The sequence below is a fragment of the Myotis myotis genome, unplaced genomic scaffold, assembly GCF_014108235.1.
Source record: "Myotis myotis isolate mMyoMyo1 unplaced genomic scaffold, mMyoMyo1.p scaffold_m19_p_2, whole genome shotgun sequence".
Classification (NCBI taxonomy): domain Eukaryota; kingdom Metazoa; phylum Chordata; class Mammalia; order Chiroptera; family Vespertilionidae; genus Myotis; species Myotis myotis.
The window spans coordinates 148649688-148938045 of record NW_023416324.1 but is presented as its reverse complement, the minus strand read 5'-3'; the positions used below and the strand labels follow the sequence as shown (position 1 = coordinate 148938045).

General features: G+C 39.5%; 2 protein-coding genes across 3 annotated transcripts; both read right to left on the bottom strand.

The window, feature by feature from the left end:
- Nucleotides 1-105690: 105690 nt before the first annotated feature.
- Nucleotides 105691-106117, bottom strand: LOC118675159 (40S ribosomal protein S25-like). The gene is given in 2 exon segments (XM_036347375.1): nt 105691-105966; nt 105969-106117. Coding segments are annotated over 2 exon segments (387 nt in total). The 5' UTR covers nt 106080-106117.
- A 4706-nt stretch (nt 106118-110823) lies between these two features.
- On the bottom strand, nt 110824-242666 carry NECTIN3 (nectin cell adhesion molecule 3). 2 transcript variants are annotated; one of them, XM_036349645.1, is made up of 9 exons: nt 242485-242666; nt 196316-196657; nt 190646-190942; nt 188325-188442; nt 185679-185830; nt 163140-163278; nt 160177-160261; nt 120494-120556; nt 110824-119326 (listed from the first exon to the last, which is right to left on the bottom strand). In XM_036349645.1, exons 1-9 carry the CDS (start codon nt 242642-242644, stop codon nt 119147-119149), a joined length of 1536 nt encoding a protein of 511 aa, XP_036205538.1. In that variant the 5' UTR covers nt 242645-242666; the 3' UTR covers nt 110824-119146. The 2 variants fall into 2 exon arrangements, with proteins under 2 accessions (XP_036205538.1, XP_036205537.1); XM_036349644.1 differs by lacking the exons at nt 110824-119326; nt 120494-120556; nt 160177-160261; nt 163140-163278 and adding an exon at nt 176585-178804.
- Between the last annotated feature and the right edge of the window lie 45692 nt (nt 242667-288358).

The window sequence follows — 288358 nt, the reverse complement described above, 5'->3', positions numbered from 1 at the left end:
ATGCCCACTTCAAATGTAACCATGGAGGAAAACAGAGAAGGAAGAGACTCCCCGTGCTGGATCAAGGGTCCTGGAGAATGAGAGTCACAGCACAGCCTCTGGGTTGAACCAAGTCACTTCCTCCACTGCCAGGGAAGGCCTTTCAGAATGCTTGGCCAGGAGGATTTGGGAAGTATGGTGGACAAGTAACTGCTTTGTGTCTCCCATTTGTTTAAGTTGTATATTTTTTGACCATTATCTATTGAGGGTGGGTGGAGGGGGGGTGTGTTTGGAGAGTGGGAACTGATGATTTAGTTTTCACTCCATAAAAATGAAGATCATCAGAGGCTCCAGATTCAAGCCTGATGAGGACTTTGTATTGAGCAGAGATCCTAGACTTTGAGCTGGATGTAGGAACCCGTTAGGACTTAGAGTTGTCTTCTTGGGTAGGGCAACAATGGATTCTATATATGGAAGAAAAAGTGAAACTAATACTTAGTGATCAGAAGAATAGTCTCTAGCACAGACTATCTAGTCACAAAACCTATTTTCCTCCTGTGCATGCTACCAAACCCGTTTCCCAGACTCTCTTGCATGTGTCCAACTTCTGGTGGTGAGGAATATGGGCAAAAGTCATGTGTCCACTTCTAGGCTGGCCCATAGGTAGTTCAAGTTCACCCTTCTCCCTCATGTCCTAGCTGCAGGCAGAGGATGCAATAGAAGACACCAGGATTGGAAATAATATGTGTTTTGCCTATAAATGCAGGAGCTCCAGTCCCAATCCATCTACCAACACTTGATGTGAGTATGACACACAGCTTTGTAAAGCCACTGAAATCTGTGAGCTGTTTCTTCCAGCAATAAGCCTTCACCCACTGAAAGAGATGGGCATGGTGTCAAGCACTCACACTTAGGGCATCTTTAATTGAAGGAGAACCCTGACAGTTCATTAGCTCTCAGAGGAACAAACTTTTGAAATAAACATCTATTCTTGCTTTTCTTTCTGGGTATCAAGCACTGAATCACAGAACAGGCAATAAAGGTCCTAATTTTAAATCCAAGATCTGTCACAGGCTCACTGCTTGCTCATGGGTAAGTTTTGAATCACTCTAAACTAATTGAGTGACTCTAAACTTACAGAGTCATTGAGGCAGAAATGAGAAAAAAATTCCACCTAAGCACAGTTTCTGGTACATGGTAGATGTTCAGCTTTCTTTCTTCCTTCTGTAATAATAAACACCAGTTATGAAGCTCTTACTACGTACAAAGTACTCTAAGTGTTTTGTATGTCTGTGTCTAGAACTACATACCAAAGCAAGTGTACTGTTTGTCTGGTCCTGCCTGGTGAGTGCATTAAGGGAAAGTTAAACAGAAGCAGGTCACAGTCTCTATTTTCTCCTCTGTGGTATTTGCTGAAGTGGCCTTCCCATCCTACTCAACAGACACAAACTCAGGGACAGTAATGGTTTCCGTGCCTTCTTTTGGGTGACCTGGGACCAGTGGTTCAGGAATCTAATTGTAAACCATTTACCCAACAGAGCATTGAAACTGAAGCTTCTCATCATTGTTCATCCCTCAGCAAACCCTAATCTAGAGGGAACCTTCTGGAGTGTGGGGTACCCACAGCAGGAGAAGATTCATTCATGAGCTGACAGTTTGAATGATTATTCAGAGACACCACTTCTGCCTGGTCAATGGCCCGGAGCCCACACATCTAATGGATAGATCTCCACGTGTAAGCCCATTTAGTGGAAATGCGTCCTCTCCTCGCTTGCTGCCTCTGTGCTTTCAGTTGCGGTAATCTTACTGTGGTACCATTGTCAACATGAAGAGAAGGCTTTTTAAGTCTTGACCTCTTGGTATTTTATTTTCTATCTTGGTTTTCTTACCCTTTCCTAATCCAAATCATCTTTCAGCTAAACATTTTTCTTACCATAAAAATTAGTAGCAGGAGCAGAGGAGAATGTAACAGATCCAATTAAATTGATAGTTCGACCTTCAGAATATATTATGGAACACCCCCCTACACACACACACACACACACACACACACACATACACACACAAACACACACACACTCCCCTCATATTTTACATCTATTATGACCCCACACCCATCCCTGAAAGACTTCATTTACAAGTGATCCAATGCGCATTTTCAAATAATTTAAAGTGTTCTTCTGACTTTGCCTAAAATAATTCTTGTTTAAGTGTCTCAAAAGAAATTGTAATGTATGGTGGTTGTTGGATCTATTTGTGCATTTTGTAGATGACTGTTTAATTTGCAGTGTGCACCAGTGCCTCCAAGAAGTGAATCCAAGAACAATAGTGTATTCTGTCAACCCCTGGAAAGTTACAAATTAGTTTTCCAGGGTAAATGTGTCACATGTTCTTTAAAAAAAAGTGGGAGCAACACCTTAACTGGGCAGAGGAGAGGTCTGTGTATACAGAATCGGCATCACTGACCCTCCAATCATTGTTAGTGCAAAAAGATACTTTGCAAAATATTGTGTGACTTTCAGAAGAGTCAATCAAAATGTAGGCCATGCTTTAGCCCCTACAAAGATGACAATGAGCTATTAGAGTGGTCGCCAGTGGCATAACCTTTAAAAGGAAACCCCTGACCTAAGTGTGGAGAAGAGACTGTCCCATGACATGACTGCTGTCTGTTCGATTGGACCCAGCCCAGAACGAAGGTTGCTTTCTGCAAACCCTCCCTTAGCAGCTGTCTGATCATAATTAATGTTCATGCTAACACAAATCAGCACCCCTCTGTTGCCTCCTACTATTTGCTGGTTCCTGGAACAGGCTGTTGTCCTGGGCTGGTCAAGCATGTAAAGTAATTTCCCATACCTGGCAGCATTCACATGCTAATACACACGACTATTGCCTCACTTTACCCTGTATAATTCTTTGGCACCTGCCAAAAGGGGCAGAGATCCATTTCATCTTCTAGCCACCCAAGACATGCCTCCCTCATATGTAAGTTTCCCTAAATAAACTCTGTTTATTACCAAATTGGACTGGCCAGCCTCTTTCTACAGTCTTTTACTGCCTCTGCTTTCTGAGCTAAATTTGGAGTCTCGGGGCTTTTACTGAGTTTGGGGTTACGAACACTAAGAGTTGGCAAAATTGTATGAATTTGAAAGCTGACACTAAATAAGCAAAACTTAATTGAGAAAAGTAACTTTTTCTCCAAGTATGTACCAAAAATGTCCTCATACATAAGGTGGGAGAATGTCCTTTTCCATACTTATAGATGGAAACTCAAGTAGTTGCATGGCTTTTCAGTCGCTCGTAGGTAATAATTCAACATTTACTCTAATTCCCCAAACCTAATCCTGATGCTGTACTAAAAATGTTTAAGCCTACACATATTCCAAATGTGACTGAAAGTTAAGTGTTCTTCCCAACTGCAAGCAGGGACCTGGAGAATGGAAGCATGGTCCTTCTTCTCTCTTTTCCTGTTCTATACTTTCATCTCCCCTACTTCTCTTACTGTGGTTTCTGATTCCTCCATGGTCAAGTCTGAGGGAGGAAGGGGAGACAAAAGAATGCGCTGTTTGAACTGGTACTGTCAGAAGATACTTTCGTGGTTTCTGAGCCTCACCTGTTCTTCAGTAGGAATTTTCTTGACTCCCCCGGGACCACTCCATCACCAGTGTTGATGATTTCTAACCTGTAGTTCCCATACAGTAGGTAATTCATTATTCCTGATCACATTACTTACTCTTTTTAAAAATATATATGTATTTTTTTGTTGATTTCAGAGAGGAAAAGAGAGGGAGAGAGAGATAGAAACATCAACGATGAGAGAGAATCATTGATCGGCTTCCTCCTGCATGCCCCTTACTGGAGATCAAGCCCACAACCAGGGTATGTGCCCTTGACTAGAATCGAACCCGGGACCCTTGAGTCTACAGGTCAATGATCTATCTACTTAGCCAAACTAGCTAGGGCTACTTACTCTCTATGCAGTCCCTAAGAATCCAGAAATTTGTTGATCTTCTTTCTATTTGTCCCTTCAGCTCCTTAATAAACAGGGCCTATAAGGCTCTTTCAATTGTTTCAGGTAGGAGTCAGACACAAGTCCATTCCCCTTCAATTGCAAGGATACACATCAAATTCTCCCAGTCATCCTCTTCAAACCCTTGTTTTCATGGCTAGAGAGGAAAGAGAATCAACCCTCCACCTCTCCTATGCCATAAGGGCAGGACCCACAGTACAAATCTTTTCAAAGAAATCCCCCCAAAAATCCTACACTACTGATCTTCAACAACCTGTTATTTTACATTTTCACTGTGGACAAGGGGTTTAAAACTTGTAAAACTGTGTTTCTGAAGTTACTTTTGAAAGTCTAATTGGTCCAGAATCTTATTTTGTAATGTCATACCCCCTGTATCTTGATGCTTTAATATTCCAATTTAATATTCCAATTTAATATTCCAATTTAATATTCCAATTTAATATTCACATGTATTTACTATTGAAAGTCTGGCTCCCACAAGGATCACATGATGAAGAAAACAAAAGTCCCTGATAATGTCACTCCCTACAGAAGTATAACAACTGTCAGCATTTTGGGGAAATACATGTTTAGTCTTTTTCCTTTACTTAGTAACACATTTAAAAGTATATACTTTTAGAAAATGGGATTCCACTGCATATGCTGTTTGTAAACTGTACTTTTCTTTTATATTTTGAACCACTTACTAAGACAATAAATGTTTCTACATATTTTTAGGTGGTTGTTCTATATAACATATTTGGACATACCACTGTTGGTTCAACAAAGTATTTACTGTTAAGTTTGTGTTTAAATGAGTCCATTATATAAAAACCACTCTCACAAACACCTTTGTGTTCAGAGTGAAATATAAATAATGAAATAAATAATAAACTTAGAAATATAAATCATAGTAAAAATAAAAGGTAAAATATAAGCCCTATCACTTAGCAGTAGTATTTCAAGCTGTAATCAGTAATCACTAAGTTCACATTAGTGTGACTTCAGGAGCTAAGAGCATATTTTGATTAAATGTCATATAGAGAGAAGCCAAAGCCCACCAAATGGAATCTAGAGACGAAAAACAAATTTTACCCATTTTTCACAATTGTTTTTCCCTAGAGTCAGCTCTTATTCTCACCCTGTGCTTAAGAAATATTACAAACACTACTGACCCTATTTCAGAAATATTTCCTGGACGCAGCCCCCCTTCTCATTACTTTAATTCATGTTGCCACCATTTTTAACCTAACTTGCTATAATCCCCTCCGTGTCCCTCTTCACCTATCATCCACATTGACATCAGAATGAACTCCCTTAAAACACAAATTTCCCCCCCCAAGATTTTAGTTCGATGCTGGCTTTCAGATGGCTAAAGGATGAGTCCAAAGGCATTTCATAGCAGTTCGAAGAGCTCTCAGTGAACTCCAGCCTCTGTTTCCAGACTTCCTTTGGACTTTCCCATGGTCCCTGCCCCGGACTTTATGCTTTAGCCACACTCAGTTTCTACTGAGTTTTTCTAACAGTTCCTGTACATATACTCCTTCCTTTATCTGGAGTGTCCTAGCCTTGTTCATTTCCTTTTCAAATAGATACTCTCTCCTCTCTTTTTTCCTGAAAGGTCTCGGTGGTATCCATTGCTCCCTCTTCTGGTAGTTCACAGCACAGGTTTCTCTGTTTCATGATTGCCTTCATCTCTTGGCATTATTGTTTACCAGTCTGCTGGTCTCAGTGGACTGAGAGCTGCTGGAGGGCAGGGACTCAGTTTTCCTGGCACCTCACACCATTCGATGTGTATAATCAATAAATCAAACGATCATTTAGATATCTCTTTAACACTAAATACTTCTCAACTCACAACATAACAAATTATTTTTCCTTTCTCCCCATCTTTTATATGGCAGCTAAAAAAGTAAAGCCAACAACCAAAGGACTTGTATGCATGCATATAAGCATAACCAATGGACACAAGAGACTGGGGGGTAGGGGACGCCGGGGGAAGGTCAAAGGGGCGGTGGGGGCGGGGGGGAGGAGACATATGTAATACTCTTTAAAATACTTTAAGCAATAAAAAAAATAGAAGAGATTAAAAAAAAAAAAGTAAAGCCAAGGGGAGGGGAAGTCACAGCCTCAAGATGGAGCAAAGGAGCCTCTCACTGGGAGGTTGGAAGTGCGATTCTGCTCTCCAGTTTACCAAACAGTGCAGGTCCCCCTGAGCCCCAGCGGGGGACATTCCAGAAAACTCACCGACTTCCAGATTAAAATTGAAGCAAGAAAACTGAAAAGTATATTCCCCCACCCCATGCTGGTTGTGTACAATGGTAACACATGATATGTCTAAAATACAAGCCCAGATAATGCATTTCTAGGCTGCAAGGAACTCAAGTAAACATCATTTTTAAAGTATGCAGCAAATTATAGATTTAAATTAGAATAAAAAGACAGAAAACAGCATGTGAAACACTTCATTACCTTTTACATTACTGTGAAGCCTAGGGTAGACGCAAGTATTGAATAACAAGATTGAAAGGTGGCTTGTGAAAAGGTCTTTAGCACTTCTCGCCTGACATTTTTAAAGGGGCTTATTAATGCAAAAACCCTGAGGCTTTCCCTGCGCACACACAGAAAGTGAATTTCAGAGGCATAGACAGGCGAGGAAGTCTCCCCTGATTGAGATGTTCAATAGAAGAGGGTGAAAGAGGCTGCAGCTTCTATCCCTTCAATGTCCCTTTATCCACTCCCATTCATCACCACCTTCTCAAAAGTCAGGCTGGAAAATGTGTTTTCAGACCTTCACCAAACTCTGCAGGCTGCCAATGCTTCTGTCGGGCACCGTTACAAGCTGCTGAGCAATGCTCTCCTCCTCACCGCTAATGGAGTTACACGATGATAACTGTCCCTGCTCCGAGGGCTGACGTAGGCGGTCAGTCTGGCCCTCTGGTGTTCTGACAGTGCATAGGAACCCCAATACAGAGGCCAATGGGTCCCACTTCTTTTCTAACCCAGTGGAAAACAACAGTGTCTTCTCCCTGAGAGAATTCTGCCTAGTACCCCAAAGTAAGATGCAAGGGACTGCATTCCAGCATTATTCCTACTGGCCCCGTTCCCTGTCTTATCATGGCCCATCTCAACATCCTGTGACACCAAGAGATGCACTCATGGTCTCTACAGTGCATATTCGAAGCCATGAACCAGTCTGTTCCTCACATACTTGGATTCAGGCAATCAGAGATTGAACCAGGGTTGTCAAAAACTTCTTTATTCTTAGAATGTGCTGCTTAAACACTTTCTGAGACTACCACACTCTTTTTTATTCTGGACAACTACTAAAATTTCTTTCCCCTACTCTCACATCCCTACTCATTCTAATCTCAGCCTCTCTGAGCATTTGAACCCTCATCATGCTGGGATGTAATAGGCCCACAGAGACAACAATCACAGTCCTTCCTATCACTGCCCACACCGACCCAGACTAAGCCTCCCCTCATTGAGTTTGTGGAAAAAAAGAAAACTAGGTAGAGATAATCTCTACATTATAAGCTCTCTATTCATAGAAGAACAATTCAAATATTAGTAAAATTCCTGTTGATACTTCAGGAGGCCAAGTAAAGACTTTGACCATTTGTTTGGAAGAACTTATATCTCCTTTATACAACACTGGTACTCATTTTTCAAGCCTATGCTTTTGAAAGCACTCTGAGTTTATAGAGCAAAATTCACCTTGGTTAAAATCATCCTGATCTTCCCCTTTACTCCTAACCACATTGGCAGAGCCCAGGAGTTCTGGAGTTTAATGGTAATCGGAAGATTAACTCATAAAAATCCTCCACACCCATTCCTACCATTTTACAAAAGGAGAAACTAAGAAGAGAAAGATGAGATTTGTCTATGTTAGAAGTAGAGGCTATGTTTTCATCTAGGGTTTTTAAGGTTTTGTGACTTACATTTAAGTCTTTAATCCATTTTGAGTTTATTCTTGTGTATGTGTAAATTGGTGGTCTTATTTTTTTCTTGCATATATCTATCCAATTTTTCCAACACCACTTATTTAAAATACTCTCTTTGTATTTAAAATACCCCATTGTATGTTTTTGCCTCCTTTGTCAAATATTATTTGACTATAAAGGCATAGGTTTATTTCTGTGCTCTCTATTATGTTCCATTGATCTATATGCCTGTTCTTGTTCCAATATGATGCTGTTTTGATTACCATGGCCTTGTAGTATAATCCAATACCAGCTACTGTGATACCTCCAACTATATTTTTTTCTCATAGAAGAAAACATAAGCAGTAAAATTTCAGATATTTCTCATAGAAAAAGGAACCCACTGAAAGGGAGAACGTATTCGCCAGTGATACATATGATAAGGAGTCAATTTCCAAAATATATAAAGACCTTATACAACTCAACACAAAGAGACAAAAAAAAAAAAAAAAAAAATTTAAAAATGGGCAAAGGACCTTAATAGGCACTTTTCCAAAAAGGACATACAGATGGCCAATGAAAAAATGCTCAACATCAGTAATCATCAGAGAGATACAAATTAAAACCACAATGAGATAGCATCTCAAGCCTGTCAGAATGGCTTCCATGAATAAATAAACAAACAAGTGTTGGCAGAGATGTGAAGAAAAGGGAACCTTCATGCACTGTTGGAGGGAATGCAGACTGGGGCAGCCACTGTGGAAAACAGTATGGGGGATCCTCAAAGAATTAAAAATGGAACTGCCTTTTGACCCACTGATCCCACTTCTGAGAAACCCATGAAACCCAAAACACTAATTCGAAAGGATATACACACCCTTATGTTCATTGCAGCATTATATACAGTAACAAAGCTCTGGAAGCAGATCAAGTGCCCATCAGTAGATTGGATACATTTACACAATGGAATACTACTCAGCCATAATAAAGGACATCTCACCTATTGTGACAGCATGGATGGACCTGGAGATTATTATGCTAAGTGAAATAAGCCAGTCAGAGAAGGACAAATACCATATGATCTCGTTTACATGTGGAATCTAATGAACAAAATATACTGATGAATAAAACAGAAAACAGAGGCATGGATACATGGAATAGACTGACAGCTATTAGAGGGAAGGGGGTAGCGAAGCTGGGTGAATAGGTGAAGGGTTTAAACAAAACCACACAGAGGTATACATAACACAGACACAAATAACAGTGTGGTGATAGACAGCGGTAAAGGAGGTTGGGGGTATGTTGAAATGGGCAAAGTGGGGGATGAGTACAGAAAGAAATTTTGCTTGGGACAATGAGCACAAGACACAAGGTACAGATGTTTTATTGAGCTGTACACTTGAAACCTGTATGGTTTTGTGAACCAATGTCAACTAATAAATTAAATTTTTAAAAACGACAACAGACAGAAGATTTATTAAATCTTTTTAAAACTCAGGCCGAAACCGGTTTGGCTCAGTGGATAGAGCGTCGGCCTGTGGACTGAAAGGTCCCAGGTTCGATTCCGGCCAAGGGCATGTACCTGGGTTGCGGGCACATCCCCAGTAGGAGATGTGCAGGAGGCAGCTGATCGATGTTTCTCTCTCATCGATGTTTCTAACTATCTCTCTCCCTTCCTCTCTGTAAAAAATCAATAAAATATATTTAAAAAAAAAAAACTCAAGAGAAAATAAAAAGACGTGGAGGTACTGTTTTTATTAGCTAATAAGGCCCCCGACTACTAAGACACTGCTCTTTTACCATTCCATGCAAACAGGCACTCAACCTACTAAAGTTCATACTAGGTGCTTGCACATTAAGGCAACATTGAATGCCCAACACAGAACTTTGTTTTTAGGTAAGAAAAGCCTGAGACAGTGTTTTTTTTATTGTTTTGCTTTTTCTTTTCCTGATCAAGAACTGAATATCTTCTGCCTAAGACCTTAGAGGATTCTCTAACATCAGAGCAGAAATATTGTTAATAGTGATGGTAAAACAGCAGTATTTAAATTTGGAATCTTGAAACTCAAGGGCACATTGGAACAGCTAGCGAGACTTAATTCCTAGGCATGACCATTTCTTGAGGATCTTCAGAGATGAGGGGATGATTATAATATAAATTCCTAATTTTTAACAAATACAATGAAACTGGATCATGCAAATTAGTTTTCTGTTTTCATCTCAATCAGTCACTCTATAGGAAAATAGAACTTATCCTAACATGCTGCCATTTCCCAAAATACTTTCAACCTTCTCCTTGGATATCACCATGAAAGCCTGTGCAGAATGCTTTTGAATGTCTTTGGTGTCAGTAGATGCTTTTTCTTCAAGGTAAATTTGGTTATTAGAAATAGCCAAAGTCATAATTAGTTAATTAGAAGGAAGAAGGTAAGTCAAATTATATAGTTGTTTTAACAACATTATATATTGATAACGACACCAACTTTCTGAGTTGCTTTAAAGGTGTTTCCAAAAATGCCATTCCAAATATAATCTAAGGAATGGCAATGTCATTGTAATCTTCTATATATATATATATAAAAACCTAAGCAACCAGCCGACTAGCCAGTAGCTATAACGCTCATTGACCACCAGGGGACAGGCACTCAATAAAGGAGCTGCTGAGCAACAGCAACTTTGCAGAGCGCCCTCTCTCACTCTGGGACCCCCCCGGGGATGTCAGAGAGCCAGTTTGGGCCTGATCCCCGCAGGCCAGACGGAGGGACCCTACCTGTTGAAGGAACCCCGCTCACTCCGCAGATGCACTTCGAGCCCTGGCACCACCCCAGGTGTGGCCAGCCTGGGAGGGACCGTGGGAGGTTGGCTCCACAGTGTGTCTGGTCCGTCTCGCCCAGTCCGACCCCACCCCACCCCACCAGGCACTTTCTAATTAATTTCCTTTCAATGTGCACAAATCATGCACCAGGCCTATAGTAAGAATATAATCTTCCCAGGTGATTAAAGCAGAGTCAATATTCATTCATTTAAATAAGTTTTGGTTTTGTGGTTCAAAGACCAGCCACAGCATGACACATTCGCACAATGAAATACATGCTGTCATTTAAATAGATGTTTGAAAAGAATTTTAGTAGCTGAGGAAATTCTTTTGTTAGAATTTTAAATGAGAAAAGCAGGATATATTCTACAACAAGAATTGTTACAACCACATAAAAATATAGCGAGATAAAAATTGGAAGAATAGATACCAAAAAAGTTGTGGACAAAAGGGGCCACATACTAACCTGACAAGCTCAGGGAGGGCCTGCATGACGGTCTTGCAAACTCAGAGATCTGAAATTAAACTAACTAAAAGCAGTTATGGTGGGTAGTTACTTCCTAAGCTGGTGTCTTCTCTGACAAGGTCAACCTTTGCCTTAACTGAGCCTATGTGTCTTTTTGCACCTATAATACATGCCCTTGAAATGTCTGGGTAACTTGTAACTTCCCTTTTTCTGGACCCCAGGGGGCATTACCTAATATGCTGGGTGCCAGGACAGATACCACAAATTCCTTCATTATTATCATGTTAATTGTTCCTGCACCCACCTGAAAGGGCGAGGGCTATGCCCTCCATCTTGCCCCGTACCCTCCATGTTGGGGCAGCCGCCATGTGCTCAGGAGAGTACCTTCTTCCTGGAAGCCCAGGCCCCTGCTGGTCACGCCCGGGATTTCTTTAAACTAACCAATGACAATCAAGGGACGTGCATGCCATAGAGATGACCACATCCTGTGTAAGAAGACCCGACTGGTGCCTGGCCAATCGGCAGGGCCCACAGTCAGCTCCCCTCCCCTCACTCCACCCCCTATTAAAACCCTGTTTCTCTCACGGTAGGGGCACTCTGCTTCCGGTCGCTGCGTCGGCCAGGAGGCAGGGTCGAGTTAGCTAGCTCAATAAAGGACCCTCTGCTTTTGCATCGGACTGGCTAGTTCCCTGGTGTGGTTTCCTTGGGGATCTTGAAATCTGGGCATAACATTTTGGGGGCTCGTCCAGGATCCCCAACACCATTGAGGGACCCCCAGTCCGGAGGGCCTGACAGCGGTAGGTGTTGTTTGTGTCGTTGTGTGTTTTGTATCTGTCCTGTGTGAGCTCACTTCTGAAATCTGTAATTGTAATTGCCCGCATGATCTAACGTGGATGCACAGGGGGATCAAGGGAGGAAGGAGTAGGGGGACGCCTCGATCCTCCATCTGGAGGGGTATAGCTTTGCTTCCGCGGAGTCGGAAGGTCTGTAGAAACCCCCTCAATCTGAGACAGACAGGAGGAGTCGGGGACGCCTCGATTCTCCATCTGAAGAGGGGAAATTTTGCTTCCGCGGAGTCGGAAGGTCTGTAGGAAGCCCTCAATCTCAGAAAAGGCAGGTCGCTCCCGCTGGTTGGCGCACAGCCATCATCTAGCTTTCGGTTTTTGCTTCCATGGAGTTGGAAAGCTGTACTCTGTACTTTTTTGGGCCCTTTAGTTGTTTGTGTTTCCGTTTTATTTTGTGAACTTGCTGGATGGACATTATGATGGACTCAGACTGCTCCTTTGGGTATTGTGATGGATCATTTCAAGAAGCTTGGGGGAGGCTGTAGAGCTCCCTCAGGAGTTGGGAAGTTGTTAGAAATTGAATGGATTGTTTAAACTCTGAATGAATGTCTGGTGAAAGTGTATGAATGTGGAGGGAGGGGGCCTGCCTTCTCCCCTCCTTTGTGTGGCTATCTGAATATGCCTAGTATGAAGTCTAGATGATAGACGTTAATCTATTAATTGAAAATGCCTTATATTTTATTTGAAATGTATCCTTAAATGTAAAAGTATTAATTTGAAAAATGCTAAGTATTTAATTTTCTACCTAAGATTTAAAGCTCTGAAAGTTTAAGGTCTTTTTTCTTGCCATTAAAAAGTTTAAAGCTACACCTTTTTTAGTGGAGGGAAGGGTAGACACACCCTTCCCCTAGCAGGAAGGTAATCCAATTCCTGCCAGTAGTCATCTTTTGGAATGTTAGTTTGCATTTCAATGGCTATACCTTTTGCTAGCCGACCTTCTCAGAAAAGGTCAAGTGGCCAAAAGGTGGCTCCTTTGAAATCAGCTTTCCACCAGTATTCCCTAGACAGAATAAACATGGTTTAAAGTTCTGCAATATAATGTTGGCCATCTATCTTTTAGGGATTTTGGTTTGCTCGTCCCTTGTTTATTGTGAGAATGAGGAAATCATCTTTTCTGTCAGAGAACAGTTTAGACAGCCACAATGCTGAGCTGCCTGACTTGGCAGCCGCCATGTTGGCTGCATGGCATGCCGTGCCGCTGGTGGCCGCCATCTTGGAACAACAAAGGCCCCTCCCTCTGACTTAGTTAATCACAAAAGGAATGTCTGCTCACTGAGGCAGGATGGGATTTCAGGGGTGGAGTTTTAAGGCGGAGTTTTACTAAGGAAATGCAGATGGGGCAGAAAGTGTGCCTGCCTCTCAGATTTATTTAATACTATTTTTAAGAAGATATCTTTAATGCTTAATAAATTAGCAATCACGGTCTTAATAAAAAAGAGTGCCATGGTCACCTCAATGTGGTTTCTTGTTCAAATTAATATAAGAAATGAAATCCCACTGCTGAATCCGCCTCTGGTGTGGAGAGATTCAAAGGTGGCAGGAGAGGGCAGAGCTATAAGCTCTCCCACAATGAGATTACTTAATGTTTTGTTTAAAAATTACCGGAGAACATGTTTGGAACATCAAACTTTGGCTAAGATAACCTTGGGTGCTAGCCATTGCTTTAGAAAGCGAAATAGGGAAAAACTTAAAATGTCTTTTTCTATTAAGCATGACTTTGGGATAAATACCCCATCTGAGTCATTGCTGAAACTTCCCCCAAAAGCAGGATGTGGGGAAGGGAAGAAGGAGCATGAGGCGATTCAGTGTGGACACCCCCTCCCCAAGTATTATAAAATTAAAGTCCTTTTTGTAATTGAAAAGCTTTTACAAATTCATAAATGCATCCGGGATTTCTGTGCACATGTGAAGGGAAAAGGCCAGTTTAAAAACGAGTGCACGTAGTTTTGAGCTGAACTTGACCTTTTGCTGTGTACAGAATAAAAACCCAAGACTGTTTTGGCCTTAAAAATGGTGGAGATGAACCTGACAAAGAAATACAGGCTGGTTTCCCAAGGCAATTTAAAGTAGCTCTTTTGAAATTTCCCGCCCTGAGGCAAGTACCACCAGGAAGTTGATAGTCAAGTTTACATGTGAATAGCTATGGATTGCTTCTTGACTTCCCCAGCAGGAAAATTGTGACCATTTTGAAATTTAGCAGCTATGCCAGGATAGCAGTAATCCAATTTCTAAAGTAAAGTACAATTATTTCAGGTAGAAACTGGTTTCATACTGATCTTAGAGGGCTCCAGTTCAGTGTTCTGGAGACCCAGGACATGCCTAAGTATAACCTATGTTACCCAAGGCTGTGGTTTAAATTGTATGCTGTCTCTGCTTCTGTAAATTGATCTGTCCTTATTGCTTAAATATGCATCTTTGTTGTTTAAAATTGTTTAATGAAATTTCTGTGTCTCTTGAAAAATTTTTGAATGTATTGCTAATCACCTAAAAATTAAGGCTAAGAGTTCTAACTACCTGGAAAGCATAGCCTTGGTGTGATGGGGGAAAAAAAAATGTTAAATGGATGATAGACCAGTAAAGCTGGGACTGGTCACTGATGGTGGATTGTGAGAAGGGCTGGACATGTTCTAATTTCTCCTTCCTTGGTACCCCTGAAACATCAGAGGGTCCAATGTGTTTAATCTGTCGATTTTGTTGTTTTACCAAAATCCTCTTGAAGGACATTGAATGGTTCTTTCCTTCCTCTTTAACTTTTAGGGGATTATATGAATGGATTACTGATGTAGATTATCAAGAATCTCTAAGAGACTTGTCCTATATCTGGAGGAATGGCTTCTAGATGGTATTCACCATCTCTGGGACTTCCAGAAGGAAGTCGAAACTCGGACTGGCTAAGGGTTCGAATCTGGCCTATCTTTTAGAAAGGTAGAAAAGAAGCATTCCTAGGCAGTTTTCTACCGCCTCTGTTCAGGGACTTGTTCTGTATCTCGACATAACTGAAACTGATTTGTTGGTATTTTGTGGTATAAATGTGGCATGCACCTCAAAGTTCTTAATGGGGAATGTATCTAGTTATCATGTCTATTTAGTCTTGATTTCCTTGTTCAATATGAGTACCGTTTCTATCTGGATGAGACATAGGTCAAAAGTCCTGTCCTGGGATGTGAGAAAGGGAGGCCTCCACATCTGTTCCTGTCTGCCCAAGATCCCAAGACTGTAAAGGTACTTGTTCACTAAAAGGTGTAAGTGTAAATGTTTATTTGATGTTTGTATGTCTACTTGGGTATAATTATTTGTGCATGTCTGTGCTAGGTTGGGATTTTGGAATTCTGGGGTAGATTTAAAAGGTATTTGTGGCTTTTCTAGTCTGATTGGGACATTTAAGGGTGGTGCTCACAGTTCCTCAGGGCAGAGATTTCATGGACCCTTCCCCCTGCCTTTGCTGAATTAAATAATACAGGCCAGTGTCATTTGGCTTGCTGGTTAAAGGAAGACAATGGGCCTTAGAATCTGTAAAGGTGGGCAGGAAGGAAGCTGGTCAAATGTACTGAAAGGGTTTGGTACCTGCTGCTGCTAGCAAAGGAGGGGCTGATGCCCACTTATAGCGCACTCCCTTGAAAGAGGCCTGGTTGCTGCTCTGCCACAAAAGGAACTGGTAGAAAGGCAAGAAAGCAGAGCGCTGTAACTAATAAACAGGGTTACCTAGAAGCCATCAGGACTTTGAAGTTCTCCAAGAGAGGAGGAATCTGACTCGGAGACTGGCGAGGACTGGGTGGCTTTTCTTTAACAATCTCTTTCCTTGAGAGGGCTCCAGAGGGCGCACGAGGACATTTGGCCGTGCCTCCACGCTATCTAGGAGACCAGCCCAACCCCAACTCCTCATCAGCACAGACCAGGAGATTTGATCTATATCAGAAGGCACCGCCGGGAGACCCTAGAGCCACATTGGAAGGGTCCCTACACTGTGGTGCTGACAACCCTCACCGCTCTCAAGGTAGACAGCATCGCAACCTGGGTCCATCACACTCACGTCCAGTCAGCGGACCCATCCATGATCCAGAAAGACTTCATCACCAACTGGAGCATCGAGACACAACCCGCTCAAGCTCAAGCTACAGCATGCTCGACCTGCCTGATGCCGGTAACATGGCCCACGATCACTCCTGTCACGAGGAGCCCCCACAATACTGTGTAATACACTTAGATAATGCCTGCATCTTCATGGACATGGCTCCAAAGAGACAAGGACAATTTATAGGATCACATGTTTAGTAGAAGATTTGGCTGCCTGAAGCGGCCATTATGCCAATATTATGTTTCATTGTATTGATATGTTATATTAACCTTTGATTCTTTTGCAGGTTTGAATGTATGTTGGCTGTCCTGGAAGGGAGCTGTGTGGGGTGACCCCCAAAAGTAAAGGGTGTCTAGCTGCCAAGAGGGCAGGTGCCCAACTGGGCAGGGAACGGTGCCCATCAGGTTTTGGTCTCTGCTGAGAGACAGCTAACAGTTGGCAGCCTGTAATACTGTCTTGCAGGCCTGAGTCACCATGCCCATGTCAGGGATAGTAAAGCTGGAAAAAGCCTGTTTAGAATAGAAAGTCTGAGGCATGGTTTTGCATAGAAAGAAGGTTTTATGCCAACAGTTACTGTTTTGTTTTAAATCCATGAAAAGAAATTAGCAAGAAAAGTCAGAAAATCTTAGAGCAGATCAGTATGTCTTTCTCCTTATGTAATTCCTCCGAAATCTGGCAATGCTAAATAAGTCATGGCAAACATCAGGCTTTGCATAGATACAATAAGACTGGTTTCTAATAGTGGTTTTATTAACGGAAAACTTTGACTGGAGTATCATGTTTTAAAGATCCCTGTCTGAGCTCTAAAGACTTGAAGCCAGTAAAAATGCCACGAAGAAATCCTGGTATCCTGCTTGGGAGCCCTGAAGATGGCTGGCGCTGGAGCGTCAGGCCCATGCCCTACCATCACTGGCGGTTGGTAAGAGTAGAAGAGGAGCAGTAAAGATGCCTCTGCATCCCTGCAGAACCCCCACACATTCTGGGCCGCAACGAGAAGGAGGGCTACTGAGATGGGCCTTAAAGCCTAGAGCGTGGGCTCAGGTGGAGTTGCTACAGGTGAGGGATTCACCTAACTCAGCAGATACTGCAGGCAGGCTTGATGGCAGCTGGATGGCTTGGCTTCCTGGCCCTATGGGGCACATTAAGATTCAACCATGAAATTCCAGCAAAGGTAGTCAGTTACCATTCTTGTTGTGTTTATGTAAACATCAGGACAGTAGATAAATTAATCTTGATTTGGCTTTTTTTTTGATAGCCATGGAGGAATTTTAAGAAGAAAAATCCTATTTTAATAGAAGTTGTTAAAGCTAAAATGGTTTCTTTCCCTTCCACCGGACCATTTGTTAAGTGTATAGGAATAGTTCAGTTGATAGTTCTGTGTGCCCACTACGGGCCTCTAGCAACGGTGAAATAAAAATGCAGTCCGTCTCATGATTGAGCCGGAAGTTCCAAGACAAGGGGGGAATGAAAGGGCGAGGGCTATGCCCTCCATCTTGCCCTGTACCCTCCATGTTGGGGCAGCCGCTATGTGCTCAGGAGAGTACTTTCTTCCTGGAAGCCCAGGCCCCTGCTGGCCACGCCCAGGATTTCTTTAAACTAACCAATGACAATCAAGGGACGTGCATGCCATAGAGATGACCACATCCTGTGTAAGAAGACCCGACTGGCGCCTGGCCAATCGGCAGGGCCCACAATCAGCTCCCCTCCCCTCACTCCACCCCCTATTAAAACCCTGTTTCTCTCATGGTGGGGGCACTCTACTTCCGGTCGCTGTGTCGGCTAGGAGGCAGGGTCGAGTTAGCTAGCTCAATAAAGGACCCTCTGCTTTTACATCGGACTGGCTAGTTCCCTGGTGTGGTTTCCTTGGGGATCTTGAAATCTGGGCATAACAACCTAAGTATGTGTCTATCATTTTACTTTTTATCCAAACCCAGGGGTTTCCCTCCTTTGCTTTCTCCTGCCTCTCTAGTCTATCACCAATGGATTTCATCTAACCCACCTATGTCCCTTCCTTTGATTGCAATGTATAAATACAGATGTAACCCACCATTCCCAGGAGCATTATCTCAATTCATTGAGGTTCTGCTTCCTGGCATATGTCGACAGTTTGGCTCAAATAAACTCACAAAAATTCTTTACAGGTTTGAATGTTTTTATGTTAACAAAGTTAAAAGTGATAGTCTTTGTGATACAGAATTTTTGCACTAGAACCCAGATTCTTTGCCCACTGGAGTTGAAGAATGAATCCACAGACAGAAAATGGTATAGCAAAGGTGGAAATTTATTAAAGAACAAGTACAGACTCCCACATAGGGAGGGGGAAGAGTCCCACCAACTTCCTGTTTCCATGATTTATGAAGGCTGCAGTTTCTGTGTCCTGATATCCTCTTTGATTGGTCAATATTCCCTTTCAAATTCATTACTATAGTATCTCCTGAGGCCCTCCTCCCTCACTGTCCTCCTATTCCTTCTGGGATTTCACCCTTTTTTATTTTGTTAATATAGACCTTTTTTGGCTAATTCCAGTTCCCTGGTCTTATGGAAATATACCTGTTGCTGCTTCCTTGTCTTATGGAAATGTAACTGCATGTGGCTTCCTTGTGTTATGAGATGTACCTTCTTCCAATCTGTAGCCCTATATTTTTTCCATGGACCCCAATTCTAAAAATACCCTAAGCCTGCCTATGTTCCCCTAAAATTCCTGTTTCATTTGGGTGGTGTAACAGCAGGTGATTATATTTCTATATTTTAGTATTTTAAAAAATTTTCTAATGGGAAAAACTTTATTTTTTTTAAATCTCAATTATATGTAAGCATTTTCTCTTAACCAATAAAAGAATTGCTTATATTGGCCCCCCCAACTATGATAACTTCCCTGCATGATGCCTCCCCTATAACATGAAGTGGTTGGGTACTGCTACAGAATTTTTGGACTGGAAACCAGATTCTTTGTCCACTGGAGTTGAAGAGTGAATCCACAGACAGAGTAGTATAGCAAAGGTGGAGATTTGTTGAGAACAAGTACAGACTCCCACATGGGGAGAGGGAAAGAGTTGCACAGAATGGACTCCCATGTGGGGAAGGGGGAAAGGGTCCCACCGACTTCCTGTTTCCATGGTTTATAAAGGCTGTAGTTCCTGTGTCCTGATATCCTTCTGATTGGCCATTATAGCAACTCTTGAACTCAAAGGTCAAACACCACCCTCATTGTTCCTTTCTTTTTGGGCTTTCTTCCTTCTTTATTTTGTAAATATAGACTTTTTTGGCTACTTCCAGCTCCCTTGTCTTATGTAAATGAAATTGTTGCTGCTCCCTGCACCTGGCTTCCTTGTGTTATGGAGATGTATCTGTTGCTGCTCCCTGGTCTTATGGAAATGTAACTGCACTTGGCTTCCTTGTGTTATGGAGATATACCTTCTCCCAATCTGTAGCCTTATGTTTTGTTTGTTTTTCCTATGCACCCCAATTCTAAAAATTCCCTAAACCTGCCTATATACCCCTAAAATTCTTGTTTCAGTATCATCACTCTGAGGGTTTTAAAAAGACCAATATGAAGCAACTGCAAATGCTAAAATTAAATGCCTAGAAAAGTTACAGAATAAAATAGTATAACTTTAAAGGATTATTTTTTTACTTGAAAATCTTATACTATAATTAGACTAAATTTTGTAACACACATTTATTTTAGACCAATGTGACCATGTGTTAAGAAGCTTAAACATAACCACACAGCAACAGAGCTAGGCCTGAAGACATGGCAGTCTTCAACTGAATAACCTGCAGGCACCCTACTGGATTCATTCCTGCAGGAGGCATTTACCAGGTGCCAGAAAGCACTCACCACCCTATATCCAGAAGCAATATGAGCAACTATATCTTAACATATTTATGGTACAGTATTTTCCATGTTCACAAAATATGCTGGTTTAAATGACCTCATTTGATTTTTCACATTAATTTTGTATTTATGTTACAGCTCTAATTAGTGTTCATCACATTGAATTAGAAATAGTTTTAGAGCTAATTGTTAATGCCTTGAGGGCAGGACCATGCCCTAATTGTTTTTACAATCAAAGTTTGCCAAATTAAAATCCCATTATATAAATTAGGAAATTGAGGTTTTAGGATGTCATGTGATTTGTTCATGGTCATAAAGTCAACAAATGGCCCTGGACATCTAATTTCTTTTCTATTCTATGCTTTTTTTATGATAAACCCTGTACTTTGGTAACTACAGTATCTTTTAGCTGTGGTTAACAAAAAATTAGTTCAATACTCAAGTACCTAAATTCCCATTAGAGAGAAAATTTATAATTAAATTTTTTAAAAACCTGTAATTATCATATAAACAACTAAGGATGATTAAATATATTTACAGCTAGGCAATTATAGGCAAAAAGTGCTACCAATATGTAAATGATAATGAACCAGGCCAGTTGAGTTTCTCCTCACTGGGAAAGATAAGCCTTGAGCTGTGACCTAATAGAAGTTCTCAAAATCCTAAAAGAAATCAATAGAGGTTGAAAGAGATAAATCATCCTTATGAGTGAAGTGCTAACAAAACTGTCTAGAGACCACCATCTGAGAATAGAAATGAGAACACAAAGGATTTGGGGCAGCATATTTTCTCAGAAAGAGTATTAAACACAGGCTCCCTGAATCCAGTCAGGTATCAGCTCAAGTGTTATACACTTCTTCCCAGTATACCTGAAATGAAGCCCTCTACGTAGTAATGTGCTGGTAAATGTTTACAACCAGATATCTGCGGGAATATGTACATGTATACATGCACATATGTTTATCATAAATTTCATCAATATAAAAGATGTATTTCAGACAATTTAGAAATGAAAATAACAAATGCATTATTCTTTAATATAAATTCTATATAGTCAATTGATTTCCTCAGAGTGCTTTTACTGGTTTTCACTGTATATTTGTATCCATAACCAACCTATGGTTGCAATTGAATGAATGTACTTTAGACTCACCGATGTCACTGACGGTATAATTAGGAAGAGATGTGCAGCCATGCACATCTGGTACAGATGTAATAGAAGTAAATAGCTACAAGAGCACATATAATAGCAAAATGTACCGAAGTGAGGTGAGGAGTATTGAGTATTTTTTTTTTACTTTTGTTTCTAATATGACATTTAATTTTAAGTTCATATAGTTTAATTTTTAATAATAGCTCTGGTTAACAACGGGCCTGAAAAATTGCTGTGATTTTAAAATCAGTCACAGGAACCAGCACGAGGTACCTCAAGCACACCCCACCCTCTTCACTCTGTCCTCTTGCCTTGCTTTATTTCTCTAAATGGCGTTCATCATCACCCAGCTTTATCTAATCGTTTGTTGCTTGTTTCTCCCAATTCAATGAGAAGAGGGGTTTTGTCTGTCTTGATCATTACTGCCATGGCATCTGCCATGTGGCAGACAGGGGTGTGAAGAGAGCAGTCAGTCCAAGGAGATAAGGATAGCTGAGGTTAAGCAATGCATGCTCCTGTCGTGTTTGGTAAGCAGACTCTGAGTGTAGGAGTTCATTAGGAAGTGTTCTTATCAACACATGTGGAGGAAGGGGTAGGAGGAAAGGCCAGCAGAGGGAGAAGAGGAGCTATGGTATAATCCCAACCAAGACTTCAGTTTATCCCACTGAGTAGGGGCAGTGGGTGAGCCTTTATACTCTCACATCATTTATTAGATACTAGAGGAATGGTGCACGAATTAGTGCATGGGGGGGGGAGGGTCCAGCCGACCCGCCCCCATCTGGGTGGGGGGAGGCGATTGGGGTGGGGCCAACTGTGGGGAGGGGTCACCGGTAGTTGACCAGCCGGCCCTGCCCCTGGTTGAACTCCAGGTCGAACTCCAGGTCGAGGGAACAATTTGCATATTAGCCTTTTATTATATAGGATGGGCTGCCCCCAAAGGGGACAAAACCTTGGATGAGGCAATTCTCTTATGGATAGGAGCTTGATGGTTGATGGATGAGAAGCTGTCTGCCAGCAGCAGTCCCAGTGGCTGAGGACATGTCTTATGCAGAGTTAGATTCAGGGCAAGGCTCCAATGCCAGCAGGAACTTGGAGTGTAGTAAGAAAATGAAGAGGGAGCCATCATCAGAGGAATCATAGGGAGGGAGTGTGTCTGGTGGTGATTGAGAGAATGACTGCAGCTTGGAAGACATTCAAGTTCCAGGATTTTCTCCAAGATCACTGTTGTTCTTTGTTTGTTTGTTTGTTTGTTGGTGTTAGGAAATAGTGGTAAAATCAGAGTACAAATACACTGCCCACCTTTCTAACTTACCTGGCACATTTCATAACTCTCTTACAGGCCCCAAAACTGGTAGGTGCCACCCAGGATTCTTACAAAGCATATGTATTAAGAATATTTGCTGAATAACTATTATGTATCAGGCCCTGTACTACATTCTAGAAATGCAAGGATAAATGAGATAGACATAGTCCTTGCCTTAACAGAGCTTACATCTAGGACAGTGGTTCTGCACTCTGACTGCCCATTAATATCACCTGCAGAGCTACTGTAACATGCCAGTATTTGGAGCTTGTCACCAGAGATTTTGACACGTGGCATCAAAAGCAGCCCTGGCATCATTTTATGTATAATGAGGGTTGAGAACCACTGTTTTGAGCCATTGGACAAAAAGAAAGTAAAGAGGTACACACCCAATGCTTCCAAATTCAAGATGAAAAATGTACAACCTGGACACAAGGAAACAAAATTAAACAAATAAAAATCTAAACCAAGGCCTGATCCAAAAATAAGATTTCACCTAGTCCTCTGTGCCCCAGTCTGACTAGATCAAGTCACTGACACCACATTGCTGGAATGGAATCTTTCTGCTGATCGGTCAGGATTACAAACTGTGCCTCTGGGTTGTGTTTGGCGGCACAACCAGAAGTGTCTTGCTCTTATCAATAAACAGCAGGGCAACCCAAGCACGATCCAAACCTCTCCTGCTGAATAATGGCAGCACCTTGGGCTTTGGGCTCCTGATCTTGTGGACACTAAGTCAACCTTCCTCACTGAATTCCTGACTCCAATGCCCAGACACGGTATTTAATTAGTGTTTCAATTATCATTTAAATGTTTGCACATCAAGTTCAATAAATTCTGAGACAAGTGCTTGCATCATCAATGAAGGTTAACAATTCCAGCGGAGGGCCTTAAAAAGTTGTTAAGTGGCATAAATACTTCTCAGTTGCTGAAAGGGGCCTTGTGAACAAGTGGCTGGCTCCTTTGATCGTAATGAACTAAGATGTTTTTCATGCATCACAGCAGCAGCTTGGGTTCTAAACTGCAGTTGCCAGGAGCACAGAGGTCATCTCCTGTAAACAGTTTTCAGATTAGCTACATTATAATCCCCCTTTGGCTCACTAGAACAACTTTATTGCCTGGAATGGTTTTTTAAATCATGTAAATAATAAAATTTGAATGGAAATGGTCTGGAGTGGAGGAGCCAGCTTTACATCACTATCAGAAGATGAAAGAGAAGTGGAGGATAGCTGTAATCAGGTTGCCTGGTAATATTACCTTACCATATCTATTTTTGTGCTTAAAAGACAATAACATTACCAAAATAAATGTAGGGAATAGAGGAAAGGGAGGAGAAAGGAAATTTAAACGGCATACCTGCCCACAGCACTTCATCAGGACTAACACGACTTTAAATGCTATAAATGATTAACTGAGCACATGTCGAGACCTCTACCATGTTTAGGGAGGTAGAGCTGGATTTTCATTTAATTCTGAGTTTCTCTGCCTACAGGCCTTAATGATTTCTTGCTTAGTTTTCAATTCAGGTTCAGTATGAAGAAGAGAATGTTTAGTAATCCACCTCGGAGTGGGATATATAAGCATAACCAAAGGACACAAGACACTGGGGAGGTGGGGTGAGGGCATGTGCCAGGGGGTAGGGGAGGCCAGGGGAAGGTCAATGAGGAAAAAAAAGGAGACATATGTACTACTATTTGTAATACTTTAAACCATAAAATAAAATTTAAAAAAAAGATTTCAGAAAGCTGAAGATCCCAGAACTATGGAAGATTACCTGGAAAGCCCTCAAAATGAAATTCCTGTATTTTTAGACAGCTTTAGTCCCTGCCTTCTGAGTATCTGATTATTAGGGTGGGCAAAGGAACCACATAATGTGCTTCAATCTCTCTTGAGTCGTTTCTCCAAAATTAAGATTCACCCTTATGTTTCCAAGACATATCAACATTCAATACTTTAGAAATATTTCTAGGATTCTTAACTAGTCAGTTGTTGTTGTTGGCCTTTCCCCTGCCCCCCAAAGGAATTTGCCTGGTCTCTATTAGAGATTTCTCCATGGCCAGAGACCCAATATTCTTAATATTTTATGTTGTCTCAGTTCTTTACACTTCATCCTTTGGAAGACAGAGTTGGACAAGGTCATGAAGCTGGAAGCAATCTTATGAATCATTAAGACCAATTTTCTTATTTTATGCTCAAAGGGATTAGTTGAACCTTCCAAGACCCAATACTCAAGCAATGATTGAGAACTCCAGCTCTAGAGCCTTGCACACTGGTTTAGATAGCAACACCAAAACTCACTGCCTGGGGGACCTTCAGCAAGCTACTTAATCTCCCTGAATCTCAATTTTCACAATTGTTAATACAGTAATAAGAACAGTACTCTCCCTGCCTGGCCGGTGTGGTTGAGCGTTGCCCTATGAAACAGGAGATCACGGTTTGATTTCTGGTCAGAGCACATGTCTGGGTTGCAGGCTCTATCTCCAGTATGGGGTGTGTAGGAGGCAGCCAATCAATGATTCGCTCTCATCATTGATGTTTTATCTCTCCCTCTCCCTTCTTCTCTGAAATCAATAAAAATACACTTAAAAAAAAAAAAAAAGAACAGTATTCGCCTCTTGGAAGTGTGGTAAGGATAAAATGAGATAATGCATAAAAAGCACTTAGCCCAGTATCTGACAGGGAGCACTTGATAAATGGTGATGGTTAAAAAGATTCTGACTTCCAATCCAACAGTCATTCCTTTTTGTCACATTGGACAGCCTTTTCAGTTGTTAGGGCTCTGCCATCAAAATTCTATACCTTCTTGCTCTACAAAGAAATGCTTCCTTTCCTCTGTATTATACTAAGTGAAATAAGCCAGTCAGAGAAAGATAAATATCACATGATCTCACTCATTTGTGGAATATAAGGAACAACATAAACTGATGAACAAAAATAGAACCAGAGTCATAGAAGCATTGAACAGACTGCCCAACCTATGAGGGGAGGCAGGGGGTGAGGGGGAAAGAGATCAACTAAAGGACTTGTATGCATGCATATGAGCATAACCAATGCAGACAGATGGAGGTGGGGGTGGAGGGTGGGGAGGACGGAAGTGGTGAGGGCATGTGCTGGGGGGTGGGGGTGGCCGGGGAGTGGTCAATGGGGTAAAAAGGAGACTTAGGTAATACTTTAACCAATAAATAATTTAAATTAAAAATAAAGAAATGATTGTTCCTTCAAAGTAGCTCTTCCAAAATGTCTCAGTAGAATAAAAATAAAGTGTGGGGGTCACTTCCTTGGGGGAGGCAAAACTTCCCTTGTTATTTCCAGCTGCACTGCAGTAATGCCGCGTTGCTGTGTCTTTCCCCCTCTAATTTCTTGCCTATTTTCTTCTTAACTACACAGTTAGCCAGTCTGGACCTCTGCCTCTAAGAACATCTATTTCGTAAACTAATTATGTTCTCTGAAAAGGCAACTGACACCTGGGGCACAGAAAGGTACTGCCACATAAAGTGGGAAGGCCACCTGCTTCCTTCTGAAAAAATGACATTGCTGTTCCAGGTTATTCTTGGGATCATTCATTGAGAAACTGCAACAACATCTTCATAATAAAAAAGGCAAAACAAAACACTAAGCCCACCACTAACCTCGATTATGTTGTCAGAGCGAATGGCTTCTGGATTGTGTCAAGCATGAAAAGCAGTTAAGGCGGAACACTTTCAATTTTCGACCTGGTTCATACAGAATGAGTTTTTCTCATCTGATCTGTGTCGCTGTGAGTAGCTGCCACCTCTGACTCACCGATCAGTGGGCTGGGTGGGAAGGCAGTGTACAGACCGTCAGTGGGCTCAGCTGTCAGGACGGCTTTCAAGGAAGCGTGGCGATTATGTTACTATGGAAAATGTCAAAGGCAACCTGCCCACACCATTGTCAATGCTCCCATGTAAAGATAGAAATGTTCTGAGAAAATCTTACTTCCAAACTGTCATTTCAGAAGAAAAAAACCTCACATAAAACTCAAACTGAACCTTTGAGAGTCTTGTATCTTGGAGTCTACCTGCTTCCCCACTAAGTGAGCTTTAAATTTCTATCCTTTAGAGATTGAATCAGAACTAAAAGAAACTACAACTCGTTAGAATCGGTGTCCTCTCCCACCTTGAGCTTCTCACTTCTGCTCTGTTTTCTAGTTGGTTATCTCATTCTGCTGATCTTCCTCTTGCATGTTTCTCAGACCAACCTGTTCCTTTCACTTTCACCTTCACCATCATAAGCAAAATTTTTCAACATTCACATCTCAGTTATTGCAATAGTCTCTGAGTTGGACTTCTTTGCAACCAATTCCTTTATGACCCAAACCACTTTGCATTGTGCTACAGAATTAATCCATCTTTCCTATGTCATAATGTTCGTCATACCACTTGTCTGTTTGCAAATGCAAAATGGTTCTTATTTCATGCAGGTATTCATATCCCTTCATCCCTAAAGATATATAGCTCCATTTCTACTGCACATCATCTTAAGCATGTCATGAATTTGCCATCTTCCTTCCTACCTCCAGGCTATTTGTTGTTTTCTGATGCAAAATGACCATTCTTCATTTCCCATCTAAATATTATACTTTCTTCACTTCTGAGGCTCCTTCAGTGGAAAATAACTTTACCCCTTCAGTATTCATCACTTCATCTTTGTTTTCAGCCACTTCTCAGGATTGTTTTCTAAAAGTTTCTTAACTTCTTTAGCACCCTATCTCATGGTGACTCTATACCTGCTTCCCTCTAAAGTGCACAAGCTCTCCCAAAGTTCCTTCCTTTTTCTCCCACAACTTTGTTGTGTCCTAATCACAACCAACCCCGTGGAGTTGCATGAAACATACACCAAAGGGGGATACTAGAAAAGCACAGACTATAGATCCCAAAGAAACTTCTGTTTTCAGCAATATTTTTAGATATACAGAACACCTAAAAATTCTGGGCAATATGTAAAACCCCCCTTTTTTTAAAATCATGGCTAAACTGGGTAGATAGAGTTGCTCTAAGCGGTCAGAATAAAAAAAGAATTCTCAATTCTAGAAATTGGATATCAGAATTTGTCATCCAGAAAAAAAATCAGCATTTGTCCATTTGTCCTTTTTCAATTTTAATGGCTTAGAACTTGGCTTCAGTAGACCTTAAGAAGACCACCGGAAGTGTGGGCATTGTGGAAGTTCCGATCAGGGACCCCTGTATCAACACACACTCCTAGAAGCCTCTGTGGGTAAACTAGGAAACAAACTGCCTCACGGAGAGAGGTGGGAGCACAACATCTGTCCTGGCTGTAGCTCTGGGAAAAAGGGAAAAAGGAAGGCGATTCCTCTGAAATCTTGACCACAATTCTGCCCTCACAGAAATTTAGGGCTAGACTTCACATTGATTGTAAGACTCAAAAAAACCACATACTAAAAATTTAGTTTAAAACTGGTGATGGTAAACTATGGTTCATGGCTAATTCCTGTCTGCCATCTGCTTTTGTACAGTCCATAAGCTAAGATGGTTTTTACATATTTAAATGGTGAAAACAACATAAAAAGAAAATATTTTGTGACACATCAGAAGTATAGGAAATGTAAATGTCAGTGTTCAAAAATGTTGCACTGGGGCACAGCCATGCTTGTTTGTTTACATGTTATCTATAGATCCTTTCCCACAACAACAGCAGACTCTAACAATTGTGACAGAGACTGTACTAGTATAGCCCACAAAGCCTCAAATATTTACTCTCTGCCCCTTTACAAAAAAAGTTTGCTGACCCCTGGTTTAAAGTGATCTCTAGTTGGCAAAAGTCTCTGGTGAGAAAACTTTAAATACAAACCTCAAGGAATTCCACAAATAAAGTTCTGGAAAAATATAAGCTCATAATTTTTTTTAAAAAAGCAGGGGGAGCACTAACACTCAAGGAATAAAATAGAGTGGGTGACAATAAAAATGACTAAGTAGAGAATCTGACCTACAGAGAACGTAGATACCCAAATAACCAGACACTGAATATAAAATATGTCTCATCATATTTACCTAAGTCCATCTGGGAGTCTCTATCCAGTCCTATTTTGTATGTATGTGTGTGTTCACACATCTATTTCTTACTTGCTATCTGCTTCCTTTATAGAGGGTGATTACTGATAGTTTTTTTTTTCTACATACATTATAAATGCCACCCCTTTTATAGAGCATGCTATGTAGGGCTCAATTTTAAATGTTGTTTAAAAATAGATCCTGGGGGCATGTTAGTGCCTAGAAACAACCCCAACACCAGCATTTCATCTACTCAGAATTTAACTGTTGGTTATAGAGTTGGGAAATTCTAGTCCACTGGAGTACTTACCACTAAGAAGTACTAGAAGTGGCAGGGATTTCTAACCAGGACAAGTTCACAAGTTGTTTTCAACAAGGAATCATGGAAGTGGAAAATCTTAGATTTACTTGACCTTCAAATAGGTCAGTCACTTGCAGATCGAACCATGTTAACTGACGCTGTGGGTCATGCTCTTTCCCCAGATCACTGAAGACTCAACTCAAATGTCACCTCCTAAGGAAGGCCTTTCTGAGCACTTTTTAAACAACCTCTACTTGTACACATTTTCTTTCACATAACCTTGTTTTATTACCGTCAAGGCACTTTACATTACCTGAATATTATTTGTTCATATATACATTGTCTATGGCTCCCTCTCAGAATATAAGTTGCATAATAAAGTAATGCTATCTTGTCACATATACACATTACTCTTGTCTACAGAGTACTGGTATTCGTAGGATCTAGAAGACTGCCTGACCCACAGGTACTCTTAGCATTTGACAAATTAATGATATCGTGCCTGAAAAGATGAAAGTAGACAGATCCATCTTTTTTGAGACTAGTTAGAAATTACAGTGTTGTTTTATTTGGTTTTGTCTCTCTGTAAAAGCCAGTGACCTCTAGTTTTACTTTCATCTCTGCCTAAGATTTCAGGAAGGTTCTGGCACACCTGAATCAAGAATTTATTTATTTTGGGCACTGAAAAACCAGAGAGAAGAGCCTATAAGTTTCCAGATTCAACTGCTCTTGAATAGTAAACCCTATCCTTTCAATGTGCATTCTATCCAGTCAGGTGATCAGAAAAACAATGACCATGCCACTACCAGGATCATGGAATACCACTGGCTAAACTTACAAATGATAATGAACAAACCAGCCTGCCTCTCTCATGGCGAGTGTGGTGAGCTCCCTTTCTCAATGGTGCTAGCATTCACCAGTGTGTGCCCTGGAGCTTCTATCCTTATGGTAATTAAACTGGGATCTTGGTGCTTATTTCTATCATAACAGAGATGCATATTCAATTATTATTTGACTAGAGGCCCAGTGCACGAATTTGTGCACCAGTGGAGTCCCTCGGCCTGGCCTTTAGGATCAGGCCACAACTGGCTCTGCAACATCCCCCAAGGGGTCCCGGATTGCGAGAGGGTGCAGGCCAGGCCAAGGGACCCCAGTGGTGCATGATTGGGGCTGGGGAGGGATGCAGGAGGTTGGCCAGCTGGGGAGGGACCACAAGAAGGCTCCAGGGCATGTCCAGCCCATCTCGCTCAGTCCTGATATGCTGGACCCCAGCAGAAAGCTAACCTACAGGTCGGAGCATCTGCCCCTTGGTGGTCAGTGCACGCCATAGTGACTGGTCGACTGGTTGACTGTCTGCCCCCTAGTGGTCATTGCATGTCAGAGCGAGCGATTGAGTGGCCTTAGCATATCATTAGCATATTACGCTTTGGTTGGTTGAATGGATGACCAGACAACCGGATACTTAGCATATTAGACTTTTATTATATAGGATTATCACATAGGTGACTTTTTCCAGTTACTATTGCTGTGTAACTATCTATCCCAAAATGTATGGCTTAAATCACGACCACTTTATTTTATGCATGAACTAGTAAGTACAATCGCAGCCAGCACAGCAGGATTAGCTCCTCTCTGCTCCGTCATGTCTGGCACCTGCTCTGAGAAGATTCACATACTAAGGATGACTTGATGGCTGGTGCTGGAATCATCTAGAGCAGTGGTTCTCAACCTTACTAATGCCATGACCCTTTAATACAGTTCCTCATGTTGTGGTGATCCCCAACCATAACATTATTTTTGTTGCTACTTCATAACTATAATTTTGCTACTGTTATGAATCATAATGTAAATATCTGATATGCATGATGTATTTTCATTGTTACAAATTGAACATAATTAAAGCATAGTGGTTAATCACAAAAACAATATGTAATTATATATGTGTTTTCTGATGGTCTTAGGAGACCACTGTGACTTGACGTCCTCACAGGATAGGTTCTCAGGGCAGTCAGACTTCTTACTAGTACATGGAGGCTCAGGGCTCCAAATTAATGCCACAGTGAATGAGGCAGACTAGGATCCCAGGTCAGTGGTCATGGAGCATCATCACCACCATACTCTAATAGTCAATGCTGTCCCTCCACACTCAGGGGAGGAGACGTAGATCTCAGCTCTCAGTGTCAAAAAATATGTAGACCAATTAAAAAAAACCTGCTATACTCTCCTTCCCTCTAAAATTCACTCCTCTCTCAACATAGTCTAGTGTATCTAACACTAAGGTTAAAAATGTTTTTCTATTAGTTACAAGCCATGTGAGTTTAGTTAATGTATCTTTTCTTTTTAATTAAATCTTTATTGTTGAGATTATTACATTTGTTCCTCTTTTCCCCCCCAAAACTCCCCTCATTTCAGGTCCCGCCCCACCCTCCACCCTCACTCCCCACCCACTGTCCTCATTCATAGATGCATGATTTTTGTCCAGTCTCTTCCCGCATCTCCCACACCCCTTTCCCCTCCAAGAATAGTCAGTCCATTCCCTTTCTATGTCCCTGATTCTATTATAATCACCAGTTCATTCTGTTCATCAGATTATTTATTCACTTGATTCTTAGATTCACTTGTTGATAGATGCATATTTGTTGTTCATAATTTGTATCTTTACCTTTTTCTTCCTCTTCGTCTTCTTAAAGGATACCTTTCAGCATTTCATATAATACTGGTTTGGTGGTGCTGAACTCCTTTAGCTTTTCCTTATCTGTGAAGCTCTTTATCTGACCTTCAATTCTGAATGATAGCTTTGCTGGATAAAGTAATCTTGGTTGTAGGTTCTTGCTATTCATCACTTTGAATATTTCTTTCCACTCCCTTCTGGCCTGCAAAGTTTCTGTTGAGAAATCCGCTGACAGTCGTATGGGTATTCCCTTGTAGGTAACTGAGTTTCTTTCTCTTGCTGCTTTTAAGATTCTCTCTTTGTCTTTTGCTTTTGCATTTTAATTACGATGTGTCTTGGTGTGGTCCTCTTTGGATTCCTTTTGTTTGGGGTTCTCTGTGCTTCTTGGACCTGTAAGTCTATTTCTTTCACCAGGTGGGGGAAGTTTTCTGTCATTATTTCTTCAAATAGGTTTTCAATATCTTGCTCTCTCTCATCTTCTGGCACCCCTATAATTCTAATGTTGGTACGCTTGAAGCTGTCCCAGAGGCTCCTTACACTATCTTCGTATTTTCGGATTCTTTTTTCATTTTGCTTTTCCGGTTGGGTGTTTTTTGCTTCTTTGCATTTCAAATCTTTGACTTGATTCTTGCGCTCCTCTGGTCTGCTGTTGGGAGTCTGTATAATATTCTTTATTTCAGTCAGTGTATGCTTAATTTCTAGTTGGTTCTTTATCACAACATCGAGGTTCTCATTAGATTTCTTGAGGATTTCACTACATTTATGGGCAGTTTCTAGAAAATTATTGAAAGACCTTAAAAGTGTGGTTTTGAGCTCTATATCTTCCATTTCTGTCATTTCTGTCCTGTTTCTTTGTCTCCGAATTTTTTTATGTTTTCTTGGTGCACCCCCTAGTGGTCTTTGTGCACAGTCTTGTTGTAGTTAAGCCTTGATTGTTGTAGGTAACACTGGGGGGGATTTGACCTCCAGGCCAAGTGGCTGTGAGAATCAGCTGTGTCTGCAGTGAGAGAACTTCTGTCCTCTAGGGAGGTGCTAATATAGCCTTTGCCTGAGGCTATCCGGCAAATGCCTCTTTGCAGGGCTTGGGCGGGGCGGGTCCCAGGGGATCTACAGGGCGGTTGGAGGAGCAGTTATGGCTGCTCTCAGTCCCGTCCCCAGGTGCTCTGCCTCTCAGAGTCCCAGCAACTGCTGCAAACCTCGGAGAGAAAGCTGCCTTTGAGTTCCGACCGAAGCCAGACAGTCCCGCTTCTCCCATTTGAGTCTGGGTCCCTGGAGACTTGCCCGGATCTGGAGCTCAGAGTCTGGGACTCCCTCCCGATTGAAAAAGACAACTGCGCCCTCCGCCGCCAGCCGGCTCTGCATGCACTCCGCACCTTAGTATTTGACTTCAGCACTGTGCCTCCTCTGAGTCTCAGTATGCTATTTATTCTCTTTCCTCCTAGTTGTAGAACTTCCACTCAGCCAGCCTTCCTGTGTTTCTGGATGATGTCCATTCCGTCTTTTAGTTGTATTTTTGAAGTGGTTGTTCGAGGCAGCAAACTCCAGTGTTAACCTATGCCGCCATCTTGGTTTCTCTCGTTAATGTATCTTTTGTTACTTCATCTGCATAATAAAGAAGTTGTACTTGATGTTCTTTAGATTCCTTCCCTCCAGCTTTTGCATTCCATGCTTTTACTATTGTATTTCAGCCAAAAATTCATGTCCACCTGGAATTTCAGAATGTGCTTTGATTTGGAAATATTTTTTTAATAGAGGTAGTAGGTAAGGATCTGAAGATTAAATCATCCTACATTTAGGATGAACCCTAAATGCAACAACACATGTCCTTATAAGAAGAGGAGAGAGCACAAGGGGACACAGAGAATGAGGCCATGGGAAGACAGAGACAGAGATTGGAGTTATGCTTCCACAAGCTAAGAAGTCCCTGGCACCACTAGCAACTGAAAGAGACAAGGAAGGACCCTCCCTGATGGCCCTCAGAGGGCACGAGGCCTGCTGACACTTCAGTCTCAGACTTGTAGCCTCCAGACTGTCTGACAATAAATGTAAGTTAGCAACCAAGCTTGTGGTAATTTATTATGACAGTTAGGAAACGAATACATCTACCTTCTTCCATCTCTTTCTTCTTTAATCAAGTCTCAGTTACCAAAGGTAGAAAGCCCCGACTCGCGCCCCTCCTGTCCTGTCCCACAGCCACGAGTGGCTTCATGAGCACAGCAACAGGAAATTACAATAGAGAAGAGAGGCCTGGGGGAGCCTGCATGTCACCTGAAGTCTCAGTGCACATGAGTCACCTTTTAAGTGTTTTGCTGCTGTTGTTTATCTTGGGCATGAGAACAAGTGAGGCTGAGGAAGATGAGGAAGTCCTGGTGTGTGGGAGACACATACATGCTCTAATGCAGGCTGGAAAGGTGGCACAAAGGGAGGACAGGACAATGCATAAGACATGTTCCCTGTACACGCCTACTCCTTGAGAAGAAAAATCCAGCATGCACATTGCAAGGGTGAAATGCTGTTACCTATATTCTCAAGACATGGAATAAAGAAAGGGTAGACTATGTAGAATGATGAAGCCAAATCAATGGTAAGTGCTTTCCCTTAAAAAAATTGTCTTAGAAGCTCAGATGACATCAACAAGTAAATCCTAAAACTCCAAATGATTCAATAGTACCCATTTTGACTTCTGAAGACTGTAAACTGCCAAGCTATCTGCTTCTTTGCAGCTTGAAGGATGTGCTCATTCCTTTCTCCTAACTCTAATGCAGCTCTCCCCCAGCTCCCAGGACTGCGGAGTTTAGAGATGTGGCTCTCTCTCACAGGAGAGCTTCCCTCCCTAGCCCACATCTCATTTAAATTCCTAACTTCCCGAAGCTTAAAAAATAGATGCCTCAAGACAAGCTGAATTGAGAAAGTCAACATGAATAGTAATAAGCGGTTTAATTACAGACCATGCATTCTCCTTATCTGAGTGACAAACACACTCACTTGATTTGAGTTCCTGCCCTCATTTTACTTTGAAAGGGATAAGGAGGCCCTAATATATTTTGAAAGAAAGCATCTTCCCCACCATAGTCTATACATATAACATGTTAAGCTGGCCTACAAGGAGAAATTGTATGTCAAAGCAAGATGAGAAAATGCGTTTTTGGATGTTATCAAAGCTGATGCGAAGATGCAAAAGGTACAGCTTAATCAGATATTTAGAATAATATAGACTTGTACCATTAAGAGGGATTCTATTTTTTTTTTATTTGTGCAAATCATTTTGGAGGAGATTGTGAGGAAAAGGAACATATGTAATAAGAACATTAATTTTCACTTTACAAGGCAAAAAATCAGGAGGGGGAACAACAAATGAGCTGAGCTGTTTATCAAGGGGCTTCAACTGAAGAAGAGCAAACCGGCTGCTAGCACAGCAGGCAGGTCACTGAATAAATACTGACGCGCTGCTCACAGCCCTTCTGGAAATTAAGCCTTTTTGTTCTTGTGTTGTGGCCTGGTTGACTTTGCACCAGGTCAAAGCAATGATCTGTATAATTGCAAACCCTCCCCTGTTACCAGAACCTGTCACTTCAGAAAGTGATGTCTGGGCTCCAAGCCAGATTTTGGTTTCACCTTAGCTTTCAAGATACTCCAGATTGATAAAAAGAAAATATATGATGGTGCATAAAGGAGGGAGAGAGAGCAGGCAGTGGGAGGCAGAGAGAAAGGGAGAGATGAAAGAAGAAACCGAAGGACAGAGAAAAGGAGATGAAGAAAAAGAGAATGAAAATGGGAGAAAAGGTTGGGCAAGAAAGGTGGTCTTTGAGATGGTGAAATTGTTTTAAAGAACAGCATATTTGTGTTTGTTTGGGGGAAAACAGTATGAGGAGGCATAGCAGGTTTCCTTCTAACCGAGAGTCTACTTTCCTAGATTTTTCCACCAATATTATGTGCCAGCTTCCCCAACTTGGGAAGTGACTCCATTTCCTTACAGATAGATCTCCATGAGGAAGCATTAAAGTCTGGCTGTGGTGCTGATCCTGATGAATGTCAAGGGGTAGGCATGTCAATAGCCTATTTGACCTGGGTTCCTTAGAAACTTGTGAATGAAAGAAGGCTCCTGCATGGAGCAGGCTTAGGCACTTGGCAGGGCTTGACAGATATTTGTGGAATAAGCTGAGTTTACAAAAAAATAAAATATATTCTCTAAGCAATAAGAATACATGGTTTTATTTAATCATAAAGTAAGGTATAACCTTGAAATGAACTCTAATTCAACAGTCTGAGGGGTTTTACTCCTCAGAAAATTATCTTAAAGCTGAATTCCCTAACCCATTTTTCTTCTGTATCAGTTACTGTTGTAATTAGCTAGTTATTAATATTAATAGGAAGAAGCAAAAGGGATGTCAGACATTATAAGCATGGCCATCTGGGCAGCTTCACCAGGAAGCTGCAATGTTACAACCCCCAGGCAACCACAGGTCCATTCCCTGCAGATCACTGGGGGAAGGGACTGGACAAAAGGAAAGATGGGCACATGTGCAGTGAGTCAGGGTGACATAAGAAAGGTACTTGTCTTTCAGTCAAACCTGAGAACAGAAGACATTGTTGGGGGTGGAGCCAATGCAAGCCTGTGAAAATTTGGGAATACATAATCCCCAGACAAAGGAATTGTCTGGCTCCTCTATTCTTCCTCTGGCTTTGCTTCCCCATGGCCATGCAGACCCCACACACAATGCACTACAGCTGGGAACACAAGCTAAGCTAGCCGGATGCTGGGCTGGACTGTGCAAATATGAAACAGAAACTGAGCAACAGCTTTAATCTGAGTTCTGCTGAAGATACAGCTGGACTTCTTCCATGGCTGGATGGAGGGAGAGGGGAACTTGGGAACTCAGGGAGTTAATTTCATGCAAATAAATAGCACTCATTCTCCTGTGCGAGTCTGAGGAAACTCCTTTTCTTGTGACGTCACAAGAATCCTCCTTCCAACAGCAATAGGTGTGACATGGAGAGCTTCCCACCGATAATATATCATCTACATAGAGAACCTCTCTTAGGTCATCATGGATCTTTTGAGAGTCCATATTTTTAGTAGCTTTCAAAATACACAAATTAAGGAAAGAAACTGTGATTCAGACAAAATATAAAATACAAAAAGAAAAGTAGCAAGAGGGAAAATGGCATGTAAAGAATATTGTCCTCTTGGCAGGCTTTCCTATGCCTTTTCTTTTGGATAATTATCACCTTTATTCCTAAATTTACACTCAAATAACAATTGTCATCTTTAATCATGCATCATTCATTATTGAAGTTGCAAAGTGCACAGAAAACACTCCAGTGGGGGCAGGTACAATTCAATTTTGGTGTATGCAGAAGATAGAAAAAAATTATGTGGTGGGAGGTGATCACAACTCCACTAAGTAATCCTTTGGATCTTATTTCTTCTGAGAAGTATTAACAAAAATCTCTAATAGAAAAAAATAGTCAACATACCTACAAATTCAGATCTTCTTGTAGGCTGCTGTCATTTTTTCCTTGGAAAAAGACATTGATTTTTCTTCCTCTTAATTTATTTTTGTCCCAGGTTGTTATTTGGTTCATAGTGAATGGCAGGAACAATCAGGTGATCAATACTGGTTAGTTTGTAGTAATAAGGAATTTTCTCACATTCCTGGGACTATGGAATAAGCAATAAGACAATTGCCCTTCTCACTGACAGGCAAACAACTCAGGCAAAGTGCACCAGACTCCACGAAATTCTGCCTCTTTTTCAAGGGAGAAAGCAACACTGCATCCTCACAAACCCTTGCATGGCCAAGATCTCCCCTCTGTTACCTCCTTTGAATCTCCTCAGTGACTGGTACATGTTTGCACCCTTTAAGAGCTACAACTTCCTCAGTAAAGCTCCTTTTGGTTCTCAAAGTGCTTCATGCATATTAACTTGTTCTAACCATTTTACTCTCTCCAGGTGAAGAAAGTCTTAGCGATAATACTTGGTTATCTCAAACTGCATGCCTCCTATGAAGAAAGTCTGGGCCGGGACTCGTGGTGGGTTGTGTTGTTTGTTTGTTTGTTTTTCACATTAAGAAAAATTAGACCCACCATGCTGCTCAGAAAACAGCACTTGGGGTTGGACAACTGGACAAAAATAATGAAAATGTCCTCGTCTATAAAAGATGGTAGGACATTTAGCTGAGGGTAAGTCTCCTGATTCAAAAGAAAAAGAGCTTTGTGTTCTTGTTTTTAAATTGATGGAAGGAGTGACAGGAGGAGTTGTGACAGATCTAGTCCCACAAAAGAAGTTAATCAGTGCACATTTTGGTGACTGAAATTTCCTTAAACCTTTGGATAGTATACTAGTGTTTTCTAAGTTATTACCACCGTAATTAAAGACATGCTTGTGTGATTATGCTTGACAAATGAAAAAGAAAGCAATTATAACATTAGGTAAACAGCTTTCTGCAAGAAAGGACCTACCTCTCTCTGATTGGCACTTCTTTATACTGACCTAGACAAACTCCCTCACCATTATTTTATTTTACTTTATTTTACAGTGAGAAAGGGAGAGGAATAGAAAGTTAGAAACATTGATGGAGAGAAACATCGATCAGCTGCCTCCTGCACACCCCGTACTGGGGATGTGCCCACAACCAAGGTACATGCCCTTGGCTGGAATTGAACCTGGGACCCTTCATTCCGCAGGTCGACACTCTATCCACTGAGCCAAACCAGTCAGGGCTCCCTCACCATTATTTAACATTCTCCCTATCCATCTGAAAATTGTGTTTCATCTTATTCTGTTTCTGCTATTGCAAACTGAAATATGCCTTTTCATCAGTACCTCAGTCAGCACACCTTTTACAATATTTATTGAAATATACCTGGGTACAATAGAGATCAAGATATAAAAAAATAATCACTAATACTGTAAGTATGAAGGAAAATATACCTGTTTTATATAAAGTCACTACTACTATTGAAAGTTGTGTGGGGATTTTTTTCATTATTTTTATTCATCTGGGGATGGCTGTGCTCAAGGGTCAATCAATAAGAGTGAATTGGTGACTCTGTCCGAGGTACCAACAAAAACACTTCCTTACCTGTCATTCCGCAGGAAGCAGAGTCAATGCTTAGATTAAAGTGCAGAACCTGACAAGATTAAACATATAGGAACTCTAGTTGTAAGTACATAAATAAAATAGGTGATAGAGAATAAAATCTCAAACGGCAAGAAAGAAGGTATTTACTTCAGTTGGCAACTTCAGCAATCCTGGCAATGCACCACAGATTGCATTTTAAAGTTTCCATTCTGTCAATAGAAGGTGTTTTTTTTCTGGATGATAAATACACATTTATCTGTTATCAATAATAACCCTGGAGATTATGAGAGTGTTTCTTCCAAGTTACATTTCCTTTGAAGCCTATTCCTGGTAATTTATTGCAGCACATTTAGCAAAGCAAGGTTAAGATGGAGTTAGGTCAGACTCGCAAAAACACCAATATTTCAAACATAAAGAATTCTTTGGAATTTCTTATAGTATTAACTGACTTAATAGCAAATGTGATTCAGGAGCTGTCTCCTTTATTTACCCACTTTCACTCATTTAAATTTTATCTCTTCTAAAAATAATTTTATATGATTTAAATGCATATACTTAAAATAAAGGTTAAAAAACAATTTAGGGGAGAAAGAAGAATTTTACTCATACCTATGATTAGATCATGACTGAAGTTAAAACACCTTTTAATCTCCCAGCTTTCTCGCAGTCAAGGCTAGCATTAAATGCAATGTTATGTAATTATGTTAAAAGGAATCCTACAGTTTTACCTGGGGAGACATTTTTAAGGCACTAAATTCCTGGACAATGGTTTTTCATTCTACATCATATAAGAAAACAAAAGCAATAGAGTACACACAATGAAAAAAATAAGTTTTGTAGGTGATCATGAAATAGCCTTCAAATAGTCCATCTTTATATCAAAACTTAATAAAAAAAATCCAACAACATAAAGTAAAATTTGATGTGAATGTAGCTTTGTGAAAATTTAAGATAGCAGTCCTTGTATATAGCATCCTAGTGATCTTATTTTATACAAGGATAGAGTTTAAAGAAACTAGAAAAATGAATAGAGACCTCTTAGATGATCTCTTTTAACCATGATTTGTCTGTTATACTTTCAGTGGATGTTTTATAGGGGCCACTGCAGAACCTAGATCTTTCAAATGTGTCTAAAATGCTGATTTTCTGTGCTGTTAACTGATGGCAATCCTGAGGTTTTGCTATGGACATGAGTTGGATTCTTGCTGTAAAATAAACGTGAGATTCCCTAATGTTTATTATAGGATACTAACCTTGATACCTCAGACTACTCAGAACTACCCTGTTCAAAAGGATGATTTAGCCACCCACCACACTGAATGCCATCAATAAAAAATTAACTATTTAGTTTTAACATCATTTTGGTGTTAAGGATCAAATCTTTATCAGAAAAAAAATACCATATAAGTTCACATATATGTGAAATCTAATGAACAAAATAAACTAGCAAACAAAATAGATACAGATGTATAGATACAGAGAACAGGCTGGCAGATGTCATAGGGGAGAAGGGGTGGTGGACTGGGTGAAAAGGGTGAAGGGATTAAGTAAAAAAATAATATTAGACACAAACAACAGTATGGTGATTACCAGAAGGAACAGTTGGGGGGAGGTAGAAGAGGATGAAAGAGGGGTAAATGCTGATGGAAGAAGACTTGATGTGGTGAATACATAATACAATAGTCAAATGATGTAGTATAGAATTGTACCCCTGAAACCTATATAATTTTATTAAGCAATGACACCACAATAAATGCCATTAAAAATAAACAAACAAACAAATATATTTTTAAAATAATTTATTTTTTTAAAAAGACTGGTTAGCTCAAAGTTAGTGTCAGAGTATGCATTCTTAAAATTGGAAGATAATCCCCCAATGTTGGAATGTAACTCTTCAGTGACAGGTAACCTGCTACTAAATGAGACAGCTTGTCTAGTTTCTAAAACACACTAAATGTGAGAATAATTGCTTATGTAATGTTTTTCTATAAAATTTACTTCTGCCAACATTCTAGCTATAGTCTTTCCTTATGCCCTTTGTCGCATTCAGAATATATATAATAAATAAACAAATATCCATTTCAGCCCTAGCCAGTCTGTTTTGGCCCAGTGGATAGAGTGTCAGCATGCAGACTGAAGGGTCCCATTCTAGTCAAGGACACGTACCTTGGTTCCAGGTTTTGGTCAGTGCACATGCAGGAGGCAACTACTCTATGTGTCTCTCTCACATTGATGTTTCTCTATAATATATGTATCTTCCCCTTCCTCCCACTCTCTCTAAAAATCAATGGAAAAATATCCTCTGTGAAGATTCACAAAAAAATAAAATAAAAAATACACATTTCAAACCATTGAAAGTTTAATTATGTCACAACTTCACCAGCATAAAAAAGGAAACCATGAAAAAGAACCTGTCAGAAATGAAGAATACACTAACTGAAATGAAGAATAATTTACAGGGAATCAACAGTAGAGTAGATGAAGTCAAAAGTAAATCAGAGATTTGGAAGACAAGGAAGCCTAAAACATCCAATCAGAATAGCAAAGAGAAAAAAGAATCCCCCCCTCCCCCAAATGATGACAGTATAAGGAACCTCTGGGGCCATTTCAAGTGTACCAACATTTGCACCATGGGTTACCAGAAGGACAAAAGAGAGAGCAAGAAATTTAAACCATATCTGAAAAAATAATGACAGAAAACTTCCTTAGTCTGGTGAAGGACATAGACATACAAGTTCAGGAAGCACAAAGAGTCACAAATAAGATGAACCTAAAGAGGTCCATACCTAGAACATCATAATTAAAAATGCCAAAGGTTAAATAAAAAGAGAGAAGCTTAAAAGCAGAAAAAGAAAAGCCGCTAGTTGCCTATGGAGAGTGGCCATAAAACTGTCAGCTGATTTTTCAACCGAACCTTTGCAGGCCAGAAGGGATTGGAAAGTAACATTCAAAGTGATGAAAAGCAAATACCTACAACCAAGATTACCTAGCAAAGCTATTATTTAGAATCAAAGAACAGATAAAGAGCTTCACAGACAAGAAAAGGCTAAAGTGAGTTCATCATTACCTAACCAGTATTACATGAAATATTAAAGGGTCTTCTTTAAGTAGAAGTGAAAAATAATAAAAAGCATAAACAATAAGATGGCAATAAATACATACCTATCAACAATTTAATCTAAAAACAAAAACAAAATAAATGAACAATCAGAATAAAAGCAGACTCAGAGGGGCACAGAACATTTTGACAGCTGCCATTGGGAGGGGACTTAGGAGGATGGGTCAAAAAGGTGAAGATATTTACAAGTTCAGATTAGTTGTTACAGAATAGTCATAGGAATGTAAAGTACCACATAGAAAGTATAGTCAATAATATTCTAATAACTATGGATGATGTCAGATGGGTATGAGATGTACCAGGATGATCACTTTGTAAGTTATATAACGTCTGCAAACATCCCAAGTGTCAAGAGTATCTATGCTACAGAATGAGATTTAAGGGAACTTGAGAACACTAATAGTCATATGCAGAACTTGCTATTGAAATCCTCCCATCTAAGTTTCATGTCACATGGGCTAATTTCAATGACAGATTATTTTATATACTTTTATGCATAATAAAAAGGCAGGTAGTTGACTAAAACAGATTAACTATGACTTCAGTCAGCTTATGCAGCTCACAGTGCAAGTATATGCAAATACTAAAGAATTAAGTGCACTTAGTACTAAAGATCAGTAACTTGACTTTGTTTCATTCTCATATGCTGGTTCAGCATGCAACTTCCAGTTCCATTCTCCTGATATGCAGGAGTTCAGAGTGATTTTAGAAAGCCCCACTTAACATGCACAGGGCAAAACATGCATTTCATAGAAACCTACTTATAGACTCTTCCACACACACACATCTCATCCCTGGATGTGTTGGAATTCTAGGATCTGAGGGAGGGACAGTGAGGGCAAAAGAAGGACAGACATGGTTGTGAAGAGAAGATATAGAAGACATTTGAGAACCACCAGTTTGGAGCATGATTCATAGTATGTGCCTTAGAGCACACAATTTTATACCATGCAATGTGTAATTGTTTTCAAGTTCCTTTTCTATTCTATTATAGACTTTCAATGAGTTATTCCTGACACATATTCTATTGTTCTGTACACCAAGTTATTTAAAAAAAAAAAAAAACACCATGGAAGAAAACACTCTCATCACTTCATAGTCCTAGGAGCTATTGGTGATTTCACCTGATTTGTAATGTTTTTTCTTTGGTTCAAAAATGTCCCCATCACTGTAATCCAAGGTAATCACACATAGAAAGTAAAAATTTACCCCACAAAATTTCCATTTTCTCCATAACCAAGAGAGGTTTTCTATTGGGAATTAGAGCGGGAAGCAAAAAGGGAGAGGGGAAAGTCAACGACTTCATAGTTAAAGTGATTTCTAGCAGTCACAGAAAAAAAAATGGCAGAAATTACATTCAGTAAAACCAAAGCAATTAGGCAGAGAAAAATGAATCAGAAATAAATGTCAGCTCAAAATCTGAAAATTAAAATACTGCTCTGAATAGAACAGATACAATTCTCAATTGAGTAATGAGCTGAAATCCAGAAAGCTTTCAAAAACAAATAAAGGGTAATCATAGTGAAGAATAAAGATAAATGTACTTTCTCATTTACATGAGCAGGCAGTAGTTCCATAGCCACTTCCTTATTAAAATGGACTGTTAACCAGACGGAAAGGAACAAAATGAAATGGGTCATAAAGTTGCTCATTTTAATATTACATTCTATCCATGAAAATGTATTTTTAAATTAAAATATGCCCTGGCCAGTGTGATTCAGTTGGTTGGAGTATCATCCTGTTCACCAGAAGGTCACAGGTCAATTCTGATCAGGGCACATATCTATGTTGTAGATTCCATCCCCAGTCAGGGCACATACAGGAGGCATCTGATCAATGTATCTCTCACATGAATGTTTCTCTCTTCTCTTCTCTTCTCTTCTCTTCTCTTCTCTTCTCTTCTCTTCTCTTCTCTTCTCTTCTCTTCTCTTCTCTTCTCTTCTCTTCTCTTCTCTCTCTCTCTCTCTCTCTCTCTCTCTCTCTCTCTCAAATAAATTTAAAATTGATTAAAATACAACACACAAGATGAAATCTCAATATCTGAGTGATCATAGAAAAGAGAAAGATTTTGAGTTAGCCAACAGTTGATTGTTTGGGGCAAGGTGAGTTTTTCTCTTAAGTGACCCATCTTTATAATTTAAGAACTTGTTAGGGATCTCTGCACATCCCATCCTCATAGACAATCACTGACTCTGTGTAAGTGTTCCTACCTTTTTCAGGTAATGTAGCACTGCCCTTATTGCTGCAGAGTGACTGATTCAGACATGAAGTTACTTATCTAGGCACACAGGATGTAAGCTCTGTCCTCAATGAGTTTTCATATATATATGTTACCTATTGCTGTTTAACAAACTATTTCAAAATTTAGGGACTTAAAACAAAAATGACTTACTGGCTCATGATTCTGCAATTTTGGCTGGACTCAGACAGTTCTGCTGATCTTGCCTGGGATCACTCATAGTGGCTTGCATAAGGGTGGATGGTCTAAGATGGCCTTTTTAAAAAGACTAGATGTGAGGTACCTCACTTTTCTTTCATATGACCCTTCTATATTTCTTAAATGGAAGCAGCAGCCTTATAAAGAGCAAATTCAAAAACATATTAAGCATCTGCTTGCATCATTTTTATTGATGTTCCACTGGTCAAAGTCACATGGCAAGTCACAACGCTAAATCAAGATCAATGTGAAAGAAATCCCACAAAGTCATGAAATTGCAGAAGTCATGGGTCAGTCAGGGCTACTAATGTAACAATATACTAAAACTCCTACTTGAGATTGAGCATAGAATAAAGTACATACTTCTTAGCTTGGCATTCAAAGCTCTACATATTCTGATCCCAAATTACCTTTCCTTTGCCTGTCTCACAAAAGTTTACAATAGCAAAAACAACCACATGCTTCAACTTGAAGACAAATCTTCATTCATTATCCAGAACTCTGTCTATTTATATTGCTAAAATATACTCTTATGGCCTCCATTTTTTTTTCAATATAGCTTCATCCATCCACCAAGAGGTCTGGCAACCTTCCATGGTTCAGATAATAGGTTTACACCTTCCATGAACATTTCCATGATTGTTGAATAAATGGGTGTTTCTCCCTTGTCTGAACTTAGTTTCAAGGTAGTCTTCTCTCCATTTTTCCTGAAGAGTCTGGTTTTAGATGGTTTATTTGAGATTGTTCTTTTTTCTTGAGGTAAACTTTTGTATTGCTAGAAATTTCCCTCTTGGAACTACTCTGGCAGCACCCCTTAGATTTTGCATTTTATTTATTTATTTTTTATTTGTCTGAAGGTATCTTTTGATTTTTTCCTTGATCTCCTTGTTAACCCATTGGTTGATTATTAGGATGTTACTTAGCTTCCATGTGTTTGTGTGTTTTTCAGTTTTTTTCTTGTGATTGATTTCTAGTTTCATAACATTATGTCAGAGAAGATGCTTGATATGATTTCAGTCTTCTTAAATTTATTGAGATTTGTTTTGTTGCTTAACAAGTGGTCTACTCTGTAAAAGTTTCCATGTGCACTTTCAAAGAATGTATACACTGCTTCTTTAGGGTAAAATGTTCTCAAATATCACTTAAATCCATATGGTCTAATGTATTATTTAAGGCCATTGTTTCTTAGTTGATTTTCTGTTGGAGTGATCTATCCATTGGTGTCAACGGAGTGTTAAGGTTCCCTAGTAGGACTATATTACTATTGATCTCTCCTTGTGGGTTGTCAATATTTACTTTATATATTTAGGTACCCCCTTGCTGTGTGCACAAAAGTTTACAAGGGTTATATCCTCTCATTGGATTAATCCCTTTACCAGGAAATATCCTTCTTTGTCTCTTGTTAAATACTTTGTTTTAAAATCTATTTTTGCCTGATATAAATATTGCTCCTCTGCTTTGCTTTTAGTTTGCATGAAATATCTTTTTGTTTCCTTTCAATCTTTGTGTGTCTTTTGATCAGAATTTCCCTTGTATGCAGCATATGGGTCTTGTTTTATTATCCATTCAGCCACCCTAGGTCTTTTGATTGGACCATTTAATTGGGTCATTTAAAGTAGTTATTTATAGATATGTAGTTATTGTCATTTTATAATTTGTATTTTTCTTCTTTTTCTTCAAGTCCCTTTTAGCATTTCTTGTAATACCAGTTTGTTGGTAATAAACTCTAGCTTTTTCTTATTTGGGAAACTCTTTATCTCTTCTTCAATTTTAAATGATAGCCTTGCTGGGTAGAGTAATCTTGATTGTAGATCCTTGCCTTTCACCATTTTAAATATTTCATGCCAATCACTTCTGGTCTGAAAATTTTCTGCTGAGCCCTAACTGGTTTGGCTCAGTGGATAGAGTGTCAGCCTACGGACTCAAGGGTCCCAGGTTTGATTCCGGTCAAGGGCATGTACCTTGGTTGAGGGCACATCCCCAGTAGTGAGTGTGCAGGAGGCAGCTGATGGATGTTTCTCTCTCATCAATGTTTCTAACTCTCTATCCCTCTCCCTTCCTCTCTGTAAAAAATCAATAAAATATATTAAAAATTTTTCTGCTGAGAAATCAGCTGTCTTATGGAGGCTCCTTTGCACATACAGTGGGGCCTTGACTTACGAGTGTCCTGACTAACGAGTTTTTCGAGATACGAGCCATCTCTTGGGCCGATTTTTTGCTTTGAGTTGTGAGCTAAAATTCGGGTTACGAGCCAGCTTCAGATACCCCACCGCTAGTTGATGCAGCGAATGTCACAGGGAACGCCACATCAGCCCAGCATCACGTGTCTCACTTGTCCGCATTAAGATTTGACATACGAGTAACATGAGTTACGAGCTCCGTCACGGAATAAATTAAACTCGTAAGTCAAGGCCCCACTGTAACTACCTTTTTCTTGCTGCTTTTTAAGATTATCTATTTTCATTAATCTTTGGCATTTTAATTATAATGTGTCTTGATGTGGGCCTCTTTGGGCTCATCATGTTTGGGCTGTTGTGTGCTTCCTTGACTTGTATGTCTATTTTCTTCATCGGGTTCTTAAAATTTTCAGTCATTATTTCTTCAAATAGGCTTTCAACTATTTTCTTTCTTTCTTCTCTTTCTGGTACCCCTATAATGTGAATGTTGTTATACTTGATGTGGTCCCAGAAGTCCCTTCCTTTTTAAAAATTATATTTTTCTGTTTTGCTTGGGAGTTTTCTGCTACAATGTCTTCCAAATTGCTGATTTCTCTGTTGTTTTCTTCCATCTAATGTATTCTTTATTTCAGTTATTGTATTCTCCATTTCTGACTGGGTGTTTTTTTTTTTATGGTTTTTATCTCTTTGTGTAAGTTATCACTGGTTCATCTTTTCTTCCCTTCAGTTTATTGAGCAACCTTAAAACCAGTGTTTCGAACTTTCTATGTGGTATATCACTTGCCTCCATTTCATTTAGTTCTTTTTCTGGAAGTTTTTCCTGTTCTTTCATTTGGGACATGTTTCTTTGGCTCTCTATTTTTGGCTTCCAACCGGTATATGTTTCTATGTATTAGGTAAATCTCTTTTGTCTCCCAGTCTTGGCAGAATGGCTTTATGTTAGGTTTCCTGTGGAACTGAGTAGTGCAGTCTCCCTAGCCTAGCACTCCAGGCATCTCGTTTGTGTGGATTTTGTGTGCTCTCCTATTGTCATTGAGCCTTTGTTGTTGTAGGTACATTAGTGGGTGGGATTGACCCTCAGACTGATTGGCTGTGAAGACTAGCCATGACTACAACTAAAGCTGTTTTTAGGGGCTTACCCCAGAGAGCAGGATTTGCTTTAGCGGGGCTCTGGTGCCTGCCAGGTCTACTTTTTTGGTGTGTCATTTGTGAAATTACTAGTAATTGTGTCATACTCCTGTGTGGTTTGCAGCTGGCCACCAGGTGTGTTGGTTCTGAAGCGTCTTGAGAGGGATTCCAGTGAAAGCCAGAGTCAGCTGCTGCCTCTGCCCAGCCTGGGGAGGAAGGTGCTACAAAATGATCAGTAGTGGTAGTTGCTTGTGTGGGTTTAGAGGCCTCTGGGAGATGCTATGCTGTGAATAGAAGCTCTCTGCCACAGTGCCAAGCTTGGGGGCACTTAGCAAGTAGCATAGAGCATTCTAAGGTTTGTGGGCTTTTGATAAATTTTAGCAAAGTCCACAGCACTGGCTGAGGCTAGCAGTTTGTGTAAAATATTCACTAAAAAGGGTTCGAGCTGGACACATGAATTGGATGGGGCAGGATTTTAGGGAATCACCAGGTATGAGGCAAGCAATGTTAACCATGTTAATGGAGACTTGGGTTTTGTGCCCACATGTGCTTGCCAGCTGTGTTGGGGAGAGGCTCAACAAACAATCAATGGTGCCTGCCAGCACTTCAGTCCTGGAAAGAGCTGCCCCTCCAGCCCTCATCCTGAAGATAATTCAGTTCCTCCCTATATGTCTGTAATGTTTTTCAAGCTGCAGTCCCTTTGCTGGAGCTTAGAGTGAGTGTTTGTACATGAGTGAGTTTGCTCTGGGTCCTTTAAAAGGAAGCCGTGGTTTCTAGCAGTCTTCCATCTTATCTGGATAGAGTCCCCTGCTGATTTTCACAGTCAGATATTGTGGGAACCTCATCCTGGCACTCGTGGTCTGGGCTGTGCAGTCTAGTGTGGGGTTGGGACCCCTGCTCCTCAGGGGATACCTCCCAAGCCAGGATATTCCTCCCAATTTGTAACCACGTGGGTACAGGATCTGTCCATTTGTCATCTCCACTCCTTCTACCAGCCTCGACTTGGCTTCTTTATATCCTTAGTTATAGGACTTCTGTTCAGCTAATCTTCAGCTGGTTCTCAAGGATGGTTCTTTTATAGCTTAGTTGTAATTTTAATGTGGTGTGAGAAGAGGAGAGATTAGCATTTACCTACTTTGCCATGTTGACAGAAAATGAGTTAATTTTTGTATATGGTATAAAGATCCAACTTTATTCTTTTTCATGTACATACCTGGTTTTTCCATCACCATTTGTTGAAGAGATTATTCTTTCCCCATTGTGTAGTCTTAAATCCCTGTCAAAGATAATTTTCCCATATGCACAAGGGTTTGTTTCTGGGCTCTCTATTCTGGCCCATTGGTCTATATGTGTTTCTTTATGTCAATACCATACTGTTTTATATTCTAGCTTTTTAGTATGTTTTAAAATCAGAAAATATAAAACTTCCAAATTTGTTCTTTTTCAAAATTGTTTTGGCTGTCTGGAATCCCTTGATATTCTGTATGAATTGAAGAATAATTTTTTTTTTCATTCCTGCAACAATTACCATTGAGATTTGGATAGTGATTGAATTGCATCTATAGACTGCTTTGGGCAATATGGACATTGTTGATGCTATTGTAAATAGGATTGTGTGTGGGGTTTTTTTTTTTTCATTTTCTTTTTGGATTGTTCATTGTTAGCACATAGAAATGCATCTCGCTTTGATGTATTGATTTTGTAACCTGCAACTTTGCTTAATTTATTAATTTTAACAGTTTCTTATGGAATCTTTAGGGTTTTCTTCATATCATTCCATGTCATTCTGCTTCTTTCTTTCCAATGTAGATGGCTTTTACTTATTTTTTTCTTGTCTAATTGCTCTGATTAATACTTCTTGTACAAACTTGAATAGAAGTGGCATGAGTGGGCATCCTTGTCTTTTTCCTGATCTTAGAAAAAGCTTTCAGTTTTTCTCTATTGAATCTAATATCTGCAATCTTGCCATATTTGGCATTTATTATATTGAAGTAGTTTCCTTCTATTACTAGTTTTTGAGCAATTTTGTCATGAAAGGGTACATCAAATGCTTTTTCTGCATTGATTGAATGCTCATGTGGTTTCTGTCCTTCATTTGTTAATGTGGTATATTATATTGACACGTGTTTGTATGTTGAAGCATTTTTGCATTCCAGAAATAAATCTCACTTGGTCATGGTATATAATCCCTTATATGCTATTGAATTTAGTTTGCTATTATTTTGTTGAGGAGTTTTGCATTAATATTCATCAAAAATATTGGTCAATAACTTATTTTTCTTATAGTATCTTTGTCTGGCTTTGGTATCAGGGTCAGGGTAATGCTGGCTTCATCATATGAGATTGGAAGTGTCCCCTCCCTTCCAAATATTAATATTTAATTATTCTTTAAATTTTTGGTAGAATTCTCCAGTGAAACCATCTGATGCTGGGCTTTTCTTTGTTGTGAGGTTTTTGCCTATTTATTCAGACCTTTACTGGTTATAGGTTTGTTCAGATATTTATTTGTTCATGATTCCATCTTAGTAGGTTGTATATTTCTTGGAATTTATCCATTTCTTCTAAATTATCTAATTTGTTGGCATTTAATTGTTCTTAATAGTTTCTTATAATCTTCTTCTCCCCCTGTAGAATACAACCTCTGTTGCAATGTCTCCTCTTTCATTTCTGATTTAAATTGATTCTTCTCACTTTTTATCTTAATCTAACAAAGGGTTTATCAGTTTTATCAATCTTTTTTTAAAAAACAACAACTCAGTTTTATTAACTCTTTTATTGTGTTTTTTTTCTACTCTCCAGTTTATTTGTTTCTACTCTAATATTTGTCATTTCCTTCCTTCTGTTAATTTTGAGCTTGGTTGATCTTTTTCTAGTTCCTTGAGGTGTAAGTTAGGTTACTGACTTGAGGTTTTTGTTTTCTTTAATGGACTTATTTACCACTATAAACTTACCTTTTTGTACTGCTGTCATGACATCCTATAAGTTTTGGCATATTTTCATTTTTATTTGTCTCAGGATGTTTTCTAATTTTCTTTTTTTTAAAATATATTTTTATTGATTTCAGAAAGGAAGGGAGAGGGAGAGAGAGATATAAACATCAATGATGAGAGAGAATCATTGATTGGCTGCCTCCTGCATGCTCCCTCTCCACACCCCCCCCCCCCCCCACCCACCCCCGTCCACACACACACACTGGGGATCAGGCTCACAACTCAGACATATACCCTGACTGGGAAGTGAACCTTGACCTCCTGTTCATAGGTCAACACTCAACCAATGACCCACACTGGCCGGGTTCTAATTTTCCTTGTGATTTCTTTTTGACCCATTGGTTGGTTAAGAGTGTGTTATTTAATTTCTACACAATTTTTAATTTTTCAGTTTTTCTTCTGCTACTGATTTCTAGTTTCATTCTATTGTGGTCAGAAAAAGAAATTTTGTATGACTATTATGAGTTTAAAAAGCCAGTCTCCATAAGTTAGATAGATACTGATTTAATTTATGTAGCCTTCTTGAAATGACATTACACAAATGGAGAACAGAACAGTAATTGCCAGAAGTTAGGGATAGTGTGGGAGGGAAGTGAATGTGGCTATAAATGAGTAGCAGAAAGGAACCTTGTAATGGACTTTTTATTTTCATTATATCAATGTTGATATCCTGGTAATGATATTATACTATAGTTTTCAATATATTGGGGAAATGAGTAAAAGGTACACAGGATCTTCTCTGTATTATTTTGTATAATTGTATGTGAACCTATGATTATTTAAAAATTAAAATCTAATTTCCAAAACCTTTAGAGAGGCAACTATAGCAGTTGAGAGTACAGAGTTTGCTGTCAGACAAAACAAGTTTCCAGTTCCAATTCCATCATTAACAGTTGTCTGACTTTGGCCAATGTCTTAACTTCCCTGTGTCTTAGTATGAATATGTCATATGCATAAAGGCTTAGCATGAATATGTTATATGCATAAATTATAATGAAACATAAATACATTTATAATTAAACTAAGCCAATTTTATGAACTAGAAACAAAATTACTGCCCAGGTTAATGCATCTTTTTTCTTTTTAATGAAACAGAGAACCAATTAAACAGCCTGAATAAAAGCCTGAATGCGCATTAAACAGAAACACAGAAGTGATAAAGGTAATTCCTTGCTAGTTTCCCAATTGCTAGCAATACTAAGAAAATCAATTAAAGTTTTCCTAAGATGATCTTTTCTCTTACTTAGAAAGAAATTTTGAGATATTCCCATTTATACAAATTGAATCCCCCAGGTTTTTGTGTTGCCTTTCTTTAAAGAGGGTTCTTTTCAAAGTCAGGAGCACTGGAAGGTAGTCAAGGCATGTGGGCCATCTCTTTTTCAGCATAGTGGTGGATGGGATAACAGTGCAAATTTGTTTAGCAATTGTTTTTGTATTCTTCCCTACCAAGGAGCTAACCATGAATTAAATGGAGTGATCAGCATTTGCATAGTCATTCTACTCTGATCACCAAGTGCTAAAAAGGGAGAGAAAGAAGCACTCCACGTGTGGATAAAATTTAAGCATCTGTAGAGTCATGGATATCATGACATTCTTTCTACTTTAAACCATCATGGATTCAAGAATTCATAGAACACAAGAATCCTATCTAATAAAAGAGAAACATGGTAATTGGCGTATGACCGCTACCCTTCCCATTGGCTAATCAGGGCAATATGCAAATTAACTGCCAGCCAAGATGGCGGCCGGCAGCCAGGCAGCTTGAAACTAACATGAGGCTTGCTTGCTTCAGTGACGGAGGACTCCAATGTTCCCCGCCTGCCGCTGCAGGCCTCTGAGCTGCAACTCTAAGCAACTATGTAACAAATATAGAAGCTAAACAAAACCCCAGAAACCTGCTTTAGTCCACCAGGCTTCAGCCAGCAGTATCGCAACATTGTAAGAAAAGGCCAGAAACCTACTTTCAGCAGCAGAGGCCTAAGAGCTGGAGCCAAGCCTCAAAGCTAAAGCTGGCCCAGAATAACAAAAAGAAAAAAAGGAGTGGTTGGGAGCTTCAGTCATCCCCAGCCTGAAAACAGCCCTCAGCCCCTCACCCAGTCTGGCCAGGCACCCCAGTGGGGACCCCGACCCTGAAGGGTGTGTGATCAGCTGCAAACAGCCATCATCTCCTCACCCAGGCTGGCCAGGCACCCCAGTGGGGACCCCCACCCTGAAGGATGTGTGACCAGCTGCAAACAGCCATCATCCCCTCACCCAGGCTGGCCAGGCACCCCAGTGGGGACCCCCACCCTGATCCAGGACACCCTTCAGGGCAAACCAGCCAGCACCCACCTGTGCACCAGGCCTCTACCCTATATAGTAAAAGGGTAATATGCCTCCCAGCACCGGGATCAGCAGAGCCACGAGGCCTCCCGACACTGGGATCAGCGTGACAGGGGGCAGCGCCCAAACCCCCTGATCGCCCTGCGGCTCTGTGTGTGACAGGGGGCGGGGACACAACCTCCCTATCCACCCTGCTCTGTTTGTGACAGGGGAAGGTGCCCCAACCCCCTGATCAGCCCTGCTCTGTGCCTGATAGGGGGGAGCTCCCCAACCCCCTGATCTCCCTGCGGCTCTGTGTGTGACAGGGTGCGGCACCCCAACCCCCTGATCGGCCCTGCTCTGTGTGTGACAGGGTGCGGCGCCTCAACCCCACCCCCCCAAACGGCCCTGCTCTGTGACGGGGTAGAGCCATAACCTCCCCATCGGCCCTGCCCTGAGTGTGAGAGTGGCGGTGCCCCAACCCCCTGATGGGCCCTGCTCTGTGGGTGATAGAGGGTGGTGCCTCAACCCCCTGATGGGCCCTGCTCTGTGAGTGACAGGGGGCAGTGCCCCAACCCCCTGATTGGCCCTGCTCTGTGCGTGACAGGGGGTGGAGCCGCAACCTCCCCATCGACCCTGCCTTGAGTGTGACAGGGGACAGTGCCCCAACCCCCCAATCGGCCCTACCCTGAGCGTGACTGAGGGTGGCATCACAACCTCCCAATCCGCCCTGCTCTGTGCATAACAGGGGGCGGCGCCCCAACTCCCCAATCGGCCCTGCTCTGAGCCCGACCAGGGGCTGCACCTAGGGATTGGGCCTGCCCTCTGCCACCCGGGAGCAGGCCAAAGCCAGCAGGTCGTTATCTCCCGAGGGGTCCCAGACTGCGAGAGGGCACAGGCCGGGCTGAGGGACCCCTCTCCCCCCCCCGAGTGCACAAATTTTTTGCACCGGGCCTCTAGTTAAAACATAAAACAAATAACAAAATAATCCTGCATAGCAAGGAGAATATGATTTTCTTCATGAGATTTTACTATTTATGAAGATGAATTTATTACCCTGGCGCAATGGAAAGAACACAGTCATTGGAATCAGGCAAACTTTTGTCAAATCCCAAGCTCCATCAATTATTTTCTGTGTGACAAGTTATTAACCCTTTGAGCAGTGGTTTTTCATCTGTAAAACTGGGGTTAAAGTAGCCATGTGTAGTAGTTCTGCCACCAAGTGAAAGTGGTAGCATAGATAGTTAGTATTGATAAAGGAAAGGAGCAAGTGGACTCAGATATTAAGCGTAATAAATTGAAAGCTGAATCAGATACTGGGCCTGCTTCATTAGGAAGTTAAGGCATTCCATTGAGCTTGATTTACTAAGAAGCCATTGCATTTATAGGCTCATTCACACACTCCAGGAGACTGTAGTGTTCTCTGTACTCAGGACTTAATCCTTGTGGTAGGCAGGAAGAGTCTCCCCTAGGTGCAACTAGGGTGGTGTCAGGATTATGGGGAGCAGAAGAGGGGAAATTCCTCTGGGTACATGAGCAATAGAAAACAGATGACAGAACAGAACTTTTGGATATAGCAGTCAAGATGGCACATGGGGAAATGCTTCTACTTTGTGGCATATGCAGTAGAAGCCAAAATGATGACATGAAGGAGCAGATTCTAGCCTGGGAAAATCTGAGAAAAGGATTGGATTGGATTGGATTAGGACATGGAACCCCAGAACATCTAGGAAAGAGATTGGTTAGGGGGAGGCCTAACTCAAGCCCAGGAGAAATCAGGAAGTGGATTGGATTGTTGAAATGACAGCTTGTTCATTACCAAGAACCAAGAAAATATTTGGAGGATTATCAAGAGACTCATGGCAATTGCTGTAGAGCCTACCACTCTTTGCCTCCCCAAGAGTGAACTATTTCTCTTCATCCCAATACAATCTTACCACTACATTTAAGCTTCTCCACACATGTGCCCTTTGAAATTCTTTTCTCAACACACCGCAAAAGAACCCACTTTTATCAGCTACAAAAGCATGTGAATTACGTGCCTACCTCAGCACTAACTCAAAGTAGGAGCTAAGGATACTGTCAGATCCTTTCTTTCCTTGCTCTTTTACCTTTTGTTTCTCTTGTTATTGTGGTTTATTATAGGCCAAGTTACTCCAAGCTTTTAATTATGAAATTGTTCATTAAGGACAGAAGCCTGACTTTGCACGGCAATGCAGAAGGTACTACATATGATGTCCGTCATGTCTCGATATTCCATTTCCAAGTGATTATTGAGAAGTAAATACTTTTGAATCAATTACAACCCACACATACCAAAACTCACATAATATTCACTCTGTGTAATATTAAGACAGAGATAGGTAAAGAAAATGGAGGTTGGAAAAGAGCTCAACTTTACCGACAGGAGGCCCGTCTTAGACAATGGGTTCATTCTCGTGACCTTTCGAAGTGAATGGTCTCTTCTGTAACCTGAAGTGAAGGTTTCTGACTGATGCAGAGAAGATCAAAGGTCTGCTTCTAACCCAGTCTCAGCCACCACAAATTCAAAAAATTGCTAGTGGAAAAGTGGTTGTCTCCTTGAAAGAAATAAAGAAAGTAGTAGCTGTGGGTCAAGAAGGAGGAATCTGGGTTTAAGCCAAGGTCTGAGGCTCCTTTGACTTATTCATTTTGCCTTTACTTTACTTATGATTAACTTTTTCTTAATAGGAGCAACATACCATCGTGGGCATGTTCTGACATGTGAACAAATGTTAATAATAATGATCATGAAACAGTTAAGTCAGAAAACTCAAATCCTTTTATAAGCTTTTGGTTGTTCGTTTTGGTATGTATGATAGATTGTTACAATAATGACCTCCAATGAATGACGTCTCCCTGTGTCCATTTTCTTTGCAATATGGCTTGCTACTCTTCCTATCAAGAAGTAGAATCCATTTCCCCATCATTTGAATGTGGGTTGGCCTTGTGACTTCTCAGATCAATAGAATGTGATGAAGTGAGTGTGTGACTTACTCCCAAGGTGAAGCCTGATGATGTCTTACAACGTCTGTTTTGACCCTCTTAGAACACTTTCCTCATCATGTAAAGTAGCTTGATTTATTGTAATAGAAGATGAGAGACCTTGTGGAGAGACCCAGCCAAGATTCAACACCAACAACAGGAAATGGGAATCTAGGAATGATCAGCCCCTACTGATCAACCAGCTACCCGAAAAGGTGAATGAGCCCACCCAACACTAGAGGAGTAGGAGGATTCCCTAGCTGAGTCCAGCTTTATGATTTTGCGATTAATAATGAAACTGACAGTTAACAGTAAACATGTTTAGGTATTATATCATAGAATCTAGAGATGTAGATATAAACTTTAACTAAATGTTTCAATTGTTTGGTTGTCAGGTAGCAGTCAAAGATAATAGAAAGTATGTTAGTCCTGTCCTCGAGGCCTGCCTGTAAAATAAGTTCCAGGAAAAATGTTTAAAAGTATACTTTGCTTAGATAATAGAAAAATGTAGCTAGTTAAGCATAACACAAAGATAGCTTAAATAATGATGGTCACAAGATGTTTAGTTTCTGCCTTTGCTTTAAAGATAACATCATGGACACACAATCAGAAGTTTTTCAGAATCTTGGTTCCTCAATGAGGTTAGATCACCCAACCACAGTGAAGGCTCCAGACAAGATGACATCAGACTCAGGAAAACCACTGAAGCTTGCACAAGGACTCACTAATCAGCTTCACTGGTAACCCCTAACATATAACCCTCAATCTCGGCCTTTAAAAACCCTTGATTGAAAGCCATCAGGGAATTCTGGTTTTAAGCCATAGCTTCCCGTTCTGGCTTGGCACCCAGCCAAGAAAGCGCTTTAGCTTTTCCACTGCTGTACATTGGGCTCAGTAATGATAAGAAGAACTATGTACTTGGCTGTCCCGTTTCTGGCACAGAGCTCCCAGAACCTTTGGAATTTTCTGACGTAAGCTATAAAGGAGTCTTTTGTTATGTTAATGAGGTGCCTTTGGGAAGCCCCTAGGTAACCTAAGGATGGGTGCTGGTTGCCAGGGAAACTGACCATGTAATTGCAGAATTGGAACTTTCAATCCCAGCCCCCTGACCTCTGAGAGGGAAGAGGGGCAGGAGATTTAGTTCAATAACCAATAATTTAATCAACTGTGTCTGTGTAATGTGGCCTCCAAAAAATCCAAAAGGACAGAGTTTGGAGACCTTCCCAGTCGTTAGCCTGTGGAAATTTGGGGACAGTGTTACCCTAGAAAGCATGGAAGCTCCATACCCCTTCCCCATACCTTGCACTATGCATCTTTTCCATGGGCTGTTCCTGTGTTACAGCCTTCTATAATAAACAGGTTATCTAATAAGGAAAGTGTTTCCCCAAGCTCTGTGAACCATTCTAACAAATTAATCAAACTGAAGGAGGGAGTGGAACCACCAGTCTATAGAGAATCTGTCAGATGTGCGGGCGCTGTTGGCATCTGAAGTAGAGGGAAGAGGGCAGTCTTGTATTACTGAGCCCTTCACCTGTGGAACCTGATGCCATCTTCAATAGCTGGAGTCAGAATTGAGTTGTATTGTAGGACACCCCCCGGTGTCACAGAATTGCTTGATAGTGGTGTTGGGGTGGGACCCACACATTGTAATTGAGTACAGAATCGTAAGCCCAAATTGCCAATGCACACAATTGTGAGCAAATACCCAGTTACAGTTTTAAAGCACTACCTCGGTTTCTTACCCAGCAACAGATAACTGACAGACTAGGTAAAAAGACCTTCATTAAGCTTTTGTTACAAATAAAAGTGAAGCACAGAAAACCTGTCACTCCCACATCCCATTTTTGTTATATCCAGTTGCCTTTCCTCTATTCCTTTATTCCTTGCATTTCTGTAACTTTGAAGTTCCTGACCACCCTCTTTTTGAAATGCCTTCCTTGATTTTCTTCACTGCTCTTTCCTGGGCATCCCCTACCTCATAGTCTCCTCCTTCTCAATCATTTGTGCTAGTTCCTTTTCCCCTATATTTTTAGCATACCAGTTCCTGACCCTCTGCTTTTCTCTCTTTGCCTCATTCCTTTAGTGAAACCTCTCACTCTTATGGCTTTATCCTGAGAATTATTGTATTCTAAAGACACATAGGTGTTTATCTATAGCCTTGATCTATGTATATAATTGATTTCCAATAAGTACCTGTGAGCTACTTTTTATATGAAAAATAAAATATGTGCATTGACTGTGATTCCCAGAATTATATCTGACAAAACTAAAAACATCTGGACATTTCTTAAGGGATCCTGATTTCAAGAGATTTCCCACATCATAGCAAGTTTGCATATTTAATTCATGTCAAAATATTTCTCTTCCTCAATGACAAAGCAAAAAATAAAAAATAAAAAAAATGAGAGTCCAACTCTTATTGTAAATCCAAGGACAAAAGTTAAATGAAAGATCACATATTAAATGCTCACATGTAACTGCTGCTTAAATACCTTTTGCAATCCGCACTTAAGCTTTCAAAGGTGCTTCTGCCTCTTCCAAATAGGAATCTGCATGTAGCTTGGGCTTCAAAGAATAAAACAAATAAAACAATAATTTCACTTTTTTAAGTCCTCAGAGTGAAAACAACTGAGACGTAGCCTTTTTCTGGCTGCTGTGCGTTCCAGTCCCTGCAGGCCAATTAAGTTCTTTCAAAGCCTCAGCAAGGGCTTGAAGGTTAATTAAAATGTGTGCTTTAGGAAAAACTGAGGTTAGTATAGAGTGCACATACTCCACCAGCTGTCTTGGAAGCAATATTTAATTAACCAGCAGTGAGGCCCAGCACCTACTTTTTCCCCATTTCTGCACAGATATCAGGGATGCAGAGGATGGACCCAAGTCTCCGAAAGGGATGTTTGCAAAGACAGTGAAGAGAATGTCTCTCTGTTCCCCACTCTTACTCAATTTTCTCCTCTTAGGGTCCTGCTTTTTGGTGTCTTTATCATCATGCTGTCCTAAGATTTCCTCCCACAAATAGCAGATCCTTACTCATTGATCCTCACAGAGAAATTTTTCTTATATCTCTTGCCCCTCCTCCACACACAACTTCACAACTTGTCCATCTATTTTCTGCCTTTCACAGTGGCAGCTACTTAGTTAATCAGCTAAGTATTAGTAATGGGCTGTTAATATGCTAGCCTCTCTGGAAGCACCTGCCTTTTAACTGAAGGCCCATAGGACATGAAAGCCCATTGGGAGAAAGTGGTAGCAAACCTCAATGATAACCCCAATGACCTCTACCCCCAGTATTCACATCGTTATATAACCCCTTCCCACATTTTATCAGGGTTGGTTTGGGTGTTCAATAGTTTACAGTGTGGGTAAGAGTAGGTTTACAGTTGTGAGTATGCAAAACACAGACTTTATTATTGTATTATTATTTATTAATCATTGTATTACTTTCCATACAAACACCTGTAAACTTACTTTTGCACCACCTTGTATAATAAAAGTTCTAGTGTGTCACTTTCAAGATTAGGATATTTAAAAATAAAGTAAAATTAAAAAAAACTTCCATCTTAGGTTTTCTTTCTCCTCTCTCTGACTACTTGCTCTGGGGGAAATCATACAGTATTTCCCTTCGTAGGAAGGAACTGAAGAGCCATGTGAGTGAGCTTGCAAGTGGTTCCTTTGGCCTCGGGTAAGCCTCTGAAGACTGCAGACTTGATTGATCGCTTGGCTGTGACTTCATGGGAGACCTTGATCTAAAACTAAACAGATTCCAACATATAGAAACTGTGAGATGAAAATTTTGTTGTTTTATACCACTGCCGGGGTCCTGCCCCAGCAGGTCCAGGGGTCCCCAAAGGTGTGGACGGAGTCGGCGAAGAAGGAATGACACGGAGACAGCGTTCAGGTGATCAGCAGCCTAGCCAGGATCTCTAGCCAGGATCTCCAGCCAAGTTCTGGTCTGGATCTCCAGCGAAGTTCTGCTTCGGATCTCCAGCCAGGTTCTGTGTCCATGTTCTCTTGCTAGGTTCTCCAGCCAGGTTCTCCAGGTTCTCCAGCCAGGTTCTGTAGCCATGTTCCATCGCTAGGTTTTCCAGCCAGGTTCTGTCCAGGTTCTCCAGCCAGGTTCAGTCACCAGGTTCTAGTCAGGTTCTCTTGCCATGTTCTATCCAGGTTCTGTAGCCAGGTTCTGTCTCTAGGTTCTTCAGCCAGGTTCTCTCGCTAGATTCTGTCTCTAGGTTCTGTTGCCAGTTTCTGCCCAGGATCTTTTGCCATGTTCTCTCCAGTGAAGTTCTTCTGTCTCTAGGTTCTGTGTAGGTTCTGTCTTCTAAGTTCTGTCTTCTAAGTTCTGTGTCTTGCTGTCTTGTTACATCTGTATTTATACCAGTTGATTCAATCCTATCAATCTCTATTACAAAGGTTAGGGCATTTCTTATCTCCATTCCAGGGAGTAAAGATTATGTAGCTTAAGCATGATTGTTCATAGTTAAAGTGATTAATTACCCACCTGGCACTTAGTTGAGGGGTTTTATTCCCTCCCTAACTTTAGGGGAAAATCCCTACCTGGGGAAACAACCTTTCTCAGAGAGGAGACCTTGGTTAAAACACATAGTGCCAAGGTGAGCAAACATATTAAGAACAGTATGCCATATATGCCAGGTCCTTTGAAACAGCAAGGATGGACCGGCTCCCGGCATACCACCAGATTTGGGGGTAATTTGTTATGCAGCAATAAGATAGCAAATACAAAAGCCTGGGTCCTTACCACAGGATGGAGCCAGTTAGCAGCACATAAAGTTGACTTGCTGAAGCAGAGTGAGCTTAGCACCCATTTCTGGGAGCTTCTAAGGAGAGGAGAGCTGACATTTCAGGAAAAGTGTCCCATGGAGGGTGGGACCAATAGGAAAATGTTTCTGGGCAGAGTCAGATGGGATTGGAGCAAAAGAGCTGACTGACTGCTCAGGAGTCCAGGGTTTCCCCTTGTCAGGCGAGGCTGTGAAGCCTTCTCTGTCCCACCCTTTTGCTACTGCTCACACTCAGCCACCTGAGGCTGTAGCTGGCTCGGGCTGCTCTCAGCCTGTCCGACTGTCCATTTCACATAATGTCTGTGAAGGTGTGTATCTCCTTTCTCTCTCTTAAGTTTTTCTTTGAGATGAGGATACACATCTTTGTTTCTTACCCATCAAATGAGCTTTCATGTGGTTATCCGCAAATAGTCAGGAGGAAGAACCCTTAGCATGTGAGAGAGGAACAAGATGCCAGGCCTATTTGGTGGACTAACTAGCAAAATCATAAGTTTTACTCCAATGTGCCTTTCTCAGTCCTATTCACGCATTCATTCATTTAACACATAGTTGTGAAAAGGTTTTAGACATTGGCGTACATGCCTGATACGAAAGCTTACATCACAGGTTTTTATTCAGGTCTGACTCCTCCTTCTGTAGTTCTGAGGTGTCCCCAGGCCTAATCCAAATTTAGACCCAACGCGGTGATTTCATTTTGTATATATTCACTCTTTTTTATTATGACACATTTGATATTTACTACAGAAACCACATATACAAGTTATAGAATACAGTAATAACCTGAATGCCTGTGACCCCACCACAGACTAATGTCCTAAAGCATCACCAGAACTGTCCCATCTACCTTTGCTTTCACTTCTCCCCTTCTCCTGCTTCTGCTGACACAGACCCACCAAAGGTGAATTTCATATTCTTGTTTTGTTTTTCAAACAGCTTTATTGACAGATTGTTGATATACAAAACACTGTATATATTTAATATATTAACATTTGATGAGTTTAGACATATGCATTGACCTAGGAAACCACCACTATAATCACTGGACATTTCCAATACCTCCCACAGTTTTATTGTGGCACTTTGTTGGGGGGAGGGAGGGCGGTGTGTGTGTGTGAAGATCATTTAACATAAGGTCTACCCTCTTAACAAATATTTAAGTGCATAATAACAGTACTGTACACAATATGCTCTATGTTGAGAGCAGATTTCAAGAACTAATTCATCTTGTATGACTGACTTTATACCCATTGAGCAGCTACTCTCCCAACCCCCCTCTTCGTTGCCCTCTGAATATATATATATATATATATATATATATATATATATATTCACAACAATCCTATAAAATTCAGGAAACCTAGTGCCCTACATGGCAGGCTCCCATTGCTGGATGGCAGGGATCTGTCCTCTGAGACAGGACAAAGCAGAGACAGCTGGAGCCCCTCTCTGTGCTGCGCTCCTGTCCTGCGGGGCTTCTAGACCCTCCACTCCTCACTGCCCTCCTCTACCTGCTCACAGTTCTTCAAAGCTCTTTCCAGAGTGTCATGCGCAATCACCCAAGCCTTCCAGGTATGGCTGAGTAAACTAGGGACTAGGTTATCCACTCACAAAGAGTGACTCTGTACCTTTACCGACACAGAATCCCATTGTGTTAGGCTGTTTTATCTTTTCTTGTATGTAATATTGTAAGTTCAAACTTATTTGGTGCTAAATATAGGCCTTTATCTCTTAGGTGTGACCTTATTAACGTCATTCCAGTGTTCCATTGGTTCTACTCACAGACTTTGAATAGTCTCTATTTTTTTCCACTTTTGTGTCAGCTACAAAGCTACAAACCAGACAAGAGGCTTTCATCCAAGCCATGTGAAACAGAGCATTTTCTTTAACAGCTGCTAGCAGGAGAGAGGAGCACTGCTCCGTCTCAGCGTGTGGTACAGAATGGGGGTGTTGGGCATCCTTGGGACCCACTTATCCTTGGATGGTTTGGCTTACCCAGGTTCTTATTGTTGTTAATAAAAATGTTTGATTTGCGTTTTATACAGAACTACCTGAAGTCTGCATCATGACTTGATCCATTACCGAGGGGTTAATAGACAATGTGTCCAACTCAGCAGCATGGTTCTGGGAATTAGGGATCCACAGAAACCCAGGCAGGAGTCGTGAGGGGAAAGGGGCACAGCAGGGCAGTATTTCAATTCTTTCTTAAAGAAAAGGCAGTAGCGCATTCTGAGTCACTGAAAACCTGTGCAGATACGGCTTCTAAAACAAACACTATGCTGTGAGCTCACAGGAAAAGGGCAGGATGAAGACCTTCACAAACAAAGGGTCACATTCCTGTGGCAGGGGATGAGGAGGGAGGGTTACCATCATCTCTGCAAACCAAGAAAAGCAGTTTATCAACAGAAAAATTAATTAATTATTTAATCATTAGGGAGAGGCCTGGAGAAATACCCATGCTGAAATTCACAGTGAGCAAGAAATGACCAGTATCAGATTCTCTTTGAGAAAATGTTTTCTTGGAATAAACTGAATAGATTCTGAACAGGGTAGGAAAAAGTGATGCAAACAGGATAACTGGAAACATTCAATAGAAATTGCAATTACTTCACAATTGACTGGGCTCTACGAATACAAGCAGGATTTCTTTCCCAGTAATCTTAGAGGAAAAATAAAAGGCTTTTCTATCTTAAGATAAAGACTTGCAGGTCACATGATTTACACTTTCCATATATGCAAATAACTAAGAGATGCAAAAGACATAGATTCCTTAACTTAGGGATTTTTTTTTAATTAAGGAGAGCAAATTAAAACATGTAAATTGAACATGATAATATTAAACAGCAACAAGAAGCCATGGGAGACAGAAAAAGGGAAAATGGGAAGGAAACCAAAATATTAGTGGGAGCTTATTCTATGCTAAGTGCTTCCCATACATGATCTCTTTCATGTCTTCCCAAGATTCTTTAATGTAAAAAAAAACAAAACAGAGTTTAGTAAGTGAGAACACTGATATTCAATGAGTTTAACTAATTTTCTCAAGGCACACAGGTAATAAAATGCCAAATATGATTCAAACCAGGTCTGCCTGCTTCTAAATCCTACACTTCCTCAATGCAACCATCACCTCCATGGTTTACAGACTATTTGGGGAGAATATATATATATATATATATATATATATATATATATATATAAAAAATTATGCCAGAGAGAATTAAATTGATAAGTTGATTATTGATAATTTTGTAGCATAGATTAGAAATAGTTCTGGGTATCCAAAAACAAAGAAAACCAATGAAATCTGGAGACGTAAGAGAAGGTGGCTTTGCAGAAGACCTGACCCTATGTTGAGCCTTGAATGATGGGTAAAGAACTTGACTGGTGAGGGAGGGGTGGGTAAGGAAAACAGAAGCCATATAAGGAAGATAAGGAGAATTATTCCTTAGGAAAATGTGTTAAGACCCAGTGTGGTGTATGATGTGGAATGTGAAGAAAAGAGAAGAAAAAAATGACAACTTCAAAGTATAATGGCAGTACCACTAATAAGAGTCAAAGGAAAAGGAAAAGATGCTTTTAAGTGAAAGATGATAAATTTTGGGGGGGACTGTTGAATCAAGGTGATAATGAACTATAGAAACTAAAATCTCAGTAGAGGAAATGACTAAAACTGATAAGAAAATAGGGCTTGGAATACTAGTAGAAATTTAAGAAGTACTCCAACATAGGTAATATTTGAATTTAAGGATGTTATTTATGAAGAGAAGAGCAAGGATAGGAGACAGAGTATTATTGAAAATCTATCTATATATATAAAAGCCTAAGCGACCGTTTGACCGGTCAACTGGAAGTTATGATGCACACTGACGAACAGGAGGCAGAAACTCAATGCACTGGCATGGAAACATGGAACAGACTGATGAATCTCAGAGGTAAGGGGGCAGGGGGAAAGGTGGGAAGAGATTAACCAAAGATCTTATATGCATACTAGAGGCCCAACTGGTGGGGTCCATCGGCCTGGCCTGGTGGAATCGGGCTGAAACTGGCAGTCCAACATCCCCCAAGGGGTCCTGGATTGTGCAAGGGCACAGGCCAAGCCAAGGGACCCCACCAGTGCACAAATCTGTGCACCAGGCCTCTAGTAGTTATATAAATAGAAGATCCAGTTCAAGGTCACCTGAAACCTTATGGGTCTCAGAATGGTACAGTCACAAAAGCTAAAGTAGGAGAGGGTCTCAGGTGTGGCAGACTGAATTAATGACTTCAATGCTCTACCACTGCCTACATCCACACCTTGGCCATGATGAGTGTACTTCTCTGCTCCCAAGACTTTGGATTTACACATGTGACTTGTTTTGGTCAACAGCATGTGGGAAGAAGTGACAGTGTGCCAGCTCCAAGCCTAAGCCTTAGGAAGCTTTACATGTTTCCTCTAAGCTTGTTGTGTCTCTGGCATTATCATGATAAGAACATGCCCCAGCTTTCTCTCTAATTATAGGAAGGGGGTGAGGGAATGTGCAGAGTGTCTCCCTGGCTGTCTTTAGTATATAGCAGAGCCATCCTAGCAGCCACAGCCTGAAGAAAGTGCCACCAGCCAAATCCATCCTACATCAGAGGAACCCTAAGGACCTGCAAAATGTGTGAACTATATCTGATACTGTTTCACATCACAGAGTTAGCGGTTGGTTTCTTATGGCAGTTACAGCAAAGCATTAGGTTAGTTGACTTTGGAAGCAAGTAGTCACTTGATCTGTAAGAATGAATGATGATGTTTCAAGAAAACTGCAAAAGCAAAAATTAGATTTCAAGGTATTAAGAATAGCAGAAGGGGCCAGGATATGCAGTTGTAAGTATAGATTACTTAATTGAGAAGTCTTCAGGTTAAAATAAAAGAAGTAATAGTTAGCAGGAAAATCAACAGACGCGTACCGGGCATATTTGGATGCGTAGAAAGAAGTCTGTGGGGAGGGAGAGGAGGGCATAGGGAAGCTGATGATGGTGGAGCCCGAGAGCCTAAGGACAGGAGGAAGTGTCCACAGAAATCAGACAGGAGTGGGGCACAGCACAAAGCATAACATAAGAGACTTTGCTCTCTCTAAGGGGGCATAATGAAGAAACTGAGATAAGCTCCTGAGTCACAGGCCCCACTTCATGGAGGAGGAATTTTTCTTTTTCTTTGTTCAGTGAAATTCCAAGACTGTGTCAAAAGCAATTATGGGAGTGTTGGCGAATATCATACACTTGTGTTTGAAATTTCTGTTTCCCTTACATTGAATAGAATTCTGAAGAGTCAAATATCTAATCAAGAGTGTGGTGAGGGAAAGGAGTCGACATTCTACATAAAATTCAAGCCCGTGGCTTTGAGTGTTTCAGGATTCAGGGTATCTCCAAATGACCATCATGGTGTCAAATGAGGAAGTGAAAGCACCTGGGTCACTCAGGGAGGAGAGCTGCATGCTGTGTTGGTGTGAAAAGTTTGAAGCAGGGGAGCTGGGAGCTGTTACTAGACCACTCTAGGCTAACAAGAGTGGGGCGATCCTTTTGTTTTGTTAGCCAGGAGTTCATGAGATTTCTTTTGTTGGCCTGACTTCACAGTCTTCAGCCAACTATGTGACTGTATCTGTCTGGAGGCCTTGTAGAAGGACATAATAGCACTATGGAAAATGTCTGTGAGCAATTTATAGCTGAGGCCGGTTCTATTTTTGAATACTTGTTTGCAGTGATGTGCCCCAAACTAGCTGAGACCAGTGTGTCAGAGCAGAGCCGTCTGAGCCAAATGGAATAGCAGCATCTTATAAAGGTCTCTTCCTGGCAGGGCTGCTGCTGGCTCACCAGGTGAGATCGTGAGATCCACGGCATCCGTGCCATCACAGGGAGCCATTCTGCTCCGTTTCTGCTCTAATGGGGAGTCAGGACAGTGTTTACTTTGCTCACTCTGAGCCCATTGGAGTGTTAGGAAGGCTTCCCCGTGGTGCAGCGCTCCCTGCCCCCTACCCCCCACCCTGACCTCGGGCTGTGTCTAGATTGCCAGTTGAAAGTTGAGACCTAGAGGCTTGGTGCCCCCGGCATATTGGCTGCAGTCACACCTGTGAGCAACTGAAGCCAAGGTTGTTTCCAGAGCACCTGCCAGGTGGGAGCAGCATGCATTTTAGGGAATGGGATAGTACAAGAAGGTAGAGGGAAGCATCACTTGTGTTTCCCAGGGAAGAAAGAACAAATATTGTGTGGTTTGAGGAAATTGCACAGTATTTGACTACACAAATATTGTGTAACTAGAGGCCCAGTGCACAAAAATTTGTGCACTCGGGGGGGGGGGGCGTTCCTCAGCCTGGCCTGTGCCCTCTCTCAGTCTGGGACCCCTCAGGGTGACTACTTGCTGGCTTAGGCCTGCTCCCCGGGGGATTGGGCCTAAGATGGCAATCAGACATCCCTCTGGCAGCCTGGGAGCCCTCGGGGGATGTCCATTTGCCAGCGGGGAGCAGACCTAAGCTGCAGTCAGACATCCTTAGCACTGCTGAGGAGGCAGGAGAGGCTCCCACCACCATTGCTGTACTGGCAGCCATCAGCCTGGCTTGTGGCTGAGCAGAGCTCCCCCCTGTGAGAGTGCACTGACCACCAGAGGGCAGCTCCTGCATTGAGCGTCTGCCCCCTGGTGGCCAGTGTGTGTCATAGTGACCAGTCATTCCCAGTCCTTCTGCTGTTAGGGTCAGTTTGCATATTACCCTTTTACTATATAGGACAGAGGCCTGGTGCACAGGTGGGGGCTGGCTGGTTTGCCCTGAAGGGTGTCCCAGATCAGGGTGGTGGTCCCGCTTGGGTGCCTAGCCAGCCTGGATGATGGGCTGATGGCTGTTTGCAGCTGGTCACACCCCCTTCAGGGTGGGGGTCCCCACTGGAGTGCCTGGGTAAGGGGCTGAGGGCCGTTTTCAGGCTGGCAGGCGACTGAAGCTCCCAGCCTCTTTTTTTGTTTTTATTATTTTGGGATTTATTTACCTTCTATAGCTGTCACTGGAGCTGAGAGCCAGCTCCAGCTCTGAGGCTCAGCTCCAACTCTGAGGCCGTGGCTGGCTGAAAGCAGGTATCTGGGTTTGTTTAGCTTCTATAATTGAAATATTGTTGCTTCCGGAGCTCAGAGCTGGGCTGTGGCAGGCAGGGAACCTTGGCTTCCTCCATCACTGGAGCAAGCAAGCCTCATGTTCGCTTCAGCTGCATGGCTGCCAGCCGCCATCTTTGTTGGCAGTTAATTTGCATATCCTGCTGATTAGCCAATGGGAAGCATAGCAGAGGTATGGTCAATTACCATGTTTGTCTATTATTAGATAGGATTCAGTAGTTGAGCACACTGGACAGTCATTTCCAGAGGTGCACTTGGAAGTACTGCTTGGGGCAGGCACAAGGCATGTGGAATGAATCTAGTGATGTGTGCTAGGATACCTTTAGGGACCCTGAGTTTAGATTTTAAAATGTGCCATTGCAGAATATCAGGTGGCTTACGATGGGCAGGCACAAACTAAACCCTCCATAAATTAGTTCCCTAACCAATGAATAAACCTTCTGTGCTGGATTTTGTTTGTTGAAAATCAGTATCTTTCCACCTTTTGAAGCTCTCCTCTGTACTGCAGGGATGAGAAGCTCAAAGCCACAGTTCCAAAGATGCCCTTGCCAGGAGGCCCACTTAGATTGGGTCAGTGAGAAGCATTCATTTAAGATTTTTGCAGACAGAAGAAGAGCCTTCCCCCCAACCTCCAAGTGGCAGCTGCAGATCAGGATGTGGGTATCTGAAGATGACAGACATGGCAGGGCTGTTACCTGCGGCTTTCACACATCCTCCTGAGAGTCACCCGCTTCTCGGGCACAAGTCAGCTGAGGTCATGGTGTTAGCTTCCTGTGTGATAGCCTGGTGATAGCCTGCTCTTCCCAGTCTCTGGCTGCCCTCACTCCCCCAGTCTCCAACTTCTGGCTCCAATTATGCAAGACTCCAGTTCCCTGACTGATATACAATCTATGCTTCTGACTAAAGAATGTTTGCAAATATGGTATTGCCTGGTCCTTGACCCAAACTAATCCCCAGCAAGCCACATCCTCATCTGGGTTGTAAAAGCATAGCTTTTGCTCAAGAGTCCGTGAGCAGTATGCCTTCATCCATGAAGAGGCTGTTTATTCAGAGCATCTGGGTGTCAGCATGGTTTTAGTAGAACAAGGAGCTTACACTCTAGTGAGAGGAGACAGATCATAAACAAGTAAAAATCTATAGTGTATCAGAGGGTGATGAATGCTATAGTAGAAAGGAAGAGAGACCATTGATTTTTATACTGAGTAAGATGAGAAGCTGCTGGCTAGTTTTGAGTGCATACTATTTTTGTACTAAGGAAAAACAAATAGACTTTATTTTTAAAACAACAGAACCTTAACAGGCATCCCACTAAAGAAGATACACACATCACAAATGAGTATAAGAAAAGATGCTCCACTCGTATGCCATCGGGACAATTCAAGTTGAAACAACAGTGAGATACCCCTATGCCCACTCGAATGGCCAGAATCAAGAACACTGACCCCAGATGCTGGAGAGGATGTGGAGCCACAGGAACTCTCATTCACTGCTGGTGGAAATGCAAAAGGCACAGTCACTTTGGAAGACAGTTTGGTGGTTTCTTACAAAACTAAACATACTCTTGCAATACAATCCAGCAATCACAAACTGATGCTCCCACAAAAATCTGCACACAGGTGTTTATACCAGTTTTATTCCTATTTGCCAAAATTTGGAAGTAACCAAGATGTCCCACTATAGGTTAAAGGGTAAACCATGATATACCCTGACAATGGAATATTATCCAGCACTAAAAATAAATGAACTATCAAGCCACAGAAAACATGAAGAAACCTTAAATGCCGATTACTAAGTGAAAGAAGCCAGTCCAAAATGGATACATACTGCATGATTCCAATGATAGGACTTTCTGGAAAAGGCAGAACTTTAAAAAGTTCAGTGGGTTGCCATGGGTTAGGGCAGCGGTTCTCAACCTGTGGGTCACCAATCTGTGGGTCACGACCCCTTTGGGGGTCAAACGACCCTTTCACAGGGATCAGCTAAGACCATCGCAAAACACATATATAATTACATATTGTTTTTGTGATTAATCACTATGCTTTAATTATGTTCAATTTGTAACAATGAAAATACATCCTGCATATCAGATATTTACATTATGATTCATAACAGTTGCAAAATTACAGTTATGAAGTAGCAACGAAAATAATTTTATGGTTGGGGATCACCACAACATGAGGAACTGTATTAAAGGGTCATGGCATTAGGAAGGTTGAGAACCACTGGGTTAGGGGGAAAGAGGGATAAGTAGGTGAAGCAGATAAGATTTTTAGGACAGTTAAGTACCCTGTGTGATATTATAAGGGTGAATACATGTCATTAGACATTTCTCCAAACATGTAGAAAGTACAACACGAAGAGTGAACTGTAATATAAGCTATGGGTGATAATGATGTGTCAATGTAGACTCGTCAGTTGTAACAAACGTACCACTCTGGTGGGGGATGTTGATAATTGGGAAGGCTATCCATGTGTGGAGGCAGGGAATAAATAGAAATTTTAGAACCTTCTGCTTAATATTGCTGTTTGCAAACTTAAAACTACTCTAATAAATAAAGTCTATTAAAAAAAAATAAAGCATCAGAAAACACAGACACACCATTCTATGCTCAAAAGCCACACTGCACTACACTTTCCACTGACCAGCTACTCTTCAAATGTAATCTGGCTCCTTGGTTTTTGTTTGAAAACACCAGTTTTTGCCATCCTAACAACCTGGCTTATAAAATGATTATGAATCCTACCTACATCAAGCTCTTAGAATTTTCAACAAATTGCAAAATAAAGGCTTAGTTACCTGGATGGCTACAAGATCATATTGGACATAAGGAGAGGCAAGAAGAAAAAAATAATAATAACAACTCAATGAAAAGGGAGAAAATGCCTGTAATTTGGCTGAGAGAGTTCCCTGGGAAGAACGCCCACTTGAGAGTAGAGAATGTTACATAGGAAGGGGCCCCAGCACAATGAAAACTGTTCAAGCTCCCAGCTGCACTCAGATTCCACTGTGCTGAGGAAGACATCAAAATAAAGAGGCATCTCTTCCAAGGAGCTCACTTCAGTCCTTGTGAGCTACACAAAGACACTGTGCTAAGTAAGAGGCGCCCATGCTCAAGGCCGCCAGCACAAAGCAGACCCCTGAAACAAGCAGCTGAAAGCCAACTGCAGAGACATAAGAAGAGGAGAGGAGGGGCATATGAAGGGGGAGAAAGGAAGGTAGGAGAAGAGGGGGGAAAAAGAAAAAGAAAAGGAGAATTTAGCCCAGGTACCTCTCAGGGATGTTGTGAGAGAAAACATCCCTCAAAAAAAAAAAAAAGAAAAGAACAAAAGAAAGAAAGAAAACCCACTGGGAAACAAAGGAGAGAAAAATATTTGAGTTGCATTAACTGACCTTATTCAGAGAACTAACACAAAGAGGAATTCTAGTCTGCCTGTAGAAACATTTTTAGCTGAAAGGATGAGAGGAGTTTTTAGAGATTCTATTTCTAGTTTGGTTCAATCAAAGCCTTTTCACAATAAGCTTGCCACCCTAAGCTTCATTTGGGAAAATAACATAGCGATAAAAAATCTCCCAGCTCTGTGTAGACATAAACATAATTTAAAGCATCAATGGTACAGTCAGGATTCAGAGGTGCTGTTAACACACACCTTTTAAAAAGTCATTCCTGGCTCTAATAGGTTACCTTGTCAAAACCTTCCTGCCCCCTCTGCCCTCACACAAAGCACACCACACCCCTTCTCTCCTCCCACTGGCTTTGGGTGTCATCTATATGCTCAGTCACAGCCTGTCCCCTCATCTACTTCAATGCTTGACACAGGTTGAATGGGGTTGTTTAATGTCAGGGGTGGTTTTCTGACTCTATAAGTTGAAAAGCATTGCTAGGCCCATGCCCCAAAGTATGGCTTCTGCTCATCTTTTACAGATTCTTGCTATTCAAAGGGGGTATATGGATGTCTACATCAGCATCACCTGGGGGCTTGTTACAAATAAAGAACCTTGGTTCCCACCCTCAGAACTATTGAATCAGAATATGTGCTTTAAGAAGACCTGCAAGAGTTCTTTGTGCAATTGAAACTTGAGAAGCACTGTTACTCAGGGCCCCACATTTAAGCCATGCAGAGTCCATCAATGGACAAAAGCGTTGCTCTCTTAAGTGTACTAACTAGAAAGAGTACTGGGCCTTCTTTGATGTCTTCTCTCTGGTATCAACTTACTATGGGCTGTAGAGTAGGCAAGTGTAAGAAATGGAAAGGCAAGCTGCACACGTGAGTTTACATTTCCTAGGAGCCCCATTAAAAAGTAAAAGAAAAAACAGGTGACAATTTTAACAATGCATTATATTTAACTCAACCTATATAAAATATAATTACTTCAACATATCTATAGTAATAAAAGCACAATATGCTAATTAGACCGGACGAACTTCCGGATGAAGCCAGGGCTGCGAGGGAAGCCCGGGTCCCGGGTGCCAGAGGGAAGCCTGTGCCAGCAGCCAGGGGAAGGAATGCCTACTCTTGCACAAATTTCGTGCATCGGGCCTCTAGTAGTTAATATAAGAACTTAATAAAAAGATAGTCTATAGTTTTTTTGTACTGTGTCCTTGATATTCAGCATATATTTTACACTACAGCACATCTCAGTTTCAGCTAGCCATAATTTCAGTGGGCAACAGCCATCTGTGGCCAGTGGCTTTCGTATAGCCCTGTGTATCTCACAAGATTGCTGTGTATGGTGGATAACTTATGTGAACACACCTTATAAGCTCTAAATGCTTCATGTGGGTGGAACTCATAAGTAAAGAGATCTAATTATGTATGATACACCATGTATTATACCAACTCTCATGGGTCCTATTTTCCCTGCGTACTTTCCTCTATGACAGTGAGCAGTGAACAGGACATAAAGCCACATGCAGTTGTATCAGCTGTTACAGTTGTGGTCTCATGGACAGAGCACAGTCTGTGGAGTCGAGATACACAGGGTGGGGGTTTTTACCACATCCTCGCTCTATGACTTTGGGAAAGTTCCATTTCACTTTTCAGCCTCAGTTTCCTTTACTGTAAAAAATAATACCTCTAAAATGACAATGAGATACCATCTTACATCTGTCAGAATGGCAATCATCAACAAATTGACAAATGACAAGTGCTGGTGAGGATGTGGAGAAAAAGGAACCCTCATGCACTACTGGTGGGAATGCAGACTTGTGCAGACACTGTGGAAAACAATATGGAGTTTCCTCAAAAAATTAAAAATAGAACTCCCATTTGACCCAGTAATCCCACTTCTAGGAATATATCCCAAGAAATCAGAAACATCAATCAGAAAGGACATATGCACCCCTATGTTCATAGCAGCACAATTTACAATAGCTAAGATTTAGAAACAGCCTAAGTGCCCATTAGCAGGTGAGCGGATTAAAAAACGGTGGTCCATCTACACAATGGAATACTACGCTGCTGTAAAAATGAAAGAACTCTTACCATTTGCAACAGCATGGATGGACATGGAGAGCATTATGCTAAGCGAAATAAACCAGCTGGAGAAAAATAAATATCACATGATCTCACTCATTTGTGGAATATAATAAACAATATAAACTGATGAACAAAAATAGATCCAGAGACAGACCATCAAACCTCAGAGGGAAGGCAGGGGAGGTAAGAAATCAACCAAAAGACTTGTATGCATGCATATAACCATAACCAATGGACACAGACACTAGGGGTGTGAGGGCATGTGCGGGGGTGGGGGTGGTTGGGGAGAGGTCAATGGGGGAAAAAATGAGACATATATAATATTATATGTAATACTTTAAACAATAAAGAATTTAAAAAAATAAAAATAAAATAAATAATATCTCTTTTATCCATCCCACAAAGTTGTTGTGAAGATAAATAAATATAACATGCACAAGTAAACTATTAAATTTATGAAATGCTGAATGTTGTCATTCTGGTATTTACTAAACCTAACACACCCTCACATAATTGTTGATTAGGTACTAGGTACCTAATTGCAGAACAGTGGGGCCTTGACTTACGAGTGTCCCGATTAATGAGTTTTTTGAGATACCAGCTGTCTCTCGGCCGATTTTTTGCATTGAGTTGATAGAGTAATTTGAGTTAACGAGCTCCTTAACAAGCTCCTTAAGGAGCTTGGTCTCGGAATGAATTAAACTCATAAGTCAAGGCCCCACTGTATTTCAAATTTTTAAATAAATTTCCTATTCATTGCCTCCTCTAGCATGGAACTCTTGGTAAGGGTTGGGATGCTGAGCTACACTGTCAAGTGTGATGCCTCCAAATGCCCCTCTGCTGGGTAATGTGTCCCTGTGTGGACTGTTTCTGCAGGAGGTAGAGAGGATGGCCAAGGCAAATTCGGGTTAGAGTGATGTTATGATGTTAACAACATGCATTTGGCATCAGAAAGAGCCAGGTGAGACTATCAGACCTGCTACTCTCTCTCTGAGTTGCTTTCCTTTATGAACCGTAGTTTTCTCATCTGTGAAATAGGCTACTGCCTAGAACTGTTGTGACGCTTACAAGAAAAAATACAGTAAAACATTTAACACTGTAAGTAGCCTGTAGCCCAGCCTATTCAATGTTAACTGCTCTAATCATTATCTCAGTGCTCCAGATGCCTGACATCCATCCCAGGGAAAAAAAGAGCTGTGTTGACATTCCAAAGTGGCCTCGCCATTCATCTTGTTTCGGGGGTTGGTGTGCAGGCTGTCGGCAGGTTTGTTTAGCAGGGACTGAGCCCTCAGTTGGCACTCAGCTTTATAACTTCAAGCCATTTAGTCACATCCCGCTGGACAGACTCATTCTTCCTGAAGAGCTAGCGAAATAGCTCACACGATTGATGGTTCCTTCCAGTCCGGCTGGCTCGCCTGGGGCCTTCCTCACAGCATTGGCTTCTCGAGGAGAACCTTTCTGCTTGATCAACTGGACAGGCTGAGTCCTGCCTCATGAGTCTCACATCAGACAAGCGCTCTCTGAATTAGTGATAGCACTGGTCATCATTCTCCTTGGATATTTGTAAGACGTCCTTTCACCCCAAAGGCTCTCAACTTACTTTCTATAGCTCGCCTCTCGTGAGAAGCCTTGTCTAGGAATGATAGAATCCCTGGGTGCCAGTGGGAGCACTGCAGGGAATGACACGGGGCCAGAGAAGTGACACCTAGCAGCATTTATAGTTGTAACTAACTGTGCCTTGATGGTGGAAGGCTGGGGGACCAACTGCCTCAGCCCGAGATGCAGGGGGTTGCCGTGAATGCAAAACTTAAGCCAGATTACTGAGAAATCTAGACAATAGGTCTCAATAGGATAGAGTAGTGCTTCTCAAACTTTAACGTGGGTACTAGTCACCTGGGGATCTTGATTGAATGAGGATTCTGACTCAGGAGATCTGGGGTAGCACCTAAGATTCTTCATGTCTATCAAGCTAAGCTCCCAGTAATACATACTGATGCTGTCACGCCATGGCCACACTTTAGTAAACCTTTGTGAGGCCTTGAATAGCCCTGGTTTCCATCCTGGCTATACCTGTTCCTAGATGCTAATTCTTTGAAGTTGACTTTCCTTATATCCTCTTCTGCTGCTGTCCCTGAGGATGTCCATTCAGGCCATTGTTTTCATTCACTGTTCAGGCCATTCAGATTTCTGTGTTCCTGATCTCCTAAGCTTCTAACTCCCTATGCAGTGCCTACCCCTTACTGTCTCTTTCTCCTTTTTTAAAAAATGTATCTTTATTGTTGAAAGTATTACAAATGTCCATTTTTATTTTTTAGAGAGGAAGGAAGAGGGATAGAGTTAGAAACATCAATGAGAGAGTAACATCGATCAGCTGCCTCCTGCATACCTCCTACTGGGGATGTGCCCACAACCAAGGTACATGCCCTTGACTGGAATCGAACCTGGAACCCTTCAGTCTGCAGTCCAGCGCTCTATCCACTGAGCCAAACCGTTTAGGGCTGTCCTCTTTTTTTTATTTTTGTTTGTTGTCCTCCCCACACTTGCCTCTCCCAAGCCTTCACCACACTATTGTCTGTGTCCAGGGGCTATGCATATAAATTGCCCCAACCTCCACCCACGACCTTCCCTCTGAAATTCACCAGTCTGTTCATGGTTCTATGTCTCTGGATCTATTTTGTTCATAAGTTTATTTTGTTCATTAGATTCCACATATGAGTGAGATCATGTGATACTTATCTTCCTCGGACTGGCTTATTTCACTTAGCATAATACTCTCCAGGTCCATCCATGCTGTTGCAAATGGTAAAAGTTCATTTTTTTACCACTGCAAAGTATTCCATTGTGTAAATGTACCACAGCTTTTTTATCCACTCACCTGTTGATGGGCACTTGGGTTGCTTCCAAATCTTAGGTATTGTAAATTGCACTGCTATGAACATAGGGGTGCATTTATTCTTTCTGATTGGTGTTTCAAGTTTCTTAGGATATATTTCTAGAAGTGGGATTACTGAGTCAAATGGGAGTTCCATTTATAATTTTTTGAGGAAACTCCATACTGCTTCTTCACAGCAAAAGAAACCATCAGCAAAGTGAAAAGAGAGCCCACGGTGTGGGAGAACATATTTGCCAATGATACATCCAATAAGGGGTTAATTTCCAAAATATATAAAGAACTCATACAACATAACAAAAGAAAGACAAACAATCCAATTAAAAAATGGGCAAAGGACCTAAATAGACAATTCTCCAAAGTGGACATACTTTCTAGTAGGGTAGCATATGATCATGCTCAACAAATACAGTTTTCTCTTCCCACTTCTCACACCTCCATTAGTGATGATTCAAAGTTATCACCGTTCAAATTTCCCTTCTCCTCAACCTTAACCACTTCACCCATGTGCCTGAGGACATTTAGCCACAAACACTCCCCCCAGGCATACAGTGCATTCTAGTTGTTGGTTTTCCCAGAGATAGGCAGAAATCTAAGATGGCCCCCAAGATTCCTGCCCCCTGGTGATATGCACCTTCTCCCAATCAAACAGTAATCTAGGTGCTGTTCCAAAGGGACTTTACAGATGTAAATAATTTCCCTAATCAGTTGACTCTAAGATAGGGGGTTATCCTTGGTGGGCCTGTCCTAATCAGATGAGTCCTAAAAGAGACTGGGCCCTTCTTGGCATAAAAGATTGTAACTCTGAGGAGGCTCTGATGTGAGGAGGATTATCCATAGCTGGCTTTGATGATAGCAGGTGCCATGAGGTAAAGGGCTACAGGAGACTCTAAAGCAGTGGTTCTCAACCTTGGCTGCACATTAGAATCACCTGGGAATCTTTTTAAAATCCTGATTTCTGGGCTTCATCCTCTGGAAATTCTGTTTCTTTGTTACTAATGTGTGGCCCCACCCCATAACAAAGAAACAGAATTTCCGGATAATGAGGCCCAGATATCAGGATTTTAAAAAGATTCCCAGGTGATTCTAATGTGCAGCCAAGGTTGAGAACCACTGCTCTAGAAAGTAACAGTAGGCCTTGGCTGACAATCATCAAAGAAACAAAGACCTCAGCCCTCCAGGCATAAGGAACAAATTTGGCCAAGCATCTGAATGAGCTTGGAACCAAATTCTCCCCCAGAGCTTCCAGATAAGAACCTAGACCATTCAACACCTTGATTTTGGCTTTTGAGACCCTAAGCAGGGAATTTAGAGAATCTATGCCCAGACTTATGAACCATAAAAATTATAGATGATTAAATGGACATTGTTTTAAGCCATCAAATTCCTGGCAATTTGTTATGCAGCAATGTAAAACTAATTACACTAATGTACCTACTCAGATTACCAAAATAGTAGAAAAAATGACTGAGTCCATTTGGCTATACTTTCTCTTGTATAATTTTCCCCAGGAATCCAAACACACTGGGATAAAGTATGAGTGAAATTATATGCACTCAGCATATAGAAGAAATGCTATTTAATTTGAGAACCATGATTGAGGACACCCCCTGATTCCTTTCTAATCTCACCTCTTACCATTATTCCCCTCACATCCCCTATTCTCGCCCTACTGGCCACTCTGATTTTCCTCAAATGTATCAATTGTGTATCTGCCTCAGGGCCTTTGCACATGCTGCTCCCTCTGTTTACATCACTCTTCCACCAGATAGCTGCATGACCCTTCCTCATGGGCCTTCTCATCACTTATATTTATGATGTACATGATTTTTTGTTTATATGCTCAGGCCTTCACTAACCCTACTGTTAATATACAGTATCCTCCAACCCTCCTCCATCAATACCCATCAACAATTATACACACTCCCTTTCCCCCTACTTTATTGTCTCTCCTTTCTTTTTGCCTCTCCCAAGCAGTTATTTATTTAATTTACTTATTTATTTTTCTTTTTTTAAATTAAATATTTATTGTTCAGATTATTACAGTTGATCTTCTTTTCTCCCCCCATAGCTCCCCTCCACTTGGTTCCCACCCCACCCTCTGCCCTTACCCCCCCCACACCCAACTGTCCTCTTTTTGTCCAATCACTTCCCGCACCCCCCACGCCCCTTCCCCCCCTCCCCGAGAATAGTCAGTCCACTCCATTTTCTATGCCCCTGATTCTATTATAATCACCAGTTCATTCTGTTCATCAGATTATTTATTCACTTGATTTTTAGATTCACTTGTTGATAGATGTGTATTTCTTGTTCATAATTTGTATCTTCACTTTTTCTTCTTCTTCCTCTTCTTAAAGGATACCTTTCAACATTTCATATAATACTGGTTTGGTGGTGATGAACTCCTTTAGCTTTTTCTTATCTGTGAAGCTCTTTATCTGACCTTCAATTCTGAATGATAGCTTTGCTGGGTAAAGTAATCTTGGTTGTAGGTTCTTGCTATTCATCACTTTGAATATTTCTTTCCACTCCCTTCTGGCCTGCATAGTTTCTGTTGAGAAATCAGCTGACAGTCATATGGGTACTCCCTTGTAGGTAACTGACTGTTTTTCTCTTGCTGCTTTTAAGATTCTCTCTTTGTCTTTTGCTCTTGGCATTTTAATTATGATGTGTCTTGGTGTGGTCCTCTTTGGATTCCTTTTGTTTGGGGTTCTCTGCGTTTCCTGGATTTGTAAGTCTATTTCTTTCACCAGGTAGGGGAAGTTTTCTGTCATTATTTTTTCAAATAGGTTTTCAATTTCATGCTCTCTCTCATCTTCTGGCATCCCCATAATTCGGATGTTGGTATGCTTGAAGTTGTCCCAGAGGCTCCTTACACTATCTTCATATTTTTGGATTCTTTTTTCTTTTTGTTTTTCCGGTTGGGTGTTTTTGCTTCTTTATATTTTAAATCTTTGACTTGATTCTTGTGATCCTCTAGTCTGCTGTTGGGAGTCTGTATAATATTCTTTATTTCAGTCAGTGTATGCTTAATTTCTAGTTGGTCCTTTTTTATAACCTCAAGGGTCTCACTAGATTTATTGAGGGTCTCACTACATTTATTGGCAGTTTCTAGAAAATTCTTGAAAAACCTTAGAAGTGTGGTTTTGAACTCTATATCCAGTAGTTTGCTTTCCTCCATTTCTGTCATTTGTGACCTGTTTCTTTGTCTCCGCATTTTGGCTGCTTCCCTGTGTTGATAGAGTGGCTTTCTGAGCTAGGTGTCCTATAGGGCCCAGTGGCTCAGCCTCCCCAGTTACCTGAGGTGGACACTCTTGGTGCACCCCTTTGTGGGCTTTGTGCACAGTCTTGTTGTAGTTAAGCCTGGAATTGACTTCCAGGCCAATTGGCTGTGAGAATCAGCTGTGTCTGCAGTGGGAGAAATGTGCTGGAGACACCCTTCTGGGGAAAGACTGGCTTCAGTTGGGCTTTGGTGCTCACTGAGTCTGCCCCCCTGAGTGTGTCCTTTATGGATCTGAGGAGTTGTAATCTGGATGGTCCCACTCTGACCACTGGGTACACTGGCTCTTGGATCTCTAAGGAGGTACTAATTTAGCCTCTGCCTGAGGCTACACAGCAGGAGCTATGGAGAGATCTCCAGATTCCTCTTCTTTGTTTGGGGTTTGGAGGTGCCCAGATGAGGCCCAGCTGTGAAGCAATGCAAGCTGCTGTGGGGCCTTGGGCCTTCTTTTGGAAGTTCTGGGTCTCTCTGACACAGCTGCAGTTTGTTAGGTAATTTTCAGGTTGCAAAGGGCCAAGCCTTTCATATACAAAAGCCTCTGCACACAGCTTGGTTGGGGCAGGGTCTCAGGGGATCAACAGGGTGGAGCAAGCAGCTATGGCTGCTCCTCAGTCCTACCCTAAGAGTTCCCTCATCTCAGTGTCCCGGTAATCGCTGCAAGCACCTCTGAGAGAAAGCTGCCCTGGAGTTCCGCCCACTGCCAGATAGTCCAGTTTCTCTCCATATGAGTCTGGGTCCCCAGAGACTCGCCTGGAACTGGAGTTCAGAGTAGTCGGGAGCTTGAGACTCCCTCCTGATTGACAAAGACAACCGTGTTCTCAGTTGCCAGCCCTTTCCACGTGCGCCTCCGTACCTCTGCACTTTACTTCCACACCTCCTCTGAGTCTCAGTGTGCTTTCCTCTTTCCTTCTAGTTGTAGAATTTCCACTGAGCCAGCCTTCCTGTGGTTCTGGATGATGTCCGTTTTGTCTTTTAGTTGTATTTTTGAAGTGGTTGTGCAAGGCAGCAATTTTCGGTGTTTACCTATGCCGCCATCTTGGTTTCTCCTTTATTTATTTTTCTTTGCCTCCCTCCACTGGAGCATGAATTCCAGGAGGGCAAGGAGTTTGTCTATTTGTTTGCTGCTGTGGAGTGCCTCATAGAGTGCCTGACATATGGTAGGCCCTCAATAAATACTAATAAAAAGATGACTATTGTAAACTGTGTGACATATTCAAACCTTCAATATAAGAAAATACCCATAATTAGCTAGATTGATGCACTTATCAAATACAAAAAAAAAAATGCGTCCTGATTCAAAGCCCTTTGTAAATTTCCTCACTACTTATAACTTCAGCTTATGGAATTAAAAATGCCCAGGTGTCTATGAACTGTCACATATGTTTGTGGGCACCTTAATAAAGAATACATATAATATGCAGAATAAATGTGGGTTTTGTGGGGACAAATGAAATCTGTGAACCATGAACGGCATAGCACTCCTTATCTTAGCACAAAGTAGTAGAAACTCCTTTTGCAAGGAAGGGTGGTTCTGTGACCATATGGTTCTTCAGATGTACACCTGACCAACTCAGTGCCACAGGGATGAATTCACTGAGTCTCTGCATCAAGAGAAAGAGAGGAGAAAGTGTGTTTGCATCTAAAAAGTGTCCTGACTGTTTCATGATGGCCTTAATTTAGTGTTAATGGTTTAATTTCCAGGTTGCACGTTCTCTCTCCTGAAATAGCTCTTATTGTAATTGATGCCGTGTTAATCACTGTGTCGGCCAAGGAAGTGTCCACAGGGCAGGAACCACATGCTGGTTCACCTGTGCTTAAAGTGGAGAATGTCACGCATCTGAAGAAACAATGCCACCTGAAAATAGCGCTGAGTCTCAGCAGAGGGCTTTGGGGAAAATAAAGCATGAAGCCCAACGTGGAAGAGACTTAAATTTGCCACTAAGAATTCAGATGAAGATTAAGACAACTTCTTTTTCTTTATATTAAGTAGTTTCCAAAGTTATGATAGGTATGTATTTTTTAATAATTATTGACAATGTGGTATTATGTAAAAAATAATACACACTATATGGAGCATATTGCCAATTTTAGTAGGGACTTGTCTTAGTCCATTTGTGCTGCTATAACAAAATGCCACAAACAACAGAAATTTAATTCTCACAGTTTTGGAGACTCAAAAGTCCAAGATCAAGTCACCAGAAGATTCAGTGTCTGGTGAGACCCCATTTCCTGGTTCACAGACTGTCTTTTCTCTGTGTTCTCACATGGCAGAAGGAGCAAGAAGGTTCTCTGGGGCCTCTTTTGTAAGGGCACTACTCCCATTCATGAAGACTCTACCTTCATGACCTAATTGTTTCCCAAAGTCCCCACCTCTTTTTTTTTTTTTTTTAAATATATTTTATTGATTTTTTTACAGAGAGGAAGGGAGAGGGATAGCAAGTTAAAAACATCGATGAGAGAGAAATATCAATTCAGCTGCCTCTTGCACACCCCCTACTGGGGATGTGCCCACAACCCAGGTACATGCCCTTGACCAGAATCGAACCTGGGACCCTTGAGTCTACCCGCTGAGCCAAACTGGCTAGGGCCAAAGTCCCCACCTCTTAAATCCATCACATTGCAGGGTAAGCTTCAACATATAAATTTTAGAGGGACACAAACATTCAGTTTATGGCAAGATTCCAAGGAAATATACTAAAATGTTAGCAGTAGATATCTCTGAACAGTGGAATTATTGTGAAATTTTATACCTCCCCCCCTTTTTTTTCTAGATTTTTGACAGTGAGTATATGTAATCTTTTTAATAAAAAAAAGCTGGTTTATTTTCTAAAAATTGCTATCATCCTGTTTTTTATAATAACTAAGCATTTTATTTGTTTATTTGCCTGGGGTTTATTTTGAACAGGTTTCATCTGTTAGTCTTGGCATTACATTAAGAGGGGAAAGTTTTTGTCTTGGAGAGGGAAACGGAGTGTTTCTCTTAAAGTGTATAACATTTTTTAATTTTATTTATTTTGTGTATATTTTTATTTATTTCAGAGAGGAAGGAAGAGGGAGAGAGAGATAGGAACATCAATGATGAGAATCACGGATCAGCTGCCTCCTGCACACCCCCCACTGGGGACTGAGCCTGAAACTTGGGCATATGCCCCAACTGGGAATCAAACAGTGACCTCCTGGTTCATAGGTCAATGCTCAACCACTGAGCAACACCAGCCAGGCAAGTGTATCATTTTTTTTTTAAAGGAATCTTTCCATCCTGCCCTCTCGTCAGATTTCCCCGTTGTTGAAACAGGGTAGGCATGGAGAGCAGCACCCCTGGCCTTACATTCCTTTGAATCCAGGGCTGGAGTGACCTTGGAGATCAACCAGGGCCACCGTCCTCCTCCGTGGAGGAAACAGACTTCCTGAGAGAGGACGGGATTTGCTGTGTTGGTGACATCCTCACAAAACCCAGGTCTAGAATCCCAGAGAGAACCTGTGTGTCTAAGCTGCTTATTCTTTGGACTCAGAAATAGAATCCTGCTGAATGCCAAGCACAGTGCCTTGTATATAGTAGACCCTCAATAAATGAAGGTTGGAAGATTAGAAAAATTAACTGAAAAAATTTTTTAATATATTTTATTGATTTTTTACAGAGAGGAAGGGAGAGGGATTGAGAGTTAGAAACATCGATGAGAGAGAAACATCAATCAGCTGCCTCCTGCATGCCTCCTACTGGGGATGTGCCCGCAGCCAAGGTACATGCCCTTGACCAGAATCGAACCTGGGACCCTTGAGTCCACAGGCCGACGCTCTATCCACTGAGCCAAACCAGTCAGGGCAAAAATGTTTTGAACATCAATGATCAGTATGTTACATGAGGGGAAAAGAAGCTCTGGAAGTAAACTTCAGCACCCCCCCCCCCCGCCCCCCACCTACACACTTTTTTTTTAAGTTGATGAGAGAAAAAAAAGCAGAGACAAAACTATCTTAAAAGTAGAACACCTACCACTGTCTACGACACGTGTTGACATCAGAGGCCAAGGCCTGTCCCCAGCGAGGAAGTCAAAATGACTCTGATGATGGAAATGCACAGGAAGGCCTGCACAGGGCTCTCTTTGGATTCAAGGAGTCCAAAGAATTGGGAAAAAAATGTAAAAATGTCTCTGTCTTTTTCTTGGTGGGTCAAGAGAAAACCTAATTCAGTGGCCCCAAGGGAGTCCAGTGAGCAAATGACTGCAGAGCCTCCCTGCTCAATGGGACATCCCTCAGCTCAGCAAAAACCAAAGCAGCCAACACATGATGAACTTCAGGTAGTAAAGGGAGCTTTAAATGTGCCCTGGAGGCAGTCAAGGGAACAGAGAGGATATTTAGCTTCAAAAAGTAGGGACAGTTTTAGAAGCAAAGAGAACATTTTCAGGATTTAGTAAGGCTTACTAATAACAGCACACAGGCTTCTTCAGTGACAGCTTGTACCAAAAAATGCAGGGCTTGCTTTGCTTCTGTCATCGCTCCATCATCGGAGCCAACTAGGTCCTCCTCAGGAGCCTGGCTAGCTCTGAGCAGCAGTCATCCCATACAGCTCCGCAAACCATGGCGCTCACAGCACACAGCGCTGCGGAGTCCATGGACACTCCTCCATCAACCGCGTTAGGAAGGTCTGCAATGCTGGTTTCCATATTTTCCCACCAGGGATGCCTTATCTGAAGATTCCAAATTGTCTTTTTAATCTGTCTTCACCCCAGTGAACAGCAACGCAAATATGATAACCATGGCATACCAAGCAGCCTTTCTTTGAACATTTTTCTCACAATTCTGAGATGAGGGATTGGAATTTTCTTTATGGGATGAGAAAATAAAGATCACTGAAGACTATTATGGGCTGGATGCAATGGACACAGATGTGCACCTGGTAGAGCTTCTATTTACTTAGAAGCGTCCCTTACTGGAAGAGAGTCCCTTCTTCTCAAGATAACCTCTGTTTCTTTTCATTTCCTGAAACCATTAACTAGATTTATTTTAATAAAAAGATGGCTTTCCAGACAGAGTTGTTCATACTGAAAGGAAATCTATCATGGGCTTTCATCTTTAGAAAAAGACCTTACACACAGAAATGTCTTAATATGCGTTCATTAGAGAAATAATCAGTGGAAGGCAGAATAATGCCCCCCGAACCTCCACTAAAGATGGCCATGCCCTAATCTCTGGAACCAATAAAAATGTAACCTTACATGGCAAAAGGGACTTTGCAGACGTGATTAAGCAAAGGGTCTTGCAATCGGGAGATTACTCTGCATTTTCCTGGTGGGCTCACTGTAACCACAAGGGCTCTTAGAAGTGACAGATGGAGGCAGGATGTTCAGAGTAAGAGAAAGTGGGAAGATGCTACACAGCTGGCGTTGAAGATGGAGGCAGAGCCAAGAGCTAAGGAATAAAGGCAGACTTTAAATATTGGACAAGGCAAAGAAACAGATTCTTCCCTAAAGCCTCCAAGGGAATGAGGCTCTGGAAACACTTTAATGTTAGCTGAGTAAGACCCATTTCAAACTCGGACCTCCAGAACGGTAATATACTAAATCTGTGTTGCTTTAAGCCGCTAAATTTGTTATGGAAGCAATAAGAACCTACCATATAACCCAAATCAAAAGGAATATTGGGAATCCCCAGTCAAATGATCCTTCACTCTTTTCTTTAAAGAGATGATTAATAGACAGGAAGACTTCTAGTGTGGACTCTTCCACTAACCCTGTCCAACAAAATCCTGCCACAGTGGCCTGCAAGCATGAGCACGCAGAACCATGGACACCCTCACTCTGGCTAATATGCATTTCACAAACCCATATGCAATCAGAACAATCAATTCTAAATTATAGAGCTTTTTGTCCCACAAATCAGCTATCCGGCCTCCTTTTCACTCCCGATTATAACAAATTCAAATACGACAGTAGCACATGAAACAAAGGCATTGCCTAATGTGTAATTTGGGAGGGAATTTAATGATACATCTGTCTGTTTGACAAAACACAGTCTTGAAGTATATATTTAAAATAAAATCAGCAGATTGGCAGCGATTAAAAATGGGAGGCTATAAAAAGTTTAGGGGAAAAAAAGCATTAAAGTCTAATAGCTCTTGGTTTATTTGCCAGTACTATAGTAAATATATCCAACACCAAATTTTTCTCCTAAAATATCAGCATTAGCTACCAAAAATAAAAAAAAAGCACCATTAAGCACATACCAAAAAAATTATCTTTTATAAAGGTTAGGCAATGAGTCCATCAGGAATCCAGTAAGACTGGGTATGCATAATATTACAAAATCTGCTACTGGACATTGCTGAGCATTATCTTTCAAACCAGTAAGGTGGAAACAATATGTTATTGCTTTGTATAAAGATTGCCTTAAAATCTTTTTTATACTATACTAATGTTATTTTGCCTGAACAATTTGTTAATGAATTTTGGAAGTTTGTGAGTTTGGGATATTTTATTTTATTTTATTTATTTATTTTTAGTATATTTTATTGATTTTTTACAGAGAGGAAGGGAGAGAGATAGAGAGTTAGAAACATCGATGAGAGAGAAACATTGATCAGCTGTCTCCTGCACATCTCCTACTGGGGATATGCCCACAACCAAGGTACATGTCCCTTGACCGGAATCGAACCTGGGACCTTTTAGTCCACAGGCCGACACTATCCACTGAGCCAAACCGGTTTTGGCAGAGTTTGGGATATTTTAAATAATCGTTTGGAAGTATACTAATGGCTATAGATATATTGATATCTATTTTCAAAAGCTTTAATATAGTTTACACCTTAAAGTAATAACGTAATGACCAGGGATAGCTACTACAAGAATAAACTTTTAAGCAAGGTTAGTCATGAAATTGCAGGAATTACCATTGACTGAATGACACCTGTAAGATTTCCAATGGTCAAAGCTACTACAGTTGAAACAGCCTCGAACCCAGAACCCTACCCTAAATCACATCTCAATGCAGCCCTTAGTTCCTTCCTGAGATTAATCTTCCTTAATATCCAGCTCCAACCATTCTTAATGCCCTCTTAGGTCTCCTGCTTCCTTTCTTCAACTCAACTTACTGAAATTGTTGGAGATTTGGAAGAATCCAACCTTACCTTATATATCTCTTATCTGGTATCAACCTGGTGATATAAATTATCGTGCACAAATTCCTTATGCTATGCAAAAGCCTTACACTCAGTGAGTCTCCCAAGAACAACAAGATTTCAAAACAATTCTGTAGATTTATAGAACTACTTAATACATAAATGGCTAGAAATGACTTATGTCATGGCATGGGACTGTGCAAATGTGGACTTTTAATACCTCTATTATTATAACAACTTCTTTAGCATATAGTTGTCCAAAGCTTCTCCAAAAAGAAAATAAAAGCAGAAGAGAATATAATCAAGGGAATCATGTTTATTTATTTAATATTTATTGTATATCTACTATACACTGTCTTGTGCTAAGTGTTGAAAATACAATGGGGGATAAAATGGACACAGTTATGACCTTTTTTCTCATGGTCTAAGGTAGCTGTTAAACTCCAGCCATCACAAACGCATTTTAGGCATGTCTCTTCCCTTTAAGGGAGGAACTGTCCACACTATCACTTAAATCTCCTTAACAAAAACTTAGTCACATAGTCATACTGAGCTACAAGGGAGCTGAGGAAAATAGATTCTTAGCTGTGTGGTCTGTTCTCAGCTCTAAGTTAGTATTCTTATTTCTAAGGAAGAAGGAGAAATGGATCTTGGAAGTTAACTAGTATACTCTGACACAATATCTTTATTTCTTTTATATTCAATGGCATATAGCCTGACTTCAAGCATAGAAAATTCTCCATTTAGTTTGAATAATAATTAAGTGTGACAGTATGAGAAACAGCTTTGTAATGTATAAAGTGCCACATAAATGTAAAATATTATCGTTGAAGATAAAAATCTACTAGCTGTTAATTCAGGAAATTGGTTCTTTTGACACCCAGAGTCTGAAAGGTGTTATAGGACAGGACCAAGATTGATTCCATAATATATTGACTTCTCTGTTAAATTAACAGTATTTCAATTTCAGATTTATCTGTTACTAATTTTTGTAGAGTTATTTCTAGTAACAAATTGTTTTTCTTTTTGACGTATTTAAGTATTGTTCTTATGTAAAATATCTCTCTTCAGAGTTTCTTTTTATAATTCACTATATACTCTTTTTATTTATCAAAATGATTCAGAAATAAATTCACTCACTCAACATGTCTACTGAAGGCCTACTGTGTGCCAAGCGCTATTCTAGGTCCCCGGTGATAGAGCATACAATATAAAAATAAAACCCCAAATGTGCATTCAGAGGGCTTATATTCTATTGGGAGAAGAGAGAAAACAAAGAGCAAAGAATGTCTTTCGCTTTCTAGTTTTGCAATTTCTGTGAGTGATGCAAAAACAAAGAAATAAGCTAACAAAAACCACTTAATGCCCCCTTACTTCTATAATGATGAAACAAGAGCCAGAGATGAGAGAGAGAGAGAAAGAGAGAGAGAGTGTGTTGCATGACTGAATGAACCACAGTTGAGTAGGAGGAGACTTTAGGTAAGGACAGGAAAAACAATTTAAAAAGTAAAATGTAGATAAATGTTAATGGAGGAAATAAAGCTCACCCCCAATCAATGGAGACAGTGCACAGTATTTTGCTGGTGTGGTTCATTTGGAATGATGTGGGTTGGAAAGTTTCAGAAGCTTCCCAGGTGAAATCAGAAACTGCTCTGTACATGAAGGACCAGGAGACAAGCCACTCCACACTGAGAAGTGGTGGTTTTAAAAAGCAAGGCGCGTAACTACAGGGAGGCTAGCCTTGGCCCTGCAGGACAAGTAGATCTCCGTCCCGCCCTCTGGAATCTTAAATGTTTATTTAGAGGCCTTACCTGGGTTCAGTCATGTTTTCAGTCCGGCTGGTCTCCACACCTTGCCCTCCAAGCCGCTCTCCTGTAAAATGGCTCCAGCCGCGGGACCTGCGCACAGAACGCGCATTTCAAGGACACTGGGTGGGAGTGAGGAGCCTCCAATTGCCTGAGGGATGGAGCTCGCGGGTCAACCGGAGGTCACGTTTTCTCCACGACCTCCCCCAGCGGATGAGAACGGCTGGAAACAGTAGTTTCTTTTGCCCTGTGGTATCTTAACAAACTAAAAAGTTCCTGCGCCAAGTGAGCAGAGGAAGGCCCACCCAGTGCAGAAGGAGAGGCACCTCCTGAGGTATTACTGAGTGGGGATTCCCAGACAGTGCAATTCATTCATTCATTCATTGTGCTGCTGGGGAAAAGGTAAGCCAAATAGACATGGTCCCTGCCCTCATGTGGTGTATGGTCCAGTAAGGGTTGTAGGCATTAAATGGAAACAGAAATTTTAAAAAATATCCATAAATCACACGCTGAAGGAAAAGTAACGACTGATGAGAAATTGACAGGTGGTCCTGTGTTAAACTGGGGGGAAGGGCCTGGGGCGGGGGGCATGGGGAGGAGTGGTCAGTGGAAACTAAGAAAGAGACATCTGTGCCCAGACAAAAGGATGAATGTTAGCTGGGAAAATAGTGGGCTAATTCCAGGAAAGCATTCAATGTTAGAGATTACTGGTGAGAAACAGATTTTGAAGACGGAAGTCACTCAAAAACTCAGTGTCCATGTACAGACGACTCATTTGAATTTTAAAACATATTGTGGAACATTTTCCATTAGTTAAATTTAGTACGTGTATTCCTAACACCGGTGTGCTGGAGCTAGCGCATACAGGCTCACTAGAGCCTATTCTAAGCATCACTCCCCAGATATGCGTTCAGTGACATCAAAGAATAGCTTGAAATTGGCCATGGTGGGAGTCTTTACATCACAGAAAGGGGCAAAGGCTACACATCAGGGTTATTTTTTTTCCTTTCAGAGAGCTGGTTGTTAAACATTTACCAGCATATCATTGCTCTCTTGTCAACTAATGCCAGAACGGCTAGGCAAGAAACACCTGGAAGAAAGCGATAAAAAGCAGTAATTTAATTAAGCCATTCTAATTAAAAATTTGATACTATATTTAGATGTTTCTCTACTGGTTTAGCATCTTCATAAAGAAAGTATCGCCGAAACCGGTTTGGCTCAGTGGATAGAGCGTCGGCCTGCGGACTGAGGGGTCCCAGGTTCGATTCCGGTCAAGGGCATGTACCTGGGTTGCGGGCACATCCCCAGTAGGAGATGTGCAGGAGGCAGCTGATCGATGTTTCTCTCTCATCGATGTTTCTAACTCTCTATCTCTCTCCCTTCCTCTCTGTAAAAAATCAATAAAATATATTAAAAAAAAAAAAAGTATCAAGGTTATTTTGGTAACAACATGGAATAATTACACATTTAGTTTGCTGTATCCGTTGTAAGTTGCTTAATAAAATTGTTCTAGAATTGACCTGTCTGAGAGCATCTAAACACATTACTTCCAAACAAAAAGTAATTTTTTGGAAAGTACAAAATATTTCACTCATTCATATTACTTTTTATTTATTCAACTCTAACTATTAGAAATCTGTTTTCTGATTACTAATTATCATGCCAACCTCAGCAAGGGAAATACCAAAGGAAAATAAGAATCCTAGGATTAAGAGAGTTTTCAATGTCATTGAAATGAGGAGATTTTTTAAAAATAATTTTTATTGATGGCAGAGAGGGAGAAATAGAAACATCAATGATGAGAGAGAATCATTGATCGGCTGCCTCCTGCATGCCCCCTACTGGGGATTGAGGCCACAGCCAGGCATGTGCCCTTGACCAGAATTAAACCCGGGATCCTTCAGTCCCCAGGCCAATGCTCTATCCACCGAGCCAAACCAGCTAGGGCAAATGAGGAGATTTTTAAAATAAGAAGTAAATATTAAAATACTACAAATGTTAATTAATGGTTCAAATATTATGAGATGTCAGATAAAGGTAAGCAGTGATAAACATGAGAGGGAGGGTGATGTCACTGAGAGCTTGAATTGATCTGTGTTATCAAAGGTGTGTGGAATCTTATTTTATTATTTTAAAACCAATCTAATGTATTGCTGGTGGGAATGTAAAATGGTGTAGCCAATCTTGACAAAGGAATGGGATAATTTTATAAAACTAAATATGCACTTATCATAAAACCCAGGAATTGTACTCATTTATCCCAGAGAATGAAAACTTAAGTTCACCCTAAAACCTGTACATAGATGTTCATAGCAACTTTATTATAGTAGCTCAAAACTGAAAAAAAAAAACACCCCAGAGATTGTTAATCATTTACTTTTCATTGGATTGAATGCATAAACAAATGGTGGTACATCTATACCATGAAATACAACTTATATAAATCTCAGGGAAATTATGCTGAGTTAAAAACAAAGCTCTAAAGGTTACATACTGTATGATTCCATTTATATAGCATTCTTGAAATGATGGAAGTGTGGAGATGGAGAATAGATTAGTGGTTATAAAAGGTTCAGGAGCAGGGAGGAGGAAGGTAGCTGGAGCCATAAAAGGATAGTAAGAGAGATCCTTATTAAGATGAAATTGTTTTGTATCTTCATTCTAGTAGTGATAATACAAATTTATACATGTGAAAAAATTGTATAGAAGTAAATGCATACACACACACACACTCACATGCACAAAAATGAGTGCATATAAAACTGATGAAATCTGAATGAGGCTCATGCATTGTATCAATGTCAATTTCCTCTTTGTGATAGTGTATTTTAGTTTTTTCAAGACTACCATTAGGTGAAGGGTATGTAGGGAACGCTCTGTATTGTTACTTTCAACTGCATGTGAATCTATAATTCTCTCCAAATAAAATGTCTATTCAAAATGTTAGCATAATAGTAGATAGGAAAGTGAAAATAACCTCCATAATGCCATCACACTATTATAATAATGGCCATTTCTTTTATTCGTGTATGTAGTAGTTGGATAAACACAAAATAGAATAGGATTTATTAGAATATCTCTACCAAGATAAAAAAATTTCAGTCTTATTTACTCTGTAAATATGAAATATGAGAAGAAAAGAATACAGAATTGGATTGCCAACTCAGTTTCTTCTCTTTTTATCTACTAGATTTATCTACTAGAGGCCCAGTACACAAAAATTTGTGCACTCGGGGAGAGGGGTCCCCTCAGCCTGGCCTGTGCCCTATCGCAGTCTGGGACTCCTCATGGGATGACCACCTGCTGGCTTAGGCCTGCTCCCCAGGGGATTGGGCCTAAGCTGGCAGTCAGACATCCCTCTGGCAGCCCAGGAGCCCTTGGGGGATGTCCACTTGCCAGCAGGGAGCAGGCCTAAGCTGCAGTCAGACATCCTTAGCGCTGCTGAGGAGGCAGGAGAGGCTCCCACCACTACCACTGTACTGGCAGCTGGCAGCCTGGCTTGTGGCTGAGCAGAGCTCCCGCTGTGGGAATGCACTGACCACCAGGGGGAAGCTCCTGCATTGAGCGCCTGCCCCCTGATGGTCAGTGTGTGTCACAGTGGCCAGTCATTCCCAGTTGTTCTGCTATTAGGGTCAATTTGCATATTACCCTTTTATTATATAGGATAGAGGCCTGGTGCATGGGTGGGGTCCAGCTGGTTTGCCCTGAGGGTGTCCTGGATCAGGGTGGGGGTCCCGCTGGGGTACCTGGCCAGCCTGGGTGAGGGGCTGATGGCTGTTTACAGGCTGGCCACAGCCCCTTCAGGGTGGGGGTCCCCACTGAGGTGCCTGGCCAGCCTGGGTGAGGGGCTGATGGCTTTTTGCAGGCTGGCCATGGCCCCCAGCCACCCAAGCTCCCAGTGGAGGCTGGCTGGAAGCAGGTATCTGGGATTTATTTATCTTCTATAATTAAAACTATCTTGCCTCGAGCGGAGGCCACAGCCGGCCAGGGCAGGTGGGAAGCTTGGCTTCCTCCATCGCAGGGGCAACCAAGCCTCCTGCTTGCTCCAGCTCTTTGGATGCCGGCCGCCATCTTGGTTAGGTTAATTTGCATATAGTTGCTCTGATTGGCTGGTGGGCATGGCTTGGGGTGTAGCAGAGGTGTGGTCAATTTGCATGTTTCTCTTTTAGTAGATTAGATTCCACCTTTGATAAGTATATCATCCTACCTACATCATCCTTGGCTCTCCTATGAACCACCATCTTAGGAGTCATAGCTACATCAGACTGCCATTTAGGGCAGAGTGCTCTGCAAGCCAATTGCTCCTTTCCCCATCCCTCTTAATCTCTTAAAATACAGCGACAATCAGTGACTTTGCAGCAGAATGGATCCCAGAGTCCTGGCCTGCTGCTGTGTTGGATGTGAAATTGCAGGCTGAGTGGCAGTGAAGAATATTTTTCATTGGATAAGGAACAAACCCAAGCAATAATCTAATTGTAAGTCAGAATTGTAGGGTTTGGATATTTATGTATGACACCCTACCAACACATCCAAAACATATACATATTTTAAGTTCTTCTTGTAAACCAATAGAAAATTATGTAAAATTTAATGATGAAACCATCATAAATGTGATATTTGAATGCTCTCTCCTGAATAGCCCCAGATAACATCCAAATGCCACAACTTAATTTTAGACCCAGAGTGAAAGGTTTATGACCATGTTATTCAAACAAACACATGTTGCCATGATATACCACTCTGACCACACCATCTGTTAAATGCGATTTCATTTAGTACACAGATCTGACGGATAAACCAGCTGCTTTTTGGCATAACGGGCCTGCAGAGGAGCCTGTAATTCAGCTCTTGCTTATTACTGGTCAAGCAAGAAGCCCGAATGAGAGTAGAGGGGCAAATGCCTGATTTGGAACAGCAGGCAGGGTCTATATTTCTCAAATCTCTCTTTCTAGAAGATCCTTCAAGTTACATTAGATACACAATTATACGTATGTCTCTGATGCCTGTATGACCCAACCAGGTATTATCTTGGAGATGTTGATTACCGCTATGTTGTTCTGTTGTTATGCTGCTCAATAAATATATCATGTGATACATTTAGTGTATATATGTGTATGTATATGTATGTGTATGTGTGTATATATATATATGTATATATACATATATATATATAAAATGCCCATCCAAAGATATTTTTTTCATTGATTTTACTTTATTTACTTTTTAGAGAGAGTGGATGGGAAGGAGGAGGCGAAAGAGAGACAGAGGGAGAGAGAGAGAGAGAGAGAGAGAGAGAGAGAGAGAGAGAGAGAAAGAGAGAGAGAGAGAGAGTAAGAGAGAGAGAGAGAAAGAGAAAGAGAGAGAGAAACATCAATTTGAAGAGACATATTGATTGGTTGCCTCCTGTACATGCCCCAACCGAGGCCAATGATCTAGCCTGCAATCTAGGTACTTGCCCTTGACCAGGATTCGAACCTTGACTCTTCAGTCTAAGGCTGATGCTTTAACCACTGAGAAACCTGCTAGGGCTAAATATATATCTTAAAACTAAAAATTTGGAGAGCCAAACAAACTGAGATATTAGATAATTTTCCTGTACTTCTTAGTGTAGGGTAGTGGAAGGAATACAAATTGGAAATTAAATGGGAACATGTTCAAACGTCCACTCTCTTTCTTGTCCACATGTAACTTGGGCAAGTTACTTCCTTCACCTCGCTGAACTTCTCCTCCCTGAATCTATTTCCACATTTGTAAGACACGTTCTCTGAGAATTGACCCCCCAAACGGGCACTGAGTAGGTGCTGGATAAATGCTCACTCAAGTCTTTTACTGAGATTTTCTTGGGTAACAGGGTGGAATCATTGAACAGGAACTGTCATCAACTCAAGGCATCGTGTGTAGTGGTTCCGAGTGCAGATCCTGAGTCCAGACTGCCAACCTGTGAGTGCCAGCTCCAGAACTTCCTACTTATAGCTCCTTGGCAAGTTATTGCACCTCTCTATTCAGGAGTGTCCTCATCTGTAAAATATGAGTAATAGCGGTATACCTACCTCATGTGGATTAAATGAGTTCATATAAAGCACTCAGAGCAATACCTGGCACGTGGCAAGTGCTAGATAAGGATTAGCTGTCAGCATCATTAATACCATGTGTTGTTTTAAAAATTATCTTTCATGACCTGTAGTTATTAATTTCAAAGACCTTGTTTTCCTGTCAGTCATTTAATTAAACTATTTTCTTTTTCCATCATTTTACATTAAAAATACCTGCTCAAATCTGGCTCTCTTCCTCCTGCCTTATCAAGTCTTCCTGGGTGAAAATATGCTTCAAATGAGGGACTCAGTGACCTTTCTGAGTCTGTCAGAAGGGGGAGCCAGATCTAAGGCTCTTTTGAAAGGTCTGAAAAAAGGTGTGTTTTTTTTTTTTTCTAGTAAATCTACCCTCAGGCTTGACATTCTCTAGGGTTCCTTCCTTCATTAGGATTCTGTGAGGAAATCCTTTCCCACTCTCAGAGATGATTAGGGAGAAAGAAACAAGTTTATCTAAATCTCTACGGGAAAGAAATGAATAATAAAAATGGAACATAGATACTCTTACTCCCTCTTCTTCTTCAATAATGAGTCCATTAATATGTTTCAAGGCCATTCTATTACAATAGCTTTAAAAAGCTCCTTTTTGCTTTCCATGTTAATGAAACAGCATACTTAATTATATTAAATAAAAACTTCTACAACCCAGAGTGGCAGTGGTCTCCTTTGCAGAGAGGATGTGGCACTCTTATTCTCCACCAGCAGGACAAGTGTTTTGAGGGAATTTACATGGGGATTTGCACCCTTCCTGAATGCCTTCATGCTCTGCTTCTCTTTGAACATGGTTTTCTCCAGGGCCAAGGCATAGAGCAGAGCTGCCAGTCCACTCCAGCAAAGTCCTGAGTTGATGGCAACACTTCTGTGCTTTACTGACTCAAAGACAACAGAAGCCAGAGGAGATGAGGGAATAGAGTGTGTGTGTTGGGGGCCGGGGGAGGGGGGCGGAGAGGGGGGGGCGGCAGGGGGAGGGGGATGGTGAAGGGGTGGAGGGGGGTGTGTGCTCATCTCATTCAGTTTGGCTATCTTCTAAAGTAAGGGAACCAAAACAGAGAACCCTCTTATAAAAGAACATCCTGAAACTGTCTGCATCTCATCCTGCTTCAGATCCTGAGTCACATCGCAGTATCCGTGAGGCATGTGAACCCTCCTAGAACTCATGAAAGACAGTTCACAGTTCAAAAAAAGAGTTCGTAGTCACGAGGCTGACCTTATCCTAGAGAAGGGGGTGCTTACCCACCTCGTGTAGCTCTAGAGGCTGGGCGAAGCCCCCTGAAGTTCCTCCTTTCTTGCCTACTCCCCCATTAGAATTTGTAGTTTGAGATCAACTGTAGTTGGTCTTTGAAAAAATTAAACTACCACTGTAAAGGCAGAGAGGGCACATCTGCTTTTATATTGCTTATCAGATATATAGACTATTTTAAAAACTTAGCATAGAAAATACTAAAACCCTTTATGAGTAAGACTGGAGATGGCTGAAAACTTGCTAGCCTATTAGTTCCTAGGTGGCCAAGTCATTCTGCACCAAGTCCTCACTGGGAGCAGGAGCCTTGGAGGGAAGAAAGCACGGCTGCCCACTCAGGGCGGAGTCACCCCACCGGGGCTGGGAGGGAGTCTCCGGGGAAGACCTCGCTGACTTTCCATGGCTTCCCTGGGACAAGCAGCCAGTACAGTGACCATAGAACCAGATGTGCCGGTACAGCTCAATTTCATGCATTTTTTCCTTAATAGAAGCATTTTACTAAATATAACTGAATATGATCTAATTTTCATATTGAAAAGACTTTTCCAAGACAAATTGGGGGAAAGTTGTCCTGTCCCACATGTTCTGGTTTGAGGTTAGGAAAATATAGCCTTTATGGTAAGGAATGCGTAAGTCAGAGCCGGGCAGCTTGGTGCCGAGGGGAGAGAAACGCTGCTGAGAGCTACCAAGCCAAGATGAGTGCAGGAGCTGTAGGGATTGTTTCACTCGACTAGAACCTGAGAAAGAAAGGTAAGGAGTTTCCAAAGTTGACCTGTAAGGCCTTCCACCTGGAGCAGATCCCCTGAAACCGGGAGGAAGGTAGTATCCAGAAGCGGCATTTTCCACTCCAGCTGCACTGTGGTTCAAGAAGCCCAAACCACATGTGGGCCCGGCCCAGAAAGGCATCTGAGGTTTGCTTCCCTCCGTCCTTGCATGCCTGGCTCCTCCATCCAGCTATCTAGTCTCTTCCTCCACAAACAAAAGACTTGAGAGCACTTACTCTAGGAAGTTACTCCAAGAAAGTTTGTTTCAAGGAAAACAAAATTTTTACTAGTAATTAGAAGATGCCCGTTGTTCTAGGAGTCCAACACTACTTTCAGTCTTACTGTATATATTCTGAGTTTACTCATGGTTTCTTTAGTGGAAGTGCCCACAGTTTATGCCCACACTTTTGTGTTGATTTTTTTTTTTTTTTTTTTGCGGGGGGGTGGGGAGGGGAGGTTCCAGCACAGTGGGCATCATCTGTAAACAGTTCTCTGCAACTCCGCAGGCATCAGCAGGACTCAGTGGTCACCGTCAGCTGCTCAGCTCAAGCTCCAGCAGTTTCACTGCATGGGTTTCCTCAATTAACACATTCTATACCATTAGGATTGCCGTGTTCAGTTGTTCCGCGCACATGAGGAAGCGTGAGTTACACACATAAGTTAGGATGTAATTTCCCAAGCAATGTAACAGGAAAGCCTGCTGACAGATGCACCTTACTCTTCTACCTGCATGAGCCATGCTAAACAGCTCCAGTCGCCAAAGTGTTTACACGGAACTCAAGTCTAATGACCTGTGTGTTTTTAATAATATCGTTAAGACTATAAAAGTAATATATGTTTATTATAGAAAATCCGAGGAAACATAGAACATAAATACAAAATAAAAAATCATTTCTAACCCCATAAAGGAGCATTAATATTTTAATGCATTTATCCCAACAGTATTTATATGATACACACATATTCAAACATGTATACACACTGCAGTACTTGTGACATAATTGAGATCACAGAATACAGTATTTTAAATCTTACTATTTTCACTTAATAATATATTATTAATATTTTCCTATAATTTAGCATATTCCCTGAAACCATTACATTGGAAACATTACATTTATACTGTTTGATATTATAAATGCACCATTATATATTAACTTTTCTCCATTAATGAGTTTTCCTATTTTTTCAAATATTTGCTCTTTTAAATAATTGAATAAACATCTTAATACATGAATCTTTGATTATTTTACTATAACTATAGGGTAGATTGCTGAATGGGAAATGATTCAGTCAGAGAGTATGGGTTTATTTTTAGAAAGATGCATTAGTTTATATTCCTGGAAACAGTGTATGAGAGTGTTATTTTATTATCCTGTTTTCAAACTGAATATTATAATTTAAAAATTCTTTATTACTATAAAGAGTAAAAATGGCATTTCATTGTTGTTTCAAGCCTCCTAGTTTTTAAGAGGTTTCTTCTTTTCTAGGAGAAATGAAGGGTAACTACATGGATGGCATATTTATTCACAAGATCGATAGTAGGGCTATCCACAGTGCTTTCCATCATAAATGGAAGCATTTGGTGGTGACTGATATTCTCAGTGTGTGCTTTGCAGCATCAACATGTCAGAGCACTGGCTGCAGAAAGGAGAGGAAGAAGGGGGCAGGTCTGAACAGGTGGGGTGCTCAAGCCCAGAGTGGGACCCTGGGAAGGGCAGACGCCCTCGGAGCGGCTGAGGCAGGAGACTTTGCACACGGGGAGAGGAGGTGCTCGGGGATAGAAAAGCGTGTTTGAGGATGTGACAGTGTTGAGACTGACACTGTCGAACAGCCATCTTACCGAGATGTTCCTATTGAGAGAAAGGATGCTGAAGTGGGCAGAAACCATTAGCCACGCTGACAGCAGAAATGAATAGTCAGACCTACCCATCTGGTGAGCAGCCTCCTGTCAAGCAAAGTGGCAAGTGGCAAGATGGCCATCCAGGAAGGCAGAGTATGCATCCAGGGTACAAGGTGGCAGCTATTGCTCAAACAGACAGCACCTGGCACTGAGGAGTGCCTTGACCGACTCCTGGTGGGGGTCACTGACCTTGATGAGACAGAGAGAGCTAAATACATCATCTGCACAAACGCGGGGCTAGATCAGGAGTTGCAACAGGCAGAAGCAGACTGTGGGTTGTTAGCTGTGATTCAGGGAAGGACCAGTAAGGGGGTGATCTGAGGATCTGAACAAGTTAGGTCAGATCCTTGAACCCTGACACCCAAACAGGAAGCCAGTGGCCAAAGGTTGTGTGCAAGCTGTGGGCTGGATGGAGAGATCCTTGAGATCTATGACACTGACTCCATAGGATCTTCAGGCAAGGTCTGAGATTGAGCCCAGATTCTGCCTCCAGATGGGGGTGGAAAGGTCTCAGCGATGGGGACTGGCAGACGGAGTTGGCAAGGAGCCAGGAATGTCATCACAGAAAACAAGCAGAGAGCTCAGGAGGACACCCCGAATGAAACTCAAAATATCGCATTTCGTTCTCACCATTCAGGTTCATGAACAACTGGAAACTTCAAATAAGTTGCAAGAGATTTATGGGTGAGGGGAAGATATATATGTATTAGAAGAGGCCCTGTGGGGAATGAACAAAACACATAACCGTAAAAGTAGCCTAAAAGGAATAAAATGAGCAGCCACAATGAAGTGTTTTGATACCAGCAAGGGGGAACTAAAAAGCAGGAGAAGGATTTGTAGGGACACTTTTTTTTAAAGCCAGCTTGTCGTAAATCAAGAGCATGAGATTACTGATGACTTTAAAATGGCTAAGGTATTGAACTGATTTTCTTAATCTGTCTTTAATAAAAGAAATGGAACCAAGCAGCCGTTTCAATTAGGTGGTAATGTAAAGTTTGCAAAAATGTCCACAGCTGGTAAGAAAAACCTGGAGACTGTATAAATATGCAGCTCAGCAGGTCTTGATGAGATTCATCCTTGAAGTGATGCCTGCAAATAATACACATTATGCAGGGAAAGGGGTAGGCAGAGTGGGGGGTGGGGGAATACAGAGGGCAGGCAGCCAGCTACTGAACCCCTAGAAGAGTGCCATGCAGGGCTGGAGGAGATGTGGATCATAGAAGAGATGCATGTAATGTCCTCATTACAGTGGTAGGGAGCAGGCACTAATGTGTGTTACCACTCCCAAAAATACCCAGAGGGTGAAGGAGTTAGGAACACCGGTAAGGAGTTGTAGGTAGTGGTCAACAGTATCATGCTTTCCCACATGTCTTTAACACATTCAAAACCATTTGTCACATTACTACCAACGGCATTTTTAGAAAGAGCTACCTTCGTGTTGAAGAGCATAATGTTATGTTTTGTTCAATCCAGGAAATATTTGCCAAGTACATATTACGTGCCTCGCTTGTGCTGGGGCGGGGGGCATGAAGAAGACAAAAATATATTATAGCTCGTCTCTGCCTTTGTGGAGCTTATGCAGTCATAGAGGCACCAAAAAAACAAATGAGAAAATCATGCAATATGGTATAAGCTAGATGCTCAGCATATGAGGGGCAGGCCCTATGGGGCAGGCCAGAGAACAGACTTTCAACAATATAGAAGGCGTTAAGAAGGCACTCAAAATTGGCCTTAAAGATGGGAAGGATCCAGGCAAAGAAGAGCATGAGCTGCCCTTGCAGAGGTCAGCATAGTGGGTCATGTGTGTTGGGTGAATAGTAAATCATCTGAGAACTGAGAGCTTGTGCTGGGAAGTGGGAGGAGGTAAAGCAGATAGCATGCCACATTGCAAAATGTTAGAGCGATTGTCAACTGGTGTGCCGCAAGAATTTTTAAAACATGCAACACCTGATTATTTAGTTCAGGGCACTGACCTCTTTTCCTTAGATGTCAAGTAAAAACTGGCAACAACCAACATGACAATAGCCACCTGGTGTGAATGAATCAAAATTATACCTATTTTTTTTGTCAGATTGGCAAAAAATATATTTTTTGGTGTGCCAAAGAATTTTAGTAATTAGTTTATGTGTGCCATGAGATGAAAATGGTTGAAAATCGCTGCACTAGAGTGCTATTTTTTCTTATTTTAAGATTTGTTCAGCGAGGAGTTATTTTGATATTCTTCAGTAAGAGTGACATGAGAAGCATGGAATTTAGAAAGAGGTTCAGCTTTGGAGAACACAGAAAGAATAGAGCATGGGCCATATGCCTTCAATATTAACATTACTTTTCTTGCCACCACCCTGATCTAGCCACCACACCTCTCCCCTTGCCCCACTTTGGTCAATTTCAACATGGCAGCCAGAGTGATCTTGTTGAAGGATAAGTGGATTATATCACTCCTCAATTGAGACCCTTCCAATTGCTCCTAATTCACGCAATAGATAGCCCAAGTCCATATAATGCCTCAGAAAGCAGTGTTATCATTGTAATTAGCTATCATTAATATTAATGATAGGAAGAGAGCAAAGGGGAGGCCAGGCATGTTAAGCATGGTCATCTGGACAGCTGTAGCTTCATGCTCCCCAAGGGAACCACTGGTCCATTCCCTGCAAATCACTGGGGGAAGGGGTCCAATAAAGGGGAAGATGGGCGCATGCACATAGATTGGTGAGGGGGTGACCCCAAGATTTCAGAAGCCTGTGAAATCTTGGATAGTTAATTGGTTAGTTTGAAGACGCTCTTGGCTAAAATCCCCAAACAAAGAGTTTCTTCTCTCTTTGTTCTCTCTTGTTCTGTGACCCCTACTCTCCCTGTGTGTTCGCACATTCTCTCTCCATAGTCATGTGGCCTTAAGCAACCATATGGCTCATGGCCATGCCTACCCCATATACCATGGGCTACACCTGGGAACACAAGCTAACCTGGCCAGATACTGGACTGGACTGGACTGGACATTAATAAGGAGAAGAAACTATGGACATTGACCTTTATTCTGGCCCTGCTGAAGACACTGCTGGACTTCTTCTATGGCAAGATTGTTAGAAATGGGACTGTGGAATGGAACTCCCTTAATTTTACATCATCAATAAAACTTTCCATGAAACTCCATCCTCCAGTGGGAGCCTCAGAAAATTTTTTTCCTAGTGGCACCCCAAGAAGTCTAACTTCCACTGATAACAGTAGTATCCCATCCAATGTCCACCTCTCTCATTCCTTCACAAATCTCATGTTCTACTTCTTTCTCTTCCATCACTCATTGCTATACCTCAAATGCTCTGCTTGCATTGGAGCTTAACTTGGCAGACACTCAAGCCTATGTATTGGATGGATGGAGAGATAAATGGATGGATGGATGGATGGATGGATGGATGGATGCATAAATATCACAGAAAGCTGAAAAGGGTAGTGTGTGTAAAGTGAAAGAGTGCTTAAGAATGGAGAAACGGGGTATTACTGAGGAGAGATAGCATGAAAATGCCAGAGTCTTGAATTACTGAAGGAATAATTAAGGAAATGCATTCCCTTGCAGCAGAAACCCTGCTATTACTCAGTGTGTCTGAAACGGCTGATAAGGTCAGAGTTTTATGAATGGGAATCATCTTTAAAGCATGATCAACATCTGAATGAGACCCATTAGATGACCTGTGACATGAATAAATCTCAACTTTTTTTTTTTTCCAGGATATTCTTAGTGAGGTTTTGAAACATGTACTTTTTCTCTTCTAGCTTTAATTCTGCTTGATATTAATGCAAATAAAATCCATTTTAATACTGGTCAAAATTCTAAAATCAGTTATTAGTAAATTCTATTCATTTTCAGAGCTCATTTTTAAAATAGCATTTTGAAGTTTCTAATGACAAATATTTTAATCCATTGTTTTACAATGAGAGCTCTCAAAGAACCTAACATGTGGACATTGAAAATAAGGAAAACATATATAAGCGATATGAAGAAAAGGAACATAAATGTGAGTGGGGAAAATGAGGATAGAAACAAGAAAGGGATGGAGTTAAATTTTTTCTAAAGTGCTGCTATTAAAAAAATACTCATGGGCTAGAGGTGAGGTTTGATCAGTACAAGAACAAACAAATAGTGTGGAGGTGGGTTGGTGTGGGCTTTGAGATGGATGAGAGAGGGGCTGAGGGAGGCTTTGCATAAAGCGCTTAACATCCTCTCAGCATCCACCTGGCAATATGTGGTCCAGATGGTCTAAGGACATAGAAGGTATGTCTGGAAGGAACGGAGAGGCTTCGAGGACCTGAGCAATTAAGAGAAAGGGGGGGGGGGGGCTGATATGATTGAGGTTTTGTTTTGTTTTGTTTTTGTTTTTTTTTACTGTGCAAAGCAGTCCATACACATAGGTGTGCAAGAAATATCACATCTCTTTATGTTCATCTAATCAACTTCTAAAGCCATGCTTCCATCCCAACTGGCAAGTTGGAAATTTGAAGCTATTCTTGCAACATTCTTCTGTTACCTTTTCTATTTCCAGGTTGTTTCAAAGCCCTGGAGTTGTATACAGTACCAATGTGGTGGTGGCCGTGATTGAAAATTCTGCCCAGACACCACTGTGTCAGCACATGGATCTCTAAGCCCACCACTCCGCTGCTTCTGAGCCAGGACCAGAACACAGACAGTCCTGCCTCCCATATTCACTGGGAAACCATTCCCTCGGATATCTGCTACACATACAGGGAAATACCACAGACAACAAGTGTGTCTGTATTCCTTATGGACCTACCATTCTAGAGCATCTTTTTTAGTTTGAAATAAATGGCCTTCTCTTCAAACTCTATTCTCAGCATACTAGTTTTTTTGGTTTCCAGGAGAAAACCCAGAAAAGAGTGGAATTAAACTCCCCTGAAATGGGGAAAGATGAGAGATCACTGCCCCAAAATAGGGAAGGAGTAAGGTAAAATTAAGGAAGAAAACATAAATTAATAACTTAAATATTATCTTGCCATTTACATAGATTCCCTGCCTACTAGTATAAATAAATGAATAGTAAGAAATCTGAATAAAAGTCACCAGCTTCCTTCCTGGTGTGGGCAGGGGAAACACACTGCCCACATCCCCTTTCGAGAAAGGAATGGCTGCCCCAGCTCTCAGCCTGGAGTAGACCCTGCGCAGAAGCCTCCTCACTCAGGAACATGCCCAACCCTGGGCAGCTCACATCCAGTGACCGAGGGAGGCAGGGTAGGGAAACCCTGCCATTTCAGCCAAATGGAAGATAATGCTAATGGGCCATATGTGCTCCAGACCTCCCTGTGGGTGAACTGAGTGTTTTTGGACCTGCACCACAGTCCTTTCGCCCTCTCCATTCCACAGGTGTGCATCTCTAAAAAAGCGCCCTGCACACTAAAATCAACTCCGCATCTGCTTCCAGAGAACCCAATCTACAGCAATTCATCTAGGAGTGGTCCCAGACAGCAGTCAATAAAACAGGAATCTGGAGTCAAATCACTAGCTGCCAGGTAGGCAATGAGGACCCAATTGGTGGTAGATGGAACACGGTATCCCCTGGCCCAAGAAGGCAGTGCGTTGGGTGATAAAATGGAAAGACATATCCATGGGTAGGAATGCACTAGCAGGTGAAATTCATCAGGTGTTTCCCTAACTGGTTTGGCTCAGTGGATAGAGCATCGGCCTGAAAGGTCCCAGGTTTGATTCTAGTCAGGGGCATGTAGCTTGGTTGTGGGCACATCCCCAGTAGGAGGTGTGCAGGAGGCAGCTGATCGATGTTTCTCTCTCATCAATGTTTCTAATTCTCTATCTCTCTCCCTTTCTCACTGTAAAAAATCAATAAAAAAAAAAATATATATATATATATATATAAAGAAATTTATCAGGTGCTGAGAACTAAGGTAGAACTGTAAGGACAATGGGATTGGATGAGTATTGCCAAGAGCCATTGACATCCTAAAAATAATGAAAAGCTGCAGGCAAGTAACAGGCAATTGAAAGCCAAATATGAAAGTCAGAGGATCTCCCTGGTAGTTTACAGGGAGATTCCCATAATTTGCAGTTGAGGTCCAAGCCCAGGACTAAATCTAGTGATCTCCAAAGACAATTAAATTTCCAACCCAGCAGACCCGTTATCCCAGCCTAGTTGGGAAAAATGGGACCCTGACACACACTTGGGATAGAAACATCTATTTTTGAATCCCCAGACTCCTAGGGAGACCAACTGTCCTCGTCTCTGCTGATTGAAGGGTTTTCTGAGATGTGGGACTTTCTGTGCTAAAAGCTATTCAATCCTGGGCAAATCGGGGCTATTGTTTGCCCTATAAATCCTGAATTCTCTTGGAGATAGCATGTCCCTTTTGCTTTGTATCATTGCAGTTTCCCCCCTTACAGACAAGCATGTGCCCCCCTCAAGATCTCCCCCAACTTCTCCTCCTGGCTTCTAGGCCCATAAACAGAATTAAGTCACAGCATAATCACTGCAGGACATGCTGGGAGAAAACAGACTCTACACCAAAGGAGCAGCAAGGCCCAGCCAACATATACAGGCAGGTGCAAGGGCAGTAGCAGGGTGACTAGCATCTGAGGCTGCTTGAAGGAGAGAAGCTGGAACATATCATTGGACAAGGGAGAGTTTACTAGTTGGGGAACACTCTCCTGCGATATACTTTGGCCAGACCACTAGGAGCTGGCGTCTGTCCTCTGTTACTAGGACGATTTCTAGAAGCATGGAAATAGCAATGGCCCGTACTAAGCACAGTTGGAATGGCAGAATTGTCTTGGGAGATTGAGGAAGAAAGGATGGAAAGGCTCAGGGATGTGGATAGGCTGAGGCCTGAGAGCAACCAAAGGATGATGCTCCACAGAAAGCACAGAGGACATACCAGTAAGCAAGGCCATCAGGAGTGGCCATCATGAACATGCTGGCGAGGGGAGCTCCAGCATCACTGGCCTGCTTCGCAATGATGAAAGCACAACAAATGGCAATAGGTTATGACCCCAAGTGATAGGACCCCAAAATAAGAGGGCACGTGTGTCATGCCTGAAGCAAGCCGGGGGGGACACAAGTTTCCAAACGAACAGCAAGGGCATAGTAGCAACCAAAGGGGCTTGGCCTGCAGAGAGCTGTGTAGATTGCAGGGGTCCCCAGAACAGCAGCCTACTGGATCCAAAACTCTTGGGGTGGAACCCAGAAATCTGTGGCATAACAAGCTCTTTAAGTGATTCTAATGCAAGCTCAAGTTTGAGAACCACTGAGTTCACAGAACGCTGGTATGATGGAACTGACTTTGGAATATCCCAGGAAACCCAGGAAGTCAGCATCAATCACAGCAGGTGACTTTTATGCTAGAGTGTCCTTTGCATTTTAGAAAAGGCTTTGCTTTCTCTAGCCAACAAAAGAACAAAAAGTTACAAAGAAGTCACAGATTCTTCAAGTCACTTTGCCTTATGCCTCTCTTTCTCTCCCTCCCTCTCTCTCTCTCTCTCTCTCTCTCTCTCTCTCTCTCTCTCTCTCTCCCCCTATTTAATAAAGGTTTATTTTTCAAAATGTACAGCCAGTGAGATCTGTTGTTCATGCATTTTCTCCAGCAGCTGGGGCGACCGCATCTTTGGTGTTTCTGGTGTAAATCACCTGAGCTCTGTGCTTTGAGACTCGTTTAATAAGCCCTTCACTAAGGAGCTCCTGAAGGGCTGCTCTGGCCAAGGAACCATGAATCTTTAGCCTCTGGGAGACCACAGCTGGGGTTACAAGCTTGTAGTTGGGAGCTTCTTTACAGAGCTTGTCATATGTGGCTTTTTCAAACAAGACCAGACTATTGAGCTTGTCCTGAACTTGGACCACTACTTCTGTTTGCCCTTGGACCACTTCCTCTATTTGCCCTTGCCCCCCATGAACAAGTCTTTGTCTTTCTTGGCCAACTTTCCAGCATCTTTCTTCTTCTTGTCATCCTTGGGCGGCATCGCCGGACTCGGAGAGCAGGGATGCACTGCTGCCTTGCCAAGATATGGGCCCGAGAGGCCTTATGCATGTCTACTTAGGAAATGCCAAGCTGTAAAATTAGCAACTGGGAGTCCTGAGCAATGGATGGCTCCCCACTCTGCCTCACTGAGCAGGGGAACATGATGACCACGTCTGCCCAGCAAAGCTGCTTGTTTCTTTGCTTTGATTTGTGCTGATAAATACAAGTCAAAAGCATTAGTCCTACACTGTGGCCTTGGGCTTTATTATCAGTAGGAAGGAAGAAGTTTAGGAAAAGTAAGGGAAACCCTAGCCGATTTTGTACAGTGGATAGAATGTCAGCCCAAGGACTGAAGGGTCCCAGGTTCACTTCCTGGTCAAGGCATGTACCTTTGTTGCAGGATCGATCCCCAGCCCTGGTCGGGGTGTGTGCAGGAGGCAACCAATCAATGTATATCTCTCACATGGATGTTTCTCTCTCTCTCTGTCTCTCCCCCTCCCTTCCACTCTCTATAAAAATCAATGGGACTATATCCTCAGGTGAGGATTGGGAAAAAAAGTAGGGGGAGGCCCAGGAGATTGTGGACAAGACAATGGGTTATTAAACACAGTTCATGAACTAATACCAATTTGGAAACATAGTAGACTTATTTTGTGGATGAGTCACTATCTAATTTCTCTAGAGCCTTCTTGTAGCAATTTCAAGGGCTATGGAAGGAAAATTTTTCTTTCCCTTACATTGTCCTTTTTGGTGAAAACATAAATCTAAAGTTAAGGCTTTTCCCAAAACCTCTTGGGAGAAGAAACAGGGAAAATATCTGATTGCAAGAGTTTACAATTGCATCTCTAACCAGAGACATAGCCTTCCCATTTTTTTTTTTTTAACCCCCATCTTGGAACTCTTGCACAAACCATTTATATGTGTAGAATGTCTGCTCTTCTGTTTACCTGGACATTTTTTATCCATTCAACACTCAGCTAAAATATATTTTCCAGGAAGTCTTCTGGATGGATCAAAGTATATCCCCCTTTATTTCTTTGAAAAATGAATTTGACTAAATCACAATCAAACATGTTTCTGTAATGAGGCTTTGACTTTATTCCAATATGTTTTTGACATTCTGGGAAGGGTGCATGTGGAAATGTAGCTATGATTCCAAAGCAATGATGGATGAGAAAGAGCCGGAGGCTATTTGGAAGTCTAACAATACAATGGTCGGGGACAGATACTCTCCTTTCTACTGATTGGTTGTAGGGGTGGAGGAGAAAACCAATGAAAGCCCTGAAGATGGGAGCTGTCTTCCCTGCTTACTCTATGTCATACGTGCACAATTAGAGATGTTTGATGTCAGTGATGTGCTGGTCAGCTGGCACCACTGGCAGTGTGAATTGTGCATGTCCTTTTCCAACTTCAGGTTCAGTGCTGTCCTATCATGAGCTCAAAATTGTCCATGGTGTAAATATTTATAGCATCAAACTCAACAAATGCTGCAAACAAAGGTTCCTTATCTAATCCAGTGAGCAGACTTATTAGCACTCCACTGTGCACGTTATTTTATTTTAAATATTTTTTATTGATTTTTAGAGAGAGGGAGAGAGAGAGAAACATCCATATGAGAGTGAAACATCCATTGGCTGCCTCTTGCACACCTCTCACCAGGGATTGAGCCTGAAACCTGGGCATGTGCCCTGACCAGGAATCAAAACAGCAACCTTTTGGTGCACAGGTTATCGCCCAACCAATTGAGCCACACCAGTGAGGGCCGCACATTCTTTTTTGATATCCCATATCTACCTCCAACAGGCTCATTCTTTCCTCTACCTTCTTGAACACGGTGTATTTATAGTACCATTTTAATGCGTTTGTCTATTAATTCTATCCTCTAAGTCAGACGTTGGCTAACTGGAGGGCAAATCTAGTATGCAGCCTGTTTTTATATGGCCCAGGAGTTAAGAATGGTTTTACATTCTTAAAGGATTATAGAAAACAGACATCATTAGCCATTAGGGAGATTGAAATAAGAAACAATGAGATAGCACTTCATTCTTACTAGGATAGCTATAATCTAAAGACAGATAACAAGTGTTGCTGAGAATGTGGAAAAACTAGACCCCTCCTACACTGTTGGTGGGAATGTAAAATGGCGCAGCAGCTTTAGAAGACAGTTCTTCAGAAAGGCTATGCCATAGAGTTTCCATATGATCCAGCTATTCCATTCCTAGGTATAAATGCAAGTGAAATAAACACAGGTTCACACAAAGACTTGTATGTGAATGTGTATAGCAGAATTAGTCAAAATAATTCATAATTACTTCCAAAACTGAAACAACTGGACTGGTGAATGAATAAAATGTGGTATGTCCATGCAGTGGAATGTTATTTGGCATAAAATAATATTACTGCATGGATGAGCCTTGAAAGAATTATGCTAAGTCAAAGAAGCCAGGAACAAAGGACCGCATATTACATATGATTCCATTCATATGAAATGTCCAGACTAGGTAAATCCACAGAGACAGACTGCTGGTTGCCAGGGCCCGGGGAGGAGGGTTGAGCATTGGATAAGAGCAGATTTCTTTTTGGGGTAATGAAAATATTCTAAAATTGATTGTGGTGATGGTTCCACAATTCTCTGAATATACTAAAAACCACTTAATTTTATACTTTAAAAGGATGACTTTTATGGTATCTCAATAATTTTTTAAAAGTGGTTTCCAGACTTTAGGATATTATAGACCAGTAAATTATTCATCCCTAAAAAAAAAAAAAAAAAAAAAAAAAATTAGGGGTCTACCATAGGTGCTAAATTTTCTTGTCTTTCTTTCTTCCTTCTCCTTCTCCTTCTCCTCCTCCTCCTCCTCCTCCTCCTCCTCCTCCTCCTCCTCCTCCTCCTCCTCCTCCTCCTCCTCCTCCTCCTCCTCCTCCTTCTCCTTCTCCTTCTTCTTCTTCTTCTTCTTCTTCTTCTTCTTCTTCTTCTTCTTCTTCTTCTTTTTTGGTAAATAACCACATGAAAAGTTATCACCTAACACCAAAATCATTTCATAAAAGGACATTTTTGTGGGGTGCGGCTACAGTGTTTTGGCCAGGTTCAAGCTTCGGACTAATGAAAGGACAGGGTCCTCTCATTGCCACATGCAAGTCCTGGCTGGAGGGCAGGGCCCTCCCAGCACAATCATAGCCAACAGCTATGGTTGTCCCCACGTGCCTTGTGCTAGAGTTCAGGTGCATGTAGTTGAGCAGGGTTGAAACCCATGAGGATGCTGTAAACAACTTGATCATGCCCCTACTTTGCCTCGTGGCATCTGCTATAAAATAAAGACAGGGCTTGTGGGCGCTGGCGCTATCTCCTCATCAGGGAGCAGCGTCCCACCGAGACCCAGCTTTCATTCTCTTGTCTGTCTTTTCTCAATCCTTTCACTCCCCCACTCAGGATCACCTTTGGCCGTAACACATTTTAATATCTAAAGGTTAATCAAGAATTAAGTAAACCAAAGAACTTATATGCATGCATATTAGCATAACCAATGGACACTAAGGTGGTGGGGGCTTACCCGGACTGGGAAGGGAAGGGGGAGGGGGTCAATTGGGGAAAAAGGAGACATATGTAAAACTTTAGACAATAAAAAAAAGAATTAAGTAAATTTCTATAAGTGGAATAAATTTAACTTCACTGAAAAATGAAGCCCTGTCCAATGCGGTTTAGTTGGTTGAGCATCATCCCATGAACCAAGAGTTCACAGTTCGATTCTTGGTCAGGGCACATGCCTGGGTTTCAGGCTTGATCCCCAGTAGGCGGTGTGCAGGAATCAGCCAATAGATCAGTGACGGCGAACCTTTTGAGCTCGGCGTGTCAGCATTTTGAAAAACCCTAACCTAACTCTGGTGCCGTGTCACATATAGAAAAATGTTTGATATTTGCAACCACAGTAAAACAAAGATGTATATTTTTGATATTTATTTTATATATTTAAATGCCATTTAACAAAGAAAAATCAACCAAAAAAATGAGTTTGCGTATTACCTCTGACACGCGTGTCATAGGTTCGCCATCACTGCAATAGATGGTTCTGTCTCTTCGATGTTCTCTCTCTCCCTCTCCCTTTCTCTCTCTTTCTCTCTCAAAATCAACAAAAACATTTTTTAATAAAAGCATTATAATATGTAACTTGTCACGTTTTAAAAAACATTTCCAATACTGCTTATGTATAAAAGTACTTTTGCTACTATTATTAAAATACTAGAGGCCCAGCGCGTGATATTGTGTGGCCCCGCCCTGCCCACCCGCCTACCGCTCTCACAGCCCCTCTTGCAGCTGCACCCACATCACTGTGCCCACCCACCTGCTGCCCCGCCCACCAGCCACCAGCCTTGCTACCATCAGAGCCTGTGGGCCGTCGGGGAGGGCCCAAGAGGTGCTCCATGCACCTCTTGCTGGCTGGTCGTTTGGTCATTTTGGTCATGAAGCCTCTTGGCCTTTTATTATTATGATTTTTTTCAAAAGGATTCCTGTATTTTTTCTATTTTTGCCATTTCTCAATTTTTCTGCATTAACACTTATTATTTCATTATAATGCTGTTTGCTATTACAAAACAGCAAAAGGATTCCTGTATAAAAACTTACCATTTCTATGAAAGATATTCTTTGAATCTTGAATTTTAATTACTGTACTTAGGTTATTAAATTTTATATGTATTTTAATCACAATTGATTTATTGATAATAATGTACATGAAAAATTTTAGTTGATAAAAACTTTATTCAAAATATGTCAAGAACTATAGAGTTCAAAACTGTAAAAATAAAAGGCAATTTTTGGTGACTTAAAAATAAAGAATATCTAAAACCACCACATTAACATCTACTATTTATAATGCAATCTTCAGAATCAAAGGTAACCTTTCTATTTCTATATTTGCAACAATTGAGCTAGAATCCTCCTCCTTATGCCACTACACTGTTGGCAACCCCTTCAGTTTTAACACTTAAAATACAATTTGGGTATTTTCTGACAAGCAATAATATATACTATTGATTTCCTCCTATACATCAAGAGAAAAATAGATCAAATTACTAGAAACTAATTTTCACTAAAAAAAGAGAACATATTAGTAAAACATTTCTTTTGAAAATAAGTGGATTAGTCTTCTTCTCCTTCTCCTTTTATTTTTTTAATTGCACTACACTAGAACACTCTACCTAAAGACTCTCCCGATTTTTTGCAACACATTCATACAGTACTGGGCATTGGCAAAATGTGTTTCAACATTTATTAGTTAGGACTCACAATACCTAGGTGCTGTGATATTACAGAACTAACCCCTTGTTAATATGGGAAGAACCAAGGCACAGGGTGAGATTTTGCCAGGGCAAGAGTGAGACCTCATTAGCTTCTGGTTTCTTGTTTCCAGAGCCAGATGCATCTTTACAGATGACATTCATTTGTTTAACAATGGAAGCAAAAGTACATGGATTTGTTGTGGGAGAGTTAGTTTTGGCTTTGTAAGTAAATCGTTCAGAGTGTGCATAAGGTAGAGAGAACAATTTCAGTGTGAAAGGGTTAATAGGAAGAAAGTTAGAACCAGATTAGAGACTCTATTCAGACAGAAATTGCTTTTCAGAAATAAAAATAGCAATACAGGAATAGTAAAAAATACAATAGCTATAGAGTTTCTCATTTCTAAGCCAAGGTTTTTTTGTTTTGTTTTGTTTTTTTATAAAATCACTTTAAAAGTAAGTTCTCTCTTGAAGACAATCGTTAAACATCTTTTTCCCTCCACAAAACTCCTACGAGGTAGAGTGCGCTAACTCCCAGGAGTGAAACTGAGAGGTAAAGAAGAGGTTAAGACCACATGGAGAGTGAACAGGCCGGAGCAGATGTTATGTCTTAGAGCACTGGCTTAGAAATAGAAACAGAAGGGAGAGGATAAACAGGAACTTTTCTGGATGGACAAGTGGAATAATCCAGGATCCAGTAGCAATACCAGCTACTTAACATTTTTTACAAAGGACTTGGAATTTCAAATATACGATGAAACCTAAGACAACAAATGCGCTTCTGGGTATTAAAGTGCTCAGTTGATGGGAATATATGTACTAATTCCTCATAAGGCCATGTGAAAACGCAAAGGCATACGTAAGCCACAGTGTGGGCAAGTGCAATCCGGTGCATTTAGTGCAAAATACTGCTGCCTATAGTTAAAACATGATGGATGCTGAGCCATCAACATAGCGTAAGAGAGGAATTTAACTTAGTTGTGTTAGGGTAGATTTAAAAAAATACTGGTGATTGTTAGAAAGAAAACCAAAACAAGGGAACCCGTTCACTTGGAAACTCATGTGCAATCCTGGGCATCATAAATCCTCTGTGAGCTATTAAGGGACAGTGTTTGTGTTTGAAGTACATTCCTGACCTCTGGAGGGGACACATAAAACATCTCCTCGTGACTGTCAGGCATATTTTGTAGCGGGAGAGGCCACAGTTCCAATGCAGTGTAGAAAATCCAAATGTTCTGGATTCCCAGGAAGGCTTCCCTCAAGATCTCCTCTAATCGACTTTCACAGTTAAATCCCAGGCCATGGTAATAAATACACCCCATTTAGGCCACAGGGAACCTGTCATAAAGTCTTTAATGGTAGGGCCGGAGAAAAACCCAAGAGGGCGGCTATTCGTGGAAAGATGGGAGTATCTCTGACTGCTGCTTTCTGTTTATTGAAAATTGTTTGGGACAGCAGTTATAAGCCAATAATAATGTACAGTCCAAGAGTATATCTCCTTGGGTCCAACTGACATGACTCCTGTGTAAAACGTTTGCAAGTGGCAACTGTAAAGGACACAGCTACAGACTGTGAACACTTAGAGGGCAGGGCCCTCCCCACTTTCAATTCATGGAGATGTTACCATTGGCCATAAATAGTCACAACCTCTGTTCCCCTGAAATTGAGGCATTTATCCCTACAGTTCACAGCCAGAGGATACAGACTGTAATTAGCACATGTTGGTGCAGGGAGATATGTAATTTGATACAGATCATGGCCTTAAGCTCCCCCAAAGGGATTAGAATATTCTGGAGAATGAACCCATGGAAGGGAATTTTCTCAGCCTATGGAATGAAGAACGCTTTAATTGTCATTGGTGGTTTCTCTGCCCCCTGGGATACAGAAGGCAATTCCACATCATGGTCTCAATCGATAACGTCTGATAAAAAGATGCTTAGTATGGTCTGAATTTTTGACATTCTCTCCACAATTGCAATTTAAGAAGAAAACAACTATCTTAATATTGGAAATAGAATAAAAAAAAAATCCTGATGTTTTACATATGTTGGCTGTCAAGGTAAACATGGCCTCCCTTTTCCTCTAACCATTTTTTAGAGTTGTTAAAACAAATATAATAAAATGAGCTTGAAATAGTGAGATGTTTGCACATGTAAGGGTTCTCTTGTATACGTGAATAGCAAGTTTTTATTCAGTTGCGAATGTTAAGTAGTCCTTTTTTCCCTGTCACATACCACACACACAAAACCCTAAGAAGGAAAAGGCTGTCACTAAGGAGAAATGCCAGTGAGAGTCTACTCAGCAGGTGGCTGACTTTACAGCAGTGAATACATCTACCTCAGCCTAGTGTGAGGAATCCTTAACAAATTGTTACATTCCATGCATTTTAATTAGTTGGGCATATGTTAATTAGTCTTAATAAAGGAGTAGTTATTTAACCTTTGAAGTATCCCGAGTTGGAAACACACCCTCCAAAAGTTGTTATACAGCATTTGAAAATTCTAGTCCTGGGGTGGGAAATTTTTTTTTTCTTTTTTTTTTTTTGCCAATGGTCATTTGGGTATTTATAACATCATCTGCAGGCCTTATAACATTATCAACTTGAAAATTAACCTGCTATATTTGGTCAAACATTTAATTAACTCACCCCTAGTGCCTTAGCATGGCCAGACATACCCCACCCCTGCTCTAGTCACTTCAGAGGCAAATATAAGACCTTTATCTGTAGCTCTAGAGTCTACACAATAGGTTTTGTTAATGAGTAATCATTTTCAATGGTCAAATTGGTGGTGTTAAAGGTACATAGATTGACCCAAATACTGTAGGGCACTCCAGCCCTTCCCTGAACAGGTAGGAGACTCTAGCAAGCCCACTAGCCCTGGGACCCCTAGATTCTGTGTCTAGAATTTAAACAGAATTGGGTGCCTAACACTGAGTCTGCCTCAATATTACTGGATTCATTTCTAATAACCCTTTCATTTAAGATATTATTGGATTCCTTAATAGAACAGAGTTGGGACTTTTTCAAGCTTACAGGACAGGTTGACTGTTACAGGATGTCCATTCTAGTGCCTGCTTACTTATAAACATGGATGATGCAAAATTGGTCTAAAACCTCATGTCGGTATAAGGTTTGGGGGAAGAATATCTACAGCCCTCAACCACCTCTACTTACTAAAGGCCACTAAAAGCAAATAATTGCAAGTGGCCAAGTTGGCCAAGTCTAGCTTACAACAATTTTCTCTAAATGAGGAAATACAAATGCCTTTTCAGGTGCCATAAGATTAATCCAGTCATATCTACAGTTGAATGGGCTTGCAAAAGGCAGTTTTTAGTTAACAGAAGAACTGGAAGTCCCTGGTTCTCTTATAAGATCTGCAAATAGGCCAAGGACAAAAGAGCTTGTTAGTTAAGCACAGGAACAAGAGAAGCACAGAACTATGACATTTCTACTTCACACCCCTCCTCTTCTTCTGGCTTTCCACCAAAGCCAGCTCTCATTCTTGCTGTCCAGTACAAGAGCGCCACCACCCCTGGGAGTGCGATAAAGGTGAAACAAACTAACAGAGCAATGAACTAAGTTGAGCAAGAGGTGTTAGAAGTTTGTGCCACTAAAACTGAACCTACTGAAATGGAGTGGTTTTAATTATTTATAAGACTGGTTATTTTTGCTGCTATGGTTAATCTAATGGGTCTGAGCATTTTGAGATGTTCAAAAACTAAAAATGAGTGTGTATATTCTTGCTGTCATCTTAATAAACATTTCTATGGTTTTGTCCATGTTTCCCCTTATAACTCTGCTTTAAATTTTTCAAGAAAACCTCTTCTCTAACACCATTCCCCAAAAATAGATTTGAAAGAATACCAATGATAGGCATGATCTGTGGGAGTGCAGTATGGGAGTGTGAGCCTTTCTGTCCCCACAGGGGCTGCTGGAAAGGGAAGAAAACAGGAAATTTGGTTCTAATCAGTGAGATGATTCATGCAAGGTTCCTGCCCCAGAATCCAGTCCATACTACGCACTCAGTAATGGTAGCTGTCATTAGTAGTAATTTGAAAAACAAGAGCAACTACTGGTGATGGTAACGTGTACTTTCAATTCTAGGCAAAGCCTGAAAGGCTAAAATTTAGGTATCAAGTTTTCTATATGACATTTATTACAGTAAAAGGAATGTCTTCCTTATACTCAAATCAGGTCTGAAATTTTCATTTGCCACTTGGTTCTCCTTGGGGACACTATGGTATTCAAAATGCTGCAAAGGTTCAACATGCAACAATAATAGAGACATAGGCATTTTCATTTGAAGAGAACTTACAATATTCCATCCATTGTTATAAGTCTCACCATATTGCTGATAGGGAAGGTGTTATAATCTCTGCTTTATGGCCATTGGCAACTGATGCCCTGGACTTGTTAAGTGACTTGTCTAAATTTCCATGGCTAAGAAAGGGTGAAGCTTGGAGTAGAACCTGCTCTTTTGATTCTTGGTATAAAGGTCTATCCTCTATGTCCCCAGGAAGTAAGAGGTTTGAGGGGAAGGCTCTATTGTATGTAAAGAATGGCACTAGGAGACCAGCACAGTGCAGGGAAAGACTGCACAATGAGAAACAAATAGTAACTTTTAGACTACTGTTAAAGAGGACTTAGGCAATCATTCTCAAAGATGGACAAACTGCACCATCCTTATGAGTAAACACGGCCATAAAAATTAATGAGGGGACCTGTTAATTCGGTTTACAGCACCTTTCTTTAGTATCTACTATAGGCATGTCACAGGGAAGCCTGGCACAGGTAAGACTTTTCTATTACGTGCCCCAAAGAGCATGGACTTCTTCAAAGTTAGAACACATACGAAGGTGAGGGATAGGGGAACCCTTATAGAAGACAGAACAAATCACCATTAAAGATTTAATCTAAATTCTTATCTCATTACATGGACCAATCCTATGTGGTACAGCTGCTTTATTTTAGTGTGACCTGCACAGAACTGGTTATCTGCTACGGTAGCAACAGGGCACACTCCTGGAGCCTGGGCGGCCCACACAACAGGCAACGAAAGCTGTGTGTTTAAAATGGACACACATACTCCCCCTTGAAATGCAGAGTTGCACCATAAGTGGGTAAGTGCTCTGGGATTCATTTCTGTTTCAGTGTGTTTTAGTAAAACCAGGAGAGTCTCCAGTATCAGCTGTGGCTTACATCCCTAAGCCTCACTTACCGACCTTTAAGAGTCTAACTTCCAATTTTAGATAGCCACCGTCAAGCAGTCTAGGCTCCAAATTTGGAGATTGACAGGCTAATTTTGGAGGGTATATTTTGGTTGAGGGGGCTGGTTGATCAAACCCTTTTAAAGCTCCTTTCAATTCCACTCAGTATTTGGAGAGAACAGATGGGATGCAATTATACAGCTTACGTGACCCATGCAAGGGGCCAGCAGCTATAAAATCAACCATTTGTTAAAGAAATACCATACCTGACAGAGAAGCAAAAAGGATATTGAACTGCCTGGCTGTGAGGGAGGTATCCACATGCTTAAATTCCTTTTCCATAACTACACTGAGAATCTTACAAATGCAACACTGAGTTCTTCTTGGTAGGGAAGGTGTTATAGAAAGTCAAAGGGCTCCTCAAACCCAGTGCTTCCAAATGTCCTTCCCTTGTGCAAATGAAGACATCTCCATTCCCCACTGGGCCCCAGGTGAGCTTCTGAGACACTGATCCAACAACCTGCTTCCCTGCAGGACCATGGAAACCACCCCCCATGAGTGAGGCGTTTTTAGCTTTCTGAAGGAGGCCATGCCTCACAGTATCTCCTCCTCTGTAACAGCCAGGATTTTATAAAACACTGCCCTGGGAGGAACAGCTCCGACCAGAGTCATGTTTCTGTTGGAAAACAATTGCAGCGATTCTTGTACCTTTAGTTACACCAACTTACTGATGGGATTCCACGCAAAGCAATACAATCAAATAAATCCTTTGTGTGTCAGCTTGCTACAAAGGGCAGCAAAGTGTAGCTCTGTGATACAGCTGTGAGGGGCCTTAGAATTTATCCTTTGATCCCATATCACTTTTAAATTGCTAATTACCTAGCCAAAACACTGAGTTAGAATTTTCTCCCAGAATAATAGGTCACCCAGGCCGTGTGGGGAGTGTATTACTGCTGTAAAACAACCAGATGATTTCTCTGACCAAGGAAACTAAGGAAAGGAAACAAACGCAGGAGCAAAAACTAGAGCCAGCCCTACATGAATCACCAGGTATCCTTGGTATCTCATTAGAAATCTGTGTTAACATTCTCCCGCCCCCTTGAAGCTTAGGTTGGAAATATGTAATATTTTATAGCACTATGCCACTCTTTCCTAACAGATGACAAGTCTGTAGTTGTGTTTTTTTATATCAGTGGCATACCTCTAATCTTCCAGAACCCACAATAAAACAATGCTTCCTCATGCTGTGAGGGAGGTTGATCGACATTTGTACCTGTGTTCCCTCCTCTGCTCACCCCACTCTAATTACCACCTTGAATCTCAGTGAGGAAAAGCTGGCAAAGGGAAGTGAGAAAACTCAAGACTAACATCGACAGGCACCAGAGTGGTGCAGGATACACTGGTATGTTGGTCACTACATTACTGGCTTTTGTTTTAGCATCTCTTTATTCTGGTTGTTGACCAGGTAACGCAGGGGAGGAGGGATCAAAGACAACTTGTGGGTTCAGCACATATGCCACATTGAAGTGGCTCTTTTGTGGGTTTTTTTTTAAGTTTTCAAATTTTCCACCTGTCATTTCAAAACAGGAGTTATTTCACAGTGGTTTTCCAGTAGGCTTTTCTGAGGTGGATAAAACATGGACAATACGTAGTCTGAAGAATGCAGAGTGGGCAAAGGCCTGTGTGCATGGGATTAGCTTGAAGGAGATTTCAGTAGGGAAAGCTGAGCCTGTCGTATACAATACCACAGAAGAGGGAAAAGGCTCAAGGCTGTCCACCATTTAAACAGGGTCTTTAGAATTTAATAGGTGAGAAGTAAGCTAATCTGGCTAGTAAAGAACAGAAGTGTGGGAACAGGGACAGAGCAAGAGACGGACCTCGGTTAGCACTCTGCTAATCAACACTAGGCAGATACCCAGCCTAGGCAGGAAATATGCCCCTCAGGACCTCAGTGATCAAGAAGGAGCATCTCTTACAATGTGGCAAGAGTCTAAAAGCAACCAACACGCTTGAAGGTTTAAACTGCCCTTTGTTGTTGTTTTGTGGATAAAGAACAAATTTTGCCTCTTTCCTCAGGCCTCTTATTTGTACAGAGGTGTTGCGATTATATTAAGCATATCAGGGAAAGCCAAATTCCAACTAAATAATTAGTGAAATGGATCTTGAACTCCTTTTTCTGCCCGTTTGATTGACGGATGAATAGGCTGGCCTGCCTGAGACCCAGTGAGGTTAACACTCCCAGCTGGGGCCTTTCTTTCTGGAGAATCACTGCTGGCATCCCAGGCAGATGCTCTACTTTAAAATGAACATGCCACTGTAGGCCAGATGTTAGTAGTTAAACATCATCACACCATCGTCACAGAAACACACAAAGCTGCAGTCAAGGTCACAGACACAGCTGGTGGTGAAGGAAGTCTTACTGGAGGAAAGACATTCGCCATTGGCTCCAAGTCATTCATCACGACTTCTGATACTTAGAGGGGGACCGTTTTATATGAGAGAGAGCAAAATAATAACTATTGACCTTGGTTTCTCTCCCTAATCTGGGAATAACATTCGGTAGAACACCCACTAGAAGCAGAGCCGTCACACGTAATGCTCTCGGGGGTTGATGTAGACTCTCTCGGGATCGTTGCTCCTATGATGCTTGCCAGGGCTCCGGTCTTGGTAGCACATCTGGTTGTAGAGAGGGCACATCTGCTGAATCCCATCTTCCCCCACTGGATTCTCATCTTCATACTCAAATCTCCTGCTATTTAGTCCATTCTAAAAATTCAAACATTGCTTACATTAGCAGAACAGCTGTTGGCGTTTTTCTAGCACTTCGGTAAAAACAAGCAAGAATAGAATTCATTACAGTCTGTGTTCCTGATTCCTTAGCCCACACACTATTGAATGTCAAGGTAAAGTTCAACAAATTTTCATTTTCTAGTCCTTTGTTGCTTTCCATACCTGAACAAGACTGGTGGTGTCTTCTAAATAGAAAATTGTGACTAATGACTGGAGACTATAGTTAATTTCAGTTTTTGAAATTTGGAATTAGTATCTAGTTAAGGTAAAATGGTGAAAAAGAAGGCTGTGAACTTCAGGTGTCCCTCAGCATGGCTCAAGCTTGGAATGACTGCATGAGATATACAGGGTGTTCCCCTCAAAATATATACAGGCTCTAACAGCTGATGGCTCAATTTAAAAAATGAAATGTATTTTAATGAACACTGCCTTTATAATTATTCCAAGTGTGTATATACATTTTTGGGGGGACAAAGAAGCAAAAACAATGAAATACAAAAAACAGAATCCCAAAAGAAACATCAAGATTCACCACTGGGCAGTTAGGGAAGACACACAGAAAAATGAACTGGTTTTTTGACCATACGCCCAACTTACTGAGAATAAGAAGTACTATAAAAAAATATGTGTATTCTTTTCTCCTGACTGGTATGGCTCAGTGATTGAGTGTTAACCCATGAACTAGGAAGTCACGGTTTGATTCCCAGTCAGGGCACATGCTGGGGTTTCAGGCTCAATCCCCAGTGTGGGGCCTGTAGGAGGCAGCCGATCAATGATTCTCTCTCATCATTGACGTTTCTATCTCTCTCTCCCACTCCCTTCCTCTCTGTGAAAAAAAAAATTCTCTTGTATTTTTTAACCTTCCTTCCTTTCTTACACAGCTGACACTATAAAATGAACTCCATGATGATCTCTTTGTCTGGATCTGATCCCTCTACCTGGTTATTGGTTTCATAAAAGTTGGTTACTTCTAAGAGGGATAAGCAAGAGCAAGAACTTTATAAAATGATACTGCAGATGCTTAGATATCAGAGAGATGAATAAAATAAAATTTCTTAGAAATCAAGTGATATTTTAATAAGTATGGTGGCCACCGGCTCCACCTCAACAGCAGAACCTCAACAGCAGGACCGAGTTACTCACCGAGGGCTGGAGACCGCCAACCTCTCTTCCTTTGAAGTGACTCTGCAAAGGCAAGTGTTCAGTCTGGAGGAAGAAAAGAGAAAAAGGTATGCCCTTTAAAGCACCAAGCACATGGCAAAACAGATAACCAAGACCACTAAGACTCCTGTTTTTATGAGGCAACCATGTCTTGTGAAATGTTTGCCAACTAAACAAAATGCTCTATATGAACATGGGGAAAACAGCTACATTACTGAGAGAGTTTTGTCTCTCTTTCTCTCTCCTGGCTCCAGACTACTTCTGGAAGGAAGAAGAGACTCAGAACATCTGCTGCAGAAGTTCTCAGGCAAATTTGTTTACACCTTACATCAAGGAGGACTCAGCAACGAAGGTCTCTCACTTTTTCTCAGGGAAGAGTGCCATTTTAAATCGCTAAAAGTAGTTTCATGGTGCTAATGAAAGGTCATTTTTTTGGATTTCTCCACAGATGGTGTACATGGTCACCCTTCTCTTCCTGCTATTACTCCCTGCCCCCGAGCCCCACAGGGATCATAAAGGGGACTTACGGTTTTCAAACCCTGAGAAGGCTCTTTCTCAGTGGCCCTTTGGCTTATACACACATACTTACCCTTCAGCCTCCAGGTCAGATATCACCTCTTCCTGGAAGCCTAGCACTAAGTGCTCAGGCAGACAGCCACTCTCCTTTCTGTGCTCTCACAGCATGTATCATCCCAATTATTTATGTACTAGAGGCCCAGTGCACAAATTTTTGTGCACTCGGGGGGCAGGGGAAGTCCACTAAACCTGGTCTGTGCCCTCTCACAGTCTGGGACCCCTCGGGGGATGTCCACCTGCTGGCTTAGGCCCACTCCCTGTGGGATTGGGCCTAAGCTGGCAGTCAGACATCCCTCTGGCAACCCGGGAGCCCTCATGGGATGTCCACTTGCCAGCGGGGAGCAGACCTAAGCTGCAGTCAGACATCCTTAGTGCTGCTGAGGAGGCGGAAGAGGCTCCCACCACCACTCCTGTACTGGCAGCCGTCAGCCTGGCTTGTGGCTGAGCAGAGCTCCCCCTATGGAAGCGCACTGACCACCAGGGGGCATCTCCTGCATTGAGCGTCTGCCCCCTGGTGGTCAGTGTGTGTCATAGTGACCAGTCGTTCCCAGTTGTTCTACTGTTAGGGTCAATTTGCATATTGCCCTTTTATTATATAGGATATGCCTGTCTCCTTCACTAGAGTGGGAGTGCTGGTTGGAATATTTTACAAACTTCATTTCATTTCATCTTTATAATAATTCTACAAAACCAATATCTCTATTTTACAGATGACTGAAACCAAAGCTCAGAGTGGTTCAATTGTCCCCAGTCACACAGCTGGGAAGTGATAGACTGTGATTCAAACATGGATTTGTCTGAAGCCTAATCCTGTATTTTTACATCATCTGCTTTTATATCAGTGGCTGGAAAATAATGTTCAATAAAGATAACAAAAGAATGCCTAGCCCTGACCAGTTTGGCTCAGTGGATAGAGCATCGGCGTACAGTCTGAAGGGTCCCAGGTTTGATTCCAGTCAAGGGCATGTACCTTGGTTGCAGGCACATCCCCAGTAGGGGGTGTGCAGGAGACAGCTGATCGATGTTTCTCTCTCATCGATGTTTCTAACTATCTCTCTCCCTTCCTCTCTGTAAACAATCAATAAAATATATTTTTTTAAAAAAAAGAATGCCTAAAAGTCACATAACTATAAACATGCTCTCCATTTTACTGCCTTTCTTATACTGTTCTTTTTGTCTAGAAGGTCTGCCCCTTAGTCTCTGGTAACTAAAATACTACCCATCCATCTTGCCCTGACTAAAGTCATTTTTTTCCTCCTACAAGGTTTTTCCACATTGCCCACCAAAGTTAATTTCTCTAGTCCCAGTTTTTCTATTGTTCTTGTTTATATCTCTATCAGAGCACTCATCGAGATCTGTTTGTTTCATTCATAGTTCCTAATGTCTTTATCTTTCAAGGCCATCATCCTCCATCCTCACACCCTGTGGTTCTGTAACAGGAAGAAGTCAACAGCTGACCAATGAATTTACTGAATTCTAAACTATCGATTCTTGATATCACATTCCAGGGTTATCCAAATTATAAATTATCTGTGCCTCTCCTCCCCCGTCTTATTTTGCATGATTCTGGGTGCTTTCCACATGATTAGTTCATATAGATAGTACACTAAAGTCCAATACTGGGCCAGTCTCAGGGACGAGTGACCAGTCACACAGAACCTAGTGCTCACCAGGGTCCCACTTTGGGGTTTAATGCTCTGTGGTTGGCATCTTAAGTTTCTTCATGTCACTGTGAATGTGTATTGGAAGTGATCTAATGCGATAAAGGAGCATGTTTCAGGGACTTGTAGCCTCAGCTCAAGGGTGTCCTGCCACCCGCTGCTGGTCACTGATTTAGTGCTTGGCCACCACTTACCCACTCTGGTGCCATATCCCCTCCATCTACATACCAGTACATAGGATGTCCCAAATATTTTAAGGACAGTGTTTTTTAAAATATATTTTATTTTCAAAATTGAGCTATTAGCTGTTAAAGTGCATATGCATTTTTGGGGGACATCCTGTACTTTCCCCTCCTGCCCCTGTCCAGTGACTGCTGCTGCCTTCTGCCTGGCAGGGGCCTGAGTACTAGCACAGGGAAGGCTGGGGTCAGGAGTACATGCCCCTCTGCTTCATCCACATCTGGGAGGTGGCTGGAGAGCATGTCTCATGAGGGCAGACTAGGTACCTAGTCTGGACATCTTGACATTCTTAAGTTTAAAGCAAGGGGCCCTGCATTTTCATTTTTCCCTGAGCCTCTCAAATTATGTAGCTGGTCCTGGTCCAAGGAAAATAGACTCAGGGAAAAATACCTAAAGTTAAAATTCACATTTTGTTTGTCTACTTGCTGTTTTAGACGGTCCTGTTGCTGTTCCCCTTCCATTAATGCAGGTCATTGAGAAATGATTCTATGTTACTGCCGAATGTAATTTGCCAGGAGGCAGAGCACTTAGACGCCTCTGCAGAAAGAGTAAGTGCCCTCTCCCGCTGGTGGAAGTGTGTGGAGAGCAGGGTACAGTCCATATGGAAAGAGATCATGTTCCAGAAATACAGTGATTAGGACCTCAAGAGTTCAAGAGAAGGCTTGGTTGAAATATGTGCTGCTTAATTTTTATGCTATAAAATTCCAAATGGTAAATTTAACATGACCATATAATAAATGATCATTCACACTTTACTGAACACTCAGTAAGATCTGCATTTGGTCATTACCAACAAAATACAGTACAACCTTAAGTTCTCCTTAGAAGCCAGTATTCATGGCGGACACTGGATGGCACAGCGTCATGAGTAACAATATAACCAGTGTTAGTTTAAAAGTATTGGGCAATTAGAGAGGAAGAAAATTCTATTCTGTTTCAATACAAAGAGATTTCATAGATCCATGGCTTTATAAGTAATGAAAGCATTGCTACCTGTTTCTCATAATAGGAGATATAAAATTAGCCAGAAGTGGTACACTTGACAATAAAGGACAAGAAAAAAGTGGGTCCTAGACTGGAACGATCTTCACATGGACAATAAGCAAATACCCAAGCTCATCTTCTATACCCAATATTGTAAACCTTCATCCATACATCACTATGCCTCCCACAAGCCCATGAATTTTTAATTTTGTAATACAATATTTAATCAAATAGTTTATATAGACAGGAGCCCCACATATCCTAGGGATGCACCCACCTCACCCCTACAACCTGCCCCAGAATCAAGGGCTATTGAAAAGCATGCTTATCTCTATACTGTGTGGCCATCCAATTTCTCACAACATACATGAGGCATAATTTATTCAAACAGTGGGTGGCTACATGTGCTCTCTTTTTGCTAGTCCATAAACTACCTGAAATGTTGCATATTCTGATTTATTTACAAAGTTACTGATCACAGTATATAGAAAACTATCTTGCATAATACCTCACACATTTGGTGTTTAATACATATGTAATGAATTAATCTATGATACTTTAATTGTTGGATTCATGGCATATATTATTCCTGAATGTTTTTCCTAGGAAGACTTGGGCTACTCTGAATCTCTAATACAAATTTCAGTTTCCCTATTTACATGTATCCACTATGTTAGAGCAATTTCTATTGAGCTACAACCCATATCACTTTCCTAATTTATTAAAGTCACAGAGACTTTCATTCCTGGATTCCAAGGTGCTAACAATACTAGTTTTTCAAGTTTTATTCTATGTGATCTTAATAAACATTTTGCCTTTTCTGGCTCAAAATATAAACTAACATCTTCACTTTTTACTATGTATTATATTTTAACCTGTTTCTAAAACAAAGTTTTCAGAGTTGTTGAGGTTTATTTTCAGTAATGACAGAGCAAGATTTCAAGCCACTATTGCCATGAGGTCAACAATAACTGGACACTCAGCTCACTCTGGCAGTGTTCATGTGGATCCATTATTCCCACTTCCCAATCTGAGTCTTTTTGGTGTCCTATCTTGTTTCATAATTTCATCTTTAGAGATAAATGAAAAGATAATATCCAGTAAAAATTCAACTTCTAAAAAGGTCCTTAGCTTACCTCCCTAAACCTCAGCTTAACAAGTTACCTAAAACTCATTACATGCTGAAGGAGCATCAGTCTTTCCTCCGTTCCTATTGTGAAGATATTCTAAGCACCCTACAACCTCACACCTGCTGTGTAATCGGTGGCTCCTCCACTGCTACTTTCCCAATTCAAGCATTTGCTGAGTTCCCCTATCACATCATTGGGTAACTTTCCGCTGCCACACCAGACATATTAAAATATTTTAATGTGCAGTCACTACTTCATATGGAACCAGAAAATCTCAGAGTATAGATTATATGAATAATGTATGAATAATAAATACTCAATTACGTTGATTCTGACTGAAATCTTGGCTGGTTCTCTTAGAAATGGAGCAAATTATTACACATTGCCCTATTATACCTGTATAGAAACTCTGAATCTTAGATAATACAACCTTTTTATGACTCTCTACTTTTTAGTTTGTTTCTATTCTTTTGTTATTTTCTCAATTCCACTGTTGAGTAGGCGAATCTTACCTCTCTTTCTTTCCCCTGGGTCAGAGCTTCAGGTTAACCTAGGATTCACATTGAAATTACTTTTCACTCGACTCTAGAGAAGGTTCTGGAATTGCTGGGTTGCAAGACCCTAGTCATTTTCTCTGAGCTGAGTTCTTGCTCCATGACCTACAATATTTTCCTGGTTTACCTTCTACAAGATGCTCTGCATCCATTGGCACACATTCTCTTCCAATTATGCCTCCTTAAAGCTTTTAAATGGGCTTCATCCTATCAACATATTTTACCCTAATGCTTTTTCCTTATACTGAAAAGTGACACATTTTTACTTCTGCTTCCAGTCATGATGGAGAACTAATACCAGAATAGCCCTCCTGTCATAAATTACTGAAAAACTGGTCAAAATATACGAAACAACAGTTTTCAGACACTGAACATTTTGCTGCACAGCACTGGCATCTCACATAATGGGAACACACACACACACACACACACACATACATGCATAGGCACACACATGCACATGCACATGCACCCCTGATTTGGGAAGAGGAAAACGCAAGAAGATTACAGGGTATTGCTGAGCTGAGGAGTCAGAGCTCAGCACTTGGCAAGCTGAGGTGGTTGTAACTGTGGGACAGAGCACCAAAGTGAAGAAGAATCCTCACTGAACAGGTGAGACATTCAGTAGAGACCCCAGGGTTATACCAGAAGAGCAAGGCTAAGGGAGCTCTAGAGGAGAGACAATTCTAGAACCACCCTAGTAAAGCAGTGTCCAGCGTCTAATATAAATATACTGAACATGAAAAAACAGCAAGAAAAATATAAGAGAAACAAAGAGAAAAGTGATGAAAATGTATGATAGAATTAGGAGATAAGAACTTTAAAAGAGCTCTTATAAATGTTTGTTTAAGAATATAAAGGAAAATATAAACATAATATGAGAATTGAAAACTCTGAAAAATAACCAAAGAGAACTTCTAGAACTGAAAAAAAAATATATCTTAAATGAAAAAGTCACTGCATGTCCCTAATAGGCTATTTCAAAGTCAAATTGTTGAAAAAACAATGATTAAAAAACAAAAAAAACCCCTAAGATGTAGCCAGAGGAATAAAGAAGATACAATATGCAGAGAAATAAAGATAATAATTATCACTGGCTCCTCAGGAGGAAAAAACGAAGGCCAGGAAAACAATGAAGTTACAATTTTAAAGCACTAAGTGAAACAACAAAGTCAAACTAGAATTATATATCCCACAAAAGTATTTTTAAAATGAAGGTAAAATAAAGAAATTTTCAAACAAAAGCTAAGAGAAGTTGTCAGCAGATCTACACCATAAATAATGTAACAGGAAAATTCTTCAAGTCAAAAAACACTGATTCCAAACAAAACATCAATTTCTAAATGTTTGAAAAATACATATTATAGCCCAAAACAAAAATATAAGAATGTATTTTTGGGTTTATAACATGTATGAATATAATGTGTAAAAATAATAAGAAAGGAAGGGAGGAAATCTAAGTATCTGTTAAAGTTCTTAATGATAAAATAGTATAATGTTATATTAAGACTAGTGGCCCAGTGCACGAAATTCATGCACATTAAAAGGGATTAATTAGAGGAAATATTTTAATATTGCTATTTGCCCTTTCTCTATAATAGAAGTGTCAGAAATGAAAGAAAATTAGTAAAATGTATATGAAAATCTCCCTCCTGTCAGAGTCTAGGGCGCACTGTGGGACCCAGAGTCAAGTCCCCACCGACCCACACGCAACTCGAAATCACATGAGACCCAGACCTGGCTGACCCCACCCCCATTGGGCAAGGCCTAGACCTGGCCAGCCCCACTTCCTTTAAGCCCTGGGTCTGGCGCAGGGAGTGGAGACACGAGCCTCACGTCCCGGGGCCAGCAATGGGAGCGGGGACACAAACCTCATGTCCCCGGGCCTGGTGCCGGGTGGGGGATGGGATGCAGCCTCATGCAAGTCCCGATGCTGTAAGTCCCTGCCCACCCATGCCTGCTGTGCAGGCAGCCTCTTGCGGATTGGCTGTGACATGTGAGGGTGTCATGACCATTAGCATATTAGCTCTTTATTATATAGACTAGAGGCCCGGTGCATAAAATTCATGCACAGTGGGTGTGTGTGTGGGGGGTCCCCTCAGCCTGGCCTGCACCCTCTCCAATCCTGGATGTCGGACTGCCTCTTGCAATCCAGGACCTCTGGCTCCTAACTGCTCACCTGCCTGCCTGCCTGATTGCCCTTAACCCCTCTGCCTGCCTGATTGCCCCTAACTGCTCCCCTGCTGGCCTGATCACCCCTAACCACCTCTGCTTCACCTTGTACCTGGGACCCAGGATTCCCTCCTCCGGCCAGTCACAGGCACCCAGGACCTGGGCTTCCCTCCCTCTGGCTGGCCGCAGGCACTCAGGACCCAGGCCGGTCCCAGCGGCAGTGGACCATGGGTGGGCAGCTTTGCCTGGGCTGCAGCCACAGGCGCCTGGGACCATGGAGCAGGGAGCTAGTCCCTCTCCTGGGCCATAGGCGTAGGTGCTGGAGCCCAGGACTGCGGGTCGGGTGGCTTAACCCTCTCTCAGGCTGGAGCCTGGCTGGTCCCCATTCCTCTCTCATGAGCTGATTTGTGCCTGGCTGATCTCCATTCCTCTCTCGTGAGCTGATTTGTGCCTGGCTGGTCACCATTCCTCTCTCCCCAGTGTTGAGCGTCTGAGGAGTTCTGGTGCAAGGGCCATTTGCATATTAGCTCTTTATTATATAGGATAGTGGTAAGTTAAAAATGTACATACTAAAACCCAGAGAGATCACTAAAAAAGTAAAAACAAAGAGGTATAGTTAATAATTCAATAGAAGAGGTTAAAATATTAAAAATACTCAGTTAATTTAAAAGAAGGCAGGAGAAGAAGGAAAAAGGAACAAATAACTCATGGAACAAACAAAACAAGTAACAAGGCCCAAACACAACAAGAAATGTATTAAGAATAGACTAAACTAAAGTGAGGGATTCTGAGACTAGGCAAAAAAGGCAATTCTCAACTAGATGGCATCTATGTGAAATGCGATCCTATATAATAAAGAGATAATATGCAAATTGACCATCACACCCTCACACAAGATGGCCGCCCCCATGTGGTCACAAGATGGCCGCCACAAGATGGCCAGCAGGGGAGGGAAGTTGGGGGCAACTGGGCTGGCAGGGTAGGGCAGTTGGGGGCGACCGGGCCTGAAGAGGAGGGTAGTTGGGGGTACCAGGCCTGCAGGAGAGGGCAGTTAGGGGTGACCAGGCCGACAGGAGAGGGTAGTTGGGGGGGGGACCAGGCCTGCAGGGGAGGGCAGTTGGGGGTGATCGGGCCAGCAGGGGAGCAGTTAGGCGTCAATCAGGCCGGCAAGGGAGTGGTTAGGGGGTGATCGGGCTGGCAAGTAGTGGGAGCCAGCAGTCCCGAATTGTGAGAGGGATGTCCGATTGCTGGTTTAGGCCCAATCCCACAGGGGCTGGGCCTAAACTGGCAGTCAGACATCCCCCAAGGGGTCCCAGATTGGAGAGGGTGTAGACTGGGTTGAGGGACACCCCCCAGGTGCACCAGGCCTCTAGTAAAAATATAAAGATAAAAGTAAGAGGATGGAAAAATGCATACCATGAAAACACAAAAAAGCTTAAAAAACTGAAGCAGCTATCTTAATATCAGACACAGTGACTTCAGAAAAAGGAAAATTATCAGAGATAAAGAATAATCTTTATAATGATGAAAGGGCCATCTTATCAAGATGACATAACATAATAATCTTAAATGTATATGTACCCAATAAGAGACTACAGAAAGACATGAATAACAGAAAAGGAGAAATATATGCATTTATAAATATTCTTGGAATTAATACTCCTCTTTTAGTAATTGATAGAAATATAGACTGAAAATCATTATGTATAAAGAAGACTTGAAAAATACTATTAACCAATGTGACCTAATTGACATTTATACTTATAGACTACTATACTCAACAACAGAAGAATATACATTTGTTTCTGTGTTCATAGAATATTTAGTAAGATGGACCATATGCTGGGAAGTAAAAGAAGTGTCAATATATTTCAAAGGATTGAAATCTTGTAGATATATTTTCTAAGTATTATGGATTTAGTAAGAAATCAATAACAAAAACATATTTGGAAAACTGATGTTTGGAAATTAAACAACATACTCAGTGGGCAAAGAAGAAATAAGAAGAGAAGCTAGCAATTATTTTGGAATTGAATGGTAATGAAGTCATAACATACCAAACTTTGTGGGATTTCAAACAAAAAAAGAGCTTAAAGAAAAATGTATAGCTTGAAATGCTTGCATAAGAAGAAAAGTTCTCAAATTAATGATGTGTCTTCTTTACGAAGGTAAAAAAAGAAAATAAAAAATTAAGTTCAAAGAAAGTAGAAAGAAATAAGAGTGAAAAATCAATAAATAAATGGACAAATGTTGAACAAAATTAATGAAACCAAAAGTTGGTTTTTGCAAAGATTAATTTTGGAAAACCCTTAGTAAAAAATAAAAGAAACGTTGCAAATCAATATCAAAATGGAAATGAAGACATTAAATATTGCTCTCACATAAATTAAATGGATAAAAAAAGATGTGCTATAAATAATTTGATGCCAATTAATTTTGACAACCTAGATGAAATGAACAAAGGTGTGAAAGACAAAATTAAAATCCTTCCACATAGGAACTCCAGGCTCAGGTGGACTCACTGGTAAATTCTATCAAACATTTAAAGGACTAATACTACCCTTAAATTCTTTCTGCAAATGAGAGAAAAGAGAACACTCTGGAACCTCTATTAGATTAGCATCACCCTGATACCAAAACTGGACAAAGATATTACCAAAAAAAAGAAAAAAGAAATCTAAAGATTCTTATTCATAGTATCCTAAAACCTTAAAGCAAAACAGACCTCAACAGATGAATGAATAAACAAATTATAGTATACTCAGAAAATGGGATACTACTCTGCAATAAAAGGAAATTTATTCATGCAACAGCATGAATCTTAAAAAACATGCTAAGCAAAAGAAATTGGATGCAAAAGAGCGCACAGTGATTCCCTTTATGTGAAGTTCTTTTAAAAGGGCAGAACTAATATATTGTGATAGAAATCACATTAATGGTTGCCTGAGGCAGGAGGTGTGTGTGCATGGATGGGTGGGGTGGTGGTAGAGGGTTTATGCAAGAAATTTTATAGGTAGGTAATTTTTTAGAAATGTTCTTGATTGGGGTAGTGGTTACATCAGTGTGTACATTGGCAACGCTTATCAAACTGTATACTTAAAGTGGGGCATATGTATCTCAGTAAAGTTGAGTTTTTAAAAAACTGTATCTTTGCATTTTATCATAGTTATTGCATTTTGGAGGAGCATGCATGTGGAGGTGAAGTAGCCACTGAGAGTCCAGAGTCTGACATGATATAAGTACATGGTAAATTCTTGATAGTTTACAACAGATTGTCCTTGATGCATGAGGTTCTCAGCTATTGTATCTGATTGTCTATTTGTGTTCTAGTGATTGCATTGCAAACCTATAGAAATGATTTCAGCACACTAAAGGAGTAAGATTTAAAAAAATGGCTACCACGCATAACTCACAAAACATGGATTCCTCAAGGCATAAAGATTATTACATTCCTATCCATTAACTACCTCTGAACAAATTTATAAAACATTATTAAAATTATGAACCAAAGGTCAATTTTCCTTTTCACTTTTTTAAATAGTTGTGAGAGCTGCTGACCATGTTGCATAAGAAACAACTATAAAGACTGTGCTCTAATCAAGCAAAATTTATAACATTAATTAGGCAATTGTTTAATGAGATCCATAATTGTTACTGTTCTCCATGATAATTACCCATAAGACTAAGCTATTCACATGAATGTCTCTATTATTAAAGTAGACCCTTGCCATTCACAAATTTAACATTGCTGGTTTTTAACTACTCATGAGTGAGTTTAAAAGGTTATGACAACTACTAATTTGTAATTTTGTTGAGACAAAAAATGGAACTCAAGACCGGGGATGTTTTTGCAATGGGATAATTTTTTAGCTAGTTAATGAGCTTAGCAATAGCTCAATATCCATCTTTCAATGTGTCTTTATCATTATCAACCCTGAGTTTTAAAAAAGATACGGGCATTTAGAGATGTATTAGTAACATTTTCAAAAACCTATGCATGTCAAGGGGGGTGCTGTGTTATTAATCAACTTTTTAAAAAATTATAAGCATTTCCTTATTATTTTTTAGTTAGCTCTTTGTTCTCTAGTGTCTGCAATCACTCATGATGGATACAGATTGCCACTACACATTGTACAGGTTAAATGTACAAAGTCTGTGTGACCTTGTCCCCCAAGAATTGAGATTTCCTTACAGCTCCTCTTTCTGAAAGTCTGGGAAGTAAGGTTCACGTCTATGTTCTGTGCATGCATTCCATCCTATAAATGATTTCCTGTGGACTCCCTAAAAGGTTGACAGGGAGGTTCCCCCAAACCTCACATGTTGCTATCACAGAGAAGATGCTCAATGAACACTTGCTGACAAACTATCCATGCACAGGAGGTTTTGGTGCTGCAGCATGCTGGGAAACCTGTGCCAGTTGGACTACAAACCTTGGGGCCTGAATCCCTAACTGCAAGGACCACACTCTTCTGTTCCTTGTCCCTTAAGGTGTTGTGCAAGATGCTTTACAAGGGCTCCTATTTTTATACTATCTCCTTGAAGGCAATTTTATCACTGGTGCCATCATAAAGAAGAGGAAAAGCTAAGGCTTAGAGAGATGTAGCCATGATCCGAAATTCATAGAGCTGAGATTCAAACGCATGTGTATGTAATGCCAAGGTCTGTGTCTTAAACCATCATACAAGGCTGCCCATCTTGAGTATAACCAGTCTCTTGCCAACTAGACGGCAGAAAGGGACTGAAAAGCAGGAAGATGAGCATATCAAAGGAGAGAGGGCAGAAGACTGAGGGGAAGACTGGCCATGCTCAGTACTCGCCAGTATTGCCACCTGCTCTGGGTTCTCCGCATCTGCACTGGCCACGTAGACGCTCTGGCCTGCATTACTCCATCCCCTGCTTTCGCTCCAGCTTCCACTAAAGGAGAACAAAGGCAAGGCTTTTCTTGAGCAGTCTGAGACTCTCAGAGATTTTTTTCTTTTAATCTGCCCCAGCCCATGGTCATTTGCTAGAGGATACTTCAAAAAAAATTAATTTAGAGGGCATTTTCCCTACTGTTCTGTTGTTGGTTGATATCCTGCAGTGATGTAGTTGGCACCTTAGAATGCAATGTCTAGTCCCCTCATTTATAATATTAAAGGTTGCAATGAGGCAGTAACAAGAAGACAGGACTACAGAATGTCCTAGTGGCAAATTTCAAATGTAGGCTTAAGACATGAGGTTGATTTATAAACAGAAGAATATTGGATATTTAATCCCACAAGGCAGCACTGGAATTGACTCAAGTCACTGCAGAATTATAACAAGCCTAGTTGTTGAAAATCTGGTCTTATCCAAAAGGAAGTCGATGTTCTTTTTTTATCAATGATAAATAAATTTCATTAATTCTACAGAGTATACATTCCAGATTTTAATTTTCCAAAGTGAAATTTGATATGACACATTTTAATAAAATTTCCTATCTTGGTTTGGCCTTGCTTAATCCTTACATTAAAGTGCACAAGAAAATGATATTTCACCTAAATTGTAATATGTATGCAAAGCCAAATATCTAATTAAAGCAGACAGATGATAAAGGCGATGGAAAATGATTTGCAGGCAAACTAGAAACACACAAAGAAGCCTAAAATGTCCCTAACCATAAATCCTAACCGTTTCTAGGGCACAAATCAAATGATTATGTATTCATATGCACTATTTCCCACAACAAGTAAATACCTGCACATTTTAACATCAGAAGGCTACTCTGTCCTTGTCACATCTGTGCTCTTCAAACCCAAACCCAAATGCTGCACTGGATTACCCACTTTATCTCCAAAATTGCCCACAAGGTAAACTTTCAATTCAGAGCTGATCATGTAGTTTAATCCATGTACCCAAACCCCCTCAAAGGTGTTAACTGTCTCTCTGTATCTGGCACAGTATTGTATCCCAAACCACTATAATATACTAAATGTAGAACACCATTCTCCTTATGTTCTTTCCTATTGAAAGGTGAGACAATACAGGATTGACTTCCCTTACCAATAATCTACATTTTCTATTGAGGGTGTGACTGAAAAAGGTAGAGAATGACATATGGGAGCACTGGAATTTTCTCAAGTCACTGCAGAATTATAACAAACCTAGTTGTTGTTGAAAATCTGGTCTTATCCAAAAGGAAGTCAATGTTCTTTTTTATCAATGATAAATAAATTTCTTTATCTGTTTGCTTAATGATTACTATCCCATAAACTAAATAAGGAATCTCTTGAACATATTTAGTTAGTAATTGCATGTATTTTCTTCAGGGTTTTAAATTTATTTATTTATTTATTTATTTATTTATTACTATTTTCCTGAAAGGAAAAAAAAAATAGATAACATAAACTTTTTCTCCTTCTGAAGGAAGATAATCTAGTAACAGCACAGAAAATGAGACAAAGAAAAATCACCTGCTATGGAAAGCTAATATTAATCTCAGGGACACCAATTCTGTACATAGAAAACCCAGAGTAGGTAGTTTTACTTGAATTAGAAAAGTAACTATAATCCCAGTTTGGCATTTCCCTGCACATGGTTGCTAAAGTCTTAAGCGACTTGCACAAAGGCATCGTAAGTGGGAATCCAAGCTCATGAGATAAGCACAGCCAGATGATGCCTCAGTGATTAGAAGGAAGGATCCCAGCACTGTGGTTTGAGGAGGAAAGTGAACAGGATACAGAGGCAGAAATACTGTCTTGAGATCTGATGGGGATTTTGTTCTGCTGTCTATGAGAACTGAGCGCTACAGAGGTACATTTAAGTCTTCTCTAATGGACTAGAAATTAATAGTCTTCCCTCTGAAATACCCTCACCATGAATAATACTCTACTAATGGGGATGCAAAAGAATTTATGGGCCGCTGCTCTCCAGGAATTTATAATCTTGTTTCATGCGGCTCTTCTTCAGTTTGAATGCAACCTCCTTAAAATTGGGAAGCCTGTCCCATGTTTTTACTTTTTCTTTACTATCACCATACCCAGGTCACTGCAGGGATATGAAAGCTGGTGATCTGATCTGCTTAGATGCCCAAATCACTACAGATCCCCAATTTTTATCTGAATCTTTTAGGGATGGATATATTTGGAATTCAGAATTTTTCAGATTTTTATAAAGGTGATAGGTACTTATTCCATATATTTATAAAACATCTCTGGTACAAAATCCCATAACCAAGCATATAAATATTTTTGTAGTGGAAATATGAATATCCTCCATTAAGTGAAGAAAGTAGTGAATATATATAATTTCAGGGGAGTCAGCAGTTCAGATCAGATTTTGGTACAAAACAAGTCAGGAAAAGCATCAGGTGCTTGGCAGTGTTGATAGCAGATTGTGGAGCTGTAATCCTATCACAGAATGACAGGACTTCAGAGGCCACAATAAGCAAGGTAAGCTACGGAGAGGTGGAGGCTGAACAGGATTAGTGAGGAGCCAAGCCTTTACTGGTGAGATGGGGAACCCATGTGACCACACTGAGGACACTGGGCTAGATATGGTGGGGCCCAATCCCCAAGGGCCAGACCCAGAGTTCCAAGTCTCCAGAACAGGGGTGGGGAACCTTTTTTCTGCCAAGGGCCATTTGGACATTTATAACATCATTCACACGCCATACCAAATTGTCAACTTAAAAATTAGCCTGCCATATTTGGTCAAACATCTAATTAACTCACCCCGAATGCCTTGGCAGGATTAGACCAACTGATTTTGCAGGTCTCATACGGCCCGTGAGCCAGGTGTTCCCTACCCTTTCTCCAGAGCGACACAGTGAAAGTGGGCTTGATAAATATTAATCTGACCAATGATGATGATGATGATGATGTAGGAGAATTTAGCATTTTACTACTAATAGTAGGGAACACAGAAGAGGACATGAGAGGAGGCAGAAAACACCAACAGACCTATAGGCCTAAATCAAGGCTGCGGATGCTGCAAGCATAGCCAAAAAGAGAGACTAGGAGGAAAAAAAGGAGACATGTAGGCCACATACTTCATTACAATTTTATGGGAGAGAAGTATGTTAATCTGTGAAAAGGAAAAGTGTGGATAACAGCAGAGGTTGTTACTATAGATTGAGTGGAATTGTGAAGAAGGTCAACACCCCACCCAGGAAAACAGAACATAGGTTTTTCAGAAGCATGATAAAAGGAGAAAGAAATATCAGCCTAACTATAGGAGGGAGTATATACAGGAGCTGGCTCATCTTGAGGAGAGGACAGAGGCTGTAAAAGTCTCCAGGTAGCTAGTGAGCAGTGCATGTTACAGGTATTGAACCAGTTGTGAGGTTCGGGAGGAGTACAGGGATAGATAGTACCTGGGGAAAAGTGGGTAGGGCTTTATGGGCCCCAATGAATGATAAAGGCAAATCAGAGTTGAATCAAGACATTCTTATTGAAAGCATCTGAGGGAAAGATCTAGAAGAGGCGAAAGTTGCTCAAGGCCTGGAAATGACTAGATGCAACAGAATGGGAGGGGTTAAATGTTATCACATGGAGGGAAATGCATGTGGAGATGAGGAGCAGCTGGAGTTTCAGAAATAAACCTCCTTGTTCACAGAGATGAAGCATGTTGTATTAAAGGAGAGTGGCATGCACTTGGAAGAGGAGTCATGTTTTCCTAGCAGACCAGCATGGGTAACACATCAGAGAGTGAGCACCATCTGTGTATTAAAGGGAAAGGCATAATGTTTGCTTTTGATTGTAGCCTGGTTTAAAAAAAAACAAAAACTGTTGCATTTCTATGTAAGGTGCTTAGAGGAGAGGAGGGAAAGAACACATATAATGTAAGTGGCTTCAAAAGCTGCAAACATTTTCTATTACTTTTCCTCCAAAGAAGCTGGGAGTGCTTCGCCAGAATCTCATTTTTAGTTTAAAAGGATTTGGGGAAACTCAGCAATATGGGTGGAACAAAGGTTCTCAGGAAGATCTGTCTGGATTTCAGAGTAAGTCTAGGTGCTCTGCTGTGTTAACAGAGCACATGAGGGCTCCAACCAATGTGTATTGCAATTGCAGATCAAAGAAACTGGCCAACAGGACAAATACCCTCCTGGTAACAATTTGTGGGTGGAGAATTCTCTAACAGATATTATGACACCATTAAAGATGAAGGTTTTACTGCTTAGCCTGTTCAATTATTGAACGTAAAGACCCTCTTTAATTGTCTCCTTCTAAAATCAATTTTGAATACTATTATCATCGTATATTTAGTATGGTTTGGGGAAATATAAAATTTTTTAAATGAGTACATAAGGAAGCTACTTAATACATATTTCTTTTCTGTGACACAGAATCCAGGCTAACTTTAGACCCTTTAAATGTGTACAAGTTAGATGGAAAGGTGTATATTTTCAACCATCTTCATTTAGATTTAAACATGTTTATGACATTTCAAGCTTATCTTCATTGATGAATATGCATTTTAACTTAGCATGATTTAGGCTTTTGCATCAAAGTGACAGGGCCCAGAAGGACACACAATGTGGGGTGATGTGTGTGCACATGCATGTGTAAGCTGAGGTGGGCAACGGTGGTGAGACTCTAGAATAAGGAAGGAAAAAGGATTATGGAAAGCAGCAGCTGCCAGACGCACAAGGAGAAAAGATCAGCACTAAGATTAGAGGGCTTAAAATCTACTTGTAGAACTCATAAAGAAAAGTCATAAAATATGGCAAGTATTCAGGCGAAGGATATATAACAGTACATCCTTTTATTTTTAAAATACCATTTAGCCCTGGCCAATGTGGCGCAGTTGGTTAGAGTGTTGTCTGTGTACTGAAAGATTGGGGGTTCAATTCCCAGTCAGGACACATACCTAGGTTTTGGGTTCGATCCCCAGTAAGGGCACATACGGGAACTGATCAATGTCTGTCTGTCTCTCTCTCCTTTCCCCTCTCTCTAAAATCAATAAGCATATCCTCAGGTGAGGGTTAAAAAATACTAATAAAATAAAGTACCATTTTAGTTGAATTTGTATTCAGTTCAAAACAAGAAGGGCTCAAAATATTTAGATGGTTAATGCCAACCAAAATGTCTGAATGTTTCCCTGCTTTGAAATGTTGGCGGGAGGGGGGCGGGGGATCTACCTCAAGTACTTGGCTACAAATCTGTGCAACAGACTTTAAACAGGCAAGTCGGATGACGAAGTGAGTTGTTCTGAGAAAATACATGCACTTCACATTGTAGCTAAACTCTTTTATTTTTAACTTAGTAGGGGATGACATATATTTCAACTGTTTTTAATTTAAGAGGTTTTTTTCTCTCCCTATGAGGTTCCACCCATATGTGCACTGGAGTCATATGATATCTCCTTATAAATAGCTTTCAAATGGCAACATGCACTGCATATGGAGCCCTGTTCCATGCAGATGCAAAGGCACCTGATGTGTTGGGAAAGGATGATGTATTAAATTGCAGCAGCTGAGCATCTTCTGGGTACAACCCCAGGGGCTGTGGGCTAACACAGCTACAGAAGTCTAAGACTGTCCTTAATAATTGATGAACCAAAGCAGCAGACTTGCTTAGCCCTTTTCATCTGAAGAATTCTAAAATGTCAGTGCAAGAGGGCCTCAGGAGTTATTCAGAAACAAATGCCTGTCTTTTACATATGAGGAAACAGAGTTCCAGAGAGAGAGGTATAGGGATTTCCCCAAGGATTCATTCATGACAGAGCTGGGCACGAATCTGGATCCACATTTCTTGACTCCCAAGCCAGGGATATCTCCGGGATTTGCAATGTGGTGGACACTCGATGTGGTGTGGACTCTCAAATACCGGAGAGATCCCTGGTTCTAATCATGGCTCTCCTAGCTGGGCAACACTGGTAGTTATTTGATGCTCTGGGCTCCAGTGTGCTCATCTGAAAGTGGAGGATAACACTAGCATGGTATTACAAAGTTGTCAGGAGGACCACTTGAGTTAATACATATAAATCACTTAGGACAATGCCTTGCATTTAACAAAAGCTAAATAAATGTAAGCTCTCATTAGTAAGTGCCACTATATGTTCTCTCAAATGGTAGTTAACAGGGAATAGAAGAGCCCAAACTTAGAAGCCCTTTCCTGGAAATGACCCTGGGGAAAAATTTAACCCATCAAAGCCTTCATTTTCTCATCTAAAAAAATAAGGAAAATAGTAATTCCTACCTGACAAGGTGACTGTAAGGATTAAGTGAGATACTTCATGCAAAATGTTTACAGTAATGCATGGCATATAAGTGGTGCTCAATAATTAATAGGTATTATTCACAATACAGTAATTCAATGAAAGCTTTTACCAACCTACTTCCTCCTTTTCACTACCTTTCACCTGTCTCCATCCCTATGCCCCAAAAGAAGAAAAGAGTAGGGGATTTTTTTTTATTCTTCAATATTAAATAAGGGAAGGAAGAAAAAAGTTTCAAAAATAGGATTTAATTTACTATATAAACAGCCAAATTAATATATCAGTGGCTAACAGCTGACATTTGAAGATAGGAAAAAGTGGATGCCTGAGCACACTTTCAACTCACCAGCATGCCATTTAGGGCCTTAATGTAGCATAGCATAATTTTGCTAAGTGCAGAACTAGCCAATAAATGAACAAAAAGACATGCTTTCCTGTCACACGCTGTTAGTGACAGTGTACACTGGTATAAAGTATAAATTTGTTGGCAATAACCATCAAAATAAAAATCCATATACCCATTAATTTTTCACTTAGAGAATTAACAAGTATGCTTCCATGTGTATAAAAATTTGTTTTTACAAGTTAATCAATGCAGCTGAATGTAAAACTGTTTCCCTAATTCTTAGTTCAAGATTCTTGGCATCTTTCCAGTCTCTAGTCATATGTACCTATCATCGAGGATTTTAATGCAGAAGTGATATCCTCCCATTAGACCTTAGAAGTTAAGGAAATGGAATAAACAGCTTTAAAGTATGCTATGCTAACCATGCTTACAATATACTAATTTTCTGTGATAGTGCATTTTACTTACCCTTGAGCACAATTTGCTACAGGAAAAACATATTTATTGACAATATCACAATATCATGCTGTATCATGCTTAATGTCAAATTTTAATTCTATAGTATCAAACATTTGGGGGAGTAGGAAAGCCCAGTCTTCAACCCCCATTAGATGAACAATTAGACATCTATCCACAAACAAAAACAGCTCAGGGAGTGCTCAGGAGTCCATTTAAGAAACTTCAGCAGAACAAACCACCTGAGGATAGCCGCAGGTAACCGCAGGAAAAGGGAAGGAAGGGCGGCTTCATCCTGCCTGCATCACTCCATTCCCCAGGCCAGTGCTGTTCAACGAGAGAGAACTTTCCAGATAGAAAGAGTTCCCCTTCTTGGAAAGGGAGGGTGGGGTGGACAGCCAGATTCCCCAGCCTTTTGGGACACCCCACAAAACTTCGGTTTCACCCACCCAGAGACTGGCAAAGCTGAGATGTATAGAGACAGCCAGGAATAAGGAAGAGTGGGGGCTACCAGTATCTGCCATGTAACCCATGCAACCAGTTCCCAGTGACCAGCTCTGCAGAAAACCCCAGAAGCTTCCATCACCAAAGAAACCAGAGCGAACACAGCCACCAAGGAATCACTGCAGATTTTACCAGTTTTCACTCCCAGTATTCATGTTTGCAGATCACCAGCCACTTACCCATTCCTCAGCCTCCCTGACTTCATTGTAGCCCGAGGTTCCCCTCAACAGCAGCCAGCCCAGGCCTGTGTGGCCACATGAGTACAAGGCACCAGCCTAGACCTCTGTGGCTGAATCCCACCACAATGCATGCACCTGGAGGTAATTCCTCAAGCTGTGCACTTGCATTCCACCAGCTCATGCCCATCACTGGCCTCCACTGCTGTGTATGAGGCCCTGGCAAGATCCTGCAGTCACAGACATACACACTGACAGTCAAGGCCTCTCACAGATGCTTGTGGCCCAGATTCAGTTCTCTCCTGTGTCACTGCCCTATACCACTGGGCTTACCCATAGGACTTACGGGACACCATTAAGGTCAACCATCACATATGCATCCCTGGAATCCCAGCAAGAAAAGAGAGAGGGGCAGAATGCTTACGTAAAGAACTAATGACTAAGAAATTCCCAAACCAGGGGAGATTTGGGCATCCAAGTTCATGATGGTAATAGGTCACCCCATCATTTCAATTCAAAATAATTTTGTCCTAGTCACATTAAAATAAAACTACATAAAATCAAAGTCAAAAAGGTCTGTCGGAAAAGCATCTAGATTAAAAAAAAAAACACATATGTGCTTGATAATTGCAGTTTAAATGACTTAAAAGAATTTTAGAAATCAGAATCAGGACTAATTAAGTTGATAGTTTAGATTTCTGATTTTCTAGCCATTTTGGCTACCAAAAATGAAATATACTGCATTGTGAGGTAGTTAAGTTGTTTATGCAAGTGTTTTAATTTGACACTGGATGACTACCTTCTTAGAATACTGAAGAAAATTTTGCCTTGAGTGGGAGGAGGAGCTGTGGAACCTCAAATGGTGTTTCAGCTGCAGAGCAATGACTCAGATTTGCCATATGATGCCCTAACAACTATTCACATTCCTCCTTTTAAAAAATTAAGTATGATGGATCACGGGCAGTTAGTTCATTATGGAAAAAACTACCATCCAGAACAGGATTACTCAGTTGTAGAGAACTTTAAAATCGTAATGGGCATGAGGGTGAGAGATTACTCTCTGAAAATAATTTTGATGCTTCTACTTCTAATTACATATAATATTTTGAAACAGAATGACAGAAAATAATAACTAAACCTAACCTAGTACAAACTGCTTTCATAGAAACTAAATACAAAAGTAGACTTATACAAGGTAAATTGAAGTTATTATTAATTATAATAAAAACACTTAGTAAGTCAGTCTTTTTTAATCTTTTTTAAAAAATATATTTTATTGATTTTTTACATAGAGGAGGTGAGAGGGATAGAGAGTTAGAAACATTGATGAGAGAGAATCATCGATCAGCTGACTCCTGCACACCCCCTACTGGGGATGTGTCTGCAACCAAGGTACATGCCCTTGACTGGAATCGAACCCGGGATTCTTCAGTCCCCAAGCCGAAGCTCTATCCAGTGAGCCAAACCGGCTAGGGAAGTCTTTTTTAATCTTAGTCAACCTAATGGGTGTGTAGTAGCATTTTATTGTGGTTTAATTTGTATTTACTTCAGGACTAATGATGCTGAGTATCATTTTCCTTTGAGCATCTTTTCATGTGCTAATTAGCCAATAGCATATCTTCCTTAATGAAAAGTTTATAAAATAAAATATTTCTGTCCACTGAGCTGGCATGGCTCAGTGATTTAATGTCAACATATGAACCTGGAGGTCATGGTTCAATTCCTGATCAGGGCACATACCCAGGTTGCACACTCTATCCCCAATGTGGGGCATGCAGGAGGCGGCTGATTGATATTCTCTCTCATCATTGATGCTTCTCTGAATCCTTTCCTCTCTGAAATCAATAAAAATATATATTTTTAAAAATTCTGTTCACTGTTTAAAAATTGGGTTGCTGTCTTCCTGTTATTGTATCTGAATTGTATCTAAATACAATTCCTTTGTCTGATTTACGTGTTGTAAGTATTTTCTCCCAGTCTGTTGTTTGCCTTTGTTCTCTTAATGGTATCTTTCATAGCGCAAACAGCTATGAGATTATATTATAATTTGCATTTTAATAAGAACTTTTAACTTAACCAAGTTAAATTTATTATTTTTTATATCTCATTTTGTGTTATAGTACAATTGATTTGTTTGGTGTGTGTGTATGCACAGGCACACATGGTTTCCAGTTTTATATGTAGTTCACATCTCAGCAAGATGTGAAAATTTTCAACTTTGTAAATTACCTTTTCTTTTTATTTTAATATATTTTAATTGATTTCAGAGATGAAGGGAGAAGGAGAGAGAGAGATAGAAACATCAATGATGATTAAACAATAAAGAATTTTTTAAAAAAGAAATATCAATGATGAGAGGGAATCACTGATTGACTGTCTCCTACACGCCGGCGTCTCCACCAAGGAGAGAGCCCATAATCCGCACGTGTCCTGACCTGGAATAGAACCAGCAACCTCTTGGTTCTTGGGTCGTCACTAAACCACTGAGCCACACCAGGCCAGGCTACCCTTTCTTGAATATAGCCTGTAATTTCTTAGGTTCTGCTTAAAAGTAAAGCTACCCTGGGAACACACACATCAGTAATAAGGCATTTAAAATGTTTCAAACAAATACATTTACATGGCATTTCTTTTAATAAATAGGAATGATGACCTAAATAATTACTGCCCACCAAACATTTGAAATGGAGATTATTATCTTCTGTAAAGTATCAATGCATTTAAAACAGGAATCATTAAAAAGTTGAGTATTTCCTTTTAAAGACCTTTAACAATTCTTATTCTTCCAAAGTTACTTATGTGCATGAAATATTCTGGTTAGCAAGTTTATATCTCATCTAATAGGCACTGTAGTTAAAGCTACTGCAAGGATATCATTCAAAGTGTAGTTCAAGTTTTAGTATTTATGTGAGAAAACAGTCATAATTGTAAACCAACATAAAAAATGTATAATATTTTTCTTCAAAAAACAGTAAAAAAATTTGAAGTAATTTTTGCTTTTTATAAAGACAATAATATCTGTAAAGGGCAATAGGTCTTGAAATGAAACTTAATTAAACTATGCATAGAATCAGTTACCTCTAAAATACATGCTTTCTGTAAATATTACACTTAGAGTCACATTAAGATATCTATAGAGAACACTGGCTCCTAAGTAACACCAACATTATTTTGCACTCTACCACCCATATTATTTTCTTAGGAGAAAAAGACTCAAGAGACAGGATGAGAAGGGGCCTTCAAATTCAACATTACTCCAAGTGCAGAAATGATTCCTGTAACATACAACAAAGGTGGCGGAGTCCTTTAAACAAGGCCATTAGGAACTATGTATTACTTCTTGATGTATCAGCCTCATTATCAGACAGATCTAATTATTGGAAACATCCTTTAAATGAAAATAAATGTTTTTATTTTTTAACTTATCTTTATAGTTGAAAGTATAACAGATCCCCCTCTTTTTTCCCCCATTGACTCCCTCTACCCTGCTCCCACCCTCTCCTTCTGCCTTCACTGCACTATTGTCTGTCCATAGGTTATGCATATAAATTCTTTGGTTAATCTCTTTGCGCCCCCCACCCCACTTCCCTCTGAAATACATCACTCTGTTGAATGCTTCAATATTTTTTTCCCCAGTTTACTTTGGACCTGGAGAGTATTATGCTAAGTGAAATAAGCCAGTCAGAGAAAGACAAGTATCACATGATCTCACTTATATGTGAAACCTAAGGAAACATCTTTTTTCTATTGAGTATTCAAATCTATGTTCCTATGACCTTCACTTTCTAGTCCTGGCTCTGTTTTCTAAAACTACAAAGAAAAAGAATACTTTCCAAATCAGTGGAACAATAGGAAATCATCATGGATAAGCAGCCATGTCATCACAGGAGGGCTAAAACGAACTCTAGCTGGGTCTCCTGAAAAACAAGTAGGCCTAAAAGAATTCATTGTAAGGGATGATCCTGAATGTGTTACACATGTGATTGGTATTCGTCACCACACAAAGGTAAGGAATGTGAATTGTGACATCTTTGTAAATATGTACAGCAATGATTTCCACAGGCCTACTGATTTCTGAAAAATATTTATAAGGTAGCATCATGATTCAAACTGAAGTACCATTCCATATACATTGTTCGCTCCAAAAAGTGGGTTTAATGAATTCATCAATGACAAAATGCTTTTTAATCTGAATTATATGATCAACGTTTTAATTTACACGCCCAAGGAAACATATATAGCACTTTGGGGCTTATTTCTTCTCAGAATCCGAGTCCCAAATAGCAAGCAACATATTAAACATAAAACATTGAGCCAACTACTTGCCTAGCACACATTCCTAATTACGCATAGTTCAATAAAGCAAACAAAGGGAGATTGCTGTATATAGAACTGAGGAGACAAACATCTTGGTTTGAGAATATGTGTCAAAGAATCAACAAAATAAATATGGGATCCTGCCACAACCAAACTTAACCGGTGGTGAAAACATGTCTCAGGGGAAAGAGAGTGGTAACTGTGTCTACTCTTATCCTAGGAACAGAACATTTGTCCTATGGTAGTTTGGTAACTATGGAAACTCATCTGACAAGTTGCCAAGGGCAGACTGGGAGAAAGATTCCCATACTCACATAAGAAAATGAAATAATTTTGTGGCTCTAGCTCAAATGACTAAGGTTAACTCATCCAAGGATAACAAACCTTTTTTTGTTTTGTTTTTTTATATACTGATTTTTTTAAAATTTAATTTTTGGCAGTTTAAAGACTTCTAAACCAATAAGCATCTTGAAATTAACTGAGTATTTCTAGCTGATTTCTAACTTGTAGCATTCAAAAAATTATGGCCTCTGCTTTATTGTTGTTTTGTTAAGCCAATAAACTCTTCAGAAACATTTAAATTAATTCATTCAAACATGCTTTCCTCATATTTAAGAGGTTTCAAACATAAAATACATAAAATTTTATTTTAATGAAAATGTATTCTAATTTAATTTCATTTAAGACATCTGAATAGATTCTAAAATAACCGAAAGTGTATTAAGTATTCAGTAAATCTGTCATTAAATGAACTTTGTTTTAAATGAAGTGATCAATTACCCATTTTCTAGCTCTTCCTAAAAATATATTACACTCTTTTCTAAGTACTCCATCACTACATGAAAGAGAATTAAAGTAAAATAATAAATATATGATATACTATTATACACAGCACATCACAATATTAGAACCCAGGCTGCACTCCAAATAGATCACCATTTCCAATTACACTTTGGAAACTGACTACATAACAAATACTTTACCTATAGTTCACATTGGTACATTATATTCTAAATTCGATATTCCAATTAGCTTAGGAAATTTTTTTAGAGGTTAAGATATAGGAGTCATTTAATTATGGGAAGAAGGTACTTTGAATTGGAATGATCAGAATTGAGAAAAGGCATGGGGTAAGAGTGAGGGCTAGGGATGTCTCTTAGAGAAACGGCAGTCTCAAAATTAGGGGTAAGTGCACTTATATGCATATTGACACTAGGGTACAACTAAGTGAAATCAGGACCAACCTTGAAATTATAAATATAAGATTGCTATACCAACACATAAGGAGGATTCTGATATTAATCAACAGCCTGAGATAGCCTCCCCATCATGTTAACAGGTGATAGTAAAAAATATTACTAAATGTTATCTCTATTAAACTCTATTGTAAGTCTCTATGAATCTATTATTCTCTGATGTGAGGCAATGTGGCAGACATGAGGCCTCATTGGCATTATACACATTACAACATGAAGGTAGATACCCAAAGCAACTCTCCTTTTAGCTCAGTTCAATTTGACCAAGGACTCCATATTGAATTAACTTTAAAGGAGTTTAAAAATAAATCACTATAATACACTAAATGAATGAATTAATTCTCTAAGTTTAGATGTATGGGTAACATTTATCTTAAATAATATAGCATTTACATCTTTCTCTCAGAAGTCCATATGTGGCCTTTATCATTTATTTTATTTTGTTTTTAACATGTCAAAAGAACTTGAAAAAAAAAAAAAAAAACCCAAAGAACACATATACAAACAATCTGCCAGGACTAAAATCAAGAATAAGTAGCCAAATTTAGAGTTAAATTAGGTTGATAATGTCTGTGTGAAACGATGTACAAATAATGAAAAAATCCATTCTCTGAAAACACTTTAGTTGCTTTGTTCTGAAAATTTACAATAACTCAGCTCTCTGTCCAGACTTCTCTGTACTTAAAATGAATCACTCCCCGAACAGAAAATCATGAGTGCATTTAAACAAAGAAAACTATTAGATCCTCATAAATTTGGGAGGAAATTTCATTGTACTTAGCTGACTGTATTAAACTTCAATAGTTCTTCTACTTCTACTTACTCATAAGTCAATCAAGAGTCACCTATAATTAAGACTTCTACTTCCCTGATGGCAGTGTGAACTTAACACAGGTCTCAAATAAACCACTCAAGATTTAATGTTCTGATTGCATCTCAAGTATGAATAGTCTGAATTTAATTCTTTAAAAATCAAGGCAAAAAACATAATTTAAGTAAATTAATGGTTATAATAATATCTTACTGCATGAATTCCCAAGTAGCGTTGAGCCATTAAAACAGTTTTCTTCCCCAAAGTTTAGCTTTACATCTGAGTTAATGTTTCAGCTTTAACATGGCTTATGAGATGCTTTACAGTATTTTGGCGATAATGTTAAAAGAATTGAGGTCTGTTTCCAGTTATTATGAGTTGATAGTGATAATTCTTTGGAAATGATATTATAGATTGGCACTTTATTACATCATCTTGTTCAAAGACAATGATGGACTGGCAATACACTTTCCAAATTGTTTAAAATAAATTTCCTAAATGTTACACATGCAGAAGGAGGAGGTGACACTGTCAGATGTCTTCCCTGTTCACCACCAATTCCTGCAATTACCCTCAACAAGCTTGAGAAACTGTGATTTTATAAATAATTTTACTGTAACTGAATCTCAACAGCAATTTCTGAATAGCCTATGTGCAGAGCAGCTTATTAAATATCAAGAAAGGTTACAAAGGCAGTTGTAGTCATGGTTTCCACTTCTAAAGAGCTTATAATCAAGAAAACTGAAAAACAGGAGAACCACAAGTGCACATGTATAAGTACAAATAGTATGTAATTTTTATAATGAATCAGTTATCATAACAGTGCTAAGGATTCAAAGCAAAGAAAAAAGATGGGATGTTTTAGCATAGATCGAACCAGGAGGAATTATAATAAAGTCTTACAAAAAGGTGTGAATGCTCAGAACATCTTAAAAAGCCAACATTTAATTCTTTTATTTCAATCATCTACTTTCTTTTATTGGGGACTAGAATGAAGCTAGCTATTTTAGATAATTTAATCTCCATAAAGTAATTCAATCAGTTTGAGAAATAGCTGTAAAGGAACTATTGCATAACTTAGTTTCATATTTTTGTTTTCCTTTCTTAAGACAGTCCTAACTTCCCTACTCAAACAGTTCAGCCACAAATCAGAAACAGGTAGCAATGAGAATTGAGGTCAAAGGATTTCAAGTCCTTTCTAAAAATCCCACGATTAATGCACTGATGCTGTTGATACCATTAAAAACACTGAGATGCAGTACAACTTGGAAGCTTTGTTGTCTAGAAATTACCACTACAGCTTCCCAAGACTATTGTTTTATATTGATTTATTTATATTGATCAATTTATATATGTTGATCAATATATATTTATATTGACTTATATATTTACAGTAAGTTTAAAATAAACTTTGAATATTTTTACAATTTTCAGCAAGTCAAATTCATTGAATCTCAATCTTCTTAATTATAACAAGATTGTTAGATCACATTTGATTCTACTGACGATAAGAGTTAACAAGACTCTAAAATAATTGTCCTTCCTATAACTCATTTATGTCCTATTTTAAATTTTTTATTAAGCTTCTTCTCTATGCTAATTACTGTGGCTATACAGATATAAATAGAACATATAGAGAGATACTGGCTACTTTAGTGCCACAGGTTACAAAACACTATTAGAGGTAAAATCTTTCTAATAATTCCCATTTTTCAGGTGAGATGAGAATTACTCATACTGTTTCTATCTCCTAAGCATACAGAAACTGAAGGAACTTTAGTAGCCAATTTAAACCACTACTGTCTTTGAATTCACTAAATCTCCTTCTTTATAAAATTTACACAGGAAAAATGAAATGATGTATTATAAAAACAACTATTAATATCAACTGTATTAATAGCAACTAACAAAAAAAGTACTAATTCCCCATTCCAGAAAGAAAGCGTAGCATTATATTTTCATCATATAAATTGTACTTCATCAAAATTAAGAACTTCTGTCCTTCAAAAATCACTATTAAAAGAATGACAAGCAAGAGAATGGAAAAATATTTCCAAATCATCTATATCATAAAAGTTCTGTGGTTGTGACGCTGTAATGGCAGAACAACCAAACAACTGGTCACCAGGCGGTGCATGGAGCACCTCTCACGGGCGGGGACTTGTGGCTTGCCCAGGGCAGGCTGGGCTCGAGTGGGGATGTTGGGGCTCACACGGGGCTGGCAGGGCTGGCACGGTGGAGGCGGGCTGCAGCCCACACAGGGTGGGTCTGGGGTCCTGCTGCTCACGCAGGGCAGGTCTGGGGTCCCGCCAGCGCGGCGGGTCTGGGTCTCACGCCATTTCACGTGCTGGGCCTCTAGTATATCTGATAAAGGACTTGTATCCAAATGTCTTTACTGCTAGGGCTGCTATAACAAATTGCCATGGACTAGGTGGCTTAAAGAACAAATTTATTTCTCACAGTTCTGGAGGCTAGGAAGTACAAGCCTCATATTTGTCTAAGATTTTGGCTCTTGGTGAGGGCCCTCTTCCTGGTTTATAGACAGCTGTCTTCTTATATCTTTACACTAGAAGCTCAGCATGCAAAATCACGCGGCCTTGCCCACCCATGCACATAGCCTGCTGGTGACCAGTCTTTGGTCGTTCTGCTGTGACAGCGTCCCAACCAAGGGGTTTTTATAATAGAGATGGCAGAGAGCAGAGGGAGAAAGGAGCCCTTTCCTGACTCTTCTTAAGAGGGCACGAATCCCATCATGAGGGCTCCACCCTCGTGACCTAATTATCTAACAAAGGCTCCATCTCTAAATACCTTCACATTAGGGATTAGGGTTTCAAAATATAAATTGGGGGGAGGGGGAGACACAAATACATAAAGAAATCTCAAAACTAAAAAATTTAAAAAAGATAAGTAAATATTGAGACAGTATCTTCACCAAAAAAGATAAATGAATCACAAATCAGCAAATGAAAAAAGTTCTACATATTAGTAACTAAAAAAAAAAAAATTAAAAATACAAATTAAAATCATAATGAAGTACAAACATACATCTATTAGAATGCCTAAAGTTTAAAAAGTCTGATCATAGAAAGTGGTGGTTAGAGTATAGACCAGGGGTGGGCAAACTTTTTGACTCGAGGGCCACAATGGGTTCTTAAACTGGACCGAAGGGCCGGAACAAAAGCATGGATGGAGTGTTTGTGTGAACTAATATAAATTCAAAGTAAACATCATTACATAAAAGGGTACGGTCTTTTTTTTTTTTTTTTTAGTTTTATTCATTTCAAACGGGCCGGATCCGGCCCGCGGGCCGTAGTTTGCCCACGGCTGGTATAGACCAACACATGCAAGCCTGGTGGGAACATAAATGGAAAAAAACACTTAGGATGACATTTTAGCATTTTCTTTAAATACATTTTAAGTTACCTTTACCATATGACCCAGTCATTTCATAGCTAAGTATTTACCCAAAAGAAATGAAGGCATATCCTATATAATAAAAGCCTAATATGCTAAGTGTCCGGTCAGCCTTTCAACCAATCAAAGCATAATGTACTAATGATATGCTAAGGCCGCTCAACTGCTCACTATGATGTGCACTGACCACTGGTGGTAGATATTCCAACTGGTAGGTTAGCTTGCTGCTGGGGTCCAGAGGATCAGGACTGAGCGAGATAGGTCAGACACACTCTGGAGCCCTCCCATGGTTCCTCCCTGGATGGCCAACCTCCCATGTTCCTCCCCAGCCCTGATCATGCACCAATGGGGTCCCTCAGCCTGGCCTGCACCCTCATGCAATCTGGGACCCCTTGGAGGGTGTCAGAGAGCCAGTTTTGGCCTAATCCCACAAGCCAGGCCAAGGGACACCACTGGTGCATGAATTCGTGCACTGGGCCTCTAGTATCTACACAAAGACATATGTAAGTGCTCATAGCAGCATTGTTTTGTAATAGCCCAAAACTGGAAACTATTCAAATATCCATCCACTAGTAAATGAATTTCAAAATTTAGTATATTTACAAAGTACACATATCTAGAAGAAATAACTATTGATCAACACAACATGAAGGAATCCCAAAATCATTATGTGGCAAGACCAAAAAAGAGAACGTAACTGTATGATCCTATTATATAAAATTCAAGAACTTGTAAACTAATACATGTAGACAGAAAGCAGATCAGTGTTTGTTTCCCTAGGGATGTGGAAGGAGAGCAAAGATTACAAAGAGGTGCAATGAAACTTATGAAAATGATGGATCTCTGCATTATCTTTTTTATGCTGATGTTTCCTGGGTCAGTTTGTTATGTATGCATGTATCTATGTATGTGCTTATGAATAATACGTAAAATGTATCAAATTCACACTTTAAATATGTATAGTTTGTTGTATGCCAACTACTACTTCAATAAAATTATTTTTTTAAAAGATGTCATAGTAGGCATTTATTTGTCACTAAATATGTGAGGTCCATAAAGACATTAACTTTTTTATTTGCTTAATTAACCAAGTATTCCCAGTACTGGAACATATTAAGCATTCAGGAAATGTTTGTTTGATAAATAAATGACAGTGAAAAAACAAAACAAAACAGGACTATGAATAAAAAAAATATAGACTCCATACATTTTTATTTCATTTCAAGCATTACTAAGCTTATAATAAAAGTATAATTAACTTACAAAAGAAGTAGAGGCTGAGTTTATATTAGTCAAAGTAGTATTAGTTCTATTATTCTACTATATATATAATAATTTCACTGCTTGCTCTCTTCAGTATTTTTATTGGAAATTATATATTTTAACAATAATAATAACATCAAATATATAGAGTTCACTAGATTTCAGGTAATTTTCTAGGGTGTAACATTTGGTAATTTATTAATCTCTATAAATAATCTTATAGAGGAGGTTTATTTTCTCATTTATAAGAATGCTGGAGGCCCACTACACCAATTTGTGCATGGGTGGGGTCCAGCCAGCCTGCCGTGATGGGAGACGATTGGGCTAGGACAGTGCGGGGAGGGGATGTGGGAGGTTGGCTGGCCGGCCCTGACCCTGATCGGGGTGGGGCAGTGATCGGGGGCAGGGCTGGCTGGGGGAAGGGGCAGGCTGGCAGTGGGGTGCTGATCAAGGGTCGGGTGGAGGGGCTGCAGGCCGGTTGGCCGGCCGCAGTGCATATCATAGCAACCAGTTGTTCTGGTTGTTCTAACGTTCAGGTCGCTTGGCTTTTAAATATACAGACTAGAGGCCTGGCCCACGAAATTCGTGCGCAGGTATGGTCCCTAGGCCTGGCTTGTGATCAGGGCCATCTTCCCCAGCTTCCTGTTTCTTCCAGAGCCTGACGGCCAGAGAAAGGGACCAAAGGTCGGCCGTTACACCTGCATGCCGGCCCCGTCCCCCGCCACCACCCACCCCAGTTCCCTATTTTCCATTGGGCAGTTGGATCCTGCCGGCCAAGGAAAGAGACCAAGAGGTGGTCAGTGTGCCTCATTGTGACTGGTGAAGCAGTCATTCTGGTCGTTCTGGCGTTAGGGTCAATTTGCATATTACCCTTTTATTATATAGGAAGAGAGGCCCAGTGCACTGGTGGGGACCAGCCGACCTGCCCTGATGGAGGAATTGGGGGGGGGGGGTCCCTGCTTGGAGGTAGAGCCCGCTGGGGTGAGGGCGGTTTGTAGGCTGGCCACACCCCTGACCAGAGTGGGAGTACCCACTGGGGAGCGGGGCTGGCCAGGCAAGGGGCTGTGGGCAATTTTCTGGCTGGTCACACCCCCAATCAGGGTGGGGTCCCCGCTGGGAGGTGGGGCCAGCCGGGGCGAGGGGTAGTGGGCGGTTTTCTGGCTGGCCACACCCCTGAATGGGGTGGGGTCCCTGCTGGGGGGTGGGGCCAGCCAGGGTGAGGGGCTGCAGGCAGTTTTCAGGCCAGCCATGCCCCTGATTGTGGTGGGGGTTCCTGCTGGGGGGCGGGACCAGCTGGGGCAAGGGGCCACAGTCATTCTGGTCTCTGGTTGTTCTGGTCATTCTGCCATTTTGGTCACTGGGCTTTTATCATATAGGATTAGTCAGAGCTTTGATTTAATAAAAATACCAATCTTTTATACTTCAAATGTTGCATCTACAGTTCAATTGAATATGTTATTTCAATATTATCCTATATAATAAGAAGCTAATATACAAATCCACTGAGCAGCGGAACGACCAGTTGCTATGATGCGCACTGACCACCAGGGGGCAGATGCTCAATGCAGGAGTTGCCTCCTGGTGGTCAGTGCACTCCCACAGGAGGAGCGCTGCTCAGCCAGAAGCCGGGCTCATGGCTGGCAAGTGCAGCAGCGGTGGGGGAAGCCTCTCCCTCCTTTGCCGCAGTCAGACATCCCCCAGAGGGCTCCCAGACAGCAAGAGGGTGCAGCCTGGGCAGAAGGACGCCCTCGTGTGCACAAATTTCATGCACCGGGCCTCTAGTGAGTTTTTAAATCACTATTTTATCCAAGCTTTCTTGCTCACAGAATAAGGCCCCACAATTCTTTGACTACTTGACTTATTAATTGCCTATTAAGTGGAGGCAACATGCAAGATAAAACCTTTTTGCTAATCAATGCTAACAATACCCATTTACTTGAAGAATCCACTCAGTCATATAGTTTCCTGTAATTTGGAAGAAAAATGTTAACTCTTCTATCATTTTCCTTCCTCCTTCCCTTCTTCCTGACACCCAAACGGGTAACTACTGGTAGTATCTGGAAACATGTTAAAATATTCAGATCCTGGGGAAAAACCAGATCATCAATGATAATTAACACAAGAAATTTCACTCAAAAATATTATTGGAAAATGGCAGTTGATGTATTGGAAAGATGAATTTTAAGAAGAAATAATGGGAATCTATAAAACTATAGAGTAGGAGGGTATAAGTAAAAAAGCTTGTAAGTAAAATATGGCATAAATAGTAACTGAAATTAAGATACCCAGAAGGCATATCTCTAACTCTAGAACTTGGTAACAAGTAGGGACATCATGTGTTTCTAAACCACATAGCTTGATAATGTTCTAGTTCTAGTCATAACACAGTTATCCATTTTTATATTCTTATTTTATAAATTAGTGGGATGATATAATTCATCTTACTAAACTTTCTGTATCAAGGAGCAATGTACATACCATTTATGCTAGAATCAAAACAAGTTTCATATTTACTTAAAAAATGTTTAAATGGCCATAATTTGTCCAACAAATAAGCACACACAAAAATGACAGCATGCAGAAAAAAATGACCTTTTATACTCTTGTAAAGATGCTGAAACTCACTAGTAATGAGGTTGCAAAGTTACAATAATATCCGTACATACTAAATTTTTACCTTTAAGATTACCAATAACAAAGCAAAATACATATGCTATTGATGAGGATTTAGAAAAGCAGGTACTATCAAGCATTACTCAAAGGAGTGAAAATGGTACAGTATTTATAGAGGACAATTTTATGGTACTCATCAAAAGTATAAATGCATTTAGTATTTCATGTAAGCAAGATCAAGTTTAAAAATTTACCTGCAGATTATACTTGCATAGATACAAAACACCACATATACAAAGCTATTCACTGCAGCGTTATTGGTTTATTAAAATATTCTGACATTAGAAACTCTGTAGTACATATTCATTAGTATCCTATGCAGACACATGGAAAAATGAGAATGCTCGGCACCCCAATAAAGAAAGATCTCCAGTATATCTTAGGAGTGTAAATATGTTACCTTTGTATAAGATAAAATATGTGTGTGTGTGTGTGTGTGTGTGTGTGTGTGTGTGTGTTCCCTTGTCTATGCTTAAATAGACCATAATATGACCAACAAGAACTCTATAAAAAGTGGTTTTAATGTAGGAGGTGGTTTGGGTAGGGTAAATAGGAATGGAAATGGGAGTGATACATTAGAAACTACTCTTTTATATTGTTTTGTATGTATTATCTACTCAAAATAAAATAAGTAGAAACAATCTTCCTTCATAACACTCTGCCATGAACATTTACAAAAATGTGCTAAGGAATGTGATATATGACAGTGAATTATTGCGGGGAAAATCATAATTTTTCCAGACAGTAAACTGTGCTTAAGTACTGCCATAACTCCAGTCTGACTGATTAAACATTCCAGTCCAGTAATTCAGTTCTCAAGAGATCTGTATTTTCCTATGCTAAAAAGCCACTGACAGAGAGGAGAAAAAGCACTATAGAAAACTCAGAAACTATAGAAAAATATAACATAAAACATGATATTCACTTAAAAATCTAATACAAAATAGTCACTGCTATCACTTTGGAATATTTGTAGAGGGTCTCTTGTTCCATTTTTCATACAAGATATATTCATATTTGATACATGATATTAGATGTATTAACCTTCAATATACTAAAACGTAGCCTCTGGGGTAAGAATATCCTAGAATAAGCACTGTAGAAATTCTGTATACATTGAAAAATAAGAAATGAATATAGGACCAAAAGATTATTGTCCATACCAAAAAGTTGCTAAAAAAATTAACAAACAAAATTCAAAAAGTAACTGAAATTTTTAAAAATTAAGCAAATAGGTAGGTTACAGAACAACAAATAGGCAATCAATTATAAAACTTTGTCAAGTATTCTACACAGCTTTTAAATGAGCTATTTTTTCAATTTTATCAAACTGGCAAACAAAAAAGTTCTACTAAACAGTATTAGAGAGGGAAACGGATTTTAGTATACATAAAACCCATTTTCCCCCTTATCATGGGGGATACTATTAGAGAAGGAAATGTGTTGTAAGATACATAATCACCCCTTTTCCATGGGGGATATGTTTAAAGATCCCCATATCAAGTGGATGCCTGAAACCACTGGATGACAGTACCACAACCTATACATACTATATATTTTTCCTATACACACATATCTATGATAAAGCTTACTTTATAAATTAGGCACAGTAAGATATTAACAACAATAACTAATAATAAAATAACTATAATAATATATTGTAATTATTAAGTACAATAAGTGACTAATGGACGAGTACCTTATACAGAGTTGATACACTGGACAAAGAAATAACTCATGTCCCAGGTGAAGCGGAGGTGAGATGAGATTTCATCACCATACTCAGAAAGACACACTATTTAAAACTTATGAATTGTTGTATTCCTGGGAGAACCAAGATGGCGGCATAGGTTAACGCCGGAGTTTGCTGCCTTGAACAACTACTTCAAAAGTGAAACTAAAAGACGGAAGGGACATCACCCAGAACCACAGGAACGCTGGCTGAGTGGAAGTCCTACAACTAGGAGGAAAGAGAAACGCATACGGACACTCAGAGGAGGCGCAGTGCTGAAGTCAAATTCTGAGGTGCGGAGTGCACAGAGCGGGCTGGCAGCGGAGGGCGTGGTTGGCGTTTTCAATCCAGAGGGAGTCGAAGACTCTGAGCTCCAGATCTGGGCGAGTCTTTAGCGACCCAGACTCAAATGGGAGAAGTGGGACTGTCTGGCTTTGGTCAGAGCAAGTGCAGCTTTCTCTCCGAGGTTTGCAGTGGGTGCTGGGACTCAGAGAGGCAGAGCCCCTGGGGACAGGACTGAGAGCCGCCATAACTGCTCTCTCTGGCCCACCCTGTTGATCCTGTGAGACCCGCCCTGCCCAAGCCCTGCACAAAGGCATTTGCCGGATAGCCTCAGGCAAAGGCTAGATTAGCACCTCCCTAGAGGACAGAAGTTCTCTCACTGCTGACACAGCTGATTCTCATAGCCACCTGGCCTGGAGGTCAAACCCTCCCTGGTATTAGCTACAACAATCAAGGTTTAATTATAAGACTGCGAACAAAGACCACTAGGGGGTGCACCAAGGAAGCATAACAAAATGCAGAGACAAAGAAACAGGACAAAATTGTCAATGGAAGATATAGAGTTCAGAACCACACTTTTAAGGTCTCTCAAGAACTGTTTAGAAGCCGCAGATAAACTTAATGAGATCTATAAGAAAACTAATGAGACCCTCGATGTTATATTGGGGAACCAACCAGAAATTAAGCATACACGGACTGAAATAACGAATATTATACAGACTCCCGACAGCAGACCAGAGGAGAGCAAGAATCAAGTCAATGATTTGAAATGCGAGGAAGCAAAAAACACCCAACTGGAAAAGCAAAATGAAAAAAGAATCCAAAGATGCGAGGATAGTGTAAGGAGCCTCTGGGACAGCTTCAAGCGTACCAACATCAGAATTATAGGGGTGCCAGAAGATGAGAGACAGCAAGATATTGAAAACCTATTTGAAGAAATAATGACAGAAAACTTCCCCCACCTGGTGAAAGAAATAGACTTACAGGTCCAAGAAGCGCGGAGAACCCCAAACAAAAGGAATCCAAAGAGGACCACACCAAGACACATCATAATTAAAATGCCAAGAGCAAAAGATAAAGAGAGAATCTTAAAAACAGCAAGAGAAAGAAACTCAGTTACCTACAAGGGAATACCCATATGACTGTCAGCTGATTTCTCAACAGAAACTTTGCAGGCCAGAAGGGAGTGGCAAGAAATATTCAAAGTGATGAATACCAAGAACCTACAACCAAGATTACTTTATCCAGCAAAGCTATCATTCAGAACTGAAGGTCAGATAAAGAGCTTCACAGATAAGGAAAAGCTAAAGGAGTTCATCACCACCAAACCAGGATTATATGAAATGCTGAAAGGTATCCTTTAAGAAGAGGAAGAGGAAGAAAAAGGTAAAGATACAAATTATGAACAACAAACATGCATCTATCAACAAGTGAATCTAAGAATCAAGTGAATAAATAATCTGATGAACAGAATGAACTGTTGATTATAATAGAATCAGGGACATAGAAAGGGAATGGACTGACTATTCTTGGGGGGGAAAGGGGTGTGGGAGATGCGGGAAGAGACTGGACAAAAATCGTGCACCTATGGATGAGGACAGTGGGTGGGGAGTGAGGGCGGAGGATGGGGCGGGAACTGGGAGGAGGGGAGTTATGGGGGGGGGGAAAAGAGGAACAAATGTAATAATCTGAACAATAAAGATTTAATAAAAAAAAAAAACAAACTTATGAATTGTTTATTTCTGGAATTTTCCATTAAATATTTTTAGAATGTGCTTACCCTGGGTAACAGAAACCATGAATAAGGGGGACTACTGCACTATTTATCTATATATATAAAAGCCTAAGTCACCTTTATGACCGAACGACTGGAACAATCAGTCAACCAGTCACTATGACAAGCACTGATCACCAGGGGGTAGATGCTCAATGTAGGAGATGCCCTCTGGTGGTCAGTGCACTCCCACAGCCAACCTCCCGCAGTTCCTCCCCCTGGCTGGCCAACCTCCTGTGGTCCCTCCCCTTGGCTGGCAGGCCCTGATCAGCCCAGTCCCAATCCTGGCCCCAATCAACCCTGATAACCAGCCAGGTCTAGGAACCCCACCCATGCACGAATTCGTATACCAGGCCTCTAGTGGGAATATAAATTGATATAGCTAGTTTGGCCAGCACTGTGGCACCTATTTACATGTTAAAAAGTCACAGCAACTCTATTTCTTTGCATATATTTTATGAACACGTGTACTATAAAGTATATAGAAGCATCCTTACTGCAACAATTATAGTTATGGAAAAATATTGGAAACAACCTAGGAAAATAGGTAGGTAATTTGTGGTATGTCAACATGATGGAATACTACTTCAGCCATTAAAATGGATACAGAGACAGCAATATATCTCAAGCTTGAATGTGCATTTAAAATTCACCTGATGTGCTAGGTAAAATGTGCACTGCCTCCAGCCCAGAGATTCTGATTTAGTAAGCCTGAAATTGTGTTAAAAAATCTTCATTTTTAATAACCCAAAGGATTCTAATACATGGTAACATTGGCCACTCTGAAAAACATTGGTCTGTAACAGAGTGGGAAAAACAATTTCTAGAATAATATGTATTGTATGACTACATTTATGTTTTTTTAAGAATATTTGTAGATTTAAATATAAATGATAGACGCATGAAAGTAAATTTGTGGAAAAAGTCTGAGATCACAATGCTGATCTCTGAGGAAGGAAATGATCTATGAGGGGATGGATAAATAAAGGAGGACTTTCACAGTTTATAGATTTCTGTAGTATTTGATTTTTTTGGTACCAAGAATATACTTAAGTATTAAATAAATAATGTTAAGAAAATACAACATAATAAAAGGGTAAAATACATTTTAATGTCATGAGTTAGTATCTGTTTCTTAAATGAAGTTTCACTTTTGTAGTATTATCATCTAAAATCCTGACAAGCTGGTGGTACTTTTTAATTACTTTTTGACAACATGCAAGACATTCCTTTTTATTTCCCTCATACTTACGCGTGTCTCCATGCATTATCTCAGCAATACAGAAATATTCCCATTCAAGGAACTATTCACAATATCAGGCCTCCTTCTCCTGACTAACATATTTAGAATGAAAATTATCAGGGATGAATTTGGCACTATTACCACAAAAGCAATGGTTAAGCAGGGTAAATGTGGGTAGTGAGAAACTGCTTCCTGCTGTGGTTTCTCAGTGGTAGAAAAACACTGATGGGCAGAACATTTGGGAGCATGGCCTGGCTTATTAGGTCACTAGGCCTAGTTCTGAGGGCTGAGGGCTAATGCCTTCAAGTAGGAATTAGTTTGAAGTTGACACGTTGTCTATTAAGTAGAACATTAGAAGACATTTATTATTATAACATGCTATCCTGGCATGAAACTAATTAGATAGTAATTACACACTTACATATTGATTTCTTAGTAACCAGAAAACAGTTCTATGTAATTTATATTTTGATATCACAACATTACTTAAAACACAGACATACAGTAAAGATCTGACATTATAATGCATGAATCATAAATTATCTTGCTGATGGATAATGAGTTTAGCCTAAATTTTTCTTAAAAGCTTTATAGTATTAAGTTATTTCATCTCCAACTCAAGTTCTGACTCTTCTAGGTGGAATGATAGCAACTAGTCTACAATTAGCAATATTTTATAGAATGTTTACAGCTAGAAGAGAAAAATAAACAATTATGTTTTTCATCTGCTTAATTTTATAGATGAGGACAAAATCACAATATTCCTAAATGGTCTCTGATTCCCAAAGCCCAGTGTTGTTATCCATTGCAGGTGCAATGTTTAATATACCATGACTAGATAATATTTTGAAACAAATGATATATACTGATTAGTACCTTTTATTTTATTCCATTTTATTTTAAGTGCACTCATGAACACTTACCTGATATAGAAGGTCTTTTTGAGGCAAAGGGGGGGATCTTTTTTCATACACAGGCGGTGGTTTATGTGTGGGTGGAAGGTCAATCCTGCATTAAAAAGGTTAAAAAATGTGACTGCCATATTTAGCAAAAATAAAAAAAAGAAGGGAAAACAATCAAGGTTCTCTTAATTTTTGAGGATATTTTCCTCATTCTAACATTTATATATCACTGTACATTATATATTTAATTTGCTCTTATATTTCCACTAATCTATCATAGATGGAAAATAAACTAGTTTTAAAGGTTTCAACACTTAAGAAAATCTAATAGATGCGTATTTTAAAAGCAACTCAAATAGAAACATTTCTTCAAATTATTACTAAGCAAGCAATATAGTACATGGCCAATTTATTTATGTATTGCATATTTTTACATCTACATGCCTACCAACATTTTAAAGGTTGTAAAACATGTATGTAATGGAAGGTACTTGCCCCTAAAGTGTCATAAAAGTGATTTAAAAGACTATATTTTAAAATGATAATGAAAAAAGTTTAGATTGTATTTGGAAATACTTCTAAAACTAATTTTTTAAAAGCATGGCCACTCTTAGAATATTCACAATGCAAATTAATATTTTCAATCTACAAACCATTATAAACCTTGCAACCTGAAATAAACAAAGGCACCTTAGGGGACCTTAGGTCATTTCTTTTGCCAAAATGACCTAATCTATTAAAAAAAAAAATAGTATCATGCATTTTAAACACTGTTAAATTACAATAAAATTAAATATATCTTGTAGCTTTCTGCATTTTAGAAGATAATTTTTATATATTCTCATACTCTTGAAGATCACAGGTAAATAATTTTCAGTACTCATAATTAGTAAATGAAACAAGAATGTCACCTATATTAAAGGATAAAGAGAATGAAAACTATAGAGGCCAAAGTAATTAAAATTGCAGTCTAATAAACTTCTCAATGAGAGCATGAAATCGTATTTTAAATGAACAGAATTCAAATAATAAAATGGTTACATGGATTTATTAGTCTATTAGTAAATTTTGTTTTTGAAATTATAGAAAATCCTGAGATAATTTGGGAACTAAGATGAAGTTAACCACACCCTAGTCACTTGAAATGTTATAAAACTCATCTTACAGATATTGCACTGAAAGAGTATTTTACGGTCCTTTTATCTAAATTAATTACTTCCTTTCATCTAACAAAAATATCAGCAAATTTATAGCTCCAAGATGTCATAGGTCATTTAGGTGAGAAAACTGAAGCTCATGGAGGTCATGTGAGTTGTTCATGTTCATACCACTAATTTGATCATGATAAAAGCTGAGACTAACTCCCAGGTGTCTTCAAAACAAAAAGATCAGTGCTATAACTGTGCCAGATTAGAGGCATATGCAAAACATTTATAAAAATAAGAAATCTATTCTTTGAGAGCCAGCATATGTCCTAATATTAAAATTGTAACAACACACAAGAAATAATGCCATCTGTGTAGAACTTCAGAGTCTATAAACATTTCATTCTCTGATCACAACCAGGTGAGGTAAGTAGGACAAGTAATTCTCATTTCACAGATGAAGCAACAAAGCTGTTGATGCAAATACATGAATTGGAACATTAGTATTTTAATTTTAAACAAGTGTTTTTATTGATTTTAGAAAGAGAGGAAGGGATAGGGACAGAGTTAGAAACATCAACGAGAGAGAAACATCAATTTGCTGCCTCCTGCAGCCCCCTACTAGGATCAAGCCCACAACCCAGGCATGTGACCTTGCCGGGAGCTGGTCCATCCTTGCTGTTTCAAAGGACCTGGCATATATGGCATACTGTTCTTAATATGTTTGCTCACCTTCTTGGCACTATGTGTTTTAACCAAGGTCTCTGAGAAAGGTTGTTTCCCCAGGTAGGGATTTTCCCCTGAAGTTAGGGAGGGAATAAAACCTCTTAACTAAGTGCCAGGCGGGTAATTAATCACTTTAACTACGAACAATCATGCTTAAGCTACATAATCTTTACTCCCTGGAATGGAGATAAGAAACGCCCTAACCTTTGGAATAGAGATTGATAGGATTTGAATCAACTGGTATAAATACAGATGTAACAACACAGAACTTAGAAGACAGAACTTAGAAGACAGAACCTACACACAGAACCTACACAGAACCTAGAGACAGAAGAACTTCGCTGGAGAGAACATGGCAAAAGATCCTGGACAGAAGCTGGAGACAGAACCTAGAGACAGAACCTAGCGAGAGAACATGGCAAAAGATCCTGGACTGAACCTGACTACAGAAATTGGCAAGAGAACCCAGCTATAGAACCTGGCAACTGAACCTGGCTGGAGAACCTGGACAGAACCTGGCTGGAGAACCTAGCGAGGGAACATGGCTACAGAACCTGGCTGGAGAACCTGGGGAACCTAGCAAGAGAACATGGACACAGAACCTGGCTGGAGATCCTAACCAGAACTTCGCTGGAGATCCAGACCAGAACTTGGCAGGAGATAAAAGTTTTAAAATTAGATGTGTTTAATAACTACTGTCAGTTGAAAGTTAAATCATATCTATACATAAGACAGGCATATATAATCTAAAAAAGCAATTAAACCTCTAAGATTTTTTTTTTTATGTCTATCTTTCAACTACTTCATTAAGAGCTACATTTTTATTCAGAAGGCAGGAAAACATAGAGTGCCATTATGTTACCATATGGAAAGGTGTCTAATGTAGTGTAGGTGAAAAAGCTGTCTAATATACTTGTTTCCAGCAGCCCCTTGACAGTTTATTTACTGAGATGTAATTTGAGACGTTCTGATGAAACCCTGGTCATCACACAAAGATCTAACAATACTTTTATGCACTTTCATCCCTGTCACTTTCCATATGAGTAGCTATAAAGGTAAATACTGACACATACCAAATATTCACAGCTGAAAACAGGCAAAAAAGTTACCTACACTTTGTCAAGATAGGATGGTCTCTTTTTTCGAGGAGTCAGCAGCACAGTCACAAAGACAGCAATGATGAGAAGGGCAAGGACAGCTCCAATTACAGCTCCAGCTATGGCTATGGAAGAGGTGGGCTTAAATGGAACATCTGCAAAGTAATAAAAATTTGGCTTTTCAAACAATTTTAGAGTTCTTAAATTTGTGTATCCTAATTTTACAATGTGCAAAGGCTATGTGATCGAAGTATGTCATTCAACAGCAAGCTCAGAGGATCCCAAACTTGATTCTTTTGTAGCATTATACTAACACCCTTCTTGCTCTCAAGATACCACCTTAGCAGGCCAGCTTTGCTTTTCTCAAGTTATGAAAATAACCCAGTCACATCTCAACAAGTACATCTACTCTCTATGGGCAAAGACTATCTGGAGGAGAAAAGGATGAAAATTTGTAAATTCTGACTTTAAAAGGTGCTAAAACAAAAAAAATTCAGTATTGTTAACCAACAATACAGACATTTACTATCTTTATTCTTTTTAAAAAATATATGTTTATTGATTTCAGGGAGGGAGAGGAAGATAGAAACATTAAATGAAAATTCATCCCTGTCTCCTCACTACAGATAATACTCTAACATTTCTGAATACCAATTTTTCTTCCCCAGCCTTCACCACAAACTTAGGATTTTTAAAACATAGTATTTAACGGTTAGAATTTCACATAATTCCTAAAAATCAAGTCACACTATTTTATTAACTCCCAAATAAGAAAAATTACTATATATATTTTCAAATATAAGTATTATGGTGACAAAACCACCAATTCTTAATGTGTATTATTTTGACAATTTTAGCCACATTAAATCCAACAATTAAATTTTGTTACAAAGTACCTTCAATATGCATATTTTGTTTTATCTAACTAAAAAGATATTTAACATTTTATCAATGCAGACATTCTGCCCAAGACCATTAAATCCGTAAGTAGTAAAGAATACAGAATAAAATAAAATGAGGTTGGAGTAGGATGGAAGCCTCTATCCTTAAGTTCTTGTTGTGAGAGAATGTTTTTTTGCAGCATCTAATGTAGATGCTCTTTCTGGATCCCCTACTTGATAATGAAGAGCTCTTAGTTTTTAAACTGACATCCACAAATACTCTTAAATAATTGAAATTACTTTTGGGATCCAGATATGGCAAATTTAACCAGAATTAAAACACTAACAATTTTGAAATATGTTTCACCCACTTACCATAGTAATCCATATAAATAAATATTTAGAAATATTTTCCAACTGTTTTTATTAAAATGTATCATGTGGTGCTTTAGATTGCTAAAAAAAAAAAAAAAAAATGCTTTCTATCCAATTGTAAAAACTTCTTTACTGAACTAAAAAAAATTCTGGGTTTAATTGGTCACTTTATTAACTTCATTCTAGAATAAAAATCTTACACCAGTGAGTTCCAAGTAACCCATTTCAATCACCTTCTAAACATTGAATATAATCTAACAATAGTAAAAAGTACAATTATTCTATATAATAAAAGCCTAATATGCTAAGTGTCTGACTGTTCATTTAAGCAGTCACTATGACGCACACTGACCACCAGGGACTGGGCAAGATGGGCTGGACATGCCCTGGAAACCTCCTACAGTCCCTCCCTGGCCCTGATCATGCACCAGTGTGAGGGACCCCATCAGTGCACAAATCCGGGCACCAGGCTCTAGTCTATATAATAAAAGGGTAATATGCAAATTGACCCTAACAGCAGAACTGGGAATGACTGGTCACTATGACACACACTGACCACCAGGGGGCAGGTGCTCAATGCAGGAGCTGTCCCTTGGTGGTCAGTGTGCTCCCACAGGGGGAGCTCTGATCAGCCACAAGCCAGGCTGATGGCTGCCACCACAGTGGTGGTGGCGGGAGTCTCTCCCACCACCTCAGCAGCACTAAAGATGTCCGACTGCAGCTTAGGCCTGCTCCCCACTGGCAAGTGGACATCGCCCGAGGGCTCCCAGGCTGTCAGAGGGATGTCTGACTGCCAGCTTAGGCCCGATCCCCTGGGGAACGGGCCTAAGCCAGCAGGTGGACATCCCCTGAGGGGTCCCAGACTACTAGAGGGCACAGGCTGGGCTGAGGGACTCCCCTCCCACCACCCAGTGCACAAATTTTGTGCACTGTGCCTCTAGTTTTAAATAATATAACTGGCTGTCATTCAGGATGTTACCCTCATTTACTACTACATGCCTAGCTTATCTTCCTTGTGTTACTCATTATTCTACAACCTACTATATCTCCATTTGAATAAGTGCTAGATGAGAAAAAGTTTTGAAACCTAGGCCAGTTAAATATTACTTTGGTCTTGCAAAGGTGAGAGATTTGGGATGACTTAGGAGGGTAATCTATTCCACACTATCACTTTTGCCACCATGAAATTATAGCCTTGTATTCAGTCTTTAACAGTAGGCCAATTGAAACCTATTAAGTTTACGTGATCAAGCTTATTTGACCAAGGTCATACGTCTTGGCATTGGCACAAATAAAAAAATCTCAATGTGTCAAGTATGCTTGTTACCTATTTCACACTAGTTATTCTAAAGATATCCTGTTAATGGAAATTTTTCTTTTGCTAAGGGAGAAAGTAGCCCGATGATATTTTGTCCAAGTATACAGAATTGAAATGAATATTGTTTTGCTGATAATGTCAAAGTTGATACTATATTTATAGTAATACTTCTGAAATTATGTTTGAAAAACTCAGGTTATTCTTTTATGTAATTAGTCCAAAGTAAGATTCTGAATGCACAGATTATAAATTCAAACCTCACACCTCAAAAAAAGGTTTTCATTTAGTCTTAGCAATATTAAATTTGTTAGTGCTTTGTAAGTACTAAAACATAATCAGACTTTTAATATCCTAAAGTAATTCCTGACTCTGAATATATACTATTTTTAATATCCTGAATTCTAAAATCCAAATAAGATACAATTTTCTAAACATTTAAATTATGGTCTACTTAAGGTAGCAGACCTGTCCAATTAGTCTTATAATTTATAGCTCTTCCATTCCTTAACTGAGGGCTGTTTGTATACCATAACACTTCCTTCTATCTTAATTTGGGTGTATTTATTTCACCTGGGTCCATACACTATTCATATTTATCCTCTCTTATTTGCACACCTCCTCTGAGGATCAGAGGCTGGAAAGTACTGAACAGCACAATTGGAATGAAAGCTTTCTCTTAATCTGCTCTATATAGGTAAATCAATTGTTAAACATATATATATGGGTTATGTTTCATATTTCCACTTTTTCTTCCTCTAATTGACAAAAAAAAGAAAAAATAATATATTTAAGGGCATTAACAGATGATGAACACTAGTATGAAGTGCAAAGAGCTGAAATAGTTCCATTAAAGTCAAAGAATTTTGGTGAAAATTTAGAATTTAGCCCAGCTCTGCCTCCCCTATATCCCTGCCCACATAACCTGTATAGACTCTATATTCAACAAAAAGGCCTACATTGAGAAAAAAATTAAGTAACCAATCATATAAAAATGTGGACCTTGAAAACATTAAGCAAGTTTACTGACATGAAGTAACATTACCATCACCTGGGGAGATGATCTACTAAATCTGAGCCTGTGATGATAAGCAGAAAAGAGACCATTAAAATTTTTAGTATTAAAGGACTAGTGCATGTATTTCTCAAAACAACAGTTTCCTGTCCTCACAGCAGTTATATGAACTCAAATACATTGAGAACTCACTTCCAAAACCAGAAAAATAACATTCCCCCAAACAACTTAAGTATACCACTCATAATTAAAGATATCATGCATATGTCTTATGAGAAAAAATGTTCAAAAATCAGTTACAAATCAGACTGAAAAAAAAGAAATAACTTTCATTACTTTTTGCAAAAAATACATACATTGTAGATAATAAACTAATATTGTCTTTATTACAAATAAAATATGTGAAAGCTATTCAAACACACGCTCACCTTACATCTGAAACTGACATCTGAAACATGACAATACTTTTAAAAATACTATTCTAGACAAAACCAAGATGGCGGCATAGGTAAACACTGGAAATTGCTGCCTCGCACAACTACTTCAAAAATACAACTAAAAGACAAAATGGACATCATCCAGAACTACAGGAAGGCTGGCTGAGTGGAAATTCTACAACTAGAAGGGAAGAGAAAAGCACACTGAGACTCAGAGGTGCGGGAGTAAAGTGCAGAGGTACAGAGGCGCACTTGGAAAGGGCTGGCAAATGAGGACACAGTGGTCTTTTTCAATCAGGAGGGAGTCTCAAGCTCCCGACTGCTCTGAACTCCAGTTCCAGGCAAGTCTCTGGGGACCCAGACTCATATGGGGAGAAACTGGACTATCTGGCATCAGTCGGAACTCGAGGGTGGTTTTCTCTCAGAGGTGCTTGCAGCGATTACCGGGACACTGACACGCAGGGCCTCTTAGGGTAGGACTGATGATCAGCCATAGCTGTTTGCTCCACCCTGTTGATTCCCTGAGACTCTGCCCCACACAAGCTGTGCGCAGAGGCTTTTGCATAAGAAAGGCCTGGCCCTTTGCAATCTGAAAATTACCAAGCAAACTGCAGCTGGGTCAGAGAGACCCAGAACTTCCAAAAGAAGGCCCAAGGCCCCACAGAAGCTTGCATTGCTTCATAGCTGGGCCTCATCTGGGCACCTCCAAACCCCAAACAAAGAAGAGGAATCTGGAGATCTCTCCATAGCTCCTGCTGGGTAGCCTCAGGCAGAGGCTAAATTAGCACCTCCTTAGAGATCCAAGAGCCAGTGTACCCAGTGGTCAGAGTGGGACCATCCAGATTACAACTCCTCAGATCCATAAGGGACACAGTCAGGGGGCAGACTTAGTGAGCACCAAAGCCCCACTGAAGCAAGTCTTGCCTCATAAGGGTGTCTCCAGCACAGAAGTTCTCCCACTGTAGACACAGCTGATTCTCACAGCCAACTGGCCTGGAAGACAATTCCTCCCAGTGATACCTACAACAATCAAGGCTTAACTACAACAAGATTGTGCACAAAGCCCACAAAGGGGTGCACCAAGAGTGTCCACCTCAGGTTATTGGGGAGGCTGAGCCACTGTGCCCTATAGGACACCTAGCACAGAAAGCCACTCTATCAACACAGGGAAGCATAAAAAATGTGGAGACAAAGAAACAGGTCACAAATGACAGAAATGGAGGAAAGCAAACTACTGGATACGGAGTTCAAAACCACACTTCTTAGGTTTTTCAAGAATTTTCTAGAAACTGCAGATAAATTTAGTGAGACCCTCAAGAAATCTAGTGAGACCCTTGAGGTTATGGAAAAGGACCAACTAGAAATTAAGCATACACTGACTGAAATAAAGAATATTATACAGACTCCCAAAAGCAGACCAGAGGATTGCAAGATTCAAGACAAAGATTTGAAATACGAAGAAGCAAAAACACCCAATCGGAAAAGCCAAACAAAAAAAGAATCCAAAAATATGAAGATAGTGTAAGGAGCCTCTGGGACAACTTCAAGCGTACCAACATCCGAATTATAGGGGTGCCAGAAGAAGAGAGAGAGCAAGATATTGAAAACCTATTTGAAGAAAAAATGACAGAAAACTTCCCCTACCTGGTGAAAGAAATAGACTTACAAGTCCAGGAAGCACAGAGAACCCCAAACAAAAGGAATCCAAAGAGGACCACAGCAAGACACATCGTAATTAAAATGCCAAGAGCAAAAGACAAAGAGAGAATCTTAAAAGCGGCAAGAGAAAAACAGTCAGTTACCTACAAGGGAGTACCCATATGACTGTCAGCTGATTTCCCAACAGAAACTTTGCAGGCCAGAAGGGAGTGGCAAGAAATATTCAAAGTGGTGAATACCAAGAACCTACAACCAAGATTACTTTATACAGCAAAGCTATCATTCAGAATTGAAGGTCAGATAAAGAGCTTCACAGATAAGAAAAAGCTAAAGGAGTTCATCACCACCAAACCAGCATTATATGAAATGCTAAAAGGTATCCTTTAAGAAGAGGAAGAAGAAAAAGGTAAAGATACAAATTATGAACAACAAATACACATCTATCAATAAGTGAATCTAAAAATCAAGTGAATAAATAATCTGATGAACAGAATAAACTGGTGAATATAATAGAATCAGGGACATAGAAAGGGAATGGACTGACTATTCTCAGGGGGTGGGGAAGGGTGTGGGAAGAGACTGGACAAAAATCGTACACCTATGGATGAGGACAGTGGAGGGGGGCACAAGGCGGGGGGGCAGGTAGAGGGGATCTATGCGGGGGGGGGGGAAGAGGAACAACTGTAATAATCTGAACAATAAAGATTTAATTAAAAAATACTATTCTATACATGGAAATACATGTTTATAGTAATTTTCTAAAAACATTTATAAGCCCCCTTTCACTTACTGGTACATTCCAATACCCAGTCCAAACAATTAAATAAAACATTTACGTTTTGTGTCTTTTCCCTCTTGATTCCTTTCATCAAAACTTCAGCAATACCATCATGACTAACAGGTCAATGTGATACTTATCTTCCCACCTTTTATTTGCTTCCATAGTACAGTATTTCACTGTATTGCCATTTTTCTGCGTAAACAACCCCATCCTTTTATTTTTTAATAGCCTCTTTTAATACTTATCTTTTCAATATGACATCTAAATATCTATATCCAGCCAATATTTATCTTACTACTTTGTAATAAAAGTCCTCTACTTAGGTCAGGTCGGTCTCAGTCACTCATCCAACAAATTACCTATAGTAATCTGTGTCAGTCTTACACTAAGTTCTAGGACAGCAAGGATGAGTTTTACATAGTTCCTGTCATCATAGTACAGCACAAAATCCCCAAAGTGGGGCCATACAATCCAGTAATATATTTTCCAATAAAGTGTAGAAATTATCACTTATCTAAAAAAATAGGAGAGGAGAGAGGGCATTTAATAAAAATAAATGTTGTTCTAGTATTCATGGGTAGTTCCAATTGGTCCATGTGTCAGGGGTATTCACCTGTCACATGGATTCATATCTTGTTATGTGTGGAGTTCCAGAATGAAATCAAGTAGATTGTTACACCTTCACTTAATTGTTCCCTCTTAGCACAGCCAGCATCCTGTGCCAAATTGTGATGTATGAGAGCTCAACTGAGTGAACAAATAACTTATCTACAATTAACTAAGAGTAAAAAATGTAAAGGGGGAATGACTTGGGTGCCCTTGTGAGAAGTGACCATCTGATACATGGACCAAGTGAGGGCATCACTGCTAATCCATGTTATATATTATTAGTAAGCATTTATTCCTAGTGAGTGTCATTCCTCCAAAGAACTGGCAGACTGAAGATAATCCAATATTGTCACAAGTAACAACAAAAAACCAAAAACTGTCAATGCAAATATGTCACTCTTACTAGTAATACACAAACTTTAGCAGTTACATTATGAAGTAAAACCATGGCAATCCAATCAACTGTGATGAGTCAACCAACAAAAAAACAAACAAAACATCGAACACATTAGGAGTCCAAATAAAATAAAAATTTATGTTCACTCTTAACAGTAAAGCTCACACCAAACCAATACTATGTGGGAATAGTAACTAATGTGAGGGCTAAATTTATTGTGATTAGCAAGACATGGAAATACCAAACATCTTAAACATGAAGATAAGCTCTGAACAGTAGTTGTAATGAAACTGTAGAGGTCCCCAACAATATACCTCCATCTGAATCTACTTGTTTTTGAAAGGTAGCATTTTAACTATCATAGCTAAAAACCAAGTTATCAAAATATATTGAACCTGAATTCACAACTTTAAATCACTGAGTCAAAAAGTATAAATTCAAGATTAAAAAAAAAACAAAACACTTTGTGTGTGTGTGTGTGTGTGTGTGTGTGTGTGTGTGTGTGTTTACCACAATTAAAATGTTTTAGTGAGAACATAAGTTAACTTTTAACATGAAGGACACACTGTTTCCCCAAATATTATTGCTTTAGTGAAACAAGTATTTTTAAAGTATTTTATCAGATGTTAAAACTTCCATTTTTGAATATTTTATAATGCACAGAGCAAACTTCTATCACTGCACATATATAATTTATACTTATTAGGAGTACATAATAATTTTTAACCAATGGGTACAGAAAAGCCTTTTGAAGAACAATGATATAGAGAAGGCAGGTAAAAGCTAAAATAAAATGTGAAGTTATGATAGCTAAAAGTTGACCTTCAAGAATATGGTAGCAGTTAATACTAAAAGGGAAAGAAATTCATAAAGCTATTATTTGAATAGGACCTTGTATATGGACTGGTTTCCCAGGGTGGAAAAGGGAGGAAAGGGACTTTCAGGTAAAGGGAGCAGCATCGACATAAATACTCAGACATCAAAGCACACTGTATAGTTGAAGAATAGTTAACAGATCTAAATTGAAATGAACATAACTATTATCAAGGTTCAAGAACTGACCCTAATCAATGTGGCTCCATCGATTTGAGTGTCCTCCTATTCTCCCAAGGGTCGCCAGTTTGATTCCTAGTCAGGGCACATGCCCAGGTTGCAGGCTCTATCCCTGGTAGAAGGTGTGCAGGAGGCAGCCGATTGGTGTTCCACTCTCACATAAATGTTCCTCTCTCCTTTAACCTTACTCTAAAAATCAATAAAAAAAATTTCTAAAAAACACTAAGATGATATATATATATATATATGCATATATCAAAAGCTTTGGTAAGCTATGCTTAGTTTCAAGTTCTTGATGTAAACTTATCACAATTCAATTAAAAAAAGAAAACTACTGCTTACTGGAATATAATAAAAGAAAACAGAAAGCATTTTGAAAAACAGAAAGCTGTATACTGTGTATACTATTCTAAAGATTTTTTTTATGCATGAATTTTTATTGGTATAATAAAAGGAAAACCAAACTTAGTCTAGTCAAAATGTTATTTAAATAAAAAAACAGCAACTTGCTCTAAAATAACAAAGCTTAGATAAAATTAATTATAATTTTAAACATCAAAGACACAAAATAAGGTGATTACACACAATTAGAACAAATGGCATTTCAAACCAAAGTAGCTCACAAGCTATAAGTGAAAAACACTAGGCGGAGAACCAAGATGGCGGCTTAGGGAAACACCGGAGATTGCTACCTCGCACAACCACTTCAAAAATACAACTAAAAGACGGAACGGACATCACCCAGAACCACAGGAAAGCTGGCTGAGGGGAAATTCTACAACTAGAAGGATAGAGAAAAGCCTACCGAGACTCAGAGGAGGCGCAGAGCTGAAGTAAAATACAAAGGTGCGGAGGTGCGTGCGGAGCGGGCTGGCGGCTGAGGGCACGGTTGTCTGTTTCAATCGTGAGGGAGTCCCAGGCTCTGAGCTCCAGTTCCGGGCGAGTCTCTGGGGACCCAGACTCAAAGCGGGACTGTCTGGCATCGATTAGAACTCGAGGGCAGCTTTCTCTCCAAGGGGCTTGCAGTGATTACCGGGACACTGAGAGGCAGAGGCTCTGGGGACGGGACTGAGAGCAGCCATAACTGCTCACTCCACCCGCCCTGTTGATCCCCTGGGACCCGCCCCGCCCAAGCCTTGCACAGAGGCATTTGCTGGTTAGCCTCAGGCAGAGGCTAGATTAGCACTGCCCTAGAGATCCAGGAGAGAAGTTCTTCCGCTGCAGACACAGCTGGTTCTCACAGCCAATTGGCCTGGAGGTCAAATCCCTCCCAGTGTTACCTACAACAATCAAGGCTTAGCTACAAGACTGTGCACAAAGACCACAAGGGGGTGCACCAAGAGTGTCTACCTCAGGTAATTGGGACACTTAGCACAGAAAACCACTGTATCAACACAGCGAAGCATAAAAAATGCCAAGACAAAGAAACAGGACACAAATCTCAGAAATGGAGGAAAGCAGGCTGCTGGATATAGAATTCAAAACCACACTTTTGAGGTCTTTCAAGAGTCTTCCAGAGACTGCCGATAAACTTAATGAGAGGTACAAGAAATCTAATGAGACCCTCAATGTTGTGATAAAGAACCAACTAGAAATTAAGCATACACTGACTTAAATAAAGAATATTAGACAGACTCCCAACAGCAGACCAGAGGATTGCAAGATTCAAATCAAAGATTTGAAATACAAAGAAGCAAAAAACACCCAACCGGAAAAGCAAAATGAAAAAAGAATCCGGAAATACGAAGATAGTGTAAGGAGCCTCTGGGACAGCTTCAAGCGTACCAACATCAGAATTATAGGGGTGCCAGAAGAAGAGAGAGAGCAAGATATTGAAAACCTATTTGAAGAAATAATGACAGAAAACTTCCCCCACCTGGTGAAAGAAATAGACTTACAGGTCCAGGAAGCACAGAGAACCCCAAACAAAAGGAATCCAAAGAGGACCACACCAAGACACATCATAATTAAAATGCCAAGAGCAAAAGACAAAGAGAGAATCTTAAAAGCAGCAAGAGAAAAGAAACTCAGTTACCTACAAGGGAATACCCATATGACTGTCAGCTGATTTCCCAACAGAAACTTTGTAGGCCAGAAGGAAGTGGCAAGAAATATTCAAAGTGATGAATAGCAAGAACCTACAACCAAGATTACTTTATCCAGCAAAGCTATCATTCAGAATTGAAGATCAGATAAAGAGCTTCACAGATAAGGAAAAGCTAAAGGAGTTCAGCACCACCAAACCAGGATTATATGAAATGTTGAAAGGTATCCTTTAAGAGGAAGAAAAAGGTAAAGATACAAATTATGAACAACACATATGCATCTATCAACAAGTGAATCTAAGAATCAAGTGAATAAATAATCTGATGAACAGAATGATCTGGTGATTATAACAGAATCAGGGACATAGAAAGGGAATGGACTGACTATTCTTGGGGAGGAAAGGGTGTGGGGGATGGGGGAAGAGACTGGACCAAAATTGTGCACCTATGGATGAGGACAGTGGGTTGGGAGTGAGGGCGGAGGGTGGGGTGGGAACTGGGAGGAGGGGAGTTATGGGGGGAAAAAAGAGGAACAAATGTAATAATCTGAACAATAAAGATTTAATTTAAAAAAACAAAAACAAACAAAAAAGAAAAACACTAAATGCCAACTTATTAATCATATTAAATATGTTAATTCCAAATTAAAAGTCAATCTATATAATTTGACTTATGTCAAAGTGACAGCAAAAACACTTAAAGCTAGAGCTATAATTTGTGACGGTGGAAAACATATTCATGATGTATATACATGAGATGAGAATTAAATGATTAATTAAAAGCAAAGTTTAAAATGGCTAACATATCAATTTAGATGCTCCCTGAACTTTAAATGTATCCTTAACCTGATACATTCTTATTTGGAAGAGAAATAAGATTTCTAAATCCCACAAAATATCATTAATTAAAGAAAAACTACGTTACACACACACCAGCAAATATCATAATAAGAACAAAGAAGGTAATACAAGATCCATAGCTTGTTATAGAAATATGCCTCTATAAATAATTTTTAAAAAAAGCTTTTATTTAAAGATTGCTGTGTGGCTATTGGGGCCAACACTGGATAAGTAACTTGTCAAAAAAATAAAATAAAAATTGGTACAAATTAAAATTCAATCCAAACCAAATGTGCCAAAAATCTGAGAAAGAAGCTCTTTTTATAGATGTTACGTTTCTAAACAATAAACAGGAAAATAATTTGAACTATAAATCATTCCACTATTATAATTAAATTTCAACAGGGGTACTTCCTTTCTTCCCTTTTACATTAATTACTTCTACATATAACAATTTCTTACTTGTTCATATATTTTGGTTTAGCAGTACTCATCAAAAGCAAAATCAAACTCAATTCAGATGTTTTCACATATCAAATGGCTACATTTTTCTACATTTTTGCACTAATACATTGTATTTCTTACAGCCCTTTATGCTAAACATTTAGCCAATGTTATCTTTATAAAACTTTTCACTATATGACTATCAGAAACAATTTACAGTAAGTAGAATTTATTATTGAAAAACCTTAATGTTTTAATTAATGTTAGACTTGTCAAATAGAAACCTTTTAGGCACATGGTAAGATAAATCTTTAAACTACTAGTACTTCTCAAACATCACTTTTGAAGTAATCACTAGCCTATTAAAATTTTGATGTATTTTAATAAAGAATGGCAGGAAAAATAAGTGTTGCATTAATCTCCATTGTACTATAGAAATATTTTTACCAATGTGAAAGAAAAACCTTACCTAAATACAAAAATGAAAAACCAGTTCAAAGAATATGAAATAAACAGGTATAAAGATGGCCAAAATACTATTCTTTCATTTTTTTCTGAGTAGGATTTTCATATATATCAATTGTCTATGCACCACTGATATTCAAAAATTAATTTAAGAAAATTGTTTATTTCCTATAACTACTCATGTTTAAAAACAAGTCTCTATGTACAGTAATCACACATAAAGCTCTAACAAACAACAGTGCAATGCTTCAGAAGGCCTTAAGCATCAGTATCAGATTCTTAAAATTTTGGAATATTTTAGTTTGCCAAATAGTTTAAAGATACAGAATTATGTCAAATACTCACTTGCAGTTTTCCTTGCATCCTCTCCAGCCAAAAACAAAAGAAACAAACAAAAAACCCTAACTGCACAATAGCCATAATATAAAGGAAGTTCATAATCACTTAATTTTTAAAAAATTTTTATTTTATTGGTTTTTTACAGAGAGGAAGGAAGAGGGATAGAAAGTTAGAAACATCGATGAGAGAGAAGCATCAATCAGCTGCCTCCTGCACACCCCCCATCGGGGATGTGCCTGCAACTAAGGTACATGCCCTTGAGGGGAATCGAACCTGGGACCCTTCAGTCCCTAGGCCGATGCTCTAGCCAGTGAGCCAAACCGGTCAGGGCACTAAGTAATTTTTTGAAATACAGTTCTAATTTCCTTCAGATTATACTTAAGTTGAGATTAATACAGTATTATAAATGTGACTGCTGATTCATATTGCATTGCAAATGATTGTTCTAAAGATAAAATTTGTTCAAAAAGCCACAAATCATCCATGGTAAGAAAATTTAGAACCCATCTTTCTGTGGCTATATCATTGGTGATACTTAATTTAAAAAAAAAAGTCATTTCAACCACCAAGTATTGTCAAGAGTTTTTCTTCCAATGAGTTGGACCAAAGAGACTTAATATTTATTTATCAGTTATATTTAAAATCAGATATTTTTAACAAGGTAGCAGTGAACTGGAGTGAATCCTTAATGGACATTATAGCCTTATACTAAGTGTTTGGAAAATAGGTTTCTAAGTTTCAGAAAATACTGAGTTAAAACAAAGGAAACTGAGTTATACTCATTTAGAATAAAACCTTAACTACTTGTAAAATCCTATGAACATGTTAGAGCTTTGCCGTATAAACCATTTTTTTAGATTTGACAAGGATGAAAAGGGCGGTAGTTGGGATGGTAAAAAAAAAAAAAGGACCTACTTTGTTTTTTTATTAACAAAATAATTTATTTAATTTATGATTCTCCTACTAACTTCCACTTCAATTCCCTGGCAAAACACCTAAGGCAATTCTATACAGTCCTTTTGTAAATGAATCATCAACAGAAAAAAATACAAAAACCATATTCTTTGGACTTCAAAATAGTTGTCATTATTACAATTTTATAGGATTCCACAGAAGCAACTTAATTACCTCAAAAGGAAATCCACATTTGAAGATTTATATAACATTTTTTTTCAAGATACATTTCTGGAAAGAATATACTTAATGAATTAGGTAACAAAAACAAAACAAAAACCTCATGTTTCCAGTTTTAATTGGAAAAACAAAAATCTTGAAACATATACATACATTTGGGGGGAAAAGGAGGATGGTCTGACAATATCCATCAGCAAGTGTTAATGATTGGTTTTATAATTCAGATTTTTATTGTTAAATCTCAAGTTCCCAAGTTTATCTAAATGTTTTTCTGTATATTTACCCGTTTGAACAATATCAATATAAATGACTAAAACAACATGGTCTAGAAAATTCTTTGTATAGATTCTTGGCTGAAACATCTTATTCCTAAAATTGGCATTCCAATGCTAGTTTGCCCATGTTTATCCATATACTGAAATGCCCTCTCTGTACTATTATTAACTGTGTACCATATTTTATTATTATTCTTATATTTAGGACATAAAGCATCAAAACAAACTAACACTGTACCAAATTTCATGTTCACATGACTACATAAGAAATATCCTCCAGAGATGAAAAATATTGTAATTACGATGTTTAAAAGGCATGTTTTTATTACTCTTGCATGTATTCTGGCCAAAAATACTGAGCAGCTAATTATGCTCTTCCACACATCATGTTCACTGAGTTTACTAACACAGTTTTAGTGCAACAAAATATCTTTGAAAAGCCATTCTACAGTAATTATGGCAAGGCTCATTAAAATGCAGAGGTAAAGATTCCATTTGTAGAGAAACTTAGAAAATAATGCTTGAAAGGAAAGGTGTTTCATTAGACTGAATATTTTTTGTATACTAAAAATATATATAAACATTTCTTGAATTAGTCAATTTAAATGTAGTATCATTTAGTGGTGATAAATTTTGAGAGGTATGTTTAACAAACATTATAATTGAGATTATAGTCTTAGGTAAACATTTAATACACAATACCAAGGAAGTTTCCTTTCTTTTTTTAAATTTGTTTACCAAAAACGTCATACATTTAATGTTGACATTTCTTCTTACCTGTGTGCCTCAGACCAGTAAAGTACTCTGCATTAAAAATTAAATCTTGAGACAGTAGTACAGCATTGAAAAAAAAATTGTAAAGCAGCTCACATACATCGAACCCAGATTTTACATTTGCATCTGTCAAATTAGAATATAAAAAAGCTTGAAAATCAAGGTGTAAAAGCTTATTCTTCCTCAAGAAAAAGTATGAACAATCTGAAAATGATCAACTAGTATGAATGAAACATTGTACATAGTTAAGTCAAATTTAGTGGTTGCTAAACATACCACTCCCTCCTGGAAATTACGGAACCATCTACATGTGAAACTAAATCATCTTCATTTTCGTCATAATGTTCATCACTGACGAACTTCATTCCCATTTTTAGATCTTCATAATAATCCATTGGTCTTTCAAATCTGAGATTTTCTACATTGTTCCACTGCGTTTTTTCAGGCTCTTCTAAATAGTCTTTCCGTATTAGATTATTCACCGGATTTTTGTTTTCTTTTTTTACACTGTCTGGGTAAGAATCAAGCTCATCTTGTTGAAGGACATCTATTTGAGATTCTTTTTGCATATCTGAGGGTGGAATGTAGTTCTTGGCAAAGTAGTCTCCACGAAACGTCCGTCTTCTCCTATAGCAGAATATTCCACCCAAAACACTTACAAGTATTACGAAGAGAGCCCCACCCACTACACTAGCAATGATCGTGCCAATTGCATCATCCTTAATTGTTGCCAAAGTTGACAATGGGAAGGGCAATTTTTTTACGTCTTTTGTTAGATCTTCGATGTCAGCAGTTGAGAGATGCCACTGAACTGTAGGCTGAAGGGTGGTAGTAGTAGGAGGATCTAATGGAAACAGTAAAGATAGACAAGACACAGAAAGGCAAAGAATGTCAATGCAGGCTGATTCAGCAGCAAGTTGAAAAGACAGCACAGCTAATGAATATATATTCATAGTAACAATAGTTTTTCATTCTTAATTAAATTAGAATGTAATGGTATTTCTATATTTTTTAAAAAATAACAAAACTGACAATTACCAATAAAGTAAAAGGAGTTAAAAATTACATACGATGTAAACCTAAACTATTCTATTCCAAGTTTAAGCATTATATTGTACTCAGAGAAATGTTGGGAGTTTTCTTAGTTTTTTAAATGAAAAGCATTACTTAAGTGTCCTATACATATAGCTGGCTTAATAATTATCATACCAAAAATTAAATCAAATAAATAAAATGTAATTTTTTTTTGGCCAGTAGCACAAGGAAATAAAAAAAAAGACTGAAAATAATCAAAGTAGGTTTTCTTAATATCCATTTTACCTAATATAGTTTATTTTTATAAGATCTGAATTAATTTATAAAAGAATGAAAAACTATAGAATCTTGTTAAGTGGTCATAGAATAAGCTGTTGGTTTAATAATTCTCTCAAAAATATTTTCCTTAAATAAAGAGAACTTCAATTTTTAAAAAGGATATATACAGTACATGCCATTATTTAATAATTAAAAAAATAAAAAGCATATTTAAACTGTGTTAGCCAAATGGGCTATTATCAAATGAGACTCACAAAGTAAAAACATGTAAACTATAAATTATAAAAATGTCTATAGCCCATGATAAAATATGTGAACATTTAGAAAATGGAGGGATTTCAACCATATATGCAAAATTTAATGTTACATTGCTTTATGATGGAGTTTCAAAAAAGTAGCTAATATTTTAGAGAGAACATTCTAATACTTAAATATTAGATGCAAATGATCCTGTGTATTGCCATTAGAATACAGAGAAAATAGCCATTAATATTAAAAAGCAACTAAACATAAACAGTACAAATTAAAGATTGGTTAATTATCAATTAGGTGGTATTCATAGGTCATGTTGCATAAAACTCTAGAGTTTGAAGAAAGGATGAGACAAAAAAATCTTGAATTTCTTCACTGATAAAAATAAATGACCCAAATGGTAATCTCCTATTATTAATTTTTACATGAGTGGTACTGATAGTTTTTAAAAATGATTGTTAGAAAAATACTAAATCTACATGGGATAAGTTATTCTAAAATTACAAGCTAAAGAAATATACTTACTGAAACAGGTTTCATCACGGAATGCCATATGTATAGAATGTGGTAAAAATTTAGCAAGTACAGTATAAATTTAATAAGTACAGTATAAGTAATTTCCTATGAGTGTAAACCAATCGAATAGGCAATCCTGTCAAGTACCTTGAATTGGATAATAGTTATATTATATGTAAGTGAATCAAGGAAGAGTTTTAATTTGTGAGAACAAATTCACTAGCTGAACAAATTAAATCTCAAAAAAACCCCACAATTGTGGAATTGCAGGACCATTTCTAGTATTAAAGTAGTAAAGCCTTATAAAACCAAATTCACAGAACCAGGCTATTAAAGAAATAAACTAAAAATTAATCATTTGTAAGACAAGTCATGTATTTTCTGAGGAGGGAGGGCTAATAGAAAAGTCAAGTTTTAAGTATTAAATGTCATTTTTACAATGATTCCCAAAGAAAAAGTATTACAATAAACTGGCACAGCATATTTAAATGAAAGTACAATCACCTAAGTAATTATTTATAATTCAAATTTTTATGCACAGAAAATTTTAAAGTTTTTGATGGCTCTTAATGAAATGCTATTTTTACTGAACAATGCATATACCTGAGCTCTCAACAAGTATAAGACATATAACATTTTTGCAAAGTGTCCTAAAAAAACCCAACAATCTGACATTTACTACTTCTACATGCAATGTTCTTTATGTGAAAGCTGTTCTTTACAGCTTTTAGATAAATCTAACTTAAAAAAGTACCCCCAAAATGCCAATTAAAAAATCTTGTTATTTAATTTTGTCAGTGGTTCTAGAAATTTTTGAGCAAACCATCCCCTTCTCAACCAATGTTAAAAATAGCATACATTGACTATTAATATGATTGCATGAAAATGGGACTAGTGTTAATACTTTATTATTTTGTATTTTTAAGCAATGGACATATGGCAATGCATATGACATTTATTCATATTTTTAAATTATTTCCCTCCTCCACGATAAATGAAAGTCACAATTAATGTAAGGAGACAGAAAGACTAGTATTTTGTAATCACCAACAGGTACTTATTTATCATTATTTAATATCCTTCACAACAGCATTTCTTATTTTTTCAGTCAGACTTTTTTTTTATATTATTTGCTGAAAGTGTGATAAATGAGTATATAACAAATGCAATGAACTATACAGTGAGTTCTTCACACCTAAATGAAGAACTTCTTAAGTTTCTTTTTCAAATTAATGAGTTCTGCCAAATGGGGGGGGGGGGAATTACAGTAAGGCCCTTTAGTGATAAAGTATATTTTAGCATAATAATTACTATGTTAAAAATTAAATTGATTACTTTTTCTTTTAGACTTTATATAAATTCTTTAAGTAAACAAAATATATGAATCTTAAAAGTTTAAGGATTGCTAAGAATATGTGGATTCTAAGTCTTATAATATGTCTGGATCCTAAAAATCAGTATGATTTGAAATTCAAGATTTGCTTAGATAAGTACTTGGAGTTTTAGGCAGGGAAGAACTTATGTGATATATAAAAAATGCTTCCATATTCTTAGAGAGCAGTAAGAGGTATCAAGGAAAAAATACAGAGCAAAAGCAACTACAAAAACACATACTGGACAAAGAGCCATTGTATTCCCTGAGTAAGAACTGAAGTCGAATATTGCAATCTTGAATCAATCACCTCTTGTCCAAAATTTTATGCTTACCCACTTAGGAAACGTATAATAAAATTATGAACAACTTCTCTCAAACAGGATTGCTAACTCTACTTTGTTCTGAGTAGAACTTTCAGTCTCCAGTCATAAGACATTCCTTTCACAGATATTTTTAATTATTTCTAGAAATTATAAATACCAATTTTATTTTATTTTTTTAAAAATATATTTTATTGATTTTTTGCAGAGAGGAAGGGAGAGGGATAGAGAGTTAGAAACACAGATGAGAGAGGAACATCAATCAGCTGCCTCCTGCACACCCCCTACTGGGGATGTGCCCACAACCAAGGTACATGCCCTTGACCAGATTCGAACCTGGGACCTTTCAGTCCGCAGGCCGACGCTCTACCCACTGAGCAACACCGGCTAGGGCTATAAATACCAATTTTAATACTGAGGTAAAAAAAAGTTCCAATGAAAAAGATTAACTTTGACAATTTACTTTTATTCTAATAAAAGCCTACTAAGCTTTATAAGTCATTTTGGAAAGGCAGTATTTTATCTAGGAATTTTGATATATTCCTAAGAAGTTCTTAGATTTAAATGAACTCAGCATAATGTATTGTATTAAACACTGTGGATAAAAAAATAAAGTCTAATTCTTGAAGAAAACCATGTCATATAATGCTATCTTTTTCTTAAGTTCTTAGTGGCAAAAAAACTGTGATTCTTAGGAGACTTACTAGAAAATAATCAAAAAATGTATGAAGTTTATTACCAGTTACTTTGTAAAAAAAAAAAAAAAAGTTACATAAAATAGATTCTTGATTTTTAATTCTTTCCTGATTGCTTTCTTCTCAAATTTATCCATTCATGCAACAAAAGTTCACTGGACACCTACTATGTGCTAATAAGCATTATTAATATTGCCAATGATGAGAATGTAGCAGTAATTATAGCAAGCAAAAATCCTGCCCTCTTAGGACTTATGTCCTAGTTAGGGTAAAAAGAGACACATATAAATAAATAAAATAAAATATGTAGTATGTCACATGGCAACAAGTACAGTAAATAAAAATAAGGCAGAGAAGGAAGACAGAAACTAGTAGCGAGGCAAGAAGAGAGAGGTTTCAATTTTAAATACAATTGTAAAGGTGATATTTGTTAAAGACCTAAAGGAAGTGAGAATGGAAAGTCCATGGAAACTTTAAAAGAGAGAAGTGGCATGATTTGCCATATCCTTTAAAAATATTCTGGCTGCTCATTTGATAACAGATTAAAAGTAGAACAATTAAATGGCTGTTCCAATAGTTAAGTAGAGTTTCTGATGGCTTGGACCAGAATATTTGAAGTAGAAGTAGAGAATTGGTAAGGTTCTGTATATAACATAATGGGAAAGCTGACATTGATTTGTTGATGGATTGAATAGGGTATGAGAGGTAAGTATCAAAGGTAAGTAAGTCTCAAGGATTATATCCTCAGACATAGATGGAAAGAGCAACCAATAAGTGAAGGGAGGAAGACTAATGGAGGAAGAGATTTGGTGGCAAGGGGCAGGAGAAAGGTTAGGACCTTAATTTTCAATGTGAAATTGTGTCTATTTATACTTCTACATAGGGTTAATAATCATTAATAGTCAGTTGGACACAAAAGTCAGGAGTACTAGGAAGTAGATCCAGAATGCCAAAATATATGAATTTAGGATTACCACCAATGTAATCAATATATGTGAGATTTCCCAAATTGAGCCCTAATATTTAAATTACTAGAGCCCAGTGCACAAAAATTTGTGCACTCAGGGGGTCCCTCAGCCCGGCCTGTGCCCTCTTGCAGTCTGGGACCCCTCAGGGGATGTCCACCTGCTGGCTTAGGCCCGCTCCCCGGGGGGGATAGGGCCTAAGCTGGCAATCAGACATCCCTCTGGCAGCCCAGGAGCCCTTGGGGGATATCCACTTGCCAGCGGGGAGCAGACCTAAGCTGCAGTCGGACATCCTTAGCACTGCTGAGGAGGCGGGAGAGGCTCTCACCACCACCGCTGTGCTGGCAGCCGTCAGCCTGGCTTGTGGCTGAGCAGAGCTCCCCAGTGGGAGCGCACTGACTACCAAGGGGCAGCTCCTGCATTGAGCACCTGCCCCCTGGTGGTCAGTGTGTGTCATAGTGACCAGTCATTCCCAGTTGTTCTGCTGTTAGGGTCAATTTGCATATTACCCTTTTATTATATAGGATAGAGGCCTGGTACACAGGTGGGGTCCGGCTGGTTTACCCTGAAGGGTGTCCAGGATCAGGGTGAGGGTCCCGCTGGGGTGCCTGGCCAGCCTGGGTGAGGGGCTGATGGCCGTTTACAGGCTGGCCACGCCTGCAGGCTGGAAGCAGGTATCTGGGATTTATTTATCTTTTATAATTTAAACTTTGTAGCCTTGAGCGGAGCTCAGGGCCAGCCAGGCAGGCGGGAAGTTTGGCTTCCTCCTTCACTGGGGCAACCCAAGCCTCCTGCTTGCTCTAGCTCTGTGACCGCCGCCATCTTTGTGATGGAGTGATGGCATGAGGGAGTGACAGTTAATTTGCATATTACTCTTTTATTAGATAGGATTACATAATCATAACACATTGGGTCTAAAGTTTACAAGTAATATCTCACACTAAATTTTGTACAACAGAAAAAAGTAAGCAGTCCTTAAATAGGTACATTTTAAATATACATTTCCTGTGGCTTTAAGGTTCTTTTTTTTTTTAATAAAAAATCTCTAAGGGAAAAAGGGAGACTAGTATACTAATATCTAATCTTATTTAGATTTCTACCAAAGCACTGCTGCTGGAAGAAAGGGAGAGCTAGGGATGTACATAGCTCTAAACTTCTTGTGAGATTCATGAAAAAAAAAAAAAAAAAAAAAATTGAGCCCTTATCATATGCCAGGCATTAACTAAGTGGTAAATTAAGTGAACACAATTGTTTAAATGTGAGGATAGGCAAGTAAATAAATGAACATATGATTACAAATTGTGATGAGAAATATAGGGGACTTTTCTTAAGTTGAGTGATCATACAAGGACTGAGAATATAACATAAAACCAAGCTTAAAATTTCTCTAAAATCTCTAATTTAGTTTTAGATTTGAGCAGAAATGAATACTCTAACTACCTCTTATAGAATTACCATACAAACCTGTATTTCTCAAGGTTCTCTTCCCTTTGCCTTTAATTTTCCATGTGTTAGGCATGAAGATTGCTGCATTCTTATAGTCAGTAAAGAGATGCTCAAAATAATTTACATAATTGGCATAAATAAGAATTCCACTGAGAATTTATTACTTCTAGCCACACCCAGGAAACAATGTTTTTAGCATTAACTATATTTTGTGAATATTCAAATTTATACTGTCAAATTAACAAGAACTTTCACAGCAAAACAAATGGAATGTGAAATATCTAAGTTCTTAGTGGTTTAAAGACTAACAATAAAAAACATCTAAAATTTATTTCATTAGAACATTTTCAGTAGTATTCCTACTTTACCTCTCAGTAACCAATATGGCATAGTAACATTGAGTGACAATGTTATTTAACTAGTCAGGTCATCAAAGTTGATATCCTACTTTATTTATCATACACTTGTGTGCCGAGTGTCCAACCCAAGACAAAAAAATCCCACTGCTTGTTCTTGGTGTAAAGAACCTAGAAAGGCACACACTACCTATGAAAGTAATAAATAATACTATTTAACAGTAAATTTAACTATATGCATAGGTCTTAAAGTTGTTGCATAGACATTTTGATATTTCTTTATGTAAAGGAATGCCACTTTGCACATGTATTTCAGATAAGATTACTTTATTTTATCTTTAGATTATTTGGAAAATCTTAGACTGAGGAATCTATATCTTCACAAGTATAAATTATCACCATAATTATAGTATTATTGTTATGATTATCACTATAGGAATAATTCAAGTAACCCATTTTGTAAGTAGATATTAACTTACCTGAAATGTAGATGACCTTTTGATCACTTCTTTGACCGAGGGAATTAGTGACTTTACAGACATAAACACCAGAATAATTGAAAGTCAGTGGATGGACAAAATGAAGAGTATTGTCTGAAGCTAATAAGCCATCAGGCCATTGTCCATCCAACCTAGATTTGAAAAAGAATGAGATTATTTTATATATCTTTAGTCTCTATTTATTGATAGCTGTTTAAATAAGATATTAACTTTTAAGATGTTAGTGAAAGAACCAGTAATCCTATATGTAAAAGTCACTATAAAATGAAGCATGTACTAAATTATGAATTTTTAATTTTATAAAGTTGAACTAATAAAGCCCATTAAGAATTCTTTCAAAATATCAATTCATATAAGTGTACCTAGGTCAACATATTAGAAAGGGAGGGGAGGAGAGAACAAAATTATGAGATTCTCAAGAATTATAATCAGAAAACTAGAAAATTAGAGAAACATCTTATTTGAAAACATACTCATATTATCAATGGAATCAAAATACTTATCTATGAATTATGGACCTACTCATGATATATCTACAGTTTTCTTAATGGAACATCATCTCATTTAAGTACATGATATGTTTTAGCAATTTCTGTAATATATTTAAAAGCATCATTTAATGCAGAATAAGTCTGTGCTTTGCTCCATCCAAAGATGGTTAGTTTTTTGGCCTTGGCCAGTGTTTCTCAGTGGTTAGAGTTCCAGCCCATGCATCGAAGGGTCACAGGTTCAATTTCTGGTCCTCGCTGGGGTGCTTGCAGGAGGCAACCAATTGATGTGTTCTCTTTCACATAAATGTTCCTCTCTCTCTCTCTCCAACCTTACCTCTCCCTTTCACTCTCTCTAAAAAATCAATGGAAAAAAATATCCTTGGGTGAGGATTAGCAAAAACAAACAAACAAACAAAAATACACAAAGATGGTTAGTTTTTAAACCACCAAGAAGGATCCTCTAATAAAATAATTTCATTTGTCAGGTGGACATCTGTGACAGTAAAAACCACGGCACCATTTTTAAATGGTACCTACACTAACTTGGCTAGTCCTGTCTAGTATCCTATCTAATAATAGACAAACATGGTAATTAACCGTACCTCCAATACGCTTCCCATTGGCTAATCAGGGAGATATGCAAATTAATTGCCAACAAAGATGGCGGTTAACCGCCAACAAAGATGGTGGCTAATTTGCATACTGCAGGCAGGGTGGGGCAGCGCCATCCCGCCTGCCCCGCCTGCTATTTGCGACCTGGGTGGCAGGCAGCCCATATGGGAACAGACCCAGGGCTGGCAGCGGGACTGCAGCCATTGGCCACCGGCCATGCCCACAAACGGCCCTCTGGGGGGGGGGGAGTAGGGGGGAATCCCCAGCTGACGGGTGCTAATGCACCCATCTGCCAAAACGCACACCCGGGCCGCCTTTGCCCTGCGTGAACTATGCAGCCAGGAGAGGGGAGTGGGGCCGCTGGGAGTAGGAAATGAACAAAAAAATTATCCACAGTTGAAAAATACAACTCTCTAGATCAGTGATGGCGAACCTTCTGAGCTTAGCATGTCAGCATTTTGAAAAACCCTAACTTAACTCTGGTGCTGTGTCACATATAGACATTTTTTGATATTTGCAACCACAGTAAAACAAAGATTTATATTTTTGATATTTATTTTATATATTTAAATGCCATTTAACAAAGAGAAATCAACCAAAAAAATGAGTTTGTGTGTCACCTCTGCCATGCGTGTCATAGGTTCGCCATCACTGCTCTAGTTTGAAGGAGGCCCTATATATTGAGAAATATGAATAAAAACTTTATTGTAATAGTTAAAATTTCATAATTAAAGAGAATTATGGATATACATAGTAAGCTACACAAGTAAAAACAAGCCAATTACTAGCCTCAGGGAAAATAGCTTATACAAAAGAAAACAGAATTCCAATACACCACTTAGCTCTCAGTAAATAGTATTTACCTGTCACATAGAGGCAAACAACAATTACAAAATTTAACTAAAAGTAACTTAATCTCGCCCTAGCCAGTTTGGCTCAGTAGCTAGAGCGTCAGCCTGTGGAAAGGGCCTGGTTTCGATTCTGGTCAACGGCATATGCCTGGGTTGTGGGCTCGATCCCCAGTAGGGGGCGTGCAGGAGACAGCCGATCAATGATTCTCTCTCATCATTGATGTTTCTATCTCTCTCTCCCTCTCCCTTTCTCTCTAAAATCAATAAAAAAATATTTTTAAAAAAGTAACTTAATCTCATTGGGATTACAAAAGGTAGGAATATGTATGTATATGGGTACATACATGTGTGAAGGGGTAAATCTAAAATTAAATTTTCATCAGTCGTAATAAGAAGTGAGTAGGTAGCATTAAAAATGACTAAATGAAGAAGGAGCAGTTTAAGACCTATAATAGTAACTATCAGAAGGAACTGCTAAAGTAGCCTCTGAGGAACAGAACTGTGGTTGGTAGAAAGGTGGGGGGAGGTGCAATAGAACACTTAGAAACCCTTTAATTTAATTTTCACCTATTGATATAACCATGTATTACACTGATAAAAAACAACTTTAAGCACTTAAAAATTCTTTTCACTTTTAAATAAATAAATTTACAAGTATCTAACATTATTACCTGCTCCACACAGATTTGAAGGGTGGTGGATTTGCATCAGCATTACACTTGAGATTAACACCTTTTCTTCCTACAAACCAATTTCCATCATAGCCAGTTACTGAAACTTCGGGAGCATCTATAAAATAAATTCATGACAGAACAGATTATTTTTTGTTAATGATAAATACAACATACAATGGTAAAGCATAAACATAGTAAATTAAACTTTAGAAGAATAGAAATAAATTTTTCTTCTCTCAATGTACATAACCAATGTGGAAGACAGTACTCAATAAATATTAGTTGACCAAATGAGTAAATAAATGAACAATGAGTACCCAAACATTAAGCAACTACAAGCACTTACAGTTCTTATTATTATAAACACTGAATGTAAGAATATCCACAAATCTATAATCACCAAAAGCAAAATTTAAAGAACCCTATTATGAAAAATATAGATATATATGAAAATACATTTCAGTTCTTAATTTGACAATGAGACATGGCATTTAAACCTATTTACCTAAAATCTATTATGGAAAAGAATAGGATGCTAACAGAGAAGACAAGAGGAAGGGCTTAATTTAAATTGGGGATGAGGTTGGGGATGTCATGAAAGACTTCTGTAAGGAACTAATATAAGGTACAGGGACCCTCCATGTTTCTGTGAACGACATAGTAAATTATATGAATAGTGCATGGTCAGATGGGAGGTTAGAGAGAGACTATATTAGTCTGTAACTATGCCAGAAAAGCTTGACCTACTATCAAGCAAGGTTTATAAAAAAGTAGTAAAAAATTAAACTTTCACTAAGGTACAATTACTTTAGAATTCTAAAAAAGAAATGCCTGCCTCTTATACATTCCAAGAATTAACAAACATTTTTGAAACTTAAAATTGGTACTAAAAATGTTGCTGAAAGAATAGTATAGATATCTCTGAGTTTTATTTTAAAAGGAAGGGAGATTAAACTTTGTTCACATGTTTTATGGTCCCTATTAAGAGGAAAAAGCCATAAGCACTCTAACAACATTTTAGGAGCATGGTAATAAATCTAAATAATAATTACAATATCTTATAGTAGAAAAAATGTATTTATATATTTAGGATTGCATTCAAGCAAACAAAAAATAATATACATAATACAAATGGAAGAAAATTTCGGTAATAATTAGATACAGGAAAAGAAAATATATCTAAGAAAATATCAATAGTGCTTACAATTAACATCTGCATTTTACAAGAAAAGGAAAAAGTTAAGAGTCTGAAAGTAAGGTAAGAAAGGGGGGAAACTTTAATTGGATTCTCCTCAGAAGAAAGGGGACAACAAGGTACTCATATTGAAGAATACAATGGTAATAACATTCACATAGGTATCTTCTCAAGTTTAATCCTATAAATGTTTTTTAAAAATCTTTAGAATTAGCTTTAGAAACCATTACACCAAGTCTAATTTTAAATTCCATGCATTATATAAAAAACCCCACAAAAATTAGAACTTCATAAACCTATCTACATTTATGATCTGTACAATGATCATAAATGACATAAATGACAGTAGAACCTAAAAAAATTTATTTCTAATATGCTTAATTTTCACTTTCTTTGCCCTTATTGATATGCACCATCAGTTTTTATCTTGCTCAACTTTTAAAATGCTTTGCAAAAATATAAAGGGAAAAGTATACACACACATACAAACATAAGCACAACGGAGTATCCCATAACAAAAAAATAAAAGCTAGGCCAACTTTAAACTTATTTATAATGATTATTATCCCAATGATGGTCAAAATATTGTTTTACCTACATGAGAATCTTACACAATCAATAAAATTAGGTTCGTATACTGAAAGAATATAGATTTTTCAAAATAATTTAAATGCATTTAGGAAGTAAAAGATTTTTGCTGAGAAAAGAGAAAACATTCTGGGTGGCATCAATAAAATTGATTAACAGCTAAAATAATTGGACTGGCGAAGTAGTTTGTCTCTAAGTACTGTACATTTTGAAGTAGAAATTTCCACAATTTGCTTAAGTCCACCTTATTTTTAAGGTCTAAAAAAAAAATAAAGCTAAATAATTCTAAGTTAGAGAATATCTTTAATATCATTGTCCAACTTTACAAACTGATAAAAACTGTTCTGGTTAAATGAAATTTCCACAAAAATATTTTTAAATTAAGGGGGGGAAATGTCAGTAAGGAAAAGCTGTAAGAATTTCTGAATACTAAATATTAAAATTAAACACAGTTTGATACAGAATAATTTTAAAAGAAGAAAATGAAAACAAAATGCATCACATGTTTAAAAAGCTAATGTTACCATTTACTTACATTGTATATCTAATACGAAAGAATATCGGATGTCCTTTTCCAAGGCTGGATGTTTTACAACACAAGTAATTCGCCTTCCTCGAGCAAATCTGGTTGGAAACAGCTTGTATTGGCTGACAATTGTAGCTGTTTCATTTGGAAAGGAAGTTGTAGTGGATTCCATTTCACCAAGATCACCTTCCCAGTTAATATGTGCAACTGGTTTCCCAGTTGCTGCAATACAAATGGCTGCTACTGTTTCGTTTCCTCCATCAATTAAAGAATCTGGCCCTTTTATCAAGCTCACAGTGGGTTCAACTGTTCAAATTAAAAAAAAAATTACATGTCAATTAAGAATATATTTATATCCTCCCAAGCCACATCTAGACATATTTCATAAATTTAGGAGTAAATACATATAAAGTATAGACACACACTTTTACGGTAAGTCTTGGAACAAAAGATGATCACGAGCCAGGGCAAATAAGCAACCAAGATTTTATAGAAACACTACAAAGATGGCTCTCCTAGTGACAGATGAGTCCTTCTCAAAATCAGCATGTACAAAAATTACTGTGAAATGGACCATAATTTCCACTATGAAATTAAAGGTATTATTACTCTGAAAGGAAAAAAGTAGTTCTACTACTCAATGATTCATTTGTGCAGCAAAAATATATAAAGCATATTTAAAAGTAAAATATAAGTATAGAACTGACACTGTTAAAACAGAATATCACTAATACTTATTCAATGGAATGTGCATGCCACCTATTTTTTTCCCGGTATAAGTAACCTTAATGTTAGACACTTGTTATCAAAGGCCTTCAATCATTTTCTGTATCTCCCTTAAAATCTTTTATCTGATAAACACTACTTACCCAGATGATCCCTAATTTTCTCCAACTTTGATATAAGTCTTGACTCTACATTTTCTAACCATCTGCCTGGTATTTTTTGCCTATATATTTTCAAACTCAAAAAAACAAATGTTGAACTATTTATCATCGTGCTACCAATCACTAACACCTGTTTTTCAAAGAAATTCCCATTTAAATTAATGGTAACATAATTTACTCAATCACCAAGGTTCAAGACCTGTTATTTTTCAAACCTCCCTTATTTCTTATATTCAGCCAGTTACAAAGATCTGCTAGTTATTCCTTTATAATAGCTCCCTTCTTCAGTCAAGTGGCAGAAATTAGTAAATGAATTTCAAGCCCTCATAACCTCATGGCTACAGCATTATAATTTCAGGACCTCTTCATTTTAATTAATCAAAAACACCAGATTGATGATCCTGTATCACAACTTTTATCACATTACTACCTAAATCAGGTCTAAGTCATGCCTCTAAGCAAGGTGAGAAGGTGGTCAAAGCAGTGTTTCTCAAACTTTACTGTGCACCCAAATCATTTAGGGATTCTGATAAAATGTAGATTTATCACTCAATAAGTTTGATAGGTAACTGAAATTCTGTATTTTAACAAACTCCAAAGTGATATCAATGCTGAACAGTTCATGAACCACACTTTAAAACAGCAAGAGCCTGAGAATAGAAGGGAGGTGAGAAGCAGCATAACAATGTACACTAAGTTCAAATTTCTAGTAATATACAAATCAAATTCCCCATCCTAACATTCAAGTTACTTTAATGTGGTTCTACACTACCTTTCTAGCATTTAATTCTTTGAATAATCAAGAAATTATTCAATGTTTCAACTAATGGGGGTTCTCAACATTGAGTGTTCTCCTGCTCTCCCCCTCTCCCCAAAGGGCACTTGGCAATGTCTGGTGATATTCTAAGTTAGCACAACTGAGGAACTGCTATTAGCATCTAGTGGGAAAAGCCATTAAGGCTGCTAACCAGTCTACAATGACAGGATAGCACAGTCCAACAAATTCCAGGCCCAAATTTCAATAATGCTGACTTTGAAGAAATTCTGCCCTAGTGTGTATTGTTTTCTACCTGCCACTGTCAGTTCACTCCCTATACTTCTTTCCTTTTTGCCTACCCCAAACCTACCCACCATTCAAGAACTGGCAACTATTTTTTATACAAAACATTTCTAAACTGACAAGTTCACCAGTCCATTCCTATATCCTTCTTAAATAACATTAATGTATGAGACTGCTATTAACTAGGGACTGTTACAGGCTTGAGGGATATCATGTTAGATTTTAAAGTGCAAAGTTGTAGCCCACCACATGTTTACAGTGGGGGAAAAAATATAATGAACAGTATGGTAACTGCTACAATATAGTCACGCTCTACATACAATGGCAAAAGCAGGGGTCCTCAAACTACGGCCCGTGGGCCACATGAAAATACAAATATTGTATTTGTTCCCGTTTTGTTTTTTTACTTCAAAATAAGATATGTGCAGTGTGCATAGGAATTTGTTCATAGTTTTTGTGGTGTTTTTTTTAACTATAGTCCGGCCCTCCAAAGGTCTGAGGGACAGTGAACTGGACCCCTGTTTAAAAAGTTTGAGGACCCCTGGGCAAAAGAATAAAAATCATCAAATTGTGGAGGGAGTAGATCTTTCAAGAATGGCTTCCAAAAGAATGTGTTTTGATGGACAGTGGTTAAATAGAAGAACGTAGGAAGAGAGAGACAGAAGGAATAACAAGGCAATCCAGGCAAAATGACAAACATAAAAACGTGGACAGGTGTTAAAAGAACTACAAATAGTTTACTAGGATTGTAAAATTTGAGTTCTGCGAGAGGAACAGAAAGGAATGAAATAGGTGAAGTTAAAGAAGTAAGCATGGGTAAAATTATAATTAGTCTTATACTGTAAATAGTCTTGAGTTTTAAAGCACTGAGTGCTGCATTAATTTAGGAGAAATTCCTAAAGTTTAAAGCAAAAATAAATTATTCCCACCAGGTTTCTCTTCCATTTACAAACTATCTATTATGTTCTTGACACTGAACTTAATTGGCCTGTGCTTGATTTTTCAGATATTTATGCCTTGCCTTCCAATCAAAATATTTCTTAAAAATAGCAATTTTCATAAATGTAAGTTATATTTTCTCACAACTCGTTAGGATAGTGTCTTAAACATATAAGTTCCTCAAAATTTTTATTTTATTTCTATTTTTGCATACTATCTCTCAATATAAAAATCTATATAGAGAGAGGTAATATGCTAATTGGTCCTAATGGTGTCCCAGTCACGACTGTTCAACAGGCTGCGTGCGCACAGGAGCTGGTGGGCAGGGACTTGCACCACTGAGACATGAGGCTGCTGCCGGGGGTAGCGCCCCCCCCCCCCCCCCCAAGCGGAGGCACACATCAGGATGGGGGCGGGGCCTCGGCAGAGAGCTCTCAGCACTCCTACCTGGGGTCTGAAGGCATGAGAGGAAGAGAGAGCAGATAGGCAGGGGAATTAGGACAGGAAAGAAGAGCAGTTAGGCAGTTAGGAGGATCAGGCCAGGAGGGGAGAGCAGTTAGGAGGATCAGGCTGGCAGGAGAGAGCAGTTAGGCAGTTAGGGGAGCAGGCCAGGAGGGGAGAGCAGGTAGGGCCATCTGGCCGGCCAGGGAGCAGCGAGGGGTATCAGGCAGGCCGGAAAGCAGTTAGGGACATTGGGCAGGCAGGCGAGCACTTAGGAGCCAGTGGTTCTGGATTGCGAGAGGAATTCCAGGTTGCAGAAGGTGCAGGCCAGGCTGAGCGACACTCCCCCCCTCGCCGCCCCCCACCCCCCCCATGCATGAATCTCCTGCACCAGGCCTCTACTATATATATAACAAATTTGGACCAATTGTTTTCCTGCATTCAAGAGACCCTAAAATTACTGCATTAACCCCTAGAGTGCCGGGAGCGCAATCGCGCTCCTCCTGTCTTTCGCCAAAAGTGCCGGGAGCGCTATCACGCTCTTCCTGCAGTGTCACTATTATATGTTTTGTTCAAATTTTTTTTTCTAGTAGTATTTTATAATACAATCAGCAAACAATATATGTCAAAGATGAAAACAAAGTTAGTAAAGGTTTCCTTAAGTTTTTGAATATGTAACTTCATTTACTTGCGATTCATAATTTTTTTTCTAAACTGCTGTAAAATCAGCAAAAATGCCTTGGCAATTTTAGCATAGTTCCTAGGATATTGGTTGGCACTCAACGGGTTAAATGTTAGGGGCTATGTACTTATTTGTTTCTCTGAAAGCAGACACTGAGACCAAGTGAGGAGTACTAAAGGCTTATTGGGAAGTAACATCTGGGAGAAAAGTAAAGAAAAAGTATGGAGTAGGGGGAGCTATCAGCAGACCTGACAAAATCCTTGACAGGTAAATAGGCAGATCTGAAGCAGAGACTGCCCCACTAAAGGAGCCCCAATTTGGGTGGAAATGTCTAAGGTACTGTAACTCCTTAATCTTTAATATTCAAAAGTACTCACCAGCATTTCCAAATTGGTTTATCTTTCACTGCAAATGGCTATCTTAATGCTAATACATTAGCTCATTCTAAATTACACAATAAACTTTAACAGTTATCAGACAGAAAAGATCTTTCATTAGGAACAATAACCCAGGATTCAAATAGCTATGCAAATCCATGACAGCAGAAATAAAATTTTATTTGAAATACAAACCTGAAGTGTCAATGGCTCCAAGAAGAAAGTCCTTTTAAAAAATGGAAAAGCTATTTAAAGGTTTTAATTACAAGGTGAAAACTTGACAGAAAATAAGTATGACAAAGAGCCCTGACTGGTGTGGCTCAATTGGTTGAGCCTCATCCCATGCACCAAAAGATCGTCTATATGATTCACAGTTACAGATTTGGTCCCCAGTTGGAGTGCTTACAGGAGGCAACTGATCAATGTTTCTCTCTCACACTGATGTTTATTTCTCTTCCTCTGTGTCTTCCTTTCTCTCTAAAATCAATAAAAACACATATACATATATATGCATATATACATATATATGCATATATACACATACATATGCGTATATATACATATACATATGTGTGTATATATATATTGATTGATTGATTTCAGAGAGGAAGGGAGAGGGAGAGAGAGATATAAACATCAATGATGAGACAGAATCATTGATCGGCTGCCTCCTGTACACCCCCTACTGGGGATGGAGCCTGCAACCTGGCATGTGACCTTGACTGGAATGAAACTTGGACCCTTCAGTCCACTGAGCCAAACCAGCTAGGGCAATAAAAACATATTTTTTAAAAAGTATGGCATATCCAGCCAGTGTGGCTCAGTGGTTGAGTGTTGACCTTTGAACTAGGAGGTCACGGTTTGATGCCCTGGTTGCAGCCTAGATCCCCAGTGGGGACATGCAGACAACAGTTGATCAATGAGTCTCTCTCATCATTGATATTTCTATCTCTCTCTTCCTCTCCCTTCCTCTCTAAAAATCAATAAAAATACTTTTTGGAAGTATGTCAAAAAAACTCAGAACTTAGTATAAATAAAAAATAATCTCATGAAAAAAGTAAAATAGCTAATACCTACATACAATTACATAGGTAGGTAGGTAGGTAGGTAGGTAGGGAGAGAAAAGAGTTTGTTTAAATTAAGAACTTAGAATCAAAGGATTTTAATACAGAACTTGAAAAACCTATTTTAAACCTAAATTTATATATAATTCCAATAATTTTGAATTCTTTAAAATATTTTTAGTATAATCCTCAGAACTACCACCAAAACACATAATTCAAGCATACCTACCTAATACAGTTACGGTTGTAGAGGACTGAGCATTTCCAAGTGGGAATGTAACAGCTTTGCATATGTATTTTCCAGAATCAGAAAATCCTATGTTATGCAGAGTAATTGTTGCATCGTTAAGTGAATAGTTTTTAAACAAGACTCTTCCCTGATACTCTCCTTGAACAGAGAATCCATATTGAGGATGATGAACTGCAACAGTCTGTGAACCTTTGCCATGTACCTTTTCCCATGAAATTTGGGTTATAGTTTCATTCACTTCAATTAAACACTTCAATGAAACATTCTTTCCCCATACTGCTGTGACATGTGGCTCCACAATAATTGGTCCAGCTAAGGCACCTATAGGGGGAAAAATAATATAGTTCTTAAAAATATATTGTGCTAAAATCATCCTCCTCTTTTTTTACTCTCCCTCCTTTCTTCCCCTCCTATGGGTACACATACTCACACACATGTTCTTGGGGTTGGATGTAAGACCCAAAGAGTGACTTTTAAATAAAGTAAATACCCAACGATATGTGTTGCAGTGGAAAAAACACTAGATTGGGCCAAGGGTAAGCTTGGAAGCAGATCCTGCCCCAGTCAAGTCTTCAGTTGAGATCCCAGCCCTGAGCTGACTGCATTCTCATAAGACTCTGAAGCAAAGAACCTAGCTAAGCCATGACTTGATTCCTGGCCCAAAGAAACTAAGAGATAATAAGTCTATGTTCTTCTAAAGCTACTAAGTTTTAGAGTAATTTGTTACTCAGAAATATATAACTAATTCATGTAGATCTGTTAAACCACATATAATACTAAAGTATCTTCCTTTGAAGGTCCTCTCTATCAAAATCTCTACAAAAACTTAATTTAAGATACACCAACTGACAGAAAACATTAATTTAGGAAACAAACAAAAAAGTAAAATAAATTTTCCCATTTCACAGATAAAGAAAAAAAAAATGCCACAAGTGAAAGTTAAAATAAAATTACAACAAACTTCTTCCTTATATTAATTTCCTTCCTAAAAGCAATGGACCAAATCTAAATAATTTTAAGAGAAATAAGACTGATATTCATGAATACTAAAGTCAAATAAGACACTGATCACTGACAACTATATTAAAATATAAAACATAGTCCTTGGAGAGTTTACAACTCACATATGCGTTCTGACCCCTAATTCCCCCCACCCCCCAAAAAATCTCAAACTAAGAAGTAAACCAATATAAGCACTCAAAATAGAAATTATAAACAATACCTTTAAAGTTTAGAGTTATGTCTAAATATTTTTAAATGAATACAGAAATGCAGAAGGGTATCACTGAAGAAAAATCTGCTTAAATACGTTCAAACATTTCTAAGTAACAACAAAAACTTTACAAATTATTTCCATGAACCTTTTTGAGAGAGAAAAAAAACACATAAATTAATGAATTCATGAAAAATAAATGAGGACAGGCATAGATAGATAGATAAAAGAGGGCAAATTTTACCATCCAAAAAAAAATGACTGAGGATATTACAAAAATGTACTAACAATTCTTATCAGCTATGGAAGAAAGAGGGGTTTTTTAAGCATTGTCTCAAAAAAGTATCATGCTCCAAAAAGTTTACCATCATGCTCCGACATGCTTTCAAGTGTAGATAATTACGAAGTTTTTAAAATTAATCTGAAACATAAAACATAATTATTCTAATGGATTTTAGCAACCTATATCATAAGCCTAGTACTAAACCAGAAAATATAAAGACAATTAAACAGTAATTTTTGAATATTAATTAAAATACTCACATACTATGAAATAAAAAGACTCAAAGAGCAAGTAGAAACTCTAAGAATGTAAGAATATTTGAGGCTACTCATCACACTGAAATCTCACACAACTTTTTCATTTGATGCTAAAAAGGCATTTAATAAAGTTTAACATTCATTAATAATCTGATTTTTTTTAAATTGAACAATTGAGAAAAGGATTCTTAATAATAAAGCTGATTCTTCTAAAATGGTATCACAATAAAATAAAAAGGGGATATAGCTATTAAGAAAAATCAAGTCAAGATGGTTTATTATCACTGTTCAATTGAGACTGAAAAGTACAATGTAAGGAGATAAGAGAAAGAAACAGAAAAAAAAATATTAGAAAGGAACAGACACAATTTGAAAACCCATTACCTGAAAAACTTAAGAAGGCAAGTAAAGGGCATTAGAACCAATAATATGGTTGCTTACAAAGCATGCAAAATATAAAAGCATCGTGTTATAATAGGTGGTTACATTTACAAATTTATTGCAGAAAAAAGCTTAATATTTGCAAAGCATTAATATTTAAAATACCCATAAATAAAGCTGTAAAGAACCGACAACAATCAAGGTTTCACTATAGGACTGCGCACAAAGACCACTAGGGGGTGCACCAAGGAAGCATAACAAAATGCGGAGACAAAGAAACAGGACAAAATTGTCAATGGAAGATATAGAGTTCAGAACCACACTTTTAAGGTCTCTCAAGAACTGTTTAGAAGCCACCGATAAACTTAATGAGATCTACAAGAAAACTAATGAGACCCTCGATGTTACATTGGGGAACCAACTAGAAATTAAGCATACACGGACTGAAATAACGAATATTATACAGACTCCCGACAGCAGACCAGAGGAGCGCAAGAATCAAGTCAATGATTTGAAATGCGAGGAAGCAAAAAACACCCAACCGGAAAAGCAAAATGAAAAAAGAATCCAAAAATGCGAGGATAGTGTAAGGAGCCTCTGGGACAGCTTCAAGCGTACCAACATCAGAATTATAGGGGTGCCAGAAGATGACAGAGACCAAGATATTGAAAACCTATTTGAAGAAATAATGACAGAAAACTTCCCCCACCTGGTGAAAGAAATGGACTTACAGGTGCAAGAAGCGCGGAGAACCCCAAACAAAAGGAATCCAAAGAGGACCACACCAAGACACATCATAATTAAAATGCCAAGAGCAAAAGATAAAGAGAGAATCTCAAAAACAGCAAGAGAAAGAAACTCAGTTACCTACAAGGGAATACCCATACGACTGTCAGCTGATTTCTCAACAGAAACTTTGCAGGCCAGAAGGGAGTGGCAAGAAATATTCAAAGTGATGAATACCAAGAACCTACAACCAAGATTACTTTATCCAGCAAAGCTATCATTCAGAATTGAAGATAAGATAAAGAGCTTCACAGATAAGGAAAAGCTAAAGGAGTTCATCACCACCAAACCAGTATTATATGAAATGCTGAAAGGTATCCTTTAAGAAGAGGAAGAGGAAGAAAAAGGTAAAGATACAAATTATGAACAACACATATGCATCTATCAACAAGTGAATCTAAGAATCAAGTGAATAAATAATCTGATGAACAGAATAATATGTCCCTATAATAGAATCAGGGACATAGAAAGGGAATGGACTGACTATTCTTGGGGGGGAAAGGGGTGTGGGAGATGCGGGAAGAGACTGGACAAAAATCGTGCACCTATGGATGAGGACAGTGGGTGGGGAGTGAGGGCGGAGGGTGGGGCGGGAACTGGGAGGAGGGGAGTTATGGGGGGGGGGGGGAGAGGAACAAATGTAATAATCTGAACAATAAAGATTTAATTAAAAAAAAAAGAACCTATAAAACTAAATGACTGGAATACATAAAAGCTATGTCATATTCCTAGATAAAAATACATAATACTATATAAAGGGCAAACCTCCCCATATTAACACACAAATTTTATGCAATTGAAGTGAAAAGCCTGATAAAAATTCTTGAAACTAGACAAAGGACCATAACAGCTAAGAAACATTTCAAAAGCAACAAAGGTCCAGTTGGAGAGAGAAAAATATTCAAGTAAAAACAATAAAAATCTTACTATTAGTATCCTAAAACAATTGAAAATTACACAGACCAACATATATAATGGCATCTATATATATGTAAGTCCAAGTGACCATTACAACTGAACGACCAGAACGACCAGTCGCTATGACACACACTGACCAGCAGAGGGCAGATACTCAAAGCAGGAGCTGACCCCTGGTGGTCAGTGCACTACCACAGCCAACCTGCCCCTGGCCAGCGAACCTCCCGTGGTCTCCCCCTGGCCAGCAGGCCCTGGGCTGGGATGAGAAACTGGGGATGGGTGGTGGAGGACACTGTCCCTTTTCCAAGAGGGCGGAGGGCTGACTCCCTCCTTGGGCCAGCAGCCAACCTCCCACGGTCCCTCCCCCCATCCAGCAAACCTCCCTCAGCCCCCCCCCCCCCCCCCCCCCCCCGCCGGCAGGCCTCAGTGGCAGTATGGTGGTGGGGGAAGGAGGATGAAGGGAGGTAGGGAAATGCACCGTGGCGGGGCTCCAGCATGGGCTCGGCGTCTGGCATCCGTTCCTTCCGTGCCCGGCCTGACAACTGTTACCTCCTCTTCCGACCCTGCCGGGGCCTTTGCGCCCTGGGCTGGGACGGGAAATCAAGGCTGGGTGGCAGCAGACGCAGTCCCTTTCTCAGGGGGGCCGAAGGCTAGCTCCCCCATTGGGGCCTGCGGCCAAACTCCCATGCCCTGTCTCTCCCCCCAGCCGGCAGGCCCCGACTGGCCCGGTCCCAATTGGCCCTGATCACCGGCCAGGCCTAGGGAATCCCACCTGTTCGCTAATTTCATGTACCAGGCCTCTAGTATGGTATATAATACAGTTAATTATGTTGTACTAGAGGCCCTATGCATGAAATTCATGCAAGGGGCTTGGCCCTCGCAATCTCGGTGGCTGCCTCGACCTTCACAGCCGCAGAGGCTGCCTCAGCCCTTATAGCCCTGGCTTTTTCCGGAAGGTTGTCCAGAAGGTCATTCAGCTGTCCAGTCTAATTAGCATATTATGCTTTTATTATTATAGATGAGTGTGTGGGGGGGGATAATGAATTAGTCAAGACATGCTAAAAAGACAGCTGAATATTTGGAGACATCTCTGCTTTACACTAAACACACACACAGCTTAACTGACGACCTAAATGTAAAATATTAGTTACATATGCATGTATACATACTGATGACAACTTTTTGTATATTCTGGCAGATAATATTAGCTATTCCTAGGAAATGGGATTCCTGAAGATTAAAGAAAGAACTTTCATTATTTGTGTTCTTTGATGTCAGATGATTTACAGTAATTTTCATAATAAAAATAAATTAAAAATAAACAGAATTACCCTCTTCAGGTGGAAGTAGGCAAGATATAGGATAAAGAAAGTATTATGAACTGAATGTTTTCACCCCTTTGAAGTTTATGTTGAAGCCCTAACCTCACCTCTAAAGTGACAGTATCTAGAAGTGGGGCTTTGTTTGATTATTAGATTTATATGAGGTCATGAGGGTGGGACCCTCACGCTGGCATTGTAACAGGAAGAGAGACTAGAACTCTCTCTCTCTCTCTCTGCCATATCAGAACAAAGTGAGAAGGTGAGGGTCCTCACCAAGAACCAAATCTGCCCTAATGACAGAAGAGCTTGAGTAGATATTGACCAAATAAAAACTATAAATGGCTATTTTAATGTATTCAACTTTACTAATATTAATGTAAATATCAGATTTTTCTCACTTTTTGTTTTAATATCTAGGAGGTAATGAGTGATTTTTGCTAATTTTTTCCTACAAAAATATTCTGAGCAGTTTTATGTTAATTGCAAAAGTAAATATTGATGTACATTTTTTTCTTGGTTCCACTCTTAAACCACTGAGCAAGAATATTACCCTACAAAGTATTTATAATTTGGTTCTCTCACTAAACCACTTCTGAATAAGATTTTCCCCCATAGAATCTTAAACCCATGAAACAGATTTTCCATTGTGGTTCTTGGACCACAAAGTCAATATTATAATGCCTCACTACTCAAGGTCTCCTGAACATTTAACCTACTTCCCCTCCCACTACTTCCCCATACACATTGTGTCCTGGAGAAACATAAATCTTTATTACTGAAGAGTTAAATTATTTGAAGCGTGTACTTCATTAATGGTGATGTAAGCTTAGAATATAAAGAGCCTAAGGAACAGCAAAGGATTGAACCTTTCATATCTCCAAGACCCTAAACTTGTCATAAGGTGTTCCTGGCTACTGTACAATCTAGGGGCCTTGGAAAAACATGGTAAGATATGATGCTCTGTTTCTGCTCTGTGAGTCTACTTGATAAAATGATAACAGTCAACACAACAATAGCAGTCCAGTGTGAATGAATCAAAATTATACCTATTTTTTTGTCAGATGGGCAAAAAATATAATACATTTTTGGTGTGCTGCGGAATTTTAGTAATTAGTTTATGAGTGCTATTAGATAAAAAGGGTTGAAAATAACTGGAAGAGTAATTCAGTCAGGATTTAGAATGCCCAGAGGATACAAATCACCTGAAAATATATGTAGTTAAAAATAAGCTTGTGACAGAAAAAGAAAATATAATGACTCATGTACTATAATTTCTATGGGTTATTTAAAAACAAAAAAAAAATATGAGATTCCTATTAGAGATCACATTAAAGTATTTGAAATGAAACTGTGAATAAATTGGCATTGATTCACTTTCTTACCTCTCCCACTCCCAGCAATGAACCAAAAAGTAATAGAAGTCATCACAAATCTTTAATACTATCCTGTTGGTTTTTTAAATTTATCTTTATTGTTGAAAATATTACAGATGTCCTTTTTTTTCCCCATTGACTTCTAACCCGCACTCCCCCTTCTCAACCCCCACCAGGATCTTTCAAATGTTAGGATCTATAAAATAGGTATGTGCAAATACTCTACAAATGAAACATTTATTGTACTCTGTGTCCAACTACAAATAATACCTCCAAAGATCTCCTTTCAGACGCCTCAGAATTTAGAATACTTTTTTGAAGCAACTAAAATAAGTATATATTTTCAAGAAACTAGCAAAATCACAGCATCTAGATATTTTTAAAAATTTCAGCACACTTAAATACAATTTAAATTAATCAAATCTACCACCAGCAAATTCAACAATAAATGTGAATTGTTTTAAACTGATGTTTAAGTTATTCAACTTTGAAAATGCAGCAAAAAAGTATTTTCAATAAAATCCACATTCAAAACAGAAATAAGCATGGAAGAGTAGAGCATCAACAACAAAATGAAATTATAAAATGGAAAACTACTGATATAGTGCGAAATCAAATACTATTAGAATGTGGAAGAATATCTAACTTCCTGTCATGTCATAACTAGAAAGAATTAACTCTGGGATCACAGAAGATCTTATATTCTAAAGCGAAAACCTGGATCACATACCAAAAAATTGTTGAGATAACTGAGGGCATTCATTTATCAGTATGTATTAAGTATGTACTTCTGCCAGACCCTGTTCTAGAAGCTGGGCATAGTACTGAAAAGATATCAATGTCCTTCTGAAGGTATATTCTTATCAGATAAACAGATAATCAAGAAAATAAAAAATATCAGATAGTAAAAACTACAGAGGAAAATAAAGGTAAGAGGAATGGTAATTATTTTAAGGTAGCACCATAGCTTTTTTTTATCTAAGAGTGATAAAAGAAAACATTTTGAAGAGGACACTGGAACAGAGACTTGAAAGAAGTGAAAGAGTAAGAGTGTCCCTTGAGTGTCCCTTGCAGTATCCCTTGAGTGAAAGGAAAGGAAAAATGGCAGGCAGGGGGCCAGGCCACATAGGTAAGACTTGGTTTTAATCCTGAATACAGTAGGAAACCAGGAGAGATTTTTTTTACCAGAAAAGTGACATTCTAGCGCTTATCTTTTAAAAGGATCATTGTTGAAATAAACTTATACAGAGAAATGATTAATGGTACTTCATGAAACTCCATTTACAATATGTGAGACAGGTTGTATCATAAGAACTTTTAGTGCTGGGTTGGAAGTGAAGATCAGGACTGACAAACTATATGTGAGGACCAGTCCCACAATAGTGTCCAAAAAAAAAACCATGCTGACTGATAATACACAAAACATCTAATCTCCTCAACAGTTTCCTAGTTTTTGCAATTCTATAATACCAACTTAAATAAACTTAATATTACAGAGCCACTTAATCAACTTCATTGAACAAATATTCTGATTCACCTAAAGCAGTGGTTCTCAACCTTCCTAACGCCGCGACCGTTTAATACAATCCCCCATGTGGTGATCCCCAACCATAAAATTATTTTTGTTGCTAATTCATAACTGTAATTTTGCTACTGTTATGAATCGTAATGTAAATATCTGATATGCAGGATGCATTTTCATTGTTACAAATTGAACATAATTAAAGCATTGTGATTAATCACAAAAACAATATGTAATTATATATGTGTTTTCCGATGGTCTTAGGTGACTTGACCCCTGTGAAAGGGTTGTTCAACCCCCAAAGGGGTCGCAACCCACAGGTTGAGAACCGCTGACCTAAAGCCTACTATTTTCCTCTCTTGTCCTGACTCCTCCTGGTGCTAAGTCTCCATGAATAAAGACTCTCTCTAATATATAATCTGAATTTTCAATATTAAAATGATACTCTCAAGATAGTAGGGTTCACATTACAAAGAGGAAAAGTTTTGCTTCCTGTTTAGAGACAGAATTATAGATTATATAGCTACACACCCCCAGTAATCTTTTATGGCTTATTTCTTTGTTTTTTACTGAATTTATTAGGGTGACAATAGTTAATAAAATTCTATAGGTTTCAGGTCTGCAATTCTATTAATACATCTGTATTGTATGTTCACCACCCCAAGTCAAGACCCCATCCATACCATTTTTCTCCCTTATACCTCCCCCCACCTCCCTTTCCCTCTGGTAATCACATACTGCCTGAGTCTATGAGGTGTTGCCCTCTACAGCTGTCAGCCTGTATTTAGCAAGGACAGTAGAAGTCCTTATGTAGGACATAGATCAACATGTAAAAATCAGTTTTGTTTTTATGTATTAGCAATAAAAAAGTGGAGAAAAATACTAAAATACTGCTGTTTAGAATAGTATCACACATACAAAAAGATGAAAAAGGGATATATCTAACAAGAGCTATGAAAAACCTGTACAATTAAAACTACAAAATTTGCTGAGAATTTAAAACCCACATAAATATAAAGATACTCTTTGAAGTATAGAAGAATCAACATGCATAAAAAGAGGTACAAGAAAACCCCAATCAAAATCCAATTGGACATTTAATAAAAATTGACAAACTGTTTCTAAATTTCACATGGAAAACACAAACAAAGTTTTTTTAATCTTGGGTTGGTAAATATTTCTCAGATACGTGACCAAAAGCGTAATCAGTGAATTTCATTAAAATAAAAAGTTTCTGCCCTAGCCGGTTTGGGTCGGTGGTTAGAGTGTCAGTCTGCAGACAGAGGGTCACAGGTTCAATTCTGGTCAAGGGCACAGAACTTGGTTGCAGACTCCATTACTGGCCCAGTTGGGGCATGTGCAGGAGGCAACCAGTGGCTGTGTCTCTCTGGCATCAATGTTTCTCTCTGTCTTTCCCCACACCCCTTCCATTCTCTCTCTCTCTCTCTCTCTCTCTCTCTCTCTCTCTCTCTCTCTCTCACTCACTCAATCAATCAATAAATAAATAAGGAAAATATCCTTGGGTGAGGATTAACAAAAAAACCACCACGTTTCTGCACTTCAAAAAGACACTTTTGAAACATTACACTTAATATGGAAAAAAATCTGTGCAAAACATCTTTGATAAGGGAAGAATATCTGATAAAGAACTTTAATCCAAAATACATTTTAAAAATTCTCAAAACGCCACACACAAAAAAACAAGCCAATAAAAAATAAGCAAAAGATCTGAGCAGACATCACCAAACAGCACAAGGAAAGATGCTCAACATCATTAGGGAAATGCAAAATAGGATCACAAAATATACCATAACACATCCATTAGAGTAGCTAAAATGAAAAACACTGACATTTTCTTTGAGTCTTTTCTCTTTTTTTTTTCCTTAGTGAGTCTAGCCAGTTTCATTAATCTTTTCAAAGAACCAGGTATTCGTTGCATTAATTTTTTTTGTATAATCTTTTTATTCTCTGTCCCATATGCAAAAATTAACTCAAAATGGATAAAGACCTAAATATAAGACCTAAAACAATAAATTACATATAAGAAACCATAGATACTAAACTTATGGACCTCAGTCTTAGACTTTATGAATTTGACCCCATAGGCAAGGAAAATAAAAGTAAAAATAAATGAATGGGACTTTATCAAACTAACAAACTTCTGCGCATTGCCCTGGCGGATGTCGCTTGGTTGGTTGGAATGTTGTCAGGTATACCAAAAGGTTACAGTGTTGATTTCCAGTCTGGGCACATACCTGGGTTGCATGTTTGATTCCCCTTTGTGGCACGCAGGTAAGGCAACCAATCAATGATCTCTGTTTCATCAGGTTTCGTTCTCTCCCCACCCATACCCCCATTCCTCTCTCTCTAAAATCAATGAGCATAACCTTGGGTGAGGATTAAAAAAATAAATAAGCCCTAGCTGGTTTAACTCAGTGGATAGAGTGTCAGCCTGTGGACAGAGAAGGGTCCCGAGTTCGATTCCGGTCAAGGGCACATGCCCTGGGTTGCAGGCTTGATCCCCAGTAGGGGGCGGGCAGAAGGCAGCCAATCAATGATACTCATCATTGATGTTTCTATCTCTCTCTCCCTCTCCCTTCCTCTCTGAAATCAATAAAAAATATATTAAAATAAGTAAATAAATACATAATAAGAAAAACTTCTGCACAGCTAAAGAAACAGCCAACAAAACAAAACACACAACCAAACTGACACCACTGACTTCAAGACTTACTATAAAGCTAATCAAGACAGTATGGCATTGATTAAAAAGACAAATAGACTGATGAAACAGAGAGCCCAGAAATAGATTCATATAGCTGTGGTCAACTGATCTTTGATGAAGGAGCAAAGGCAATATAATGCAGCAAAGAGAGTCTACAAACAAACGATACTGGAATAATTGGACATTCACATGCAAAAATATGACACAGACTTTACACCCTTCACGAAAATTAACTCAAAACTGATCACCAACCTAAATGTAAAACACAAAACTATAAAACTCCTAGAAGGTTAACATAAAAATAATCTAGATGATCTTGGTTATGACAATAACTTTTTAAATACAATACTGAAGACATGATCCATTAAAGAAATAAGAGATAAGCTGGATAACATCAAAATTCAAATTTCTGCTCTGCAAAAAACAATATCAAAAGAATGAGAAGACAAGCTACAGAGCGGGAGAAAATAATTACAAAAGACATATCTACTAAAGGACCATTATTGAAAATATAAAATTAACTTTCAAAACTCAACAGTAAGAAAACAAACAATCCAATTAAAAAAATGGGTCAAAACCCTAAACAGATACCTTACAAAGAAGATATACAGATGGTAAATAACCATAAGAAAAGAGGCACCATTACACACCTATCAGAATGGTGGAAATCCAAACACTGACACCACCAAATGCTGACAAGAACATGAAACAATAGGAACTCCCATTCATTGCTGTTAAGAATGAAAATTGGTGCAGCCACTTTGGAAAAGTTTGACAGTTTCTACAACACCAAATATACTCATATCATAGGACTCAGCAATTGTTTTCCTTGGTACTTGCCAAAATGAGTAGAAAACGTATGTCCACATGGAAACCTGCACACTTTGTTTCTAGCAGTTTTATAATTTTTAAAACTTGGAAGCAACCAAGGTATCCTTCTATAGGTGAATGGATAAGTTGTGGTATATCCAAAGGAATATTACTCAGTGCTATAAAGAAATGAGCTATCAAGCCACAAAAAGACATAAAGTAACCTTAAATTGCACCTGTTAAGTTAAAAAAGCCAATCTGTAAAGGTTAAGATTCCAATTATATGATGTTCTGAAAAAGACAAAACAGAAAAGCAAAAAGATTAGTGGTTGTAAAGGGTTTGAGGGGTGGGAGAAATGTATAAGTGGAACACACAATTTTTAGAGCAATGAAACTACTCTGTATACTATATTGGCAGATGCATGCCATTCAGTATGCATTTGACAAGACACAGAATGTACAACACCAAGAGGAAACTGTAATGTAAACTATGGCCTTTGGGCGATAATGATGTGTAGGTTCACTGTAACAAATGTGCCACTTAGGTAGGGGATGATGATCTGTTGATCATCCTGGAAGGGGAGAGGGAGGTTAGAGTGAGAGGCACCAAGGGTACTCTGTACTTTCAATTTAATTTTACTCTGAACTAAAACTGCTCTAAAAAAAAAATTAACATCAAAAATGTTTTTAAATATACATGTAACAAAATACTGCTCAGCAATAAAAGAAAATAAACTGATACACACAACAACATGGATGAATTTCACAATAATTATGCTCAAAGAAGACTGAAAAAGAATACAAAGAGTATGATTCCATTCATTTAAAACAGTAAAAAATGTAAACTACTTTATAGTGACAGAAAGCAGGTCAGTGTTTGCTTGAGATAGAGGAGAAGTGATTAGATAGATGATTTAACAGAGGACATAAGAAAACTCTTGGGATGATGGATAACATTCATTACCTTTATTGTACTGGTAATTTAACAGGTCTACATTTTGTTAAAACTTATAAAAGTGTATACCTTACATATGTGCAGCTTATTGTATGTCACATATACCTAGTAAAGCTGTTATATAAAAAAGTGAGAAGAGGGATTGGAGAACACTTAGTATACAGGTAACTTTTGTTAGGAATTTTACTCTAAAGTCAGGCAAAGAGATCAGACAGAAGATCAAGAAAAATGAGGTTAAAGAGAGTATATTTTTTAATGGGACATATTAAAATAATTGAAAAAAAAATGTATGACAGAACAGATGGTGCAATTTTTAAAGTGGTATCTTAGAGCAGGGAGGACAGTGTGGAACAGGATTGGAAGGGATACCATCGGCCATTCATTGTGCATCCATCATGGCAGGAAGAGTCTCCCAGTACACACGGGTAGCCCCACCCCCATCTGTGGTTTCACTTTCTGCAGTTTCAGTTACCTGCAATCAACTGAGGTTAAGAAAATACTAAATGAAAAATTGTAGAAATAATTCATAAGTTTAAAATTGTGCACTGTTCTGAATAATGTGATGAAATCTTATGACATCCCACTCCATACCCCCAGTATGTATATCATCCCTTTGCTCAGTATATCCACTCTGAATACACAACACTTAGTAGCTGACTGTTGGCAGTATCACAGTGCTTGTGTTCAAATAATCCTTATTTTACTTAATAATGGCCCCAAAGTCATTCACATAACTTTTATTACAGTCTAGAGGCCAAGTGCACGAAATTCATGCGGAGGGGTGGGGGGTGGGGAGGGGAGGAGGTCCCCTCAGCCCAGCCTGCACCCTCTCCAATCTGGGACTGCTGGCTCGTAACTGCTCACCTGCCTGCCTGCCTGATCGCCCCTACTGGCCCCCCTGCCAGCCTGATCACCCCTAACCGCTTCTGCCTGCCGACCTGGTCGCTCCCAACTGCCCCCCTCCCACCAGCACGGTCATCTCTTACTGCCCACCTGCTGGCCTGGTTGCCCCCAACAGACCCCCTCTGCCGGCCTGGTCACACCTCACTGCCCCCCCTGCCGGCCTGGTCGCCTCACACAGCCTGCTGTTCAGTCGTTTGGTCATCCCTCACTAACTCCCCTGCTGGCTTGGTCGCCCCATGTAGCCTGCTGCTCAGTCGTTTGGTCGTCCCTCATTAACCCTCCTGCCGACCTGGTCACCCCACGCAGCCTGTTTTGTCGTCGATTTGGTTGCGATGGCCCCTGGGCTCTTTATATATATAGATATTATTACAATTGTCTTATTTTACTGTAATTGTTATTCTCTTACTGTATAAAACATAGTATATACAGAGCTTGGTACTATCCACGGTTTCAGGCATCCATTGGGGTTCTTCGAACATATCCGTGGTGAACAAATGGAAACTACTGTAATAAGACAGTGCCATTTATCATAGTCTAGACATCAGGAAATGCTTTGCAAGAGGTGTCATTTAAGCTATGCTCTGAATATTAAGATTTTCATAGGCTAGGAAGACCATTTCAGATTAAGCAAAGATCTGGTAAAGTGCAGTAATTGGAAATTACATAGGAGAGAACTAGAACTCGTATTCAAATTATCCTCTGACACAGTGCTCAGAACTTCCTAGAAGAGCACTGTCCCAGCCACTAAGCCACCTGTGGTTATTTAAATTAAAATTAAATAAAACTTAAATTTCAGGTATTCACTTATACTAGCTACATTTCATGTTCAATTGCCCCATGTGGCTAGTGACTCTAGTCATGAAAAGTACAGCTTATATTGCTTCATTGCAGAAAGTTCTAGATAGCACAATTCTAGAATAGAAGTTCAATAAAAGTTAACTTATTTTCTAATGACAGATCTAGTGTTTTCTACAAAGCTAAAAAAACTCAGTCTCAGAGAGCTAATTTTTTAAAGTTTAGATTTCTATAATAATGACTTACATGTAACCAACAGCAATAAAAGATACAGAAATTACAAACTTCTACTACACTATCTCCTATATATTAATATTAAATAAAGATTTCACCCCACTATATCATATTTACTTCTACTAATCTTTAAGTAGCAACTTCAGCTTTATAAAATGATCTTTCTAAAATGTCATTTCTACCATCTATTCTCAATATCTTTTAATTTCTAATAAAAAAATCTTAATTTAAGCAATCAACATTAATAAAGGTTCTCTTGAATTTACTTCATATTTAAAAGGACAATTCCTTCATATCTATAATAAAAAAAGCATAATATGCAAATTGACCTAACGGCTGAACAGCAAACAACTGTCTGGACTACCAGGCTATGAATATGCACTGGCGCCAGGCCAGCCAAGGCGGGTGCGATGCGATTGGTCGGGGGACCCCACTATTGCCCCATGATTGCCCCGCAGAAGGAGGCATAGGCCACCGGCCGGCGGGGCAATTGATGGGGGGGAGGGGTGTGCTCTGCAATCACCCCTCAGAGGGAGGCCCAGGCCACCCTCTCAGGGCGATTGATTGGGGGAACTCCATGATCGATCACCCTGCAGAGGGAGGCCCAGGCTACCCAGCTGGCAGTGCTGCAGAAGGTGGGCAGGGCCTCCCTCTGTGGGGTGATCAATCGCAGGGCTCCCAGATGGCGAGAGGGCACAGGCCGGGCTGAGGGCTCCCCCCACCCCCCAGTGCACGAATTTCATGCACAGGCCCTCTAATTTTCAGAATAGAAGCACAAAATCTTAGATCAGGAAGAGAAATTAGAGGGCACTTATCTAACCTCATTTTAAATAGTGAAGTGATTGGTCCTCATCATACGGTCAGTGAAAACACACAAACAAGAAGCCTCCTGGCTTCAAAAAGTAATCTTTCCAACTCTATCACGCTGCACACATAAATGTTTAATTGAAGAAAACCTAGAAGGGATATTAGTTGAGACAATCAAAAGCTCAGCGATTTTCAAAATAAATTGTTGGAGGGGAACTGTAGTTCTTTAATCAGCACTACTTCCATCAGAGGTGAAATGTACGGGAGAACGGAATCCCCAAAACAGGACACACGGGTTAATAAAATAGGAAGTAGAGGAAAATGTATGAAATACCACCAAACAAAAACAACAGACAGAAACAAAGGAAAAGAACCAATGGAGGCACAAAGCTACCAGAAAATAAAAGCTAAAATGGCTAAAGGAAATCCTCATACATCAATAACTACCCTAAATGTAAATGGTCTGAATTCACCAATAAAGAGGCACAGAATAGCAGAGTGGATCAAAGAACAAAACCTAACCGTATGCTGCCTACAAGAGACAAATCTAAGTTGCAAAACAAAGGAAGATTCTAAGATAAAGGGTGGAAAATGATTCTTCAAGCAAGTAACATCCACAGAAAAGCAAGTATAAGCATACTTATATCTGACAAAATAGATTTCAAGATAACAAGAGACAAGGACACTTTATAATGATAAAGGGGACAATACATCAAGAAAACATAACACTTCTTAATATATATGCACCCAACAAAGGAGCACCAAAACATATAAAAGAGCTACTCACAGAATTAAAGAAAGAATCAGATCAAAACAATCAGAGTTGGTGATTTTTATACTCCACTGACAATTTAGATAGATCAATCAAACACAAAATCAATAAAGAAGTATTGGCCTTAAAGGAAACACTAGACCAAATGGACACAACTGACATTTATAGAAGCTTTCATCTCAGAACATCAGATTATACATTCTTCTCCAATGCACTTGCAACATTCTCAAGGATAGACCATATGCTGCATCACAAAACTAGCATCAACTAATTTATGAAGAGTGAAATTATACCAAGCAATTCTCCGACCATGATGCCTTGAAATTAGAAATCAACAGCAAAAAGAAAGCAAAGAAACCCGAAAACATGTGGAGATTAAACAACATAGTGCTAAAAAATGACTAGGCCAAAAAAGAAATAAACGATAAGATTGAAAGATATATAGAGACAAATGAGAATGACAATACAACACGTCAAAACTTTTGAGATGCAGCAAAAACAGTAATAAGAGGGAAGTTCATATAAGTACAGTCTTATCTCAAGAAACTAGAGAAGTCCTAAGAAAACAACCTACAACCACATCTTAAAAAACTAGAGGAAGAAGAACAAAAGCAACACAAAGTCAGCAGAAAAAATAAAATAAGGATCATACTAGAATATTATGACATACTATATGCCACCAAATTACTAACTTAGAAGAAATGGACAGTTTCTAGAATAACATACCTTCCTAGTCTAAAACATGAAGAACTGGAAAATCTAAATAGACCTATCAGTAGTGAGGAAATTGAAACAACTATAAAAAACCTCCCCAAAAAACAAAAGTCCAGGACCAGATGGCTTCACCAGTGAATTCTACCAAATGCTTAAAGATTTAAAACCAATCCTACTCAAATTCTTCCAAAAAATTGAAAAAGAGGCAATATTTCCTAACACATTCTACAAGGCCAATATAACCCTGATACCAAAACCTGGCGAAGATAACACACACACACAAAATTAAAGATCAATATCTCTGATGAATACAGATGCAAAAATCCTAAACAAAACACTAGCAAATCAAATACAACAGTACATCCAAAAAATAATACATCACAATCAAGTGGGGTTCCTTTCAAGCACACAAGAATGGTTCAACATATGGAAATCAATCAACATAATACTTTACATTAACAAAAGAAAAGATAAAAATCATATGATCGTGTCAACAGATGTGGAAAAAAGCATTTGATAAGATACAACATCCATTTATGATTGATTAAAACACTCAAGAAAATAGGAATAGAAGGAAAGGACCTCAACATAATAAAGACCATCGATGATAAATACTCAACTAATATCATACTCACTGTGAAAAACTGAAAGCTTTTCCCCTTAGATCAGGAACAAGACAAGATGTCCACTCTCACCACTCTCACCTCTAGTATTGGTCCCTACGCCTGGCCAGCGATCAAAGCTGATAGGGGCCTCCTAGCTGCCGTCCGGGGCCTCCCTTCCCCAGCTGCTGGCCAGGGCCTTTCTTCATTCCACACCGCCCGAGGGAGGTCAGCGCATGTCATAGCGAATGATCCAACTCCCAGTCTCTGGGTCGAACTCCCAAGAGGACACTTTGCATATCAGCCTTTTATATATATACTAGAGGTCCGGTGCACAAAAATTTGTGCACTCGGGAGTAGGAGGTCCCTCAGGCCGGCCTGTGCCCTCTCACAGTCTGTGACCCCTCGGGGGTGACCACTTGCTGGCTTAGGCCTGCTCCCTGGGGGATTGGGCCTAAGATGGCAATCAGACATCCCTCTGGCAGTCCGGCAGCACTTTAGGGGATGTCCATTTGCCAGCAGGGAGCAGACCTAAGCTTCAGTCAGATATCCTTAGCGCTGCTGAGGAGGCCGGAGAGGCTCCCACCACCACCGCTGTACTGGCAGCCATCAGCCTAGCTTGTGGCTGAGCAGAGCTCCCCCCTGTGAGAGCGCACTGACCACCAAAGGGCAGCTCTTGCATTGAGTGTCTGCCCCCTGGTGGTCAGTGTGTGTCATAGTGACCAGTCATTCCCAGTTGTTCTGCTGTTAGGGTCAGTTTGCATAATACCCTTTTACTATATAGGATAGAGGCCTGGTGCACGGGTGGGGGTCCCGCTTGGGTGCCGGGCTAGCCTGGGTGAGGGGTTGATGGCTGTTTGCAGCTGGTCACACCCCCTTCAGGGTGGGGGTCCCTACTGGGGTGCCTGGTCAGCCTGGGTGAGGGGCTGAGGGCCGTTTTCAGGCTGGCGGGCGACTGAAGCTCCCAGCCTTTTTTTTTTTCTTTTCATTATTTTATTCTGGGATTTATTTACCTTCTATAGCTGTCACTGGAGCTGAGAGCCAGCTCCAGCTCTGAGGCCTGGCTCCAGCTCTGAGGCTGTTGCCAGCTGAAAGCAGGTATCTGGGTTTGTTTAGCTTCTAAAATTGAAACTCTGTTGCCATCACTGGCGCTCTAAGCTCTGAGGCCTCTGCTGGCTGAAAGCAGGTATCTGGGGTTTGTATGGCTTCTATAATTGAAACATGGTTGCTTCTGGAGCTCAGAGCTGGGCCGCGGCAGGCGGGGAACCTTGGCTTCTTCCATCACTGGAGCAAGCAAGCCTCCTGTTCGCTTCAGCTGCGTGGCTGCCGGCCGTCATCTTTGTTGACAGTTAATTTGCATATCCTGCTGATTAGCCAATGGGAAGCATAGCTGTGGTATGGTTAATTACCATGTTTGTCTATTATTAGATAGGATATATAGTGCTGGAAGTCCTAGCCAGAGCAATAAGGCAAGAGAAAGAAATAAAAGGCATCCAAATAGGAAAAGAAATAAAACTATTACTTTCCACAGATGACATGATTCTGTATATAAAAAACCCTAAAGACTCTACCAAAAAACTACTAGAAACAATAAATACAGTCAAGCTGTAGGATACAAAATCAATGTGCAAAAATCCATTGCCTTTCTATATACTAATAACAAAACTTCAGAAAAAGAAATTAAAAAAGCAACTCTTTTTGCAATTGCAACCAAAAGAATAAAATACCTAGCAATAAACCTAACAAAGAACATGAAAAATCTATATCCTTAAAATTACAAAGCATTATTAAAAGAGATTGAAAAGACACAACAAAATGGAAAAATATCCTATGTTGTTGGATTGGAAGAATCAATATAATTAAAATGGCCATATTATTGAAAGCAACATATATATTTAATGCAATCCCCATCTAAATCCCAGTGTCACATTTTTTAAAGAAATAGAATGAGAAATTATCAGATTTGTATGGAACCACAAAATACCCTGTATAGCCAAGGCAATCCTGAGAAAAGAGAACGAAGCTGGAGGTATCATGCTACCTGACTTCAAAATACCAGTATACTACAAAGCTACAATCATCAAAATAGCATGGTATTGGCAGAGAAACAGACACAGAGATCAATGGAACAGAACAGAGAGCTCAGGTATAAAACCACATGTACATGGGCAGATAATTTTCAACAAACAAGCCAGAAACACACAATGGAGTAAAGAGAGTTTCTTCAATAAATGGTGCTGGGAAAACTGGAAAGCCACATGAAAATGAATGAAACTGGATTACAGTTTGTCCACATGTACAAAAGTCAATTCAAAATGGATCAAAAATCTAAATATAAGACCTGAAACAATAAGTTACATAGAAGAAAATATAGTACCAAACTTATGGACCTTGGTTTTAGAGAAAATTTATGAACTGACCCCAAAGGCAAAGGAAGTAAAGGTAAAAATAAATGAGTGGGTCTATATAAAACTAAGAAGCTTCTGTACAGCAAAAGAAACTGACAACAAAGCAAAGAGACAGCCAACCAGATGAGAGATATTTGCAAATAGTAGCTCTGACAAAAGTTTAATTTCGAAAATATGTAAAAAAATCATAAAACTCAATACCAAACAAAAAAACAACCCAATCAAAAGTAGGGAGAAGACCTGAAAATACACCTCATCCACGAAGACATATGAGTATCCAATACATATATGAAAAGGTGTTCAACCTCACTGGCAATTAGGGAAATGCAAGTCAAAACTACAATGAGATACCACCTCACACCTGTTAGAGTGCCCGTTATCAACAAGACAGGCAATAACAACTGTTGGAGAGATTGTGGAAAAAAGGGAACCTTCATTCACTGCTGGTTGGAATGTAGACTGATACAACCACTATGGAAAGCAGTCTGGCAATTCCTCAAGAAAATTGAGAATAGAGCTACCACACCACCCAGCAATCCCTCTCCTGGGTATATACACATAAACCTCCAAATGAGATATTCACAAAGATACATGCACCCCTATGTTCACTGCATCAACATTCAGGATGACCAAGACATGGAAACAACCAATGTGTCCTGCAATAGAGGACTGGATAAAGATGTGGTAAACATACACAATGGAATATTACACGGCCAAAAGAAAGGATGAAATAGCACTATTTGCAACACCATGGATGGACCTTGAGAACATTATGCTAAGTGAAATAATTCAGGAAAAAAACTAAGAACCATATGATTTTCACTCATATCTATACTAATAATAGAGGAATATGCAAAATGTCCAGGACACCATCACGTAATGACCGTTTAACAGGCTGCAGCCCTGCCCCTGCTCAGGAAGTTGTGAGGCCCGAGGTAGGTAGGTAGGATAGGATACGATAGGAGGGGATAAGAAAGGAGAGGGAGAGGAAGGCAGGCCTGCATGCAGACAGGCCAAGAGGAGAAACAGAAATACAGAAAGGGAACAACAAAAAGACGCAGGAATGGAAAAGGGAAGGGAATGCGGGGCTGCAGGAGGGAGGGGGTGGCGACCCCAGGGTGGGGGGGAGGAGCAGCTGCGCCCGGTGAAGGGTGGGATGCAGGCAATGTGAAGCAGGTAGCCCCTCCCAGACATGGGAGGAGGGCATTGGGACAGAGGGATGGACGGTCCGAGGCCTTCCGGGCAGAAGTGCTCGCAGCGACCGGGCCACGCAGGCCTCGGCCACACTTGCTGGGCCAGGCACCCCGCACTGGGAGGGCAGGCGCAGCTTAGGTTGGGCGGAGTCGGGCACTAAGGAGGGTACTGCTTTCGTCCCCGAGGGCTGGACCCCAAAGACACTGGCCAGGGTTAGGTTGGTGGTGCGTTAAGTGTACTTTGTTGACTAGAAGTTGGGGCATTCTGGGCAGGGAATGAGAGGAGGATGGCGTCGGGTAGTCCGGAGGGGGTTGGCGGCGAAGGCCTGCCTGAGGCTGGGCCCTGGGCTGGGGGTTAATGCCCCCCAAACGAAAGCTTTAATATCAAAGCATGCTCAGGCAGGGCTGGAAGCAGGTCCCAGAGAAAGGGGAAGGTCTGAAAGTGAAACCAGTGAACATGGTAGGGGATAGTGGGGGTAATAATAGGGAAGGAAGGAGGGAGGCAGGGTTCAGGCTCACAAGGGAAAGACGAATGGTGGGGGAGGGTGGGAGGAGTAAGAAGGAGACAGACATGGGGAATGAAGGGAAAGAAGGGAGGAGGGAGAAACAGAGAGGGGCCATGGAAAGCTCAAAGAGAGGGAGGGAAAGAAAGCAGGAAAGAGAAGGATGCTAAAATGGGGTGAGGCCAGGAAAATCCTATATGATAAAAGAGAAACATGCAAATTAACCATCCCTCTGCTACGCTCAAGCCATGCCCACCAGCCAATGAGTATGCAAATTAACCCGACAAAGATGGTGAGTTATTTGCATACACAGAGCAGAATGGGAGAGCCGGTAGCTTGAGGGGAAGTGGCTCCCTTGGTCACTGGACGGAGAGCAGAGCAGGAGAGCCGGAGGCTTGGGGGAATATGGCTCCCTCGGTTGGGGAAAACCAAGAGCGTGGGGAGCACCAGGAATTCTGGGAATAGCAGTTTTGGTGGCAGCCCCAGGAATGGAAACGGAAGCCTAGAGCACGGGGAGCACCAGGAATGCTGGGGCTCATAGTTCTGATGGCAGCCCCAGGACCAGAAGGTTGAGAACCACTGTTAAACACTAGAGAGAAGTTAGCCTGGAGCAAGTTACTGTTGTGGTTGGGGATGGAGGGAAAGCAAAGGTGAGAGACATAAGTAAAATCAGAGTGTCTAGGAAAAATTAAAGGGAAGATATCCTAAAACTTACAGGAAATCTCCACCAATGGAGCAAAGAAAAAAAATGCCTCTATTATTCTGGGAACAACAAACCAAACTGGGTTGAGGGTCTCAGACAATTTGCTCATATGATTGCAAAGACAGACAGAAACTCCCAGATTGGAGAGGGCTCCCCTGAGGGCTCCCAGATTGGAGAGGGTACAGGTCGGGCTGAGGGACCCACCCCCCTCCAGCCCCCCAAGTGCACGAATCTTCATGCAACAGGCCCCTAGTAGTTAAATAAAAAGAAGAAACAGAATGTAAGAGTGAGGGGCATTTAAAAGGAGGAGTTAGTAAGAAAAGTAAGTACAGGGTGATTTTTTAAAAATGTAGTTGGACATCCCCTGAGGGCACTAGGATTGTAAAAGGTTGCAGGCTGCACTGAGCCCACCCTCCCACCCCCGCATTAATTTTGTGCACCGGGCCTCTAGTGTGGATATAAAACAAACTTGAGATCACAGACAGCAGTGTGGTGGTTGCCAGAGGGAAGGGGGAAGGGGGTGAAGGGAGTCTTAATATATGGACAGAAGATTTTCCTTTGGGTAAGTTACATGGTGCAATATACAGATCTTTTCAAGTATTTTCCTCGGATAAAAAAGTATTTTGAGAAGGCCACTATGAGTGTAATGGAGTCCATACTTATGTACCAGAATATAGTAAACTCGTTATTTGAACAGTTCAGCGAAAGACTTGACCAATTTAGAAGCCTAGAACAGACCATTAAAATAATTAAGTATCCGGATGTAGTTGTTTACAGTACTTTGGAATTAAAGGATTTCCAATGGATGCAAATTGATGATTTAGAGATGCAACTTGCAGATTTTCATACATATTTTTTGGTTGATTTTTCTTTGTTAAATGGTATTTAAATATATAAAATAAACATCAAAAATATAAATCTTTTTTTACTATGGTTGCAAATATCAAAAAAAAAAAAAATAAATGAATATTTCTATATGTGACACAGCACCAGAGTTAAGTTAGGGTTTTTCAAAATTTTGACACGCCGAGCTTAAAAGGTTTGCCATCACTGGCATAGAGGCAAAAAGCAATACAAGGGAAGTAGGATTCTCAATGTGAAGAAGTAACAGGAGCACCTTCAACATTTTTCCACTTATCTTTGGCTTTTCATGTGTGCTCACAAGTTAGGATAATTAAAAAAAACAAAACTATGACTACAATATTTAAAAGTATAAAATAAAAGTATAATAAATATAAAATAAGCCAATACATATAAAATACAAATTCTAAGTGATAGTAAAGCACTGCCATAGTTTTTGTTTTTCTTTATAGTATATAATTTATCTCTTAATGACCTCTTCTATTTGATAAAATATGATTGTCAAAATTTGATATCCTAATACAATAAGCAAGCATCTACAGAATAAGTACACACACAAATCAGAAGTCAATTCAAGGTATGACACCCAAAAAATATAGTAAAAGATTTAAAAAGAATTATGTTTATATTGTTTCTACATTTCATATACTTTCTAAGTATTTAAGTTAAATGTTTTATTTGAATCAATAATTCTCAGTTTCTAGAAAAGCAGTTTATAGACATTTTTCATTGCATTCGACTTAAGAGATGCAAAAAATACATAATAACTTAGTTTCAAATCTTATGTAGGAACTTTAAAGTACCTTTATGCTATAGAGATATATGTGTTATCAATTTATTGCTTCTCAACTCCAAATGCACTTTCCATGTATGTTCTGTGATAAATGGAATTCCTTCAAGTATTTCTCCTTTAATATGAACGTGATGTTAAGCTTTCTCAGGAGATGATGGATGCTATAGGGATACTGCAAAAGGAAGACACTCTCCTGCCATGTTCAAAGCATGCTAGGAGTCAACAGTGTGGCTATGAGGACCCTGGATCAAGCCAGTGAGGGTATGAAAATATCAGACAGAGCCAGCCCCATCCATGAGTCCAGAACTCAGTCCCTCTATAACCTTGAAACCATGGTCTAGCAATAACCATTCCTCAGAACTCACAACACAAAAACCAGAGACCCCAAGCAGCCCAAATATTCTTGAAGGTCTACTGTCCCTACTAGCACCAGAACTCACACTACACACCCATCCACCACCTGCACTCTCAAAAGATACCATTAACTTATTCCTTACCTAACAACTCCAAACCAGTTCCAGTCTCCTCTGCTATCAGGCAAGTTGAACTATACCTTCTCAACTAAGTCTGAACCCTTTCCAAGTTTGTTGTACCACATTATAAAGAAAGAAAAAAATTATTATCATCTGATCATTTCAAAATTAAGATAAGGTATTTGATAAAATCAAACATTCATTAACAAAAATTTTTAGCAAACTAGAAATAGAAACTCCTAATCTGATGAAAAAAGGGGAGATCTATTTTTTAAAAAGATTCAGCACACATCATACTTAATTTTGAAATGTTGAACACTTTTTTTACCTCTGAGGTTAGGAATGAGACAATGATGTCTGTAGTCACCACTTTAATTCAACATCATAGTGGAGGTCCGAGCCAGTGCAATAAGCAAAAGAAACAAAAATAAAAGTGTAAGGACTGGAGAGAAATAAGGCTTTCATTATCTACAAGTGGCATGACTGCATAGATGAAAAATCCAAAAGATTCAACAAAGTACATATTAGAAAATAAAGTTAGCAAGGTATCTAGATATAAGGTCATACCAAAATAAACTATATTTTGTATGTCTGAAAGCAGTAATATTTTAAAATATCATTTTCAATAAATCAAGAAAACCAAGTAACTTAAAATCTATAAACTTAGATGAAATTTAATCTAAAATGTATACTAATGCAAAACCTCTTGAAACAGATAAAACTGGGCTATTTTAGGACAAAAAGATTAAAAAACCTACCTCACTATACAGAAAGATAAACCAGGTTCATGGAATGGAAGATTCAATACTGTCAAGATGCTAATTTAATTAGGTTTAATGCGCTCACAATATTGTGTGTGTGATATTGTATGTGTGTGTGTATGTGTGTAAAAATTAGTGTGTAGTAAACTGGTTCTATGGAAATGAAATGGGCCAAGACTAGCCATAATAAACTTGAACAAATGGACTTACTCTAGCCCAGCAGTTCTCAACCTGTGGGTCATGACCCCTTTGGGGGTTGAATGACCCTTTCACAGGGGTTGCCTAAGACCATCGGAAAACACATATATAATTACATATTGTTTTTGTGATTAATCACTATGCTTTAATTATGTTCAATTTGTAACAATGAAAATACATCCTGCATATCAGATATTTACATTATGATTCATAACAGTAGCAAAATTACAGTTATGAAGTAGCAACAAAAACAATTTCATGGCTGGGGGTCACCACAACATGAGGAATTGTATTAAAGGGTCTCGGCATTAGGAAGGTTGAGAACCACTGCTCTAGCCAATATCAGGATATACTATCCATCCTATCTAATAATAGATAAAGATTGAAATTAACCATACCTCCGCTATGCTTTTCATTGGCTAATCAGAGAGATATGTAAATTAACTACCAAGAAAGATGGCAGTTAATTTGCATACACAGGCGCAATGCTGGGAGGCGAAAGGGGAAGGACGGAAGAAGCCGCTTGCCACTGACAGTGATCGTTAACCCAGGTGGCAGCCAAGAGCCAGGAGGCAGGACCAAGGCGGCCCTCGGGTCCGCCTTCGCCCTGCCCCCCAGCCCGTGAGAACCGGGGGAACCGAGCCGCCTTTGCCCGCCCCCTGCCAGTGATCTGAGAAGCCAGGCAATTGTGTCTCCTGCAGAGACGCAGGCCCACCCCCAGAAGCCGCAGCAATGGGTCTTGCCTTGCGGCCTGGGAATTGCCCATCAGCGGTCCGGGGCTGCAAGGCAAGGCCCACCCTCAGAAGCCCCAGCTACTTTAAAAATAGAATGATCTCCTTTTGAACCAATCTGTTTAGATTCAGGATTAGTAAAACAGTATGGAACTAATGAAATACAGTGATAGGAATTAGGAAGTGTGACACTGATGGTTCTGGGCATGTGAAGGGTGAGGGACTGAAGGGTACACAGGGTTTTCCCTTCAGTTCTGCTGGAGAGATGAGCTCTGAGGGCCAGAGCTGCTCCATGCCCAGAGGAGGTGGGTGTGGTCAGTGGCTCTGTTACAGAACTTCTTGCCAAGTAGAGAACTTACCCGACCCACAGGAACCTTTTTACTCCAGAAAACAGAAACAGCCAGTTCCCAATGGGCATGGGAAAACCAGTGTCCCCTCCTGAGCATGGCATCTTGATGGGGTGACGGGGGAGGTGGGTGAGGGGAGCAGTGCAGGGTTGTTAGGCAGCTGGAGTGCGAGTGGAAAGGCCATGAAATGTCCACAGTCCTGGCTGTGCCCACGGCCTGGGCTGCTCCTCCAGGCCCTGGCTGAGGGATTAGGGCTGATTCTCTTAGGAACGGAATATTCCCTGGGTGAAAGATTTACAGGCTCAGGGTGGGCCGTGTGTTAGTTTGGGGCAAATCCCTCAGCATTCCTGCTGCCAAGCCCTCAAAGGAATGAGGCAGAGGCACCCCTCACCCCCAAGACCCCTTCATGGACGTTTTAGCATATTCGTGATTTTTAATCCCTTCAGGGAGACGTTCTATCCTGCAGTCCTATCCTACCCCATTGTTGCTGTTTTTTTGCCAGCTGGGTCGAGCATCAGGGGGAAGGGGGGTTAATACTCACTGAAAGACTACTGATCCTACCGGGAAACCAACCTGTTTACTGTACTATTGTAAATATCATACTCTTTATATCCTGTATATTGGCTTCTTTTAAATAAATTGAAATGTCTTAGAAAAAAAGAAAAAAAAGGCAAGGCAGGGCGGAACCCAGAAGACCCAGAAGCCACCTGATATGGTAGTAACTCTATCAGTAAGCACTTTGAAAGTCAGTGGCATAAATGCACCAATTAAAGGACAGATTATAAGGGTGAATCAAAAACAAAATCCACTTTAAATATAAAGACACATACAGATTAAAAGTAAATGAATTAAGCTGCAGCCTGTTTTGCTCAGTGGATAGAGCATTAGCCCGTGGACTGAAGGGTCCCAGGTTCGATTCCAGTCAAGGGCATGTACCTCAGTTGCTGGCTTGATCCTCAGTCCCTATCAAAGCATGTGCAGGAGGCAACCAATCAATGTGTCTCTCCCTTTCCTTTCACTCTCTCTAAAATTCAGTGGAAAAATATCCTTGGGTGAAGATTAACAAAAACGAAGTAAATGGATTAAGTAACATTAAAGAGATTATAAGAAAAATATATTCCAAATTCTGTTAGTTGTATAATGGTTATGTTTAAATTATTAACATCTAAGAAATTGGGTGAAGGGTACATATAATATGCTGTAGTATTTTATAGTTTTTTTTACATGTATGAGATTATTTCAAATTAAAATATTAAAAAATTAAAAATTAATAAAATATTAATTGAATTGTATCTGCATTACATAAAAAATCTCCTAATTGCTTCTAGCATAATTTATTAAATTGTGCTAAAATTTACAAGGGTTCAATTAAAAAATATCTTAATTCTAAATGATGTAATAGAAAATATATAACAGTGCAGTTATAAGCACTAATCTGAAAATAAAAATTTAAAGGAGTGAATTTAAAGAAGGGATTAGCCAAAGAAAATATACGCACAACCCATGGACACAGACAACAGTATGGTGATGGCCAGAGAGAAGTGGGGGGCAAGAGCTGGGTAGAGGGAGCTAAAGGGGAGAAATAGGGACATCCTATATAATAATAATAAAAGGCTAATATGCACATTGACTGAACGGCAGAATGGTCGGTTGCTATGATGCACACTGGCCACCAGGGGACAGATGCTCAATGCAGGAGCTGCCCCCTGGTGGTCAGTGCACTTCCATATGGGGAGTGCCACTCGGCCAGAAGCTGGCTCATGGCTGGCCAGCGCAGTGGTGGTGGCAGGAGCCTCTCCCACCTCTGTGGCAGCACTAAGAATGTCCAACTAACGGTTTAGACCCGATCCCTTGGGGGCCTAAGCCTTTAGTCGGACATCCCCCGAGGGCTCCCTGGCTGCCAGAAGGATGTCTGACTGCAAGCTTAGGCCTGATCCCCCGGGGAGTGGGACTAAGTCAACAGGTGGACATCCTCCAAGGGGTCCTGGACTGTGAATGGGCGCAGGCCAGGCTGCAGGACCCCCCACCCCCCACCCCCCAGTGCACAAATTTTTGTGCACCGGGCCTCTAGTATATATATAAAAGCCTAAGCGACCGTTACAACCAGTCGACCGCTCAACCGGTCACTATGATGATGCACTGACCACCAGGGGGCAGATGCTCAACACAGGAGTTGCCCCTGGTGGTCAGTGCACTCCCACAGCGGGAGCGCCACTCAGCCAGAAGCCAGGCTCATGACTGGCGAGCACAGCTGCAGTGGTGAGAGCGTCTCCTGCCTCCACAGCAGTGCTACTGAGCAGTGGCAGTGGCAGTGGCGGTGGCAGGCACAGGGGGGCCGGGATTAGTGGGAGCAGCGCCGGCACAGGCTCCTCCCTGGCCACCTGCCGCTTTGCACACTGCTACATCCCCCGAAGGGGTCCCAGATTGCAAGAGGGCGCAGGCCAGGCTGATGGACCCAACTGGTACACAAATCCGTGTGCCTGGCTTCTAGTAAAGCTATAATAAGACACTGTGGTATTTGTGCAAAGATAGTAAAATGAATCAAAGGAAAATGGAGAGTCCAAAAATAAATGCAGGCATATATGGCTAATTAACTTATAAAGGCAGCATTGCATAGCAGAGGATCTATTCCATAAATGGTGATGGTCAACTGGATAGTAAAGGAATTAAAAATATGAACCCTACCAAAAATCATAAAAATAAATTATAGACGTATCACAGTAAAGGCAAAATAATAAAGCTCCTAGGGAAAAGTTTTCATAATGGTATACTACAGAAAAATTCTGTAAATAAGACACAAAGAATTAACTATACAGGAAAGGACTGTTTTTGACTACACAGATAGATATTAAGAAACTTCTGTTCATCTGCAGATACCATTAATGGAGTATAAGGCCAGAGTCAGGGAAAACTATTTGATTTGGCAAAGGGTACATGCCTAGCATATATAAACAACTCCTACAGATCCATAAAAAGACAAAAGGCAATCCAACTGAATAAGACAGGAATATAATTAACAGGGACTTCATAAGAGGATATTCAAATGACCCTAATCCTCAGATCTCAGCCACCAGATAAACACAAATTACAATCACAATGTTATACAATTACATATTGATTAGAATAATTAAAAGAAATTATTGATACTAGAGACCCAGCGCATGAAATTCATGCACTCGGGGGGGGGGGGGGCCCTCAGCCTGGATTGCAAGAGGGTAAGAGGGTGCAGGTCAGACTGAGGGACACCACCAGTGCACAATCGGGGCTAGGGAAGGACGCGGGAGGTTGGCCAGCCGGGGAGGGACTGCGGAGGGCTCCAGGGTGTGTCCAGCCCATCTCGCTCAATCCCGATTGGCCAGACGCCAGCAGCAAGCTAGCCTACCGGTTGGAGCGTCTGCCCCCTGGTGGTCAGTGCACATCATAGTGACTGGCCGACCAGTTGACTGTCTGTCCCCTGGTGGTCAGTGCACATCACAGCGAGCGGTTGAGCAGCCTTAGCATATCATTAGCATATTATGCTTTGATTGGTTGAATGGCCAACTGGACACAGCATATTAGGCTTTTATTATATAGGATTATAAAGAACTGGTGAGGATGTAGAGCAACTGAAGTTCTTACACACTACAAGTGGGAAGTATAAGTTGTTACAAGCACTTTGGAAAACTTTTTCAGCAAAAACATACATAAAAGGAAACAGCAATTCCGCCACCGAAAGAGAGTTACAATGATGTTCATAACAGTAGTACTATACATAAAAGCCTCAAAGTGTAAACAAGCGAAATGTCTGCCCAAAATAATGGATTGGTCATGGGACAGAATACTGAACAATTGTGTAAAAAAAGAAAAAATTAACCACTGCTACATGCGACATATGGAAGAATCTCTGAAAACCAACAAAGTTATATAAACTTCAAAAACAGGATAAATTAACTTATGATGTTATAAGTCAGAACTGTGGCTATTACTGGAGAAGAGAGAAGGAATTGTGATTAGAAAGGATTGTGAGGTGCTTCTGCAGTACTGGTAATGATTTATTTCTTGACCAGGGTGATGGTTTCATAGATATACTCACTTGGTAGTAGTTCATCTGACTGTACACTTATATACCATGAATACATATATATCAATAAAAAAAAGTTATAACATTTCATGAATCCAAATCTTGCTCAAACCAGCTCATACTAAACATCTTCAAATGCTGTGTTTACCTGGAAGTATGACTTGAATCAAGCCTCAAATCTCACAGGTAACACAGTGAAAACCAAAATCATTACCGCTTTGTTATGAGTTGAGTTGTCCCCCTTAAAAAAGTAGGTTGGCCTGACCGCCCTGGCTCAATAGTTGAGCATCGACCTATGAACCAGAATGTCATGGTTCAATTCTGTTAGGGCACATGCCCTGGTTGCGAGCTTGATCCCCATTAGGGGACGTGCAGTAGGCAGTTGATTGACTATTTATCCTTCTCCCTTCCTCTCTCTGAAATCAATAAAAACAGTAAAAAAAAAAATAAATAAATAAAAAATAAGTGGCTTGAAGCCCTAACTGTAAGTACCTGTGAATGTGATCTTGTTTGGAAATATGGTCTTTGCAGATGTAGTTAAGATATAAATTAAGATAAGGTCATACTACAGTAGGATGGACTTAACACAATATGACTGCTGTCCTTACAAGATAACAAGCCATGACAGAAACACATAGGGAGAACACCATGTGACAACAGAGGCAGACTCTGTAGTGATGCAGCTGCAATCCAAGGAATGCAATGGATTGAAGGCTACCACCAGAAGCTAGAAACTATCTATCTATCTATCTATCTATCTATCTATCTATCATCTATCTATCTATCTATCTATCTATCTATCTAAAAGGCTAAGTGGCCGACCGTCCGCCCGTCCACCTGTCCGACTGTCCAGTACATATGACGCGCACTGGCAATCTATATATATAAAAGGCTAATATGTTAAGTGTCCCTCCAATCATCCAACTGGTCGCTATGACGTGCACTGACCACCAGGGGGCAGACGCTCAACGCAGGAGCTGTTGTGACGCACATTGGCCATTTATAAAGAAATGGCACTGTGGACTTGGCGCCCACAAAGCAACACTTGACTTCCCCCAAGTAGGACACGGCCCCGCCACCACCCCGGAGCAACAGCCCACCAAATCGCAGCCAATGCTGCCGAGACTTCATGCAGCCCATAGCCCAGCCCAGCCCGGAAACGGTCGCTGTGGGCCTAAGGCAGTGATGGCAAACCTTTTGAGCTCGGCATTTTGAAAAACCCTAACTTAACTCTGGTGCCGTGTCACATATAGAAATTTTTTGATATTTGCAACCATAGTAAAACAAAGGTTTATATTTTTGATATTTATTTTATATATTTAAATGCCATTTAACAAAAAAAAAAAAAAAAAAAAAACAACCAAAAAAATGAGTTCGCATGTCATAGGTTCGCCATCACTGGCCTAGGGTAATGACATCACGTAGCAACGCCTAGATTCCTCTCCCTACCGACTAGCCTTCTTGCAGTTTCTTTAGCCCAGGAACATGATTTGCTTTATACCTAGGTGCAAACATTTTATACTTTAACCAAATGTCTGTGAAGTGTTTTCCCATGCCTCATCTCATTTGATCCTCACAGAAGTCCTGGAGTAGGTAGATAGGAGACTCGGTAGAAACCTATTTTCTTTTCATTAGCTGGAAAACAGAGATTTAGAAAATTTAGAAATTTGACCTGACTGAAAAGAAATAAGAAATGGTGGACCCTGAAAATGACTTCAGGTTTTCTCACTGCACAGAATATAGTCAAACACTGCTGCAGTTATATTTTACCCTTTGTTTTCCCTTTGTGATCTACAATAATGTGTTTCGTGTTGATATTTACTGCTGTGTTGCTGACAATTACCTGAAAGAGAAGTTGGGGTGTTTCACTGGGCTGGAAAAAGTTTAGCTAAATCAGAAAGTAGGTCTAATTAAGCAAGTTTATTCTATATATACAAAAGGCTAAGTTGATTCGCACATGCACGATACATATAAAGTTCTTGCTGACGCCAATCACACGCATGTGTTTCAAGCTGTCACTGTTGACCATGAATTTGGTTGTTTTTGTTGACATTCTGAACTGAAAGAAAGCAGCGTCATGGACAGAATATGTCTGAAGACCAACTATTGGCACAACATACCTCTAAAGCTGAGAGAAGCCAGCACTGACGACAGAATGTATCTGAAGACCAACTACTGGCACTTCTATTATAGAGAAATATTTCTTCTAATTAATTTCCTTTCAATATGCACGAATCTGTGCATGGGGCCACTAGTGAGAGATTAAACTTCTGTTGTTGTAGGCCACCCTGTTTATGGTACTTTGTTATGGCAGCCTTATGAAATGAATACACTCTTCCATGTGACATCTAATTCTTAGCTCAACCTCCTTTTCAACAATATTTACACTATTCTCCTATCTGCCTAATACAAAAATTCCAAATGCACTATTTTTTCCCCACACCTCATATTCTGGGATCATTAAGAGGTATTATTTTGCCTTTTAATTATCTCGTGTTTTTTAAACCTTTCCCTTTCATTTCTATTACCATCCCAATTCTGGCCTACTAATTCTACATCTAGACCAGTGATGGCGAACCTATGACATGCGTGTCAGAGGTGACACACGAACTCATTTTTTTGGTTGATTTTTCTTTGTTAAATGGCATTTAAATATATAAAATAAATATCAAAAATATAAGTCTTTGTTTTACTATGGTTGCAAATATCAAAAAATCTCTATATGTGACATGGCACCAGAGTTAAGTTAGGGTTTTTCAAAATGCTGACATGCTGAGCTCAAAAGGTTCGCCATCACTGATCTAGACTACCCTTTTTATGATAATTCAGTATTTCTTAAATACCACTTTCACTATATTATTTCTCTGTTCCCAAACTTCTGACAACACCCTATTACATCATATTCAGAAGACACTTGGTAATCTAGCTCTGTTCTATTTCCTTCAATACATAAATACAACTGGTCCCCAAGAATACATTTTCTTTCATCAGCTGGTTTTTCACATTTGTGTTTATAATGTTTCTACTTTCTGTTCCTGCCATATCAATGTGCTTCTCCTACCACCTTCCCAAAGACAGAGAAGTCTCATCATAAAAAAAGATTTTCTTCAACTTTCTGTAAGGGCCCATGGAAAAGAGATTCCCTTAGACCAGCCGTGGGCAAACTACGGCCCGCAGGCCAGATCCGGCCCGTTTGAAATGAATAAAACTAAAAAAAAAAGGCCATACCCTTTTATGTAATGATGTTTACTTTGAATTTATATTAGTTCACACAAACACTCCATCCATGCTTTTGTTCTGGCCCTCCGGTCCAGTTTAAGAACCCATTGTGGCCCTCGAGTCAAAAAGTTTGCCCACCCCTGCCTTAGACTATGGAGACAAAAATATTCAGTTTCTAAGAGCAGCAATACCAGTGTCAGAGGCAATATTATAATATCCTCTTTTCATTATCTTGGCTGTGGTTCTGGATCCCTAGCTTTATTTAGTTCTTGATTTCCATACCTCAACCACCTACTCTCCTTCAATCAATTTTGTTTTAACTAAAGCTAAGTTTTTGATATCTGTAATTAAGAACCTTGACTGATGTCATAGTTCAGGCCATGTAACAAAATGCCATAAACTGGGTGCCTTAAACAACAAACATTTCTCACAGATCTGGACAATAGAAAGCCTGAGATCGGGGTGATAGCATGGTCAGATTCTGGTGAGAACTCTCTTCCTGGCTTGCAGACAGTTGCCTTCTTGCTGTATCCTCAACAGGACAGAGAGAAGGTCTGGTAGTCTCTTCTTCTGAGGGCACTAATCCCATCATGGAGACTTTAACTCCATGATCTCATCTAAATCTCATTACCTACCAAAGAACCATTCCTGGTATCACATTGCAAGTTAAGATTTCAACATATGAATTTCAGAATGACTACAAACATTCAGTCCATACAACTGATACATTATTCTTCCCTTTAAATTACTCTCTCATCTTTCCCCAAAGTAGGACTTACCCTACTACTTTCTTCACCATCCCCTTATTTATTACATTTTTGTAATTTGACTTCTTTCCCCTAACCACGTTTGCTAAATTACTGAATCATCAATATACTCCTCTTCACTACTAACCCTACTGGTCTATTTATCAAGTAAGAATTTTTTCCCCAGATTATGTCTTCCCTCCCCTTCTTCACGCTTACCCAATCAAAATACCTCAATCTTAAAAAAATTTCCAGTCCCCTCCTTACTTCATCTTTTTCCTCTCCTCCTCCCTCCTTCTATCCTCTACCTCTGCCTTCTCCCCTCTCCCTCTCTCTCCTTCCCTCTCTTCCTCCCTCCCTGTCCTTCTCTCTCTCTCTCTACTCATCTAACCCAAATACCTCAATCCTGATAATTCCCAATTCCGAATCCTACCCCCATCCTCTCATAACAAATTTCTAACTACAGTTTTAAAATATGCCCCAGAAACAATTAAAATTCTTCTCCAAAACTAATGGATTAATCATTTTACCAACCTTTTCTAGTCATTCAAGTCATTTTCTTTCATCAGCTAGTTTTTCACATTTGTGTTTATAATGTTTCTACTTTCTGTTCCTGCCATATCAATGTGCTTCTCCTACCACCCTCCCAAAGACATAGAAGTCCCATCATAAAAAAAAAGATTTTCTTCAACTTTCTGTAAGGGCCCATGGAAAAGAGATTCCCTTAGACTATGGTGACAAAAATATCCAGTTTCTAACAGCAGCAGCAATACCAGTGTCAGAGGCAATATTATAATATCCAATGTCTCTAGGGGCAGTAAGCAATGAATGACCTTGAAAGACAGCCTCTTTTCATTATCTTGGTTGTGGTTCTGGATCCCTAGCTTTATTTAGTTCTTGATTTATTTAGTTCTAAATTCATATCAAACTCTTCCTCACCCACAATGATCTCCAAACACCATGTAATTTACTTCTCAGATCCATCCTTCCCCTAAAATCCCTCTGCCAAATTGTCTTTACCTCCACAATCTTCTCTTCCCATTAATGACTACAATGGTTTTCCCTTTTGCTTGTCCCTCATGAATCCATACATTGCTGTCAGAGCTATACAATGTTCTCAAATCAGACTTAGTAGTTACCTACATTCAAAAGCGCCTCACTCCCTACCACATAAAGTTTAATCCCTTTAGCAAAAGTATTTAAAAATCCATTACTTCCCTCCATAAAGCTCATGCTTATTAAACCACATGGGAACATTAATTCCCTGCAGAGTCCTCAGTCCAATCTCTTTCCAGTCTCTTTGCAGTCTAGAATGCCCTCTTTTTCACTGATATTCCCTCACAGATGGAAATCTTAATTCTTTCTTCAAGGTTCAGCTAGAAAATTGGGTCCTCTATTAAGTCTTATCCTATTCATAGTTAAACTGCTACTTCTTCTGTAATCCCATAACACTTTGTTTATAGTATTTCTAAGACAATTCATTTTCCCTTGCATTACTATTAGTTGTATTTGTAAAGCACTTTATTGCAATTTAATAAGGATTTAATTTTCACAGAAACTCTGTACATTTTACTGGAAATGAAACAGGAAGAGAGGTTAGTAACTGGGTTTAAAATAGTGCCCCTCTCTCTCTCTCTCTCTCTCTCTCTCTCTCTCTCTCTCTCTCTCTCTCTCTCTCTCCTGATTCCAAATCTCCAAACAATGAAATTTTGTATTTCTTAAGGGCAAAGACTCCAAGGAGCTTAACACAGTCCTTTCTGTGTAACAGATGCTTTGTGTTTTAATAAACATTCTCTTCTCTGTTTGAAATAACCCTGCTTTACCTGTCTGAACTCTAATCTATTCTTGAAAACATAGCTCAAAAGTTTCATCTCTAATTAGCTTTCCTTAACTCTTCCAGGGCTTACCTTTTTTAGGCTGAATCATACTACTTGATATGTTGTTACAAATGTCTTTTACATATATATATTTTTTTAATATTTTTTTTATTGATTTTTTACAGAGAGGAAAGGAGAGGGATAGAGAGCTAGAAAAATCGATGAGAGAGAAACATCCATCAGCTGCCTCCTGCACGCCCCCCACTGGGGATATGCCCGCAACCAAGGAACATGCCCTTGACCGGAATCAAACCTGGGACCCTTCAGTCCACAGGCCGACGCTCTATCCACTGAGCCAAACCAGTTAGGGCTACATATATATTTTTAAATGCATTAGTTGTAGTAATGGGTTTATAAGCTTGGGTGTAACCACCATGTCTTATTCCACTGTGGTATTGTCTATACTACCTAGTACAGGTAGTCGGTGCCCTGTCACTTGTTTCCTGAATAATGCTTAATAGTCCAGTCTATTCTCTGCTCCAATTTCTAAGCCCTTTATTTTTTGCATTACAGGTAGATATCAACTATTGGAAGAATTATCATATTTAACAGTAAATATTACTCAAACCACTCCTAAAATTTAAAGCTCACAGGTCAAGGAAAAATTTTAATCATCTAATGGGAGAAAAATCTAGAGTGACTATTTTAGATGACTGTAGAGGGCAGCAAAGCAACAGTAGAGTGTTCTCAAAGAAAAATGTGTTCTTAGGGAATTTCAGATTTGTTTTTTTTATTTTCTAGCAAATGCTGTTATGATTAAAGCTTTTAGAATTGAGACCTTTTAGTGTGCTATACACAAATTTCTTTTTTTTTTCTTTTAAAATTTTTTTTTTTTTGCTTAAAATATTACAAAGGGTATTACATATGTCACCAATTACTCATATATTTAAACATTTTCACTATCAATTATAAATATAACAAAAATGTATCAATGCCCAGATTCTTTATACACAACTGAAAAAATTAGTTTCATGAACAATTACATGACTTCAAAATAGCCACCATAATTGCTAACTCATTTACGAATCTAAAAGTTGAAAATGTTTTTCCATCGAAGTGTAAAAATAACGTATATTAAATACAGAAAACAATGTCACTAATAAGCAGTCTTATTTCTTGCTAAGAAATAACATGTCTTCATTAGTATAATTCTAGACTTGATATGCCTTTTTTTGTTATTCAAAATCAGTCAATGAACTATATCGATTATCCCAGTTTAATAGAAAAATAAATAAATAAATAAATCCTCTGACATTGTATTAATGTACAACAAACAGAAGGTAAGACCTTGAAAGATAATAGGAGTGTCTTACTATTATTTCAATATTAAAGTCCATTTTGGTTCTATTATGAACCAGGCAAATGAATTGTATCATTAAAATAATAATATATATAATCTCAGAATTGCTTAAAAGAATGGGGAAAAAGTATAAAAATATATATTCAACACAACTGCATTATTTGCACATGTTTTTCAAGGTTTTTGTTAGAGGTAATTTTTTACCTCTTTTAAGTTTAAAAAGCAGAAATTAGAGATTTAAAGTAGCTGCTACAGTCATTAACATGTGTAGACTCCAGTTTAGTGAAAAAATGCTATGATGTTCTAGCTCTTTGCCAATAGTAAGGATAGAACTGTTAGCTATGTACCTTTCCCTACTTAAATCTCTTCAAAAACAAAGAAAATGAGAAGCTTTAAAAAAAAAAACACAACTTTTTTTTTAATTTAAAGTAATGGAACCAGATTATCTCTGAGCAGATAAAGCCAGTTTATTGTCTGACTTAGTATTAAACTGAACTTATAGCCATGAACAATTCTCTCTAATCTAAATAAAATTAGAAGGGAATTTGGAGTTCATAATAACGACACTTGTGAAATGAATCTTAATCTCTCTCACAGTAACTATGACTAAATTAGAAATCAAATTAGTAATTTTCAAAAACAATAGTCTAAGATATTTTAGTAATGACAATCATGACTATCATGCATAACATACAGAAATAGTTACTATATGAAATTAATCTTATCACAGTTCACCATACTAACATTTCATTAATATTTTTGTTTTTCCTCTGAATTGAAACCATTAGAAGTGTCAAAACACACTCTTAACTATAAACAATGTTCTTAAACACTGAGTTGAGTCCTAGCTGTGTACACCTATTATGTGTCCCTTGGTATTCTCTTGTCCTCCCCAACATTACAAAATAGATTAGCCACCTTAAATTTACCTATTTTATTACTAAAACTCAAATCCAAAGTAAGGTTTATTGTACATCAAGTGAGGTATGACTGTATCTAAACTGGAGTAAATAAAACACAGCTGATTTTGCAATACCAAAGAACTGTATTCATCATAGTTCAATTCTGCAAACACTTAAGATTCAAAACGGGTAAGACACTGTGGAATAAAGAAATGGAAGTAAAGCAAGCAAAGACAATTTTTAGAAAAAAGACAACCACAAAGAACTATGTCATCAAGCAACTTCTTTAAAATCTACCAACCTTTTCTGTTTAAGTAAATGTGTGTGTGTATTCCCACCCATCTTGGCAGGTAAGAATAGGAGTAATATCAAGACAAGAATAATAACAAGTGTACAGACCTCCCTAAGGATATGTTTCCTAGATGGTGTTCTGCACAACATAGCTTCTGCAACACAACAGATATTACACATAAAAAAATAATTTGTTTAGTTTGTAAAACAATATTTTACTGAAGAATTTCTTAGACCATTAACAAACTAATGTACATAGTGACTTTTCATGAGGGTGCTATATGGTTAGCTTTTCCCATTCCCAAATGTATTCAATTATATTACTTTCTTCCAAAAACATATCTTCTGAGACTAGTATTCCACTGAAATGTTTTGGCAAACATTGCTCTACCAAAAGCATGAAAAAATAAACAGAATTTGCATGCAGTTCCCACTAATGACCACATGTCACACTGTTAAACACAGAACAAGGGTAGGCCTCCAGGGACTAAGGATTTGAAAGATATCTAGGATCAGATAGGAAATAAAGCAAATTCAGAAAAGTTTTTATAGTTATTTATTATAACTATTATTCTACTTTATTATTAATTTCAACATGGAAGATGAAATCATAAACCAAGTACTCACTGATACCAGTTTACTGTATAATAAATTTGGCCAATTCCTTAAACCATTATAATAGGAGAAAAGCAAATATTGAAATCAATATAACTTAAAAAATAATTTGTGTTTATTCTGATATGTGCTATGATGTATATAATGAAGCTTGAAGCAAAGTCTTTATTGCAAAGAGCACATATTACAGAAATTTTGTAATTAAATACTAACTAATTATAGTATCTAGTCTATACTATGTAGTATAGAAGGTTGCATGGAGAAAAATCTTAAACAGGACACTTCAGAATCTGACTAGGTAAGAAGAGTAATATCATTTTAGGCCTTATAAGGAATAGAGAAGGACATACCTACTTCAGAAATAACAAATAATTTAGACCTGCGCTATCCAGTATGGCAGCCACCAGCCACACCTGACGACGCAGCACATCAAATACAGCGAGTTCAAATTATATTATATACCAGATTTCAAAGACTTACTATGGAAGCAAATGTATCTCAAATTTTAAATATTAATTGCATGCTGAAATGATATTTTTGGTTATATTGTATTAAATAAAATATTAAGATTAATTTCATCTGCTTCTTTTATTTTTTAATGTGGCATCAGGAAGACTTTATGTTTGTGGCTCACATTTGATTTCTATTAGACAGTGCTGGTTTAAAACTAAGTTTGATTTTGCTGTTAAACTCCTGAAATAAAGAAAATTGAGAGCCTACCCATATCAAGCACATGGGGACACATGAAAAAAATAGTGAAGTATTATTTTTTTCAGAAGAGTGACTATATCTGATCAAATCATAAATAAAAATTCTGTAAGAGCACTTTGGAGGGAAAACAGAATCATCTTAGGTCTCTTAAAATTCAAATGCCCCAACTCCCAGGCTCCATTTCCCACCCCTCTTGTAAAAAACTGATGATCCAGTAAGTCCATAGTGAAGCCTGGAATGTTTGAAAAAGATTACCTAGTACCTATAATTTGAATCCATCCACACATCCTACTTTTGCTGACCCTGGCTATCTGAGAATAATGATTTATAGCCCCTCCCTGCTTTAAAAATTTTTTTATTTCTTCTGAAGAAACCTGGGCTGAGAGCCTTTGCTGGGTGTAATGGCCAACTTATTTGAAATAAGAACAAGTTTGATTTTATTTATTTATTTTTTAAAATATGTTTTATTGATTTTTTACAGAGAGGAAGGGAGAGGGATAAGAGTTAGAAACATCGATGAGAGAGAAACATCGATCAGCTGCCTCCTGCACACTCCCTACTGGGGATGTGCCTGCAACCAAGGTACATGCCCTTGACCAGAATCGAACCTGGGATCCTTGAGTCCGAAGGCTGACGCTCTATCCACTGAGCCAAACCGGTTAGGGCTTATTTTATTTTTAATGATTAAAGGTAAAGGAGACCAAATAAAGTTTTTTAAAAAACTATTATATAAATTTCTCCTATTTATAAAGTCACATTTACTATCTTACACCTAACAAAATAATCATTTAAAGTGTTGAAAAGCATACTGTCATTTCTTATCCAATTAACCCAGTTATGAGCTGGTATGTTTACACATACCAGTTTATGAGTCAAATTCCAGTTTATGAGTATCTACTCACAATGCAACAAGTAGCTCTTTCCTACTCATCTTAATTAGCAGAATGAATGTTGGATAGTCAATAAGGTTACAAAAAAACAATCTCCCCGGATGCTGAAAATTCACAATATAAGTATGCAATAAATATAATATCCTTTCTAAAGCAATTACAGTTATCTCCAAATATAGCTTGTATCTATAGGTTCATAAGAAGCAGCTCTTAATAAAATTTTAAAACAGTGATCTATAAGAAGTGAGTCACTTAGGAAAACACTTAAAGCTCACCCTTGATAAAGGTTCACAAGAAATACTATTTAAATATATGACTAGACTATGTCAAAGCCTATTATAAAAATAAAAATTATAAATTTTATAAAATTCTGGAGAGAATACGGGTTCAAGAGTTTACAATTTTAGATTAAAATATAAAAGGTAATCAAAAGTACAACATTAAAGATATAAACACTTTTGGATCTGAGTGCTTGGCACACAGAACCATCTTTACTGACTTAAAGATTATTTGATTTCATATTAATAATATTAAATACCATATCTTTTGTAAACCATATAGTCCTTCTTCTCAATTTTTATGAAGACTTCAATAGGTTACAGAATATGCTATAGCAATATATTATTTACTCACTAATTTTTAAGGAGTAAATTACAAAATGTCAAAACATTAATTTTTAGCAAACACCTCTTCAATAATTTCCAAATATGCAAAAGCCATAAGTTTTATTCTTTGACTTACTATGCAGATACAAAATGTACATCAGAGTTGCCAGGTCACTAAATTATGTACTGGACATAAAAATATGTACATAAAAATATATGTACTGGAAAACATAAGTGACATACACAAGGTAACACACACACACAAATATATTTTCCAATTCCTATTTCTGATGCCGTAGCTAAACACAAGAAAATATTTTATCTTTTTTGCTTGCTTTTAAGTTTGGTTCACTTTTCAATTACATCTGTTCAGGATACAGAAAGATTCATACATGCAATATGAATTATAGGCCCCAACCTGATACTATAAGTAACTTGATAAAGTATAAGTGAAGTTGACACTCTCCTCTTCAACTCCACATTTTCAACATAATCACTAATATTCTAAGTGACTCTATGGAACTACCAAGTCCTAAAATACATTCTACATCACGAAGGGAAGATTCAATTAGGTTTCATATAATAACAGTTGATTTCACCATATCCCAATATTCTGAAAATTGGTCATCTATACATTTACTTGAAGTAAATTTAACAGATATCCAAAAAGTACTGGCTCCACTATACACTTAAAATAATGATGTAAAGTACACATACAAGTCACTGAACTTAAAAACTCAATTATTCAAGATATCCTAGTAGAATTTAAGAATGACAAATACCAGGCTGGTTGGTTTTAATGTGCAATACACTAACTAAATGATAACATTTAAATGTTTACTATATTGCATGCACTCTACTAAATATTTTATTTTATTATTTCACTTAATCTTCACAAGAACTCTATAGGCAAGGTAATACCATCCATTTGTTTAAAAGATGAGAAACCTTGCCAAAACCGGTTTGGCTCAGTGGGTGGAGCGTCGGCCTGCGGACTGAAGGGTCCCAGGTTCAATTCCGGTCAGGGGCATGTACCTGGGTTGCGGGCATATCCCCAGTGGGAGATGTGCAGGAGGCAGCTGATCGATGTTTCTCCCTCATCGATGTTTCTAACTCTCTATCTCTCTCCCTTTCTCTCTGTAAAAAATCAATAAAATATATTTAAAAAAAAAAAAAAGATGAGAAACCTTAACTTTACTGAGGTTAAATAACTTGCCAAAGACTCACACATTTAGTAAGTGGCAGTCTTTTTTCAGAATCAAATTATTTACTATCTAAACCATAAACTGCAGAGAAGAGACAGAGAAAGAGAAAGAACAAACTTGTACTATCTACCATAACGCCTAACCTCAATAAGAATATATGACTCAACTTATTTTTGTAAAGTAGTTCCCCCGCCCTCCTCAGTTTACATTCATATATCTTTATCTAATGGGTTAGATATCCCTCTTCTGGGCATAGTACCTCATGCAGATCTCTTTTATAAACTCCAAACTGTCCTATAATCATCTATTTCCTTTATGTCTACCACATGCTATAAACTCCTTGAAGTCAGGATTCTGCTTTAGTCATGTTTTATGCCCCCAAGAACCTGTTAACTGCCAGGAATATAAAAAGTATTGAAAGTGCAGTTAGAGGTTCAACATCATATTAGATCTTTTCTATAATCTTCTAAACATCATCTTAAGATAAAACCTTACTGAAAGTGGAAATAGTAAAATCCTAGATTCAAATAGGAATTTATGAATTAAGGTCAAATAGTATAGCTTCTCTTTCATTAATACTATATCCCTGCTAATACTCTACATCTCAAGAAAAATGTTGGGAAGAAAAGTGAGATAAATCTGATCACCTATGAATTGATCATAAAAAAACATGAAATTCCAGAATTAAATAAATGAGGTTTCTCAAGTCAGATGGTATTGTAAATCTAGTCTCCTTAACCTTTATACCTAGGAATTTGTTAGGCTTAAAAAATATATCAAAACCTGGCAGTTTGTCAACCTGTAAAATTCTCACTTAAAAAGTTCAGTTCTTCAAATAAGATAGCTAATGTGTATCCCCAAACAGCAAATATGATGTAATTTTTATAGCTTTCAGAATATTGAATCTACCAATCGCAAGGGGTTTTTTTTAGCAGTCCAATTAACATATGAAAATAACCTTGTACTAAAGATGATATTGCAGAAGTTGAGTATAAGACTATGCAAAATGTAAACCACATATCAAAAACACTAGCAAACTGAAAAAAGATCTGTGCATTATAAAAAAGTAAAGCATTCTGTTAAGACAAATCATCAGACAAGACATCTCTTTAAAGCCTAAAAATTTTTTCAACTCTGAAACTAACTACTCAAACATTAGTACATGCTAAACCTTGTGAGCAGTATAGGAATGTTTGATCAACGAACAGGTTATGTGAAGAAAATTCTGTTCCCACACTTGCTAAGAATCCATACATCACAACTGTGCCCTAGTCAGAATGAATTTAAAATAGAGAAAGGTTGATAGAAAAGAATCATCATAAGGGTTCACAAATTAGGGTGTTATAACACTATAAGCCAAAAATGGAAACTCTTGAAATGAGCAGTGCACATGAACACAAAACTAGTGTCTGCCTCTACAACTACAAGCAGAGTTGACTCTAAAAACTTCAATTTACACCTCTCCTAAGTCACAGTCCATGTGCCTAGACTGCTTGGATTTTTAGGACTCTAAAAGATGAAGTCCCTTCTATAGCACATTATTAAAGAGATTTTTAAAAACCTCTTTTCTTCTTCCAAGAGAAAAACCAATGTGTTTCTTCAAAAAGCAAACAACACTTCACTTGCAGAACTGTGAAATTATTACCCAAATTCTATTTCCTTGTATTAGCTGTACGTCTAGCTAGATTCAGTCTTCCATAGGGCTTTTGCCTAGCTAGATAAGCTTTTACTGGGGGTACAAGTAATATTCCTCAGTCCTTAACACAATCTAAGTAAAGACAGTAAAACTGTTAACACTTTTCTCCCACCCAACTGTAATCCACAGTCCTCCCTTGATGGCAAAGAACAGTGCACAAATTCAATCTAGAATCTTGCATCAATTTAAAGAGGCAACAGCATTAAAAATTGGGTGGTGGAACCAAACATCTGGAGCGTGGGGCTACGAAAACACTGTAGACTGGACAACATACCCTTTATCATCGTATACTTTGTAAATCGCAAACTTTCATGACAGTGCTTGAACCGTGGTGGTGAACTGCTGGCTGGTGGAAATGCTCAGCCTACAAGCAGCACTCACCTCTTGAAAACTTTGCCTCCCACATAACCAACCACCTTGACACACCTACCTCAACAGGATTCTCCTTTTTCTAAATCGTAATACCCAAGAAATCCGCACACATCCTTCCTTTTAATAAATACTGGTAAAACTCTCCTTGTAATAAATACTGGTTTCATTTAACATTGCATGACACACGGAGATCCAAGAGCTGCCTCATGAACCGGTAAAAAAAAAAAAAAAAAAAAGTATTGGGTAAACCAATCTCTGAGCAAACGTCAATTTTGCTCCTCCACTTCCTCACCAAGTAGGAGCCTTTGAATGAATCAAGTCCAGCAGTGTTTATGGTATTACCAACGGGCCGATACAGCTAATCCCCGAAGACTGGTGGCCTTATTTTGCCAAATCATCACCTTCTATGAATGATCACTCATGTCCATCTCTCGTGCATGAAAGACATTTCTTACAGGATCCTGAGCAAGCAGGCTTCTAGCTTCCCGTATCTAGGGACAGAACTTACAACGAGAATCGCTCCTAGGAAAACTGTACCATCAGCACGAGGGAAGGGATGGGGAAGAGGCTTGGTGTTTGCCGTGATCAGAAGAGCCATGCACAGTCGATGCCATATTTAACACATAAATCAAAGCCCTGGGGACAAATCGTGTTTGCAGAAATAAACACTGACAGTGTGAGAGAAGTCCCACAAACGGAGGCAGCGACGGGCTCCACGCAAAGCCATCCCGAGGCAGGCAGGCGGGGCAGAACCGGGCCGGAGGATGGAGGCCAACGGACTGTAGGGGATGCTGCAGGGTGGGCGCCAAGGATGCCTCCTCCCGGGCGGAAGGCGGGGAGAGACGGACCCGAAGGCTTCATTCCGTCGGACCCTGGTCCCTAAAGGTATCTGGGATCACAGCTCAAGTTTCACCGGGGAACAGGGCGGCGGCAAACGTGCATCCCGGCACCCCAGCCCCAGCCCAGAAAGTCCGCGCTCTCGGTTTCCGGCTCGAATTAGCAAGGAAGTAACGGTGCCCGGAGCACTCCCGGTGGAATCCGGGCAGAAAGCAGCACCGCCCGAGCCTGGCCATCAGCGCGGCCGCGGCGGAGGGAGCGGGCGGCCGGCGTCGCACTCGCGGGCCCGGCCCTTCCCGGGCCTCGCCCCGGGCGCGGCGAAAAGTTTCCAGCCAAAGTCCGCGGCACCCGCTCGCGCAGCCAACCGCCCAACGCAACCGCCTCGCCGCTCGGGAGAGCCGCCCACGCGGGCCCGGCCGCGGTGCCGGGACCCCCGGCCGCGCCTCCCTCAGCCCACGCCGCCGCCGAGGTCCACCTACCGCAGAGCCGGGAGAAGAGCAGCAGCGGGAAGAGCAGCAGCAGCAGCGGCGGCGGCGTCGGGGGCGGCAGCAGGAGCCCGGCCCCGGGGGGAGAAGCGAGGGAAAGTTGTGCTTTGCCGCCTCCGGGACACAGCGGAGCCGGCCCCGGGGTCCGCGCCATTCCCCACCCTCCCCCCGGCCCGCTCGCCCGCCCGCCCCCTCCGGTTCCCCGGGACCCGGCGCCTCCGGCTCTGGGCGGCGGCGGCAGCGTCTGCGGCGGAAGGTCGGGCGCGCGCCTCCCCAACTCCTAGCTCCTGAGCCTCGGCCGCCGGCTGACACTGCGCCGAGCGCTCGCGGCTGCCTCGACACCGCCGTCGCCGACGCCACTGCCGAGGCTGAGGCGGGAGCCGCCCGCCGCCGCCACTCCCCGCCCCCCCGGCACCCGCCCGCTCCGAACTCCTGAGAACTCGGAACGCACCACCCCGCCCGCGCGGGAGGGGAGAGGAAGCCGACCCCCGAGCGGCCGCTGGAACCCGCCCGCCCGCCTGCCCCACGCTAACTCCGGCTCCCGTCCGATCCCGGACTGCCTGCCGCGCCTCCTCCCGCCCCACTCCCCTCCACACGCCCCACCCCTTTAAAAAAAAAAAATCTCTTCTCTCCACTTTGATAACGGGTTTCTCCCAGAGCAGGGCTCTAAAAGGGACAGGGAAATCTGGAATGGGTTAGGAGGCCCCGCCCCTCGCCCCGGCGTCGCACCCCCCCGCCCAGCCTTTCCAATGGTCTCGCCCACTCCGCCCCTAGTGGGTCCACCGCTGCCCCGACGCAGACAGAGGCGGAGGGCGGCGGCGGGACAATCGGCTCGCGGCCGGCCTCGCCCGCGCGGGCTCTCCGTCTGGCGGGGACCCCGGGCCGGGAGGGCGTGGGGAGGGGAGAGCGGGATGGGGTTGGCCCCTCCGTTGCCCCTGCGAAGGGTTCCTGTCCAGGAAGCTGGACTCAGCCTGCAGGACTAGTTTGTCCTCTCTCCTCGCCGGGGGCGCACGGGGCCGAAAGGACTTTGTCCTTCCTCCTGCTTCCCGGGACAGCTTTGCTCCCCGAATTCCTCCCTTCCTCCCAGCCTCCCTCCCCCACAGCCCGCCGAGGCACCTTTGCACGGGCTTTTTTTTTTTTTTTTTTGCTCGTTTCACTGGAGGGGCGGCTCGGAGGAAGGGTCAGCGTTGCCGGGCGAGCAGTGGGGGTCCCGGAAGGTTTGCTTTCCCGCCCTGGCTTCTTCCCGGCTGCCAGGCTGTCGGCTCTCCTCGCCTGGCGACTGGCAACAGGAGGCCGTGGATCTCCCCGATCGGAGCGCCCCGAGCGCGGTGGTGTTTTTCTTGGGGTTTGTTTCATTTGCATGTTCGCACGTGTCGTTTTAGTTTTCATTGCTTGCTCTCCTTTGAACTTATGGCGGGGAAAGCGACCTCGGGAACTGTTCCACCCTCTGCCCCGAAGAAGAGCGTCTGGGGTCCACCACCACCCGCCCTCACCCCCGGCGGGTTGCTCGCCCTGCCCTGTCCCTCCGCCCTCGGCGCGCAGCTCTGGTGGCCGGACCTCGGAACCACAGCCGCGGGCGGTGCTGCGGCGGTGGTGGACAGTGTGAACTGTCCCGAGAGGAACTGGAGGCAGGGGACGCACATCCTCAGCCCTGGCACCATTCATTTTACGTAGATCTTGCCATCTCCACCTAGTCACAGATACGCTCCAATGAGAAGGAAGTCGAACTAGGATCTAGCCGCCTGTCTCAGCTGAACTAATGCTTGCCTGCCCCCGGATCACTAAGTCATCCCCCTTCAATCACGAGGGTCTCCCACTCACCAACTGGCTATGTTTTACCTCCAAGGCTGCACACCCTTAGGCCCTACTCTTTTTTTTTCTTTTTCTTTTTTTTTTTTTTTAACTCCCGCCTCCCATCCTAGTTCTGAGTTTGGAATCTCTCTTCCTCCACCCCCTTGCCTTTCTCCCACTCTGTGCCTGCCTGCCTGCCGCCCGGACCCCTGTAAACCTGCCTCCAGCAGCCGCTCTTTTCCATCACCTCTAGCCTCAGGATGCATTATGACTAAAACTTGTCCTGCATCTGCTCTGGGAAATCCCCTAATGATGATCAGAACTGACGAAAAGTAGCTATTGTGACTCACCTAAGCTCTGCTGACACCGCCGTTTTCCCCGAGAAGATTTATTTTCTACTTTCGCATTCCCTAAACCAAAAATTACTGCTAAATTTAGACAGAGCCCACTGCTCAGTGACTAGCTAATTATCTGTTTAGATAGCACTTTAACAGTTGCAGATACTCAGTAAATAACGAAAATTTTAATATTACTAGCCACCCCCAGCCTGCAGCCTTTCCCTGATCATTCCAGGCTCCAGAAAAAAAAGTAATTTAGCCAACATTTGAAAAGGTGCCAAGTGGTTAATGTGGGGGCCAAGGTGCAATTGCTACAGAGACCACGCGGGATTAGCTGGGTTAGTCTTCTCAAAAGGATGATACGGAGCTTTAAAACTATATATCCTGCATATTTTGAAAAATTGGATTAGTGGCATGCTATGGTTATACTTTCCTCTGACCCAAAGTGAAGAGAGAGCTTGGAAGAGTAGTATTCATAGATGTTATATAAGCATTAAAAGAGCACCATGCTGGTGTTTTATGTACTTACAAGCATTATGTTCTAATAATAATAATTGTGTTGATATAGCATCTTCAGCCAGAGATGTCAAACCGCACAGAAGGTAGCAATTACTACTATTCCTACTTGACAGCTGGAGAAACCTAGGCACAGAGGTTAAGTGCAAATACTATAAGCCATGTGTGGTGGTTTTTCTGCCAGAACCAAGGTCTTGCCTTCCAGTGGATACCACTAAGCTCTCAAGATTCCTTCTTAACTTAAAAACAAATTTATTGAAGAAACTCAAATTTCTACTTTCTAAGTGCCCAGTCATAAATTATGTTCTTAAATACATACCCACCCCAAGCTTTCTTATTAGAAATTAGTTACAGAAAAATATTTTACATTACATAGTACAGCTCATTTCTTTCTTTTTAAAAACGTGTTTTTATTGATTTTAGAGAGAGAGAAGGGGAAGGGAGAGAGAGAAACATCCACCAGAGGGAAACATGGGCAGCCTCCTGGATGCCCCCCACTGAGGATGGACCTCCTCAACCCAGGCATATGCCCTGACCTGGAGTCGAACCAGTGACCTCTTGGTGCATAGGAGGACACTCAACCAACTGACCCACACTGGTTGGGCTCAGCTGTTTTTTTTTTTTTTTTTCCCAAGGAGCAGAATTATTGTTGGTTTTAAAAAAATCTTTAACATGAGAGCATTACTTGGTTTTATTCTATTTTTTTTTTTTTGTCTAAATTTATAGATAAGTTTACCTTTATTGTTTTAGGGACAAACTGGTTGAAAGAATGCTTAATTATAGCTAACTTACTAATATTTGTAGTAGCATTGAATCCAAAGTATGCATGTATTTTCCAAGAAAAAAAATTATCTGACTAAAAAACAACATGATTCTAATGCCAAAAATGATTTCATTGTTTTGGGTTAAGAATACTTTCCCACTTTCTGCCTCAAAAGACTGCCAATTGTTGAGTTTCATTAATTCGTAACTAAAAAACAAAGGTTGACATGTTAAAGAAGTAATTGTGTACAGTGCTGGACATTTTTACATTTACTCAAACAATTCAAATTAAAGGTTTAAGACTATTATTAGAATTTCATAGCTGACTCTGAAACAAAGGAAGTATTTTATAGTAGAGGTAGGCCATTATGTACTCTAGGTAGTTCCACTTACCATCAGCAAAATTTTTATAACCTGCTATGTGAAGAAGTATAGCTTTTCCCTCAGTGGAAGAGATGAGCAATGCTTTTTGGAATGTTTGAACTTGGTACTATCCTATATAATAAAAGGCCAATATGAAAATCGACTGCATGGCAGCGGATCAAACTGTCGCTATAATGCGCACTGACCACCAGGGGACAGACACTCAATGCAGGAGTGTTCCCACAGTGGGAGCACTGCTCAGCCAGAAGCCCTGAGCCAGGCTCACGGCTGGTGAGTGCAGCAGTGGTGGAGCAGTGGTGGCAGGAGCCTCTCCTGCCTCTGCTGCAGGCAGGCCGTAAAGAGCAAGAGGTCTCGAACTATGAGAGCCCTGGACTGTGAGAGCAATGTCTGACTGCCAGCTTAGGCCCGATCCCATGGGCCTAAGCCAGCAGGTGGACATCGCCCAAGAGGTCCCAGACTGAGGGAGGGCGCAGGCCAGGCTGAGCCCCCCCACCCCCCCACCAGTGCACAAATCTCATGCACTGGGCCTCTAGTATTTGATAAGCTGGTTTTACCCAGCTATAATCATAATCTTCTAAAGCAGAACTATGCAAATAGTTTAAAAAGAAACTGCAACCCCACAGAAAAAGTCCACACATTTACAAATCTTCACCAACCCCACATTTACCAAATGTAACTATTTCTTACTAAAAAGATCTCCCTACTCCCATAGATTTATACTGTGTTCTTCCTCATATTTCCTTGGGGTCAAATTTCACTCTATCATTGAGATCTTCTATCAAGAGCCCTCCTATCTCAATTCTTATCCTCTCTTATTTTTTTCCACTGTACTCACCATCTGACATGATATATCTTTATATATTGTCTGTTTTCCTTTTGCTAAAATTAAAGTTCCATAAGGATGGGTGGGAGCTGTATATTTTTTCACTGTTCAAACCCAACCATCTAGAACAGCCGTGGGCAAACTACGGCCCACGGGCCGGATCCGGCCCATTTGAAATGAATAAAACTAAAAAAAAAAAAGACCGTACCCTTTTATGTAATGATGTTTACTTTGAATTTATATTAGTTCACACAAACACTCCATCCATGCTTTTGTTCCGGCCCTCCAGTCCAGTTTAAGAACCCATTGTGGCCCTCGAGTCAAAAAGTTTGCCCACCCCTGATCTAGAATAATATCTACTATATAGGTACCTGTTTGGATGATTAAATGATTATAATGACATAGCATACTCAGATGTACATCTAATGGCAGGTAAACTCAAAAGAATTTTAATGTTTTAAGGTCTTGAGTATATGATCATCTTGAGTTTTTAAGCTGGATGATAATTACACTGACTAGTGCTTAAGAGACTCCATTTAATTTCTTCTAGTGCTACTTATTAAACTATTGTCTTTCCCCTCCATAGTCACCCTTCCAGATGCCTGATTTGTAATATGGGAGTTATGGTTCTGCAATCTGCCTTCTTTGCCAACTGACTTCCTGGTAGGTGCTATCAACAGAAGTCACTGAGGGAGGGTAGAAGGCAAGAAGAGGGAGACGAGACCTGTTCCTTTCTGTTTGCTTACTGCTCCTATCAGCATCACCTCAGCAGTAATAGCCCTTCACCCTGTCATCAGCAGCTGGTCCCAGCCTCCCACTTGTTTTATACCCTGAGAACCAGACTCATCACAACCCCTCAGAGGTACCCAGCACCAGCCAGGCTGTGCCCATTTCTCAGGGGTCCAATCCCTAGCTCATCAGGAGCCCTCCTCTGAGCTTCTGAGTTCTAATAACCCAACCTTTTCCCTTTGTTCCTCCAGCTCTAAAGGTGGTAATGGATTCCTACATTTCATATCTTTGGATCACCTCAATTTCCCCTATTTGGTCTGGAGACCTCCCTTCCAACCCCTGTGTAACAATACCCTATTATTAAGTTCCTTCAGTAACATAGTATGGTCTCCCTTTTTCTGATCAGATCTTGATTGATGCTCTCTTTATCAGTGACTAATTCTCAAACTTTCCCTTGTAACAGTTATTTTCTCTAAGTCAAATTATTTAAAATAGAGGCAACATCAATCCATCAATTAATGTAAATAACAGCAGTAAGGAAAATGAGCAAAATGTGTTCCTTTAATTGGCAATAATCCAGATTGAGCAAAGGTGGGTTTGAAATAAATAAATTTTGAGGAAATTATGCTGGTGTTTTAGTCATATGTACATATGATTTGTTGATATTCCTCATCTAGATCACGATAAAAACAAAAAGAAACTTCAAATTTTTGGTGATTTTTTTACAGACCTTGAGTACACTTGAGAATCATTATAGAGCTAAAAGATAATAGGATTATGTGTGTGTGTGTGTGTGGTGGGGGGAGAATTGGACTTCTCTAATAAACTTACAATAAAACAAACATACACTTCACGTAACTATCTAAAAGCTAACTTTTTAAAAAAATAATATACAACTCTTTTGTAGAACACTAGAGTTCCAAAGAATACAGTTTGAGAAAGGGATTTTTAGAGAGAGAGAAGAGCTATGCAACTGCATTATGGTAGGTTAAATAAAAGGGAACTCAAACAACAAATGAACAAACAAGACATTCAAACAAAAACTCACAAACACAGACAACAGTATGGTGGTGACTAGAGGGAAGGGGGTAGAGGAGTAGCAATGTGGTGACGGTAGATTTGATTTTGGGTGGTAAATACACAATGTAGTATACAGATGATATATCATAGAATTGTACACTTGAAAACCATATAATTTTATTAACCAATGTTACCATAATAAATTTAATTAGAAAATAACAGAGTTCTCAGAAACAAAAATAAAGAGGCAGGTTAAATTTAGGAAAGACGATTGAGCTATTATGTGCTGGAGTCTATATTAGGTGTTGGGAATGGAAAAACCCAAGTCCTTAACCCTCAAACCAGAATATTCTTGCAAATAATGAATGGTTGTACAATATAGGAGATAATAGAGGAGGAGTCCTATGTATGCTTAAGGAAGACTTAACAGCAAAGATGACATTTGAATAGTCTTCAAGAATGAGTGGGGGGTTTTCATACAAATGGGGTGAAAACAGCCGCGGGAACAGGAGAACGATAGATGGAAGGGTACAGAGGCATGATAGAGTATAATGTGTTTTGGAAACCACAAGCATTTCTGTGCTGCTAGTGGGTAAAATTCAAAAGGAAATTAGGAGAAAAGGTAAAAAAGGGTTGGATGGGTATGCAGGGTGTTTTTAAACCTCATAAAGAAGTTCAGATTGTATCTGGTAAATCATGAAACAAAGACTTTTGAGTAGGAAAGGACAAAATTAGGTTTCCTAGGAAAGTCAGAGGCCAGTGTAAAGATGAGGATGGATGAATTATCAGGTGATTTGGCAGAAAATTAGTAAGGAAAATGTAAGAATGGAAATAATGAAGATCTGAATTGAGTGGTGTGATAAAGTGCATGTAAAAAAGAAAATTAATTGAGAAGAACATAGTATTTTAAAACAAACTAGTTTGTTCCCACAGTGGTTTGAATGTGGTATGTCTAGCTAAGAGATAGTAATACAGGCAAATGAGGGAAGTAAGACAAAAGAGACATGAGCAAGAGGATGAAAAAAGAAGCTCTCAAAAGAAGGTAGTGAAAATGTGGATGGAGGCAGAAGGATATTATAAGAGAGGATATGGAGAAGAAAATGGGGGCAGATCAAATGACAACAGTTGCAATAACATAATTGATAGTTTTATAAATTATTGGGAAATTTTTGCAACTTATTTCTACTTTATATTATTCCTTTAATTCTTATGGGCATGTCTCAGATTTATGTTATGTCCAGTACAGTTTCTCTTATAATATCATTAATAAGTATTTATTGAATGGAAGGGGGTGGGAAAAAAAGAATCATTTTGTGAATGGTCTTGCTATTGTTTTTAGATGGAACTGAACTAAATAAGTCTGGTGTCTGTGTGGTTTCAGTACAATGAAGAGCCACTTTTCTCCCCATGAGTGTTTCAATGGATCGTACCCTAATTAATCTAATTAAGGTTGGTGAACACATAGAAAGTTGGAGCACTCAGAGAAGGTATGAAAGCTCTGCCCCCTTCCACGTGCATTGCTCTATGCATATTTTACCTTTGACCATTTCTGAGTTCTGTCATAATAAACCAGCAATAAGTTATTCGCTGAGTCCTGAGAACCCTTCTAAAAAGTTGTCAAACCCAAGAAGAGAGTCATAGCCTGTTGGTCAAAAATATAAGGGACAACTAGGGACTTGTGATTGGCATCTGAAGTGGGGGTAGTCTTGCGGGACTTGTGGGATCTCTGCTAATTCCAGGTAGTTAGGTCATAATTGAATTGTAGAACACCGAACTGGTCTAGAGAGTTGGAAAATTGCTTGGTATAGGAACCTCATCACCACATTGCCTTTAACATTCCTATCTTCTAAAACTAAATGGGGGGGGATGCCCTAGCCCATGGTCAGCAAACTACGGCTCGCGAGCCACATGCGGCTCTTTGGCCCCTTGAGTGTGGCTCTTCCTAATCCTTAGGAGTACCCTAATTAAGTTAATAGCAATGTACCTACCTATATAGTTTAAGTTTAAAAAATTTGGCTCTCAAAAGAAATTTCAGTCGTTGTACTGTTGATATTTGGCTCTGTTGACTAATGAGTTTGCCGACCACTGCTTAACTCAGTGGATAGAGCATTGGCCTACAGACCGAAGGCTCCCGGGTTTGATTCTGGTCAAGGGCACGTACCTTGTTTGCAGAATCTCCTCCCTGGCCCAGGCCCTGGTCAGGGCACATGCAGGAAGGAGGCTGTTTCTCTCACATGGCTATTTCTCTTTGTCTTTCCCTCTCTCTTCCACTCTCTCTAAGAAATGAATGGAAAAATATCCTCAGGTGAGGATTAAAATAAATAAATAAACAAACTAAATGGGGGGGGGGGCAGATTTTCTCTTAAAAATTTAAGATTTTTTGCCACATCTACAGAAAGCTTCTGGGTGTTTTTTTGTTTGTTTGTTTTGTTTTTTACTTCTTCAATCCAGTGTGTCTTGAGCAGGGCTGGGTGTATCTACTTCTAAATTATTGTTCAGTAGCTTTCATTCAACAACATGTTCTCTCTCTCTCTCTCTCTCTCTCTCTCTCTCTCTCTTTACTTCTATGTACATCTTTATCTTCTGCTTCTACTGGAAACCCTTGATAACAGTAATATGTTTCAACCTCCTCCGGACCCTTGGTCTCAGTGGAAATTTCTCATAGAAAAGCTTTTTCTAAGCTAGCCTCCTGTTTTCCTACCAGTTTATCATCACTGTTGAATTTACTTTTTCTCTTCCAATTTTTCTCCTCTATTCCTTCTATCCAAATCCATTATTCTTCCCTGGCTTTTCCATCTTCTTACCCAAAGTGGGCTCTATGGAAAATGGTTCAATAATGCACTCACCAGCCCTTGCCTGAGTTGCTAACCCTCACTAACATCATTCAGTATTCCTGCGCAGATCAGAACTTGCTTGATAAAATCTTACAGGGCACCTGTTACTATTCTCAAAATCATGGTATCAAGTTTCCCCTCAGAGTCTCAAAGCTACTCAATAGTACTTGTAACCATCCTTATTGAAATCTTTACAGTGACTGCTCCAAATGTTTTTCTTTCTCCCCAGGCTCCCATTCCTTCCCTTGCTTTTTATTTTCCAGAAAAAAAAAATGAAGCTCTCCTAGATTGAATTGCATCAATCATCTTCTAATTTAACTTGTATGTCCTTTCCTCAGCAATAATTTAAAAGTTCATTGACAGTAACCTCATCTCCACTTTCTACCACAAATCAGAACCTATAGATAGTTATATTCTAAGAAGCTGAGGATGGAAGAGATACAACTTATCTTTTAGAAACAGATCAAATACTTTGGGTATTAGAATCCTTAAAATCTTTTTTCAGAATCAGGAACTCAGCTTTAAAGATAACAGAGAGTGCTGATAGCTCTGCTACCCAGTTGTACCCTACAATCTGTATGCGAATAAAAAGCCAAACAAAGGAGTTGACCTAATGTCTAGAACTAAATTGAGGAGCTATAAGCCACTTATTTGTCAAGGAAATTGGTTCTATCCCTCTCATAATCAAATACATTAATGATTAGCTATTAACTGAAATATGATTTTGGTATAAAGTCTATGTGAGTACTTGGGTAAATAAACGGGTTCATATGTAAGTGTGTAACAAGATGGCTAGAACCTCAGGATTGGGAGAAATCTTTGCTGATTTTCTTTGTCCTTTTTGCCCACTGTATGTTTCATAAGAATTCCATTTATTTAATTTCTTAAATTTGTCTCTATTTTGGTAACTGTCTTTACGGTTACTTAAATAACTATGAAATATACTATATTATTGAAAAATATCTAGGCATTCATTCTTCTAATACAACTCACCTAGAAAAACTAATATGTCATTTCTGCCAATAGCTATACAACAGCATGAGAGAAATCTCTTGGAAACTGACTCTTTTACCTAATAATAAAATAACCTTTCAGAACTATTATATTTGTTGTACCTGGGGGGATTATTGACAATGAATGAACTACCCTTTCAAATGCCATGATAGAAGATACATTTCATTCATTCAGTGAATATTATTGTTCATGCTCCCTGAAGTAGAGATGTCGCAGGAAAGAAGACCCATAGAGGTCCTTCTTCTCAATGACCTTTCAGTTTAGCATGGGAGGCAGATATTTAAATAAATAACTCGGCAACTTTTTAGCCAAAATTTTATTAATGTTGTGAGGAAAGGCTATCAGAGAGTGTATATTTGGGACCCAAATTAATACATGGGGTCAAAAATAGCTTTACTGATGAACTGTTATTTAAGCTAAAACCCCAAAAATAAATTGGTACTAACTCAATGAAAACCAAATCAGTGTGTGTGTGTGTGTGTGTGTGTGTGTGTGTGTGTGTGTGTGCGTGGAAAGCGTTCAGTGTAAAGCCCACAGTTTGGTCAGTTTTTAAAATGTGCCAGTTATTTGTGTGTAGCTCTTGACTCCATTCATTCTTGACCTTCTTTGTTTTCTGAATCACAGGAGCTGGAAATCAGCAAACTACATGTTGCCGACTCCCTTTTCAGCACATTTCCTGTTAGTTTCTGACACTCTGCAGCAGTGGTAGGACATTTGTAGTCAGAGAAATAAGCCTTTTTTTTTTTTTCTGCTTCTGGTGGAACCTCAGGTAGCAGCAACAAAAGTGGTAGAAGACTCCAGTAGTCAGTAAAGGGATTTAGCAGCATCTCCTGAAAGGCAAATGTCCGTTTAGTTCCAACAGCAATAGGTACAGGCCTCGTGTCTCCAGCATAGCAAAGAAAAAAAAGGTGAGCAGGCTCCAGCCCAGGGTGGATAGCAGTCTCCTGATCCTGAGTAACAGCTCACTCACTGAAATGGTCCTTGGGTTCGATTTTTCCGGCTGTACACTGATGAATAGAAGAATGACATAAGGTACTAGAAAAGTAGAAAAAGTCCAAGTAAAGGAGATTATAGGTAATCTTAAATATTTTGGATTTCATCCTAACATTAATTCGAAGCCATTGAAAGATTCTCAATGGACAAGTGACATGATCAACTTTCCATTTTTAAAAGGAGCAATCTGTCTACCATACACAGAACGGACTGACAAGAATAATAGTAAATTCAAGCCGAAACCAGTTTGGCTCAGTGGATAGAGCGTCAGCCTGCGGACTGAGGGGTCCCAGGTTCGATTCTGGTCGAGGGCATGTACCTGGGTTGCGGGCACATCCCCGGTGGGAGATGCGCAGGAGGCGGCTGATCGATGTTTCTCTCCCATCGATGTTTCTATCTCTCTCCCTTTCTCTCTGTAAAAAATCAATAAAATATATTTAAAAAAAGAATCTAAACTCTCTAGCCATAAAGCAGTCAGATTTTTTTTAAAGAAATAGTAAATTCAAGAATTAGTTAAGTAGATATAGAAATTCAAATAAGAAGTGATGATGGTTAGTAACAAAGTGATGAAAATAGAGAAGTTGACAGAGCAGTTTGGTTGGGTTTTGAGGGAAAGAGGAACCAAGTCAAGGATGACTCTAAGGTCTCTAACATCTGAACTGAGTAGGTGTTGATGCTATTCACTGAAATAAGACAATTGAGTTTGAGGTCTAGATGAGATATCCAAGCAGGTATGTTCAGTATACTATTAGATATCCAGAAGAGAACTCATAACATTGGTCTAGGCTGGGGAAATAAGCTTAGAGTTTATAAGCAAATTGATTGCCATGTAAGTACTGTATATTAGTTCACTTAGGACATGAGTAGAGCAGATAAGGTGTAATCCTGAGAAATGGAGGAAAAGGCAGCTCTAGCAAAAGAGACTGAGGAGTTGCCAGAGAGAGAGAGAGAGAGAAAGGAAACTGCAGATGTGATATCATCAATACCAAGAGACAAAAGTGCTTTTAGAATGAAGAAATAATCAATTAGGTTGAACACTATGGTGTGAATGGGGATATTGGTAATCTTGGGAAGAGCAAGTAACAAAAAATAAGTGGATAATATAAGCATAAATTATTATATTAATATAATACCATGAGATAATATATTAATATAACAGAATTTGTTAAAAGAATTTGTTGGGTAGTTCATTACATTTCTGGGAGGCTTGTTAATCAATATTGGAGATTAGCAGCCAGAAACAATATCCAAAATCACACTGCAAGGGATCAAGAGAAGATACTGTTGCTACAGTCACTGGACATTAGACAACACATTTGACACCAAGGAAAGGGCTTGAGCTGTACATTAGACACACAGAGGAGGAAAAGTTTTCCTCAGCCCTCTTGGGGACCTGGCTGGGTCTGAAAATTAAACTGACAAAGCCAGATTAACAGGAGAAAAGCATACAAATTTATTGAATTAAAGTTTTACAGGAGAGCCTTCATGAGGAAGTGAAGATCCAAAGAAATAGCTAAACCTGAGTATTTTATCTGACATTCTATGAGGAATAGAAGTCATGGAGAAATGTGATAAATTTAGTAAACGGGGGAAAATGAGCAAGGCCTGCTTGTTTAAGCCTTCTTGGTGTCCCTTGTCTTTGGAAGTAAGGATCCTCTTCTCCTCCAGGTATAGCGAAGGCACTTTGTATCTGAGGGTCTTATGAGCTGCTTCAGGAGAAAAGAGCAGGGGCAAGGTCAGAATGACCTTCTTGTTTCCAGCATTTTTTAAAACTCCTTCAGATTAAAATATTAAATAGGCCAATGTGCCATATCCTGGGATAGCATGTTCTGAAACCCATCAGATACCATCTATTACACTGCTGCCACTGCCACCACAGACTCAGTCTGCCTGCAACCATCAGCACCACTAAAGAGTTTCTTGAGTACCACAGGATTGATGAACCAGAGCATCTACTCTGCCTAGTGGTGGAAATAGAAACTAGAATGAAATAATGAAGGAATTAATGAAAGAGGAGGATATGAGGAGAACAAGCATAGATAACTTTTTCAAGGCCTTTGGCTTTGGGGGGGAAAAAAAAGAGGAGAGAGCAATAGCTGGAGGGCAGTGTGGTATCCACAGAGAGGTCTTCATGATTAGAAGGATCTATGAAATAGGGATAAGCTGATGACATTTTAGAAGGTAATCTACAATGTAAGATCACCTGAGTAATAAGACAGGAATACTTACAATCACACTATTGTCTAACATTCTGGGGATACTAAATAGAGAAATGAAGAAGAGAATTTTGAGGTTTAAATATCAGAGAGGGAGATATTGAATTAATGCCTATTCATAGGCAATACTATTGCATGCCTAAAAATCCCGATAATTAACTAAAAATCCAATGAAATTAGAGAATTCAGTAAGGTAACTTACTACAAAATTAATATCTAGAAATTAGTAGCCTCTATATTGTGAAATGAATTAGGAGCACTAATAAAATACAGGATCCACTTTCAATAACAATAAAAATGACAAAATACCTAGTAATGATCTTAACAAGAAATATGTAAAATTTTTATGAAGAAAACTTAAAGGCAGAAATCATAAAAATAGTAGAGGAAACCATAAGAATTGTCTCCCTATAAACTTTGAGTAGGAAAGAACTCTCTTAAGTATATCACAAATGCCAGAAGCATAAATGTAAAACTTTAGTAAATCTGACTTTAAAATATTTTATTTAAGGCCAAAAAATTTGCAACTCATATTTAAAAAGCTGTCTTTATATATAAATGACTTATACAAATCAGTTTTTTTAAAACACAACAACATGAGAAAATGAAAAAAAGATATGAACAGAGTTTTTAGAAAAGGAATAACAAATGACTTTTAAATATTTAAAAAGGTTGTCAATCATGCTCATAATAAATAAACTGCTAATTAAAATTATGAGATCTGCAGGAAACTTAGTGATACCCTTTTGTTGGGTGAATGTTATCACTCATACATTTTTGATGGGACTGTAGTTTGATTTGACATCTGTGGAGGTTAATTTGGCAATATCTATTCAAATCACAATTATGTTTATGCTTTAACCCTGTAATCCCACCTGTAGGTATATCTTGACATATGTCAAATAATTTAATCTGCAGGTATATCTTGACATATGCCAAATAATGTATGAAATTGTTTGTTGCAATGTCATTTATAACAATAAAATTTGGAGACAAGTTAAATGTCAATAAGGTTAGGTTAAATAATTTATAGGACATTTATAATTGAGGCTGTATAGCTAAAAAATAATGAACCAGTACTTTATGAATTAATATTATCTCCAAGATACTTTTAATGAAAAAAAAAACAGATATGTAACAGTGTGTAAAGTGTACTGCTTTAAAAAGAAAACACTTAAGAAAGATAGTGTGCATAATTTACTTGTAGGCGCTTAGAATATCTTTGGCAGGATTCTTGCTCCAAGGATAAGATAGGTAACTGGGACTAGAAATGAAAAAGAGATTTTTCATCATATTCCCTTCTATAACTTTTGAACTTTGAATCATCCTATATAATAAAAGCCTAATATGCTAAGTGTTTGGTTGTCCAGTTGTCCATTCAATCAATCAAAGTGTAATATGCTAATGATATGCTAAGGCCGCTCAACCGCTTGCGCGGTTCCTGCTCAGTTGTCTAATTTGTCATATGCACTGACCACCAGGAGCAGACAGTCGGCTGGTCAACCAGTCGCTATGATGTTCACTGACTAAGAGGGGGCAGACGCTCCAATCGGTAGGTTAACTTGCTGCTGGGATCCTGCCGATCAGGACTGAGCAAGTTGGGCTGGACATGCCCTGGAGCCCTCCTGCAGTCCCTCCCTGGCTGGCCAGCAATTTCCCATGTCCCTCCCCAGCTCTGATCGTGGACTGGTGGGGTCCACGATCCCCACCAGAGGCCTGCGCCTTCCCACGATCTGGGACCCCTTGGAGGATGTGGAGAGCCAGTTTCAGTTTAATCCCACAGGCCAGACCGAGGGAACCCACTAGTGCATGCATTCGTGCACCAGGCCTCTAGTTTATATATACTGCCTACTCAAAACAATCAAAATTTGAGAATAAAAAGCCTGTGGGATAAAGAAATAAAATAAAGTCAATATGGTAAAGCTGCTAAATTATTAAAGTAGGATGGTGCATCAGAAATGATTTTATTTTTGCCTTAACTAATCTGGGAACTTATATTTCCGAACTGTTCAGTCCTTTTTTAATACCTGCAGGAACATCAGGTTATTGGGCATCAGTGCCTGAACATGCATTAAACCATTAGGTGACCATCGAAATGACCTCAAGAAGAAATTGTTCCATTGTTCATACCACTGGACATCTGAAGATTACCATCTTGGACCAATCCTGAAGCTAAGAATTCAGTACTGATTCTTCTCAAGAATGTACTTTTTACTACAAGTACCCTCAGGTCTTCTTTCTCCTTGAAAATATTTCTAGGTTTGCCTTGGATGTATTTCAAGTTTGCAAATTCAAAGATCCTTGAATAAATTTTTGTTATTTATTTTCTACCAAAGCCTCTCTACTGTTTTTGAGTTTGTTCAACAAGCCAATGAGTTTCGTGGACATATAGAAGGGAATATAATCCAGAGAATATGTGGATATTTTGGCCTTGAATAGTAAGAGGAAACATTTTCTCCATTTTTGTGGGTCAGAAATATGAGATGGTATCATTGATTTGGTGGCAGGAAATTAAAGGGTTAAATAAATTTTCTGTTTGAAACTTTAAAAAAAAGTTTTAATTTTTTAGAGGAGAATGCAGAGTCCTGAGTATGAGTACACAAGAGGATGGAATCTGAGAAGAGTAGAAGTTCAAAATAATTGTGGAGTATAGGAGATTGAGCTGACCATAGGAATGTGGTCAAATTGCAAGGCCATACTGAGGGCCAAGTAGAGGTTGGTTATTAGAGCCAAACCAGTTCCTGCTCAGTTGTCTAATTTGTCTCCAACTCTTAGCTGGTTGGAATGAGAGATCAAAGAAAGTGAAGTGTTTACTTTTTCACTTTTGTTTTCTTGCTAATAGGAAGACTGAGGAAGAGATGATCTCTATGAGTTGGAGGACATCCTAAGAATGGGTGATTTAGCTGCCTGGACATGCCAATCAGTAGAAAAAGTACCATTTTATTGTTTCCAATCATCTGTCACACAGAGACAAGAATAAATTTACAAGGATTTGCTTACATAGAAACAACACAAATTCTATTTGATTTTCGTCACTTCTTAGACATTTTGTGAAATTCCAACCAATTTAAACTTCATCAATAAAAACTGTAAACAAGTTGTCAGCTTAGTGTAAACTATTTTTTACTTATTTATATCTCATGTTAAATCCGGTATAATATGAATCTGATTTGAATTTTATTTTTAAAGGAACTTACAAAAGACTAGTAAACTAAACTGATGTCTTTAAAATTATTCTATCACTTAAACCAAATTTAAAACTATATCCTGAATCATGCTGATTTATAATGTGGACCCCAAGAAGATTCATTTGATGTAAACCCCAAGAAGAGACTTGTCTGCCAAGGGTCCAAATTTTATAAATAACTAGAGGCCAGTACACGAATTCGTACATGGGTGGAGTCCCTCGACCTGGCTGGTGATTGAGGCCTATCGGGGAGCTGGCTGGCTGGGGGAAGGGACCCCAGGGAGCTGGCTGGCCCCCTGATCAGGGCTTATTGCAGGGGCTGGCCGGCAGTGGGGAGGGACCTTGGGAGGTTGGCTGACCAGGGTGAGGGGCCGAGGGAGGTTGGCTGGCCAGCCCCCCTCATCGGGGCCAATAGTGGGGGCCGGGCCGGTAGGGGGTGGGAAGGGGCTGTAGGAGGTTGGCTGGCTAGGGGAAGGGGCCACAGGATATTGGCCAACCAAGGAGAGGAGCCAGCCAGCCAGGGGGAGGGACCGCGGGAGGTTGGCCGGCGGCGAGGGAGGGGCGATTGGGGGGGGGGGGGACAGGGGTGTGTGGTGGTGGTGGTGGTATTCATTCCCTGAAACTCTGCTGTTGCAAATCTACTTAAGAAGTGCTTTAAAATCTCTACTTTTCTGCTTTGGCTACTGAGATAGTTCCTTTTCAATGAGGAAGCATTACTTCCAATAGTGATCTTTAAATAGCAACAATAAAGACATTTTTCTTCAAGTTGCCACTAGAAAAGGTATTTTCCTTGTGTTGGCCTTAGAGTAAGAACTGAACTGAGAAGTCTTTTCTAGTTGTCTTGTGTATTTTTTGCATCTTTAGTTTTTTTCAGTTAAGGCTCACTTTAAGTATTATTTTATATTGTTTTTATGTGTACGGCACAGTGGTTAGACAATCAGATAGCTGACAAAGTGTTCCCCTCAATCTTTTCAGTACCGCCTGTCAGCATACATAGTCATCACAATTTTATTGACTATATTCTCGAATGCTGTACTTTACATCCTGTGACTATTTTGTAAATGCTAATTTGTACTTAACACTTTCACCTCTCACTGAGTCTCCCAACACTCCTCTTCTCTGGCAACCACCAGTCTGCTCTCTGTGTCTATGAGTCTGTTTTAATTTTGTTTGTTTATTTTGTTCTTTAGATTCCACATATAAATGAAATTATATGATATTCAGCTTTTTCTGACTAACATTTTTCAATGAGCATAATACCTTCTAGGTCCATCCATGCTCATGCACATAGTAAGATTTTAATCTTTTCTATGACTGAGTAATATTCTATTAAATATTTAAGGTGGGGCAAAAGTAGGTTTGCAATTGGGACTATGTGAAACAGTTTATTCTTGTATTATTATTTATTAATTATTGTATTATTTTCCATGTGAACAATTGTAAACCTACTTTTGCTCCACCCTCTATGTACCATTGCTTTTTTATTCACTTGTCTATTAATGAGCACTTGAGTTGCTTCCATAGCTTGGCTATTGTAAATAGCACTGCAGTGAACATAGGGGTTTTCGGTTTCTTTGGATAAATACCCAGATGTGGAATCACTGGGTCACAAGGCAGTTCATCTCTACTGTTTTCCACAATGGCTACACCAATCTGCATTCCCACCAACAGTACACAAGGGTTCCCTTTTCTTCACATTCTTGCCAACACCTGTTTTTTGTGGATTTATTGGTGATAGCTAGTCTGGCTATTCTGACAGGTGTGTGGTGATATCTCATTGTGGTTTTAATTTACATTTCTTTGACAATTGATGGCAATGAGCATCTCATTTATCTATTTGCCACCTGGATGTTCTCTTTGGAGAAGTGTGTATTTAGGTCCTGTCCTTAACCCATTTTTTAATTGAATAGTTTTGGTGGGTTTTTGTTTGTTTATTTTTTTTGTGTGTGTGTTGATTTGTTTGAGTTCTTGGTAATTTTGGATATTAACCCCTTATTAGATATATCATTGGTGAATATCTTCTATTTAATAGGTTGTCTTTTTGCTTCTGAATACAGCAAGGCCAATATACTTTTAAAATCAGAATTCTTAGATACACAAAGAAACTTAGATTCAAACTCTTTACATAATTAGTTCAAAACTGATAACTTTTAGTAGTTGAATACCTTTGACTGCATGATAATCTCAGGAATAGTAGTTTAAACAAAGAGGGACTTACTTTCTCATATAATGAGAAAGCTGAAAATAGCCAATTATGGCATTAGTTCAGCTGATCAACAACATTTCAGGCCAGGTTTTTTCCAATATTTCTACCAATGGTTCCAAAGATTTCTGGCTCTTCACCCTCACAATCTCAATGCTCATGGTCACAAAAGGGCTGGGACAGCTCTAAGCTTTATGATTAAGTTAAAGGCAGGAAGAAAGGAGAATTGGAAGTCAATGTCTGTCTCTTCAACAGTGCACTGAAACTACTCAGAAGCCTTCCAAGAGACTTCCCTCATGTTTCTTAGTCTCAAAATGGTTCACAAGGCTACTTCTAGTATGAGCCTTTCTAGCTCTTTGCAAGAGTCATTTTAGGAATGATTGTGGGTCTGGCCAACCAACAATGTTAGTCAAACACTGCTATTGTGATTTTAGAAAACAATTTTTATACAATTAGAAATTAGCTATATTCTCCCTAAATAATCTGAGATGGAAAATAATTCAAAGATGTTTAAGTTGCCTGAAGTGGAGTTAATTCAGAAAAATGGAGAAAATGCCAGTAAAGTGTCCCATTCTCCACACTGCCACTACTACTATTATTATTATTATTATTATTATTATTATTATTATTACTAGTTAATAATTATTATTGTTACTAGTTAATAATAATAGGGGTCCAATGCATGAAATTCGTGCACTCGGGCCAGAGGGGAGTCCCTCAGCCTGGCCTGTGCCCTCTTATAGTCCGGGAGCTCTTAGGGGATGTCCTACTGCCGCGGAGGTGGGAGAAGCTCCCACCATGGCCGCTGCACTCACCAGCTGTGAGCCCAGCTTCTGGCTGAGCGGCACTCCCCTTGTGGGAGCGCACTGACCAAAAGAGGACAGCTCCTGCATTGAACGTCTGCCCCCTGGGGATCATTGCATGTCATAGAGACTGGTCATTCCACAGTTTGGTCTATTTGCATATTAGCCTTTTATTATATAGGACTAAAGGCCCAATGCACGAAATTCATGAAAGGGGCTTGGCCCTTGCAGCCCAGGCTTCGTCCGGAAGGTTGTCTGGATGGTCATTCTGCTGTTTGGTCTAATTAGTATATTAGCTCTTTATTATATAGGATTATCATCATCATCATCATTTTGTTTAAGGGCAGGAATTTTTCTTTAAGTGTTGTAATTATTGGGGGACACAAACCTCTTTTTAGAAGGATTTTAGGTCTCCTTTAAAGAGAAAACCAGGCTTATGAAGAACCCTCTCCACTAAATATTGCTCAGGGATGAGATTTCTCAGCATGCTTACAAGTTCTTACTTTATTCAGGGACCTCTCTCCCCTTTCTTTTGCATCCTTCTTAATGAAAGACCCTCTGACAGAAATTCATCTATGAGATTCAAGTGTGGGTCTCATCTGAGCCAAGTTTGCTTCTGCAGGTACAAGTCACAAAATACCTCAAATGCAAGTTAAAAGTTAAGATTTAACTGATCTTTTGCTTTTGAATGTGCGAAACTATAATTCTTCTCTAAACTAAGATGAGATGAGATTTGGACCCCTTGGTCTCCATGAAGTGAGAGGGTAGAAAGTATGATTATCTGACAGTCACTCCTCACAATAGCCTCAAGGGCTCTCTCACTTACAATAAGGCTGAGCAATGTATGACAGCAGCAAGGTAATAGGTTTTGGTGTCAGAAAACCAAGTTTCGAAGCTCAAGTTTCTCCACTCACTAATTCACTACGAGCGTATCATCTACACTCTATTTCTTCTTTCAAATGGGGATACATACTGGTAATAATACTTCAAACTTCTGTTTTGAGAATCAAGTGGAATGGTAATTAAGCATGTAATAAATGAGAAGGCAAGTTTGAATGCATTATTTTGTTAATTAAGCAATTTTATTTGGGGTCGGTCCATTGTGGACCTAATCTGAGGTGGACTATTTTTCATGGATATACAACAAAAGTTCTAAAGTTTAACCAAGATAGTGTCTAGAAAAATTCCTCCTACACACTTGTATGTTCCTTGTTTCCTTTGATTTGCTTGTAATAGCAAAGGTTTAATAAAAAAAATGGTTTGAGTCTATTGATAATATTAGGCAGAATGTTAAATCTTTCTTTTCACATCTAAAAAAAAGTTCTGATTCACTGTCTTTCTCTTTACCATTTTATTTAGTAATCCTCACTGGCATCAAGTAAAGAGATATTTTCATCTGGGGTCTACTCTCATAGTACTAAAAATGCAAGTTTACTGGATAAAGCCAGTTTTAATCCAGGAAAATGAAATAGACCTCTATTTACAAACAAATACTCATACCTTTCCATTACTCTTATGTTGGAGATGTATAGATATGCTCAGTGATTTTTTTTATATCATAACATTTAGGAGGCTAATTTTCCCAGAATATCTAGAATCATCATCAAATATTTTTCAGATTTATTTATGTAATACTTCCCCAAGAGCCTTTCTGACCCTCCAGGCTAAATTATCTCTCCAAAGAGCAAATATTATTTGATTTAATGTCTAACTTACAAAGGTATAAGCTTCATTAAAACCATATATCTTCAGCACTGAGCTAATATAGTCAAAGAATATTTGTTAGAGAAACTAATGAATAACAGCAAAGTACAGATAATGCTTTTAATTAATATGTTTATATTAATTCACTTGTTTACCCTTCCAAAAATGGGAAGTAGGAAAAGAGGCAGGGTGAGAAAAAAAAAAAGGAGAGGAACTGCACAATTTAAAAGGCATCCTGCATTCATATTTTGCTTTATTTTCAACTTTCAGGTCCCAAACCTGAAAATCTGGTCCAGAGGAAGTGGTATCAGGCAATTCTTGAAAATCCAGTTTAATTGTCCAATGTTTGTGACAAGGTGAAAGACATTTTTTTTCTATGTAAGCAAGCAGTCCAAGTTTAGAAGGAAAAGGCAAATAAGGAGAGAGAAGGAAAGAGAGATCTGGGAAACAGGTAAAAAGTGACTGCTGACGAATTCTCCCTTTCTCTGGCCCTCCTATGGAGAACAGGCAGACTTACTCTCATCCTCTCTATTCAGCGCCCTTTGCCTGCCCTGGTGAGAACAAGGGCACATCCTACCTCCTACAAATTGTTCCCCAAAGAAAGATGCTGCTGCTAACTATGAAAGTGATTGATGCTTCTGGAGCTTCCAAGTAGTCTGTCTTGGTATCTGTGGTTATTATCTTGAAATATATATATATATAAAAAGTGTATTTGAAGCAATATTTTCTTGACTTAATGAAAAACCCTCTGACAGAAATCCATCTATGAGACTTTTCTTGACGTGTATGTGAAATAAGTAGAATTAGTATATTTTTGCAAATGGGATTTTTAATTATCTAAACCAGTGGTCGGCCAACTCATTAGTCAACAGAGCCAAATATCAACGGTACAACGATTGAAATTTCTTTTGAGAGTCAAATTTTTTAAACTTAAACTATATAGGTAGGTACATTGTTATTAACTTAATTAGGGTACTCCTAAGGCTCAGGAAGAGCCACACTCAAGGGGTCAAAGAGCCGCATGTGGCTCGCGAGCCGCAGTTTGCTGACCACAGGTCTAAAACATAACTCTTTGAGTTATTCTCCTCAGTTTATAAGATAAACAATCTCAGCTGTGTTAATCATTAATAGGATTCTGTTTAAAGCATGGTTTTTACGATTTCAATGATTGTACCTCCAATTTTATTTTTCCACAGAGTACTGGATTTCCTGTTACACTATACAAAGATTATAATACTTGTGCTTGTGGCATACCTTTGTTCTTAAGGATTCCTGCTGTCTGTGTCCTTGGGCTCAGGGGATAAGTAGGAGACCACATGTATCCAAAAGACTTTCTCACAAGGCCAAGAGTGACCTACTGGGTCACTAATCTTCACAATTCAGAGAAGTACACAGAGTAGTTGGAGCCAGGAGCGAGGAATTGCCTGTTCGCCACAATTCAGCTCCTGGTAGTTTGTTTTTCTCAAAACTTGAGAGTCTATTTAAAAAGGATCTACCTTGTATGATGCTAAATATAAGCCACAGACTTGAAGAAGTACAAGGGAAACAGTAATTTACCAGGCTCCCTAAAGCTTCTCTCTCAGACCTTTCTCCTAGCCAGTGGTTCTCAACCTTCTGGCCCTTTAAATACAGTTCCTCATGTTGTGACCCAACCATAAAATTATTTTCGTTGCTACTTCATAACTGTAATATTGCTACTGTTATGAATCCTAATGTAAATATCTGATATGCAGGATGGTCTTAGGCGACCCCTGTGAAAGGGTCGTTCGACCGCCCAAAGGGTTCGCGACTCACAGGTTGAGAACTGCTGTCCTAAGCAGAAAGAAGATAATATCGTTCTATAAGAGGTAAGACAACCATAAATAAGATATTTAATTTGTGCGAAGGGAATTATGTAGAGCTATACTCAGGTAAAGCAGGAATAAGAGCTCTCACAGGTATTACAGCCTAGATGCATTGGAGGCAAGTAGGACTTTAAGACTGAGCATTTATGCCAGTGTGTGTATTTTGTTAACAAAAACCCTATTCTTGGAGGAATAGTTGGGTGAAAGGTGAAAACTGGTAAGCTAGTCTACCTGCAAAAGATGAGCCCTCATGAGAGCTGCCATGTGCCTACTATAGTGACATACAGGATGACCTTAGAAGTCACTTTTCAGACCAACTACAGTCTCATTTCCATAGGCATGCTGGATTGAATATATTTTATTTCCTTATTTGCATTATAGTTAAGGAAAAGGGGGAAAAAAAGAATGGAAGCCAAATACTACTACCTCTTCCCCCATATCCATTCCCACATACTTATACACAGCTCACTGACTGATATAATTGTAGAGCTGGAAAGGACTCTAGTGATCTCATTTTAACATATAGGAGCTTGCTTTTTATTGATGTAGACTGAGGATACATAAACTGAGTCAATGGATCTGAGGTAATGTATTGTGAGAGAAAGGAAGCTGTGTATAGGATGAGAGAAATGGATTCAAGTCCATTTTTATCTGCAGTCTTCTCTCGTAGTACTCGAAAATGCAAGTACACTAGTTTCAACCCAGTAAAAATAAATAGACCTTTACTTACAAATAAATATTCATAAGTTTCTGTTACATTTATTTTGAAGACATATAGATGTGCTCAGAGATAGCTAAATAGCTTGGGAAAATCAACCAATGTTTTGAACCTTAGTTTCTTTATCTTAAAATAAAGAGTTTGGATTACAGTAATGGCTCTCAGGGGGATGGGTGGGTGCATGCTTCTCAGCTTAGACCCATTTTATGGTGATCTTAACCTTGATGTTAACCAGATATGAAATTTCAAATACAATCCTTTACCACCCTCAGCTTCAGTTTCTTATAAAAGCGGGTATGAGAGTGGATGTTCTCTAAGGTTATTTCTAGCTCTAATGTAATTTCCTCATTCTCTTTCCTTATCCTGATGACTTTTTACTCAGTTTCTCTCCATCCTATAGCGGTCACATATCTTGGTCAATTTATCTCATGACCATGTGAGCATAGCCTGTTTTGGATCAGTCTCTCTGGAATCAGGCTCAGTCATTACATATAACACTGACAGGATTATCTCCTTGAAATACTACATTTATTATCATATACTTGTGTTCAAAATAGAGAATAGTTTCCCATTACCGTTATGCTAAGCACCAAAAATCAATTCATTTTCTTCTCCTAGGGCCGAAGTTTCAAACTTAAAGCCAACATAGGCCAAGTAGACAAGGTACAGTTAAGCCAAGTGGGTGAGTCCTATAGCAAAGTAGAGAATATACGTTTTGCTGAAAAGGAAGTTGCTAAAACTTGGCTTCCTCAGTCAGCTGCCATGTGGGAAAGTAGGTGCAGTGATGTCAGCCAGATCTTTCAATATTTCAACATAAAGGAAATTTAGATTTCTTTGTAAAATGTCCTAATTTTTAAATGTGGACAACTAAATCAATGTGTTCCTTTGTTATCTCATATTATTTGTTAATTCTATTAAAACAATGTTCCAAAGTTAAAACAATATTATAAGTTACATTCACAGAAGTCTTGCTTTCATTCATGTCCATTCTACCCTGTTATCCTTTCCCTTACAAGTAACTGCTTTCATTAGTTTTTGGTTTGTCTCCTTCCATCTTTCTTCTTGAAACTATAAACATTATACATTTATACTCTTACTAGAGGCCTGGTGCACAAATTTGTGCAGGTGGGGTCCCTCAGCCTGGCTGGCAATCAGGACCGATCAGGGCTGTTCCGGGCCAATTGGGGCTGGCTGGCCAGGGATAGGGACTGCGGGAGGTTGGCCAGCCACAGGAGGTTGGCTGTGGGAGCACACTGACCACCAGGGGGCAGCTCCTGCATTGAGTGTCTGCCCCTTGGTGGTCAGTGCGCATCATAGTGACCAGTTGACCGGTCATTCAGTTGACTAGCCATGTAGGTGACTTAGGCTTTTATATATATAGACTAGAGGCTTGGTGAATGAATTTGTGCATGGTTGGGGTCTGGCCAGTGGGGGGGAAGGGCCATGAGAGGTTGACCGGCTGGCCCTGCCCCCGATCGGGGTAGGGAGACCGATTGGGGGAAGGGCTGGCTGGGGGGAGGGACCGCAGGAGGTTGGCCAGCTGTTCCCACCCCCAATCAAAGTAGGGGAGCCAATCAGGGTGGAGCAGGCCACAGGGAGGGCCCACAGGAGGTTGGCTGGCTGGCTCCACCCCCAATCAGGGTTGGGGGGGGGTGCCCGGCTGGGTGGAGGGGCTGCGGGAGGTTGGCGGGCTAGTCCCGCCCCCATCAAATCGGTTGGCCAGCCACAGTGCATGTCATAGTGACCTGTCGTTCCAGTCATTCCTGCTGTTCAGGTCGCTTGGCATATATATATATATATATATATATATATATATATATATATATATATTTACCAGTGGTCCGGTGTCCCCCAGCCTGGCCTGTGCCTTCTCACAGTGCCGGAGCCCCACAATCCATTGCCCCAAAGAGGTAGGCCCCATCCACCCATCCGGGGCTCCTCGATGGATTGACCCAAAGAGGTAGGCTGGAGCTGGGGGTCCCGCTTCTGTGCCATGAGGAGACATTGGACCCAAAGCCTCACCACATGGAGCCAAGGGACCCCCAGGCCTTGCCACATGGAGGCCTCCACAGGGCCCTGCCCCCAGGCCGGGCAGCATGGAGGCCTCTGGACCCCCAGCGCAGGCACACAGAGGCCTCCGCTGGCTCCACCCCTGTGCCAGGCCACGCTGAGGCCTCTGGATTCCTGGTGGAGTTGTGTGGAGGCCTCTGCCAGGCCCCAGGACTCCTGGTGATGGATTGTGATAGCGTGATGCAAGTTCCTGATGCTGCAAGTCCTCACCCACCTGCACCTGCTGCACATGCAGCTTGCTGATCGGTCATTACACGTGAGGGTGTCCCGACCATTTGCATGTTACCCTTTTATTAGTACAGATAGATTTCCTTCAATTTCTTATACAATCAATAACATACCATAAATACTATTCTGCCCTTGTTTTTTTCTTATTGGATTCTGGATCCAGTATGTAGACCTCTTCCTCATTTCTTTATGCAATTATATAGCATTCCATTGTGGGGATGTGCTATAGTTTATTCCAGACACTGACAAACTACAGCCTGAGGGCCAAATCTAGTCTGCCATCTGCTTTTGTATACACTTAAAGCTAAGGATGAGTTTTATGTTTCTAAATGGCTAAAAACAAAGTCAGAAGAAGAATTGGTGACACAAAAATTATATAAAAGTCAAATTTCAGCATCCACAAATAAAGATTTATTGAAACACAGCCATACTAATTCATTTATTGTCTTTAGCTGCTTGTGTACTATGATAGTAAAGTTGAATATTACAATAAAGGTCAGATGCCCACAAAGCCTAAAATATTTACTATTGGGCCTTTTATAGAAAAATTTTGCCAACCCTGTTTCATTCAGCCAGTCTACTATTAATAGATGTTTTGGTTGTTTCCAATTTACTGCTATTCTAAGTAATGTCTTTAAGTATAGCTTTGGGCATAAGTCACTTTGTATTTTTGCCAGTATATCTTTACAACAGATGTCTAGAATTGAAATTGCTGTGTTAAAGGGTAAATGCATATGTATTGCACTAGAATTTGGCAAATTCCTCTTTGTAGGGATTGCATGATTTCTGCTTTCCTGCCAACAATGTATGAGAATACCTGTTTAGCTACAGCCTCACCAACAGAGCATAGTGCCAAATGTGAATTTTTGTTTTAACGCATTGGAATCCAGACTCCAACAAAATATGTCTAAACAAAAAATTTCAAGTAGGAATCAGCAATGTATTATTAGTCAGGTTATTCTCTGAGTGCAGGTGTCTGGTGCTGGCAGTACAAATGGAGACTGAGAGCCATTCCTGTTCACCTAAGTTTGTGCCCTGGTGCAGGCTCGCCTGCATTCCTGGGGGAGAGTGCTTTTACTTAATTGGTCCAGCCAAAGAAAGTTGCCATTTTCCGGTCTAGTCAGTGGAGATGTCTTTCTGTAATTTATTGTTATGGGGACTGCATGGCAGGTCGGTGGTGAGGGAGGCAGGGAGTTTGGGGAAAGGAGATGGCTCCATAATTTGTGACCCCTGTTGTAGGGTGTTCCGATGCAGAACTCATTTCACCTGCCAGTTTTTCCTGCTCTTCCCTATACCCACACCATCCTTTAAAACAGTGGTTCTCAACCTTGGCTGCACATTAGAATCACCTGGGAATCTTTTTAAAATCCTGATTTCTGTGCCTCATCCTCTGGAAATTCTGTTCCTTTGTTAGTAATGATAAGGCCCAGAAATCAGGATTTTAAAAAGATTCCCAGGTGATTCTAATGTGCAGCCAAGGTTGAGAACCACTGCTTTAAGACTTAGCTAGCTCAGATCCTGTCTTCTCAGCAAAGTTTTTCTTAGTCACTTCATTCATTCATTCATTCATTCATTCATTCATTCAATCCATCATTCTGTACCTTACAGTTTATCACTCCATCATTCTGTGCCTTACAGTCTACCACTAATTTGGTCCATTTTCTTGATTGTTTAATCTCACCACCTTCCTTTGCCCCTTTTATCTTCTATGAATCAGCTTTCCCTCCATATTCTAGCCCCCTTCCTCTTACATAGTAGAATACTAGGCATATAGCAGATGTTTAAAATCCATAGTGTATAAGAGTGAAAATATACGTTGTGAAGAAATGCACCCAATTTTCTGAAAATGCATTCATAAAACACTTGATTCTTACTGGATAGGGCTTTGCATCCGAATGGGATCTGTAGGTCTCTTCTCTCTGATTAGTAGGAGCAGAAATCATGTCAGAGGTGTGAGCTGTGATTAAGACAAGAAGCTGAGGTCAGAGCCACTGGAGCAGCAGCAGATATTGGGAGAAGGGTGAAGAAGGGTCAGGAGCTGGGGGTCACCATGGTTTGACTGGTGGATTGCGACCTGCTGCAGGGTGACCAGTTTTTAGGTAGAGGGGCAACAGTGTGAGAGTGCTAGGATAGTCTCATGTACAGTAAGAAGTGAGGACTGATAATCTAATGGGGGTGGGGTTGGGGATGGGAAAACTTTTAAGATACAGATAGTAAATATTTTAGGCTTTTCAGGCCTTAAAGTATCTGTTGTAATTACTCAACTGCTGTTGTAGTGCAAAAGCTACCACAGACAATATGTAAAGGAATGAGTGTAGCTGTATTGCGATAACACTATGGACACTGAAATTTAAATTTTATGTAATTTTCATGTCTTAAAATTTTATTTTATTTTTTAATCATTTAACTTATTAAAAACACAACTATAAATTTAATGTCTACTATGAACATATATATCAACATGCATAAAAATTTTTAATGCTTTCATATCTTAAGCCCATCACCTATCTTAAAAACTAAAGTCAATTACAATCTACATAAAGCACTTGGAATTTGTGAGGGAAAGTGTGCTACCAAATTTTAAAGAGCAAAGAAAGAGTTAATTGGATAAACTGTGACTTATTCCTTATAATTCTTTTCAAATTAAAGTACATATTAAACATATTTATATTAAAGGTATATATGATATTGGCTTTATCAGATGCTGAATGTAAAGACACATTAATGTTTCATTTTACATATCTGGGAATAAAGTTCAAGTACAAAAAGAAAGTATGCAACTAGTTTAAAAAAGAAATACATATTGGCTATAAAAATGTATTATAGACCACTGAACTGTATAGATTAAAGTTGCTAAGAGACTAGATCTTAATTATTCCCAATACTCAAAGGAATGATAATGTGACATCATGGAGATGTTAGCTAAATGTATAGTGGCATTCATAAATATAAATGTATCAACCAAATAAGTTTAAACGTATACAATTTGTATGCCAAATATATCTCATTCAAAATAAAATACATGTAAAAATCCTGATAACTCACAAGCTGTGCTAAAACAGGAGTAGGCTAATGTTTGTAGGCTAATCTAAAAAAAAATTACTTTAGAGTTTCATATTTAAATGTGTTGATAACAATGAATTGTAGCTTCTCTTGTACAAAACTCTAGTGTTGAAATAACTCTAATATATATATATATATATATATATATATATATATATATATATATATATATTTGAAGCTATGCAATGTCTGTATAGTTATCAATCCGTAAAAGAGGTACAATGAAGCACACACCAATCTAATGCTTTTTATCAATGGAACAGGAAAATATTTCATATATACTTCTCCTCTTTACACTCCTATGACTTACGTAGTGCTTATATGTATGTTATTTTTACTAGTATTATTTTTACTACTATTATTATTATGTATAATTCATCATAACCCTGGATGGTTGGAAGGATAGATATTATTATTATTTCTATTTTAAGTGAGGGATTGAAGATTAGGATGTCTGTAGAGTCAGACCTTCAACCAGGGTCAGCTTCACAGGTTTGCGACCTGTGTGATTGAACTTAAAAATGGACCCAGAATTTAAAATTCCCTCATGCTAAGTTTGCTGCTTTACTGTCATTGCTTTGTCATTTTAAATAATTTATTAACAATGGGTCCCATATTTTTATTTTGCACTGGGCCCCTCAACTTATGTAGCCAGTCCTGCCTTAAACCAAAATATTGTTAGCATGTGGTCTATATTCTTTCATTCTGTAAGAATTTTAAAGAGGCGTATATATGGTGACACCAAAGTAGACCATGGCATGTTTAATCAGCTACTTGGAGTTTATTCATAGTCAGTCATTTATTGTCTTTAGAAGGCAACAAAGAAATGCCTTCAAAATTCTGATGGAAAATGATTTTCTAACTAGAATTTTCTCTGTCGAGTATGGGGTAGAAAGTAGAAGAAAAACATTTTTTCAAAGACTCAGAAAATTTTCCTCCAGCAATACAGGGAGTAAACTAGGAAGTAGAAAGGCTTGAAATGCAGGAAACAGTGGTTGCCACCCAGCGCAGTAGTCAAGGGTAGTCCCAGGATAGCTGTGCAGCAAGTCTAAAGAGCAGCAGCCCCAAGTGAAGCAGAAAGTTAATGTGCAAACTTTTTGTGCTTGTGGTGGGAGAAAGAGGGGAGGCCTCAATAGAAAAATACATGATATGATAGGAATCCGAAAGAAAAATTATGATGGTTATAAGAACAGAAAGAACAAATAAAATAATTAGGAACTCCAGAAACTAAACAAAAAGCTGTGTAAGAAATGAAACGTAACCTTAGTACAACTATTTGACTGAGAGTACAACTATTTCAGCCTAAAGTGAATGTTTGTCTTACTCAAAATATCCTGAACACTGAGAGGTTAGATAATTAAAAGTGATATAATGACAGTGGAAGAAATGGGGGAGGGGTGATGGTGGTTGTGTTGTAAAATCAAAGCTAAATCCTTGTACATCAGAGAAATAGAATGCAACATTGGTAAATCAAGAATAGTAATATAAGCATGCTATTTATTTATTTATTTATTCATTTATTCATTTTAAATTTCTTTATTGGTTAAGGTATTACAAATGTGTCCTTATCCCCTCACTAACCCCCACCCCCCACCCCCACTCATGCTCTCATCCCCCTGTTGTCTGTGTCCATTGGTTTGGCTTATATGCATGCATACAAGTCCTTTGGTTGATCTCTTCCCCTTACCCCCATCCTCCCCTACTTCCCTCTGGGGATTGATAGTCTGATCGCTGTTTCTCTGTCTTTGGATCTGTCCCTGTTCATCAGTCTATGTAGTTCTCTATATTCCACAAGTGAGTGAGATCATGTGGTATTTATCTTTCTCTGACTGGCTTATTTCACTTAGCATAATGCTCTCCAGTTCCATCCATGCTGTTGCAAAAGGAAAGAGTCCCTTCCTTTTTACAGCAGCATAGTATTCCATTGTGTAGATGTACCACAGTTTTCTAATCCACTCATCTGCTGATGGGCACTTAGGCTGTTTCCAAATCTTAGCTATGGTGAATTGTGCTGCTATGAACATAGGGGTGCATATGTCCTTTCTGATTGATATTTCTGGCTTCTTGGGATATATTCCTAGAAGTGGGATCACTGGGTCAAATGGGAGTTTCATTTTTATTTTTTAGAGGAAACTCCATACTGTTCTCCACCATGGCTGCACCAGACCACATTCCCACCAGCAGTGCACAAGGGTTCCTTTTTCTCCACATCCTCTCCAACACTTGTTGTTTGTTGATTTGTTGATGATAGCCATTCTGACAGGTGTGAGATGATACCGCATTGTCATTTTGATTTGCATCTCTCATATAATTAGTGACTTTGAGCATGTTTTCATATGTCTTTCGGCCTTCTGTATGTCCTCTTTTGAAAAGTGTCTATTTAGGTTCTTTGCCCATTTTTTTTTTATTGGATTGTTTATCTTCCTTTTGTTAAGTTGCATGAGTTCCCTGTAAATGTTGGAGATTAAACCCTTATCGGTGATATCATTAGCAAATATGTTCTCCCATGCAGTGGGCTTTCTTGTTGTTTTGTTGATGGTTTCCTTTGCTGTGCAAAAGCTTTTTATTTTGATTTCCTGGTGTTTGAGCGCTTCCAGACTAAGGTTCCTGTAGCAGCACTGAGGCCTGGGCAAGGGGTGGGTCTATCAGTTACTATGGTGCTGCCTGAGAGCCTGTGGGGAGGGGGATGGGTTCTGTTACTCACAGAGATCTGCCTGGGGATGTCTGGATTCTTGGTATCCGTGTGTCTGTAGCTGTGGTCGCAGATCTCTGTCCCTAGTGGCTGCAGGGTCCTGGTTTGCATCTGAGACCAGACTGGGTGGTGCTGAGGTCAGGATCCTAGTCTCAAGCAGCTCTGTTTCTCAAGATGGCATGGTTGCTGTGCCCGTGCTGGCCGCCAGGAGTGTCCGCGCAGGGAGCGGGGCTCCGCCATCTAAGACTGCCCAGTTTAGCAGCCCCTTAGAAGACCTGCAGAATCTAACTGTCCCTAGCTCATACACACACACCACACACGTCCACACACTCCTCTATCACTCCCTCGCGTTCTCACACTCTCTCCCTCCCTACCTTCCTGCCAGTTGCCATCTTCCAAGCAAGCATGCTATTTATAAATATAGAAGCTAGTAATTAAAGAAAGGTTGTCTCTAGGGAATAGGACCTGGGTTAAGGAGGTATGAAGAAAAAAACTGTTGGTATTTATTATAACCTTTCAGTCCTGTTTTACTTTTATGAGCATGTGCATGCCTTCCTTTTATGTAAATATGATTTTTAAAAAATCTACTTCAAAGTTGGAGTTCCACATCAGTCATTAAAATGATAGAAATGAAGAGATTGTATAATATTTTCATTTTACTCTGATAAGCCTAGTATGAGCCCCTATTTCTTAAACTGTCCTACATGGTTGTAGTCCATCTGTTTTAATTCTTACTTTACTGATGGAGGTGTTTTAAAACTTAATTAACTAATGCCTATAAAGAGATTCTAGGTGCTTGGATGGAAGACTTAGTCAATGTTGAAGCTATTTTTCTAATGAGAAATTTTAGAGTACATTTAGCTATGACTTTTATTTGACTTCAATTGACATGGAAATATAGGAACATTAGAACTACCATTGTAACTTTCTTTTACAGTCTGCTTTACTTTTTAAAACTTTATAGATATTTTTGAAAATCAAAGGGAAATTAGCATTTTTACATGTCCTAGAGATCACCAAAATGAAGGAGGAATAAAATGTAGATAATAAAGTTAAACCAATTTTTAAATGAAACTAAATGCACTCTGAAGATATATACAAGATTAAAAGGTTTAATGATTTTTTTTTAACATATCTTATGTCTTATCTGATTTCCATGGTGTTAAAGAAAGAGAAGAGTACTGTGATATAAAAACTTAAATAACATTTATTGAGAACCCACTATATGCCATACCTTTTTGCTAGCTTCTTTCAAATATATTATCTCTTCCAATCCATTCACCCCATTGTACAAATAGGGAAATAAGTTTCAGAAATAGTAAGGGACTTGTTTAAAATTAGACAGGTAATGTAGTGAATTTATAGTTTAAACTCATGGAATCTAATTCTGAGTTTGTGACCAGTTCAACATGCCATGAGATTTTTTCAGATAAAGCACATGAAACAAAAATAAATATAATGAAACCTGACCAGTGTGACTTATTGACCGGTTGAGCATCGACCTATTAACCAGGAGATCATGGTTTTATTCCAGGTCAGGACACATGCCCTGGTTACAGACTTGATCCCCAATGTGTGTGTGTGTGTGTATGTGTGTGTGTGTGTGTGATGTGTGTAGGGGGGTGCAGAAGGCGACCGATCCGTGATTCTCTGTCATCATTGATGTTTTTATCACTACCTCTCTTCTCCTCTCTGAAATCAATAAAAATATATTTAAAATAATAAATAAATAAATAAATAAATAAATAAATAAATAAATAACTTCAGTGTAATAATACCCACAGGGTACAGAGGCAGCAATCTCAAATTGCTACCGAATTTAAAAAGCTGAGAATTGGCAGATTGCAACTGAAACATTCATAGTAAAATTGCTTTTAATTTGGACAAAGCAGAGGTTGAAGCTGAAAATAATTTGGGGAAATTTGGAACATATTTTTGTTAGGTAGCAGAAATAATAACTTGAACTTCTAGATTGGTGGTTCTCAATGTGTGGTCGCTGGATCCCAATTCAGACCAAAACAGTGCTTGTCAAACTTTAGGTGTATAGGAGTCACTTGGACAGCTAGTGACAACACGGACTCCTGGGTCCCATCTGGGATTCTGATACAGTTGGTCTCTGTTGGGAACCGGGCATTTGCATTTCTAACAAATTCCTAGGTAATGTTCATACTGCCACATTCTTCAGATCACATTCGTATTTGAATTATAGATCATTGAATCTCACTCTAGGTTACCAATTAATTTTTGTTCAAAGCATGAACTTTTCCCCATGGCAAGGAATTGGGACAGGGGATGGATAGATATAGAGGATAGTTAGAACTGAAGAACCTGGGGAGATTGATCAAGCTGGTAGCTCAAAGTCAAGAGGCTTGAAGGTCAGGGTTACATCTAGAGGGGATGAGATCTGCATAAAGTATGTATGTTGGGACAGCATCTGGAATTTCCCTTAGCAGCCTAAGTTGGTTTTATCCATTACACTTCTCTTAGGGTTCAGACATGGCAAAGCACAGGACAGTTTTTTTAAATCAATGTTTGCAACTAGATTTATCCAAGAGTCCATAAATTTTTGAAAGGAAGAGGGAGCAGGTGGAAATTACATTTTTATGTAATTATATATCTGAATATATATATGTTTTTCTCTAAGGCATTCTAAAAATAGAAAGATTGATTAGAACCCTGACCTCACCTTCTCTAAACTATCTTTTATTTTCATGTCAGCTGCATTCTGTTATTATTATTTCTGCTTTCATAGTTATTATTAGAAAACTAGTGCATGACATTCTTGCACTCAGGTGGGGATGGGGATGTGGTGTGGGGGTAGTCCCTCAGCCCAGCCTGCACCCCTTATCAGTCTGGGAGCCCTCCAGGGATGTCTGACTGACAGCTTAGGCCCGCTCCTTATGGGGAACGGGCCTAAGCCACAGTGGACATCCTTAGTGCGGCCACGGAGAGGTTCCTGCCACGGCTGCTGCACTCGCCTGCCATCAGCCCGGCTTGTAGCTGAGTGGTGCTCCCCCTGTGGTAGCGCACTGACCACCAGGGGGCAGCTCCTGCATTGAGCATCTGCCCCCTGGTGGTCAGTGTGCATCATAGCAACCGGTCGTTCCACAGTTCAGTCGATTTGCATATTGCCCTTTTATTATATAGGATTATTAATAATAGTTATTAATATTATTATAAATTAAGTTTCATGGTATAAAAGTTCTAAAATGAAGATTTAAAACTTAGAAAAAATTAAGTATAAAACATGCATTGGTCAAAAATAATCTCATACCCCACTCCACTATACCTTTCCGCCATTCTCAAATCAGGGAACGAATGTTAAAATCACACTTTCAGATTAGGTTGAATATTGTTTTCCAGAACAATCAGAAATCATTGGGCAGTTTATTTGTAATTTGAAGGTAATATTTAACAAAAAACAAACACCTCTAAAATAGAATTCAGGAATCCATAGAAAAGTATTGCATCTTATGAAATAGGTACAGAACAATTTTCTCTTTTCTTTCAGAAAGAAGCCAGCCAGGAGATTTAAAGAATTATAGAGTGGGTAGGGAGCTCTAACATTTTATATTCAAATCAGGGAAGGAGGAAATAAACAAAGGGGAAACTATTAAGGTTGGTTATACATTCCATTTGGTAAAAGGTAAGCAAAAATATGAACCCCACAACCTCTGAATTACAGAGAAAGGACCCCACTCGACTGGAGGTATTTATTTTTTAATTAGGCAAGGATATGAGAAATGTCTCAAATGTTGGCTGATAAATCTATCTCACTTAGGTTTTCTCAAGAAACAGACTTAAAATAGAAATCCAATTGGTTTACTTGGAAGGTGATTAGGAAGCACCAGTGGGAAATAAGACAGTGAGACAGAGAAGGAGAGGCAGCCAGTCAGAGCACTTTATAGAGCAGTTATCACATGGTGAAAGGAGCTGAAGCCTGCTGGGGGACTCGGGAGCCAATGTAGAACACACGCCTCGCAATTCTCCCACCATCCCAACAATCAGTCATTAGCGAAGGGTGGGTGAAGGGTTGGGGTAGACTCAAGTCATCCTCTGGCACTGCTGGTCTGCCATGTCTATGGGCAGAGAGGGTTCCACTAAGTCAACATTAGTGGATTTGCATAGCCCAGAGCAAAACGAGAATGTGGAGTCCCTTGCTCAAAAAGCCAGAAGAAGGACTCTCTCTCTCTCTCTCTCTCTCTCTCTCTCTCTCTCTCTCTCTCTCTCTCTCTCTCTCTCTTTCTCCCTCTCCCTCTCTGTCATGGTGAATGTATGTGTATGTGTGTGTTTGCTATTTAATGTCACACTCCCTTACATGGATACCCACAGGCCAACTTCAAATCCTCACAGTGGCCTGGTCCTTCACCCTTCCTTTCCCACAATTGGGCACATGGGATGTGTTGTATGCATGTGCCTGACTCTCACCCAACTTGTGCCAGGGATCACTGGGTCAGAGTAAGGGAAAGGCAGGGAAGCAGCGGGAAGAAGGAGTGCATATGAGTGGAGGCTCCCACCTCCTGTACATGTTCTATTGTTCCATCGGACTTCACTTACAGAACCCAGAATTAAAGGTAGACTTACTAAGAATTTCAAATAGCAACCACGGATAATTAAACCCCAAGCATGGGGTCACCTTCTGAGTACAGAAACCTATAAAGCTGTGCTGGTCATATACCTAAGACCAAACCTGGATAGCTTCTTATTCTGCCAGCCAGATGAATCCTCTCGCTGGTATTTGGAGACTACAGTGGACTACAGTGGTAAAAGTCCAAGGAGCTACAGGTGGGACACCAAGAGTGTACTAGTATACTATAGGTTCAAAGATTCAAACTGTAGACTTCATTTCCTGTAATTACTCTTACCTTTCAAATGAGTTCATAGGAAGTTCATTAACTGGCCTTGAAGAGAATTACTTCAAAATTTCCAGTTAATTTTTCCTTTGGCTCACTCATATATCAGGGACTTATGTTGAGATACATCCAACATGTATGGTTTCCTAAATGGACTCAATCATGTACTGAATATGTTTGTTGATCTCCTACTATGTGCCAGATACTGTGGCAGGTGCTAATGATGAATGAGACCAAAAGGCTGTCTAATAAAGTGAAAATTATGTCTCAAGCTTCACTTATGGAATCGTCTACTTGTATTTCACTGAGCTTCTCCCCACATCTTGGATGCAGTGCTAGTATTTGGAAAGGAGAAGTGGTCTCTTATTTCACGTCAATTACAGCCCTTGAGAGTTATTAATGAAAATGCAATAGCTACATTTGCCTCCCTTTTAAATTCATTTAGAATCTTTTTAAACTATAAGTTCAGAGTAAAGTCCCTTGGGTTAATTATAGATTTTGTACAAATAGTTCTTTATATTCTTTTTCACAATGATAAGCTCACTAGCATATCATCCACAAACACATAAACAGTTGCTTTTAATATGTTGTGGTTCTTAATTGTCACAAGTTTGCTATAAGGAACAATGTGTTTAATGTCACCTGCAGTCACATTCCTAACTCATAGGGTTCACTTTTTTTATCAAAGTAAATTAAGCCAAAAACTCAATTATCCATTGGAGAATTCATCAGTTATGATCTTAAAGCTACGCACAAACATTTGGCTTTAATTTATCTTCACTGCTCTTTAAAAATATGAAAATAACACTATACTGATAGCTTCTGTTTCTTTTTTACTCTATCTTGGTGTGAAGAAGATTTGAAGAAATAACTCCTCCACACCAACAAGGCTTTCAGAACTGTGAAAGAAAAATCACATCAGAAAACAAAATAATTCTCACTTTGTTCCTGGAAGAAAATGGTCATTGTTTCTTATCTCTGAGGTAGTTCTTGGTATGATGAGTGAAATGGCAAAAATAATAGAGAAAAATAGCTGTGTGTATCACAAAAGCCAAAATGCATTTTTTCCTATTATGTAAATGATCATTGGCTCTTACTGACAGTTGAGATCATATATTCAAAGAAGACGTGTTTATGTTACTAAATACGATATTGAAAGCCTCTATCACTTCTTTATCATATTCATAGTGACTTAAAATGCCATTTGCTGTATCTACACAGTATACTGTACACCTAAAATGTGTAATATATCTTAGAACACACCTATTTTAAATAAAGCTGTTGGTCAGCTATCTTTACATATCTTAACTCTTAGAAGAGTACTGATAGCTTGCATTAGGAATATAAAAATAAAATCACATGGAAATCTGCTTTGTTGCTTATTAGCAGTAAACTATACTAGTACATGTATATATTATTGATAAAATTCATATGCAAAGAATGGTTTTAGACATTTTAAATGCTATTTTGTGGTGCCAGTTTAGAACATTTATTTTCTATATCAAAATATAAAAAATAATTACAAAACATTACACTAATGGAAAATGGCAGCAATGAAAGAAATTTCACATTTTTTTATGTATAACATTTCTAGAACCAGAGAAACACATAACAAATCCTAGATGAGCCATACCCTTTTTGAATGAAGTAAATATCAAACTAACTTTAACCTGTGTTTTAATGGCTCTTTTCCAAATCTGCTATTGGAGAACTTCCTACCCCCTGCAAAATTTCCTAGTTACTTCTGAAGATTCCCTGGCGATGCTTATCGTTATTCCCAAGTTCTTTCAGCTATTACTATATGGTGTCATTTACTTACTTATCTCCATTTCCCTTATCTCCAACTCTAACCTGAATCTGAGGATGCCGATACTGAGGGGTCTGTTGTTTATAGGCCACATGAAGGTAGTCCGTGACAAGCATTTCTGACTCTAACCGATCACTTGCTCATCCATTGCAGGTTGCTCTGATCGGAATGGCCCTCATTCTTGCTGGACATTGCTCTCTCTTGCTAGTTATTTCTTTCTCCTACTAAGTTCTCCTTCAGGTGATATGACAGAGTCCTCCAAGAAGTCAAAATTTCCACTAATAATAAAGTACCTTTTCTTGCTCCTGCCATAAGTACTAGTATATTCTTTGCTGTGTTTTTATTCTTCAAGGAGTTAAGGCTCAAAACCTAAATCATCCTCAATTCCTCACTTTCTTTCACAGCTCATACCTTATCCATAAGTAAATTCTCTTTGCTCTACCTTTATTATCCCAAATGTGACCAGTTTTCACCAATCTACCTCCATCATTTAACCCAACTCTCCATCACCTCTTGCCTGGGCTATTATAATAGTTTCTAAGAAATGTCCTTGTTTCCAACTCTGCCACGAATAGAGCAGCCAGAGTAATCGTTTCAATACCCAGGCCATGTTTCTGTTCTAGATACTTCAATGTTTTCTATCTCACTCAGAATGAAACCCAAAGGATTTACCTTGTTTTACACAGCCCTTAGTGATCTGGTTCCTGTCTATCTAATACATCATCTTCTTTAATGCCCAGTCACTTCACTCACCCCTCATTCCCAAATCCTGTGTTCATAAAGTTATTTATCTCACTTAATTCTCAGCTCTCTAAAACTGTCACATTCTGCCCTCACTGGTTTGACTTGGTGCATAGAGCATTGGCCTCTGGACACAGGGTCCCAGGTTCATACCTTTATTGCAGGCTCCTCCCCAGCCCCACGGTGTCAGGGCTAGTGTATGAGGCAACCAACCAATGTGTTTCTCTCACATTGACGTTTGTCTCTGTCTTTCCCTCTCTCTTCCACTCTCCCTAAAAATCAATGGAAAATATCTCAGGTAAGGATTAAAAAATAAAATAAATTCATGCATACATAATCCTATCTAATAAAGAGGTAATATGCAAATTGACCATCACTCCAACACACAAGATGGTCGCCCCCATGTGGGCACAAGATGGCCGGCAGGGGAGGGCAGTTGGGGGCGACCAGACCAGCAGGGTATGGCAGTTGGGAGAAACCAGGCCTGAAAGGGAGGGCAGTTAGGGGAAACCAGGCCTGCAGGGGAGGACAGTTGGGGGGGACCGGGTCTGCAGGGGAGGGCAGTTGGGGGGGACCAGGCCTGCAGGGGTAAACTTCCTTGAAAATTGTCAATTCAAGTTCTTGAATTAGACAACCTCACTAAACAAGCATTCTCAGTTATAATTTCTGCAATGCTCTGATTACAGTGAATGCCATAATTAGAATCTTCAATAGCAAAATAAACACATATTGTAATACTATTGCAATACTTTTCATCTGGAAATTTGACTTCTTTTATCTAAAATAATATAATGCTTAAAGGCTGCTGAATTGCAATTATTTTTGTTGATCTTTATATCCCAGGCTGAATGATTAATCCATCAAAGCTTAAAAATACTTTTGCAGGTGTTTTGGTGGGGAATTCATTTCTATCAATGACCCAGATTTCCACCCCTCCCCCCTTTTAAAGCTGTGATTCTCAAACTTTAATGTGTATATGGGTCATCTGGAAGGCTTATTAAAATTGCTGGGCCTATTCTCAGAGTTTCTGATTTAGTAGGTCAAGATGGGGCCTAAAAATTTTGTATTTCCAAGAAGTTGTTTTGTGGTACTTATGCTGCTGGTCTGGGGATTGTACTCTGAGAACAGTGAGCCACTGGTTTAAGTTAAGGCAAGTGTTATCCCAAAAATCATTTTGTTTGAATTTATGTCTATTATTTAAATGTAAAGATGTTTATCATGCAAGAAAAAATGTGTAAAATATATTGTTCAGACATTTTTTTTTTTTAAATGCACCAAGATTTCTAATGTGTCTTCCCAGTTCTTACTTAGGACTTATCAACTGCACATGTCCTCAGTGCAGGCCTTTGCAAAGTTTGAATCTCAGCTGTAGAGGGTCATCTATATTTTTAAAAAGCTATTAGCCCATTACGTTCATCTCTTTATATTAATCAAATTAATTAACTCAAGAAAAGGGTAGATTATACTAGAGGCCTGGTGCATGAAATTCATACATGGGTAGGGTTCCTTGGCCTGGCTGGTGATCAGGGCTAGTCCGAACCTTCCTTCCCCCAGCTGCCGGTTGCTGGCCTGGACCTTCCTTTATTCTGCACCACCCCCTGGTGGTCAATGCATGTCATAGTGAGAGGTCAAACTCTCGAGGGGACAATTTGCATATTAGCCTTTTATTATATAGGATTAAATGAAAAATCTTCTAGTTTGGATTGTATTCATTGATTGTCTAATACTTTATTTACACTGAACCACTTCTGGAACTCTTTATTAATGCATTGAACCTAGATAACTTTGAAAGAGTCCTTGAACTAGTCTATACTTTTGTTACCTCCTTTGCCTGAAAAAACTTTGTATTATCACATGTACAATGCTAAGCTATTACTATATGATTCACAATGGATGTATTGTCATTGCAAATAAGTTCCTCACCTCTCAACTTTCTTTTGTTCAATTTTAAATATCCAGTTTGAAGGAAGGCACTGATGAAGTAAAGAAGAGGAACAAAGGAGTAGAAAATCCACTTCCAGGGTCATAGCAATAAATTTTTCTTCAATTTGACTTAATTGCATTTGTCTCTTTATACATAGTACTGGAGCTTTTAATTTTTATGCTAGAAAATGGTTCCTGTTGCTCCTTTTCTAAACATTGTCTTTATGAAGACACCTAATGCTGCTACTTCTGCTCTCAGCCTGTCTTTTCACCTCAGATATTCAGCAAAACATCCAAGATGATCTGTCTTATCTAGAGGAGACTGGCAGCATCTCCCTGGACACACTATCATTAAGGATATCTGGGATGGATGCCCCGCCCCTTCCTGTGTTGACCCAGGGTGACTTTGTTACTTTCACCTTTCCTGACAACATTGAATTTTATATTCACTAGGCTTTGCCCAGGCTTTGGAGTTTGCAGAAGTGCATCTGAGTTATAAAGCAACCCATATCTTTCTAAGATTATCTTTTCTGAATAATCTGGATAGAAAATTGCATGCATCAAATAGTCTGATGAAAATTTCAATGTAATGTTATTAAAAATATTATGTATATATATATGACATTAAACCTTAGAGCACATGGAGTAGGCAGCATATTCCCCAAAGTTAACCCTTAGGTCATTGCAATTATTTAAGACCCGTTAGAAAAGAGGCTGTTCCCTTTCTGTCCCACATTCCATCTTAGAGAACCTGTCTATTTCCGTTCCCAGAGCCCTTCCTCAATCCCTGTGATACACATGCAAATCTAACACTCTGGTACAGATGACTGACTTCAGAGGAGCAATCTGGGATTAAAAAATGTGATTTAGAATGTTTAGGTAGTTGACTGTAGAAGTAAGTCTTGGGAAATAATGTTCCAGAGATGGAGGACACCAACTCTTTCGCACAGAAAAAGATAAGAAAATTGTGTGCACATAGAAAAAGAGAAGCATAAAACAAGCACAGAGAAGCAGGGAAAACAGAGCACTTGAGCTGAAGGTTTCTTGTCAGCTTTCCAATTCCTGGCCATCCCAGATAGACTTTCTGTTCTTGCCAATAGCGTTGCTTAAGCTAGCTTTATGAATATCTGTCTTACAGCTAAACAATGCTTAAGTAAGACAATGCTTATTATTAAAAGTTCTTTATTTCCAATTGGAGGGATAATAGGGTAATAGGGATAACAGATTCAATGTCAGAGCCACCATGCTGTCCAACCCAAATATTTCCTAGTACAGTTTATTCTCTATTAATAATTTAAATGAGAAAAGTAAAACATCTTACATGTTCCCTGTTAAAAACTCCCATATTACAGAATAGAAAGTTGAAGATGCATATCTAATTTGTCACTCTCTCCTGATACCATTCCTCAGAAGTCAATTCCTATTAATTGTTGTTACTTAACCTTCTAGATTTGTATACTTACAAACAAAAAACATACATTAATGTACATGCATATCATCTATCTATCTATCATCTATCTATCTATCTATCTATCTATCTATCTATCTATCTATCTATCATCTATCCATCATCTATCTATCTACTTAGTCCTCATTCAATTCAATTTAAACACAATGTCTCTTGTTTATCCTTGTCTAGAAACAGGAACCTTTGCTCAGGATTCTCCGGCATAAGCCCTCATGGGTCTGAGGTTAGTCATTGTTTTTCAGTTTTCCTCTCCCCAGGTTAAGCAATCCCAATTCCATCACCTTATTTTTTTTTTTTTAAATATGTTTAAAAATACATTTTTCTTTTTTCTCATTACAAAAGAAAATCTGATCTTGGAATTAAGTGTTCTAATATAAAAAACTTTAAAGATCGCTAATATAATAATACTGGCTAGTTTTCTATCAAACTCTCACCATCTGAATAGTGGAGTCATTGACTCATCCAGTCAGTTCTGTGGCTTAATTTTGTTTGACATTCAGTTGACTACTCTCAGCTAATAAATATTATAGTCATGTATAGTGGGATGTCATCTAAGTAAATTTATTGTCTCTTTTAAAATTTATACCAGATAGAAACATGAGTTTCTCATTTAAATAATGTGACTATTTTAAGACAAAGAAATAGAACAGATTTTCTTTAGTGATACTCCCCATTCATCTGCACTCCTCCCACGACCATCTAAATTGTACATTAACATCTGAATGCTTATAGACCTAGAGAAAGTTCTTTTTAGGGTAGCTCATTAAAACACATTTTTATAGACTTGTAATTTCTGAGATATACAAATAGAAAAAAATGTCTCCCAATGGCTTCTCCTTAAATTATTTTTTAAACCTTTATTTTTAAAATAACTTATTAAATATATCAACATACAAAAAAAGTATATAAAATCTGTCAAATTTAAGTCATATAAAAATAAATATCGGACTCTTGCTGGGTTTTTTCAGTGGATAAAGTGTCAGCTTGCGGACTGAAGGATCCCAGGTTTGACTCTAGTCAAGGGCACATGCCCGGGTTGGGGCTCAATCCCCAGTAAGGGGCGTGCAAGAAGCAGCTGATCAATGATTCTCATCATTGATGTTTCTCTCTTTCCCTCTCCCTTCCTCTCAGAAATCAATAAGAAAATATATTTTTTAAAAAATTTGTGTACCCACCACCCAGCATTAGGACACAGCACATTATAATCACAAATATATCTCTTTACTCTATCCCAGAGGTAATCTTAATCCTAAATTTTTATTCTCCTTGTTTTTCTTTGTACTTTTGCCACCTACATATCTACCTCTAAACATTTTTATGTTATTTGGTTTCCCTAAGTCTTAAACTTCACACAAATTAAATTATATTGTATGCATTTTTCTGTGGTTTCAGCAAGATAATTTTTGAGATACATTCATGTTGACGAGTATGAGTCAAGTTCATTGATTTTATTGATGAAAAACATCTCATGAATACTTGATAATTTATTTGTCCATTATACTATTGATGAACTTTGGGGTTCTTCCAGTTTTTGCTATTATTGATAATGCTCATAGACATTCTTAGATATTTTTCTAGCAGAGGGATTGCTTGGTTCCATCAGAAAACGTTTTTTTAACACAAAGCAAAGGTCCTTGCACACAGAAGAACCTAAGGAATGCTTTAGTGAGTTAATTTTAATAGTTTGATAGTTGATTCAAAGTCTTTTTAATATTTTATAGCAAATATGTACTGAAGAGCAAATATGAAAAACATATTGGCAGATGGAATGTAGAGTGAAGGCATAGTAATTATTTAATGTGATTTGCCTGTTCAGAGGGACTTATATCCTCACTGAAGAAAACACACCAGAACTAGAAAAGCATACCTTATTTCCATCATGTGTGTTTCTTGCTAGGCCACCAAGCAAGAACACATTTGTCCAGCTAAGCCCTCTTAAAAACTTCTGGGACAAGGACAGATAGAAACAAGTACAGTAAGACAAATATTTGTCCAGCTGACTTTTTCTGTCAAGTTTGTCTCTATGTGGGTGGCAATCAATTTTCCCTTCAAGTCTCTTTCTGGCCCTTTATTACCATTCAAAACATTCCCATCAAAAATCATGTATTAAGCACTTAGTTATTCATTGTCTTTCAAGTTTAATCATGGTTACAAACTGGATTAGTGTAAAAGGGCTGTATGTTTTCTTATTGAAGAAAGTTTAATAATTCTGTTCAACCTATAACTATTTTTAGAACTCTTGTGATATTAATTCTTTCCTTGCAGTTTGAATTATGTATATGCCAACAAAGGCTCACACATCAGAAACACAAGGGTAACTATGATAATGTTTCTGCAATCACCTGCAGCTCCAGGGAGCCCTGAGTTTGCTCATCATCTTCCCTTTTAACAATAAATATTAAGTGGTCAAGTACTACCTGCTTTGGCATTAGGCAGGGATTAGGAATCCATTCCTTAAGGCAAGGTTGTTGATTAAGATTCAGTTTTCTAGATTTCTGATTGGCTTGCCCCGGCATAAATGACCTACCTGATTTATCTTGCTTTACTTATCTGAATTCCTGGCTGACAAAAGCTTGGCTTATTTCTTTTGTTTCTTAGTAGCCATTATTCTTTATTGTCCAAGTAACAGATGATCATTAGGCGCATGACTGGGGATTTCCCAAATTGACAGTTGATGTATGAATAACTGCCTCCTGCAGTAAATCTCATTTCCAAGTATTATATTTGACTTTACCAACTTAGATTAGCAGGTTAGCTGGAAATCCAATCTCCTTTTCAAGAACACTCATCTCCTCCTCACACACCCTGTTATGTTCCAAGGGTCAGTCCTGTTTTGCTTCTGTCTTGTTGCCAGTTCTATTGCTTTTATATATCTTGCAATTAAACAATGCCTAAAACACTTCCTATGGCTAAAAGTTCTTTAACCCCAAATTGTAAAAACTTCTAACTCAACCATAACAGGAACCCTTTTACTGGAAGAGTGTCTGAGGTTAGCTGCCTTTTTTCATCTTTTCTCTTGTTTATAATACCAATCTGCTAAAACATTAGAGCTACAATGAGGACTAACTCAAATGTTTCTCATTACATCTTATTTAGTAACATTTTTGGTTAGAAAAATGCAAAGTAATATATGATTATCTTGTT

Bases quoted from the DNA above. Each gene is read 5' to 3' on its own strand.
- NECTIN3 (XM_036349644.1), bottom strand. From the start codon at position 242,644: ATGGCGCGGACCCCGGGGCCGGCTCCGCTGTGTCCCGGAGGCGGCAAA. The intron at 196,658-242,484 runs GTAGGTGGACCT...TTCCCCCTATAG, and splicing joins GCTCTTCTCCCGGCTCTGCG to GTGCCTTAGCTGGACCAATT. The intron at 185,831-188,324 runs GTAATAATGTTA...TTTCAAATCTAG, and splicing joins TTCAAATCTGTGTGGAGCAG to GTTGGATGGACAATGGCCTG.